The 243,793-nt window shown below is 49.9% G+C and overlaps 10 protein-coding genes, 2 long non-coding RNA genes and 2 other non-coding genes across 33 annotated transcripts; 8 read left to right on the forward strand and 6 right to left on the reverse strand.

Annotated features, from left to right (window-relative positions):
- Positions 1-15,462: 15,462 nt before the first annotated feature.
- On the reverse strand, positions 15,463-48,235 carry RRP12 (ribosomal RNA processing 12 homolog). The gene is made up of 34 exons (XM_047760461.1): positions 48,007-48,235; positions 47,240-47,472; positions 45,504-45,587; positions 43,947-44,023; positions 43,353-43,458; positions 43,055-43,171; positions 41,545-41,683; positions 41,325-41,452; positions 39,381-39,479; positions 38,652-38,743; positions 36,285-36,396; positions 35,947-36,044; positions 34,082-34,196; positions 33,648-33,790; positions 33,314-33,435; positions 31,789-31,853; positions 31,539-31,701; positions 30,949-31,103; positions 30,633-30,700; positions 29,738-29,831; positions 28,778-28,936; positions 28,560-28,640; positions 28,260-28,365; positions 27,922-28,029; positions 27,256-27,413; positions 25,959-26,050; positions 25,626-25,784; positions 25,344-25,513; positions 24,996-25,127; positions 20,769-20,818; positions 18,725-18,794; positions 17,199-17,266; positions 16,812-16,894; positions 15,463-15,976 (listed from the first exon to the last, which is right to left on the reverse strand). The coding sequence occupies exons 1-34, from the start codon at positions 48,143-48,145 to the stop codon at positions 15,874-15,876; spliced, it is 3,888 nt and encodes a 1,295-aa protein (XP_047616417.1). The 5' UTR covers positions 48,146-48,235; the 3' UTR covers positions 15,463-15,873.
- Positions 48,236-51,993: 3,758 nt separating this feature from the next.
- LOC125117183 (U6 spliceosomal RNA) lies at positions 51,994-52,098 on the reverse strand. Its single transcript, XR_007132540.1, has one exon. It is a non-coding gene; the product is annotated as a U6 spliceosomal RNA (small nuclear RNA).
- A 13,350-nt stretch (positions 52,099-65,448) lies between these two features.
- PGAM1 (phosphoglycerate mutase 1) lies at positions 65,449-75,521 on the forward strand. The gene is made up of 4 exons (XM_047761284.1): positions 65,449-65,703; positions 72,160-72,434; positions 73,528-73,708; positions 74,429-75,521. The coding sequence occupies exons 1-4, from the start codon at positions 65,565-65,567 to the stop codon at positions 74,596-74,598; spliced, it is 765 nt and encodes a 254-aa protein (XP_047617240.1). The 5' UTR covers positions 65,449-65,564; the 3' UTR covers positions 74,599-75,521.
- Positions 75,522-79,000: 3,479 nt separating this feature from the next.
- EXOSC1 (exosome component 1) lies at positions 79,001-85,290 on the reverse strand. 2 transcript variants are annotated; one of them, XM_047761621.1, is made up of 8 exons: positions 85,207-85,290; positions 84,967-85,082; positions 83,878-83,952; positions 82,321-82,409; positions 81,100-81,133; positions 80,236-80,286; positions 80,018-80,102; positions 79,001-79,427 (listed from the first exon to the last, which is right to left on the reverse strand). In XM_047761621.1, exons 1-8 carry the CDS (start codon positions 85,235-85,237, stop codon positions 79,321-79,323), a joined length of 588 nt encoding a protein of 195 aa, XP_047617577.1. In that variant the 5' UTR covers positions 85,238-85,290; the 3' UTR covers positions 79,001-79,320. The 2 variants fall into 2 exon arrangements, with proteins under 2 accessions (XP_047617577.1, XP_047617578.1); XM_047761622.1 differs by lacking the exons at positions 83,878-83,952; positions 84,967-85,082; positions 85,207-85,290 and having other exon boundaries at positions 81,093-81,133; positions 82,321-82,366.
- A 140-nt stretch (positions 85,291-85,430) lies between these two features.
- ZDHHC16 (zinc finger DHHC-type palmitoyltransferase 16) lies at positions 85,431-95,515 on the forward strand. Of its 12 annotated transcripts, XR_007132346.1 has the most exons (13): positions 85,448-85,520; positions 85,675-85,786; positions 89,378-89,625; positions 89,807-90,001; positions 90,153-90,241; positions 90,638-90,666; positions 91,571-91,704; positions 91,844-91,891; positions 92,725-92,810; positions 93,717-93,861; positions 94,046-94,116; positions 94,548-94,633; positions 94,933-94,999. XR_007132346.1 is itself a non-coding variant. In XM_047761741.1 (12 exons), exons 1-12 carry the CDS (start codon positions 85,518-85,520, stop codon positions 95,045-95,047), a joined length of 1,275 nt encoding a protein of 424 aa, XP_047617697.1. In that variant the 5' UTR covers positions 85,451-85,517; the 3' UTR covers positions 95,048-95,515. The 12 variants fall into 12 exon arrangements, 11 of the variants coding, with proteins under 11 accessions (XP_047617703.1, XP_047617705.1, XP_047617706.1 ...); XM_047761741.1 differs by lacking the exon at positions 94,548-94,633 and having other exon boundaries at positions 85,451-85,520; positions 94,933-95,515; XM_047761745.1 differs by lacking the exon at positions 94,548-94,633 and having other exon boundaries at positions 85,451-85,520; positions 93,792-93,861; positions 94,933-95,515.
- A 232-nt stretch (positions 95,516-95,747) lies between these two features.
- Positions 95,748-128,914, reverse strand: MMS19 (MMS19 homolog, cytosolic iron-sulfur assembly component). Of its 2 annotated transcripts, XM_047761739.1 has the most exons (31): positions 128,763-128,914; positions 115,300-115,348; positions 112,995-113,095; positions 111,597-111,682; positions 111,144-111,218; positions 110,112-110,181; positions 109,596-109,724; positions 109,452-109,513; positions 107,706-107,792; positions 106,686-106,760; positions 106,214-106,291; positions 105,186-105,324; positions 104,781-104,935; positions 104,458-104,536; positions 104,054-104,179; positions 103,401-103,482; positions 103,012-103,109; positions 102,761-102,910; positions 101,069-101,224; positions 100,136-100,235; positions 99,562-99,664; positions 99,359-99,427; positions 99,009-99,135; positions 97,973-98,073; positions 97,770-97,826; positions 97,435-97,621; positions 97,056-97,138; positions 96,761-96,925; positions 96,621-96,680; positions 96,241-96,341; positions 95,748-96,154 (listed from the first exon to the last, which is right to left on the reverse strand). In XM_047761739.1, the coding sequence occupies exons 1-31, from the start codon at positions 128,872-128,874 to the stop codon at positions 96,127-96,129; spliced, it is 3,090 nt and encodes a 1,029-aa protein (XP_047617695.1). In that variant the 5' UTR covers positions 128,875-128,914; the 3' UTR covers positions 95,748-96,126. The 2 variants fall into 2 exon arrangements, with proteins under 2 accessions (XP_047617695.1, XP_047617696.1); XM_047761740.1 differs by lacking the exons at positions 105,186-105,324; positions 106,686-106,760; positions 107,706-107,792; ... (6 more) ...; positions 115,300-115,348; positions 128,763-128,914.
- Positions 104,463-108,408, forward strand: LOC125116490 (uncharacterized). Its single transcript, XR_007132347.1, has 3 exons — positions 104,463-104,628; positions 105,168-105,369; positions 107,677-108,408. It is a non-coding gene; the product is annotated as an uncharacterized LOC125116490 (long non-coding RNA).
- On the forward strand, positions 112,572-112,756 carry LOC125117153 (U2 spliceosomal RNA). Its single transcript, XR_007132513.1, has one exon. It is a non-coding gene; the product is annotated as a U2 spliceosomal RNA (small nuclear RNA).
- Positions 128,915-129,325: 411 nt separating the features above from the next.
- UBTD1 (ubiquitin domain containing 1) lies at positions 129,326-185,479 on the forward strand. Of its 2 annotated transcripts, none has more exons than XM_047761753.1 (3): positions 129,326-129,805; positions 183,822-184,049; positions 184,370-185,479. In XM_047761753.1, the coding sequence occupies exons 1-3, from the start codon at positions 129,736-129,738 to the stop codon at positions 184,753-184,755; spliced, it is 684 nt and encodes a 227-aa protein (XP_047617709.1). In that variant the 5' UTR covers positions 129,326-129,735; the 3' UTR covers positions 184,756-185,479. The 2 variants fall into 2 exon arrangements, with proteins under 2 accessions (XP_047617709.1, XP_047617710.1); XM_047761754.1 differs by lacking the exon at positions 129,326-129,805 and adding an exon at positions 135,983-136,088.
- A 1,234-nt stretch (positions 185,480-186,713) lies between these two features.
- On the forward strand, positions 186,714-200,895 carry ANKRD2 (ankyrin repeat domain 2). The gene is made up of 9 exons (XM_047761961.1): positions 186,714-187,113; positions 191,071-191,172; positions 193,768-193,926; positions 194,041-194,148; positions 196,270-196,368; positions 196,737-196,835; positions 198,483-198,581; positions 198,688-198,786; positions 200,597-200,895. The coding sequence occupies exons 1-9, from the start codon at positions 187,039-187,041 to the stop codon at positions 200,741-200,743; spliced, it is 987 nt and encodes a 328-aa protein (XP_047617917.1). The 5' UTR covers positions 186,714-187,038; the 3' UTR covers positions 200,744-200,895.
- On the reverse strand, positions 190,757-192,788 carry LOC125116599 (uncharacterized). Its single transcript, XR_007132385.1, has 2 exons — positions 192,693-192,788; positions 190,757-191,325 (listed from the first exon to the last, which is right to left on the reverse strand). It is a non-coding gene; the product is annotated as an uncharacterized LOC125116599 (long non-coding RNA).
- A 401-nt stretch (positions 200,896-201,296) lies between the features above and the next one.
- Positions 201,297-229,268, forward strand: HOGA1 (4-hydroxy-2-oxoglutarate aldolase 1). Of its 3 annotated transcripts, XM_047759471.1 has the most exons (7): positions 201,302-201,899; positions 214,040-214,168; positions 214,366-214,493; positions 215,544-215,678; positions 215,918-216,014; positions 217,662-217,795; positions 228,357-229,268. In XM_047759471.1, the coding sequence occupies exons 1-7, from the start codon at positions 201,689-201,691 to the stop codon at positions 228,504-228,506; spliced, it is 984 nt and encodes a 327-aa protein (XP_047615427.1). In that variant the 5' UTR covers positions 201,302-201,688; the 3' UTR covers positions 228,507-229,268. The 3 variants fall into 3 exon arrangements, with proteins under 3 accessions (XP_047615429.1, XP_047615428.1, XP_047615427.1); XM_047759472.1 differs by lacking the exon at positions 214,040-214,168 and having other exon boundaries at positions 201,300-201,899; XM_047759473.1 differs by lacking the exons at positions 214,040-214,168; positions 214,366-214,493; positions 215,544-215,678; positions 215,918-216,014 and having other exon boundaries at positions 201,297-201,899.
- On the forward strand, positions 206,371-208,760 carry C15H10orf62 (chromosome 15 C10orf62 homolog). The gene has a single exon (XM_047759470.1). It carries the CDS (start codon positions 207,030-207,032, stop codon positions 208,035-208,037), a length of 1,008 nt encoding a protein of 335 aa, XP_047615426.1. The 5' UTR covers positions 206,371-207,029; the 3' UTR covers positions 208,038-208,760.
- Positions 229,269-230,874: 1,606 nt separating the features above from the next.
- Positions 230,875-242,672, reverse strand: MORN4 (MORN repeat containing 4). 4 transcript variants are annotated; one of them, XM_047759478.1, is made up of 5 exons: positions 242,576-242,672; positions 235,213-235,254; positions 233,732-233,846; positions 232,440-232,549; positions 230,875-232,201 (listed from the first exon to the last, which is right to left on the reverse strand). In XM_047759478.1, exons 2-5 carry the CDS (start codon positions 235,226-235,228, stop codon positions 232,053-232,055), a joined length of 390 nt encoding a protein of 129 aa, XP_047615434.1. In that variant the 5' UTR covers positions 235,229-235,254; positions 242,576-242,672; the 3' UTR covers positions 230,875-232,052. The 4 variants fall into 4 exon arrangements, with proteins under 4 accessions (XP_047615434.1, XP_047615433.1, XP_047615430.1 ...); XM_047759477.1 differs by lacking the exon at positions 242,576-242,672 and adding an exon at positions 242,372-242,542; XM_047759474.1 differs by lacking the exon at positions 242,576-242,672 and adding an exon at positions 242,372-242,541 and having other exon boundaries at positions 235,162-235,254.
- Positions 242,673-243,793: the final 1,121 nt, after the last annotated feature.

Raw genomic sequence — 243,793 nt, forward strand, 5'->3', positions numbered from 1 at the left:
AATGTGGGATTAGGTCCAGGGGTTTACGAACAGAGGCCTGGCTCAATTCCAGCGATTCCCTCAGGGAAACAGCTAATATATTAATGATGAAGTTTCCCCTTTGCAGCCCACTGAGTAAAACGTACCCCCGAGGCATTCCTTCCTTGAACTTGCCTGGTCCCTGAATTCTGCCCTGACCTGGGATTGTTTAAGGCCTTCTTGAAGTCAACCCAAAGGCTCCCACATCCCAAGGTGTGACCCCCCCCACAACTAGTTCTGCAGGTTTGGGTGACAGATCCTTTCCCTAGAGGCCGCCTTCCTCCTCCATCTCTGTAGAGGGCTCTTCACACACTTTGCTGACGAGGACTGGAAGCCATTACCCCCAGAGAGAGTGATTCTCATTTTCATTCTGATGGTACTTACTGGAGAATTTCAAGGGGAATGAAAATTAGGGGAGGGCTTATGGATTTCAGCAGAGTTAAATGGTAATTTTTTCCCCTCCTCTCTGTAAGATGATGCCTGCCTGTAAGTAGAGAAAAGCAGTTTTATGCTCCATTGACTTTAAACATTAATGGGGCTGGTGTAGCTATTGTCTCTAACCCTGCATCCCTGGAAGTCGTTTTTTGTCTTCTTGTCAGAGTAATTCCCATCATGTTCTTAGTACTATAAGAAACGGAGCTTTGAGATGGCATTCTTTAAAAAAAAAAAAAAAAATCTTCCCTTTGTAATGTTGCTTTTGTGTGGAGATTGCTATGTAAATATGCCAGGACTTGGATATTATACTGTTCATTATAGAGATGAATTCATTACAGAAGACCAACTCCATTTTCTGGGGACACTTCTCTGGAGGGCACTGAGAGGGGGAAGTGCTGTGCTGGACCAGTGGGAGGCAGAGAAATGCCCTGGATTAGGAATCAAAGTACAAGATGCTAGAGAGGCTCAGAAGCAATTAAAAGTAATGAGAGGGTATCAGAAAGGGAAGCAATGAGAGCTGTGTGCCTGGCATGCTGGCTGCCCGCCTGGAAAGAGACATGGAGGGTATTCGGCATACCCCGTGGAGGGACACAGAATTCAAGGATTGTCGGCAATCGTTTAGATTGCCTTGAAGTTTGCTTTCCATGTGGACTTTGCTTTCAGTAACCTGCACTCAGAGACACCAGCAAGGGTGAGGAGAGATGGACTCTAGGTTTGGAATCCCACTTGCATCCATCCACTTCATCCTTCTGTGCCTCAGATCCCGAATCTGGAAAATGGAGGGTGATCACTTCTTTACAAAATCGTTTTATTACATAAGAATTTGCCTTTTTTTAAGGCTGAAACATCACTAAGACTATGCCTACTTCTTAGAGCTTAAATCAAGTGTCATCCCCAAGGTCATATGATAAAGTTTTCCCACATTTTTTTTTCTTTTTTTGGCTGCACCTGCATAGGGAAGTCCTTGGGGCAGGGATTGAACCCTCCCCTCAGCAGCGATCCACACTGCTGCAGAGACAATGTTTTTTGTTTTGTTTCCGGCATGTGAAAGTTCCCTGGCCAGGGATCGAACCCACGCCACAGCAGAAAACTGAGCCACAGCAGGGACAATGCCAGATCCTTAACCCACTGAGTCACCAGGGAACTCCAGGAAAGGGGTTATTTTTAATAAAATTACTACCTAGATAATCATGATTTGAAATTATCTGAGACAAAACTGTAGATTCAGGTAACAGATCAAGGATTGCTAGAGGGTCAGGTGGTGGAAGGGAGGCTGTGACTACCAAGGGAAGCGTAGGGGAACTTGGGGGCTCGATGGAACTATTCAGTATCCTGACGGTGGTGATGGTCATACACATCTATACAGGTCTGAAACTCAACACTGGACATCAAAGCAGTAAAACAAACTAAACCCACACACCATATATTAATTATGGTGGTATCACAGGTGTGGCTGTAAAAAGGTTAAAAAATCCAACACGAGGCGTTCCTGTTGTAGTGCAGCAGAATCGAATCTGACTAGGAACCATGAGGATGCGGGTTCAATCCCCGGCCTTGCTCAGTGGGTTAAGGATCTGGCGTTGCCATGAGCTGTGGTATAGGTCACAGACGTAGCTCGGATCCTGCGTTGCTGTAGCTGTGGTATAGGCCGGCAGCTGTAGTTCCAATTCAACCCCTAGCCTGGGAATTTCCATATGCTGTGGGTGCGGCCCTTAAAAAAAAAAAAACACGAAGAACAAACAAAAATAACATAAAACCCTTTTAACTAAAACCCACTTTTCTGGCTCAGCCAGGGCTTAAATGAGAGCTCTGAGCCTGCCCAAGCCCATGCAAACTTCAGCCTGGAGAAGGCTGGTTGTGGAGGAAGAGCCAAGGCAGGAGATACATCAATGAGTAACTCCCCGGAGCTGCTGCTGCTCTGGCTATGTTCGGTGCTTTCCTCCAAACTGAGTGAGGCCAGGGATCAAATTTGCTTTGTTATGAGATTCCAGTACACACCCACAAGAATGCTATTAAAATAGACAAGGAAGTTCCTTCGTGGTCTGGTTAGGATTCAGATTCAACCCCTGGTCTGGGAACTAAGATCACACAGCAAGCCACAGCTTGCTTTTTAGGGCCACACTCAAGGTGTATGGAGGTTCCTAGGCTAGGGGTAAAATTGGAGCTGTAACTGCTGGCCTACGCCGCAGCCACAGCAGTGCAGGATCTAAGGTGGGTCTGCAAACTACACCACTGCTCACCGCAACACCAGATCCTTAACCCACTGAGCAAGGCCAGGGATTGAACCTGCATCCTCATGGATGCTAGTCAGATTCGTTAACCACTGAGCCACGATGGGGACTCCCCAAACATTTTTATTTATTTTTTTATTTTTTGTCTTTTTAGGGCCGTACCCGTGGCATATGGAAGTTCCCAGGATAGGGGTCCAGTCAGAGCTGCCGCTGCCTGTGCCAAAGCCACAGCAATGCAGGATCTGAGCTGAATCTATGACCCAAACCACAGCTCACAGCAACACTGGATCCTTAACTCACTGAGGGAGGAAGCATCCTCATGGATGCTAGTCAGGTTTGCTAAGCACTGAGCCATGACAGGAACTCCCCCAAAAAATTTTTTTAAAAATGCACAATACCGGAGTTCCCGTCATGGTGCAGTGGTTAACGAATCTGACTAGGAACCATGAGGTTGTGGGTTCAATCCCTGGCCTCAGTCGGTGGGTTAAGGATCCGGCGTTGCTGTGAACTGTGGTGTAGGTCATAGACGTGGCTCGGATCCCACATTACTGTGCCTCTGGTGTAGGCGGGAGGCTACAGCTCTGATTAGACCCGTAGCCTGGGAACCTCCCTCCATATGCCACGGGTGCAGCCCTAAAAAGACAAAAAAAAAAAAAACGCACAATACCAACTGCTGGCAAGGATGTGGAAAGATGAGAACCCTCCTACCTTGCTGATGGAAATGTAAAATAGTCAGCTACTTGGAATTCCCTTCATGGCTCAGGGGTTAATGGACCCACGAGGTTGCGGGTTTGATCCCTGGCCTTGCTCAGTGGGTTAGGGATCCAGCATTGCATTGAATTGTGGTGTAGGTCACAGACACGGATCAGATCCAGATCCTGCGTTCCTGTGGCTGTGGCACAGGCTGGCAACTGCAGATCTGATTCGACCCCTGCCCTGGGAACTTCCATGTGCTTCAGGTGCACCCTAAAAAAAAAAAAAAGTAGGAGTTCCCATTGGGGCGCAGTGGTTAATGAATCCGACTAGGAACTATGAGGTTTCGGGTTTGATCCCTGGCCTCACTCAGTGGGTTAAGGATCTGGTGTTGCTGTGAGCTGTGGTGGAGGTCACAGACACGGCTCGGATCCCGAGTTGCTGTGGCTTTGGCATAGGCCAGCGGGCTACGGCTCCGATTGGACCCCTAGCCTGGGAACCTCCATATGCCGCGGGAAGTGGCCCTAGAAAAGGCAAAAAGACAAAAAAAAAAGTAGCTACTCGAGAAAACAGTCGGTCAATTTCTTTAAAGGTTAAAAAAATAATAATAAAGGTTAAACATCAACGTAGCATATGACCCAGGAATTCCATTCCATCAAGGGAAATGGAAACACGTCCATAAAGACTTGGACATGACTGTTCCTAGAAGCATTAGTCATAATAACCCAAAGTTGGAAAGAATCCAAATGTCTATCAACCATGAATAAACATGAGGTGTGAATATCCATTCACTGGAACAGTATTCAGCAATAAGAAGAAATGAAATACTGACACACACTAAAACATGGAGGAACCTCAGAAACACTATGTTAAGTCAAAGAAGCCAAGGCAAAACACTACATGTTATTTGATTCCATTTATATAAAATATCCAGAAAAGGCAAATTTAAATACAGAAAGCAGATCAGTGATTGCATGGGGCCATGGATGGTAGCAGAGTGACAACAAAGGGGCACAAGGGAATGTTCTAAAACTTGAGGTTGGTGGTGTTGGCACAACTTGTAAATCCTATTAGAAATCCTAGAACCGGAGTTTCCGTCGTGGCGCAGTGGGTAACGAATCCGACTAGGAACCATGAGCTTGCAGGTTCGGTCCCTGCCCTTGCTCAGTGGGTTAAGGATCCGGCGTAGCCGGGAGCTGTGGTGTAGGTCACAGACACAGTTCGGATCCCGCGTTGCTGTGGCTCTGGCGTAGGCTGGTGGCTATGGCTCTGATTTGACCCCTAGCCTGGGAACCTCCATATGCCTTGGGAGCAGCCCAAGAAATAGCAAAAAAAAGACCAAAAAAAAAAAAAAGAAAGAAAGAAAGAAATCCTAGAACCAGGGAGTTCCCGTCGTGGCTCAATGGTTAAGGAATCTGACTCAAAACCATGAGGTTGTGGGTTTGACCCCTGGCCTCACTCAGTGGGTTGAGGACCCGGTGTTTGCCATGAGCTGTGGTGTAGGTCACAGACACGGTTCAGATCCTGCGTTGCTGTGGCTGTGGCCAAGGCTGGCGGCTACAGCTCCGATGAGACTCCTAGCCTGGGAACCTCTATATGCTGTGGATGCGGCCTTAAAAAGACAAAAGACAAAAAAAAAAGAAAATGAAACCATAGAACTGTACATTTACAGTGGGTGATTTTATGGCATGTAAATTATACCTCAATAAAGCAGTTAAAATTGATTTAAGGGAATTTATTAGTTCAATAAAGGGAAACTCTAGAGCTATGGCGTCATTTTGGTGATCCCCAGCCACACAGGGTTATTCAATACTTGAGGGAGTTCCAGTTGTGGTGCAGCAGAAACGAATCAGACTAGTATCCAGGAGGTTGCAGGTTCGATCCCTGGTCTTGCTCAGTGGGTTAAGGATCTGGCGTTGCTGTGAGCTGTGGTATAGGTCACAGACATGGTTGCTGTGGTTCTGGTGTAGGCTGGCAGCTGTATTTCGCGATTGAACCCCTAGCCTGGCAACTTCCATATGCCGCTGGTGTGGACCTAAAAAGCAAAACAAAAACAAAAACAAACAAACAAAAAAACCACCAAAAAACCCCCACAAAAAGAAACCACTTGAAATGTAGCTAGTCTGAAATGAGATGTGCTATTTAGTATAAAATACACACTGGATCTCATAGACTTATCATAAGTAACAGAAAGTAAGCTGTTCATTAATAATATTTTGCAGTATATATGTTAAAATGATAATATTTGAGATACAGTTGGTTAAATAAAATATATTATTAAAATTAATTTCGGGAGTTCCAGTTATTGAGCAGCAGAAACTAATCCGACTAGTAACCATGAAGTTGCAGGTTCGATCCCTGGCCTCACTCGGTGGGTTAAGAATCCAGCATTGCCGTGAGCTGTGGTGTAGGTTGCATATGCGACTCGGATCTGGCATTGATGTGGCTGTGGTGTAGGCCGGCAGCTGTACTTCTGATTCAAGCCCTAGCCTGGAAACCTCCATATACCTTGAGTGTGGCCCTAAAAAGCAAAAAAAAAAAAAAAAAAGCAAAAAAAATTAATTAATTTCACCATTTACTTTTTTCTTTTTTAGCTGTGCCTATGGCATGTGGAAGTTCCTTGGCCAGGGATCGAACCCCTGCCACAGCAGTGACAACACCAGATCCTTAACTGCTAGGTCACCAGGGAACTCTAGCAATGCTGGTCCTTTAATGCACTGAGCTGGCCAGGGATTGAACCTGCACCTCTACAGTGACCTGAGCTGCTGTAGTCAGATTCTTCTTCTTTTTTTTTTTTTTAAATGGGGCCACACTCCCAGCATGTGGAAGTTCCCAGCTAGGGGTCAAATTGGAACCACAGCTGCCAGCCACAGCCACAGCCACACCAGATCCAAACTAAATCTGTAAGCTACACACCACAGCTTGTGGCAATGCTGGATCCTTAATGCACTGAATGAAGCCAGGGATTGAACCCGCATCCTCACAGAGACAGCGTCAGATTCTTAACCCGATGAGCCACAATGAGAACTCCCTGCAGTCAGAGTCTTTACCCATCATGCCTCAGCAGGAAGTTCCTGTTTGTCTTTTTATTTATTATTTATTTATCTATCTATTTCTCTCTTTTAGGGCTGCACCTGAGGCATATGGAAGTTCCCATGCTAGGGGTCAAATTGGATCTGTAGCTGTCAGCCTATGCCACAGCTCACAATAGTGCCAGATCCTTAACCCACTGAGCAAGGCCAAGGATGGAACCTACATCCTCATGGATCATAGTCGGGTTCATTACCACTGAGCCATGACGGGAACTCCCAGCAACAAAGTTTTTTTTGTTTGTTTTTTTTGGTCTTTTTAGGGCCGCACCTGTGGCATATAGAGGTTCTCAGGCTAGGGGTAGAATCAGAGCTACAGCCACTGGCCTACACCACAGCCACAGCAAGGGGGGATCCGAGCTGCTTCTGCAACTTACACCACAGCTCTCGGCAACACCGGCTCCTTAACCCACTGAGAGAGGCCAGGGATCGAACTCGAGTCCTCATGGATGCTAGTCAGGTTCGTTAACCACTGAGCCATGACAGGAACGCCAATAAAGTATTTTAAAATTATAGTATATATGTTGTCTTTTCAGACACAATGATATATTTTTTTTTGGCCAAAGCTGGGCATGAGGAAGTTCCTAGGCTAGGGATGGAACCCATGCCACAGCAGTGAAAAAATTTTTTTTGTTTTTTGTTTTTGTTTTTTGTCTTTTTGCTATTTCTTGGCCCACTCCTGCAGCATATGGAGGTTCCCAGGCTAGGGGTCGAATCAGAGCTGTAGCTGCCAGCCTACACCAGAGCCACTGCAACTCGGGATCCGAGCCGCGTCTGCAACCTACACCACAGCTCACGGCAACGCCAGATCGTTAACCCACTGAACAAGGGCAGGGATCGAACCCGCAACCTCATGGTTCCTAGTCGGATTCATTAACCACTGCGCCACGACGGGAACTCTGAAAAGTGTTATTTTTATATGCACTGGGAAACTAAAAAAATTCATGTTATTCACCTTATTATGATAGCGTTTGTTTATTGTGATGGTCTAGAACGAAACCAGAAATGTCTTCAAGGTGTTTCTGTCCTTGACAGATTTTAATCACATTAGCCTCATAAAATGGGTTGGCAAATTCCCTTTTACCTACTGAATGAAGGAATTTATGCAAGGTTGATGTAGTTTTATTTGCTGGTGAAGTTATTTAGATCAGGAATTTTCTTTGTGGAATTCAACTTTTTAAATAGGTATAGGGCTATTTGGAATTTGTTTTGCAATTTACAATTTTTATAGATGATACTCCATTTAAAGTTATTGTAGGAGTTCCCGTCACAGCTCTGAGGAAACAACTGACTAGTATCCATGAGGATGCAGTTTCAACCCCTGGCCTCAATCAGTGGGTTAAGGATCCGGTGTTTGCCCTGAGCTGTGGTGTAGGTCGCAGATGTGGCTTGGATCCTGAGTTTGCTGTGGCTGCAGCGTAGGTGGACAGCTACAGCTCCAGTTTGACCCCTAGCCTGGGAACCTCCATATGCTGTGAGCTTGGCTCTAAAAAAACCAAAAACAATAATAGAAATAAAATAGCTTAAAAAAACAAAATATCTTTAAAATTAAGTTATTATAAAATATTGACTATATCCTCTGTGTTGTTCACTATGTCCTTGCGGTTCATTTATTTTATACGGAGCATTCTACTTTTTTAAAATTGAACTTCAGAGAATTTTGGACCAGATTGCCTCAGACCTCCCACCTTCTTATTACTAAATCCAATAATCCTCAACTTTCAGCAGATTTGATGCAGTTTATAAGCTCTTTTTCCTTGAAACGCTATCTTCACTTACTGTCCAGGATACTGTGTTCTCAGTTTTGCGTTTTGTTTTCTCTACCTCACTGGCTAGTCTTCCATATCTGCTCTCAACGTTCGAGTGTCCCAAGCTCGGCTTAGATGTATTTTCTCTATCTACATTCACCCGGCTGCTGATATCCCAGTCTTATTTGCTTGAAACACACACAGACTCAAGCTCTCAAATGAATGCACCTATCCTGGGGCTCTGCTCTGAGTTCCAGACTCATATATCCAGTTGCTCTAGCTCTTCCACGTCCTGTGCTGTGTGTAATACCTGCCTCAAACTCAGTATGTCCAACAGAGAACAGACTTGTGGTTGCCAAGAGGGAGAGGGAGGAGAGGAAGGATGAATTGGAGGCTGGGTTTAGCAGAGGCAAATTATCATGAATAGAATGGACGGGAGTTCCCTTGTGGTGCAGTGGATTAAGGACCCCACCTTATCACTGCAGTGGTTTAGGTCATTGCTGTGGCACAAATGCGATCCCTAGTCCAGAAACTTTCACATGCCACAGGCATGGCCAAACAATAAAAATTTAAAAAAAAAATTTTTTTAAATAGAATGGATTGGAGTTCCTATTGTGGCTCAGCAGGTTAAGAACCTGACTAGTATCCATGAGGATTCGGGTTTGATCCCTGGCCTTGCTCAGTGGGTTAAGGATCCTGAGTTTGAGCTGCGGTGTGGGTCACAGATTTGGCTCAGATCCTGCATTGCTGTGGCTGCAGGGCAAGCAGCTGCAGCTCCAACTTGACCTCTGCAGGCAGTGTGGGCTTGAACTCTGGAAGCCTAGGTGCCACCTGCCTTTGGGGTCTCAGCTATAAAGTGGGAACCATGACGGCCCTCAGCAGAGTGCAATGAGGCTCTGTACAGCTTGGGTTGTAATCACCACTGGACCTGCTCTGGGATTTGAATCTGGCAGGTTAGGCATCAGGTGTGACTGTGCTTCTGTGAGAAGTCCTGAGGGAGGGGAGTCATGTGACCCCTGTGATGATCTCTGCGGGCAGGGAAGGGTTTTTGTTTGTTTGTTTGTCTTTTTAGGGCTGCACCTGCACCCAGGGCCTGTGGAAGTTCCCAGGCTAGGGGCCTAATCAGAGCTGTAGCTGCCGGTCTATGCCACAGCCACAGCAATGCCAGATCCGAGCTGCGTCTGCGACCTACACCACAGCTCAGGGCAATATTGGGTCCTTTAACACACTCAGTGAGGCAGGAATCGAACCCTTGTCCTCATGGACACTACTCAGGTTTGTTACTGATGAGACAGGAACCCCCCAAAAAGGGTTTTTTTTTCAGGATAAACACTAGATGTCAGATTTGCTTGGTGATTACTGTTTGTTTGAAGGTGTACTCCACCTCGGAAGGAGCCAAACGTGATGATTAAGGAAGGCATGTTTAGATAAGCATTATCACAAAACGATCCGATCAGTACACTCAGAAACATGATCCTGTGAAATCTGTTCGCATAACCTGCGCCTCGTCATTTTTATGAGCATATTTACAACAGAGCTGGTCCCAGGTTATCAGTTGTGGATGTACTTCAAGCCCAGTTGCCTCAAGGCCAAGATCTATGGCAAAGCAACCATTCTGGTTCAAAGTAAGACTTTTCAAGGGCTTGCAAGACCTCAGAGTTCCCACTGTGTCTCAGTGGTAATGAACCCGACTAGTATCCAAGAGGCTTAGGGGTCCGGCATTGCCATGAGCTGTGGTATAGGTCGCAGACGAGGTTGGGATGCCACATTGCTATGGCTATGGCGAAAGCCAACAGCTGCAGCTCCGATTCAACCCCTAGCTTGGGAACCTCTATATACCATAGGTACAGCGCTAAAAAGCAAAAAAAAAAAAAAAAAAAAAAAAAGAGAGAGTTGTGGCGAAGCGGAAACAAATCCGACTAGGAACCACGAGGTTGCGGGTTCGATCCCTGGCCTTGCTCTGTGGGTTAACGATCCGGTGTTGTTGTGAGCTGTGGTGTAGTTTGCAGAAACGGCTCAGATCCCGAGTTGCTATGGCTCTGGTGTAGGCCGGTGGCTACAGCTCCGATTAGACCCCTAGCCTGGGAACCTCCATATGCGGCGGGAATCGGCCCTAGAAGAGGCAAAAAAAAAAAAAAAAGAGCTTGCAAGACCCACAGAGGAGCCATGAGAATGGTGCAGACTCTTTCTGGCATGGTTCATAAATCCATTTGCCCGTCAGTGGTGCCTCAGACCCTCTCTGAAATTCTGACCTAAAGCTGTACCAGCTCTGTAACTGGCACTGTAACCGAGCTAGTGCCCTGTGGGCTCCCAGGCACACAAGCCTTTCTGTGTCCCCCATTTCTTGTTTTTAGGGAATAAGCCTCAGCCTCCATGACCTTCCCTGAGTTCCAAAGGGCAGCTGCTAATCAGGGAAGGGAGGGGATGCAGAGGCAGGGAGGAGCAGAGCAGCCTCGGGGCTGGGTCCTGGTTCCTCAAGAACTATACATAACAATATGAGTCTTTCTGTAGAACTCAAACCCCCAACAAATGGAAGAACTACTTAATAAAGCTTTCTTCATTCCAGGAAGGAGGACCCCCCTAGAACCAGTCCTGGGGCCACTAAACACCAGCTTTGAGAAACAATGCAAGCTTGCCTCTGCTCTGATCCTTATCTACCGCCCTGATCCTTATTCCACTCTCCAAACTATAAAACCACCTCCTAACCCCTTCTCAGCCAGGCAGTCTTTAAGGCCAGTCTTGAAGGCATTAGCCTGCGGTGGCCCCTCTATTTTTTTCTCCCAGAACTGTGTCTCTGCATTTCAATTCGGCACCAGCAGACAGAGGCCGAATTTCGGTGACAGCACCTAGGGGTCTCAGGGTAACATGCCTGGAATCTGGCAATCAAGCTGTCCTCTGGAAGCTAAACCTTTCAAGTTCACACAGGATGGATACATCATCTGCACAAGGCCCTGGAGGGAACAGGACGGTTCTCTGGTGAAAGTTGGGCTTGAGATTCAATCCAGGCGTGCCAGCATGTGAACAAAGCTGGAATCAGGTTAAATTTCTGCAGCACTAACCAAAACAGAGAGGACCCGTTGGGAAAGCTGTCCTATGCAAAGACATCACACCGCCCCATTCCCTTGGCCTCCTTCGTACTCACTAAGCCTCCAGTTCTGACTTCCGTTGCAGGGGAGAGGATGTGTGAGTAGTCACGGTAACACCAAGTCCTGGGCTCTGTGGCAGTTATATTTCTCATTGAGAATTCATAAATGGCAATTTTGACTAGGTCTTTTTTTCTTCTTGCTTTTTAGGGCTGCACCTGCGGAATATGGAAGTTTCTAGGCTAGGGGTTGAAGCGGAGCTACAGCTGCCGGCCTCTGCCAGAGCCACGCGAGATCCGAGCCACATCTGCGACCTACACCACGGCTCACGGCAATGCCAGATTCTTAAACCATTGAGCAAGGCCAGGGATTGAACCCGCATCCTCATGGATACTAGTGGGGTTTGTTAACTGCTGAGCCACAGCAGGAATTCCCCTTTTTCCTTTTTCTTTACATAGGGCTTTTTTGGATACAAAAATAAGAGTTTTGAAAGACAAGTTTATATTCTAAATTCTGTACTCCAGAAAATAACGCTGATCTGGGGCAACATAAGCTGGCTCCCTATCACCTGAAATCTCATTTAGTGATGCTACCACCGTTAGGAATATGTATCAAGTTATTAGAGGCTGGCAGTCATCCAGTCCCAGGACTGCAATGTTGGAAGTTTTTCTTCCATTTGTGGCTGTGGTTGATAGTCAGTAAATCTTGATTAAGAAAGTGGGTGAGGAGTTCCCATCGTGGCACAGTGGTTAACAAATCCGACTAGGAACCTTGAGGTTGAGGGTTCGATCCCTGGCCTCGCTCAGTGGGTTAAGGATCTGGCGTTGCTCTGGTGTAGGTTGGTGGCTACAGCTCTGATTAGACCCTTAGCCTGGGAACCTCCATATGCCATGGAAAGCAGACATAGAAAAGGCAAAAAGACAAAAAAAAAAGAAAAGAAAAAGTGGGTGAGAGAGTTCCCTTTGTGGCTCAGCAGTTAATGAACCTGACTGGGATCCGTTTGGATTCGGGTTTGATCCCTGGCCTTGTTCTGTGGGTAAGAATCCGGGGTTGCTGTCACAGATTTTTTTTTTTTAATCTTTTAAGATTTAAAAAAAAAAGTTAAAAGGGATAAAACATATGAGGGTTAACAGTGAGAACTTGGTGGAAAGATTCTAGCCCGTCTCTCACTTTTCTATTTTTTTTTTTTTTGCCAAACACCCTGTGAATCTTGATTACTTTTTTTTTGGAGCCCCAGATGCCGGCCTACACCACAGCCACAGCAACTCGAGATCCGAGCCGCGTCTGCGACCTACACCACAGCTCATGGCAACACCGGATCCTTAACCCACTGAGCGAGGCCAGAGATCAAACCCGAAACCTCGTGGTTCCTAATCAGATTCGTTAACCACTGAGCCACAACGGGAACTCCACATTTCAATTTTCTCAAGTTACCTTTTGAAGAAACATATGCAACCAAGAATGAAAGCAGACACAATATTAATTTTCTCACTTGTTGAAAATAACAAGAGAAAACATAGGATCTAGCATGTGGACTGAGACAGGCTTGCAAATGAGTCAAAGACCCAGTAAGACAGCCGACTGGAGTGAACTGGAGTGACCCATGCGGAGAGTCACCACCAGGCTTGCTGCCACCATCTTGAGAAGCGATATTTCCCCAAAATTGGGAGGGTTGGCTTAACCTGCCCACCTGTGTTTAGAAGCAATGGTGGGAGACCTGAGCAGACCACCTTCGCAAATATCCCATCATAACACCAAATCCTTGGCCAACACAAGGGCTGCTGTTCTGGTGTAGACAGTAGGGAGGGGGGGTATGTTTCTACTTCCATTTTTCTTTCCTTTCTTTCTTTTTTTCTTTTTAGGGCCACACCCCCTGCATATGGATGTTCCCAGGCTGGGGGTCGAATCAGAGCTACAGCTGCCAGCCTGCGCCCCAGCCATATCAATCAGTAAGGTGGGATCCGAACCGCGTCTGTGATCTACACCATAGTTCACAGCAACTCCAGATTCTTAACCCACTGAGCAAGGCCAGGGATCAAACCCACGTCCTCATGGATACCAGTTGGATTTGTTTCTGCGGCACCACAGCAGGAACTCCCTTGGTTTCCATTTCTGAGTAGTATATGGGCCTCAGAAATGAAAGCCTGAAGTTTTAGATTCTAACACTACCAAAAGCATAATGAAATTAAAGTAGTAAATTCATATCTTGGTGGAGGCCCTCCACCATGCCAGGAGCCCCGAAATCAAATGAGCCTGGTGTGGATGAAAACACTCAATTCCACGTCACCCCTGCTGCAGAAACAAAAGCAGCACTGACTGATTTCCTAACAGACATTTCAAGCACCTGAAGTTTCTGGGGCAGATTAATCTCTGCAGCTCCATCAAGATGATTTGCACTTGAAACCTACTTCCAAAAGGACATAGAGTTCAACACACCATTAACTCCAACCTTTCTAGGTCACCCACCACTCCCACTTTTGAAAGAAACAAAGCCCTCCATCAAAGTTTTAAGCCATCAATCCTGGGCAGTTGGCACCTTCCCATACCTATTCTACATGAAGCTTCTACCACGTGTGCTTACATTTCCTGAGAAAGGAAATAGGAAAGGGCTGAGCTGGCTTCATTCGACCCACCTTGGGTCCAGAAGTGTAACGACTGGGGTCATGGGTAGACTGCCTTCACAAATCTCTAAGAGCCACCTCTTTGGACCTTTCTTTCATGTTCTCAAAATTCCACTCTAAGGAGTTCCCATCGTGGTACAGTGGTTAACGAATCCAACTAGGAACCATGAGGTTGCAGGTTCGATCCCTGCCCTTGCTTAGTGGGTTAAGGATCCGGCGTTGCTGTGAGCTGTGGTGTAGGTTGCTGACGTGGCTCGGATCCTGTGTTGCTGTGACTCTGGCGTAGGCTGGCAACTACAGCTCCAATTAGACCCCTAGCCTGGGAACCTCCATATGCCGTGGAAGCGGCCCAAGAAATGGCAAAACGACAAAAAGAAAAAAAAAAAAATTCCACTCTGAGAACAAGGCATGTCAACAGCGCCACCTCTGGGCGGAGGGTGGTTCTCTCAGCTCCCCAGCCTGAAAATGGCAGGAGAAAACGCCCTCATTCAGGGCCCGTGGATCAAGTTAACAGGTTGAGTGAAACAGGGCACAGTGTCTCCAGGGAGTATTATTAGAGGCGAGGGCATTAAACTGGAATGTAAACTGGAGTCCCTGTCATGGCTCAGAGGAAATGAATCTGACTAGCATCCATGAGGACATGGGTTCAATCCCTGGCCTCGCTCAGTGGGTTAAGGATCCTGAGTCACTGTGAGCTGTGGTGTAGGTCGAAGACACGGCTTGGACCTGGAGTTGTGGCTGTGGCACAGGCCAGGGGCAGCTACAGCCCTAATTCAACCCCTAGCCTGGGAACCTCCATATGCTTTGGGTGTGGCCCTAAAATGACAAAAAAAACAAAAAACAAAACAAAACAAAAAAAACAAAAACTGGAATGTAAACTATTAAGGAGTGGGTGTGTGGTTTCATTTCACATGGGGAGATTTTGAGATCATAAAATTATCAGGACTTCCTGTCATGGCTCAGTGGTAACAAACCCTGACTAGAATCCATGAGGATTCGGGTTCAATCCCTGTCTCGCTCAGTGGCTTAAGGCTCTGGCATTGCTGTGAGCTGTGGTGTAGGCTGCAGACGTGGCTCCGATTCGACTCCTAACCTGGGAACTTCTATATGCTGCGTGTTTGGCCCTTAAAAAAAAGCCAAAAAAAAAAGAAAAAAAGAAAAATAACAATTATCAATCAAATGCCAGGGGACAAGCACAGTTCCTCACATGGGGCGTGGGGGCGGGGGCGGGACACAGCCCTGCAGCTCTTTGCTTCTTGAATCCTGCAGGGAAAGCCCACACCCTGGGCTGATGGGACAAATGATCTTAGGAGCAATGGGAGGTCTGCCAGACCCACAAAAGCGGGACAGGAGGAATCACAGTGCTCTTTGTGCCACAACTCGATCCAGTTGTCTGAGCAAAAAGGGAATGTGAGGATCTGGGAGGTCAGCGATCAGGCTGGAGGCTGGAACTGGACGGAAGGGGTCAAGCCCCTGCTGCCAGTGACCGGACACTGTTCTTGTACCTGGCGGGGGGTGGGGGAGGCAGGTGATAAAGCATAGTGTTTCTAGGAACACGAGCTGGTGCATCTTTATTCTATGTCTGGTCACAGCAAATCTCACACGGCCAGACAAGAGCCAGGCTGAAAGCGCCACACGTGCTACAGGCAGCCGGAGGAAAGGTCGATGCTGTTGCACACGAACATTCTGTAGAAACGGAGCCTCCTCACCAGCACTCAGGAAGCATGGAGGCCCTAATCCCATCTCCAAGGCCCCAGGAACATCTCTAAAGGGTGACTCTCATGTGGAGCTTCCAAAGTCCACGGCACCTCTGGGAGCTGAGCCTGGCTCCCAAAGTCCTTCTGAGCATAGGCTTTACTGCTGACCGGAGCTTCTGGCGCTGGTGTCAAGGTGGCTTGGAGGCCGAAAGGGGGGCCTCCAGCTGGCCCTCAGAGCAGCCCAGGAGGCCCTGGGGCTCAGGGCCGCCGATCCTTTCTGCGGAGCTTGTGTCCCACCTGGGAGCCTCGCTGCGCAGCTCTCACCAGGCCTTTGAACTGTCCTTGCAGCTTCACTTTCTTCCTGCGGGGACAAGGAACGGAAGGGTCGCATCTTGTTGAGAACAGGTGGCCCCTTTCCCATAATGTCAAAAGGTGGCTCCCCCAGTGCCAGCAGGAACAGGGGAGAAGGGACAGCCCCAGGCGGTGGGCAGCTGTAAGCAGGGTAGACAGTGCCCATTGTTTTTAAAAGAACACTTCAAGTCAATGCTACTTGAAGGTGCATGAGGAAAAAGAAAAATAAAAACCTGGAAGAGGAGTTCCCATTGTGGCACAGCAGAAATGAATCCGCCTAGCAACCATGAGGAGAGGGGTTCAATCCCTGGCCTCGATCAGTGGGTTGAGGATCCAGCATTGCCATGAGCTGTGGCACAGGTCGCAGACTCGGCTCAGATCTGGTGTTGCTGTGGCTGTATTGTAAGTCAGCTGCTACAGCTCTGATTTGACCCCTAGCCTGGGAATCTCCATATGCTAGGAGTGCGGCAGTAAAAAGACCAAAAAATAAAAGCAAAAACCTGAGGAGTTCCCATCGTGGCAAAGTGGAAACGAATCCGACTAGGAACCATGAGGTTGTGGGATTCGATCCCTGGTCTTGCTCAGTGGGTTAAGGATCTGGCATTGCCATGAGCTGTGGTGTAGGTTGCAGAGGTGGCTCGGATCTGGCGTTATTGTGGCTGTGGCTGTGGCGTGGGCCGGCAGCTGTAGCTCCGATTAGACCCCCAGCCTGGGAACCATATACTGCTAGTGCGGCCTGAAAAAGAAAAAGAAAAAGAAAAAGGAAAAAAAAACCTGGAAGAGACTTGAGCCATTGATGGAGAGTGTGACCACCCAGCCCCACCCCAACCCCACCCGGGCTGTACCTGCGGTTGAGCTTGGTTCTGTTGAGGGGGATGTACGCATAAGGGTCGAGCCGCCCTTTCTTCTTCACGTCACCCTTTGCTTTCTGCTCATCAGGAGAAATAAAGTCAGCCTGGAGTGTGGGGTTCCCTTGCCCACCCTTGCCCAGACCTGACGGTCTGTATCCTCCCTTCCCCTCATTCTCTGCCTCAGGTGGAACCAAAGAGCTCCTGCAGCACCTGAGGTCCCCCCAAAAGGACCGGACTTCAGATGCTGACAAGACCTTACAGTGCCCCTCGTGAGCTTCAGGCTGGCTCCACAGAGGTGCCTTTCCAGGGCGGTGATGGGTGCAGTGCCCCACCCTTGCCCAGAGACTGTCAGGGGACTCCTTCCTCACCCGCAGCTCTTACCTTGGCCTTGTATTCGGCCCCGGGGGTGGTCTTCTTGGCCACAGGGCGATGGATGCCTGAGCCTCCGGCTAGAGGGGGAACGCAGAGGCCATGAGTCAGGCAGGGCCAGGGCACCTCCTCCTGGGAGAAGGCAGTTGGCACCTCCTCCTCGGAGAGCTGCCAGGGAGCGGAATTGTGGCCAGGACTGGCTCTGCCCCTATCAACCAGGGACAAAGACCTTCCTCGAGGTGGGACTGTTCAGTGACTTGACCATTATTAGACCGCCGGACTCCTCAGATGGATCCAGATCCACAGATACCCACCAGTGACCTCTGAGAACACACAGAGTCTTGCCTAACATAAGGTACCCCATACTCTCCAAAGCTAAATCTGTTTCCTTTGTTCTGGGAGAAAGAACAAAGGCTTTGAAGACAGACCGACTGGGGGTTCAATGCCCAGCTGGAACCTCAGTCAAGTCTCTTAACTTTCTGGAGCCTCTTAACTTCATCTGTAAAATGAGGCACTAAAGCCTGATCTCTTCCTTCAGGCTTGATAGCAACGCTGAGAGAGAGGACCGCTCTTACCCCGTTGTAAACATGAAAACTGTGGCTTTGAGAGACTGAAGCGCTTTCAAGGTCAGCGTCATTTCGAACCTGGGCTTCCACAGTCATGGATAGAAGCCTGCAATGCCAACTAAGGAAGACTCTCTGAAAGTCGCACTTTACAGGTAAGAAACTAGAAGCTCAGAGAGGCAGCGTGACCAGGCCAAGGTCACACAGCTAAGAGCAATGGGGCAAGCAGTCCTGACCCTGGGCCTCCCGCTGCACTGCATGGTACCACTGCTTCTACACTGCACCATCTCAGAGCAGAGGAAGGGAGCTGAGTCCTGGCCTGTGGGGCCACAGGAGAAAGAGCCATGAGGCTTTTCAGCTGGGTCAGGATGCTGTGGGGGCAATGTGGGCACACCAGCTGCAGGGATCAGGGACATCCCACAGGAGCCCCTGAACCTCCAGATACAGAGCAAAGGCTCTGTGTGCCTGGGGGTGGGGGCCCTTCAGGGACTGCCCTGGGGGGAAGGAGGCAGAGGTGAGGAAACAAAGTCCTCCTCTGGCTTTGGGCAGCCACCTGCGTACCGTGAGCAGGTAGTCTGGGAAGAGGAACAGTTTGGGAGCCCAGAAATAAATGCCCAGGGGATCTCCTTGGACAGGCCTCCCGACTGCCACCCTCAACACAGACACAATCTGGCCTGACTCAAGGCCGGGAAAAAGAGGCAGCCACTTCTCAGGAGGACAGGCTGTAAGCTTCAGGAAAGCCTAGGGGCAGGCAGGAGCGGGGGCTCTCAGGGGCTCCCAGAAGGGCTGGCACTTCGGTGCACAGATCTCCTAACCCCTAGGCCCACTAGGTCCTCAGCCCAGTCTCAGGTGACACATCAGCCAATCTTGGCTGATGCTGATGGCCACGCGACCTCATGGCTTTGCCTGCAACACACCCTGCCTACTGCAGGTGACAGGATCCAGTGCGCCAAGAGAGAAGCATGGCAGCCTCACCTTGGTACTGGGGGGGCATCTCCAGCTCCTCGTCGTCAGCCTCTTGCTGCTTGAGCTTCTGGTGCTTTTTCTATAAAAAGGCAGGCCAAGTTCATGAGCAAGGAGACGTGATCATCCTTACTAAGGGTCACAGTAGAAGCATTCATAACCCGCATCAGAGAAAAGGTCCTCTGCTAAGCACTCCATCCCTCACTTACAGATGAGGACACTAAAGCTCAGAGAGGGTAACTCATCAGGCAAGGTCACACAGCAAGGCCGTGCAGACACGGGGTTCCAGCCCGGGGCCCTCACCGCACAGATCATCTCAGCTGCTCTCTTCCTTGCCTCTCCACACTGAACTCCCCCCAGAGGGCTACGACCGTCCAGCTGGGTACCTTGAGCTTAGCCCAGCTTTCCTAAAGAGGTGCCTCTATGGAGAAAACAGCTTTACTGCTGCTCCATGCCACCTTCTCCATTAGTCAAACTCACAGATCCTTGACTTAGTGCCAGGCCCTGGGGACAAAGGGGACAGGACCCAATTCCCATGCTCCAGGGCTCTCAAGTAGGTGGGAGATCCCTGCTCAAGTCAGTCATCATGGTCGCTCAACAAGGCTACCGTCTCAGGAGTTGTGAGCGCAAGGCACGGGGACAGATCAACTCATCCAATGATACTCAACGGGAAGCGACTCAGCACTTACTACCCGCCGGGCACCGTGTCAAGTGCTCTGAGGGACACAGGAGAGCCTGCAGCAGCCCAGCCTGCCAGGAGATTTGAGCCCAGAAACTGACAACCAGACAAGGGAGAGGGGGAGTCTGAGCTCCCAGCGCCGGCTGCCACGCAGGATCTGTCCCACACTGCCTGGGATGCCCCTTCAAACTGCAGATTCCTGGGGCTCCAGCCTCTCCCTCCCCAGGGACCCCAAGACAGAGGAGCTTCAGGGCCCACTTTGAGGAGCATTCACTGGCTTAGGGGCCAGGTAAAGGGGCAGGTGAGCCAGGTATAGGGAACAAGGCTGGAGCACACAGGTGTGTCTGAGGAACCAGGATCCCCAGTTCTGTCAGCTGAGGCCCAACAGAGGGGGCTCCTGTGGGAAAACAAACCAGCTGGAAAAGTGGCTTTGGCTGCACCATGGAGGTGATGGCTCAGCTTGTTCCTGGTTCCGCTGATACCTGGCAACAATTCTGTCCACTGGCAACTGCAGCTGTCATCTCCACCCAGCATTTTGTGCTGCTCCCACACGCGAGGGCAGATGAGTGGGGCTTAGCGACTGCCCCATGAAAAAGCCCCCCGGGATCCCAATGGCAGATGATGGCTGACATGAGCCAACCATGGAGTGTGGCCAACCTGGGTCCCACTCGCTGCCGTGAAACAGGGGTCCCACTGTCTCTGCTGACTGGGGTGGGGGGGCATCCTTCCACAAATCCGACTAGGAACAAAGAGGTTGCGGGTTCGATCCCTGGCCTCGCTCAGTGGGTTAAGGATCCAGCGTTGCTGTGAGCTGTGGTGTAGGTCTCAGACTCAGCTCGGATCTGGCATTGCTGTGGCTGTGGCACAGGCTGGTGGCTACAGCTCCGATTGGACCCCTAGCCTGGGAACCTCCATATGCTACTTTTAACAACCCCTGTGACCTTGGGCAGGCTGCTTCCCTTCTGTAAGCTCTTCTGGAAACGGGAATGAAAGGGTGCCCACCTCCTGGGAGGATTAGCGAGGTGTTCCTCTGCATTCCTCAGTGGTGGGTGCCCCCGCTCTACATGGAGCATGTGGTTGGCTGTTGCCCCTGCCGCCTGCACAGCACCTGCCCTCGGTGGAGGGACAGGGATCCTGAATCTTTCTTCCTTCAGGTGGACAATGTAGCCAAGACCAAAGGAAGCCCCAGGCACCCACAGAGCGGTCAGCCATGACCCCGCACCCCCCGGAATGCCTGCTATGCGCATCCTCGAGGCTGCACCGAGCAGTCAGGTGTGTGTGAGTATGAGTGTGAGTGTGTGTGCAGCAGGCGGACAGCAAGGGGTTGTCAGGCCCAAGTCTGAGGGCCCCGGCCATCTGGCAGCTGGAACTACTCACCCTCCTGACGCCCATGTCCTCCATCAGGTCAGCCATCTCTTCATCCTCCCCTGGAGCCAAAAGGAAGAGAGGCCTGTCAGCGCTGAGGGAGCCCTTGTCTTCCCAAAGCCCGCCCAAATTTCAGCCTGCCTCTGGCTCGCCGGGCTGCGGGAGCAGCCACCTCCAGCCCGGAAGACCCGTCCCGTGGAAGACGAGACCTCTGAACCCGCCCCTTCCTCGTTCCCATCCTGGGCCCCATGGATGACCCTCGAGGCCCCTTGAGGAAGCAGTGACCTGATTTCTAAAGTAAATACGGATTTTTTTGTTGTTGCTGTTGGTCTTTTTACCTCTCCTAGGGCCGCTTGCGCAGCATATGGAGATCCCAGGCTAGGGGTCTAATCGGAGCTGTAGTCACCAGTCTACACCAGAGCCACAGCAACGCGGGATCCGAGCCACGTCTGCAACCTACACCACAGCTCACGGCAACGCCAGGTCGTTGACCCACTGAGCAAGGCCAGGGATCGAACCCACAACCTCATGGTTCCCAGTCGGATTCGTTAACCACTGCGTCACAACGGGAACTCCAATACAGATTTTTTGAGAATCTAAGAAAGCCCCAGTTTTCCTGGGGAGCCAGGCACCCCCCAGCTCCATATGTACTCTACTTTGCCAGGGGGACTGCTCTAGTTCCCCACTTGAGGACCTTCCCACCCACCCCCAACCCCTGGCCCTATGCTGCTGGGCACGGTGTGGGGATATAAAGTGTGAACCAACAAAAGCAAAGACAGGTAAATTAGCCCCATTAAAAATTTTAAATTTGTGTGTGCCTAATGACACATCAACAGGTTGAAATTAATGTTGACTGTTTTAGATTGTAAGCTCCCGGAGAGCAGTACTGGTGTAGTAGGAATGTTTTAACAGTGTCATGAGCAAAGGAACAAAGAAATATTTCGATCTTGTGAAACAAAACAAAACAAAACAGGCTGAAAAGACAGCTTACAGGATGGAGGAAAGTATTTGCAAATCATACACCTGATAAAGGGTTAATATCCAGAATATATTAAAAACTCCTATAGCTCAATAACAAAAACAAACAACTCAATCAGCTATAATGGAAAAAATAAAAATCATTTAAAAAAAAACCCCAAACAATGTAAACATTAAAAGGGAATATAAATTTAGGTCATTAAAAAACCCCCAACAAACAAAAAAAACCCAAACAACCCAACTCAAAATTGGGCAAAGGACTTGAGCAGATATCTCTCCAAAAAGATGAACGGACAACAAACATGAAAAGATGCTAAATGGGCATTCCTGTTGTGGCGCAGTGGAAACGAATCCGACTAGGAACCATGATGTTGAGGGTTCGATCCCTGGCCTCGCTCAGTGGGTTAAGGATCCAGCGTTGCTGTGGCTGTGGTGTAGGCTGGCAGCTACAGCTCTGATTGGACCCCTAGCCTGGGAACCTCCTTATGCCGAGGGTGTGGCCCTAAAAAAGACCAAAAAACAAAACAAAACAAAAAAACAAAAACCCCGAAAAAGCCAAACTACCATGAACTACCACTGTACACATATTAGGATGGCTACTATCAAAAAACACAAAACAGGAGTTCTCATTGAGGCTCAGCGGGAATGAACCTGACCAGTATCCATGAGGACATGGATGCCTTTACCCTGGTACCCGTTAAATTTCATCCTACGGTTCCTGTTGTGGCTCAGTGGTAACGAACCGACTAGTATCCATGAGGTTCAATCCCTGGCCTTACTCAGTGGGTGGAGGATCTGGCATTGCCGTGAGCTGCGGTGTAGGTCGAAGGCACAGCTCGGATGATCTGGTGGACATTGCTGAGGCTATGGTGCAGTTCAGCACCTACAGTTCCGATCTGACCCCTAGCCTGGGAACTTCCATGTGCCATGGGTACGACCCTAAAAAAACAAACAAAACAAAACAAAAACAAACAAACAAAAAAGCAACCAGAAAAAACAACTTTGGTGAGGATGTGGAGAAACTGAAACCCTTTTGTCCCATGGGTGGGGAATGTAAAATGGTGCAGCCACTATGGAAAACATTGTGGCAGTTCCTCAAAAAATTAAACACAGAACTACCATATGATCCAAAAGTTCTACCTCTGGGTTTATACCTCAAAGAACTGAAAATAGGATCTTCTTTTTTTTTTTTGTCTTTTTGCTATTTCTTTGGGCCACTCCTGCGGCATATGGAGGTTCCTAGTCTAGGGGTCAAATCAGAGCTGTAGCTGCCAGCCTACGCCAGAGCCACAGCAACGCAGGATCCGAGCCGCGTCTGCAACCTACACCACAGCTCACGGCAATGCCGGATCCTTAACCCACTGAGCAAGGGCAGGGACCGAACCCGCAACCTCATGGTTCCTAGTCGGGTTCGTTAACCACTGCGCCACAACAGGAACTCCTGAAAGTACGATCTTAAAGAGATATTTGCACATTTATGTTTACAGCAGCACTATTCACAATAGTTAGAAAGTGAAAAAGTAAAAGCAACCCAAAAGTCCACTGATGGATTATGGACAAACAAAATGTGGTCTAGATATACAATAGAGGGAATTCCTGTTGTGGCTCAGCAATTAATGAACCCGACTACCACCCGTGAGGATTTGGGTTTGATCCTTGGCCTTACTCAGTGGGTTAAGGATCTGGTGTGTTGAGCTGTGGTGTAGGTCGCAGATGCGGCTCGGGTCTGGCAGTCACTGTGGCTGTGGTGGAGGCCGGTGGCTACAGCTCTAATTAGACCCCTAGCCTGGGAACCTCCACATGCTGCAATGCAGCCCTCAAAAGACAAAAGACAAGGACAAAAAAAAAATTTTTTTAATAAAAAATAAAAGAGCTACCAGTATATTAAAAAACAAACAAACAGAAAAAAAGGAGTTAAGTTTTCCTGTGGCACAGTGCGTTAAGGATCTGGCCTTGTCACTACAGCAGCTTGGGTCACTGCAGTGGTATGGACTCGATCCCTGGCCTGGGAACTTTCCCATGTCACAGATACATTCAAACAAGAACAAAACAAAACAAAAAAAACCCAAGAAGTTTGAAACTGATCAGCTGGAAGGAAGACAAAGACAAACCCAAGTGAAGTCCACCAACAACCAAACAATGGCATAAGAAGCACGTGACGAACTGTGGCTGCCTGGGCAGTCCCCGGGCTTGCCGGGGATTCAAAGGGAATAAGGCTGAGGCCAAGGGGCCGCGGAAAGGCTATAGAGAAGGACTTGAGCTGGATCTTAAAGAGAGGAGAGGGTTTGGGAAGGCAGGGGGCAGGAGTGTTTTCAGCATCAGGAATCCATGGGCAAGAAGGAAGCAAGGAGAGAGGATGCATCAAGGGTGAGAGGGGGGCAGTGACGAGGCCACATCAGGGTCATGTTGTCACACTCACACCTAGCACATACACAGATGTGTGCTGTTCAGGTCAGCAGTGCACCTTCACAAGAACCCACTCCAGTAGGTACAGGTCTTATACCCGCTCTGGAGTGAGGAAACTGAGCACACAGAGGCTACACAATGATCCACAGTCACACGACCGCTAAGTCGAGAGCAGGGGCAGCGGGGATAGTGCTGCTTAAGGCGCTGCAGGAAGCAGGAGGTGAGAACCGAAATAAAAGAGGAAGACAGACACATTTCAGAAGACCCAGGCTTTTGTGATTTTACGTGACACATATAGACTGATGTGCAGAGAGGGAACAGAAACGATGGAACAGGACTTGGAGAGGTTATGTTACACCCGATTGTCCCCTGGACCACAGGAGACAAGGCATCAGGAAATTGGGAGGGTCTGGCTCCTTTCACCTCTAAATGTGCTTCTAGGCCTCAGCCAAGTTTACAATTTGAACTAAAAAAAAAAAAGAAAAAAAAAAGCGGGGGTGGGGAGGAGGAGAAGGAAATGAAGAGAATAGAACAGGAAATCCACAGTGTATATCACACATGCTAAGGGGAAGTACTGCATTTTGAAAGTTTTGTCTGAATTATGGAAGTACTGTATAAATGGCTGGGTTACAACATAAAGAGATTTCTTAACGTGGTCAAAAAAGTTTGAGAAACTCAGCAAGTTTGAGAGAGTTTCCTTAGATAGAAGCTCCTTCTGTTTTTAACCTATGCCTCCCCCCCCAAAACGGTCACTGAGTAACGGAACAAACCAATGAGTGAATGAATGAATGAACAAATGAGTGCAGCCTTGGCCCAGACCAGAGGCAGCTGCATTCTCAGCACGGGCAGACCCACCTTTGGCACCTTCCTCTTCCTCCGCCTTGGCAGTGTCGTCGTCCTCCTCCTCCCGGATGATCAGCCGGCCATCGGCGCTCACCTTGAAGCCGTGGTCCTTCTTCTGGCCCCGGCCAGGCCCAGGCTGTGTAGCTGGTCGGGTAGAGTTGGGCGGTGAGGAGGCCGAAGGCCAGGGCTAACCCGCTCGCACCCTCATCACAACCAACAAGCCCCGGTCTGTGCCCCAGACGGGTGCCTGCAGCACAAGGATGTGCGTGTGTGAGAGGGGCGGGCGCCCATCCTAACCCCCAAACCTGGCCCAAAGCAAATCTATCCTCTGTGCCCACGGGCCAGCGGCGTCTTGCTCACCTAGGACTCGCTGGGCCACCTTGGGGTCCAGGAAGTTGAGGGGTTCGTCCCCTCCACCCTCCTTCAGCCACGCCTGGCTCCTCTGGCGGGCCAGCCTCCTCTGCTCCTTGCTCCGAGCTCTCTCCTCCTGGTCATCCTCATCCTCTGAGTCGGCCAAAATCTCCTCGATGCTAAGGAAGAAGAAGCCCCATGTCAGGGCGCCCCCAGAAGAGGCCGGGCAGCTGGGCACGGCCTGGACAGGCTTTGGGCTAGGGAAGACCGGGTGCCCACGACCCCGCTCACCTGTCGCCTTTGCCCTGCACAGGCTCCTCTTCCTCCTCCTCCTCTTCCACGGCGGCCTGGTTCAGGGCCCGGTGTTTCTTGGCCCGGGCCTCGGCTTTGCGGATGTTCACCAGCACCTTGTGGTATTCTTCAGGCAGCAGCTTCTTCACCAGCTCAAACCTGAGGGGGCAGAGACAGGCCAGTGAGGTGCCTGGGCCAGAGCATGCCAGCCAGAGCCAGGGGTCCAGACAGAGCGCTTCCAGTCCCCCGGCCCGGCCTCTCCTCTGCGGTGCCCCTGGTGGGACAGGGAACCCCTCGACCCCTCCCCTGCTCCCTCCCATTCAGGGGACTGACCCGAACTTGCGGATGAACTTGGTGAACAGGTTCCGAAGCTTCATGCGGAAGTGCCGCCGCATGTCGTCGGACAGCTTCCCGATGGCCCCCATCTGCAGGGCAGAGCGCCGGGGCGTCAGGGGGGAGGGCACGCTCCCCACCCACCTGTCCCAACACCACAGGTTTCTCCAGGTTCCACACATCCCTTCTACCGCCCTGCGATGCTCTCTGGCTGGACCACTCTCAAGCCAGCATGCGGCCTGGTCTGAGAAACGTGTGGCTGGTGGCTATGATCCGCAGTGTCCCTCAGCAGGACTCAGTCCAGCTCGGGTCACTGCTCAGGCTGTTCTCTCCATCATGGGCCCCAGTTAGGCGGCAGGGTATCCTGACTCTCACCTACCCCTTCTCGCCTAAACCCAAGGCCAGATGCACAGGCGACAGGTGAGAGGGACCTCGAGTTCTTACGCAGTGGACAGTGAGCTCGGAGGACAGTCCCAGCTTGCTGCATGCCTCATGCCCAGCAGGAGGGTGCCAGGGTACCAATATCAGAGGGCCCTTCAGGCCCTTCTGCAGCCCAGTAGGGGCATCCTGAGGAGCCTGCTCAAACCAGGAAGGTCAAAATGCAAGAGGGAAAAGGAGTTCCCGTCGTGACCCAGTGGTTAACCAATCCGACTAGGAACCAAGAGGTTGCAGGTTTGATCCCTGGACTCGCTCAGTGAGTTAAGGATCCGGCGTTGCCGTGAGCTGTGGTATAGGTTGCAGACGCGGCTCGGATCCTGTATTGCTGTGGCTGTGGTATAGGCCGGTGGTTACAGCTCCGATTCGACCCCTAGCCTGGGAACCTCCATATGCTGCGGGAGCAGCCCTAGAAATGGCAATAAGACAACAAACAAACAAAAAAATGCAAGAAGGAAAATAAAAAGTGCTCTCTGCTGAAGGAGAGCCTGGAGTCACAGCCCTGAGCTTGGGGCTCTATTCCCAGGGCTACTCTCACCAGTACGGCAACCTGGCAAAATCTCTGGCTCAGTTTCCCCATCCATAAAAGGAGGCGTTGCCCTGCCCACTGGCTTCTGCCCTGCACAGCCCCAGCTGCTCTGGAGGGGCCGTGGGGAATGACAAGGCGGCTCGGGCACTGTGCCCATCTCTGCCAGGCGGGGCTTCCCCTTCTGGTCCCCTCCAGGCCTCAGGCACCACCATCTGTTGCACAAGACAGCGTGCAGCTCAAGTGTTTGAAGCTAGCTGGCCTCAAGGCTCCCTGGGACTCTATTGGCAGCTCCTGGACATGTGGCTACCTGCCAAGGTGAAGGGGGGCACTCACCACCAGCTGCACGTGCTTGGCCAGGTGTACCACATCCATGACAACCACTGCCACCTTGATGAAGCCCAGCGCCGATTTGACCACGTCGCGAGTGCGGGAGGCCAGAAGCAGGCACACGTTCTCCAGCAGCTGCTCTACCGTGCTGGTCCCCATCAGACCTGTGGTGGTCAGAGGGCCACTGTCAGAGACACAAGGAACCCTGCCCATACCCAAGACCCCTGCCCATACCCAAGATCACAAGAATGTGAGCTGACACCAGGGGGTGTCCGTGTGCCCGGCCCAGGTCTAGTCACTTTCCCGGGGACCCCCTCCAGTCCTGCACCCACCCCGCCGGCAGGTGCTGGTTCTCTTCCCCTCTTTAGAGATAAAAGAGTGAGGTTCCAAGAAGTTCATTAAGTTTGCTCAAGGTCTCACGTGGCTGGTAAAACCAGGACTAAAAATCTGGGCAGGGGACCTCACCTCCTCTAACCCACCCACTCGAGGGGGACGCAGGGCAGGGGGACGCAGGAAGGCCAAGCTGGGTGGTGGCAAAGGAGAGGGCAGGCAGTTGGGCTTTTCGTCCTCCATCCAGGGGACCTTTCCCACTTGGGCAGCCACCCTGTCCTGACCTTCTGGGCATCTTCCTACTCTGAGGGCCTCCCAGGCCTTCAAGGAAACAGCGTTTACCTTTAAACTCGAAAAGGAGGTGGGTCAGGGCCAGGATGCTGCAGCTGACCATGGTCACAGCGCCCACGAGGCCGGGGTAGATCAGGACGAGGTAGCGCTGCAGGGCCTCTGGGGGGAGGACAGCAAGCAGGAGGCATCACTGGGGCAGTGACCCCCGTGCACGCTGCATCGTGGGCCCACCAGGGAGGGCAATTCCGGCCAGAGAGGAGCTGCCTGCCCAGGGCCAGAGCCAGACAGCCTTCCCTGCTTTTTCTCGTTAACGAGTGGTTTGAGGGGTGCCTCTTCACCCCGGCCGGAAGCAGAGGGTCCACGTCAGCCCCACGTCACCCGGGCCTCACCTTCCTGGCTCGGGCCAAACCGAAGGAAAGCATGGCCCATCTCCACCAGCAGTGCAAAAGCGTTCTTCCGAGCACCCACCGACACCTCCTTGGTGCAGAGGATCACCTGCAAGGATTGCCCCATTAGTGTGGGCTCCCCGAGCCGACCACCCCGGAGCTGGCATCCTGAAGCGGGCAGGATAGGGCACCCACGCTCCCACTCCCACCCGGGATACCGCCCCCCTGATCCTGACAGGCCTCCAGGAGCCACATTCCGAGGAACCCCAAATCACCCAGACACCCCCTGTGTGCACCCCTCACCTCGGGGACCAGGGCACTGATGAACTCCTCGTGCTCGGCTGAGAGCTTCTTCACGATATGTATCAGGCACTTCAAACGTGGCTGCGGGACAGGGGGACAAGAGTCAGGACCCTCGATGCCAGCTCTGCCCCTGAAGTTCCCTAAGTGTCTCATGCTGGTCCTGCCCTGGGGTCACCTGACCCCCCTCAGGCTGGGTGGGGCGGCCCCGGCGTCCGCACCCTCTTGGCAGGTGAGGAGGTGCTCCGCAGCGAGTCCAGCAGTGTCTCCTTCAGCTCCTCCAGGTGGCTCTGCACGAAGTGGGCCCCAGGGCCCTGGGGGCTGGCGCACACCTCCTCCAGCACGCGGTAGGCCTTCTTCTGGATCCCATGGGACTTGCTCTGGGAGGGCGCACGGTGGAGAGGGGATGTCAGAGAGGGCCCCCACCTGTCCATCCACCCCGGACCCCCACTCACTCCAATGACATCCACAGGGCAGCCCCATGAGCTGGGCCTGGCCCCAGAGGGGCCTCAGGGGAGCTGTTCCCACCTTCTGGAGCTCAGGACACCGACGGGAGGGCAGGAAGAACACAAACTGGGAGAAGCTACCTCCATGCCCAGCAGGGGACGCTGTGGGGAGTGAAGCCCCCCCCCACCTCTGTGCCTGCCTGCGTGCTCCACCAGAGCACGTCTCATGCTGCAGAATGACTGTTCATCACACGGCTGCAGTGGTGACAGCTTTCAGGAGGTCATCACTGGCCTGGCTTCCACTTGGTTGGCCACAGTGGGCAGGGACTAGCATGTCAGGCAGGGGACCCAGCAAGTGCAAAGGCACAGAGCGGCCCTTATATCTGGAACCTTTAAAAGCAGCCTAATGAGGCCAGAGTGGCAGCCTGGGGTCGAGGCTGGGTGACCTGGGGGATCAGCCCAGGCAGGGAGGTGGCCCAGTGGGTCAGGCCTTGTCTTTGCAAAGAGGCATCTTAGCAGGTGAGGCCTGAGCTTCGCCGTGCATTTCTATCACGCTGACACTTACATGACAGACGAGGTGAGACTACAAAAGGCAGGCATGCCACAAGGAAGGAGATGAAGACCCGATCTTGGGCAGCCACAAGGCATGGGGACAAGGAGACAGGCCCCACCTCTCCAAGGAGGCCCCTCTTCCCCAGGTGGGGCCGTGTGGGGCTCCTGGCCTCTGGGGCTCACCTCTAGGTAGGGCCGGATCGTGGAGTACAGCTTGCTGATGGCGGCTTCATCAGCATGGGGAGCCAAGGCCACGACCAAGTCCAGGACGGACAATCTGCTCAGGGACAGAAGACCAAGGCGAGGCTTAGCGGGAGACTGGGGAAGGCCACGGACTGTCTGTGTGCTCATATCTCCTGGGTACAGGGGAACTGGGAGAAGCCAGGGTGAGGAGGACAAGGGGCCTGGAAGGAGCCCACGAATGACTGTCATTGCCTGTACCTACCCTGGCACTCGAGGGGCAGCAGCACTGTCCCCGGTGCTTAACCTGTAGTGACCCTTTTAGCCCTCATAGCAACCCTGCTGCAGGTACTATCATCATGCTCATTTCACCCATCAGGGCCCAGAGGAGCTAAGTGACGTGTCAAGGTCACAGCTTCCAAGCGGTAGAGCATTTCCAGATCCTCACAATTCCTTAGCACACCACAAGGCTTCTCCAGGAAGGGAGCCGGTCAGGCCTCATAGTGGAGCTAGGATAATCAAGATCTCAAGACTTTTCCAAAGCAATTCCTGGAGTTCCCATCGTGGCACAGTGGTAAACGAATCCGACTAAGAACCATGAGGTTGCGGGTTCGATCCCTGGCCTTGCTCAGTGGGTTAAGGATCCAGCGTTGCCGTGAGCTGTAGTGTAGGTTGCAGAGGCGGCTCGGATCCTGTGTTGCTGTGGCTCTGGCGTAGGCCGGCGGCTACAGCTCCAATTCAACCCCTAGCCTGGGAACCTCCACATGCTGTGGGAGTGGCCCTAGGAAAGACAAAAAAAAAGAATTTTCTTAAGCAATTCCAGAAAGCATCCATGGGGCTTCCGCCAGACACACCCCCTGGCTCCCTGGGCTGCCCCAGCTCAAGAGGGGCACTTTACCTGGTGAAGTCAGAGCTGGCGGGGTCCAGCACCTTCTCACTGGCTTTTTCCAGGAAGCCATTCACCAGCTGGTGGCCGGAAGGGATGAGAAGGAGGGAGTTGGTGAAGAGAGAAACACAGAGCGGCAGCAGATCGGAGAACCGCACCCCTTCTTCTTCCCCTCCTGTCCACCCTTTTTAGAAGCCTCAAGCCCAGGCCTGCTCTTCTAGGGGCAGAGGTCTGAGTGACGGCAGCCCCAGAGGGAGGCTCCTGACCTTTCCCACACCCACCGACACCCCACCACCCAGGCCTTCCTCCCTCTTCTCTGCCAGCTCACCTGAGCCTCCGTAATAGTGAGGTAAGTTTTGATGGTTTCCAGCACGGCCCGGCGAGGGGCTGGGGTGTCCCCGGCTGCAACAGGCTGCCCATACAGGTTGAACAGGATCGGCAGAAAGTTCTTTGCGAAGCGGCTCACTTCAGCACGGTCAGCCTCTAGTGAGAGGACCAAAAGTTTGCACAAAAGGGACAGGAGATGACCCCACCTCACTGGGGCTAAAGCCCAGAGACGTCCTTCTGGGGGACCCATGACAGGACCAGGGGTTTGGGGCTTCTCTGGGTCAGGAGAGGCAGAGACCAGAGCACAGAGAACTAGGTGCCACTCCAGACTATGGGGCCAGCCAAGGGCCAGCGCCACGTCAAGGCTTCAACACAGGCTGGACAATTCCCGGCAGCTGCGGCACATTGAGCATAAAGAGAGAAAAGGGGAGGCTTTCAGCGTCCTACTGGTTCCTGGGGTGCCCGGCAGACACTCCGGTCCTTGCAAAGAACGAGTGGTGGCTCAGGCGATGAGCTGACCAAAGAGGGTCAGGGGACACCCGCACCGTCACAACCACCCCCTGCCGCCTCCACCGCAGAGCCCACACGTACCCGCCTCGCAGCCCTTGGTGATGAGGGTGCGTAGGGCCTGGCACACAGTGACCCTCAGGTCTGGGCGCTCGCTGATGGCCGTGCCCAGTGTCCGCGCCAGGCCTTTGAAGGAGGTGGCTACGTCTGTGGGCCTCGTGCAGAACCCGGGCAGGAGGGTCCAGATCTGGGGTGGGAGGGGATGGCGGGAGAGGGTGACGTCCAGCAACCTGTGCCCCCCGTCCTACCCACGTCCCCCCAGCAGCCCCCTTACCTGCCACTGGAGCGTGTCATAGATCTTGGACTCCACTGTGCTGCCTGCCTGAGCCAGGTCCAGTGCTAGAGTGACACAAGGACATGGTGTGACCCTTGGCATACTCCTGGCCTACAGGCCTCATTTTTACCCAAACCAAAAGCCCAATGGTGAGGACAGGGATCTGGGTGATTGCCCTGCTCCACAGATTAAAAAAAAATGGTGGAGTTCCAACAGAAACAAAATCTGACTAGCATCCATGAGAACGCGGGTTTGATCCTTGGCCTCGCTCAGTGGGTTAAAGATCTGGCGTTGCCGTGAGCTGTGGTGTAGCTGCCGTGAGCAGACGAGGCTCGGATCTGGTGTTGCTGTGGCTGTGGTGTAGGCCAGCAGCTATAGCTCTGATTCAACCCCTAGCCTGGGAACCTCCATATGCCGCAGGTGCAGCCCTGAAAAGCAAAAATTAAAAAAAAATATAAAAATTAAAAAAAACAACATGAGGAGGACTGTCCTATACATGCATAATTCTACTTAAAGTTGGTAACATTTATTGAGCAATTTCTACATGGCAGGCTGTGTAACATGCACTGATTATACCATTTAACCCTCACACCACTGCAGTTGCCGTCCTCAGTGCAGAGACGAGGAGGAGACCCAGGGGAGCTGAATAAACTTGCCTGAGGTCCCCAAACTGCAGAGGGGCTGAGCTGAGATTTGATCTAATCGGCTCAGCTCACCACAGACAAAAGCTGCCCACTCCCACGTAAGGCTCTTTCTTTCCAATGAGTATCCTGTATCCCACGGTGGCGCCTTACCACGACTAACCTCACCGGAGCCGCACTGAGGGAAGTGTAGGCTAAATCAGGACTTTTACCAGAAACACTTTTTTTTTTTTTTGTCACGCCTGTGGCATTCCTAAGCTCCTGGGCCAGGGATGGAACTTGAGCCACAGCAGTGACCCAGCCACAGCAATGACAACTCCAGATCCTTAACCCTCTGCACTACCAGGGAACTCCACGAGGAACATCTTTGCGTGTGTAAATCAATGTGTCCTTATCTAACTGTTGCCTTGATGGGAGAAGAGCCCCAAGCCTACCGGCCTCAGGGAAGGGTCCTGGAACGGGGGTGCCTGGCCATGCCTTGGACCCCACTGAAGAGGGCACTCAAGCGCTGGCTGATCACCTGCTTGGGCCGGGGACTGCCAAACGTTCTAAGGCTGGGGTGCTGGACCAGGGACCCTTCCTGATCCTTCCTGCTGAGAGGGCAGACCTTTGTTCTCTTTTTTTTTGATCTTTTTGCCTTTTCTAGGGACGCTTCCCATGGCATAGGGAGGTTCCCAGGCTAGGGGTCTAATCGGAGCTGTAGCTGCCAGCCTACGCCAGAGCCACAGCAATGAGGGATCCGAGCTGCGTCTGCAACCTATACCTCAGCTCACGGCAACGCCGGATCCTTGACTCACTGGGCAAGACCAGGGATCGAACCCACAACCTCACGGTTCCTAGTCAGATTCGTTAACCACTGCGCCACCGACGGGAACTCCCCAGACCTTTGTTCTTCAGGGTGGTAGCCAGAGGCAGGAAGTAGGTGGTGAAGAAACCAAGTCGTGTTTCCCGGACGTGGTCTCGGATGACGGGCAGCAGCCAGCTCCGAGGAAAATCCAGAGTCTCTCTGGGAAGAGGCAGGGAAGGGCCAGTGAGGAAGAGGTGACAGCCTAGAGGGCAGCACGTCCCACAGGACATCCCCTGCCGAGCCGAGGAGCAACTCGGGCTCTGCTTTGGCCTCTTCTGCTGACCCGCTCCGTTAGGGACACTCTCCCAGGGAAGGACAATCCACGTGACTCTCCTGGGGATGGTTTGGAAGCCAAGCAGGGCTGTACTTACTCAGAGCCATCGATTTCCAAAGGCACAGCCTCTAACACGACCTGGGGGCCCATGGTGGCCACTGCCGCGCCCACCGCATGGTCTAGAGCGGCCGTGTGGGGGAAGTGGGGGGAGAGACGCAGGTCACACAGGGACTGGAGGCACTGGAGCAAAGAGACGAGGGATGGGACATTAAGAGGGCTTGCATGGCAGGCACCGGGGACTGAGTCTGGGCCAAAGTCTCCAGGAGGAGGAGGTCAGAAGCATGGGCGCAAGTTCCACTCTAGGCAGAGGTCACAGGGCCCTTTTGGATGCAGTACTGGGCACCCACTGGTGTGCATGCAGGGGGAGGCTATAAAGCACACAGGTAACAGGAGACACGTGCCCTGCCAGGAACCCACGTCTAACAGCCCCACTGCCACCTCCTGCCCCAGCCCAGCAGCTCCCCCACTCACCTTCCTCATCACGGGATGGGCCTGCCTCCCACACGCCTCGAAGAAGACACACAGCAGCTGCAGCACGGAACTCCAGGCCGCGTGGAATTTGTACGTCAGGCCCTCCTCCACCGCCCTGCCAGGGGAGCGGGCTGTCAGGGCCATGGTCACGCTCAACCAGGAAGCCCATGGCTGGCACCGGGTATCACAGACCACAGCAAGGGTGGGGCCCCAGGAAAGGCCAAGGGGGAGAAGGAGCATTTATGCAGTGCCCCCTATGCTGAGAGTTTAATTTATATAATCCTCACCACACTTCAAGAAAAAGCTGTGAGGTGGGCTATTTGTTCCACCTTCGAGGCGGGGGGGGGGGGGGGGGACTGAGGCTCAGAGAGATTAAACAACCTGCCAATGTCACTCTGCTAGTGGCCAAAGTGGGCCTCCAAAGGCCATGCTGTCACTGTCCCATGCCTTCTTGGTCTGACCAGAGGCGGGAGGACAGGACAGGAACAGGTGGTTGGGGCGGGGGGGGGGGGGTGGTTGGAGGTGCAGAGGTGGGCTGGGCCAGCCGTCAGCCCCTTCCGGCCTATGCACACTGCGGTCAGCTCATCTCTCAAAGTCCAGCCCTGGATGCTTTAGGCAAGAATATCCAATGGGGGAGTTCCCGTCATGGCGCAGTGGTTAACGAATCCGACTAGGAACCATGAGGTTGCGGGTTCGATCCCTGCCCTTGCTCAGTGGGTTAACGATCCGGCGTTGCCGTGAGCTGTGGTGTGGGTTGCAGACGCGGTTCGGATCCCGCGTTGCTGTGGCTCTGGTGTAGGCTGGTGGCTACAGCTCCGATCAGACCCCTAGCCTGGGAACCTCCATATGCCGCGGGAGTGGCCCAAGAAATGGCAAAAAGACAAAAAAAAAAAAAAGAATATCCAACGGGGTCAATGCAGGGAAAGGGATGAGCTGGGGGTAGGTCAGCTCTATTCTTCAGTTTTCCAGAAGCTGCATCCCAGGTGTATCCACAGGAAGCAGGCCTGTGGCCTCATGAGGAACAGTACCCAAAGCACCACACTTTGGAGGTGAGCAGAGACCAGAGGCAAGGATCCCAGCTCCTTGGTGCTCGGAGGCTCCTCACTGGTGGGCGAGGGTGAGGACACTTGGTGGCCATGTCTGTGAGCGGCTTCTCTCACAGGTGTGGAGGGCAGCACAGCGAGGGAGAAAGAGTGGGCTCTGTGGGCAGGCCGCCACTTGCGGGTTGAGTGACTTCAGCTTTCCCATCTGTAGAATGGGGTCAGTATCTCTCTATTAGAACTATAAGGACTATCAGTAGTTTCTGTGTATTGGAAGCGCAACTACACGCCAGCTACTGCTCTGAGAACTTCACATCCATGACCTCATTCAAGCCTCACCTCATTAGACTGATGACAACCCTGAGAGGTGGAAGAACTTCCCTCAGGGGATGGACCCCAAATCCCTACTTAGGAGCCTGGCACTACGGGACCTGCAATGTGGCCGGTGCTCAACTGACAGCAGCCACTCCGGTGCTGTGCACCAGGCCCACAGAGCGACAAGAGGAGGGCCTGTCATTGAGGAACTTTCTAAGGTACAATTTTTTTTTTTTTCCAGGGCCACACCCATGACATATGGAGGTTCCCAGGCTAGGGGTCGAATCAGAGCTGCAGCTGCCGGCCTGCACCACAGCCTCAGCAACTGTGGGATCTGAGCCGCGCCTGCGACCTACACCACAGCTCATAGCAACACCAGATCCCCAACCCACTGGGTGAGCCCGGGGATTGAAACTGCATCTTCATGGATCCGAGTGTGATTCGTTTCCAATGCACCATGAAAGGAACTCCACAATTTATTCCCTCCCAACGCAGGGGCTGTGTTCTCACCTAAACATCTTGGCGATGTACTGGGCAGGGCCTGAGGCCGAGGAGGTGACGGAGCCGATGTCAGCCATGTGGGGGGCGACACACTCTCTCAGGATCTCCTACAAAAAGAGGCCACAGCTGTCTGCGCCCGAGGCAGGCCCCCCCCCCCCCCCCCGGTGCCACCCAGCCCCACCCTCCCAGTGACTGCTTTCTGAAACTTCTAGGAAACCCGTCCCCATCCCAAGAACCTCCTCCCTGGGACAGGGCTGGAGGCCTGGGACGAGCTCTGGGTGAGGCGGAGTGGCAGGAGACCCTGGTTAGAGCTGGGGCCGGCGGGGGCCGGAGGAGGGCTGTGTTACCTGCAGGCACTGGGCAGCCACTGTCACCACCTGCGAGTGTGGGGAGAGGAGGCAGGTCATTGCAGTTCCAAAAAAACGAGGGAGGTGGCCCAGCCCCAGGTTCTGATGAAGCCTGTAGAGACAAAAGGCTTCTTTTTCTGTGGGGTCTGGTCCAGGCCCTGGCGACCCAGATGGCACAGGTCTGACGACAGTCACTGAGCTGAGGGGCGCTATAGGCCCTTCTGGTCGGCAAGTGTAAAAAGGGCTCTTCCTTCGGTAATGGCGACACGGAGTAAAAAGTTCAAAACACCCAGGCCTTCAGGGTATAAAGTAAACAACGTGCCATCTCCCCTCCTTTCTCCCAGATGCACCTCCCAGAGGAAAAGCAAGGTTAAGTTTCTCAAATACTCTTCCGGAAGTTTTAATGCACATACAAACATCTGAAATAATAACAATTGCTGGAGTTCCTGTCGTGGTGCAGTGGTTAATGAATCCAACTAGGAACCATGAGGTTGCAGGTTCGATCCCTGGCCTTGCTCAGTGGGTTAAGGATCCAGAGTTGCCGTGAGCTGTGGTGTAGGTCGCAGACGCGGCTCGGATCCTGTGTTGCTGTAGCTGTGGCTGTGGCACAGGCCAGCAGCTGTACCTCCGATTGGACCCCTAGCCTGGGAACCTCCATATGCTATGGGAAGCGGCCCTAGAAAAGACAAGAAGACAAAAAGACAAAAAAAAAAATGCTAACACTTAGCATGTGTCATGTCCACAAACATTAATTCTTTTAAACCTTGCAAAAAACAAAAACAAACAAAAAAACCCTTATGATTGTATCCTATTACAATTCCATTTTATAGATGAGGAAACTGAGGCCCAATCAGGATTCACACCCTGGTAGTTTGCAAATAATGCCACCATCCACTGGGTTCTGTGACTCGCTTTTTCTCAATAGATTTTGGAGGTCTATCCATATCAGCATGAGCACATCTACCTCAACTACTTCCACCGGCTGCCCAGTACCCACTGTTCATATTTAACCGGTCCCCTCCTGGGGCACATCCAGGCTGCTCCTGTTTCTGCCATCACCTGCAGTGCTACAACAGACATCCTAGGAGGTACACCCTGGCACAACTGGAGGATAAACTCGGAGACCTGGAGAAATGAGGTGGTTTTGCCATTTTCTGACACTCCAGATAAAAGGCAGTTTGGGCAAGAAAAGGACAGGGGCCTGGCAGACCTAGGCTGGAGACCTGGCTTTGCTCATCTGTAGCTGCATGACCAGCGAACTCAGAGTGCTTCTGTTTCTGCTTCATGAAATGGGCTGAGACCTTCCTCATGGGGTGGTATGATCAGTAAGATGAAACCTGGGTGCAAAGCACCCAGCACAGTGCCTGGGGGAGAGCAGGTCGATGGGAAGCCTTCAGCAGAGGGGAGGACTACCCATGTGGGGGCCTCAAAGACCCCAGCTCCAGGCTCATTCTCAGCTTTACTATAGAAAAGTGGATTTATTTATTTATTTATTTGTTTGCTTTTTAGGGCCACACCCATGGCATATGGAGGCACACAGGCTAAGGATCTAATCGGAGATATAGACACCAGCCTATGCCACAGCCACAGCCACAGCAATGTGGGATCCGAGCCACATATGTGACTTACACCATAGCTCACAGCAATGCCAGATCCCTGGCCCACTAAGCGAGGCCAGGGATTGAACCCGCAACCTCATGGTTACTAGTCAGATTCCCTTCTGCTGCACTACAGCCGGAACTCTGAGAAAAGTGGAATTATTTAGTGGCTACTATAAGAGCAAATTTTGTGACAGAGACACAAAACAGAAACTGGGTTGGCAGGACTGAGAATCCTAGAGGAGGGGACCATTAACTCAGGTGGGAAGTGGGGTGGAACCACAGAAGGGGATGAAATCCTCTTGGAAAGAAACCAACTGGGAGTTCCTGCTGTGGCAAAGCTGGTTGAGGATCTGGTGTTGCTGCAGCTGTGGCATAGGCTGCAGCCGTATCTTGGATTCGATCCCCAGCCCAGGAACTTCCATGTACCATTGGTGTGGCAAAAAAGAGAGAGAGAGAGATCAACTGCACAGGGTGACAGCTGGGGGACAAGAGTCAGGATGGCACGCAGGCCCCATCCCAGGTGAGGTGCCCTCAGCAGGCCTTGTTGCTTCTCACAGCTGATTGGCAAGGGCTCTGGCAAGAAAGGTATAGAGCCGGGCACAGGCTGTGCCGCCCTGCCCCGGTCTACACAAGCTTGTTGCAAAACTGCTGCCATCCCAGAAAGCTGACACCACCCCCAGGCCACCGACACCTTCTGGCTCATGTCCTCCCATCTGCACCGCAGGGCAGGGCCTCTGACTGCAGGCTCCCCGCACCACATCCCTACCTGACCAGGTTGATATGGGCTTTTTCCATGACCTTCAGCCAGGCTAGCAGAGGTTGTAAGTCATTCTCGCTGGGAACGTAGTCGTACAAGGCCTAGGGGTGGGACGGGAAAAAGCAGGTAACCAAGCTAGTTCTGTAGAGGCCAAGGTCAGGACCCCTTCCCACTCCTAAGCAAAAGCATAGTCCAGGGACCGTCCTGTCCCAGGGCCTGCCCATGGGACGCTGAACACAGAGCCCTGGCGTGTCTTTGCCTGTTGCGTGAAGCCCTTCCGCTTCCGCTTCTATGGGATGAAAGTGTGCAGGAGCAGTCGAGGATAACTTGGGTCACACAACCCTTTGTGAACCTGACATAAGCCAGAACCCTTCTCTAGAAAAATGCATGTGAGCACACGCATACCTTTTTGCAAATACTCTGGGGCAGCAGTAGGGGAGGGGAGGTGGTGCTCCCTTCCCCAAATCCACCCAGAGATCCCAAACGCTGAGAGCCCTTGTTCAAGCACCTGCTAATAAATACCATGAGACCAGGCTGAATAGTTTATCAACAACCACGAAGTCAAGGGCCAAGGGGTCCAGCTCCCGGGACGCTGATGTGGCTTCGGCAGCCAGTCTCCTGGCTGCCTGTCTACCCGCCCACTGCACTGGGGCAGCCCAGCCTATCCAGTGTCACTCTGCAGATAGGCAGCAGGGCCGCCCCAGCACAGCCACACGCCGAGCCCCCGTCAGGCCTCACCTTGATGATCTGGGCGTTGAGCTCTGCCGGCAGGGTACCCGGGCTGGGCTTGGCGTGGAAGAGGCTGTGAAAGGCCTGCATGGCACAGGCTGACACCAGCTGGAGAGGACACGGCGGCTTAGTGGGGAACTACAAAGTCCACAATGGCCCGGGGCTCCCCGACCCCCCCACGCCAGCTGGTGGGCTTCGGGGTGATCTGGGCCCCTGGAACCTCGAACATGCCCCCGACATCTAAACACTCAGAGGACTGTTGCTGTAAGTCTTGGCAGCCACTGAAAAATGTTAAATGATTTAAACAACAGTGGAGAAATACAAACAAAATGTTTTTAACATAATGGGCTAGAAAAGGAGGCTACAAATGGTTCGCATACTATTATAGCTGTATTTTCATGTTTTTACATGTTTGTTTATCTAAAAAGAAAATGTCTGAAAGGATACACAGAAGTTGTCTGTACTATTTATTTTAGAAATGAGACTTGAAGGAAAAAAGAGACTTTTTTTTTGTCTTTTCTAGGGCCGCTCCCACAGCATATGGAAGTTCCCAGGCTAGGGGTCTAATCAGAATCATAGCCACTGGCCTATGCCAGAGCCACAGCAACGCTGATTCTGAGCCACCTCTGCAACATACACCACAGTTCATGGCAATGCCAGATCCTCAACCCACTGAGCAAGGCCAGTGATCGAACCCGCGACCTCATGGTTCCTAGTTGGATTCGTTAACCATTGCGCCACAATGGGAACTCCGGAAAAAACAGACTTTTGTTTGTTTTTGGCTACGCCCTCGGCACGTAAAAGTTCCCATGTCAGGGACTGAACCCACGCCATAGTACTGACCTGGGCCACTGCAGTGACAGCACCAGATCCTTAACCTGCTGTACCACAAGAGAACTCCTATTTTTTACTTTATATAGTTTGAAATTTTTTCCTTTTAAACAACGAAAATATTGGAGTTCCCCTTGTGGCACAGTAGAAATGAATCCCAACTAGTATCCATGAGGATGTGGGTTCAATCCCTGGCCTTGCTCAGTGGGTCAAGGATCCAGTATTGCCGTGAGCTGTGGTGCAGGTTGCAGACGCGGCTCAGATCCTGTGGTGCTGTGGCGTAGGCCAGCAGCTGTAGCTCCGATTTAACCCTAGCCTGGAAACCTCCCTATGCTTCAAGTGCAGCCCTAAAAAGCAAAAAAAATAAAAATAAATTATACAATGATCCTATTATGTATATAATGAATGCTTTAAAATATATATGCAAACAAATACTATAAGAGAATATATAAAGATGAATAGAATTATGCTAGGATAGCAGAAATGCAGGGGATCATTTTTAAGTATCTTTAAAATAGTCATGGGGAGTTCCTGTCATGGCTCAGTGGTTAACGAATCCGACTAGGAACCATGAGGTTGCGGGCCTTGCTCAGTGGGTTAACAATCTGGCGTTGCCGTGAGCTGTGGTGTAGGTTGCAGACGCGGCTCGGATCCCGCGTTGCTGTGGCTCTGGCGTGGGCTGGTGGCTACAGCTCCGATTGGACCCCTAGCCTGGGAACCTCCATATGCCACTGAAGCAGCCCTAGAAAAGACACAAAGCCAAAAAAAAAAAAAAAAGCAGTCATATTGATGTTAGTAAGTAAAAAAAAACAAAAAAAGGAGGGAGAGAGAGAGAAATAACTGTGACTGTGGCTGAAGGGGAGCTTGAGGCAGGGAGAGGACTGAAGCTTTACCAGCCCCACCATGGTTCCGCCCACTCCCTGACCTGTCTTAGCTGAAGGTGGCTGGTGTGTTGACACAGGAGATGAGACGGTGTCCTTGGATGGAGCAAAGAGCAGGGGCAGGGCCTGGAGACCCCTGCTGCTGGCCTTAACAGTGAGTTCCCCAAGTGCCTGCACCAGGGGCCTGGGGTCTGAGGCTACACCCTCCCTCCTCCACGCTGGCTCTGGGGCCTGAGCTCACCACGTGGTTCAAGGTCATGACTCGGAGGAGCGTCTCACTGCAGCTCTTCACCAGGCCTTCTGGGAAGCAGGGCAGTAGGTCCTTCAGCAGGGTCAGCATGTGCAGCAGGGTGGTAGCCTCCTTGGAGCCTGGCGGACAAAGTGGGGCTGGGACTCCAGCTGGCTCTCCGCCGTTGGCACTGTCCTCCCGCCCCTGCCCACCTCCCAGGCGCGCGCCCCACCTCCAGACTTCTCAATCTCCTGGATGCAGAACTTGGCGGTAGGAATGGCAGCAGGATGATGCGCAGGGGCCTTTTCGCCAAACATGATCTCACTGCCCTTGAGGACGGAGCACACTCCATGCTGGGCAGCCTTCCGGACCTGAGGGCCAGGGGGCGGGGACAGGACCAGGTCAGCATTCAACCAGCAGCGTGGGTGGTCGTCACGCCCACTAGCATCGAGCACTGATCGCATCTCCTACTGGGCCGTGCCCGGGGCTTCGTGTGTAGAGACGCCCGAGCTAATGAGTAAGAGAAACTCAGTTTCAACTCCTGCTCTCTGACTCACTCGCCATCTGAGCTTGGGCAAACCAAACTACTTAGGTCTCCGAGCCTCAGGTTCTCGTCTTTACAACACGGACTCCTTCATTCATTCACTCATCCAGCAACACAGAGTCCAGCCAAGCCCCGCACCACTCTGGTGTTGGCCCTTCGGCAGTGAACAAACAGCTCACTGGGAGGCAAGAAATAAAGACACGGACGCCAGAAGGCAAAAGTACTCGGCAGACCATAAAACAGGGGCTGTTCCTTTTATAAGGTGGTCAGAGAAGTGTCACTTCAGTGCTGTGATGTTTCAGCAGAAACAAGTGAGGGAACCACCACACGGATACACAGGGAAAGGGGCGTGAGCCTGCCTGGGATCAGAGTGCTCAGCACCCTGAGAACTGTTATGACCATCATGACGATTGCCCACTCCCTGCCCTCCACTTCAGGAGGAAGCAGAGGGGGCAAGAATCACTTACGGGGCACCTGCTACACGCCAGGACCTGCAGCAGGCCTGTGGGAACACCAGAGTGTCACTGGGACCTTGCAGCTGAGTTGGTATTATCATCCCTACTTTACAGCTTAAAAACCAAGACTCAGGAGTTCCCGTCATGGCTCAGTGGTTAACAAATCCAACTAGGAACCATGAGGTTGCGGGTTTGATCCCTGGCCTTGCTCAGTGGGTTAAGGATCTGGCGTTGCCGTGAGCTGTGGTGTAGGTTGCAGACGAGGCTCAGATGCCGAGTTGCTGTGGCTCTGGCGTAGGCTGGTGGCTATAGCTCGGATTCGACCCCAAGCCTGGGAAACTCCATATGCCGCGGGTGAGGCCCTAGAAATGGCAAAAAGACAAAAAGACGAAAAGACAAAAAACAAACAAACAAAAAACACCCAAGATTCAGATTAAGTCATTTGCCCCAAATCGCAGCACAAGCAGTATTCAACTCAGGTCTTCATGACCCCGAAACCCCAATCCGGCCACTATAACTAAACATGTCACTGACCAATGAGGCAGTAGAGACTCTGAAGGGCCTGACCGTGACCTTCCCTCCCATCAGAGGAGCTAGCAAATCGGGCTGCAGGCAGGAGCAGACTCTCAGGACAAGAGACCAGCACTCAGGGCGACCTCCCTGGTCCACTCAGCAGGCCAGCCCCAGCCTGCTGACGGGAGCGGCAGGCCCCCTCCCGCATCCCGGGGGCCCCGGAGCCTCACCTTGGGCTTGATGTGTACCGTGAAGCTCAGCAGCCCTTGGTACACCTGCAGGGTGACAGGGTAGCCCCAGGCCTCCAGGTCCTGCTTCCGCAGCAGAGTGGCCAGGCAGGAGAGGACCTTCAGAGGAGAGGCAGTGTCTCAGCTCCACCCACTCTAGCCCATTCCAGAAACTCCCAAAGGGATTTCTAGGGGTTCAAGGAGTGCTTACACCCCTCCCGGGGAGCCTCCCAGCTTTAGCCAAGTCAGCGTTCAACCAGCTGGAAGACAGCAGAGGGGACACGGAGATCCAAACACTGACCCATCGGAGGGCAGAGGTGGAGCCGCTGCTGGCCTGGGCTGACATGGTATCCATGAAAGCTTTGGAGGTATCGGAGAACTTTCTGATGAGCACAGGACTGGGCACGCTATGTGGACAGAACAGAGGTCAGAAGCCAGAAGGAGCCTCCGAGAGCAGCCAGCGAAGCCCCAGCCCTGGTCTGGAGGAGAAGCTGGACAGAAGTGGGCAGCACTGGCCCAGTCACTCAGCAAGCCCACCTTTCCTGAAACCCGGCGAAGCGGCACCTGAAGTCACACCACCCTCCCCGTCTCCACTACCCACCAGATGGACCCTTATAAACTTCCCCATTCCTCTCCCACCTCCCCAACTCCCCCACTCCCCAGCTTCAGGTCCCCCGATATCAGAGCAACATCCCACCCCATGCCTCCTGCTCCACTCACTGCACCAGAACTGCCTCCCCAGCACTCGCTCGGACCTGTAACATCCCAAGCCACCCTGGGGTCTGAAGGGGATAGAATGCCACCTGATACTTAGTATCTTTTTAATAATTCGCTGACCCTCTTCTTCCCTTCCACCCACACTCCCTTCTTGGCCCCACAAAGAGCCAGGCCTCACCGCTTCAGGACCAGGTTCAGCAGGTAAGCGACAGCAGCCAGAGACTCCGTGGACTCCACTGCTTCCATGGTTGTCATCTGAGGCCAGACCATGGGGGTGTGAGTGGGAAATGTGTCACATGGGACACCTGGGCACTGTGCGTCCAGCGGGATGGTTATGACCGAGACCCCTGATGTCAGAGGTTCAAATCCCAGCTCGGGACTAGCAACTTAAGTCTTCTGGGACTTGGTTTCCTCATTTGTAAACCAGAGATAATAAGCTGCTGTGAGGTTTAACTGAGTTAATATACGTCAGATACTTAGAATACTGCCTGGAAATTCCCATCGTGGCACAGCAGAAATGAATCCGACTAGGAAGCATGAGGTTCGATCCCTGGCCTCGCTCAGTGGGTTAAGGTTCCAGCATTGCCGTGAGCTGTGGTGTGGGTTGCAGATTCGGCTCGGATCTGGCATTGCTGTGGCTGTGGTGTAGGCCGGCACTGTAGCTCCGATTAGACCCCTAGCCTGGGGGACCTCCATACGCCGCAGGTGTGGCACTAAAAAGCAAAAAAAAAATACTGCCTGACACTTGATGAAAATCATATATCACTATGTAATTTAGCTTATTATTCTAGGGCAGAGGTTACACAGCTTTTTCTGTAAAAGGTCAAATAGTAAATATTTCAGACTTTGCAGGCCTCATATGGTCTCTGCTGCATATTCTCCTTTGTGGGTTTTAACTATCTTGTAAAGATGTAAAAATCATTAACTCTCAGGCTGTACAAAAAAAAAAAAACACACCACAGTCAAGATTAGCCCCTTGAGCCATAGCTGGCCAGCCCCTTTTCTACAGCAGTGGTTTTCAAACTTTTACACCCTTAAAAACTATTGAAGATTCCCCAAAGAGGTTTTGTTTACAAAAGTTATAACTGTTGATATTTACCACATTACAACTTAAAACTGAGAATTTCACACAACATAAGAATAAGCATTTGGGAGTTCCCATCGTGGCACAGTGGTTAACAAATCCGACTAGGAACCATGAGGTTGCGGGTTTGATCCCTGGCCTTGCTCAGTGGGTTAAGGATCCGGCGTAGCCGTGAGCTATGGTGCAGGTTGCAGACGCGGCTCGGATCCTGAATTGCTGTGGCTCTGGCGTAGGCCGGCGGCTACAGCTCTGATTCCACCCCTAGCCTGGGAACCTCCATATGCCGGGGGAACGGCCCAAGAAATGGCAAAAAACAACAACAAAAAAACCTAGCCTGGGAACCTCCATGTGCTGCAGGAGCAGCCCTAGAAAAGGCAAAAAGACCAAAGAAAAAAAAAGAAAATAGTTTTACTAGAGAATCCCCTGGGTACAACTCAGTTTCATCAATTATGGGAATAAAATAAAATAGTCGTGGATTTCATTTTATAAGAATAGTGTAACAAACCCCATCAGGCTCATCAAGCCACTGAAACGCTTTCACCTGTTCAAAGCTGTCCTGCTCTTCCTGTCATGCCGGGGGCCTCTGCCTTCACTCTGCAGCCTGAATAACCCGCTCCTCCTAACGCCCACCCCCAAGTCACAGCCACTCACCAGGGCAGCAAAGTACTCCGTCTCCGTCTCCTTCCCGCCCTGGGAGCGAATCACCTCGGTGACAGCAGCCAGGACAGCACAGATCTGCACATGGGGGAGGAGGCGCCAATGACATCTATTTCTGATCAAACACCATCCCAGCCTCTTTTCCTTGCTCCTTCACAAGTTAACCTGACAAAGCCCAGGGCACACAAGATGAGCAGCGTCCAGAGCCAGGGGAATGAATACACCTCGGGGCCTGGCAAGTGGGAAGACCCACACATGCGCTCAAAAGCCCCCTCCAGGGCTCCACCTCTTACAGAAACACCTGCACGAATGTACAAACGTTCATGCACAAATGTCTTTACGGCAACAACCAACTGGAACAACCAAGCAGCTGTCAACAGAGAATTAATAATGTACTCTTTTTGGTTGTTTGTGTGTTTCATTTTAGGACCACACCTACAGCATACAGAAGTTCCCCTGCTGCTGCGGCTGAAGGTGTAGGCCAGCAGCTCCAGCCCCAGTTCAACCCTTGGCCTGGGAACTTCCATATGCTGCAGGTGCAATAGTAAAATAAGATAAATAAATAAATAAAAATATAAACTACTGAAAAATAAATAACATTTAGTTCATTTAGATAAAACATTTTCAAACCACCAATAATTATTCGGGATTAACTTACCTGACAAATGTTTCCTAAAAACATTCTATATACAACAGGCCTGTGTTAGGTACAGTTGAAGAGATAAACGTTTGCAAAATATTTCTTAGACATGAGGACATTGTCCATTTGGGGACGTTTGAAAATGTCAGTGGGTTAAGAATCTGAGTGCAACACCCTGGGTGGCGACAGAGGTGCAGGCCTGATCCCTGGCCTGGTGCAGTGGGTTAAAGGATCCAGCATTGCCACAGCTGCGGCTCAGGTTGTTGTCACAGCTGTGGCTCAGATTCAGCCCCTGGCCTGAGAACTTCCATACGCCAGGGGTGTGGCCATAAAAAGGAAAGAAAAGAAAAATATCTGGAAAATACCCTGAGGGACTTTACTCATTAGCTGAGGAGATGCTGTTAGAAGTAGTGGAGGAGTTCCTGTCGTGGCGCAGTGGTTAACGAATCCGACTAGGAACCATGAGGTTGCGGGTTCGGTCCCTGCCCTTGCTCAGTGGGTTAACAATCCGGCTTTGCTGTGAGCTGTGGTGTAGGTTGCAGACGCGGCTCGGATCCCACGTTGCTGTGGCTCTGGCACAGGCCGGTGGCTACAGCTCCGATTCCACCCCTAGCCCGGGAACCTCCATATGCTGCGAGAGTGGTCCAAGAAATGGCAAAAAGACAAAAAAAAAAAAAAGAAGTAGTGGAAACTGGGAGTTCCTGTCGTGGCTCAGTGGTTAACAAACCCGACTAGCATCCATGAGGACTCAGGTTCGATCCCTGGTCCTGCTCAGTGGGTTATGGATCCAGCACTGCTGTGAGGCAGCTTGGATCTGGCATTGCTGTGGCTGTGGCTGTGGCGTAGGCCGGCGGCTACAGCCCTGCTTGGACCCCTAGCCTGGGAACCTCCATATGCCGCTGGTGCGGCCCTAAAAAGACAAAAGACTGGTGGAAAAAAAAAAAAGTAGTGGAAACTGCCCCAGAAGAAGTAATGAGTAGAGGACAAAAAGGGCAGGACACATCATCCATAGATTCCAGCTGCTGTCACCAATCAACAGTCCAGCTGGCCCCCGTCACTAGCCTCCTGCTGCCCTGACCCTCCCCCTTACCTCCTTGTGGGCAGCCGAGTTAGACTCCCAGAAGCGCTGCACTTTGCTGAAGGTGACATTTGTGCAGTCGGAGAGGCCACTCAGGAAGGTGCCTGAAGACTTCTCTGTGAGAGCCGGGGCCACCTCTTCTTCTTCCATGGCTGTCTCAGGGGCTTCACTTTTGCCCAGGCGCAGAGACCCTGACTGCATCTCATTATGCAACTTCACTGCGTCAACTGTCAGGTTGCTCTTTCCTGAGAACCGGGGGCATAGGGTAAGGCCCTTATTTTAACCCAAGCCGCCTTTTGGCCAAGAGAACAAGAACCCTAGGAAACAAACCTGTGGAGTCCAGGCCCCCAACCCGAGAGGCTAAATTCTGAACGCGGTCTGCCTCATTATCCCATTGTACACCTAGAACTTAACTCAGAAAGGGAACCCTCCAGGTAAAAGTTTCGCTGGTAGGAGTCAGCTAGGGGCTGCAGCGAGGGGCTTGGTTGAGAGATTAAGGTGAAAGCGACTCGCAAAGAGTCACTAAAGTTAATTCCAGCCGAGAGTACTGACTATGATACTCTTGGTACCCTAGCCAAGTCATTTCCCTCCTGTGGACTCAGTTTCTGCATCTGTTAAATGGAGAAGGTGGACCTTTACAGCAGGCTCCAGATTGAACATTTTAAGAGAGGAAAGGCCGATGGTTGCTCCCCAAAGCCTCCAGAAGGCTCAGATCCATCAGGATCCAGCCCCGCCCAGAATCCCTCCGCCCGCAATGCCTTGGGTTGTCACCCTGCTACCTGACGGCGGACTGAAGAAGCGGCTGCGGGCGGCCTGGCGGTGACGGCAGATGGCAGGGTTGCTTTCGCTGCTATGGCCTTTCTTCCAGCGCTTCAACTTGGCCGAGACACCGGAACGCAACTTCCCGGAGCGACCCATGTCGACTAAGCCGAGAGTGACTTTAAAGGACTAAGTTCCAGGGACCTAGAAACACGCGCAGGACCCACGTGGGTCCGCAGCTCACTTCACTTCCTCTTCCTCTGGCGTAACTTCCGCATTCGCGTCCGTCACCATGGCAAGAGCATCAACATCCGGTTTCACCTAGTGTCCAGGTTCTGATAGGGAGGGGCTCCTGAGAGATCTGTTTCTAGGGAGGAAGTTTTGGTGCTAGCGAGTCCCTAAGGCTCTTAGTCCAAGGCTTCGGTTCTTGGCTACAGAGGAGTGTCCTAAAACTGGAATTCCTTTGCAGGTTAAAGAAACATCGGAGGTCCCTGCTGGCCTCGCGGTTAAGGATCCTGCAATTGTCACTGCTGTGGCTCAGGTCGCTGCTGTGGCTTGGGTTCAATCCCTGGCCTGGAAGACGTGGCCAAAAAAAAAAAAAAGCAACCAGTGATGCTCCAAACTGGAGTTCCCTCGCGGCTCATCGGGTTAAGGAACCGGGGTTGCCGCTGCTGTGGCTGCATGCCACAGTTGAGGCCAAAAAGAAAAGAAAAAAAATCGCTTAGCTATTTTTATTTAATAATGGATATATCCACTTGCTAAACCACCCCTGGCCTTATGATAGCACTCAAATCCCCCTAAATTAATCTCTTCTAATTCCACTTCAAAACCAGAAACCAATCCAGAACTGATTCCCACTCTCCTGATTCCCTCCCACAAATCCTTTATCTAGAGCCAAACTTTACAAAAGACCTTCCCTCCCTTCTCTTGCAGGGCAGAATTTCAAGATTCCTCTGGAATTCCCTCCCTCATTTCAAATCAATAAATCTAATTTTGTCAGACATTTGATCCTGGGGCTTTTGACTGATTAGGTTCTAAGTATCTGTCAACTTTAAAAAATTGCACAGGGGAGTTCCCGTCGTGGCGCAGTGGTTAACGAATCCGACTAGGAACCATGAGGTTGCGGGTTCGGTCCCTGCCCTTGCTCAGTGGGTTAAGGATCCGGCGTTGCCGTGAGCTGTGGTGTAGGTTGCAGACACGGCTCGGATCCCACGTTGCTGTGGCTCTGGCGTAGGCCGGTGGCTACAGCTCCGATTCAACCCCTAGCCTGGGAACCTCCATATGCCGCGGGAGCGGCCCAAGAAATAGCAAAAAGACCAAAAAAAAAAAAAATTGCACAGGATCCCTGCTGTGGCACAATGGGATTGTGACATCTTGGGAGCAATGGGTCCAGTGTTCCATACCCAGCCCAGCATAGTGGGTTAAGGATCCAGCATTGCCATAGCTTTGGCTTAGGTCAAGACTGTGGCTCGGATCTGATCCCTGGCTCAGGAGCTCCATATGCCATGGGGCAGCCAACAATGAAAAAAATAAAAAATAAAAATAAAGATGAAAAAATTGCACAACCTGAAGTTTTATTTGGGGCAAAATTAGGACTTAAGCCTGGCAGACAGCATCTCAGGTAGCCTTGAGAAAACTGCTCCCAGGAGGTGAGAGGGGACCTGGGATATATATACAAGTTTTTGCAACAAAGGGAAGGTAGTAGGAACAAAAGATTTACAGAAAGTATTTACAGAAAATCAGTTTCTATGGGAAGATGTAAAGGTCTGGACTTACTGAAATCACTCCTTTGATAGGCACCTCCACTATGGGCCAGTCTTCTTTGTTTCTTTCCTGAGTGCTCTCAGGGCTCACCAGCTCACCCTTGGGAGTGGCCGCACTCAGAGATGACCTTGACATCTTTTGTTTTGTCCACTTCACTATAGCCCAGGAGGCAGTATTTCAGACAGCTCTGGTGCTCCAAAGAGGAAAGGGGAAATATCAAGGTATAAGTGATAAAAGGGAAGGGGAAGTGCACACAGCCAAGCACACATTTACAGACATTTTGCTGCTGATCTCGTGACGGTTACTACTAGTCACAGACATCAGTCATCATGAAGGATCTTAGTGTTTTTCTAAATATGAGGACAGGCAAGAATTGGGCTCATAGGAGTTCCCAGGTGGCACAGCAGAAACGAATCCGATTAGTAACCAGGAGGTTTCGGGTTCGATCCCTGGCCTCACTCAGTGGGTTAAGGATCCGGCGTTGCCGTGAACTGTGGTGTCGGTCGCAGACCCAGCTCGGATCCCGAGTTTCTGTGGCTGCGGTGTAGGCTGGCAGCTGTAGCTCTAATTGAACCCTTAGCCTGGGAACCTCCTTATGCTGCAGGTTTGGCCCTAAAAGCAAGCAAGCAAGAAAGAAAGAATTGGGCTCATAAAATCTTCTCCTAAAAATATCTATCTGAAGACCTCTTCCAGTTTTCCCAGAGCACAGGTGCCTCACTCCTGGTCTCCACCCTGGGCTCCACTCAGGCGGTGCTGCGGGTATGTAGCTGCAGGGGCTCATGATTTAATTCATGTAGAGGTGGCTGGCACGTGCAAACTCCAGGTCACACATTCGTTTTACACACATTGTTTTTAGCTCCCACTAAGTAAAACACTTCAATGAGTCAATCTTCTAAATGAAACAGAAGCTGATTAAAATTTGAATCCTGCTTCTTTCACTGAATACAATGTGACTTTCCCCCCTTGTTATGAAATGACCACGTCCCCCCCCAATTCAAATGTTGAAATTCTAACTCCCAAAGATAATGGTAGTAGGAGGTGTTTAAGTCATGAAGGTGGACCCTCATGGATGGAATTGGTGCCTTGCAAAAGAGAGTACGAAGAGATGCCCATCCCTTTCCTCCATGTGAAGACAAAGTAGGAAGGCACTGGCTATGAACTAGAAAGTGGACCCTCACCGATCACACTGGCTCCCTGATCTTGAACTTCCAGTCTCCAGAACTGTGAGAAATTAATTTCCATTGTTGATAAGCTATACAACCTTTGGCATTTTATTATAGCAGCCTGAGCAGACTAAGTGGCCCTTGTTCTTACATATCCTTCTGGAACAGAGCTTTCCACAAATGATTGCAGCTGATCTTTGGGGACCTTGTGAGAACACAGACACCTAGCATCCTTTCCACAATAAAAATGCCATAAAGGGAGTTCCCATCGTGGCGCAGTGGTTAACGAATCCGACTAGGAACCATGAGGTTGCGGGTTCGGTCCCTGCCCTTGCTCAGTGGGTTAACGATCCGGCGTTGCCCTGAGCTGTGGTGTAGGTCGCAGACGCGGCTCGGATCCCACGTTGCTGTGGCTCTGGCATAGGCCGGTGGCTACAGCTCTGATTCGACCCCTAGCCTGGGAACCTCCATATGCCGCGGGAGCAGCCCAAGAAATGGCAAAAAGACAAAATAAGTAAATAAAGAAAATAAATGAAAGGAGGAATCATGTAATTAAAAAAAATAAAAATGCCATAAGGACAGGGTTTTCATTTTGTCATTTCCATTTCTTTATTTTATTTTATTTTATTTTATTTTTTGCTATTTCTTTGGGCTGCTTCCGCAGCACATGGAGATTCCCAGGCTAGGGGTCGAATCGGAGCTGTAGCCACTGGCCTACACCAGAGCCACAGCAACGTGGGATCCGAGCCGAGTCTGCGACCTACACCACAGCTCACGGCAACGCCGGATCGTTAACCCACTGAGCAAGGGCAGGGACCGAACCCACAACCTCATGGTTCCTAGTCGGATTCGTTAACCACTGCGCCACGATGGGAACTCCTGTTTTTTTAATTTATTTTTTATTTTCCCAATACATTATTTTTTTTTCTACTGTACAGCATGGTGACTCAGTCACACATACATGTATACCTTCTTTTTTCTCACATTATCATGTTCCATCATAAGTGGCTAGACGTAGTTCCCTGTGCTACACAGCAGGATCTCAGTGCTAATACATTCCAAAGGCAATAGTCTGCATCTAAAAATATGGAAAGCTTCATGAATTTGCGTATCATCCTTGCACAGGGCCATGCTAATCTCTCTGTATCATTCCAATTTTAGTATGTGTGCTGCTGAAGCGAGCACTGTCACTTCCATTTCTAGCACCTGGAATACTGCATGGTACTTAGAAGGTATTCGTCAAATTACTGTTGAATGGGAGTTCCCGTTGTGGCTCAGTGGTAACAAACCTGACTGGTATCCATGAGGACATGGTTTCAATCCCTGGCCTTGCTCAGTAGGTTAAGGGTCTGGCGTTGCCATGAGCTAGTTCGCAGATGTGGGTTGGATCCTGCATTGCTGTGGCTGTGGCCTGTGGCTGTAGCTCCAATGCAACCCCTAACCTGGGAACTCCCATATGCTGAAACTGCACCCCTAAAAAGCAAAAAAAAAAAAAAAAGAGAGAGAGAGAGGAAGACAATAGTGCAGCCTTGGGATAAGTTCCTGGTTCCTCCTCAAGGAATATACCTAACAATATCTTTGAGCCCTTCTGCAGAATTAAACCCCCAACAAATGAAAGATGTTAACTACTTGAAGGAACATTCTTCACTCCAGGAAGAAGGAGGACCACCAGAAGCATTCCTGGGGCCACTAACAGTGCAATCTGGCTTCTACTCTGATCCTTGTCTGTGACCCTATCTTCCGCTCCCCAAACTATCAAACCACCTCTTAATCTCTCCCATGAGGGGAACAGTCTTTAAGGCATTAGCCTGCTGTGGCCTCTTTTGCCTGGCAAAGCCATAAAAGCTATCCTTTTCTCCTTCACCCAAAACTCTATCTCTGTGTTTCTCTATTTGGCATCAGTGGACAGAGACCAAGTTTCAAGCAACAGGTTCGAATCTGTACTTAATAAGGAGCAAGAATTTAACCTCTCTGAGTCTCCATTTTGTGTTCTGTAAAGTGGTTATAATAACAACGAACCCACTGGGCTACTCTGAGAATTCAATACAAATATGTGTGTGTGTGTGTCGAAATATGCACAACTCCGAAAATGGTGGTGGTACCTGGTGAGAGGTGCCATGGTACACTTTTGCCACCAGAGGGAGCCCTGCAAACTATCAGTTAAAGCTAAAACCCTGCAGAGAGGCCAACAAAGAGCAACAATGGCTGAGCTGACTAGGATTTTGCAAATCAGATCCGGAGATGAAGAGGCCCCCAGTGGTGGCAGCTTTCGCACCCTTTTCCTAGGCAACAGACACTGAGGACCTGCAAATTGAGTCTGTGTCATAACTGGATACCCATCCTGGAAGAACCACCAGTCTGGAACGGGCATTGGAGAGGCCATAGGCTTCCTGCTGGCCCTCCATCCTGAGGCATCTGCTCAGAAAGCATGTGGTGCTAGGAGAGGGGACAAGAGACATCTAGGTGGCCTGAGCACACTCTCTCCCACCCTGTCCCCCCAGATTTACCTTTTTGGTGAAAGACCAACCTTCTTGACCGTGAATTCCAGCAACATCCTGCACCCAGAAGCATTAGCCATCTCCTGGACTAGCCACATATATATGGCTAATAAGGATCACTCAGTTTTGCAGGATGGGTTCTGCAGTCAGAGCCGCAGGGTTAGAATCCAAGTACTACCGCTTGATTCCTGTGGTTTTTTGTTTTTGTTTTTTTTTAGCTTTTTAGAGGCACACCTGCGGCTTTTTGAGATTCCCAAGCTAGGAGTCCAGTCAGAGCTATAGCTGCTGGCCTACACCACAGCTCATAGCAGTGCCAGATCCTTAACCCACTGATGGGGGCCAGGGATCAAACCAGCAACCTTATGGTTCCTAGTCAGATTCATTTCCGCTGTGCCACCATGGGAAGTCCTGTGAGTTTTTTTGTAGCTTTTTTTTTTTTTTTGATTTCTGACCTTGAGCAAATCACCTTACTCTCTGAGCCTCAGTTTTCTTCATCTGTAAAATGGAGATAAGAATGCCTACCTGGAGCTCCCATCATAGTGCAGTGGTTAATGAATCCCACTAGGAACCATGAGGTTGCGGGTTCGATCCCTGGCCTTGCTCAGCGGGTAAACGATCTGGCATTGCCGTGAGCTGTGGTGTAGGTCGCAGACTCGGCTCAGATCCCGAGTTGCTGTGGATCTGGTGTAGGCCAGCGGCTGCAGCTCCGATTCGACCCCTAGCCTGGAAACCTCCATATGCCGCAGGAAGCGGCCCTAGAAAAGGGAAAAAGACAAAAAAAAAAAGAATACCTACCTGTAGGGTTTATGAGAGCTAAATAACACATGTAAAAGCGCTTAACACTGTCTGGCACATAGTTAGAAAGTGAAAGTGTGAGCTCATTGCTATTATTATCCAAAAAGCTCTTCTTGAGTTCCAAAGCAGCTTCTCACCTACTATCTAAGTGAGGAGGACACACGTGTCCTCATTTCACAGACAGACGGGGAAACATGGCTCCAAGGAGTGCAGTGATACCCCCGAGGTCACACAGCCGGTCAAAGGGGAAAAGCCAGGAGAGCCAACTCTCTGCTCAAGAGACTCCTCTGTAGCCACTGCTTTTTTTTTTTTTGTCATCTTTTTGCCTTTTCTTGGCCAGCTCCTGCAGCATATGGAGGTTCCTAGGCTAGGGGTCTAATTGGAGCTGCAGCCGCAGGCCTACACCACAGCCACAGCAACTCGGGATCCAAGCCTCGTCTGCAACCTGCACCACAGCTCACGGCAACGTCAGATCCTTAACCCGCTCATCGAGGCCAGGGATCGAACCCTCAACCTCATGGTTCCTAGTCGGATTCGTTAACCACTGCGCCACGACAGGAACTCCTGTAGCCACTGCTCTTAAAACCCTCTTTGGGGCTCATGTGGAAGGAACAGGACTTTGCATCCATAGTGCTGAGCCCAGGAGTTCCTGTTGCGGCTCAGCAGTAACATAACCAACTCATAACTTTGAGGATTCAGGTTTGATCCCTGGCCTTGCTCAGTGGCTTAAGGATCCGGCATTGCTGTGAGCTGTGGTGTAGGTTGCAGACACCACTTGGATCTGGTGTTCCTGTGGCTGTGACTGTGGCAAAAAAAAAAAAAAAGGGGCTGACCCTGAGGCAAGAGGAGGTAGATGGGCTCCAGGATAGACGTTGCAGCTAGCCTCTTATTTACACTTCCTGAGGGAGGAGATAGGTGAGCTCCATCATAAACATTTACAACCAGCCACCTATCTATGCTTTAAGATAGAAATAACAACAGACACAAGGCAAATAACTGGTACTTGTCTTCTGTGAACTTGATAAACAATGGTGATGACAGGATCAAAAGAGGAGTTGAACCCTCCTTGGACAGAAGAACAAAGAGGTCACGTACTCCCCCCAGCCCAGGATCAGGGAGACCCTAACTTCACATGTGCAGAGAGACCCCTCTGGGTCTGAAAGGGAGGGGGTGCCAGGCCATACTGAGTGTGGATAACCTTCCTGCCATGCCCTGCTTTGAAATCCATCTTGGCCAAAAGATACACATGCAGATCAGGGGAGGGCCCCGGGTCGGGTCAGGTGCAGCAAAATAAAACAAGATAATTGGCCCAGGGAAGACAAAGACCCAGAAGAACTGCCCTATGGAAGTAAATTAAGTCGCCTCTCTGGCGTACTCCTCACTCGGGGGGTCACCCGCCCCCTCACTTCTCCTTTGGTGTGTATTACGCCTTTACTTCTGCCTTGGACAAATGGACTAATTCTCTGTATTTCTTTTTTTTTTTTTTTTGCCATTTCTTGGCCTGCTCCTGCAACATCTGGAGGTTCCCAGGCTAGGGGTCCAATCGGAGCTGTAGCCGCCGGCCTACACCACAGCCACAGCAACTTGGGATCCGAGCCTTGTCTGCAACCTACACCACAGCTCACAGCAGCGCAGATCCTTAACCCACTGAGCAAGGCCAGAGGTCGAACCCGCAGCATCATGGTTCCTAGTCAGATTCGTTAACCACTGCGCCATGACAGGAATTCCAATTCTCTGTATTTCTGTTGTGCTATCCCACATGTTGCACCGTTTCTTTTTCTTTTCTTTTCTTTCTTTCTTTTCTTTTTTTTCTTTTTTCCTTTTAGGGCCGCACCCATGGCACATGGAGGTTCCCAGGCTAAGGGGAAAATTGGAGCTGTTGCTGTCAGCCTACGCCAGAGCCACAGCAACTCGGGATCCGAGCCGCGTCTGCAACCTATACCACAGCTCACGGCAACGCCGGATCCTTAACCCACTGAGCAAGGCTAGGGATTGAACCTGCAACCTCATGGTTCCTAGTCAGATTCGTTAACCACTGAGCCACGACGGGAACTCCATGTACTGTGTTTCTAACAACAAACTTTATACCGATTTTTACCATCTTTGCCTCCTTGAAATAGTCTTACTTTCAACAGAGAGCAAAAATCAGGGCAATTCTGCTTTCAGCCTCTAGCTTGTCTGCCGAGGTTTGATTCCTGAACAGAGAATTTAAGATCTTTCTCCAAGCCATCACTCACTGCTGTCTCTCCATAATCAACCCCAGGGTCAGCAGGAAGGCCTCTTTTAGGTCTGTGGGGCCGTCATCTCTTTTGACACTGGGCAGGAGGAAAGAGACCTTGAGGCTTAGCTTCTGGCCCCACACAAAGAGGAAGCAATGGTTTCAATCAAGTTCTGAGGGTAGAGGGGCTTTGTTGCCCTGGGCAGCCCATCCTGACCCATGCAATGGAGTTACAACCGCTCCAGAGCATTTTCCTAACTGCTGGAGCTCTGTTAACGCCCAGGCTTTGGGCTTACGCAAGCTTGTCTTTGAAGCCACATCCTAGGTGTGACCGGGGGCAGGCGGCTGAACTTTCTAAGCCACAGTTTCCTCATCTGAAAATGGGACTGCTGTTAGGAGGCTGAAATGAGATCACACATGTGCCAGATGCTTAGCACCGTGCCTGGCACAACACTGCTGCAGAAGGCTGAGTGTCCATGGCTTCTGGGCCAGCGACATTCCATTTCGCTAAGAAGAGCTTTTAGGAAGAAGAGTTTGCTTCTTAGAGCAAGTCGGGGGGGAATGAGCACGTGGCCTGGTGTACAAAAGAGGAAGTGTGTTTCCCCTTCCGGTGCTAAGAGGGCTGGTATTTGGGCAAGACAGATGTGCTCTTGCTCAAAGCAGGGACTATCTCGGGAGTTCTGTTGTGGCTCAGTGGGTTAAGAACTTGACTTGGAGTTCCCGTCATGGCACAGTGGAAATGAATCCGACTAGGAACCATGATGTTGCCGGTTCGATCCCTGGCCTCGCTCAGTGGGTTAAGGATCCAGTGTTGCCGTGAGCTGGGGTGTAGGTCCCAGACACAGCTTGGATCTGGTGTTGCTGTGGCTGTGGTGTAGGCCAGCAGCTACAGCTCCAATTAGACCCCTAGCCTGGGAACCTCCATATGCCGCCATATGCCACAGGTGTGGCCCTAAAAAGACAAAAAAAAAAAAAAAAAAAAGAACTTGACTATCCCTGGCCTCACTCAGTAGGTTAGGCTCTGGTGCTGCAAGCTGTGTCGTTGGTCAGATCTGTCATTGCTGTGGCTGTGGTATAGGCTGGTGGCTCTGGCTCATCTCTGGGAACTTCCATATGCCTCAGGTGAGGCCCAGAAAACCAAACCAAACCAAAAAACAAACAAACAAAAAAACCCATGGGGATGCTCTCCAAGGTGGAGACCACTCTTGCTTCCACCTGACGGTAGATGTCCATGGCTGGGCTAAGGGAATCTGGGTAAGGACAGACAGCATGATCACCCCTGTAACCTGACATCCTGATTACCCAAAAACTCAACCTTCCTCTAAAATTAATCTTACCTCACTTACTCCTTTGAACCCCTCATTCTTGCCAAGATCTCTTTATCAGTAAGGAATCATTTTCTGTTGCTGTAACAGAGAAACTTGTTACAGTGGCTTAAACACATAGGGTCAATTCATTCATATGTAGAAAATCAAGAGGTAGGTGTGTAGTCCAGGCTGCTATGGTGGCTCCACAGATTGGGCCCCCTCATTTTCTGATCCACCCTCCGTGGTGTGTGACTTCTATCCTCAGTGTCACCTCATGCTCCAAATATAGGCTGCAGGAGCTCCAACCATCACATCACAATCCAGACCAAGACCCAGAGTCAGTAAAAAGGAAGGGAGGAAGAGCCATATCACACCTCCCAGCCAAGTCAGCTCCTCCCACCCCCATTTTTTTTTACAGCCACAGTGGCAGCATATAGAAGTTCCCAGGCTAGGGGTCAAATGGAAACTACAGCTGCAAGCCTGCGCCACAGCCAAGCAATGCCAAATCCGAGCCACATCTGCAACCTACGCCACAGCTTGCTGCAGTGCCAGATCCTTAACCCACTGAGCAGGATTTAACCTGCATCCCTGGCCTAGTACTAGTCAGGTTCATTACTGTTGAGCCATAGGAAGGGAACTCCTATGTTGGGTTCTTAACCTGCTGAGCCACAGTGGCAACTTCAGGTATCTGGATTTTAATAGCAAATTTGGAAGAACCTTACATGAAGGATCCCACTGAGTCCTCACAACCATCTGTGCAGTAGGTTTTACTATTGTCAACCAAACAACAACAACCCACATAGAGGGCTACAATTAAGAAAAGAGTTAATTTTGGAGGTTTTTTGGTGTGTGTTTTTAGGGCCACACCCTCGGCATATGGAGGTTCCCAGGCTAGGGGTCTCATCGGCGGTACAGCTGCCTGCCTACGCCACAGCCACAGCAACGCCAGATCCTTAACCCACTGAGTGAGGCCAGGGATCGAACCCGCAACTTCACGTTTCCTAGTCAGATTCATTTCTGCTGCGCCACAAAGGGAACTCCAGTTAATTTTGTTTTTGAGAATTGTAATTTTGGAGACACAGGGGACAGGAGTCCGGGGCTTATAAAAGCAAAAGCCAAGAGGCTGCACTCTGACCCAAGAAAGACGTGTTTGTTCTTAAAGGATAGGCTGTCACAAGTGTTTTAGGGTGAGGGTCTGATAAATATCTTGAGTTTCTGCAACATCAGGCACATGTTCTGGATGCCTGCATTAAGACAGTAAGCACTGAGATTAAAGGTCAGATTTCCACCCGGTACTGTTCAGCACAGGGAACTATATCTAGTCTCTGGAATAGAACATGATGGAAGATAATATGAGGAAAGAACGTATATATACATATGACTGGGTCACTAAGCTGTTCAGCAAAAATTGGCATAACATTGTAAATCAACTATACTCCAGGGAGTTCCTGTTGTGGCGCAGTGGTTAACGAATCCGACTAGAAACCATGAGGACGAATCTGACTAGGAACCATGAGATTGCGGGTTTGATCCCTGGCCTCACTTGATGGGTCAAGGATCTGGTGTTGCCATGAGCTGTGGTATAGGTTGCAGATGAGGCTCGGATCCCACATTGCTGTGGCTGTGTCGTAGGCCTGTAGCTATAGCTCCGATTAGACCCCTAACCTGGGAACCTCCACATGCCACGGGAGCGGCCCTAGAAAAGGCAAAAAGACAAAACAACAACAAAAACAAAACAAAAAAACAAAAAACTATACTCCAATAAAAAATTAAAAACATAAAAATTTTGTTTTGTTTTGTTTTTTGTTTTTGTTTTTGTCCTTTTAGGGCCGCACCTGCGGCATGTGGAGGTTCCCAGGTTAGGAGTATAATAAGAGTTACAGTTGCCAGCCTACACCAGAGCCACAGCAACGCCAGATCCAAGCCATGTCTGCGACCTACTCCACAGCTCATGGCAATGCCGGCTCCTTAACCCACTGAGCAATGCTAGGGATCAAACCTGCAACCTTATGGTTCCTAGTAAGATTCATTTCCACTGTGCCACGACAGGAACTCCATGACTTGAAACTTTTAGGTTGCGTGTTTTTCATCAATAGATACTGCCTTCTTTCACTTGGGTCACACCTACTCTACCAGCCTTGTCTTATACCCTCTCCCCCGTTTCCTGTCTCAGGCATTTCCCCTAATACATTTCCCTTTGATGCTTGTCTTGGCAAATGCTTCTTAGAGATCCTGGACTAACATACCATTTTTTTTGTTTGTTTGTTTGTTTCTTTGCCTTTTCTAGGGCCGCTCCCATGGCATATGGAGGTTCCCAGGCTAGGGGTCTAATCAGAGCTACAGCTGCCAGCCTACACCACAGCCACGGCAACTCGGGATCCGAGCTGTGTCTGTGACCTACACCACGACTCACGGCAACGCGGGATCCTTAACCCACTGAGCAAGGCCAGGGATCGAACCCGCAACCTCGTGGTTCCTAGTTGTATTCATTAACCACTGCACCACGATGGGAACTCCTAGACTAACACACGATTAATCTCCCAAACACTGACTAAACTTAATGCAAATTATTCCCAAATAACAAAGTGTCCGCCTATTTTGTACTTAAAATTTGATTCGAAGAAATGTAGACTATGGGAGTTCCCATTGTGGCTCAGGGGTAATGAACCCGACTAGTATCCATGAGGATGCGGGTTCAATCCCTGGCCTCGCTCAGTGGGTTAAGGATCTGGTGTTGCTGCAAGCTGCAGTGTAGGTCATCGATGAGGCTCAGATTTGGCATTGCTGTGGCTGTGGTGTAGGCTGCCAGCTGCAGGTTCCATTCAACATCTAGCCTGGGAACTTCCATATGCTGGGGCTGGTGGGGGGATTGTGGTGGTGGAGCGGGGGCATTGTGGCCCTAAAAAAAAAAGAAATAGAGACTAAGAAAAATTTGATGCGAAGGGAAGTAGAATAGACATTTGGCTTATTGCCCTGCCTTGAGCATTCTTATCATAGTTAACACAAGTGGGGCCAGGAGGCACAGGGCCTGGGGCACCTCTGGCGGTTTCCTTTCAGAGTGAGTTCCATAATCTAGGGAGAAAGAATTTGTACCATGAGTGGGCTGGACGCACTCTGAAGCTGGACTCTGAGGTCAGAGAATGAAGGGTTTTGTTGGGGAGCCATAGGAAGCCAGTTCCAGTGCCGCTTATCTTCAGATGCAACCATAGAAGGCTGTGAAGCATGCGTTTTATTCCTCCTGAAGCGCTGCTTCCTTTCTTAGACTCTCAGAGTCTTGAGGCACTAGCCACGATGGATCATCTGGGCTCCTTTCTCCCAGGCAGAAACCCCCTCCTCACAGGCACCAGCTGCCCTGGGGGCGATCTGAACATCAGGCGATGAGTTTGCAAGATGTTTTAACAAATAAAGACGTGGTGTGCTGCCAGGGAGTCCTGTGGGCTGAGCGGCAGCTGCCCTGCCCCACCTTCCACCCAGCAGGAAATGTGGTTCTCCCCACTGCGATTCTAAATTGGGTCCTTCACTGAATGTTTGGTACTTGATAAGGGAATTACCCTTCTGCAGAAAAAAATTAATGGGAAGGGAAGGCTGAGAGAAGCCTTTGTTTTTTTGGTTTTTTTTTTTGTCTTTTTGTTGTTGTTGTTGTTGTTGTTGCTATTTCTTGGGCCCCTCCCGCGGCATATGGAGGTTCCCAGGCTAGGGGTCCAATCGGAGCTGTAGCCACCGACCTACGCCAGAGCCACAGCAACGCAGGATCCGAGCTGCGTCTGCAACCTACACCACAGCTCACGGCAACGCCGGATCGTTAACCCACTGAGCAAGGGCAGGGACCGAACCCGCAACCTCATGGTTCCTAGTCGGACTCGTTAACCACTGCGCCACGACGGGAACTCCAGAAGCCTTTGTTATTTTAAGGGACGGTGAGGGTAATAGGGCTGGGATCACTGATTACGGAATTTTCCTGAGACTGAGGAATTAAAGCACTGCACGAGAAGGGAGGTGTCTGCCCCGAGTTCAGGGGTTAGAGGCTGGTGAGGGCAGCCTTTGGAAGAGACGAGGGAGGTCGCTGATGAATGTTCAGGAACTGGGACATGACAGCCAAGGAGGCTCTGGAACACAGACCCCCAACCCTCATGCAGGAAGCGGGGACTTATTTGCCCTCATAGGGCGATGACCTGGCTGGAAGCTGTGCCCTGGGTCCTTCAGGCTGCCTTCCCAAGCTGGCCCTCTGCTGTGATCAGAGCCCTCACGCTGCTTGGTTCCCAGGATGTGTGAATCCACTCCTGCCTCCGCCCACTTCTTTTGAGAGCCCAGGAATCCGCCCTGACAAATGTCTGTGTGTCTTGTGTTCAGCAGAGATAACAGTTAAGATTAAAAAAAAAAGTAGAGGGCAACACACACTGGTTTTATCCTTACCCTTTGCTGTCATTTGAGAAATCTTGGTTTGAGAGGCTCTAAGCGTCGCCCCAGATTTGTGATGCTGTGATAGATGCTGAATGAATCCCCATCTCTGCCCAGGAATTCTGGCTTCTGGCAGCAAAGGCTTCACAGTCCTTGCATAATCCTCTCTCTCCCCTCCTTTTCCAGATCTCTCTGGGCTCCTGCCTTTCCCTGACACAGCAAGGCCCAACTTTGGGGCCCTTCCTCGTGGCTCACCTCTCACTTCTCACTGATGAACCCGGTTCCCTGCTCATCCTCGGCTCTTTTGAAGATGTTACCTCACTTTCCTCCCCTATGATGTGTGAATTGAAGGTGGCCGGAGGTAGGGATTTGCAGTGGAGGATTAGAAAGGTCTTTCCCACTCTGACACTCAGGGCATTGACCAAGGGCAAAGGCATCATGCTTAAAGCCTGTGTGTGGGTATATAAAATGAAGATGCTGCAGTGGCTCAGTGGTTAAAGAACCCAACTAGGATCCATGAGATGCAGGTTTGATCCCTGGCCTCGCTCAGTGGGTTAAGGATCTGGCGTTGCCATAAGCTGTGGTGTAGGTCGCAGATGTGGCTCGGATCCCGCGTTGCCATGGCCGTAGTGTAGGCCGGCAGCTGTAGCTCCGATTGACCCCTAGCCTGGGAACCTCTATATGCGGCAGATGCGGGCCTAAAAAGCAAAAAAAGTAAAAAAATAAAAGGGAGGAGTTCCCATCGTGGCGTAGTGGTTAAAGAATCCGACTAGGAACCATGAGGTCGCGGGTTCGATCACTGGCCTTGCTCAGTGGGTTAAGGATCCGGCGTTGCTGTGAGCTGTGGTGTAGGTCACAATGTGGCTCGGATCCCATGTTGCTGTGGCTCTGGCGTAGGCCGGTGGCTACGCCTCCGATTCAACACCTAGCCTGGGAATCTCCATATGCCGTGGGAGTGGCCCTAGAAAAGGCAAAAAGACAAAAAAATAAAAAATAAAATAAAATAAAATAAAATGGAGATGCGGTGCCCATCCTCGAGCAGTTTCTAGTTGAGTGGATCTGTTGTATACGTAACAAACCTCTGATGATCAAAGTTAATATCCTGTAAATGAGTTATCACAGTTTCTCAGAATTCCAAGGAGATGAGACATTCCTTCCAGAGGCAGAAGGGATTGGTGAAGGCAATAAAATAGGATTCCTGGACTCTGTCCCAAGGCTGGTGGAACAGATGCCTTTGGCCTCCTGCCCGAAGAATCCTAGTTATCTGCTCAGTTCCAATCCCAGTGGGTAAGCCACCCCCTAGCGGGCATCCTCCTTGAAGGGAGATCTCTCCATTGATCCTCTAGATTGGCACCCTCTGAACTGGTGCCTCATTAAGTTGTTTTTGTCTTCCTGATCGCATTTCTGGGATATTTATTATTAATATGTTAAATATTATCATTTGTGACTCTTTGCTAGACACAGCACTAAGTGCTTCCCACGCATCGTCTCACTTATTCCTCACAACAGTGCTTTAAGCGGACATGATGTGATTCTTCTTTGTTTACAGATGGGGAGTGAGGATGAGATGCTGGGTGACCCATTTTAGGTCCCATGGGTAACTAGAAACAGACATACTCAAGGTAGGTTTCTTCCTACTTACACTTCCTACTCACTACAGAAATGTGAGATACAGATTGGCCAAGAGCACAGAAATCTTGGATAGAAGCAGAGAGCTGGGGGTGGGGGTGGGGGTGACCAAAGTGACCAAAGGGCCTTGCTCAGTGGGTCAAGGACCCGGCATTGCCGTGAGTTGTGGTGTAGCTTGCAGATATGGCTCAGATCCCGAGTTGCTGTGGCTGTGGTGTAGGCCGGCGGCTACAGCTCCGATTAGACCCCTAGCCTGGGAATCTTCATATGCCAAGGGAGCAGCCCAAGAAATGGCAAAAAAAAAAAAAAGGAGTTAACATTTGTAAAGCACTCTTTTTTTTTGGCCGCTCCCTCAGCATATGGAAGTTCCTGAGCCAGGGATCCAACCCACTCCTCAGCAGGGACCCAAGCCGCTGCAGCGACAACTCGGGAGCCTTAACATGGCTGTGCCACAGGAGAACTCCTGCAAAGCACTTTTAAACACTGCCTGGCACATAGTAGGTGTTTCATGAGTGTATGTTAAAAACTTTTCTACATCTGTCAAAAAGAGGACAGAGCACAATTGCATTGTTAGCTGTGTACGCATAGGGCTTATTTCCACTTCACTTGCTGTGAAGAGCAGAAAACACATCCAGCCTGTCTTTGACCCTAGCCTGACACCTGACTCATGTTTGATGCTCAATAAAGTGGCTAGATTGGGAGTTTCCGTCGTGGCTCAGTGGTTAGTGAACCTGACTAGCATCCATGAGGACAGTGGGTTCTCGCTCAGTGGGTTAAGGATCTGGCGTTGCTGTAGCTGTGGTGTAGGCCGGCAGCTACAGCTCTGATTCAGCTCCTAGCCTGTGAACCTCCATATGCCGCTGGTGCAGCCCTAAAGACAAGAAAAGACAAAAAAGGGGGGGGGGGGCCAGATTGAAATAAACCAGGACACAGTGAGATGGGCAGCAGAAAGCTTGCAAATAAGCAGATACTTAAACTGCTGACTGAGTGCACGGGAGGGACAGGCAGTGACCCTTCTCCTTCTGGAGCGTTTGATCCGCTTAGGGTTTGCTTCTGCTGGTCCAGGAGGAGGCACTGACTAGAGGCTGTGAGAGACTAAAGAGGTGGGACAAACGGCCCTATGTTGGATAAAGAGCATGGCTTTCGAGCCAGCAGTCAAAGCGTTTTCTTATGTGTAAAATAAGAGATCAGTGTCCATGGAAATAGAAACAACAACCAATTACTAAGCATCTTCCAGGTAGCTAGGCACCAGCTAAGTATTTATAATGTTCACTTACGAATGAGGCTGAGCGAGGTTAAGCGATCTGCCCAAAGATACAAAGCAAAAAACAAAGTGAAGATTCCAATCCAGGTGTGTGAATCAAATTTTCTGTACAGATGGGAAAGTGATCTGGCCGAGCCTAGAGCGACTCAAATGCCAAAGGCCATTTTTTTCACAACGAAGGGCTGATGAACAAGAGCGATACAACATTCCTGCCCGCACCTAAGACCCGCCGCCGCCCAAGAGAACCGAAGCCCGCCGGCGCTTACGTGCGCTCCGTGACTGGGGCGGCGGACGCCTGGCGGGCGGCGGAAGCCGCATGCGCCCTGCCGTCCTTCCCCTCACCCAGGAGCCTGAAGCGCCTGCTTGGGGCGCATGCGTACACCGAGGGGCGGAGGGCGGCCCCGAGCGAGTGGAAAGATTTGAGTGAGCAAGTGCGCCGGAGCCTAGCGGTAGGGCGCGAGCGCGCAGGCGCGGCCGGGGGCCTGGCGGAGACTCCGGAATCTCGGTGAGCCCCAGTCTGCGCCGCACCCCGAGTTGCCACCATGGCTGCCTACAAGCTGGTGCTGATCCGGCACGGTGAGAGCGCGTGGAACCTGGAGAACCGCTTCAGCGGCTGGTACGACGCGGACCTGAGCCCAGCGGGGCACGAGGAGGCGAAGCGCGGCGGGCAGGCGCTGCGAGGTGCGGAGCGGGCCGGGGAGGTGGGTGGGAGCTGCGAAGGCCCGAGCGGGCGCGGATGCGTCAGGGCCGCCTGGTTGCCCCCTACCCTCGCTAGAGAGCTGAGACTTTGGGCTTTATCGCTTCAGCCGTTATGTTTCAGTTGAGAAAATGCGCCCAGGGTAGCGAATCGACTTACTCAAGGTCACCTAGTCTCCTGAGTGTGAGGGGCCGCGCGCCTGGAGAGGACCCTTGCGGTCACCGCAACACTGCCTTGTGAAATTCTCCCTTTCTAGTCATCATTTAGTAACTCGGGGACGGGCGACTAAATTGGATGCCCAGAATCTTCCAGCGGCTATAACCAAGCCTACTCAAGAGGCAGCTGTGGATTCTGGTGAAGCGGCAGGCCACGCGCTTTTCCCGGTTCTGGCGGAGTGATGCGGCGCTGGGGTGGGGTTGCGGGGGAGACCAGCAGGGTTCCAGATATGAAGACATGCACGTGCTTGTGTAGGATGCTGTTTAGCAGCATTCCACAAATCCTCTATCCAAAATGCACGCGCAGATGTAATTGAATGAATGAATGAGGGATTTGAGTTGATCCTTTTCATAATCCCATAAAGTATACAGATTTTATTTTTTCCCATTCCTTACTGGCTCTCTTTAATAGCTGGGAAAGTGAGGCTTGAAAGGATGACTTGTTCAAGGTCACCCCTTGTTCCTAGTCTGCTCCCCTGGCCTCTGTTCTGGGGTTGAGTAACAGGTAGGTGTGAGGAACTGGTAGGCTGTTGGCCAGGACGCTGGGCGAAGGTGGCAGTGGCGGTGAGATAAGCTTACCTACCCAGGCTCCCCCCGCCGGGGCAGACAGCTCTCTGTGATTTTGGATCCTTTGTAAGGAAGCATGCCTTGCTGCCAGCAATTCAAAGACTCTCTGGACTGAGGAGGTGTTTCCCCTGATCCCGCCCTGCACCTTCCTAACCACTGGACAAAGTAGTAGCCATTTAAAAGGGTCATTGATGCCTGGTTGATGTGAATCAGGTATTTGGCCCCAGTTTGCTCTCTCTAGCTTCTTGCCTTCACTCTGGATCCTTTAGAAATGAAGCAGAGGGTGGGGAGGTCTGGGAAATGGAATCCTGCTGGGGATGTGTGTGAATACTTGGGGATGGCCTGGTGTGACCTCATACCAGTTAGGAGCGGCCAGGTTAGGGAATGTGCTGGTAAAGGAGGCCATTTTCTCTCCTGCTGCCTGGCAGGAAGAACTGCATGGGTCGGTGGTTGCTGATGACTAGCCCAGGGCAGAGCAAACTGCAGCTGTCCTTTAAGACTGATCAAATGCCTTAATTTTTAATTGCTCTTAAAATAATACACCCTATATCAGTTTTTAAATACATGTTAGTAGCATTAAAAAAAAATTCCATTTAAATGTTAATGTCAATTATGGACATCATAGATAAATAACTAAGACTAAAACCAAAAACTCTGAATGATGAAAACCTTATGAATAATCTGATGGTGTAAAAGACCTAAACTGAAACGTTACATTCATGAAGGCTTTAAGTATTTTAGGGTTTATAAAACCTTGAATGATTTCAGGAGGAAGCTTGCAAGCACAGTTTCCCCATGCGGTCCTACTTCTCAGGGAGGGTGGAGACCACATGTACAACATTCGCTAACCCCTGATCGATGGGAGTGTCTTATACCATGCTTTTGTTTGATGGCCAAGTTAAGGGAAGAGGCTTTATTTAGAGTTCTCAGTTAAGAGTCTTAAGGGGAACTGCTGCTTTCCTCTGGGACCCATTTGTGTATCCAGTGTGCTGCACTCCATTGCAAGTGGAAATAATTGCAGTGAAACAACCAGTAGCTTTTCAGCATGGGAGCTGAGGCTTGCACTGTGGACAGTCACTTCGCAGTGACTCACCTTTCATTGGGGAGCCATTCCTCCTGTGGCTCAGTGGTTAACGAATCCGACTAGGAACCATGAGGTTGCGGGTTCGGTCCCTGCCCTTGCTCAGTGGGTTAAAAGATCTGGAGTTGCCGTGAGCTGTGGTGTAGGTTGCAGATGCCGCTCGGATCTCGAGTTGCTGTGGCTCTGGCATAGGCCGGCGGCTACAGCTCCGATTGGACCCCTAGCCTGGGAACCTCCATATGCCGCAGGAGGCGGCCCTAGAAAAGGCAAAAAAGACAAAAAAACAGATTAGGGAGGATGTGGTAAGGAAGTCCACTAGGAGTTGTCCTGAGACCCAATGATGAGATCTATGTCTTTTCCCTGGTGGGTGGTGGTGAGTTTCTGGATGATTAATCCTCCCTTCTCTCATCAGTATAGTTCTTATTGGCCTTATTCTCAGTTGAATGGCTGGCAGGAAAATTCACTTCACATTTCATTAATTACTGTTGGCAACCTCGATATGAAGCAATACACAGGAAAGTTTGTCCTGAATTTCAAAGAGGACCTTGTAGTGTCACGGAAGAAAACAGGCATGTTTTTCTGCCCCGCTCCATAGGGAGAAGGCCATTTCCCTATTAAAGGGGGAGAGAGAATAAATGTTTGTACTGGTTGGGTCAACATAACTCTTGATACCACCCTTCAATAATTTTGTGTGAGGAGAGGTTCATTTCGTTCTTTCTTTTTTTTTTTTTTTTTGTCTTTTTAGGGCCGCACCCATGGCATATGGAGGTTCCCAGGCTAGGGGCCTAATCACAGCTCTGGCTGTCAGCCTACACCACAGCCACAGCAACACCAGATCTGAGCCACGTCTGCGACCTACACCACAGCTCATGGCAACGCTGGATCCTTAACCCACTGAGTAAGGCTGGGGATCGAATCTGCGTCCTCACAGATACTAGTCAGATTCGTTTCCGCTGAGTCATGATGGGAACTCCCATGAGAGATTCATTTCTATTTTTTTTTTTGAGAGATTCCTTTCTAAATGTATTAGACAGTGCACAGCATTTGCTTTTTCTCCAGTGAGTGGCTTTTTTTAAACTTGGTGTAACAGTTGACATAGATATATTCTTAGGATACAGAGGAATAGGCTGTCACTTTGATAGCATAGAGGAACTGTGGGTGAAGAGATTGTGATGTGATTTCCATACTGTAGGGAAAGTATAATTTCTTGCAACAAATTGGTTTTATCAGCATATTCTAAGAGGTCTTGCTGTGTCCTGATTGTGTTCAAAATCCCATTTCTCCCAGATCAGAGGTTAAAGAGGACTGAAGTATAGCAGAATTTATCAAACAGAAGTGATAGTTCTAATTAAAATACAAATATCAGCGTTTTTAGAAGTTAGGAAACTGTGGCGATGGAGTTAAGAGGTGGTGGTTATGAGTTGGATATTGGAGTCATATAGCCTAGGTTTTATTTTTATTTTTTATTTTTTTTTTAAATTTATGGCCTCGTGGCATATAGAAGTTTCCAGGCCAGGGACTGAATCTGAGCTGCAGCTGAGACCTACGCCCCAGCTCTGGCAACGCTGGATCCTTTTAACCCACTCTCATTGTGCCTGGGATAGAACCTGTGCCTCCACAGTGACCTGAGCAGCTGCAGCTGGATTTTTTTTTTTTTTGTCTTTTGTCTTTGTTGTTGTTGTTGTTGCTATTTCTTGGGCCGCTCCCGTGGCATATGGAGGTTCCCAGGCCAGGGGTTGAATCGGAGCTGTAGCCACCGGCCTACACCAGAGCCACAGCAACGTGGGATCCGAGCCACGTCTGCAACCTACACCACAGCTCACGGCAACGCCGGATCGTTAACCCACTGAGCAAGGGCAGGGACCGAACCCGCAACCTCATGGTTCCTAGTTGGATTCGTTAACCACTGCGCCACGACGGGAACTCCTGGATTTTTTTTCTTTTTCCTTTTTTTAATTTTAATTTGATTTAATTTAATTTATTTTTTTGTTTTTTTTTCCCCTCTTTCCTTTCTTTTAGATTTTTTAATTTTTTTGTCTTTTTAGGCTAGAAGTTCCCAGGCTAGGGGTGGAATTGGACCTGCAGCTGCTGGCCTACGCCACAGCCACATCAACGCCAGATCCGAGCCTCATCTGCATCCTACAGCACAGCTCATGGCAACGCTGAATCCTTGACCCACTCAGCGAGGCCAGGGATCGAACCCACGTCCTCATGGATGCTAGTCAAGTTTGTTACCGCTGAGCCAGGACAGCAACTCTGCAGCTGGATTCTTAACCCACTGTGCTACGGTGGGAACTCCACAGTCTGGGTTTTAATCTCATGTAATAGCTGTGGCCTTAGATAATTTGCTTAACTCCTCTACGTTTTTATTTTCCTCATTTGATAAAATGGGTTGTAATGATGTAAACTCATAAGGTTGTTTTGAAGACCAAAACATAAAGTGCTTGGTCCAGTGCCGGATAGATGGTAAGCCCTCTATAAATATTAGCTATTCTATTTATTAAGAGATTCCAAGTTTTTAGTCCTTATCTTGAAAGAATTAAAACAAATAAATTCCTAAAATGTGCTTAAGCACAGCATTCTGGGGATGAGGATAAGCAGCACAAATCACAGATTAGCCGGTTGACAGTACGTTTGGGCCTTGGGTTAGATGAATTATTGGGGAACCGAGGGGAACTTTGTTGTGAACTAGTTTTATCTTCCCTGAAGGTGGAATATTGTTTTCTTGCCAAGGTGTACAAAGTAGGATATTTAGCTAGTAATTTTCGTTTGGGCTGCCTGTACATGAGATATATATGAGAAAATTCTGGCTCCCAGAGTTTCCATCATGGCTCGATGGTCAGTGAACCTGACTAGTATCCATGAGGATGCAGGTTCGATCCCTGGCCTTGCTCAGTGAGTTAAGGGTCCAGCGTTGCTCTGAGTTGTGGTGGAGGTTGCAGACTAGGCTTGGATCCCATGCTGCTGTGGCTGTGGCGTAGGCTGGCAGCTACAGCTCCCGATTCAACCCCTAGCCTGGGAACCTCCATATGCCTCAAGTGCAGCCCTAAAGAGACAAAAGACAAAAAAGAAAAAGAAAAAAGAAAGAAAATTCTGGCTCCAGAGTGGACCAGATTAGCTTATCTTTTTTTTTTCTTTCTTTTTAATAGTAAAAAATGTGTAAAAATTATATTTCCTCATTTGTCAGTACAACACATCAAGTCATTGTTATACCTGATAGTAACAAAACACCACCAGTGATTTAGTTGTACTCTCTTCTATGCTTAGCAATGCTTATGCCCTTAAAATAATTTTTTCTTCTTTTTTTAAAATTGGCTTTTTTTTTTTTTAATAATTTTTTTTATTTTCCCACTGTACAGTAAGGGGGTCAGGTTATCCTTACATGTATACATTACAATTACATTTTTCCCCCTACCCTTTCTTAAAATTGGCTTTATTTTACTTTTTTGGCCACCCTGAGGCTATGTGCAGTTCCTGGGCCAGGGATCAGATCCAAGCCATAGCTACGACCTGGGCCAGGTCCTTTAACCACACTGCACTGGGCCAGGGATTGAACTTGCATCCTGGCACTGCACAGATGCTACTGATCTCATTGTACCACTTGGGGAACTCCTCAAATACTTCTTTCTTTTTTTTTTTGTCTTTTTGTCCTTTTTAGGGCTGCACGCGCAGCATGTGGAGGTTCCCAGGCTAGGGGTCTAATCAGAGCTACAGCTGCTGGCCTACGCCACAGACACAGCAACGTGGGATCCGAGCCTCATCTGCAACCTACACCACAGCTCATGGCAACGCTGGATCCTTAACCCACTGAGTGAGGCCAGGGATGAAACCCACAACCTCATCGTTCCTAGTTGGATTCGTTTCTGCCGTGCCATGATGGGAACTCCCTCAAATATTTCTTTTCTTTTTCTTTTTTTTTGTCTTTTTGACATTTCTTGGGCCGCTCCCGCAGCGTATGGAGGTTCCTGGGCTAGGGGTCGAATCAGAGCTGTAGCTGCCGGCCACGGCCACGGCCACAGCCATAGCAATGCAGGATCTGAGCTGCGTCTGCGACCTACACCACAGCTCATGGCAACGCCAGATCCTTAACCCACTGAGCGAGGCCAGGGATCAAACCCACAACCTCATGGCTCCTAGTCAGATTCGTTAACCACTGAGCCATGATGAGAACTCCCTCAAATATTTCTTAATCTTGCCATTACTCCTTGGGTGACCTGGGAGCAGTATCCTCCAGATTTGTTCTTTGCGCCCCTTTTGTGATAGCTGCAGTATTCCAGCTTGTCTCTCCTGTGACCGGCTTTTTTCTTTCTATTCTTGAATTCGTGTTGAACCTCTATCTGTTGTCTAATGCCCTATCCTAAGCCTTCCTAGAACACCGACAAATGGGATAGTCTGATGGTTTTCCCCAGGGAACAGAATCCTGTCCTTAGGCTTCCATGGTCCTTACTGGGAACTGTAGTTCATACATAGGTATTTCAACTCCCAAATGCCTACTTTCTGGCACCCTTGATAACATAAACTCTGTATTCTCCAAATGCCAAGGTGGAAGCTTATCATTTTGAATTTAAAATTTCCAGATGCTGGCTATGAGTTTGATATCTGCTTCACCTCAGTGCAGAAGAGAGCAATTCGGACCCTCTGGACAGTGCTGGATATCATTGACCAAATGTGGTTGCCAGTGGTGAGGACCTGGCGCCTTAATGAGCGACACTATGGGGGTCTGACTGGCCTCAATAAGGCAGAAACTGCTGCCAAGCATGGCGAGGCCCAGGTGAAGATCTGGAGGCGCTCCTATGATGTCCCGCCACCTCCGATGGAGCCCGACCATCCCTTCTACAGCAACATCAGTAAGGTGAGGACAAACAAGTTCGGCTCGCTCTACTCAGGACCAGGGGATTAGAATCTGGACTTCACTCTTGTTATTCACTTTTATTCTTATTTTTTATTTTATTTCTTTGTCTTTTTTAGGGCTGTGCCCGTGGCATATGGAGATTCCCAGGCTAGGGGTTTAATTGGAGCTGTAGCCACTGGCCTACGCCAGAGCCGCAGCAACTCAAGATCTGAGCTGCGTCTGCAACCTACACCACAGCTCACAGCAACGCTGGATCGTTAACCCACTGAGGGAGGCTGGGGATCGAACCCGCAACCTCATGATTCCTAGTCGGATTCACTAACCACTGAGCAACAACGGGAACTCCTGGACTTCACTCTTTTAGCTTTTATTAGTGTCTGCCTGGACCCACGAATAAAACATGATAAAATAGTTAATTGTAACCCCCCTTTCTAAGGAATGACCTTCACTGGTTAATTTAGTTAATAGTTTGTTGTTTATCTAAAAAGAATTTCTATATTATATATTTTAACATCTATTGCCATATTAAGAAAAAAAAAATCCATAGTCGATAGGGCCCTCCTTAGCCAATTGCAAGAAAAAGTGAATTGGGAAGAGCCTTGTAGCCTACTCCCCTCTTCCTAAGGCATGTTTCTTTTAAACTGTCAGTCTACCCAGTAGTGGTTAATGGAGGTGGGAGGGGCAGGATAATAATTATCCCCTTCCCCAAGCTCTCAGTGCCCTGGTGAGAGACTTTTCACCCACCACTTTGATCCCTTAGGGTATGAGGAATAGGTAGAACAGATGCAGGAGTTCCTGTTGTGGCTCAGTGGCTTAAGAACTAGTATCCCTGAGGATATGGGTTCGATCCCTGGCCTCACTCAGTGGATTAAGGATCTGGAGTTGCAGTGAGCTGTGGTTTAGGTTGAAGATGAGGCTCAGATCCCACATTGCTGTGACTGGTGTAGGCTGGCACCAGCTCTGATTCAACTCGTAGCCTGGGAACTTTCATGTGTCACAGATGTAGCCCTAACAAGCAAAAAAAAAAAAAAAAAAGAAAGAACAGATGCAACTGCTATTAATTGGTGAGCTTGGATTTTCTGTTACTGTTTAGGATCGCAGATATGCAGACCTCACTGAAGATCAGCTGCCTTCCTGCGAGAGCCTGAAGGACACTATTGCCAGAGCTCTGCCCTTCTGGAATGAAGAAATAGTTCCCCAGATCAAGGAGGGGAAACGGGTACTGATTGCAGCCCATGGCAACAGCCTTCGGGGCATTGTCAAGCATCTGGAGGGTATGTTTTAGAGGGGCCCTCAAAGAGGGGTAAAGCAGAACTGCCACTAATCTGGGACTTAATAGTACAAAGGAGACCTTCAGGAAAGGGCTGTGCATATTGATGGCCTTAGGGGACCGTCCAGATTGTCTCCTAGTAGAAACACACTATCCTTACTTCTCAAAGCATCATCTGCAGGAGCAGAAGTGGCCAGACCCCACTGGGTGCTTTTTCCATAGGCAGAACCTCAGGTCCCACCTCAGACCTGATCTGGAAACTGCATCTATCACCCAGGTTAGTCAGACACACACCACCTTTGAGATGCCCACCTCCAGACGAGGACTGCCAGCTGAAAATGCTGATAACATCTTCCTTAATCACAACCTGTACAACTTCACACATGAAACTCAATTTCCATCTTATTTTGTTTCAGCAGAGGGCCTAGAGGCCCACAAGTGCTGAGTTTTGGGGGGCTGGGTGACATAGGACATTTGAGATAGGTATTGTCCAGCTTCAATGTGGCTTCCAGATCCCACCTGGAGAGAGACTCCTGCGGTACACACCTTTTATCCTCGGGTGATCCATCTATGATAACAAAATTTTATTGTCACATCAGAAAGGGTATCTTGTTTTAACTCCTCTTGAAGTCCTTTGTCACTTGGAAGATGAACAGTAAACCTGGAGGGGTCTGTGGAGTCCGATCTTGCTCGACTGATCATGGGGGCGGGGGTGTATTTTCAGGTCTCTCTGAAGAGGCGATCATGGAGCTGAACCTGCCGACTGGCATTCCCATTGTGTATGAATTGGACAAGAACTTGAAGCCCATCAAGCCCATGCAGTTCCTGGGCGATGAAGAGACCGTGCGTAAAGCCATGGAGGCTGTGGCTGCCCAGGGCAAGGCCAAGAAGTGAGGGCTAGAAGCAGAAGCAGATTACTTTCCCAAGGAGCCCCTTCCCGCCACCCCCCCCATCCCATTCCTTTGCACCTCTCCCCTGTACATGTCACACCGATGACATCTGTAGGCATCTTAAGTTGTAGCTGTAAATGGGGACCACTGGCTCCCACTTTCATTTTAGCTATTTTATCTCTTGCACCCACTCCCTTCATACAGCGTAGTCAGAACAGCACCTCTGGGGCATGGCCCTCAGTCCAGGCCGAGGGAAGACTTATCCAAGAGTGTTGAGAGGTAGGAACTGGGGGTTTTGCCAGTTTGTTTATTACTAAGGACTTGCCTGAGTAGGGGATAGGGAGGAACCATGAAGGTGTGACCAATGAGGAGAAGCAAGAGAGCCTATTTATGTCTTCAGGAGGCAGCTGGGCACTGTTCTATTCAGGTGACTAGGGGGCTCTAGTCATTCCAGTGGAAGATGAATATAACCTGCATGGTGATTCAAACAGACATTTCCTCCCTTACTTCAAAAGATTGGGATCAATCCTGAATGTTTGTGTGTTGCATTTACTTTTACAAAAAAAACTATATATATATATATATATATAAATACAAAAAAACCCCTTGTGGGGTTTTTAGTGGCGGTTGAAATATTCCCACATGTGGTCATCAGAAAATAAGCCATTCCTTATACCATCACAGGATAAACTTGACTCCTAAGAGGTCGGAGTTCATCCTGCTGTGTGTTTTAGAATCCCTCCCCTGCCTTATTGTTTTACGGCAGTGGAATGCCTCTTGATCATGTCTAAGTGTGACTTTCACTGTGCCTGAGTTCTGAATCATGTTCCAGTTGCTTAGCTCATCATTTGGGCTAGGTACTCATTTGAGCATAACTGTACTAAATCTTTTTTCCAGATCAGTATAATAAAGGAGTGATGTGCAATATCTTCTGTGTGGGGTCTTGTCTGAGGAAATCGGCACGAACATTCAACTTGGAAAGTCTCTCATTACCCAAGTCTTAAGTGACAGATTAAGAGCTTTAGGATGACCTGTCACAACTGACATAGCCTGTCCAAATACTGTGCCCCTCAGGTTGGAGAGCTGAACTCTCTTCCTATTGCCTCTTTATAGCTCTTGCTTAGTGGTGCTGATTCCTGAACACTGGAAAGTTAAATTCTGAAACTCCACTATGCCTTTTTTTTTTATTTTTTTGGTCTTTTTAGGGCAGTACCCAAGGCATATGGAAGTTCCCAGGCTAGGGGTTGAATCGGAGCTGCATCTGCCAAGCCACAGCAATGCAGGATCTAAGCCGTATATGAGACCTACACCACAGCTCATGGAAGCACTGGATCCTTAACCCACTGAAACCCGCACCCTCATGGATACTAGTTGGATTGTTATTGCTGAGCCATGACAGGAAGTCCCATTATGCCTTCTTTAGAGTACAGTAAAGGCTTGTTAACTAGATTTTAAAAAGCTAATCTGGAGTTCCTGCCGTGGCCCAATGGCATCTATCTCTGCCAGGATACAGGTTTGATCCCTGGCCCAGCAGGGTGGGTTAAAGGATCTGGCGTTGGAGTTCCCATCGTGGCTCAGTGGTTAACGAATCCGACTAGGAACCATGAGGTTGCAGGTTCGATCCCTGGCCTTGGTCAGTGGGTTAAGGATCTGGCGTTGCCACGAGCTGTGGTGTAGGTCGCAGACTCGGCTCAGATTCCATGTTGCTGTGGCGCAGGCCGGCGGTTACAGCTCTGATTAGACCCCTAGTCTGGGAACCTCCATATGCTGTAGGTGCGGCCCTAGAAAAGACAGATAAAAAAAAAAAAAAAAAAAGGATCTGGCATTGCTACACCTGTGGCCTAGTCACGGGACAGCCAAAAAAGAAGAAAAAAAAGCTAATTCTTTTCTGGGCTGTGGTGTGCAGCAGCTTGATGTGGGGTCTCAGTTCCCAGACCAGGGGTGGACCTGGGGCTGCCATAGTGAAAGTGCTGAGGCCTAGGAACTTGACCATGCCGGGGGTGCGGCAAAAAAACAATAGAATCCTGCCCTAAAAGCTCAGGCTACAGGGGAGACTGGTATGTAACTTACTTGTAACACAGTATTGAATGGCTAAAGGTGAGAAAATCTAACCTGGTATTTGCAGGTTAGATCTAACCTGGTATTTGCAGCAGATCAGAGAAAGCTATTACCCATTTATTTCAAATGTTTTTCTTCTTCCTTTAGGACTGGACCTGTGGTACATGGAAATTTGCAGGCTAGGGATCCAGTCGGAGCCTACACCAAAGCTCACAGCAATGCTGGATCCTTAACCCACTGAGCGAGACCAGGGATCGAACCCAAATCCTCATGGATACTAGTTGGGTTTGTAACCTGCTGAGCCACAATGGGAACTTTCGAAGTTGTTTATACTTATTTACTTTTTTTGCTTTTTAGGGCCGCATATGGAGGTTCCCAAGCTAGGGGTCTAATCAGAGCTACAGCTGCAGGCCTATGCCATAGCCACAGCAATGCCAGATCCGAACCATGTCTGTGACCTACACCACAGCTCACGGCAACGCTGGATCCTTAACCCACCGAACAAGATCAGGGATGGGAAACAACCCTCAATCCCAAAAGTTGGTCCATGCATGTCAAAGACTCAAGTTCACCCCTTCAACTTTAGCTAATTCTGCCAAGCACCTTTTTGCCCATGGATACAGTGCTAAGCTTGAGCTTTAGGATCACAGCAGTAGTTCTCATCTCTTTGGCACACTGTCCATCAGAAGCCATCAAAAGCCACGTTGCATTCATGCGTAGCATCATTCCAAAAGCTGACCCGTAGCCTTGCAAAGGATTTACTTATTTTTATTCTTTTTTCTTTTTGGCCACACTCGTGGCATGTGGAAGTTCCTGGGCCAGGGACTGAACGTGAGCCACAGCAGTGACAAAGCCAGATCCTCAACTGTTAGGCTGCCAGGAACTCCAAATGTGCATATTCTTTTACTCAGCATTCCACTGCTAAGAATCTGTTTTGCAAAAGCATCATAGGCATGCACAAATATATATGGTGTAAAGATTTTCTCCACAGCATTGTCTGTAGAGGAAAAATCTATAAGGTTTCAAAATAGCTATCAACAAGAGACATTATATAAACGACATTGAAGGATCTAGATAAGGTCCTAGCACTTAGTAGATACTTGATAGAAGGCAATGAAATAGAGAATAATAATATTGGCGAGTACAATGCACTTTTATACATGTCTTCCTCACAATCCTATGAGGTCATAATTCCAGATGAGAAACAAACTTAAATAAAAATCATCTGTTCAAGTATCAGTGTCTACATCCTGATTGTTCTAGTACAATACATTAATATTTTGCAAAATGTCATCTTGGGGGAAACTGGGACCTCTGTATTATTTCTTAAAACTGCATGTGGACTTACAAATGTCAATAAAATTTTCAGTTAAAAAACCCCCAAAGAATCTATAACCTGGCTCAAGGCTGGCAGCTAGAGGATAGCAATCCAGGCAGGTTGACTCCAAAGCTCATTCCATTCTCATCACACACAGAAGATAAGGGCTGCCACATCTCAAGAAGTGACATCTCACAATTCACCTTTCTTTTTTTTCTTTCTTTCTTTGCTTTTTTAGAGCCATACCCTCTGCAATATGGAAGTTTCTAGGCCAGGGGTCCAATCAGAGCTACAGCTGCTGGCCTACACCACAGCCACAGCAACTCGGGATCTGAGCGGCATCTGTGACCTACACCACAGTTCATGGCAACTAGGGATCCTTAACCCACTAAGCGTGGCCCAGGTTCATCAAGCACTGAGCCACGAAGGGAACTCCGATTCACCTTTCCCTTCATTCTCCCTGCAACCTCTCCGTGCTGCAGCTCACCCTTTTCTTGTCTGCAAACTTCTATGCTCATTTCCGCCTCTCCACTTTGTTTAGGCTTCTCTCTCTGCTTTGACATCACTTCACTTATCTTAGTTCTTTAATCCCTTTTACTCCATGTCACAAATCCTTTCCCAGCCACTTGACATGATACTGCTCCGTCCCTCTTCTCCATTAAGATTTAACAGTCATTTCCTAGATTATCCACTATATTGATAATACTCTATTTACCAAATTACTTTCAGAATTACTCACATCTACCTAAAGCACCCGTATGTGCCCATAATTTTCACCGAACCATCATCTCTCTAAATGCGGGAATGCAGATAAAGTGCCTGACCTAGTGCCCGGGACACAGCCGGTATTCAATAAGCAAAAGTATGGAGAACATAAAAAACACAAAAAAGACTGGTGATCAGGCATCTTCTAGAGCAAGAAGGCACATAACACTTATCAGTTAATGGGTCCACCAGGTAAGACCCTGCTCTAAATGTCATGACACTGTTTAGAATCCTTTCCCTACTCAAGACAACAGAAACCATAAAATCCTTTACGTAAAAATGTTTTCTTTGTCACAGCAAAAAATACATATTTATAAGACTGTCAGAAAGAATAGGCTATTTTCAACATCACACAGTTTGTTTGCTGGTGCCTCCAGAAGAGAAATGTTAACACTTGAGAGAATGAAGTCCGCTTATTCACAAGAAAAATGTTCCAGCTACAGAATAAGTTTCTGGCAGATTTATCTAGAGGTGGCTGCTGGCCAAACCCAGGTGCCTGAATAAAGACCACAGCATCCTGCTGTCACGTTCATACATGTAGTCTTGGAAACAGCTTACCCCCTCCTCGGGGTAAAGTGTGGCTTCTTAGGTCTGCAAGAATTCGGGTTGTACTCGTGCCACTTTCCGGAATTCTTTAGTGTGGGTCTTTGGGCACTGCATCTCACACCAGCTGATGGGAACCATCTGGACACCTGGAAGGGAAAAGCTGGTGTTAGAGCTGAGACCTCAGGGATCTGCTTGAGCCCCTTCTCTTTTCAGCTGGGTAAGAACTGAACTGTCACCAAGTTGCATAGTGAACCTTACCTCATACAGAAAAATAACCTTGTTTATTTCACTGACTTATGGAGTAAGTGACCCTTTCACTTAGATTAGATGAGGAGGAATAATTCTTTTGGGGGGGGCACACTCGAGGCATATGGAAGTTCCCAGGGTAGGGGTCCAATTGGAACTACAGCTGCTGGCCTACACCAGCCACAGCAACGCCAGATCCGAGCCACATCTGCGACCTACACCATAGCTCATGGCAACGCCAGATCTTTAGCCCACTGAGCGAGGCCAGGGATTGAACCCGTAACTTCATGGTTCCTAGTTGGATTCGTTTCCGCCGTATCACCCCTGGGGACTCCAGAGGAGGAATAATTCTGATCTCAGTAGTAAGTCCCTACACTCACATTACGTCCCAGATAATTAAAAAACAAGGGAAACGAGGGAAAACAACGGATTAACCCCAAAGCCTAGCTCCCAGGGAAAGGGAAGCACGTGGAGGTGTGGACAAACTCACCTGATTCACTGTGGGCCACCACCACTCCCAGCTCGTTTTCGGCAGTGGTCAGGAGGTAGTGGGACTGCGCGTCACCTAGAGAGATCTAGTCACGTCACACTGGTAAAGGAGAATAAAGGCTTCTATAAGTCTGCCCTCCCAGAGCCACCTGAGTGGTTTCCCTACTTCCATTTCTTCTTTTGACAAAAGACCAGAAATCTGCAGAAAATAAAGGATACGACTTTGGCCAATACGATGTCCCCTGGGCGGAAACTCTTATAAATTTCAACCTGTGAAAAAAAGAACCGGAGCGTTAAGGGAAAGCTCCCAGTCAGGTCTACATGACACTATCAACCAACCCCTCTGGCAGAGCCACTCTCTTTCCAATCCCCAAGGGTTGAAATTTGTTACTCGAGTCAATCAACAACTTTGAGTGCTTCTGTGGCATCATCACATAAAGATTTTGAACTCAGTAACCTGATCAGGAATCTGACCTGGACACAAGGTACTACAGTTGCTCTGACAGGGTCCAGGGTTAAGTCTGAGCAATGAATAAAGACCTGGCTTCAAAGGCAAAGAGTAAGCCAGAGCCCTTCTGGTCAACAAAGTGAAAAAAAAAAAAAAAAAAAACATGAAGAGGAAAGGGACAGTAAGGTGAATTCCACTTTCCAATAGGGAACACCTTGAAATTCCCTGGACTCGGAGTTGCCGTCGTGGCTCAGTGGTTAACGAATCCAACCAGGAACCATGAGGTTGCGGGTTCAATCCCTGGACTTGCACAGCGGGTTAAGGATCCGGCGTTGCTGTGAGCTGTGGTGGAGGTTGCAGACACGGCTTGGATCCTGCGTTGCTATGGCTCTGGCGTAGGCCTGAGGCTACAGCTCCAATTAGACCCCTAGCCTGGAAACCTCCATATGCCATGGGAGTGGCCGAAGAAATGGCAAAAAGACAAAAAAAATAAAAAAATTTAAAAATAAATAAATAAATAAAATAAAATTCCCTGGACTCTACGTTCCCACAGATTTTGAAACCCATTGTAATAACTTAAAAGAAACTGAAATTCTTAATGCCTGGGGGGGTGGGGGGAAGAATCAACCAACAACCTTGTCTTTTTCAGTAGCTCGGACATCTTCTTTCCTATTAAAAAAAAATTAAAAGAAAGATTAATTACTTGCAAGAAAGAATTATCCTGCAACTTCTAGCTATAAGAGCAGAGAGACCAAGTCTAACTGGGACCCAGCTGCCACCCAGAGGAGGAACGCGAGGTAACCTCAGTCTTCACCCGGAGAAAACCACATTTCCCATTCTTGGACCATATAGTGCAGCTACAGCAAAGCGAATCATCTTTGGCAGGAAGGACTAAGGAACTTTGCTGCCTTAGGAGAGCTTGAACCAAAGCACCACAAAACCACATAGAACCAAGGGTAGAAAGAGCCTTGGATGTTAAATTATCTAGCTCCCAGGAACTGTTAGTCCCGTTTCAAAGAACTAATAGGAAAACAAAATATAGCATTGCATTCATTAACCTTTTTATTGTCTTATAATCCTTGGGTTTAAAATTAAGTTTAAATTTAAAATTTAAAATTAAAATTAATTTAAAATTAAATTAACTATATTAAATTGAAGAAAGAAAGGTACTTCCTAAAATTTTTTCTACTTTCATAGGAATCATCCCCACAAGGCTAATCCCCAGCTTAGCTCTATTCATTTTATATTTTTAACTAATTTATTTTTGGCCAAGCCCTTGGCCTGTGGAAGTTCCTGGGGCCAGGGGTCAAACCCAAGCTGTAGCAGTGACAACTTGGGATCCTTAACCTGCTGTGCTACAGCAAAACTCCTCTTTTTTATTTTCTATTTTTTGTTTTTCTTTCTTTTTAGCGCCACACCTATGGCATATGGAAACTCCTAGGTTGGGGTTGAATTGGAGCTGCAGCTGCCAGCCTACACCACAGCCACAGCAACACCAGATCTGAGCCGAATCTGCGACCTATACCACAGCTCATGGTAATGCTAGATCCTTAACCCACTGAACAAGGCCAGGGATCGAACCTGCATCCTCATGGATATTAGTCAGGTTCATTACCCTGAGCCACAACAGGAACTCCTCTTTTTGTTTTATTTAAATACTATCTCGTTAATATTTTCTTTTTGTCCTAACACATACAACATTTTCTCTGGATACTACTTGGGGAGAACCAATGCACAGAGACGAGAGAAGTAGGCATGAATAAGGATTCTAATTGTTCTTAAAAATTCCAGTCTCCATTCTATCTTAATCTCATTCCAAGTACTGCAGCTAATATGAAGACAAAAATACTTCTTACCGGATAGTTCCTCGAAAAGAGTTCTTAAGTGGTGTGGACCCCACATACAGAATGTGTACTTTGGCAAAGCGTGAATTGATGCTAGAGACCTGGAATAGAGAAAATTGCAGCATTAGGCATTCCAGTATTAGTAGCTGTCAGCTCAAGGAGGCATGATAAACTAGGAATTACCAGGATTTTAGTCCAAGGCAACTCTACTAAGTGTAGAATTTTTTGTTTTGTTTTGTTTTGTTTTTTGCCTTTTTAGGGCCACAGTGGCAGCATATGGAGGTTCCCAGGCTAGGGGTCCAATCTGAGCTGTAGCTGCAGGCCTACACCACAGCCACAGCAATGTCAGATCTGAGCCATGTCTGCAACCTACATCACAGCTCATGGCAACGCCGGATCTTTAACCCCCTGAGTGAGGCCAGGGATGGAACCCGCAACCTCATGGTTCCTAGTTGGATGTTTCTGCTGCACCATGATGGGAACTCCTAAGTACAGAAGTTAAGACAAATTAACTGCTACTTATTTATCCCCGGATAAGTGATTACATAAAATGAAACAAGAGCCACTCTGGCCACCTAACAGTTACTGTGGGAATCAAATGAAATAATACGGTACAGGAGTTCCCGTTGTGGCGCAGTGGTTAACGAATCTGACTAGGAACCATGAGGTTGCGGGTTCGGTCCCTGCCCTTGCTCAGTGGGTTAACGATCCAGAGTTGCCGTGAGCTGTGGTGTAGGTTGCAGACGCGGCTCGGATCCTGCGTTGCTGTGGCTCTGGCGTAGGCTGGCGGCCACAGCTCCGATTAGACCCCTAGCCTGGGAACCTCCATATGCCACAGGAGCGGCCCAAGAAATAGCAAAAAGACAAAAAAAAAAAGAGAAGATGTGGTACATATATACAATGGAATACTACTCAGCCACAAAAAAGAATGAAAGAATCCATTTACAGCAATGTGGATGGATCTTGAAATGATCGTACTAAATAAGTCAAAAACAGAAAGACAAATACATGATATTACTTATATACGATATCTAAAATATGACACAAATGAACTTATTTATGAAACAGAAACAGACTCACAGACATAAAGAACAGACCTGTGGTTGCCAAGGATGAGGGGGCACTGAGGGAGAGAGGGATTGGGAGTTTGGGATTAGCAGATGCCAACTATAATAGACAGAAGGAATAAACAAGAAGGTCCTACTGTACAGCACAGGAAACTATATTTAATATTTTGTGCTAAATCATAATAGAAAAGAACATGAAAAAAAAAAAAAAGCTTCTTTATCACCCTTTGGTGCCCCTGTTTCCCAGTCAAAAGTAAAACTACATACTCAGGGAACCAGCTCTGTAAAAGAACCATGCAAGCTTGAACTGGACCGCATTGATCATTATCCTAGAAATCTCTAGACTAGCACAAGCCGGGAAAACCTTCTGTGATGATAGATTTTAATTTATTTAAACGGCCACATATGGCTACTGGTTACCATACTGGACAGTGCTATTTTACAATGATCATGATTTCAGCATTGGATGGTACCCTAAGCAGGGAGTTTAGGATGAACTTACCTTACAGGTCACAATAGCTCCCACATCTGGCAATAATTGGGAATCCGTTTCTCTCATCACAGATATGACAGGAAGCTACAGCGAGAACAATAAAACATGAGTATCCTGCCTAAGCCTTCAGTAAAGGTATTTGTGGCTTGACAGTAATATGGATATGCCTCGGGCCACAGTTGACACAAGGACAGGTGGACTAGATTCTTTTGTAGCCCAGAGCAGAAAGCCTTAGAAATTTTAGGACAGGGAGGGAGTGGGATGGACTGGTAGCTGGGGGTTAGTAGATGCAAACTATTACATTTAGAATGGATAAGCAATGAGGTCCTGCTGTATAGCACAGGGAACTATATACAATCACTTGTGATAGAACATGATAGAAGAAAATATGAGAAAAAAATGTATATGTATGTATGACTAGGTCACTGCAGCACAGCAAAAATTGACGAATACTGACAGTTGACTATACTTTAATAAAAAAAGACTTAAAAAAAGAAATTTTAGAACATAGGAGAGCCAAGGGGCCACAGGAAGAATGCTGCTGGAAGGCATAATCCAATCATTTCAGATGAGTTCCTGCAGAATGAGTTAATTCCAGAGATCAGACCCACCCAAGCCACAGCAGCATCCTAAGCCACTGAATCACAAGAGAACTTCCAAAATTCTTTTTATTAGTGGTGTTTAGGAGGGCTTATATGAGAAAGTGGTACCAGTGGGGCTATCTGAAAGTTAGGTAGGAATTAAATAGGCTAAGGGAGGAGTTTTCTTGTGGTTGAGTGGATTAAGGATCTCACGTTGTCACTGCAGTGGCTGGGGTCACTGCTGTGGCGGGGATTCCATCCCTGGCCCAGGAATCTCCACATGCTCCAGGTGCGGCCCCCTCAAAATAAACAAACACAGGATAAGAAAGAGAGGAGCGTGTTCCAGACAGACGGCTGTGTACAAAGACTCTGTGGCTCACTGGGGACTCTGAGACCAACTCCTTCTACTGAACGAGGATCTCGAATCGCGCCCGCAGGGCCCTTGCCTAAGGATCGTGACATCAAAAGCAGCATGAGAAAGGCAGAAACCGAGGAGAGAGGAAACCAGCCCCTTTACCGCGCCATTCTCGCTGCTCTTCGTCAGGCAGCCAGCAAGCGACGAAAAGATGTAGCCGTGCCGGGTGTAGGTGCCGCTGCCGGGGCTTCCCTCCTCCAAATTACACAGACGTTCGCCTGCGCAAAAAAAAAAAACCCAAAAAACCCGCTGCATCAGCCACAGGACCGCAGAAACTGTTGGTCGTCCGGCCTTCCTGCCTTTGCCTCTGCCCAGGATTCCCTCTGGGAACCGCAGACTTACCGGGGATGCAATACCTCACAGGTGGTGCCATGACTGCCTCTGTCCGAAGTCCGAAGGAAAATGAGGTCGACTGCTCATTGGCCAACATCCAGGTGTGCACTCCCGCAGTAAGAAACGCGCCAATTGGTGACTTCTGTCACGTGCTCGCCAGACTCACTCTTGAGGGGAGGGGTAAACTCCATTTCCCAGGTTGCCCCGGGACGAGCTTGGGGGCGGAGTTCCGGAACTCCTGCGCTTGCGCTTGCGCCTGTGGACGAGAATGGGCAGGCGGCGGGTGCGGGTCTGCAGGCTGGAGCTGTGGGCTGCTGGCCATGGTTGGTTGGGTTGAACCGGGCCGGGCTGTGGCGCGGAGCTGGAGGGGGTAGCAGTGAGCTGCAGCGGAGGCTGCAGGATTCGATTTGGCTGATTGGGGAGGCAGGTAAGAGCGAAGCCACGGCCTTTGCTGCTCAGTCCTGTCCCTTTTGCTAGGGTCGGGCCCTATTCCGGCCTTGTGAGCTCGAGTTCCTGCTCTGTACGGCCTTGCCTTCGAACCCGGCGGAGCGCACCTTCCGGACAGCCTTACGGTGCAGAGTTGAAGGAGGTCAGCCAACCCAACTCACCCATTTCACAGATTTGGAAGCTCAGCTCCAGAGATAGGATTTGACTTGTGCAGTGTCTCTAAGATAGTTCAAGGTAGAGACCAAATCGGTATCCAAGTTATTTTACTTCCATCACCCTTTGACCAGGCCAGCCTTTATGTGAAGTAAAACCTTTTCCTGGTTTTTGTAACTGCAGCTTGCATCTTGCGGTCGGATCTTGTCAAGTGGAGCGTGTTAGTCTGGCAGGGAAGTCTGCGCATGAGTAAAAGCTGCTCTCTTTGATGATTGACGTCCAGTACTTGAGACTGCAAATACCCTGAGAACGGCATCTTTGTCCATATGAGATTTGTCGACATTTTTCTCGGTTTCCTTTGCCTTCTGGTGGCTTTCGAATCCCTTCTCACCCCACATGTCCCCCATATCCGGTTTCCCTTTGGAAGAGATGATGACTTAGAGCCTTTGAGTGTAGTGGCTTTCCATCTCCTCTGATCTGTGGCAGATGTCAGATGTCTCTTCTGATGGCCTGTGGCTACTACTCAGGGATCAGAATGCTCAGAGCTAGGGCTGGGGATCAGTAGTGGGTGGCTCTATTTCCTGCCCTGTTCACTCCGGCCCCCCTGACCCCCAGCACACAGTTTTGTTTTTTTGAGTTCTGCTTTACCTCAGTTTCATGAGATGAAAACTTCATATGTTAAGTTATAGCCCCATGGACTAAGTATTCTCTTCCCTGGCGTACACCCTCCTCCGCGTGCCCTGTGCACGAATCCCTAAAATAAGGGGCAGGGGCTTGGCCTCAGTCTTCCTTTACAATAATCTGATCTGTAGCTTTGCATCTACAAGCTTTCAGTTTACATGTTTGGTTTCTTTCTTTCTTTCTCTTTCTTTTTCTTTTTAGGGCCAAATCTGCAGCATATCGAAGTTCCCAGGCTAGGGGTCTAATTTGGAGCTGCAGCTGCTAGCCTATGCCACAGCCACAGCAACGCCAGATCTGAGCTGTGTGTGACCTAAACTACAGCTTATGGTAATGCATATCCTTAAACCACTGAGTGGAGCCAGGGATAGAACCTGTAACCTCTTGAATACTTGTTGGGTTCATTACCACTGAGCCGCGATGGGAACTATTGTTTGGCTTGATTTCTGGTTGGACTAGCTTTCTAAAATGACTTCTGGGAGTTCCCGTCATGGTGCAGTGGTTAAGGAATCCGATTAGGAACCATAAGGTTGCAGGTTCGATCCCTGGCCTTGCTCAGTGGGTTAAGGATCCGACATTGCCGTGAGCTGTGGTGTAAGTCACAGATGCGGCTCGGATTCCACGTTGTTGTGGCTGTGTTGTAGGCCTGCAGCTACAGCTCTGATTTGACCCCTAGCCTGGGAACCTCCATATGCCGCGGGAGCGGCCCTAGAAAAGGCAAAAAAAAAAAAAAGATAAAATGACTTCTGGCTCCTAAGTGCTGTGATTCTAACAATGGTTTTCATTTCTCTTTTTATTGATCATGAAGAATGTAGCAATGGACGCTTATTTAGTGTTATCACATTGGCAGGGGTGTCCTTGCTGTTATTTGTAAGCCAGATAGACATCTGACCAGCCTTTCCACTTCTGCATCCCTCCAGGTCACTCATTCAGCAAGTATTTATTGAGTACTTCCATGACCCAGGTATTGTGCTAAGCACTTTATAAACATTTCATTTATACCTTATCAAGTGTATGTAAGTATATATATAGGATCATAAAGGGGTAGAGCTGTAAGGGACCTTAGTATTTAATCCTGTCCCCTCATTGAATGGGAACACAAGAAAGTCGAGTCCCAGCGGGGTTTGGTGACCTGGCCAAGGTCACAGAACTATTTAAGGGCAGAGTTGAGCCCTAAGTGGTCAAGTTACAGGGCAGGTGAGAGTTGGTAAGTCTAGCCCTTGAGGCAAGCATTTCCTGAGGGCCTCAGTAATTCTGGAAGATGTTGAGAACCTCCCCATTAGCCATAGTAAGGGAATGAGTAATGGTGTGGATGATCTAGGCCACCTGGATTTCAGGAGTTCCCTGGTGGCACAGCAGGTTAAGGATCTGGTGTTGTCAGTGCTGTGGCTTGGGTCACTGCTGTGGCATGGGCTTGATCCCAGGCCCTGGAACTTTCATGTGCTGCAGGTGCAGCCAGGAGAAAAAAAAAAAAAAAGTCACCTGTATTTGCTATGGGGTAAAATGTTTTGTCTCACTCTTACATTTGATTGTGGCTGTATACTGTTTGAAAATTAATGCTTCAGGCCAAATCATGATCCCACCCAATAGGAGTCTGACTCAAAAGGAGGTAGGAAGTTTGAGGTAGGAAGTTTTCCTTTTTCTCTTTTCTACACTGCCCTTTAATTCTAATCTTAGCTCCTCAGAGGTGATGGGAATGGCCAGTTTCTTTATCCTGGTACAGAGACTCGATCCCTACTGAATTGGGTATCTTCTCTTTGCTGGCCTTGTCTGCTGGATTTGTTTTTGCCTTCGGTCTTTAGAGGCTTTTCGTGAGGATGAGCCAGGGTGCAAGCAGAGTACCTTGCTCCAGTTACTGAAATGAAACCATCCCTACAGTGATGCAGCCTCCTCCAGTTTCTGCTGGGTTTTGAGCTACCTGTTAAATAAGTCAGTGGAGTTGCTGAGGACAAAGTCGCCATATGGGGAAATCAGATAATTTCTTTTCCGGCAAGGCCTTTCATCTGCAGACTTGACGAGACTGTCGTCCAAGGACTCTGGGTTTTGTTCTGGGCATTGCCTGGGCAGCTGGCCTCCCATGGCTGTTAGATCGGATAAAAACCACATAGAGGAGGTCCAGGCACTTGAAGAGGGACTGTGCAAAGGGCTAAAGCGCTTGGAAGGCCGGTGGGGAAGCTTGGGGTCAAGGGCAACAGCTGCAGAGAAAGTTCTTAAGTGTCAAACTAGAACAGGGCAGAGGAGACTCCACTGAAAGGGCAGGCCTGTGGTCTTCGGGAGCCACCAGCCCCTCTCCTGCCAGTGTTTCCTGCCTGTGGTGGTGTTCTGCTCTAAACACGGAAAATTGTCTTGGCCTTAGGAACCTTGGGGTGGGTCTGGGACTAGAATTGGAGACAGCATCTTAGGTCGTGCAAAGCTGCCTGGCGGGAGACAGGGACTCTCACGCTACCGGGTGGGGTCTAGGGGCCTGTGACATCAGTCCAGAAGGAATAGGAGGGATGAGTATCTTTTGCCAAGACTCAGATAGCGCCAGAGGAGGTCTAGGTGTGGGATCCACAAGCTGTGAGCCTAGTCCCCCACTGGCTGTTCCTGGTGAAGACACTTGTTCGGAGGTGGGCTAGAGACCTCGGGAAACTTCTGCTACAGTGGCCAGGCCCGCAGAGGCACAAGAGGTGGCTCTGTGCACATTGGGCAGGTGCCTCCAGGGGTCTGTCTGCCTACACGGACAACTCCAGAGACCCTGCTCTGGCTCGGAGCCACCTCCCTACTTCCCACAGCTAGTGACCGGTCAGCCAGGCCTCTGTCTCAGGTCTTTGCCTGTGAGCTGGTGCTCTGGGCCTCCCCACTGGTGGGGCAGGGCGGGACGGCACCCAGGCTGGCCCCTCACAATGCTGTGTTCTCCCAGGAGCCATGCGGGGCCAGCGGAGCCTGCTGCTGGGCCCTGCCCGCCTCTGCCTGCGCCTGCTTCTGCTCCTGGGCTACCGGCGCCGCTGCCCACCTCTGCTCCGGGGCCTGGTCCAGCGCTGGCGCTATGGCAAGGTCTGCCTGCGCTCCTTGCTCTACAACTCCTTCGGGGGCAGTGACACCGCTGTGGATGCTGCCTTTGAGCCTATCTACTGGCTGGTGGACAACGTGATCCGCTGGTGTGGGGTGGTGAGTGATGCCTGGGGGCAGGAAAAGGGATGCTTTGGGGGTAGTGGAGGGACCTGTGGCTGGCGGACCTACACTGGGTTTGGACCCACACCTGCCTCCTACCCCAGGGACATTCCCGAGTCTGGCCTGGCTGTTGGCGAGCGCTGTCGCCGCCGCTCCCTGACCTCACTGGTGTCGACAGGTGTTCGTGGTGCTGGTGATCGTGCTGACCAGCTCCATCGTGGCCATCGCCTACCTGTGTGTCCTGCCCCTCATCCTCCAAACTTACTCCGTGCCACGACTCTGCTGGCATTTCTTCTATAGTCACTGGAATCTGATCCTCATCGTCTTCCATTACTACCAGGCTATCACCACCCCACCCGGATACCCACCCCAGGTGGGTACCCCCACCGAGGCGTGGGGGACAGGGGAGGACTGCAGGCTGTGGGAGCCAGTCCCGGACGTGGGGAGGGAGAGTGCTTTGGTGTTTTGGGGGAGCAAAACTGGTGCTGCCACAGTTGTCCTGGTGCTTTTCTCCCTCTGCACAGGGCAGGAACGATATCACAACAGTCTCCATCTGCAAGAAGTGCATTAACCCCAAGCCAGCCCGAACGCACCACTGCAGCATCTGCAATAGGTGGGTCTCTGGGAACCCCAGCTGTGGCCCTTGTGCTGTAGCCCTAGGGAAAAGCCCAGACCTGGAGTCGAACAAGACACTTATGAGGCACCGTCATGGACCAGGCAGTGTGCCTTCTGTCATGACAGTGGTCCTCAGGATGGCCCTGCAAACTATGCATTATCATCACCTAGGGAACGTGAGGTTCAGAGAGTTGAGCCAGGGCAGGCACGAGACCCCAAGTTACCTTGTCCAGTGTCCCATAGCCAGTGAAGCAGGATTGAAACAAGGCCTGGCTGTCCTCACAGTCTGTGCCCTTTCCACCTCAGCAGGATGCTGGTCCTTGTAGGAAAGGATTGGCACTGCCATCTCAAGAACCTTGGCCACCGTAACAGAGCCTGTGTCCCTCCCTCACAGGTGTGTGCTGAAGATGGACCATCACTGCCGTATCCTTTTCTGATCTCTTCTGCCTGAGGCCTCCTTCCTTAGCTCCCGAGCACTGCGGAGGTCTAAGGGCCACAGACCCAAGGCTTCTAGCATCCTCCTGCAGAGAACACGGGGCCCAGTAGAAGTTAGTAGAAGAGCAGTTGTGGGGGCTGGCCATCTCCTGGGGAAGGCAGGAGGCTTTCAGGCTCTCTGGGCAGATCTTCTTGGAGCGTGGCCTCCCTCCCTAACAGCTCTTTCTTTTGCAGACTGTCACACTAACATCTCTTGGATGGAAAGAGATGTTTGATTCAGTGGTTGTCCAAGGGGCGTCTGGCAGGTGTCAGATAGAGTCATTAGGCCCCTTCCACTGTCTCACAAAGATGCCTGATTAACCTCAGTTAAGTTGAAGTATTGGCAGGTTCATTTTACTGGAGGATTTCAGTTTTGTTTTTTTTGTCTTTTTGCCATTTATTGGGCCACTCCCGCGGCATATGGAGGTTCCCAGGCTAGGGGTCCAATCGGAGCTGTAGCTGCCCGCCTACACCAGAGCCACAGCAACACCTGATCCGAGCTGCGTCTGTGACCTACACTACAGCTCACGGCCACGCCAGATCATTAACCCACTGAGCAAGGGCAGGGATCGAACCCAAAACCTCATGGTTCCTAGTCGGATTCGTTAACCACTGCGCCGTGACGGGAACTCCGGATTTCAGTTTTTATGATCTCCTGGGACGTGTGAGGGCCCCGAAAATCTTTAATACTTTCACCTCAGCCTCAGAGAAGCCCATATTTCTCTGCCTTTGGAAAATAGTTCTTGGGGACTGGAAGCCCTGGGCTTCGTCGGGAACCAAGGACGAACCAGAGAAACCTGGACACCCCCTGAAGTTGTGTGTTTGGTCTTGTCCTTAATCCTTCCCCCACCAGCCTGGCTAAACAACTGTGTGGGCCACTATAACCATCGGTACTTCTTCTCTTTCTGCTTTTTCATGACTCTGGGCTGTGTCTACTGCAGCTACGGAAGTTGGGACCTTTTCCGGGAGGCTTATGCTGCCATCGAGGTGAGCCTGTAGTTAGGAGCAGAGCGGCTCAGCAGAGAGCACTTTGGGGTGTGGAGTCTGCCCCTAAGGAGTGGGGCTGGTAGCACCCCCCATCCTAGAGGCCTGAGAGTATAACCAGCATTGTTTTCCATCCCCTTAGAAAATGAAACAGCTCGACAAGAACAAACTACAGGCGGTTGCCAATCAGGTGGGCCGTCCCCACCCCACTGCCTCCTGCTGCTCAGGCCAGGGGTGTAGTGTTGCTGAGGCAACTGGGGCCCACCTGTGAGTCCAGTTGTAGAGACTGGGCCAGGGGTGTTCTGGGGGCCGTCTGCTGGGCAAACTCCGTGGCCTGGGGGCAAGCTGGGAGTCCCTGGATTGTGACAGTTTTGGGCTCTCTCTCCCATTATCACCTTCTTTGGGCTGAGCAAGGGTGCTGCCTTGGTGATGGCCTGAGCAGCAAGGAGTCTGTGTTAGTCTGTGTAATGGGGTTCCAGGGGACAGAGGTCAGGCTGGGCCTGTCTGAGCATCCTTTGCTCCTGGCCTGTCTGCATTCCCATCAGGATCGTCCCTTCTCCCCAGGCCTTTTAGGACTCCTTGTTTGAACAGATCTGGGGGTCATGATTGTGCCCCTGCTGGTCTTTTGGTCCTTCGTGGGGCTCACAGTTCTCCCGCCTCCAGTCATTCCATTCTGGGTGTGGGTCTGGTCCCCTCTCTTGGGGCTTGCAGCCACACAGTGAAGAGTTGTAGCTGGGGAGTGGTGTGGCTTCCCCTGGAGCCCCATTTGTGTTGTCAGAGCTAAAGGCCCAGGGTTGGTCCCGCCTGTGCTTGACCATCCTGTCCAGACCTGCTCTGCCCAGTGTTTGTCCACATGATGATGCTGCCGGGCTTGGTCCACCCATCTGGCTGCTGCCCTGACTCCTCTGTGGCTTAACCCCTTGTTTCTCACCCTGGGCTTGGATCACTTCCCTGCCTGAAGGTACTGGGCTCTGCCGGTCTCCAGCAGAGCAAATGAGCCAGGCTGCTGTTTTCTTTTTCTAGACTTATCACCAGACCCCACCACCCACCTTCTCCTTCCGAGAAAGAGTGACTCACAAGAGCCTTGTCTACCTCTGGTTCCTGTGCAGGTATCTGACTCTCATTTTTGACAGTTTCAGGGAGGGGCAGCTTCAGAAAAACTTTTTGGTGCCCACACACAGGCGGGAAGCAATTCCTGTGTGAATTTCGGCTGTTCTTAGTCTCACATACTTTGGCAGAGTAGTGCTTAATTTTCTTCAGCATCTGGGGGCTGGAAACATTGAGGATATTGGCATCAAGTGTTTGTGCCGAGGGAAGTTAAAATCCTATTTTAAAGGGTAGGCGCATTTCACAGATGAGGACACTTGCAGATCTGAGGGATGAGGTGCTTTGTTCTATGACACACAGATAGGAATGGTAGAGCTGGAACCTGAATGTTGTGCCATTTCATTCTAGTCCTTGGTGCTTTTATTACCCTCTTCTGTCTCCCAAGCATGGGTATTCTGGGAACTCCAGAACATTTTTATTAGTAATAGACTTATTTCCCCACCATTTATTCTTTTTTTTTTTTGGTTTGTTTGTTTTTTGTCTTTTTGCTATTTCTTTGGGCCGCTTCCGCAGCATATGGAGGTTCCCAGGCTAGGGGTCAAGTCGGAGCTGTAGCCACTGGCCTACGCCAGAGCCACAGCAACTCAGGATCCGAGCCGCGTCTGCAACCTACACCACAGCTCACGGCAACGCCGGATCGTTAACCCACTGAGCAAGGGCAGGGACCGAACCCGCAACCTCATGGTTCCTAGTCGGATCCGTTAACCACTGCGCCACAACGGGAACTCCCCCACCATTTATTCTTAGCCTACGTACATGCTTTTCCATCGCTGCCGTGAGGTAAAAGTTCATCTAGGATGCGTAGGCCGGGAGGGAAGACTTGGGCAGAGCTTCCTAGCCAATCACTATTGCTCAGCTCAATTTCAGGCCTACTTGTAGCCTCTAACCCCCTCCACGTTACCCTCCAGTCTTTCCCCCTCTTTTCTCAGTTCTGTGGCACTTGCCCTGGGTGCCCTAACTGTATGGCATGCTGTTCTCATCAGTCGAGGTGAGACGAGCATCGAAAGGCACATCAACAAGAAGGAGCGACGTCGGCTCCAGGCCAAGGGCAGAGTGAGTAGAGCTGGGCTTGAGGTGGAGGAGTGCATGGGTAACTGACCCTGCTGTCCTGTAAACAGGCCGTGGTCAGGCCCGGCTAGGGCAGGCATCACGATGTCCAGAACCTGCCTAGCCAATTTAAGGCGCAATATTGGTTTCAGTAAAAGGGTTTGTAGAAACATGTTTTTCTTGGCTCTAGGTTTTTAGGAATCATTACAACTACGGCTGCTTGGACAACTGGAAGGTATTCCTGGGTGTGGACACAGGAAGGTAAAGTAAAACATCTAGACCAGTGCTGTCCATTGAACTTTCTGTGTTGAGAGAAATGTTCTATACCTTTGCTGTCCAAAACACTAGCCACCAGTCACAAGTCATGTGTGGTTTTTGAGCACTTGAAATGTACCTGAAGTGTCAATGAATTGAATTTTCAATCAAGTTTCACCAATTTAAATAGGCGTGTGTGGGTAGTGGGTACCATATTGCTACAGTGCAGATCTAGGCCCTGGAGGAATAGAATCATTGCTCGTTTCAGCCCAAGGGGCGTAAGTAAGGCCAGAACTGTTGGTTTAAGTGGCCGATGAGACTTTGACATCACTGCAATAGAATCCTAAGAAAGCTGTGCTCAAGAGGGGCCCCCTAGTTCAGGTGTGTAGGCCATCAGTCACCTCTCGTTTGAATGGCAATGTCTGGATTTCAAGCAGATGATTAGTGGGATTGAAGTAATCTATTCGTGACAGAGGTCCTGAGACAAGAAATGAAGCTAGCTCTCTCAGCCAAAGAGACAAAGGTAAATCATTTTTCACACTGCAGCTACCGAGGCAGGAATAATAGGTGACTCTAAGTCATCTGCCCTCCTCCCTCTCCCGCCCTCATTATGTTCCTGCCTGTCACTGTGTTTAGCTCAGAACCTCTAAGGGCCCTCAAGGCACCAGAGGGCACATTTAGGGGGCAAAATGAGAACTTCTGTTACTTTTGTGATGAAAGCCAAGGCAGCTTCAGAAACTACCTGGATGTAGCCTTGCTGAGGAAGGAGCATCAGGAAGACCAGGGACTCTTAGATCTCAGGGCTTCTGTCTTCTCTTGTAGGCACTGGCTTACTCGGGTGCTGTTACCTTCCAGTCACCTGCCCCACGGGAATGGAATGAGCTGGGATCCCCCTCCCTGGGTGACTGCTCACTCGGCCTCCGTGATGGCAGTGTGAGCCGAAGCGTGCCAGCCACAACCTGAGCACCACCCTGCTTCCTGCATTGTCTCAAGGGCCTCCAAGGATAGCTTCTTGGAATCCTTGAGCAAAAAGAGCCAGTGGGCCTACCGTAGGGTACCATGCAGGGGCAGCTCACAGACCAGTCTTCTGACCGCTGCAAAAGCAAGGCATGATGTGGAAACATCCTAGGACTGATGTCCCTTTACTCAGGCAAACAGAAGTTCCAGCCCCAGACTGGAGATTAGGCAGCTAGCAACCTTGCCGGGTACCGACCCCGACCTCCTCCAGGGTACAGCACTGGGGTTGGCCACCACCTCTTCCACTTGCCATCCGAGAACACACCTGAATGGTAGAGCTGAGTTCCTGGCTCCTCAACAGGGCAAAGAAACAGGCCTACTGCTGAGGTCACTGCCACTTCTCATGTACTGCTGAAGGGAGCAAAAATAAAGGTATTTGATTTTTAAAGCTATGTAGCTTTTCACTTTTTACCTAAAGGGTGGGGGAAAGGGAAAATCAGGGTCAAGGCCAAGTGAGTAGGTGCTCTGGTCATGCCAACTATGCCCTACCTGGAGGGCTTGGATGCCCTGAAGAATTCCTGGCTAATTCCTATCATTACCATTCCTCTAGCTCATGCAGTGATGCTTTGGTTATGTGCTCTGAGGCATAAATGCGGAGAGGGAAATAACTGACAGGGCCATTACCAAAAGAAATCTTTATTCTCCAGCAGGAACACCTTCCCCCCCCGCCCCCACCCCATCCCTGGTCTGCAGGGCCACACTCATCTGCATTCACCCTCAGCAGCACGTCTCCTCTTTCCTGACTTATAAACGGAAGGGCTCCAAGAGCAAGATCATTCTTCAAACACAAGTAGTCTCACACTCGGTTACTTCACAAATCCATTAGAAATCAGGAATCCTATGTTTCTTGTACAGTCATGTGACAGAGGCCCAGCATTTGTGCTGTATCTGGGAAGGGCAGTCAGAGGCCAGTGGTCTCCCTGCCTTGGGCAAGATGGCTCGCTGATGTTAGTAATTTCAGGTTAGATTGTCAGAACAGTCTAGACCAGAATGGAGAACTCAGCTGCCAGGACTCCCCAGCAGAAACCTGTAGGAAAAAAAACACAAAATGTTGACACCATTAGTGGTGAGGCCCACTTCCGTCCCACCTCTCCCCACGACCTAGAAACTCACCATTCTCCCCTGGCTAACACTGCCTCCTTACGCACCAGTCTCTTCTTGTCATCCAGGGGTGTGGCTAAGGCCCGGATCACCTGTGGTTTGTACGGCAGCAGCTGCGGCATTAGAGGAGATAATCTTAGCCTTGTTCAACCAAGACAATGGACAAAGCGGCTTCTCTGCCTCGCCAACTAATACTCTTCCTATTCTTTAGTGATTCTAGAGACTGCTATGTGGCGAGCTGGCCATTCTGTTTTAGGTAGTCAGGCAAATCCTCGCCCATCTGGATCCTACTGTGCGTACCTCACATAGCAGGGTGGCCAGTCCCACTTGACCAAGGCAAGACACTCTTCTAAGAAGTTCCCAGGCCAGAGAGGGATATCTGAGGTACTCACCACGGGGGTGGGCAGGCGAGTAAGAGCGTGCATACACTGCAGTGCGGCGATCCGGACAGCCTGGAACAACCAGAAGGAGGTGAGGGGAGACCCACAAAGGGGAGACAGAGGGGCCAGAGAGCTGCTGAGGCTCAACTCACCATGGAAGGACTGGAGCTGAGGTTCAGAAACTTTGTGACAAGGGTGTCAACATGAAGACTCATGATCTGGGGTGCTTCCAGTAGAAGAGGCTGAAGGCAGCTGAGGGTGGAGAGCTGTACCACGGAGTCGGGGCAGGACAGGGCCTCCAGCAGCAAGGAAAGCAGCTAAGGGGCCACAGGAGAGGGGGGGGTGACCACATCTGGGATAAGCCTGCTTCTCCCCTCTCTAGCCCCAACAGGGGCAGGGAAGGGGCCATGGCTTGGTCCCTGCTTCGAGGCTGACTACAAGGCTTACCGTGGGCAGCTCCGGCAAGAGCACAGGCTTTGGTAGCCTGTTAAGTACATGAGACAGACCTTTCAGGTAATTTGGCTTCACATCTGTAAAAAAAGGGAAAAGTTCAGGGCTTCTCCTGTGGCATAGTGGGTTTAGATCAGCATTGTCACTGCTGTGACCCTGGTCGCTGCTGTGGTGCAGATGTGATCGCTGCCCTGGGAACTTCTGCATGCTGTGGCCAAAAATAGATTAAAAGAAAAAAAGAATCGGCATATGCAGCCTTTCACATATAGACCACACTACAGCCCTAAAGAAGCACTCAGGACCTAAATTATTTGGAGACTGGGGCCTGAGGGAAGATGTCTCTATGTCTGGGGGCTTTCCTTTAGATGCTCCTCACCTTGGGGAGCAGCATGGAAGCCCCGGACCAAAGCAGGCACGTTATCTGTGAAGAACCGCTGGCGGAACATGAGCCGCACCTCGGCGTGGCCAGCACGAGTCAGCACGTCAGTGCAGTCAGACATGAGCAGAGAGAAGCCATCAGCTGCTGCTGGGCCTAGTTCTGGATCACTCAGGAGGCCCATGAGCTGGAGAAACGAGAGCCTTTGAGGTTCATCAGCAGGAAAGAATTGTAAATACCCAAGAGGAGGACAGCCGTTATTTCTGGGAGGAAGAGGATCGACAGAGACATTCCTACTTAGGTCCTACGCTCTGCTGTCCCCAGAAAGGACTTACCTGATCCGTAAGGCAGGAGCTGAGAGGATGGTATCTGAGCAGTAGGGCCTTTGTGATCTGTAATCAGAAAGAGATCAGTCAGGGCATGACCTGCAAACCCTTGAAGCATGTTTATAGTTCAAGGTTAAATGGAGAAATTTTATTTAAAAATTATTAGAGCAGACACAACTGCTGTCTAACCAGAATCCATTCTGACTCCTTACCCAGAGAAGCAGTGTGAAGGCCTGACTACGATAGGGCCCAGAGCTCAGCCCAGTCTCCACTTTGTCCACAGCCAGCTGCAGGAACTCATCCAGCTGTTGCCCTAAAAAGGAGGAAGGAAATGCTGATGTCTCCTTTAATGAAGGGTGTAAATCATTTAAATGCAGAAGCTATTAGAAAAGAACAATGTCGAGTTCCCGCTGTGGTGCAGTGGCTCAAGACTCTGACTGCAGCAGCTGGGGTTGCTGTGGAGGCATAGGTTTGATCCCTGGCCTGGTGCAGTGGGTTAAAAATCCTGTGTTGCTGTAGCTGTGGCACAGGTCGAACCTGCAGTTTGGATTCAATCCCTGGCCCACGAACTTCCATGGGCTGTGGATGCAGCCATTAAAAAAAAAGTAATAAAAAGAGATAAAGAGAACAATATCATCTTGGCTGTGGACTTGGCCCACTAAGCTCTAGGACACCAGCATGAGAGCCTGGTGTTCTCATACTGTACAGGAACGGGCATCTGAAAAGAGCTGTCTGCTTTTCATAGAGAGTTACCCCTCACAGCTCCCTGCAGGGAACAGGATGACAGAACTAGACAGAGCACTCTGCTTGAACCACCCTTATCTTCTTATGGCCTGTAAATCCTTCCCGACTCTGTCTTGACTCTTGTCCCAAGTGCTGTCCCTTAGAAGGCCCTATCACATTATTACAAGCTTCTTTTAAAAAGAGAATGAGACAGAGTTCCCATTGTGGCTCAAGGGGTTACAAACCCGACTAGTATCCATGAGGACGCAGGTGTGATCCCTGGCCTCGCTCAGTGGGTTAAGGATATGGCGTTGCTGTGAGCTGTGCTGTGTAGGTTGTAGATGTGGCTCAGATCTGGTATGGCTGAGGCTGTGGTGTAGGCTGGCAGCTGCAGCTCCAATTCAATCCCTAGTCTGGGAACTTCCATATGCCACAGGTGTGGCCCTAAAAAATGAAAACAAAGGAGAGAGAAGGAGAACCAAACTCTTTCGTCAAGGGCTGATTCAGGGAAACCTCATTCAGTACCTGCAGGGTGCTTGTTCAGGAGTCCTGCAAAGCACTTGGCAGCAGCAGTGGAGGAGAAGGGGCAGTTGTGGCAGCAGCTCAGCTCTAAAAGTTCCCGCATGAGTTGGTTCAGCTGAGGGATTTCCACCTACAGAAAACCTGGCCATGTCATGGACCCAGAGAAGACCTGGACTCCAAGAGATACCCAGAAGAGTGGCAGCAGGGGCCAGGTGGACGAAAAGCAAATTCTCCAATGGAAAAAGTAGAGAATCATCTTAGCCTATGATGAATTTTAGCCCAGAAGTCACCGGAATCCACTTCCCCTAGTCAGGGTTAAACGAGGGTACTCCCCAAGTGCTGTGGTCACTTACATTTCGAGGAAGGGAGCAGACAAAGGCCATAAGCAGTGCAACCAGCCTCCTCTGCCCTGAGGAGCCATCCTATAAAGGAAGAAGAGCCCTATTAAGCCAGGGCAAGAGGCTTGTCTGCCCTGACACCCATCCCAGATTAGCCCTAAAAATTTGAAGGACAGAAGTCCCAAGAGTCTCCCCCATCTGATCCATCAGGCCCTCACCTGAAATGGCCGGAATCTGCCAGGGAAGCTGTTTTCAGGCAGGAAGGAGATGTTGCCATCCAAGAAGAGGGGCACGATGTGGGCGACACTCCGGGCAGCTAAGCTGGAGGTAGAGCACTAGGTGTTACTGAGGAGCCAGGGTCTACAGCAGCCCTGGGGTTCCTGGCAGTCACCGAGTCAGTGGGCCTGAGCACAATCATTCAACCTTCAACAGATACTACCTCGGCACATGCTATATGCCAGGAACCGCTCCTGTCCTGGGCCCTGGTGCCCGAGCAGTGAAGCAGACAGATCAAATCCCTGGTCTCCTAGAGCTTCCAAACCAGCAGAAGAACTCAGGGTATATTTTTAAAATGTTCCACAAGTGACTTAAGCACATCTGCAGCTAAGAACCAGACAGTCCATGATGGTAAAAGGTCCCTTCCTTTTACTTTGCTGGCAAGACTTACAAAACAAATAACTGCCTCCACGTTTAAGTCTGGGTAAAAGGGCAGCTCAGAAGGCAGTTATCTGCTGCTTCTTCCCAAGCACTCTCTCCGCCCTGGGATCAAGTCACATCCGTGACTAAACTCACTCAGGGCTCAAGTGGGTGGTGGCCGTCCCAATGACAGACACCATGGCAGCCAAGACCTCATCCTCCAACAGCACTTTTTTCAGAACTGAGTGTTCCTTCTCTGCAAAATAAAAACACACACACACCATCACAGGCCATGACTATGATTTATATGATTAGGTCCTGTCCTTCTCAGGATTCTGGGCCTTGACTCTAGTTACAACAGCAGCGCTTTTTAACCTGTCCTCTACTAGTGCTGTAGTCCTGAGAATCGGCAAGGGACCAGACGCAGGACCATCTAAGGCGGGCCACAGAGAGCTCTCGAGAACTTTCTGCAGTCCTTACACTGGGCAACGATGGAAAATAAGGCTAGCTAATATGAATGTTTTTAACGTCAGAAATAGTTATGTTAGTCTTTTCAAAAACATACAGGTAACATGGATTTATCTTCATGGGTCCTTTTATACAGCAGCTACCTTACATACACACATACAGACAGACAGACATGAATCACTGTGGCTAAGCACTACGCCTTGCCTTACTTAATCATCACCAAGTACTCTGTGATACAGATATTACTGTCTCCCCCTACAAGTGAGGAAACCGAAGCTTAGAAAGGCTAAATATCTTCATCTAAGTTAGCAAGTGGTGGAGCTGAAGATGAAGCCAACCAGGCCTGCTTGACTCCAGAGCCTAATTCTAACTAACTTAACTGCAGAGCAATCAAAGGGGGGAAAGGTGTGCATGCTCTTGAGTATTGCTAACATTAGTTGATTTTGGTTCTGGCCATTGGTTGGCTTGGCACCTTTTGCTTGAAGTGAAAGCTCGTTATGTGGACAAAGGCTATAAAAGAAGCCTCTGCTGGGACAAAACGCGATACCCCAAGGGTGGCAGTGCTAATCAACACAAGTAGAAGGCAAGACAGGAGGAGAGCGGCGAGGTGGAGGAAGTTACCTGGCATGGAAGCCTGCACAGCCAAGGAAAGCAGGCAAGGTATAGCTGTCTGATGGAAATACCAGCAGCTCTCAGGGTCTCGCTGGCATTTTTCTGCCACCTGCTGGAGGCTCTGACAGACAGCAATAATTTCACTGGTTCCTGCAGCCATATTCCCTGTGTAGTGAGAAAGTTCTCTGTAAGGTTTTCTTAAAAGTACTTCCAGGTTTGTCAGAGAATATGGGAAGAGTCATCAAAGATGAGTGACTAAAGAGACCAAAAGTGTCTTATAAAGAGTTGAGTCACTTTATTCAGGACCTGAGAACTGCCCTGCCAACTCTGCAACAGAAGCACTTATACACACCTGATCCCTGGGCAACACGGGGGTTAGGGAGCAGACCCTCCTGCACAGTCAAAAATCCACGTGTAAGTTACAATCATCCCTCTGTATACATGGCTCCTCCGTATCTGCAGTTCTGCATCCGCAGACTCAACAAACTGTGATCATGCATACTGAAGTTTTTACTATTGAGAAAAAAAATCTCTGGATTATTGGACCCGTGCTGTTCAAACTTGTGTTGTCCAAGGGTCAACTGTACATTTTCTCATTTAGTTTTCAGAACAACCCTAGAAGTACCACTGCCCCCATTTTATAGAGGTAGATGTGGAGGCTCAATGAATTGTCAGTGGTTTCTCCAGGGTCACAGTAGGTGCAAAGTCAGAAATCACACCCAAGCCACACTCTTGAGTCCAGTGTTCCTTCTACTCTACATCAGCTGCCGGGCACCCTCTGTTGACTGGATCTACCACAAAGGGCTGGGCAGTGCAAAGAGGGGCACTTAGGAATTAGTGAGGGCCCATGGTGGGCATGAACAGGTTCACAGTAGCGACAGCTGCTGTCACCTACTTAGGAGCAGTGCTTCTCCAACTCCAGAGTATGTACTAGGTACTTGGGGATCCTGTTAAAAGGCAGATTCTGATCATTGGGGCCTGAGATTCTGCACTTCAAATAAGCTCCCAGATAATGCCTGGGCTGCTGCTTGACCAACCCTATTTTGAGTAGCAAGGCCTTACAGTGGTGCTTTTCTTTTCTTTCTTTTTTTTCATTTTTTATATAGTGATTTTTATTTTCTTCATTATAGCTGGTTTACAGTGTTCTGTCAATTTTTTCTACTGCACAGCATGATAGTAGTACTTTTCAATGGACTCCACATTAAAATCACCTGGGCAATTTTTTTTTGGGGGGGGGGTGCTTTTTAGGGCTATACCCGTGGCATATGGAGGTTTCCTGGCTAGGAGTCCAATTGAAGCTGCAACTGCCAGCCTACACCACAGCCACAGCAACGTGAAATCCAAGCCATTTCTGCGACCTGCACCACAGCTCATAGCAACACCAGATCCTTAACCCACTGAGCGAGGCCAGGGATTGAACCGCCTCCTCATGGAAATAGTCAGGTTCATTAACCACTAAGCCACAATGGGAGCTCCAAAATCACCTGGGCACTTTTAATAACTGTTGCTCAAGTCCCATCCTTCCTCAGAGACTGATTGAGTCAGACTGAGTGAGGACCAGGCATTCAGCATTTTAAAAAAGTTCCTGTGTGACTCTTACTATAGCCCCAACTGGAACCACTGCTTTAGAGGCATCAACTCCAAACCTGGCTATGGCTTCCCTTTCAGCCCAGCTCCTTGATGATTGCCCTTGGTGGTTACCTTTGTTCATCTGGCAGAGATGCTGCAGTAGAAGAGGCAGGGTCTCCTGGACAATGCTGGGGTGTGTTGAAATAGCTGACAAGGCTTGTAGGCAGCGCAGATGCTGGGAGCATTTGGTGGGCCCATCCCCTCTAGCCATATCTGACTCCTCTGAAAGCAACCCAGGAGATGAGGTTTTACCTGTAATGGCCGGTGTGAAGGCCCCAGCCTCCCTGGGAAAGGGTGAGCCATGGAAGATCAGAGACACATACCTATGCACAGCTCTTTGGCAAGCTTGGGCACTAGGTGGCTGCTGAAGGCTACAGGGTAGAGAGAGGCCAGGGTTCCTGATGCTTCCAGCGCTGCCCCCCTGCCGGGGCCCAGGACAGGTGAGCATTAGCTGCGGCTTGGCCCACGGCTCTTGGGCCTAGGCCTGCCATTAGGCAGGTCCAGGAGCGTGGGCTCCTGAGGCCGCCTTGCTGACGAGTAGGTCTCAAGCACCTATACCACTAAGCTGGAGAGAACTTCTTAATGCCCAAGAAAAGAGAGCATTCCCACACCTCTCACACCTTGCAGGGCCTGCCTCCCCCCAGGAGAGCCAAAGGTCAGAAGCACAGAGCCCTGCACCAGCTTGCTCTATCTCGCTGCTCTAGATGCTCACCAACTCTGGGAATCCTCTTCCAGGAAGCTCAGTCTGTACAGGTGACCCACTGCCAGCTCCAAGTCCCCAGGAGACAGGAGATCTGTGTTAGAAGAAAACAGGAACCTCATCTTTCTTCCCCTGCGCCCACCACAACTCTTCCTAAAGTCCTGTTAGAAATCCCAAAGCAGGAGTTCCCTTGTGCTCAGCAGACCAAGGATCTGGTGTTGTCACTGCTGAAGCTCAGGCCTAGGAACTCCTGCATGTAGCGGGTGGGGCCAAAAGGAAAAATAAAAAGAAATCCCAAATCAACCAGAGTTACAGTGAAAGCCAGGGAATTAAGACTACTCTCCACTGGGAGTTCCTGTTGCGGCACAGTGGGTTAAGAATCCGACTAGCATCCATGAGGATGCAGGTTTGATCCCTGGCCTCATTCTGTGGGTTAAGTATCCGGTGTTGCCAGGAGCTGTGGTGTAGGTCGCAGATTTGACTTGGATCTGGCATTGCTGCAGCTGTGGTGTAGGTCAGCAGCTGTACCTCCCATTCAACCCCTGGCCAGAGAACTTCCATGTACTGCAGGTGTAGCCTTGAAAAAAAGACTACTCTTCACTGAAGATAGAAAATCACAAGAAAGGGACCAACAGCCCTATCTTTTCTCTTTCCCTTAAGTGTACCTGGCTGGGCACCCAAGACTGTGAGTGTACGGATGCCAACAAGCTGAAGCTGGGTGCTGGCGTCTGTCAGGGCCGTGAATACCAGTGAGCACAGCTGGTCCTTGAAGCCACTCAATGGCCTTTCATCTAGGGAGAGACAGAGTCCAGGTTAGAGGGAAGCCCTATTCAGCACTGATGCAAAGATAACATGGGGCAGATTTAAAGCATTTAATCCATTGGCTATCCAGGAAGTATACTAGAAAAAAACCAGGTCTCATCTGTTGCGTGTTCTCTTGTGCTACACCCTCAGAACAATAGGTCTGCTGTTCTAGATTACTTCTCTATAGCACACTTGGCCTGCCATCCTTTAGAGGGTTTCAGTGCGCAGCAGGCCTTAGAGTACCACATCTGGAAGGTGGCCTCACCCTTGTCTTCATAGCTCCATTTCTGTTGCAGCTTCAAGAAACCCAGGATCATTTCAAGGATTGTCCGCCGCTGGTTGCTCTGTAATGTTTTAAGGGGTATTGGAGTCAAAGAATATTTTTTAAAGGATTTCAGTCCTGCTACTGTGGATGTGGAGAGGATTATCCTTGTAGGTAAGACTGTCAGGAAAAGAGTGAACAAAGGAACTAGCCACAGCTAACAGGAACAAAATCTAAGAGCTACTGTATCTGGGCCCAAGCTCAACGCTTAGCTCTCTCTCCTAGCAGTGGTCCCATGGTTTCCTCAAAAGGTTCTGTTTCCTTACCTGACTGTGCTTGTGGAACTGCTCCAGGAGTAGAGGCAGCACATTGCTGGTGATGTGGTCACAGGCCCGGGCAGATGCACCTGCAGCCGCCTGCAAGAGTTTGGCACTAGGCCACACCAGTTTCATGTCCGGTTCACACAGATGGTGCCTGCAGTCTAGAGAGGCAGCATATCACAGACCTGGGGAGGCTGAATGTTGCCTGGTTCCCCTGCAGGCCACAGAAGTTGGATGATGAGCCCCAGTTCAGTTGGCTAGCTGTTACCACTTAAACTGATTTCAACTCAAAGCAGGGCTCCAGCACCCAAATCTCTGAATGTGGGAGGCTACTTAACAAAGGTGGCTGGCCTTAAGGAATTTCTTCTCTCTGTTGCTCACTCCCCTTTCTAGCTGCCATGGCCCCATTACCCTGTAGAATGTTGCTAAGGAAGGAGTCAAGGAGGTCCTCAGCATCAGCCCTCAGCACAGAACGAGACAAACACGCGGTCAGGGAGTTAAGGGCCGCCAGGCCCTCGGCCTCTACCCGCTCACTTGCCGTCTGGAACACCTGTCAGGGAGGGATCCCATGGCTACTGAGGTGAGCCTGCACCAGGTGAGACCCCACCCACCTATTGCCTATTTCCTGTCTGGGGGTGGTGAGAACCAGAAGGAAGCAGCAATGGAAATTCACCCTTTAGATGAGCTTCTTTTTTTTTGTCTTTTTTAGGGCCGTTCCCGCGGCATATGGAGGTCCCCAGGCTGGGGGTTGAATCAGAGCTACTGCTACCGGCCACAGCAACACGGGATCCGAGCCATGTCTGCGGCCTACACCACAGCTCATGGCAATGCCAGATCCTTAACCCACTGAACAGGGCCAGAGATCGAACCCGAACCCTCATGGTTCCTAGTCGAATTCATTTCCGCTGCGTCATGATGGGAACTCCCTCAAATGAGCTGCTTAACTGGTGTATTTTCACTAAGTCCTTAGTCCCACTAGGACTGGTACACACCCTTTTTGGGAAAGTGAATGCTGACCTTGAGCAGTGGTTGTTGGGATACCCTTTTCCAGGTCTCTTTCCTCTCCCCCTACTCAGCCTGCGCTACGCTCGTGACCAGGGAAGGACACTGTGTGAGACTGATCACGTGCCATCACCACAGCTGACCCTACCCTCGTCATTCAACTACAACTCTCTCTCCCTCTCTTTTTAAAAAAATGTTTTGGCTGTGCCCGTGGCTTGCACAAGTTCCCTGGCCAGGGATCAAACACATGCCATGGCAGTGATCCAAGCCACAGCAGTGACAATGCCAGATCTTTAACCCCTAGGCCACCAGGGAACTCTGCTCTCTTGCTGAATAAACAGGCACAGCAATAGCGGGAAAAGGATAGGGTGTGGTATGTCCCCTCATACCTGACAACTAGGAGTTAACAGCAGTGAATCTGTCTAAGTGACACTCACCTCTCTGCGGATAGAAGCCCAAAGGCTGGGTAGGAAGTCCTTTAGTTCCTTCTGTCCGTATACAGCACAGCAAGCATTCTGCCAAGGAAAGCACAGGTCACAGCGATCTACACACTCAGACTTCCTGGGATATGCAAGCACCTCAGCATAATGGCTCTCAGCAATAAAATCAGCAGGATTTCATAACCATCCCAGCCAGGTCACTGAAAAATAGGAGCTTGTCCTGATCGATGAAAAACAAGCATGAAGAGGGAGCCCTGGTCAGCCTTTCCTCAGCTGCCATTCAGTTACTCAGTTACAGAACAAGACAAAATGCTCCTGAGGGCTTTAGGTCAACATATAGGCCCAGATCCTGGGTATCCCTCTCTTGAGGCTCACTGAACCATCCCTGGCTCTCCAAGAACCCATAATCCTTTAGCATCCTTAAATTGTCTAAAGACAGCTGGATCCTCGAAATGGAAAAGTCACTCACCAGAGTCTGCAGAGAATCCAGCTTGGCACTCAGAAGCTCAGAATCCACTTTCTCTATCAGCAGGGGGAGTAGGAACTGCGGGAGAGAATGAAGAACTCAAGTGTGAGGTATGGGTGGCATTGCAGCCACACTAAGAGCACCCATCCTCACTGCCACCCCAGGGTAGGTGCTACATCAAGGAGCTACACTTGAGTCACGAGTTGTGACTGTAAACCAACCTTCCTGCCAAGCTGTGGTCAGGCTCCCAATGACCTGAAAAGTGGGCTGGCTGGCAAAGCTATAGAATTGCAAAAGATAGCACCATATAGGGATTAGGTTACTATTTTAAATGAAGAGATGGTAATGTTTTCTTTCTTTCTTTTTTTTTTTTTGTCTTTTTGCCTTTTCTGGAGCCGCTCCAGCAGCATATGGAAGTTCCCAGGCTAGGGGTCTAATCGGAGCTGTAGCCGCCGGCCTACGCCAGAGCCACAGCAATGCAGGATCTGAGCCACGTCTGCGACCTACACCACAGCTCACGGCAACGCCGGATCCTTAACCCACTGACCAAGGCTAGGGATCAAATCCGCAACCTCATGGTTCCTAGTTGGATTCGTTAACCATGTGCCATGATGGGAACTCCTGTTGTCTTTCTTTCTTTCTTCTTTTTCAGGGCTGCACCTGAGGCATATGGAGGTTCCCAGGCAAGGAGTCAAATTGGAGCTGCAGCAGCAATGGGGGATCCAAACCGTGTCTGAGACCTACACCACAGCTCACAACAACACTGGATCCTTAACCCACTGAGTGAGGCCAGGGATTGAACCTGTGTCCTCATGGATCCTAGTCAGATTCGTTTCCACTAAACCACAATGGGAACTCCCGAGATGGTAATGTTTTCCACTTTGACAGTCTGAAGATACTTGCCACACAAGCCTGAAGACACATGCAGGATAGTACAGCCTAAAATGTGTACTGAATCCTTCCTTCCCCCATGTTTTTACTGTTCTTTCTTCAGTGCCTTCTATGGACTGGGGCTGGACCCACCTCGGCAAATCGCGGTGTAGAAGCCAGCACAGCTCGAAGACTGAGGATGAGATCCTCTCTCTGGATACCGTAGGGATCATTAGGTGGCTGGAAAAGGGAGAAGGGGCCTGGGCTTGTATGGCTCTTTGGAGCACCCTGGACACAGGGCTGAACCTGGAAACCCTGCAGAACAGGGTGTGATTTATCCCCAGTCTGGCAGAAGACTGTGGAATGAGGCCCCGGCAGGAAGACAGCTTGCTCTTACATGATCCTTGGGAATTTCTGTCTGGTGGGCGTTTATTTTCTAATTGATCATACAGTTTCTATCTGATCTATCATCTCACCACTCAGAGATAAGCACCCTTACCTTTCTGGTGCAACTTTCTTCTCTCTAGATATAGTATTATGACTATGTAATTGGTAGACACTGCTCCCTTTAAAATATACATACACTTTAAGAAAATATGATCTTTTCTGAACATATGACTTGCAATCCATTCTTTCACTTAATACATTAGGTACATTTTTTCATGGTATTATTCTTTTATAACATTAGTTTTAGTGGCTGATACTATTCATTTATGTGGTTGAGCCACAATTTATTTAAATAATCTCCTTTTGATGGACATTTCTATTTATTCACCTTTATAAAAAGCTGTACTCACAAGGAAATGTCAATATTCTGTGATAACCTTAGTGGGAGAAAAGAATGGATGTATGTATATGTATAACTGATTCACTTTACTTTGCACATGAAACTGATACAACATTGTAAGCCAACTATACTCCAATAAAAGTTATTTTTATTTAAAAAAAAAGCTGTACTTCTGGCAACATAAAATGCGTTATTGATTTTCTGCATCAAGAAGGAAGATTCTGGAGTTTCCCTCATGGCGCAGTGGTTAACGAATCCGACTAGGAACCATGAGGTTGCGGGTTCGATCCCTGCCCTTGCTCAGTGGGTTAAAAGATCTGGCGTTGCTGTGAGCTGTGGTGTAGGTTGCAGACAAGGCTCGGATCCGGAGTTGCTGTGGCTCTGGCGTGGGCCGGTGGCTACAGCTCTGATTCGACCCCTAGCCTGGGAACCTCCATATGCCGCAGGAGCGGCCCAAGAAATGGCAAAAAAAAAAAAAAAAAAAGACAAGAAGGAAGATTTTTTGGGGGGGAGGTTCTTTTTTTAGGGCCGCACCCATGGCATATGGAGGTTTCCAGGCTGGGGGGTCAAATCAGAGCTGCAGCTGCCAGCCTATGCCATAGCCACAACTTAGGATCTGAGATGCATCTTTGACCTACACCACAGCGCACAGCAATGCCGGATCCTTAACCCACTGAGCAAGGCCAGGGATCCAACCTGCGTCCTCATGGATACAAGTCAGATTGGTTCATTACTGCTGAGCCATAACAGGAACTCCCAGAACTCTGTCTTTGAACCATTATAACACCACTTGTTTTGGTCCATAATCTCATATTGTTACTTAAATGTTTCAACTTTCAAGGTCAGGAATCATGTTTTACAATTTCATCACCCTAAGCACTAAATACATTATTAAAGAGCTCCCCGAAATGCCTGCTGAATTGAACACTTCCTCCTAATTCGAATGTTTCTCCATTTCCTAGTTTACTAAAATGTTAAGTTCTTTGAGGCAAGAATCGTTTCTATTGTTCACTGCTGTACCCTCAATGCCTAGAACTGGGCCTGGTACATAACAGATACTCAATGAAAACCTGAACGAATGAATGAATGAATGAATGAAAAGTACTACTTACAGGGGTAAAATCAATAGGGAAGTAACAGGATGTCACTTCAAACAACTCCTCCACAAAGGGTCCTAAGGCAACGGGGAAAAGAATGAGGACTTAGAAGCCTCTCATCTGACAAGCCCCAACCAGCTAATTCAAGACCATGCATACCTAGGCTATAGTCTCTGGAGATGAGGTCATGGACGATGCGGAAGGCCACCAAAAGATTACGGGGATCCTTTTCCCCATCCATCACCTGGATGAAGCCAAAGGTGAAGTCAGCTCCTAGGCCCTTCAGCTCTGGGGAGGAGAGAAGAGAGTCACCACCGGCCTGCGGGATGGAAAGCTGCAGCTTTCTTCTGGCCTGTGCTCTTCCGCTGCTATTACTGCCTCCCCTTTCTTACCTCCCAGAGCAGACCCTTTTTGTTTTCCTATCCAAAAGAGTCCCCAGTGAAGAGGAAATGTGCAACAACACGTAACTGTTACAGAGGTAAGAATTTAAAACATCGGCTCAAATGCTACCCTTTCCTTACTTTCCTGGGGAGTGAGTGGACCCCCAGTTTCCCTGTATTATTCTCTCAGAGTACAGGCTCTTCTCTATCACCCCCTGGCTCAAATGAGTCCTGGTAATGGGGGAAAACAAGATGTGCTCACTTTCCAGATTTGCCAGAGAGCCCTGCCTCTTACCTTCTTCCCGAGTTCGCATGAAGTTGGTGATGATGCTGTAGACTGTGTGTCGGTCCACCTGTGGCAGGGACTTGATGGGAGAGACAGGAAGTAAGTAAAGAAAGTGCCCAAAGAATACCTCGGCTGACAAAACTACTTCCTGCGTCACAATCTCTAAGTGGACAGTGCTCTTTATACCAGTGTAAGATGAACCTAAGAAGAAATGCAGAGAAAGGATATGGCTATTGGCCCAGCAGTCCAGCAGGGGAAGCGAAAACCAAAAACTGTCTGCTGAATGCCTCACTTTCCTTTGGTGCAGGAAGACACAGGTCAGGCATAATGGCACGCCTCCCTCTCCTCACACAGTAGCGAGGGATAGCGTGCGCACACGGTCAAAGATCTGAAAGAGTTCACAACTTAGACGGCAACATATGTATGTTTTTCAATTGAAGTGTAGTTAATTTACAATGTTGTGTTAGTTTCAGGTGTACCGAAAAGTGATTCAGTGATACATACATATAAATCTGTTCTTTTCAGATTCTTTTTCCTTATAGGTTATTATAAAATATGAGGTGTAGTTTCCTGTGCTGTACACCGGGTCCTTGTTGGTTATCTATTTTATATATAGCCGTATGTATCTGTTAATCCCAAACTCCTAATGTATTCCTTCCCTCCTTTCCCCTTTGGTTACCATAAATTTGTTTTCTATGTCTGGGGGTCTATTTCTGTTTTGTATCTATTTATACATATGTACGTATGCTCATTTGTATTTTTTTTCAGATTCCACATATGAGCAATATCGTATTATATTGGTCTTCGGCTTACTTTATTTAGTATGATAATCTCTAGGTCCAACCGCGTTGCTGCAAATGGCATTATTTCATTCTTTTTTTTAATGGCTGAGTAATACTGCATTGTATAAATATACCATATCTTCTTTGCCCGTTCATCTGAGTTCAGAACTCAGAGGCAGTATTTTTTTGCCACCTATTTCTAGTTATGTCAGGGGATGAGAGATAGAAGAGAATGTCCAAGGTGACTGTTACCACTTACCTGTACATGGACCTCCTGGAAGATGGCTTTAAGCACAGAGACAGCCAGCCCTGGAGGCAGGGCCACACACAGGCTCTGGAAGAGAAGAGAAGGGTGAGCACAGAGGGAATTCTGGGAATTCTAGCACAGCCTCAAGACACAAGCTTAAAACAGGCCTATTTAGCTACAACATCCAGGTTCCCGAAGAAGCGCTAACAATGAGAAATGGGGTCCCTTTTCTTAAACTGATTAGTTGTCTGCCGCTCCTTCCACTTTGGCTCTGAATTGCAGTCCCCAGAGAATACTTTCACTCTTCAGAATAAAAACAGAAGTGGAGCTGGCTGAGGCTAGTTTGGTTCCACATCTGGGTAATTGCTTTGAAGCACTTGAACCCTCTAAGGGGAAGGAGATAACTCACTCACTGGACATAGGTTCCTGTAAATATGGTATGTAATACAAAAAAGGAGAACTCACAAGTGCCCTCAAACCCTGCAGGACAGACGGGATCACAAGATGATGGTCCTTCAGCCGGTTCTCATAGAACAGGATCAGGTGTACCACTGTGCAAAACAGAAATTCAGTCATTAGTTTACACAGGCTGGAGGAGGGGCCGCTGGCTCTGCTCCTTCCCAAAGTTTGTAAGGGCAGTTCCTGCTTGGGCTTCACTGCAAATTTTCTCCTTCACCAAGAGATATATCCCAAACCTTCCCATTTGAGGATGCCTTCCTTGATCTGTCAGGAAAACATGTGAACAGCTTTTAGTATCTCTTCTTATAGGTTCATAGTAAAAACCCATTCTCAACCCAAGAACTGTCTTTCCACAGAACTGAGGTTGGCCAACTTTCTCAAAGGGCCAGACGATAAATATTCTAGACTTGGAGAACACAGTATGTCACGACTGCTCAACTGGGTCACTATAACATAAAAGCAGCATAAACAACAGATAAATAAATGGGCATAGCTATATGCTAATGAAACTTTACTTATAAAAAACAGGCTGTAGTTTGCCTGCCCCTACTACAGAAGATAAGTAAGTCCTTTTTTTTTTTTTCTTTCTTTTCTAGGGTCACACCCATGGCATATGGATGTTCCCAGGCTAGGGATCTAATTGGAGCTGTAGCCACCCGCCTACACCACAGCCATAGCAACGTGGGATCTGAGCCGAGTCTGCGACCTACACCACAGCATCACGGCATTGCCAGATCCTTAACCCGTGAGCAAGGCCAGGGATTGAACCTGCAACCTAATGGTTCCTAGTCGGATTTGCTAACTACTGAGCCATGATGGGAACTCCATTTGTTGTTAGTTTTTTTCCTCAGGACTTCAAAGCACTTTGATATTTCGTTATTTTCTGCTCCAACTATAAAATACTACTTTGTCCCATTTTACACAGAGGGGAAGATACGCTGACAAAAAATTGTCTAAGGCTACATTTGAAATCCATGTGTCATCGCTTCTTGGCCTTTTGGCTAAGATCAAGTGTGAAATCCATGTGTCTTGTGTCTCAAGACTTTTTGTAAAAAATTTTTTAATATATATATTTTTTTCTTTTTGGCTGCCCCACGGCATATGGAGTTCCTGGGCCAGGGATTAGATCCGACCTGGGGCAATGCTGGATCCCTATCCCACTGTGCTGGGCCAGGGATTAGACCCTCGTCCCAGTGCTCCCAAGATGCCGCCAATCCCGCTGTGCCACAGCGGGAACTCCTTGTGTCTCAATTCTTCTCTGTCACATGTACCATAGTGAGAAACGAGAACCTTGAATTAGGAGTTCAGATACCTGATGTCCTTCCTCCCTCCTCCCTCCCCATAAGTTAGCTTGAATAGACAAGGGAGGCCTTGGCTCAGCACTCCTACTAGTGATGCCAGTACCTTCCTTCTCCAGGAGCAAGGAGTGACACTGAAGTAGCACCTGTGACAAAAGCTGGACTCCTCGTGCCCGAGTTCGGGGTTCTGGGTTCTCTAGAGAAGACCTGGGGGAAGTAAGACAGAGACATTACTCAAAAGTTTACTTCAAAAGTTTGAACTGGGTTTGACATTACCCAGTTCAGACTTCTGAAGTAAATATTTTACTATTAGTCACTCTCACCTCTGACCATGGCAGCCAGCCCAGGGAGGTGTTTCAGGGGTACTTAGCGTTACAGATTACAGTAAGGCCATGGCCTGAAGAGCCAATCCCCAGACTGACCTGGCATCATTAGAGGCCCATGTGATACCAGGCACTGATTGGGCAGGGGGCTTATGCTTTCTCCCCAGCGATATGACTGTGACATTCCTCTGAAAGAGAGCTTAGCGGCTACCCACAGGGTTCAAGAGATGACTGGTAGCTGTAGCACCCACCAAAACAGGAAGAGAATAAATATATCACTGTTAAAGCAACCACTATGGTTTTTTTTGGGGGGGGAAACCCTTTATAACTGTAAGTTTACAAAGTAAGATGGTCAGAATAAAGGTTTGTTTTTTTTTTTTCCTTCCTTCTTTAAGGGCCGCACCCCGGGCATTTGGAAGTTCCCAGGCTAGAAGTCAAATCAGAGCTGCAGCTGCCAGCCACCACGGCCACAGTAACACCAGATCTGAGCCGCGTGTGCGACCTACACCACAGCTCACGGCAACGCCGGATCCTTAACCCACTGAGTGAGGCCAGGGATCAAGCCTGCGTCCTCATGGATATTAGTCAGGTTCCTTACCGCTGAGCCACCAAGGGAACTCCAGAATAAAGGCTTTAAATATTTAGAATTACTGATATGGGAGGACCTAGACTAAAGCAACAAGGTGATTTATCTTCAAAATAAAGCACAGAGATTACATTTAAACATACCAGAAGGCATTTACGTAAATGTAGGAGGTAGAAGACTTCTGAAGGAGAGCTGGCTAGGACACTCGAATAAAACCTCAAGGTTAAGAGGATCTATAGCTAGGGGTCATGAGGCAAAAATAAGATTGTTCTGGATAGGATCCGTAGGATAGGAACTTAGAGGAAGGTCCCTGCTCAGAAGTAGAAAACTGCATTTAAAAATGGACCAAGGCACACATGCTCATAGCAGCATTATTCAGAATAGCTATAATGCGGAAATAAACCAGCTATCCCTCAATAGATGAATGGCTAAACAAAATGTGGTATATCCACAGAAGAGAATATATCAGCAAGAAGTAAAGTACTAATACATGCTACAACAAGGATGAACTTTGAAAACATTATGCCAAGTGAAAGAAACCAGTCACAAAGGTTACATATTATTGTATGATTCCATTTATATGAAATTTCCAGAATAGGCAAATCCACAGAGACAAAGCAGATTAGTGGCTGCCAGGGGTTAGAAAGAGGAAGGAACGAGGAGTGACTGCTAATGGGCATGCAGTGATGAAAATGTCCTAAAATTCACTGTGGTAAGGGTTGTACAAATCAATGAACATACACTTTAAAACAGTGAACCATATGACATGTGAGTTATATTTCAATAAAGCTTTGCTATTTTCTTTTTTTTTTTTAAAAAGGACCAAGGCCACAACAACATGAGTACAAAGGCCAAAAGGTCTCTTAGGTGGGAGAAATACACAACAGTGACCTACTCCCCTATCTCCTCACCAATTTTCTAGTTTTATCTGTTTTTAGAAGACACGCTGGCCATAACACTATTAAGGCTTGTCGATTTAAATGGTCTACCAATTATGAAATATGAGGAAATAGGAGACTACGAGCACATACTTCCACTGGAGCTGCGACTATCTGGTTGTAGCACTGGTCTTCCAGCCTTTTCCTACAGTGGGAAAGCTGGTACAGGGTCAGCCCCCTGGCAACTCTCCAGGTTGGGGCCACAGCAGGTCTGAGTCAGATGCAGGCTGACCAGAATCCGATGGGGAGGGTGGGTCTAAAGAAGCAGAGGAGGATCCCAACTCTAATTAAATAACAGTTGATGGCATGAACCACCCACCTCACCCTAAACCTATGGGCTGACCTAGGAGCTAATGTGGCGCAAAGACTGTGTTCCCAACACTTTCTTTGGGGCCTTGGTTGGGTGGTGTCTTTTTTCAGGAGAAACATAGACTTAACCTGAGATACTGATATGGAAGGAGGAGAAGGGTGCTGGGCTATATCAGGAGAAACTCAGGACAAAATAACTTCTTCAGAGTGCACTGGCAGGGCTGGAGAGGGGCATTCTAGAGCAGAGGCTCTTACCCAAGGGCTTCCACCACTTGTAATATTGTATAGCTTCCAGATTTCACATCTAGAGGAAACAAAAGAAAGAAACATGAAAAAACAAAAATAAAACTCCACCCTAGAGTTTAAATCACCAGTGTTTCTGCCTACCTTAGGGCTCACACCATGGTGCCCACTGTGCTTACCAAAAGCCCCTTCATGAGAGGCATTCCTGTAACACTTCAAATAAAAAAACTGAAAAGAAAGTCAATATACCAGGGAGTTCCCGTCGTGGCTCAACAGTAACAAACCCAACTAGGATCCACAAGGATGAAGGGATCTGGTTTTGCTGTGGCTGTGGTGTAGGCTGGCAGCTGAAGCTCTGATTCAACCCCCAACCCCGGGAACTTCCATATGCTGCTAGTACGACCCTAAAAAGCCAAAAAAAAAAAAAGAGAGAGAGAGAGAGAGAGAATACTCAATAAACAGTGTTGGGATGATTAGGTAAATATTTGGAAAAAACAAAACAAAACAAAAAAACCACCAAAAAACTAGTGGTTCTGAATCTTTCACCAAGGTAAATTTCTTTTCCTTTCTTTTCTTTTCTTTCTTTTTTTTTTGTTTTTTTTTAGGGCCACACCCATGGCATATGGAAGTTCCCAGACTAGGGGTCAAATGAGAGATGCAGCTGCCAGCCTACGCCACAGCTGGCAACATCAGATCCTTAACCCACTGAGCCAAGGCCAGGGATCAAACTCACATCCTTATGGATACCAGTCAGGTTTGTTACCACTAAGCCACAATGGGAACTCCCACCAAGGTAAATTTCAAATGGATTAAAGAAAGAAATAAGACAGAAAGTTTCAAAGTATAACATACAGTTATACTTAGCTATAAAAATATTTGAAATTCTTATAACAAAGGGCTATTTTACCAGTATATAAAAAGCTCCTACAATTCAGTGCAAAAAAGACCAATAACCAATTTAAAAATGGGCAAAAACAGAAGATGCTCAATCATACTATAGGAATGCAAATTAAACTATACATACCATTTGTTTTTAACATACTAGATTGGCAAAGATCAAAAATTTTGTAACATACGTTTGGTGATGGTACACAGAAATCAGACACTTAAAACACTGTAGCTGGAGTATAATTGGTATAGACTCTTTATGTAGGGCAATTTGAAAAGATCTTTTAAATTACAAATGTACATATGCATTAACCCAGGACGTCTTCTCAAAATTTATCCTATATACTTGTAAAAGTGTAAAATAATGCACATACAAGGTTTTTATTACAGAATAATTTATAATAGCAAATGACTACAAAATGGCCATTGGTAAGAAACTAGTTAAATTATAATACAACATACAATGGTATTCTCTGTAGCTACTTTGGGAAAAAATTGAAAACAGACTGAAGAAGATAGCATATATATTTATACTGAGTGGGACAAGATTTAAAAGAACATAAATACAGTATACATAAACAGTATATAGTGTGTGTGTAGCACTGTTTTTAAAGGGAGGAGGAATTATTTCTATTTGTATTTTATTTATATCTCTGGAAGATAAAATGAATTGGTAACATTGGCTGTCTCTAGGGAGGGAGACTGGATAGCTAGGGGGTTAAGAGGTAAACAAACAAACAAAAAAAGCTTTACTTTGCAGTTCCCATTGTGGCTCAGTGGGTTAAGAACCCACTTAGGATCCACAAGGATGCGGGTTCAATCCCTGGCCTTGCTTAGTGGACTAAGGATCTGGTGTTGACATGGATCCCTCATTGCTGTGGCTGTGGCACAGGCCAGCAGGGGCAGCTCTGATTCGACCCTTAGCCTAGGAACTTCATATGTCACAGGTGTGGCCCTAAAAAGGAAAAAAAAAAGTTTTACTTTGAAAAATTGGTGAAGATAGTAGAGAGTTCCACTATACCCTCACCCAGTTTTCCTAAATGTTAACATCTTACACAGTATATTTGTCAAAACTAAGAGAGATTACCATTTGTATGTTTGTTTGGTTGGTTTTTTTGTGTGTTTTTAGGGCTACACCTGGGGCATACGGAGGTTCCCAGGCTAGGGGTTGAATCGGAGCTAAAGCTGCCGGCCTACACCACAGCCACAGCAACATCAGATCCAAGCTGCGTCTGCAACCTACACCACAGCTCATAGCAACGCCAGATCCTTAACCCACTGCATGAGGCCAGGGATCGAACCTGCGTCCTCATGGATGCTAGTCAGATTTGTTTCTGCTGAGCCATAATGGGAACTCCTGTATGTTATTTCTTCTTCTTCTTTTTTTTTTGTCTTTTTGCCTTTTCTAGGGCCACACCCGCAGCATATGGAGGTTCCCAGGGTAGGGGCAGAACCAGAGCTACAGCTCCCAGCCTACACCACAGCCCCAGCAACATCAGATCTGAGCCACATCTGCAACCTACACCACAGCTCACAACAACGCCAGATCCTTAAGGCACTGAGCGAGGCCAGGGATCGAATCCGCAACCTCATGGTTCCTAGTTGGATTCGTTAACCACTGTGCCACGACGGGACCTCCCTGTATATTACTTCTTTTTTTTTTTTTTTGTCTTTTGTCGTTGTTGTTGTTGTTGTTGTTGTTGCTATTTCTTGGGCCACTCCCGTGGCATATGGAGGTTCCCAGGCTAGGGGTTGAATCGGAGCTGCAGCCACCGGCCTACACCAGAGCCACAGCAACTCGAGATCCGAGCCGTGTCTGCAACCTACACCACAGCTCACAGCGACGCCGGATTGTTAACCCACTGAGCAAGGGCAGGGATCGAACCCGCAACCTCATGGTTCCTAGTCGGATTCGTTAACCACTGCGCCACGACGGGAACTCCCCTGTATATTACTTCTAATTTAACTCCAGACTTTACTCCGATTGTACTGGTTTTTCCACTAATGTTAAATTTTCTGTTTCAGGTTCCAATTAAGGACATCACACCGCAACGACGAGCCATCATGAATCCTTAGTCTCCTCTGGTCTGAAAGTTTCTCAAATCTTGTTTTTCATGACCTTGGTATTTTATAGAATGTCCCTCAACATGGGTTTCTTTGATGGTTTCCTCATGTTTAGCCTAGGGACATGGATTGTGGGAAGTATAAATAGCACAGAGGCCAAGTGTCTTTCTCATCACATCATATCACAGGTACAATACGTCAACATGACTTATCACTGGTGCTTTTAACTTTGATCACTGCAGTATACATACAGTTACTACATTTTTCTTTGCCATACTCCTTCCTCTGTAAGGGAGTCACTACGTCTAGTCCACACTCAAGGGCAAAGGGGAGATTAAGCTCTGTTTCCTGGAAGGAGGAATATTTATCTATGTTATTTGGAGGTATTCTAAGGAAGAGTCATCTTTTCCCTTCATTTATTCAGTTGTTTATTTTATATCAGCATGGACTCAAGTATATTTATTTTATGCCTTGGGTTATCAATACTAGGTTATTTTGTTGCACAAATTATCTTTGGCCACTGGGAGCTTTTTTAGATTGGCACTGGTGTCCCTTTGACACGCCACATCCTTTTAAGTGCTTTCTTACTTTCTGGCACTACAAAATACAACAGGCTCATCTTGTAATTTCCCTGCCCCAACTGCCTTTTCTCCAGGAAGCCCTGGTTCCTATCTTTTATTGGAGAATGGTATTAAAAACCAAGAACTGGGTGTAGCTGTGCTTGCTGATAGTGGGGTATCATTGCTTCTAAGCAGACACAACTGGGAAATATACATGTGTATTCTAACCCAGGTATACACACATATATATCATTATTTCTGTATCTATCCATATACATTAAACTAAATATATGATCGTGTTAGAATCTCCAACTCTAATCAGTACCACAGGGTTCATTCTAGCCTGCCTCCCAGTTTATTTGTAATTTGTTTCTCTGACAGAGAGAAACCTGACTCCCATTATCTACCATTTATTATTCTTTCCAACCCTAGTATAGCTGTAAATTACTTTCGGAATTGTCAACTTTTTGTCTTTTTAGGGCTGCACCGCGGCATATGGAGGTTCCCAGGCTAGGGGTCAAATCAGAGCTACAGCTGCCGGCCTACATCACAGCCACAGCCATGCCAGATCCAAGCTGCACCTGCGACCTACACCACAGCTCACGGTAATGCCGGATCCTTAACCCACTGAGTGAGGCCAGGGATCGAAACCTGCGTCCTCATGGATGCTGGTCAGATCTGTTTCTGCTGAGCTACGATGGGGACTCCAGAACTGTCAGCTTCTGTGTATAAGCAGAGTATAGTATTTACATATACTTTTATCTTTAGCCTATAGTTTCCAGATAAAATTCTTTTCCAAAGTCATTCAGATCAGCTTCCCGCCCCCCAACCCTCTTTAGTAAGGATATGTCATACGCTGGAAATACAAAATATAGTAAATTCATTTGTCACAGTCTGCATACCATCTTGGGAAGGAAGGGAGATTTCTCACTGTGGATCCTTCTGCACCTTTTGAATGTTGTTCCATGTGAGTGTATGACTTATTTTTGAAAATATAATTTTGGAGTTCCCGTCGTGGCGCAGTGGTTAACGAATCCGACTAGGAACCATGAGGTTGCGGGTTCGGTCCCTGCCCTTGCTCAGTGGGTTAACGATCCGGCGTCGCCGTGAGCTGTGGTGTAGGTTGCAGACGCGGCTCGGATCCCGCGTTGCTGTGGCTCTGGCGTAGGCCGGTGGCTACAGCTCCGATTGGACCCCTAGCCTGGGAACCTCCATATGCCGCGGGAGTGGCCCAAGAAATAGCAAAAAGACAAAAAGACAAAAAAAAAAAGAAAATATAATTTTAACAGCACACTGGAAAGTCACACAGATCTAACAGAAACATCTTAGGATAAATTTTCAAGGCAGAAGCAAAGACTAAAAGGTTATCAATCTTCCTAAGAGTCTGATTAACATAGAAGAGTTTTCAGAGTTCCCACTGTGGATCAGCAATAACAAACTTGAATAGTATCCGTGAGGACTCGGGTTCAATCCCCGGCCTTGCTCAGTGAGTTAAGGATCTGGTGTTGCTGTGAGCTGCTGTGTAGGTTGCAGGCACAGCTTGGAAATGGTGTGGCTGTGGTGTAGGCCAGCAGCTGTAGCTCTGATTTGACCCCTAGCCTAGGAACTTCCATGTGCCACGGGTGCAGCCCTAGAAAGACAAACAAACAAAACCACAGAAGAGTTTTAGCTCAATAAGATGTGGCAATCAGGGAATTACTGCCGCAGGCTGCTCTGGATCCCCAGCCACCCACCTCTAAACACAAGACTTAATTAGTCAGTTCTCACCAACACCAGACTTTGGCTAAAGTCAAAAAGAATCTTGAGAAAACTCCTAAACTTCCAGTTTCCCTTAAGTCTGTGGTCTCTGAACAACAGCTGTGAACTGAGCTGGGAGGGGCGCAATCTGGTACTAGAGCAAGAAGTCCAATCTGACTAAAGAAGGGAGCGCTCTAGTTGGGATTCATAGCTCGTGACTGGCACCAATTTAGACATCAGGCACTCTTAGCCTTACTCGTGCCAGGATGTGGAAGGCCCAGCTGCTGCCCCTGCTCCTGAGAAAGAGCAAGGGAAAAAATGTGCAAGCTGTGGGGTGGGGGGAAGGGTCAGCAGCTGACTAACAGGACAAACCAAGGCACCCAATTCCTTAACGGCAACACTTAAGTGAAGAGAGACATTTCTGGGTTACAAACATTAAAAGAGTGTTCCACCATTTGAGAGGGTAGCAGAGGGTACTTTTCCGGAAGCTCCTGGCCAGAACTCAGGAAACTCTGCTGAAAAACCCATCTAAAAACTAAGTTCAGGAGTTCCCATTGTGGCTCAGTGGTTAATGAATCCGACTAGGAACCATGAGGTTGCAGGTTCGATCCCTGGCCTTGCTCAGTGGGTTAAGGATCTGGCATTGCTGTGAGCTGTGGTGTAGGTCGCAGATGCGGCTCGGATCCCTTGTTGCTTTGGCTCTGGCATAGGCTGGCGGCTACAGCTCTGATTCGACCCCTAGCCTGGGAACCTCCATATGCCACGGGAGTGGCCTACGAAATGGCAAAAAGGCAAAAAATAAAATAAAATAAAATAAAATAAAAAAATAAATAAAAACTAAGTTCAGGAATTTCCTGTTGTTGCTTAGTGGGTTAAGAACCCAACTAATATCCATGAGGATGTGAATTTGATTCCTGGCTTGGTCAAGTGGGTTAGGGATCCAGCATTGCTGCAAGCTGTGGTATAGGTCACAGATGAGGCTCTGAACCAGCTGCAGCTCTAATATGACTCCTAACCCAGGAACTTCCATATGCTGCAGGTGCAGCCATATAAACAAAGAACAAAACAAAAAGACCTCCTAATTTCAGTAGCAGCCACAAGAGTGTTAACAATTTTACAGGAAGCCATAGGGAACTGATAACTGTTAGTAGCAAAGAATATTACTGAACGGAATCATTCTTCTTTAGCAATACTATCAAAGTCCTCTGGATGCTGGGCCAGGGTCTCTCTTTGGAAATACCTCAAGTGCTATTAAGACAAATACCGAATAGGGTCCAATCAGTCATGTCTAATTTTTTCATTTTAAAAACTGAGGTACAGGACTTCCTGTCGTGGCTCAGTGGTTAATGAATCCAACTAGGAACCATGAGGTTGCGGGTTCCATCCCTGGCCTTGCTCAGTGGGTTAAGGATCCAGCGTGGCCGTGAGCTGTGGTGTAGTTCGAAGACGTAGCTCGGATCTGGCGTTGCAGTGGGTGTGGTATAGGCTGGCGGCTATAGCTCCAATTCGACTCCTAGCCTGGGAATCTCCATGTGCTGGGGGTGCGGCCCTAGAAAAGCCAAAAAACAAAACCCCAAAAAAACACAAACAAACCCCAAAAAACTGAGGTACAATTTATACACAGTGAAATGCACAGTGAAGTGAGTAATTTGATTAGTTTTAACGAAAGTATATCCAGGGTAACCAACACCCCAATCAAGATACAGAATATTTCCATCACCAGAGAAAGTTTCCACATGCTCCCAACCAATCTCAAGCCTATACGTTGCCTCAAATTTTATAATGGAAAAGACTTCTTCAGCATTCAGTGTACATCATTATGAAACTGGCTGCTTTATAATTACAAAGAAACAGCCATTTGCATGCGATTTTTTCTTTCTTTTTTTCTTTCATTTTTGGCCACCCCTTGACATATGGAGCTCCAGGGACAGGATCAGATGTGAGCCGTAGTCAAGACCTAAGCTTCAGCTGTGGCAACGCCAGATCCTTAACACACTGTGTCAGGCTGGGGATCGAACCCGAGTCCCAGCACTCCCGAGAGACTCCTGATCCCATCGTACCACAGCAGGAGCTCCTGCATGTGACTTCTTGAATCCCAGAATATGAGTGAAATCTCCTGGCAAAACCCTTTAGTTTTCATACTTTCCCAAAGATTCCATCTTGAATTAATGCAGCATAAATATAAAAGAAAAGTGAAGTACAAAAGTCATACAAAATGAAGAGATAATAGAACCAATTCCAAGAGTAAATAAGTAAGGTGGCAAAAAACTAGGATCGTTATTTTGAAGATGTTTTCGCAAAGGTGACTAACATTTTCTGTTGAGCTTATCTTAGAAATGTCAAATTTTCATCTTTTCCTTTTCATCCCATAACCAGACAATACAGGGACAGCCATCAAAATACGTTTTAGTGTTATGAAAATGTTCTGGAATTTTTAGACAATGGTGATGTTGCAAAACCTTGTGAATACGCTAAAAGCCATTTATTTGTATACTTAACATGGTGACAGTGGTGAATTATATGTCCATTTTTAAAAAAAGCCTTCTGATCCATCCATAATCTACCTAGAATTCCCTCTCTAAAATGCACAATTACTTCCCTCACCAGTCTCCTCAATCTCCATTTGCTTCTGACTGCCTAAGACCTGATTCCTTAGCTTGATGTCATTCATGATTTAGCCCTCAATCCCCTCTGGCCTCACCTTTTATCATAACTCCTATCATAACTCCTAACATTCAATGACATGAAATCACAATACGTCAAGCTCTTCCATATTCTTTTGTCTTTTTTTTTTTTTTTTTTGGTCTTTTTGCCATTTCTTGGGCCACTCCTACGGCATATGGAGCTTCCCAGGCTAGGGATCAAATTGGAGCTGTAGCCGCCGGCCTACGCCAGAGCCACAGCAACGTGGGATCCGCATCTGCGACCTACACCACAGCTCACGGCCACGCCGGATCGTTAACCCACTGAGCAAGGCCAGGGATCGAATCCACAACCTCCTGGTTCCTAGTTGGATTCGTTAACCACTGAGCCATGATGGGAACGCCAAGCTCTTCCATATTCTTAAGCCTGGAAACATATTCTCTTGGTTTGGCGTGCCTCTTTCCTGACCTTGTCAGCCTGAGGAACTCCAACTGTTCAAAACCTATCTCAGGAGTTCCTGTTGTAGCTCAGCAACACAGAGCCTGACTAGTATCCATGAGGATGCGGGTTTGATCCCTGGCCCCACTCAGTGGGTTAAAGATCTGGTGTTGCCGTGAGGTGCGGTGTAGTCCACAGACGCAGCTTCAATCTGGCATTGCTGTGGCAGTGGTGCAGGCTGGCCGCTGCAGCTCTGATTCGACCCTTAGCCTGGGAACTTCCATATGCCTCAGGTGCAGCCCTAAAACCAAACCTATCTCAAATGTCAACTCTTTTGTGAAGCCATCTTTGATTCCCAAAACAGAATTACCCCCTCTTACATATTCCTTTAGTCATTCTTTTTAAAAAGTGTCATGTATGTTTGTTTTCACTTATTCATTCATTTATTGCATACTTATTATAAATCAATTACTGTGTTAGAGTTGGAGAAAGAAATACAAACAGGGAGCTCTTAAGGAACCCATTCTGTTGGGGGCATTTGAAAGACATTTAAAACAAAGAACAACTTGAGTGTTACCACAGTGATATCAATACAGACTAGGGTATCATAGAAAAGGAGTAAAATTCTTGGGTATATGGGACCATCCATTACTAACTTTAAGTGACTAGTTCTCTTAATACTGTTAAGTTCTTCCAAATACCTGAATATTTGAAAGTACTGTTATGTACCTGGACTCCAGGGATGAAAGAAGCTAATAAAGAGTTAATTTTCCTAAGGGTGAAACTGGCATAAGGAAAAATAAATTTAAGTTCCTTTCCTTATATAGATAATAGGTCTAAATTTTTCCAATGTGTCCAAGGGTTGCTCTCTAAAAACAGACCTACCAGCACCTCCTAACTACCCACTCTTTCCTCAGCAGGGCACCAGTCCGTGTGGGGCACTGAGAAGTCGTCAAAGGAGTATTTATATCGACACTGACATAGAATGCACAATCAGATCTCTGTCTGATGGAGTCGCAGCCTCTTGAGAATCTGGAGTAGCAGCTGTGGGGGTAGGGAGAAGGAGAAGGATGTGAAGAAGCAGGAGGGAAGAATCCCAATCAGGATTCAGTTCCAATCAGGCTCTCAAAATGTCCTTTTGGCTGAGGATGCCACGGACATTTCTCAGAACTATATTTCACTGTTCTTTAACAGTTTTCTTGTTTCAAGAATAATGGTCTCCTTCTAGGATCACAAATGTGGGAAATAAACTAATAAAGACTGAAATGAAGGCAAATCCAAATAACTAAGGGAAAGAAAATTGATATCCATCACCTGTAAATTCAATGTGCTCAGAATTATCTCCCTTCCGAATTTTGGACAAAGCACTTCTTTTTTGCTCATCCTCAGGCTCAAAAGCTTGAGTTCATCTTAGAATGTTCCCACTCCTCCAAGCTCTATAGCTAGTTGGGCCTCAAATTCCAGATATTCTTCTTTCGACATCTTTTATTCCATTCACTTACATGGTTTGTTGTTATTGTTTTTTTTTATAGCCGCACCTGTGGCATGTGGAAGTTCCCAGGCTAGGGCTTGAATCTGACTGTAACTGCGGGCCTACACCACAGCCATGGCAACCCCAGATCCAAGCCCGGTCTGTGACCTGTACGCCAGCTCGTGGCAACACTAGATCCTTAACCCACTAAGTGAGGCCAGGAATGGAACGGCATCCTCACGGATACTATGTGGGAACTCCCACCTTCATGGTTTTTTTTTTTTGCTTTGCTTTTTAGGACCGCACCCTCAGCTTATGGAGGTTCCCAGGCTAGGGGTCCAATCGGAGGTACAGCTGCTGGCCTACGCCACAGCCATAGTAACGCCAGATCCGAGCTGCGTCTGCCACCTACACCACAGCTCACGGCAAGGCTGGATCCTTAACCCACTGAGTAAGGCCAGGGATTGAACCCGTAACCTCATGGTTCCTAGTTGGATTTATTTCTGCTGCACCACAGTGGGAACTACATGGTTTTTTATTGCATACCTACTTATGCTAGTTTCCAGGAGACTCTGGTGGTAGAAACAGGACAGTAGGATGTGGAGATGTGTACAGAAGTAGCTACCAAGCAAGTCTGCTAATAAGTATATGTGTGATTGAGAAATAAGTCCACAAAGATTCTGATGTCTGGCTGAAGCAATCAGGAGACACTTGGGGGCAGGCAGTGAGCACTCAAGCTCCCCCTTTAATTCCAGGCCTAACTTCAATTAGATGGAACTAGTGGAGGGATCTGGGAAGGAAAGTACTCAGGGGAACAGCAAATCAAGGTGGCTGCCTAAAACTAAAGGTCCAGGAGAGGACTGGCAGCCACTGAATGCCTGGCTGAGAAACCTTTAACCCTTAGCCTGCCAGGTCATTTCTCTCCCATCATTTGCAGCTTTACATCTGATCCCTACTTTCTTTTATTATTATTATTATTTTATTTTTTTCTTTTTCTGATACCTACTTTCATCAGGAACCTAGGTGCAACGCAAAGTTGGTAGTAGCTGCCTTTGTGATCACAGGGTGTTCCTTCTGCATTTACAATTTGTAGAAGAGGCTGCTGCTGTGAGTGGCTGAATAGAAATCTGGCCCCTTCAGCACTAATAAAGCTTGACTTAGGCTGGAGGATAGGAAAGCACATCTTACGCTAGGGATGCTTCAAAACTCTGTCAACTTCAACAACCCTAAGGCTGTCATCTAACACTGTACACTAGTTTAATCCTTCTCAAATTCACCTCCACCATATGACTTCCTTGCTCAAGTATCTACACTGACTCCAACCACCTACAGTAAATCATTCAAATCCTCAGAATCTAAGGTTATGCATAATCCAATCCCACCAAACCTTTTCAACCTTATCTGTTATTACCAACCTCCTTTCTTAGTCAGGAGGGCTAAATTGCAAAAGGGCTAGTGTTACAGTCTTAGCAGAGTTGAGTTAAATTTAAACTAGACAATAGTCTAGGCCATTTTTTTTCAGGCATAAAAAATGTAAATTTTACAAAGTATTTATAAGAACTTGGCAGTCCTTATTCATGCTTTCTTCTCAAAAGTGTTCTGAATTTGAAAAACCCTAAATTATGGTGTTCATAATGTATAAATGTGAAAGAAGAGTTACAAATGACACTTTTTATAGTAATGTGATTACTACTTTTTGTAGTAATCGTATACCTCTTGGTGGGAGGAGGTATACGAATTTTTCAAAATCAGTGAACTATGCTTAAGATTTGTACACTTTGTCTTACAAGTTTTATACCTTAGTCAACAATACGCATACAAAAGCAGTTAGAGGGACGCATACTGATATCTGCAATTTAAATGGATAGCTACATGATAATGCTAATTATGTTAAATGCTAATGGTAGAATCTAGGTGGTGAGTATATGTGTGTTCCTTATGAAATTATTTAAACTTTGCTGTATGAAATTTTTCATAATACAACACTGGGAAAATGACATTGATAATACATTGCCATTGTTAATTGGAAGCACTGAAAACACACTATACTGCATAAAGCTGTAAGAGGTTAAGCTTAGCGGAATGGCTATATCAGGCATTTGCTCCTTGAGGGTTCCACATCATATTGTACATACCTCTTACGGCCCTTTTTGTAGCGTAGCATACTACCTGTCCAAATGGTTGTTTCTCCCACCACACTATAAGTTCCTGGCAGGCAGAGATCTCATCTAATTGATATTTATGTTCCTATTGCTTAGCACCGCGTTTGAAGAATAATGTGTTCAATAATGGTGCTAAGACTGAAAGTAGAATATTGCCATAATGTATAATACTTTTTTTGTGTGTGTCTTTCTGTCATTTCTTGGGCTGCTCCAGCGGCATATGGAGGTTCCCAGGCTAGAGGTCTAATCCGAGCTGTAGCCACCGGCCTACGCCAGAGCCACAGCAACGCAGGATCCGAGCCGTGTCTGTGACCTACACCATAGCTCACGGCAATGCAGGATCCTTAACCTACTGAGCAAGGCCAGGGATCCAACCCGCAACCTCATAGTTCCTAGTCGGATTCGTTAACCACTGCGCAAGGAAGGGAACTCCTTTTTTTTGGCTAAGCTGGCAGCACGTGGAAGTTCCCCCGCCAGGGATCGAACCAGTGCCACACTTAAGCCATGGCAGCGACAACACCAGATCCTTAACCTCCTGAGCCACCAGGAACTCCCAAAGTATTATACTTCTGACAGGTTCACTTTATTCATTTCCCACATATTTTAAAAGCAAGTATGTTCACTTTTCAAGAGAAATGTATCCTTTACTTCTCCCCAAACACGCGCAATTTCCAAAAATAAAGACAAAACTTATCTGTACTGACGAGATTATTTTGTATTCTATTACATAGACACAAGGTCCGAAGGCCTCCTAACATTCAATAACTTTTTAGATTTTTCTTTTTCTAAAAGAGTGAAGTCTCAGAATTTCAAGGAAATCTGTAATTTGTTCCGCTCAAATTTTAGATAAGCTGTCAGAACTAAGAGATCCCTAAACTGGTGAAAAGCAGGAAATTGGAGTTCTGGTAAAAATATAAAAACACACACCACATAAAAAAGGCACGAAGCAAATTAATCAAGAACTTGAACAAGAATGGGGGGAAGAGATACGCAGAACATCTCAAACTCCCCCTAGACTGGTTTCTCTCCTCCTCTCTCCAATTAATTACAGCCAGTCAGAGACTGGGTCGCGCGGCCACTCCCAACATGCCACGCGACTGGAGCTGATGCTGCCGAAGATGCTTCTCGTCACGTCAACTTCCTCGAAACAACGTGCTTTCGCGGAGTGAGCACCTGATTCTGAACTGGAGGACCTGCGTCCAAGTCCCAACTCCCCCTGGAAGCCTCTGGCCCTCTCTGGGCCTCAGTTTCCACACCTGCGAAATGGTAATGATTTTCCTAACCCAGGCCGGCGCACAGGGTGGCTATAAACCAAAACGAGGGTCGTAAGGGCGCTTTAAGGAAGACTGCAAGCGACTCGCAATTTGTTATGGTTCTTAAGCACGCGGTGCCCACAACCAGCCCGGGACCAATCTCTCAAAGTCACCGCTCCCTTCCCGCCCGGCGCCCGTGCTGAGGCCGCTCCCTCCTGGAGGCCCCTAAGCGGAAGCCGCGCGGCGCCGTCTGCCGTACCTGCAGCCACTTGGTCTGCGGGGCCCTCCTGCTGACCCATGACGAAGTCTTGCACGAGGCCCCACAGGGCGCCCGTAGGCGCGACCGCCTCCAGAGCGGTGGCGGCGGCCATGACGCGAACTGGAGACGGTGGGAGGGGAAATGGGCGGTGGCACGGGATGGGCCTCTCAGCGCACGCGCCTCCTGAGCCAATCGCCTGGCGAAGGCTGAGGGGGCGGGGCGCTCCCTGGATCACGTGCCAGCCGGCTCCTGGCCAGGCAGTTCCAGGGTGGGATGGGACAGTCCCTCCCCAAGGGGCGGGGCCCGGAGTCGGGGCGGTGGCTCAGGGAGGGAAGGAGGCTGCTGGGCACGCAGCCGGGGGCCATTGAGGGCGAATAATTCCCGGCCCAGCTTCCCGGGAGACCCGCGGCGGGGCGGGCACCTGTCTGGGTGGGGCCGAGGGGCGGTACGCACCCTGGGGGGAACCAATGAGAAAACCAGGCCCGGCCCGAGGGGGCGGTGCCGTCGGTCACATGCGCACCTGGGGCGGGCGGCGGCGGCGGCGCGGGCACCGCGAGCCGGCGGCAGGGAGCAGGGCTGGGCTGGGGCGGGGTTAGGCAGGTGAGTGACAGGCTCCGGGGGGCCGGCCCCAGCTGGGAGCCCCGAGCGAGCCGGGAGTAACAGCGGCGGTGCCCGCCCCCTCTCTCCGCCCCTTCAGCGGAGCTGGTCTCCAGCCGGGCACCGTCGCGGGCCCCCCTGGCCCGGCCACCTGGGACTGTGTTGGGGAGTCGGCCACCTCCCTCTCTCTCCTTGCCCGCAAAGTTTGTGGCGAAGCCGGCGCTGGGGTAGAGCGCGCCGCAGGGGGGAGATCGGGAAGCGTCCGATGCCGGGCGGCCGGAGCCGTTGACCTGGGACGCCGCCATCCGGGGCAGGACCGCGGAGCAGCGGACCATCCCGTCGCCTTCGGTGCATGGGGCCCGGCTGAAGAGCCAGCATGGGCAACTGTGTGGGGAGACAGCGCCGGGAGAGGCCGACCGCCCCGGGACACCCCCGCAAGCGAGCAGGTAACGACCGGGAAGGGAGCAGGGCCACCGGCGCCCAGCCGGTTGTCCGCCTTCTTGCGCGAGAACTGGGTTTCCTGAGCTACCTCCCACGGCTCCTGGCGCCTAGGTTTCCCTGATGGCTGCTTCCGAGGCAGACGGGGGTCCCCTTCCCCGGCCCCAGTGGCCGGAGGAGCCGACTTGTGGCAACTGCGAGCGCTGACCCGGCTGCGAGCCCAACTCGCTCCAACTGGGAAGCTCCGGGTGGGGGCGGGAGCAGGAAATGTTTGCAGACCGCAGCGGGGCCGGCGGAGGGGAGGAGGGCCCCAGGCCGGGGCGCCGCTGGCCTGGCAGCGGGGCCGGGGTCGGACGCCCGCCCGTCGGGGCACGGCGCGGGTGGCCAGTCGTCCCAGAACTCGAAGCGAGCGAGATGAGAACAGGCGCTCCTTCCAAAGACTGTGTCATTATCGGGCTGCAGATCGTGCCTGCCGGAATCCGACTTGCAAAAGCAGCGCAGGACTCTGGGAAAGAAATCTTTATTTTTCCCGCAGGGCTTTTTAGAGCCTCCTGGCCGTCTGGGAGTCTAGAAAAGGTGGGGTGCGGGGTGGGAATCGCTGTCGGGTTGTTGGGATCCTTCCCAGCCTTAGGAATGGGATCTGCTCTCTGGTGATCCTCGAGGGCCGGCAGCGCTTTCTCACCTTCTGGATACACCCCTATCCTGGCGCTTCGCCTGGGTAAGAGGTCTGGCGGTCGTTTCCCCGGGTCTTGTACTCACTTCACTTCCTTCTCTGAGGGTGTTGCAAGGAACTTCTGAGAATGATAAAATCGTAGACTTTAGAGCTGAAAGAGACCTTCGAAACTTGTCTAGAGTCCAGATAGACCTACCTTCTCTTGTCTGTTAAAAGCCCAGATCCAGAGAGGTTGAGCAACTTGTCCATAGCTGCACAGCTAATTCGTAGTACAGCTGGGATTAGAAGGCCATCTTCTATTCCACTCAATTGCCGCATAGCCCTTTAAGAGGAGCCATAAGCAGAGTTATTAATGAAGTAGAAACTCTAGTTGAAGTTTCCTGTCTCCTTTGACACTGAAGGTGTGTGTTGCTTGAGTTTCGCAAACTGGGAAGGAAGATGAGGGGAAACACGGGGAAGCAGGGAAGGATGTCTGTGTGGTAGACAGGATGACTTATGCAAGAAGCAACGTGTTTTTATAGGGAGGACAACGAACAATTTAGCATTGAAGTCCTCTTGTCCCAAGGCAACCCTGGCCAATCTTCTGACAGGAAAGTTGATTCTCAAATCCAAGGGCTCTCTTCCTTTCATTCATTCATTCATTCATTCATTCAACAAATACTTATTATTTATGTACTCAGCCCACATAATTGATTTGTAGCTTTTTTTTTTTTAAGTGTTGACAATCCTCTCCCACTTGAAGCCCCCCCCCTCCCCCCGACTTTTCCCTCCTTGACATTGGACTATCTTGGCTTTTTTCTCGGATCACTCTTGCCAGCCATCACTCCTAGTGTGGGCACACCCATAGTTCAGTTTGACATTCCATCTTTTTCGCATCATGCTCCCTCCCAGAGAAATCTTAGTCCCACAACTCTTTGTCTATTGGGAAGGCCCCTATGCTGTATTTTCAACTGTTGCTTCTCCAACCCCAGACTCAGATATCTAGGTGCCCACTGGACACCGATGTAGTTAACCTCAGATTCAGCACTTCTAAAACCAGTTCTGCATCTTTCCCCCCAACCAGCTTCCCCTTACTCTTCTATTCTTCCACCTACCTAAAGCTTTGTTTTGTTTTATTTTTTAGGGCCATACCCATGGCATATGGAAGTTCCCAGGATAGGGGTTGAATCAGAGCTATAGGCCTATGCTACAGCCACAGCAATGCCAGATCCAAGCTGCTTCTGCAACCTATGCCAAAGCTTGCAAGCTTGCAGCAATGCTGGATCCTTAACCCACTGAGCGAGGCCAGGGATCGAACCCACATCCTCAAGGATACTAGTCAGGTTCTTAACCTTCTCAACCACAACAGGAACTCCCAACTACCTAAAGTTACACTTTGAAGAACTCTTTCTGCTAATTTTCTTTGCCTCCATGTCCTGGAAGAGTCAATCAGTGGGACCTGCTAGTCCTTCCTTCAGCAGGTCTTATAAACCTGTCCCATGTCACCTCAAGTCCAACTTATCTCCCAGGCTGAAGTTAGCTGCCCACCAAGAGCAAGTTCATCTTCAGTCATTCATCCAATGCCTGCACATGGTGGTGTCCTAGAAGACATTTATTAAATTAACCTGTTCTCAACCCCATAGTTCTGTGTTTCAAGAATCGTTCTGTCCCTCCTACTCCTACAAGAACTTTAGCTTTCAAGGCTCTTCAAGTCTGGCCCAGTCCTTCCTTTTAAGGCATGATTTCTTTCTCTTCCTTGACGTTAAGGCCACCTGTGTTTGCTCATGCCCCTGTCCCCGTCTTATCAAGAGCCTTTCTTCTCTTCAAGGCTCACCTCAAATCCCTTATCTTTCTAGAAGCACCTTGCCTGACAAATCCCCCCACCCCCTAGTAGACGTGATTACTCTTCCTGAGAACTCCTGCAGTTAAATTATGCCACTTACTTAACAATTATCTACTCCATCTTATTCGTCATTTCTTTAATGTTACAGTCTTGTATCAGCAACTGCATTGCAAGCCCTGAAGATCTTGTGTGTGTGTGTCTATCTCTCTCACTCACTCACTCACATAGTCATACACGTAACACACGGGCACACACACACTGGGCACTTAGCACAGTGACTTGTACAGAGGAAGCAATTAATATTTGTTGATTTTAAAAAGCTAATGCAGGAGTTCCCGTTGTGGCTCAGCAGCAAGGAACCCGACTGGTATCCATGAGGATGCAGGTTTGATCCCTGGCCTCACTCAGTGGGTTGAAGCATCCGGTGTTGCCATGAGCTGTGCTGTCGGTTGCAAACTCAGCTCAGATCTGGCGTTGCTGTGGCTGTGGCAGTGGCATAGACTGGCAGCTGCAGCTCCGATTCGACCCCTCACCTGGGAACTTCCATGGGCTGTGGGTGTGGCCCTAAAGAGACAAAAAAAAAAAAAGCTATTGCAACTTCCTCCTGCCATCTGAATTTTTCACTTAAACATTTTGCTGAGGTATATATATGCATTTTAAAAAAAACTGCTCGTGCATTGTTATTTCTGTGGGTCCCACTATGAATAGCTTTATCCATAAAGTCCAAAGCCAGGGGGAACTCTGTAGGATGCTTAGTTTGGTATAAGGGAAGGAATCCTTCTTAACTTCACAGTGTGTGCCAGGTATTCCTATAACATCTGCAGTTTACCCTTTGACAAGGGCATAGTTTTTTTGTTTGTTTGTTTGTTTTTTGTTTTTTTGTTTGTCTTTTTGCTATTTCTTGGGCCGCTCCCGCGGCATATGGAGATTCCCAGGCTAGGGGTCTAATTGGAGCTGTAGCCACCGGCCTACACCAGAGCCACAGCAACGCGGGATCCGAGCCGTGTCTGCAACCTACACCACAGCTCACGGCAACGCCGGATCGTTAACCCACTGAGCAAGTGCAGGGATCGAACCCGAAACCTCATGGTTCCTAGTTGGATTCGTTAACCACTGCGCCACGACGGGAACTCCTGGGCAGAGTTTTATGTTGTAAGATTAATGCCTAAAACTCCCCTGGCTCCTGCTCTAACTCTTCTCTTTTCTTTGCCACTGCTCTAGTGGGAAACCCTCAACAGAGAGCTCAAACCTGATTTCCAGTCCTGGGTCTGCAGCTGGGTGACCCTGGGCAAGTCACCAACCCTCTCTGTGTCACACTTTCAGTATTTCAGAAGGGGAGGGGGCGATAGCAGATCATTAGAGCTTTCTTTTTTTGTTTTTTATCATCTTCACAAAGACACCTGTTCTAAGCTGGAAAGTTAATGAGCTGAAATCTTATGCCTCATTATGTCACCCTTTGGCCTTAGTTCTGTCTTCCTAGTCATTGGATGAGTGAAGCAGAGGTCATGCCCACTGGTCAGGGAGTCTTGCGTTAGCTAGAAGGATTAGGTGGTCCTCTCCCTCTCTTCTCATCAAGATTTGTGATTGTCACTCTTTTTTTTTTTTTGGCCGCACCTGCCGCATGTGGAAGTTCCCTGGGCGGGGATCAAACTTGCACCACAGTGACAATGCTGGATCCTTAACCTGCTGAGCCACAAGAGAACTCCTTTAATCTGTTACTGCTCTTAATGCGTTCCCAGAAAGTCTGTGTTCTCCCCTTCAGGAGCTGGGTGGTCTTTGCATGCTTCAGAGAATACATGGGGATTTACTCCTTTGGGGGGGTCCCTGCCACCCTATGTTTGTACGCTGGGTAAATCAATGTCTCTGGCCATGAAGTGGGTGAGGCAGCCCCTCCCCTGGCCATCCCAGGGAGAGACAGAGGTGGTAGAACAGGCAGGTCTCTTGCCTAACTCTACCCATTGAGAATGTGGCAGGACTGAAACCCAGAGATCTGACTGTGATGTGCCAGGCGTATCCACTTACGTTCTGGAATCTCAAGCTTGGGGCGGACAGACCCAGGGCCCTGTTTTGGGCTGGCTGGTCTTGGCACTATGGTTGCAAGAGAGCCTACTTCTCGTTGTGTGGGTTGCTGTGGCTATTCTTGAGGGACTAATTGGGCAACTTCTCCATTTGCTCAGTAAATATTTACCGAGTGCCAGGCACCTTGCTGGCTGTGAACAGACATGGTCCTTAGCCACGTGGAGCTTACAGTTTGGGGAGGTGGGGGCAGACAGGAAACATACAAAGTATGTGTGATCATATATGTGGGAATCCTGTGTGATAATACATACAATTTTGCATTATATGTGCTGGTGACTCCCACATATATTATTTCAGCCCATTCTCTGCAACTCCAGCCTTGTATATTCTACTGCCTCCTCAATACATCTAATGTCTAAAAGGCTTCTCGGGGGAGTTCCCATTGTGGCGCAGTGGTTAACGGATCCGACTAAGAACCATGAGTTTTCGGGTTTGATCCCTGGCCTTGCTCAGTGGGTTAAGGATCCGGTGTTGCCATGAGCTGTGGTGTAGGTCGCAGACGAGGCTTGGATCCCACGTTGCTGTGGCTGTGGCGTAGGCCAGTGACTACGGCTCCGATTAGACCCCTAGCCTGGGAATCTCCATATGCCTCGGGAGCGGCCCTAGAAAAGGCAAAAAGACAAAAAATAATAACAAAAAATAAATAAACAAAAGGCTTCTCAGTTTAACATGTCTAAAACAGAATGAACCCCCACCCTCTACCCAGTCCTCCCAGAGTCTTTTCCATCTCAGCTAATGATGGTGTCATCCTTCCTGTCACTCAGCCCCCCCCCCCCAATCTAACATCATCCCTGGCTCCTCCTTTTCTCTCAATCCCACATCCACTTAGTAGAGCCTGTTGGCTTTGCGTGCAATTTATCCAGAACCTGACTCTTAGCATCTTCACCATTTTCACCCTGGTCTAAGCTACCATCGGCCTTTTAACTGACCTTCCTGCTTCCTCCCTTTTCTCCTGACTGGCTATTTTCATCACAGTAGCCTGAGTAAGGCTGTAAACTGTAAGTCGGATTTTGTTACTCCTTTACTCCCCATCTCACTCCCAGTCCTTGTGTTGGCCTAGAAGACACGATAGGAGTTTTATCCCCATGCCTTGCTCAGCCATCTCTTGCTCTTCATCCCCTGTTCTGCCCCCTGATATCTGAATGGGTCCCTCTCTCTCCTCCTCCAAGACTCCTCAGTTCTTCTTAGCCAAGCCCTCCCAGGCCAACCTTTCCTCCGCTCCTTGCTCTCAGCCTTATCTACTGCCTTTTCCCCATGTTATTTTCCTCTCTGACACTTACCACCCTCTGACGTTGGCTATCTCCACGCTACCTACACGCAAACAGGGCATCAGTGTGCAAGCGGAGACTTTTATTTGTTCGTTCCATGGAACTGAGAACAGTTCCCAGCATGTAGTAGGTGCCTCAATATTTGGTGGATGAAGTTAGTGAGTGGAACAGAGTTGGTGAGGTGTGTAGACGATCAGGATTGCTGGTCTGCTCATCAGGAATGAGCAGCCCTGACTGCTCTCCTGTCTTAGGTGGGTATTAGGGCAGGTATCCTAATGAATGGGTTGATCTGCAACCTCAGAGTGGTTTTCTGTCCTTGTGACTGGCTACTGTCTCACCCTAGGTCTGGGTAAGGTCTCACATACCCTGTGGTTTGGAAGCCCTTGCTAGGAGATACTGGGGCTGAAGCAAGAGGACAGAGTGAAATCCCCTTCATAGGGTCCCAGCCAGTGAGTAGCACTTCCTTGTCTTTTTACATGTGCATCTGGGTAAGAGGGGGCCCTTCTTTCAGGCACACATGGTATTAACTCAGATGGTGGGGGTGGAGTGGTCTGATAGACTGTGAGGCCGGAAGGTGGATGATGTGGATTCCAGGCTTCCCTACCCATCAAATCGACTTGCTGGGGAATTTTTAGCATCATAGAATTTTAGAGCTGAAAAGGAACTTAAAGATTTCTTTAACCTCTTTTTCTTTGCCAGCTATTAAAAAGAGAATAAAGGTATGTCTACTCCCTGCCAAGTTCACAGAAATACGGTGCAACCTATATAAAAACTGCATGGGCACCTTTAAGTTTTGAGTGTGCTAAGGTCAAGAAATTGTGGTCAAGGTCAAGTGTATTCAAAAGGGAGGGGGGAGTCTAGCCTCTTCGCCATTTTCTTGAATGGTGATCTTGGGAACATTGTTTTTTGCTCAGTTGATCACCTTTAAAAAAAAGTAAAATGATATTTCCAGTTTACTTCAGAGAGATCTTATGGGGATAAAATAAACTAACACTTTCACGGCTGTGTGGTCTGCTCAAATATGAGATCCCAACTCAGAGTGTCATCTGGCCTTGATGGGAAGCAAGGCCTTGGTTCTCTGCTCCTTGCTAGATGTGTATGTGACTTTGGACAAGCCTCTTGATCTCTTTGAGCCTCAGTTTCCCTATTTGTACAATGGAATGACCGCTATCCTGTTCACCTCCCAGAGAGATTGTAAGAATCAAGTGAGATCTTGGATGAAAAGAGACTTTGTGAACTTATAAAGTTTCTATTATTCAAAGCTATAGGATTTTTACACACAAAAACCATAGCCAGTGATTTTTCCCCAGATCATTGAAGCTTACTCTCCTTTAAAGAGCAAAACTATAAAAGAAATGTTTAAAAACTATTTTTGGATAGGGATCTTTCTGAAACGGATGATATGCTTCCAAGCAAAGTGTACCGAGCATGAATAACCTCCTCTTTGCAACTCGGGGGTGTTGAGTTCGTACCTATATGTACAAAGCACCTGCTTGGTGGAGGTGGGGACCACAAAAGCCTCTTTCTCTCAAAAGCTTTTATCTCCAAAAGAAGGTGGGGGTGAATCGGTGGTGGGCAGAAGGTAAATTGCTGAGGGAGAGCCTGTTGCACCGTGGCCTGCCTTGAGGCCGCAGTGGTATTGGCGAGGGGAGGCCCTTGAACCCCATTCTGGGCCCTGAATGAGAACAGTGTGTCCTGCCTAATGAGTTATGGTGCTCATGACAGTGTGAGGTCCCCGGGCTTCTGAGACCGTCAGGCAGGGGGCCCCAAACTAAATGGTTCCCGGCTGCCGTGCTTTTGGGATGCATGTTTTCACCTCTAATTGTCGCTCTGTCTTCTCCCTGATAGTCAATGTCACTTTTCCCCCCATTAAAAAAAAATTGTGGTTAAATATACGTAACAGAAATAAATGGTTTTCACTAGCGTTTAAGTGGACAGTTCTGAGGCATTAAGTACATTCACAGTGTTGCACAGTCATCGCCATCATCCATGTTCACACGTTTTCATCTTCCCCAGTTGAAAATCTGTACCCGTTAGGAGTTCCCGTCGTGGCGCAGTGGTTAACAAATCTGACTAGGAACCATGAGGTTGCAGGTTCGATCCCTGGCCTTGCTCAGTGGGTTAAGGATCCAGCGTTGCTGTGAGCCTTGGTGGAGGTTGCAGATGCGGCTCAGATCCCGAGTTGCTGTGGCTGTGGTGTAGGCTGGCGGCTACAGCTCCGATTAGACCCCTATCTTGGGAACCTCCATATGTGGCAGGAGCTGCCCTAGAAAAGGCAAAAAGACAAAAAAAAAAAAAGAAAGAAAATCTGTACCCATTAAATGCAGGCTCCCCATTCCTCCCTCCTCCAGCCCCTGGCCACCATTCTAGTTTCTGTCTCTATGGATTTGGAGGCTCTGAGGACCCCATACAAGTGGCGTCATGCAATGTTAGTCCTTTTGTGTCAGGTTTACATCACTTTGCATAATAGCTTCAAGGTTCCTCCACGTTGTACATGTGTCACTTGCCTTGCTTTTTAAGCCTCAATTCCACCGTCTGTCTATACCACATATTGCTTATCCATTCGCCTGTTGATGGAGACATGGGTTGCTTCCACTTTTTGGCTATTATGCATAATGCCCCTATGAACGCAGGTGTACAAATATCTATTCAAGTCCTTGCTTTCAGTTCTGTGATGTATGTATCCAGAAGTAGAACTGTGGGATCCTATGTTAATTCTATGTTTGATTTTTTTTTTGGTCTTTTTGTCTCTGTTTTCCTCAGTGACTGCACCATTTTACATTCCCACCAGCAGTGCACAAGGGTTCCACTTTCTCCACATCCTCAGCAATACTTATTATTTTCTGTCTTTTTGATAACAGCTATCCCAGAGGGTGGCGGTGGCATCGAATCATAGTGGTCACTTCTTGAGATCCCATCTACCAGGTTCAGTTAGCAGCCCCTCCAATTTCTGAAATGTATGGCTGAGATTTTTAGAATTATGTCTAAAGAGAGAGTAGACGGGCTCAAAGCGAAGCCTGAGGGGCCCTCCAGAGAGGGGCTTCCAGGAGCTGGGGTGGGTAGATTCTGTGACATCTTTTTTGGCCAGTCAGAATCTGGCTCGCTTCTGGGTTTCTAACAGTGTGGTCAGTGGCTCAGACGGATGGATAATGCCTTCTGTTTAAGCAAAGCAGTTCTATGTTGTTATGATTCATGGGGCCTCCAAAGAGTGTTAATTGCGCCTTACTCATGTTGGGCACCCCTTTTGCATGAGGGCGATGCAGCACTGTGGTGCAGAGGGGAGCACTAGGGATGGGTAAAAGTCAGGGAGTGTTACAGCGACATGGCCTCATGGAAAGCTTGTCTGCTGCTCCAGCCCATGTGCTTCTCTCCAGGCTGTTGGGGACAAGATCTCCCTGCTTTCTGAGCCCACAGGGAAGGAGGACTGAGCTCAGTGTGCCCCCACACCCTGGCCAGCCCCAGCCTCTCAACTTGTGTTCCTTATTGCCCCCGGAACCCATCAGGATAAGGGCTGGAGCACCTGCTGCAGGGTCTGGGGTGGGGAGCATGGGGGGACAGGGATGGCTCCTGCTCTGTACCTGTCTTCTCTGGGAGGCTGGCATCAGAGCCCAAGCCTAGGCAGCCGGCCAGTTACCAGGCAGCCTGAATCTTAGAGGAGAGCCTATGGACTTGGAATTGTGTTGTTTTTAAGGGCTCGAAGAGATGCAATTAGCAACCGCTCACCTTTGCTGGGTGTGAACCATATGCCAGGAGCCTCACATGCAGCATCCTGGTTAATTCTCACAACCATCCTATGGGTGGATACTATTACCACCTGTTTGCAGAGGAAGAAATTGAGCCTTAGAAAAGTAATGTCTCCTCCCTGAGGCCACGCAGCTTGTAGACAGCAGAGCCCCTGTTTAGTTTCCCTTTGCGGAGATGGGAGGAAGAGTGCACACGTTTTTTGTTTGGTCAATAAGAATTTATTTTCGAGTACCTGCAGGCACCCTGCCCAGTCGGTCATTTCCTTTGATTCTCCTCCACTTCGCCAATGGGAACATTTCTCCCGAGTTTGCTTAGGGGAAAGCCAGCGGTCAGGAATGTCAATTGCTTTCTGGTGGTCATGAGGCTGAGAAGAGGCAGAGCTTTGGCTTTGACTCGAATTCCAGTGCTCCGAGCCCATTCCATTGCGCTGCCTCCCCCGCCCCCATGAAGAGAATCAGGGAGGTGGCTGGAAAGCCACCAAGTCCTTGCAAAGCTCCAAGGACTGTAGCCACTCTGCTCCCTTCCCATCGCTGTCCCCTCCTCCTTTCACTTCCAGGCACCCAGACTACATGCCTTGGGGTCACACGGGTCCATCCTTATGGATCTAGTACTCGTCACACAGTAGGTGCTCAGTAAATACGTGTCGAATGTTGTTTGAGGGGAGAGTGTGGCGGAAGCAGTAGAAGCTCGGCCAAGGTTGCGTTCCTGAAGAGAAACCCAAGCAGAATGCAAAAAGCATTGTCTCCTCCCTCTTCTCCCAGAAGGAACCTTCCCTTCCCAACTCCTAGATACCGGGGACTTGAAGAAAAGAGTGCCCCAGCTCTGCAGACTTTGGAGCATCCCCAAATTCCCAAGGGAAAAGAGGCACCAGAGAGTCACATTGGCAAAGCGCTTGCGGAGTCAGGTGTCACTCTTTGTAATTAATAAGACTAACGATCCCTTGCTATGCTCAGCATTTTGCCGTTTTTCAAAGTGCTTTCTCAAATAGTATGTATCCTTTGATCCCTACAACCATCCTTTAGGTAGGCAGGGCAGGATACTGAGACTAAGGATGTTCACCTGCCCAAGGTTGTTGACAGATAAGTGGCAGAGAGGCAGAAACCATGCGAGGCAGTGGCCCCACTGCTTTCTCACTGTTGAGCAGGCAGCAGGTCAGAGCCCCAGTTTCCCCATGTGTAAAATGGGAACGAGAGCAGAGCACTGCATGTAGTCAGGGGTTCAATGTGATGATGTTCGTGAAGTGATTGGTGCCATCTTCACAGACAGCAGATGCTTAGCGGATGGTGGCAGCAGGTCATTAATGACAATGACCAAGGCTAAGTTCGTTGCTCCTCTGGGGACTTGTGTTCTAGTGACTCTTGTTCAGCCCAGAGTGTTGAGAAGAACTGAGTGTAGCCTCCCCCACCCCACCTGGGAAGTCCAATTCTGGCCCTTCCCCTGCAGTCAGACTGTATAGCAAGGGCTGACCATGAATTTCTTTTCTTCTTCTTCTTCTTTTCTTTTTTTTTTTGGCGGTGGCTTGCAGAGATGTAGGATCTCAGTTCCCGTTCCCGGACCAGGGATTGAACCCAGGCTGCAGGGGTGAAAGTGCTGAATTCTAACCCCTAGACCACTAGGGACTCTTCACCCATGAATTTCTCTCTTTCTTTCTTTTTTTGTCTTTTTGCCTTTTCTAGGGCCGCTCCTGCTGCATACGGAGGTTCCCAGGCTAGGGGTCTAATTGGAGCTGTAGCCACCGGCCTACACCACAGCCGCAGCAGCTCGGGATCCAGGCCACGTCTGCAACCTACACCACAGCTCATGGCAACGCTGGATCCTTAACGCACTGAGCGAGGCCAGGGATCAAACCCGCAGCCTCCTGGTTCCTAGCCGGATTTGTTAACCACTGAGCCACGATGGGAACTCCATGAATTTCTTTTGATTTGCAAAACCTGAGGTCTTTCAAAGAGGACATTTATAAAATAGAGTTTTTCTCTTGGTAACAGGTAATTATGACATTAATAACAAGGACTTTATTCATTTAGTATCCATTTGCATTTTATTATCCTAGCTCCTCCAGCTCCTTAGCTATGTAACCTAGGCAGGCTGTACTGGATTTGGGGGCCTCACCTTCCTCAGCTGTAAAATGGAAATAACAGTACTTACTCCGTAGGGTTGTCATGAGGACTAAATGAGTTAATGCACGTAAAGTTCTTGGAATGGTGGCTGGGACGGATTAAAATACTCAGTAAATGGTATTTATTATTTTTTACTATTATCACCATGCTTGGCACTGTGTTTAAGCCAGCTGTCCCCAGCCTTCTTTTTCTCCCCAAGTTGAGAGGCATGCATGGCCAGTGAAGTTCATATGCAAGATTTAGCTCCTGCTGTGTAACCTGTTTATTTACCATTCTTATAACGCCACCACTTGCTCATTCAGGAAAGCAAATCAGAAATAAGTTGCACAAGGAGTTCCCGTCGTGGCTCAGTGGTTAACGAATCTGACTAGGAACCATGAGGTTGCAGGTTCGATCCCTGGCCTTGCTCAGTGGGTTAAGCATCTGGTGTTGCCATGAGCTGTAGTGTAGGTTGCAGATGCAGCTCAGACCCGCGTTGCTGTGGCTCTGGCGTAGGCCAGTGGCTACAGCTCCAATTCGACCCCTAGCCTGGGAACCTCCATGTTCCGTGGGAGTGGCCCTAGAAAAGGCAAAAAGACAAAAAGAAGAAAAAAAAGAAATAAGTTGCACAAGAGTGATATTATTACAGAGTTAGTTTTAAATCTAGCTCCACTTTTTTTGTGTGTCTTTTTAGGGCTGCACTCTCAGCATATGGAAGTTCCCAGGCTAGGGGTCAAATGGGAGCTGCAGCTGCCAGCCTATGCCACAGCCACAGCATTGATGGATCCGAGCTGTGTCTGCAGCCTACACCACAGCTCACGGCAATGTCAGATCCTTTAACCCCCTGAGCGAGGCCAGGGATGGAACCTTCATCCTCAAGGATACCAGTAGGAACCTCAACCCAAGAACTTCAGCTCTTGTTAGTTACAGGTCTCTTGCAACTTCCCCCACACCCTTGCTGATTGGAGCAACAACCAGTTACTACTTTTCAGGGTTTTCTTGGAACAGACTCAAACATTTCTTGCCTGGTAGGTCAAGGCTTGGGCGTGCCCTCAGTGTGCTGTGGCCCATCTTCAGCTTGGCAGAACATCTCTGGGTCTGCTGAGGCTTCCTTCCTGGAGCCTGGCACCTCCTCCATGAAGTTCCAAGAAACTGGTGGTAAACATCCACAGCAGAGCCACTTTTCCACACTTGATGCAAAGCCCCCTGCAACTACGTTCAGAAACAGTTATGGGGTTTTTTGTTGCCTTTTTATGGAACTTCCTGGGCCAGGGATCCGCCTCTGCTGCGACCTGAGCTGCGATGGTCAGATTCTTAACCGACTGCACCACAGCACGGACTCAGAAACAGGGGTTTTCGAGAATTATATGCTGCTATTATTGAGCACCAGTTGTGTGTGGCAGACACCACAGTGGGTACTTTATACACATCTCTAGTCCTCCTGGTAATTCACCTAGAGGGAGATTATCATTTTCGGGGAAGGGCTCCACAATACCAATTATTGTGCGCAGGGTCACATGGTGAGATATGGAAGATTTCGGATCCCAGACCCCTGCTTTTGATCTCAGCCCTGCGTTCCTTCCATGCAATATCTGCCTCACTGTCAGTTTCAACTGAGCGCTCACTGGGCCCTAAACAGGTAGAGCTGGTTTGCTGACGTCATTGCCACCCGCGACCATCAAGTAGTCTGCTTCTGCCAGTTCTTGCACTCCATATCTTGAATGTGCCAGAAAGTACACTTTGTGACAGCTTTCACGGGTTCATCCCTCCTTCACCCTCTCCCCACCCCCCACGCAGCCTGTGCTAAACAGAGCACACTGGCCTCTGTAACATGGGATATTGCACATGGCATTGATTTTTTTTTTCTCTTAGCCAATGCGCTCTCTTCCCCCAAAATAGACTGTCACATGGCCTGAGCATTTCATTTCACGAGCCCTGACACAGCTCCAGGAATCACGGTCCCTGAGTCAGTCCCGTGGACGTGGTGATTACCATGTGTGTTAAGCACCTTCTATGTGTCTGACCTCCCTGTCTTCAGTCTTCACATCAGCCCCTCGAGGCAGGAGTAATTACCTCCATTTTACAGATGAGGAAGCCGAGGCTCAGGGAGGTTAAGACCCTTGCCCACAAAAGTGGGGGCACCGCTATTGGAATCCTACTAGCTGTATCCTGGGAGCCTGGATCTTAACCCCAATGGAAACTGCCTCTAAATAGTCACTGCATCTGCCTTGCCCCGGCCATGGTGTTACGCACGGCACGGCGTGGAGAGTCAGTTCCTTTCCTCGAGGAGCTCATGGTGTGATGGGCTCCAAAATCCTGAGCTTCGGTGATTGGCTTTTATTTCTTCCAAGCCCATTTCCACGTGGGCACAACCCAGTGAGCAGGCACATGGCACAGTGCCATGGGTGCAGAGTGTGTGCCCCAGGTTGACTTTTCCGTTTGCTCTTTGGCCTTCTTCCCTCTGGGCTCTCACTTCACGTTCACGGAACCCAGAGCTCACCCAGATCTGGCCCACTGTGATATTCCTGCTTGTGGCCCAGTGCAGGGCTGGCTGCCAAGGAGAAGAGAGGCCTTATTTGCCTGGGAAATTGTTGCTATTATGGCCCTTTTTAAGGCCCCAAATTAATTTTTGTGAGACATCCACACTGTGTTTTGGGCCTGCTCCCTGGGGAATAGGATGGGCTAGTCTTTGGAGTCCGAGTCCAAAGGAAAGCTACATTAGGCCCTATAATCTCCAGCTGACCCTCTTGTCTGAAGCTGAACCTAACTCTGTCCTGCCTTGACATGTGTGCCATGGAGGATCTAGGATCTGGATCTGGATGGATGCCTGGTCAATTGTTGGCCTTCAGGCACTTTTTCTGCAGCCCCATTCCTTGGGAATTCGTCTGTGCCAGGGGCCTTGGCCCGGGGAAGTGACCAAGGAGAGACACTCCCTGTGTCCCTGGTGCTAGTTTGGGCATGGATTGATGGGAACCCCTTTGGTAGGCTGGGCCTGGGGCCTCAGTTATAGAGGTGAAATGATCCCAAGGTTATGGGGTTGGCAGGCTTGCTCAGAATCCATCCTTATCTTTTAGAATAGAATTGATATTAATAAGAAATTCAGCTGGAGGAACTGGTTCAGAAAGGGCAAGCCACTGGTCTGTGGTCTGCCCTGTGCAGTCAGAGGTGAGGCTGGCACCTGACTTCGGAAGTCTGACCTCACTTCCTATGTCTTTTCTGTACATCCTGCCTCATTCCTGTGTACGCATATTAGTCATGTATGTCTCATCATCCATGATAGCTTATGGTCTCTCTGGGGGAGGGCACAGAGACAAAGAGAGGTGTGATCCAGTTTCAAACAAGACAGTGTGTAGACAAGTGCCATATCATGCAGTGTAGACAAGTAGAGACAAAGGCAATGAGTAAACATTTTAGAAAGAGCTTGGATAGGGCAGGTATTAAGGGTAAGTGAGGGGGTTCCTGTTGTGGCTCAGTGGTTAACAAACCCAAATAGCATCCATGAGGATGCGGGTTCGATCCCTGGCCTCACTCAGTGGGTTAAGGATCTAGCATTGCCATGAGCTGTGCTGTAGGTTGCAGATGTGGCTTGGATCCTGTGTTGCTGTGGCTGTGGTATAGGCTGGCGGCTACAGCTCCTGTTCAGTCTCTAGCCTGGGAACCTTCATATGCTGCGGATATGGCCCTAAAAAGACAAAAGACGGAGTTCCCGTCGTGGTGCAGTGGTTAACAAATCCGACTAGGAACTATGAGGTTGCGGGTTCGGTCCCTGCCCTTGCTCAGTGGGTTAATGATCCAGGGTTGCAGTGAACTGTGGTGTGGGTTGCAGATGCGGCTCGGATCCCGAGTTGCTGTGGCTCTGGCATAGGCCGGTGGCTACAGCTCTGATCGGACCCCTAGCCTGGGAACCTCCATATGCCGAGGGAGCGGCCCAAAGAAATAGCAAAAAGACAAAAAAAAAAAGATATCTTAAAAAAAAAAGACAAAAGACGAAAAAAAAAGGTGAGAAGAATTTACAGAAGGATTAGTGATTTGAGTAAGGTGTGCAGGTTGGAGAGAAGCAGGTAATACAATTTTTTTAATTGTAAAATAAGTGGTATGTGTTTATATAAAAAATGTGAACAACACCAGGAAGCCCAAAGGAAATCTCCTGCATACACCCATTCCCATTTGATGTTTAGTCTTTTGGCCTTTCTTTCTTTTTCATTTTTTCGGCAATAGAATCAAATCATCTCTATACACCAAGGTTAGGGAAGGTCTCGAAGAGTAAGCGGGGAGTTTGGGTCAGAGGGAGCCCCTGCTGTTCCCTGTCCCTGGGGTGCAGTGAAGGAAGTGGTTCAGGAAGAGGCACCCAGCGTCCATGAGTGGATGGGACAAAGCAGGGGCTCCTGCACCCCAATCTCGGGACTCAGATTTCATCATTGCTGCACCAGAGCCTCAGGATTACTCCTCACTGCTGCTGCCCAGGGAGTCAAGGGAAAGAATTTGTCCTGGGTTGTCTTAAAAGCTGGCTCCCCTCCCCCCGCCCCCACCCCAGACTCCTCTTTCCCATTTGCCATCCAGTTTCTCCAGCACAGTTCTCCTGCCCTGGACTAGGGGACACACAGCCGATTTTGCCACACCACAAAGCTTTGCTGCTGCGTGAGGTCATTTCAGGGGAGAAACTATATATAGCGGAAGAACTAGCATCAGGACGGCTCCATATTGTTCGGGCCGTTTAGCATCGTCCTTCTGCCGATGCAGACAGGGTCACCTGGGACTTAGTGCCCGTCTGATGGGCTCTGTGTTGTGTCATCAGTGCTCTCTCTGTGTTCCCCAGCCAGTGCCCGCCCACACAGGACCAGGGTTCTGGCCCCACCCAGGCCCGATAGAGCCTTGAAGTGAATTGCTTAGGGAATTGCAGGGAGGGTCCCGGCCCAGAGCTCTCTTCCGGCTCTGTCACTTGGCACCCAGGTGGCCTTACACCCATGAATCTCTGGCGGCTCATCTGAATGATAATGGAGTTGGTCTGAAACAGGAGTGTTTTTCTGCTTTTTAGGCCCACACCCGCGAGACATGGAGGTTCCCAGGCTAGGGGTTGAATCGGAGCTGTAGCTTCGGGCCTATACCACAGCTACAGCAATGCAGGATCAGAGCCGAGTGTGCAACCTACACCACCGCTCACAGCAACGCCGGATCCATTACCCACTGAGCAAGTCCAGGGTTCGAACTTGCAACCTCGTGGTTCCTAGTTGGATTCATTTCGGCTGTGCCACAATGGAAACTCCTGAAACAGAAGTTTTATACTGTTGTTTTAACCCCCTGGAACCTATCAATGCAAGCTCACAAAGTAACCTATATATACAACCAAGTGGGTGCTGCACTGGTTGATGCTGAGGGGACCAGAGCCCCAAGAGGTTCCATTAAAGTCTCAGGGTCCCACAGAGCGTACAGTTTGAAAACCAGTAGGTGAGAGGACTCTGTGAGCTTTCTTCCAGCCTTAGGATCTGTGGGTCTAGTCTTGTGATGGCCTCTGGCATAAATGACCCATCAGTAGGAGTGGAAATTTCATAACCTTTTGGAAACTTTGATGGTCATCTTGCAGAGGGGTTGGGGATGAGTGGTACGGGAACAGAAACATCAGGGCAGAGGTTTCTGTAGTGGGGGTAGCCGCTGGAAGCAGTTTGAGGATCCAGTTTGACGTGCCGTCCAGCTGTTTTTCTCTGACCTGCTCTCGCTTGCCTTTTCTTTTAAGTGCTGGTTTGTCCCAAAGAAAAGATGAAAATGAGGATATAATGCACTTCAGGCAAGGAAAGTGCATTTAACTTAAGTTGCCTGGGGCTGAGTTACACACTTGATATGTGGAGTGTTTGTAGAGCGTGGTGGTGCCTTTGGCAGAAATCAGAAAGCCAGGATCCCGGGCCAGTTTTTCGTCAGTCAGCAAGTTTGTTTGTCGAGCTCCTGCTTTGTATTCCTGGAGAGGCTAAAGGGAGATCCCAGCTTAGTGAGGACCCCTGGATTTTGAATATAGAAACCAGCTGAATCTAGCTTAAGCCCAAAAGGTGCTTAATTACACAGAGTTCCCATCGTGGCTCAGCGGAAATGAATCTGACTAGGATCTGTGAGGACGGAGTTTCGATCCCTGGCCTCGCTCAGGGGGTTAAGGATCCAGCGTTGCTCTGAGCCGTGGTGTAGGTCACAGTCGTGGCTCTGGCGTTGCTGTGGCTGTGGTGTAGACTGGCAGCTGTCGCTGCAATTCGACCCCTACCTGGGAACCTCCATATGTCGCGGGTGCATCCCTGAAGAGACAAAACAAACAAACAAAAGTGCTTAATTACCGGGTTTCAGGGGGTGCGCAGGACCCCGAGGCAGGCTTGCTGCCTGGCCTTTAGCAGCGATGACAGAAACCTTGTTCTCTTCTCCTTCTTTCCCTCAGCTCTGCTTCTCCCCTGGCGTCCTCCTCATCTCAGCCCACACGGCCCCAAGTAGTCCTGCTACAGCTCCAGCCACACTCAGGGGGGCTCAGCTCTCTCGGCCCAACGTCCAGATTGCAGAGTGGGTGCAATTGGCCCAGCTTGGTCCACTCAGCTCCAGCCACCCTGGGGATGGAGTCATATACAACAAAACCTGTCATGGGGGGGCCGCTTCTGACCCCATGCCGTTACAAGGCAGTTCCTGGACGGGGGCACTTGTGAGCCACACAGACAGCTCCAAAGCTGTCTGCTCCTCCAGCCCAGTGAGGGTGGGAAGAGGTGTATACGGAACCCTTACTGGCCCTGCAGGGAGACAAAAAGTGGCCCTTGGCGGAGCCCGCTTGTTGCCAAGTACACAGCTCCCCCAGCTGAGGCTGTCGGATGGAAGCGGCGGGGCTCCCCAGGCTGGTGTCAGCAGTGTTCCCCACAGAGCACAGGCCCCTCTGTATCAGCTCAGGGGAAAAGGGTTTGTTGGCAGGATGATGGCGAGGCAGCCGGCCTCACAGGAGACGGGCCTTGAGAGCAGTCAGGAATGGAGGCGGCTCTGTCTTTTGGGGGCTGGTGGCCTCTCCGCTTGTGTCTGAACATCTGCTCCTGGCTTCCCTCTCCGTGGACTCAGCCTTCTCCTCTTACTCATCAGCTTGTTCCATGACTGAGCACACCAGTGCCAAGTTCTGGTAGCCATTGGATTGGCTTCTTGGGGTCACGGGACCACCCAGGTACAGGCAGCAGGTTGCAGGGGCTGATCACGCAGGATGCGGGGCTGCCGCTCTCAGGACTCCAGGTAGGGCAGGTGTTAAGAAATGGTCTCCTCAGATCTCCTGCAGTCAGGAGATGCTTGTGGGCAAGGGAAGGGAGCCTTGAAGATGGAATGAAGGAGGGGTCCTGGGAAAGGGGCCCAGCCTAAGCTGAAGCAAGGCTGCAGGAAGGGGCCAGCGCAGGTGTGTGCCTCAGAGAGGGGGCAGGAAGAAGCAAGGCCTGAAAGGCACCTTGATAGCTGAGCTGTGGGCCAGGGGTGTGGAGGTGATGGGAAGCCACTGAGAACATGTGGTTGGGGGGTTCCTGGGACTTGAGAGGGCACTCTGGACTCAGGGGACGAGGAGGATGGCTAGGGAAGGGTTGGGGCAGGGCTGAAGGCAGTGAGGCCAATGAGGGGGAGGAGGGGAAGGGTCTGCACTGGCAAGTTGGGAGTAGAAGCCCCTCTGAAGAAAGAATCCACAGGCTTGGGTGACCCATTGGCTGAAGCAAGGGGAGGGCCTGGCAACCCTGGGGACTTGGGGAAAGGAAGCTCTTGTTAGCCTTCCAGAGCAGCAGAGCTGCTGCAGTGCTTGTGTTAGTTGCGAGAACTGTGTAGTTAACTCGGAAAGGCAAGTCTCAGGCTAAAGGCAAATGGAAACTAAAGACTTCTGGAAAATGGGTCCGGGGCCCACCGGCTCTGCTTCTTAGGAGCTGCGACCCTGCCCAAGTCACTCAGCTTCCTTGTCTTCAAAATGGGAACAAAGTCTGCCCAGTCCCCTCAGAGAGATGTGGGGAAGGGCAGAGGTCATGTATGCGACAGTGCTTTGTGCACAGGAAAAGCTTGTGCAGCTGCAGGCCGCTTCATTACCATGGCTGCTGATGTGCCGGCCTGCACGGTGACCCCGCTGCGGGTCAGGGAGCCTTCCTTCCTGAGGCACCCCTGACTCCCGGGTGACGTAGCTGCTGGCTCTCTATTACCTGGGGTAATGTTGAGAACCGCTCCCTTCTGGAACTTGAGGCTGGGGGTACCTGGATGACCAATTAGGGCTAAGATCGGTCACCTCCCACCAACTTGCCGCGTTCCCCTGATGGGCTCCGTGCACACGGCGCCAGGCTGAGACTGAGCCCTCCCTCCAGGAGAAAGAGAAGAGGCAGGGGAAGGGCCGGAGGTGGACAGGCCTCACCCATGTACGGTTCAGAGTGGAGTGGAAGGTGACTTCTCTGTTGGGAAGTGGGGCTCCTTGACCTGTTTCTCACAGAGAAAACCGTGGAGCATTTGTCTCAAAGTTCCCAGGAAGAGGGGAAATGATGCAACTGCATCCTGTTTTGCCACCGGCTGAGGGAAGGGGACCCGGATGGGGACAGCAGTAGATGGTGGCAGTGATGGGAGGACTGGCAGAATCCTGGGGCCCGCAGAGTTGGGGGAACAGGCTTGAGGAGGGGACCGAGGTCTGTGAGCCAGAGCCTGCGGCCCTCCTTCCGTTCTGTCCCGACCTTGCTCCATCCAGTAGCGTCAGGTGGCCTGGTGGCCTGCTTCACTCTCCCAGCCATCCCCCTTCAGGATGTGGCCTGGCTTTCCCCTGCTGCCTACACCCTGGCTTCCTGGCTTCCTTCTGGCTCACCGGCAGCTTCCTGTCTCGGGGAAGGGCCGCTTCCGGTGCCACCTGTCTCTGGTCCGGGTCTCTCCCCAGTGCTTTCTCTTCTGCCCCCTCCAGCCCCTTGGCTGTTTCCATCCCACGGAGCCTCTGCTCCCCCCCACCCCAAGCCAGACTCTGTCTTCCGCCGGCTCCTTTCCAAACCCGGGCCCCTTGCAGTATTACTTTTCCTAAAACATAGCAGCTGTGCATTTTGCTGGCCTCCCCAGCTGTTCTGGTCCTTGACCACAGAGGTCATGTTATTTGTGACAATAAATAGAAAATGAGATGGAGAGGGTTGCCCAGTGCCTCGAGGCTGCCCTTCTAGCTGCCTGCATTCCTACTGGGAACCAGTAATAGTCATAAAAAGAATATAGCTAAGGCTTTCACTCTCCGTTTCCTCTTAATCATTTTCCAGATGCTGTGCTAAATATTTCATATGTGTTATTGCATTTAATCTTCATCATAACCCAGAGACGTAAACTCATTGTCATCCTCACAATCAAGGGAAACTGAGGCTCAGAGAGGTTCTATAATCTGCCTGACATTATCTGTGAGAGTCAGTGGGAGAATGAGACTAGAACTTCTGACGGCCGTGTCCACCTCCTCACTTTGGCGATGTGTCCGCCTTCTGTGGGAGGAGAGTTGCCACAGGCCCAGGCCTCCCCTCAGCCCACTTAAGCTTCGAGTTCCCCTTTCCCCCAGTTGCCTGTTGCAACTAGTAACCAACCCAGATCAGGAAGCCTGTGGTGTCGTTCTCAGAGCTGTGCTTTGTTTGCTCGTTTCTCCATATCCCAGACAATGGAAGGACCTTCAGATGGTAAGGGGCACAGTGTTTTTCTTTGCCGTGGACTCCCCCATACCAGGGACCCATTTTACAGATGGGAAAACTCCTCCTCCTTTTAAGAGCTTGATTTGACATTATCCTGACAAAGGACCTTCAGAACTGGAAATAATGGCCTAATCTCTTGACTGCCCGCCAGGACTCTTCCCACTGAGATTGTGTTGCCACGCTGTTCTGCGGGTGCTGGAAGTGTGCCCCGGAGGTTGCCTCTTCCACCCATTCCGTGTTGACTCAGAGCACTTCTCTTTGCGGTGGGCCCTCTGTGTTCTGTTCTTGTCTATGACTGGTGATTGTCAATGCCAGAGAGAGATGGAACCAAAATCTCTGGGGATAGGGGCATAAAGGAAGTTCAGAAGAGCAGATTCAGTATCATAATCCCATTTCAGGTTTGAAAAAGTATATCATTTTTAAAATGCAAACCATCCAAGGTAGAGTTTGGCAAAAATCTTGCTTGATGTTACAGTAATTCCCGTGTGGGGCTTGGCACAGTTTTGTGTGTGTGTGTGTGTGTGTGTGTGTGTGTGTGTGTGTGAAGTCTGTATTTATCCAAAGGAATATGTTCTTTCAAAGGCCGGGAAACACGGTCTTCCAGCAGGAGACTCTAGTGTCCTGTCGATCTGTGTCCTGCAGCCCTGCAGGTATTTACCGGAGGTGCCTGAGGTTGGTGCACTCTGTATGGGGGCATCCTATCTGCCTTGTTGGACCAAACCCTCTCAGGGCTCTGGGTAGCCTGCCCGATGACTTTGCCGGATGCCAGATGAAGGTAATATCTAGTGTCGAGACCTGGTCCTGGAGAGTTCAAGGCTAATCTGAAGCATGTACCTTCACAAAGCTCAGGCATGCATTGCTTTTGTATATGGCTGGCCCTATGCTCGGCCCTGGGAGTGCAGCTGAGCAAAGCAGGTATGGTCCTGCTCTCATAGAGCTCACGGAGTAGAGGGAAGACAGGTTATGCCCAAATAATCAAAATGCATACTACAAAGTGGAGAAAAAGGTGCTGGGAGAGAATTATAGGGTAAGAGAAGTGAATTATTTTACTTTCCTTTATTTTATTTTATTTTTTGGCTACACTTGTAGCATGCGGAAGTTCCTGAGCCAGGGGTCGAACCCAAGCCACAGCAGTACAAAGAGCCACAGCAGTGATAATGCCGAATCCTTAACCACTAGGCCATCAGGGAACTCCAGGGGAGTGAATTATTTTAAGATAGAGGATCACAAGTACTTTACTGACAGAGATATACCTAAGCTGACACCTGGAGGCTGAGGCTGAGGGAGCCATGCTTGTCTCCTCTGGCCCCACCTCTGGCCAGAGCTCCTTGCTGGTCCATGAGACACTTATGGATGAATTAGAAAAAGATGCCTGCTCGGGGCAGAGGCAGCCTTGCTAGGGCCCATCGCTGATGAGTGGGCCTGAGCTAGGTTTCAGCCTCTGCTGGCCCCTGGACCTGGTGCTTCTATGCTGGGTACAACCCGAGGTGGAGGTGCTGGGGGAGGGTTACCCAAGCCAAGTGAAGGAACTGCATGAGTGAAGGCCCTTGCACAGCAAAGAGCTTGATGCCTTCCAAGAAGGGAAAGAAGCCATTGGAAGAAGCAAGCCACCACCTCAGCTCTTCCCCCCAATAAGGAGGAATTTTCCCTTACAGGAGGGGAGAGGCCGTGTCTTGGGCACTGTCCAGAGCTGCAAGGCTGTCCAACAAGCACTTGGAGTCTGGCTTCCATGAGGCTGTAGTTAGTTGGTGAGCATCTGCTCTGACCTTCTTCTCACAGCAGGTGTGCCTTCTGAAATGTCCCAGGAAGAGAGAAGAACCCTTAGGAGGGGGCTCAGGGGGAGCTATGACAGAGACCAGAGCCGGGGGCCTGGCAGCTCTCAGGACAAGCACCTACTTTGTGCAAGTTCTGTACTAATCATTTGGAATATCGTGGACTTTAAACCTTTTTTTTTTTTTTTTTAAATGGCTGCGCCCACAGCATGTGGAAGTTTCCAGGCTAGGGTTTGAATTGGAGATACAGCTGCCAGCCTATACCACAGCCACAGCAACTCGGCTGCGTCTGTGACCTACACCACATCTCATGGCAACGCCGGATCCCTACCTAACCCATTGAGTGAGGCCAGGGATCGAACCCACATCCTCACGGATCCTAGTCAGGTTCGTTAACTGCTGAACCATGAAGGGAACTCCCTAAACTTTTTTTTTTTTTTTGTCTTTTTGCCATTTCTTGGGCCGCTCCAGCGGCATATGGAGGTTCCCAGGCTAGGGGTCGAATCGGAGCTGTAGCCGCCGGCCTACGCCAGGGCCACAGCAATGCAAGATCCGAGCCGCATCTTCGACCTATACCACAGCTCACGGCAACGCCAGATCGTTAACCCACTGAGCAAGGGCAGGGACTGAACCCGCAACCTCATTGTTCCTAGTCGGATTCGTTAACCACTGCGCCACGACGGGAACTCCCCCTAAACTTTTTTTTTTATCTTACCTGGGACACACAGCTTTTCATTCCATCGGGATAATTGACTCAAATGCGAATGATGGCTGCTAAAGGGAGGCTCTGCTGGGTGGAGGGCTCTGTTCGCCTTGGAGAAGGGAGCAGGCTTGCTTGAGAAAGTTTGAGTTTAGTCCTAGGGGAATGGAGGCACATCATGGACCATTAATTTACAGAGTAAACTAGGAGTTCCCTGGTGGTTCAGCAGGTTAAGGATCCAGTGTTGCTGCTGTTGTGGCATGGGTTTGATGCCTGGCTCAGGAATTTCTGCATGCTGTGGGTGTGGCCAAAAAAAATTTATGGAGTAAACTAAACTCTAAGCTCTTGGTGGGAAGGATCCTATCTTGGCAGTGAACCTGTAATGCCTAGCGTGATGCCTGGCTCATCTCAGGTGCTCAGTGTGATTCAGTATCTCTCCAGGAAGGTTGTCCAGATTTGCACCCAGGTTTTTTGTCCCTTTGCCCAAGCCCTGCCATTGTGCCACAGCTGCCTAGTGACAGAACAACTAAGGAATGTTTCAGGAACTTTTTTTTTTTGTCTTTTTGTGTTTTTTAGGGCCTCATCCACAGCATACGGAGGTTCCCAGGCTAGGGGTTGAATCAGAGCTGCAGCCGCTGGCCTGCACCACAGCCATAGCAATGCAGGATCTGTGACCTATACCACAGCTCATTGCAGTACCAGATCCTTAACCCCCTGAGTGAGGCCAGAGATCAAACCTGCATCCTCATGGATGCTAGTCGGGTTTGCTAACCAGTGAACCACGACGGGAACTCCTGTTTCAGGAACTTGAAATCATGTCTTGGGGAACTATGACTGCTGAGCAAGAAAACAGAGACATAGGGAGATGGGAAGGTAGTTTCTAAACCCTTAAAGAATTGTGGTCGTGAGATGATTACCATTCACTGAGCCCTTCCTATGTGCCAGGCACTGTGCTGGGGGCTTCACGTACACAATCTTGCTTCATCCTCCCAGGAATCCAAAGAGAATACACTTATCTCTATTTGGTGAGGGAGGGAACTGGGGCTTCGATTACATGACCCACCCAAGATCGTCTACCTGGGATTGGGGACGGGTCTCTCTGACTCCCAAACTCATGATAGCTGAGTGATTTTTAACCACCATCCAGTGCTGCCTAGAGATGTGGTTTCTGAAGCTAGAGCTGGAACTCATGGGTAGAAGTTCCAGGAAGGTAGTTTTCTGTTCCCCAAAGGGTGATTTCTCTTCCTAAAGGAGAACAGTATGAAATTAGAATGGGCTGCCTTCTGAGAGCCCAGCTTCTATTGCTTGGATGGGATCTGGTTCTGCAAAAGGGGCAGCTCTTCTGCCTTAGCCTGGTAGGGGCTGTGTCTGAACTGAACTGTGAGGGCCACGTTCAGCCAACATGAACAGCAGTCCCTGGACTTCCTGGGTCATCCCAGCCTCGATGCTGTGTTCTCTCCCCATTCTCCCCAGAGCCCCAGCTGCAGGGCTGGGTCCAGGACTCTTCTAGCAGGAGCTGGGTGCACTTGACCCCCTTAAGAATGGGTCAGGTCTCTGGACCCCGTCATGGCAGCTGGCCCTTGGGTGGGCTTCCCTGGGTGGGCTTCCATCCCCTGTGTGTGGCCAGGCAGGAAACACAACCCCTGAGATGCTCAGTCTTGTTCTTCCCTGCTCAGCATATTCTGCCTCCTTCCTGACCATCGGCACGTGTTACGGGCAAGATTGAGAAAGTCCTTCTCAAACAGCAAGGTCAAAGCTTTTGGCTTCTTCCTTTAGAATGTACCCGGCTGGTGGGGGAGTGCGGGGATGGCCACGTAGGAGCCACAGGGTACCAGGAATAGGACAGAGCATCTGGGGGAGGGATCTGGAGGGGGACCGGGGTGGCAGCCCCCACCCCCCAACCCCGGCAACTCCCTCCTGCTTCTCCCTTAGCAGTTCGCCTCCCCGCCTCCCTTCTCTTCCTGCGTTCCTCCTCTTCCTTCTGTGATGCAGACCTGAGCTCTTCTGCCTTTCAGCTCTTAAGCACCTTCTCTTCTGTCCACCTGGAGATTCCTGATCTTAGGATTTAGTGTCCTCGACACATCATATTTCTTTATAATATCTTCTCCTGCAGGGCTCAGCCTCCATCCCTGCCACTTCAGAGCAACTCCTGTCTGTCCCTGGGAGCTTTTAACATCGAACCTCAACCAGTCAATCTGGATGCCTGGCTGCTAGCCTGCCTAGAACGTTTAATTGCCTCTTGCAGGTGACATCTTACTCCACAGGGACATTTTACGACAAGGCCTTCATCCTGCAGGACAGGTCCAGTGGTAAGAATTGGACGTATCGTGGCAGGCCAGCAAGGAGGATGATTTAGGGGCAATAGAAGGAAATTAGGAATTTGTGGTGGACCTTCCACGTGCCAGGAACAGAGCGAATTTCTCCTGCCAGCCAGCCTGTCAGGGGCACCGTTACCTCTGTTTTCCGGATTGGAGATCTAAAGCTTGCTTAGGGTCACAAGGCCAGTTAGGGGGTGGGGTCAGAGTGTGACTCCTCTTCTGCTTAACTCCAGGGCCCAAGCTCCCTCCCCGGGTCTGTGCTGCCTCTCTGCAGGGCCTCTGTCTTCCTTGTTTCCTGCTGGCGCTGAGCTCGGCGCCTGGTGTGAGCATGAACGGGGGCTGATGATTATAGGAGGTAGTATGGAGCTGTTGGGCAGGGGCCTGATGAGCCGGGTACACCTGGGATGGGTGGGCAGATGGGGTGGGCGGATGTCTGAGGCACCTATGGGCTGGGGGAGGCAGCAGCGGTCCTCAGTCCTTGTACCTTCTGTTGTGTGACATGGTGTGGCTTGGTGGGCACCCGGGCTCACGGCTGAGAGTGTCCAGAAGTAGAATGAAGGAGCCGTGGTGCCGGGTGTAGCAGACCCAGAGTTATGGCAGGACCAGTGGCCTTGGTGGGCTCCTGGTTCCCCCGTGGGAGGCAGTGTCAGTGAGATTATGCCCACCACCTCTTGGGCCAACCGCATCACCATTTTTCTTGTTCTCCCCTCTTCTGCCCCCTGACAGCCACCAGGCTGAGTGTGAGGAGACCCATCGAGGGGCCAGAATAAATGCTGGTGTGGGGAGTTCCCTTCATGGCTCAGCGGTTTACCAACCCGACTAGGATCCATGAGGATGCGGATTTGATCCCTGGCCTCGCTCAGTGGGTTAAGGATCCAGCGTTGCCATGAGCTGTGGTGCAGGTTGCAGGTGCCGCTTGGATCCTGCGTGGCTGTGGCTGTGGCCTAGGCCAGTGGCTGTAGCTCCGATTCCATCCATAGCCCGGGAACTTAACATATGCAGCGGACGAGGTCCTAAAAAGCAAAAAAGAAAAAAAAAAAGAAAAAAGAAAAAAAAGCTGGTGTGCATTTGGTTTTGCATCCTCCTTAACCCATTCTTACCAGTGGAGTCAGGCTTTCAGACCTTTGGGGACCAGATTTGTCCTTCTGGTCCCCTCCATTGGCTCCCACTGTCTTTTCCCACTCTCACCACCGTGCTCTTCACCCTGGTCGGTGCCTCCTTACGGGTGTTTTCCCTGACTTGTACATCCTCTGCACTTCACCTCCTCTCCTGACACCCCTAGATCTAAGTGGCTTGGCTGGGGGTCAGGACTCACCCTTCCCCGGTAGGCACTGAGAAAGGTATTTGATGATGATGAAGACTTATGCCCATTGCTGCTCAACTCTGCCTGTGAAGGCAAGTGCATTTATTCATGTAAAGCTATTCTTGGTAAGAAAGGGGCCTAATGATGCACTGATGTTTAAAGAATGAGAAAACTTATTTTTCTGTCTCATGTAGTGGCCCTGATGTCCCTGACGTGAACAGAGCAGGTGAGAATGGCACCTCTGCTGCTGGTGGTCCTTCTGGGATCCAGTTCATTTGGAGGTGTTGCTCCATCACAGGACATCGTTGTCGACATGGTTGAAGCTTGGATTCCCACCAGAGGAAGGGAAAAGAGAGGTTGGAGGAGGCAAGCCTGCTGTCCTTAGGCCCAGGTCCTCTACCGGCTCAGGTCCCTACAGCTCACCTTCCATTGGCAAGAATATAATCACATGGCCACCCTGCCTGCAAGGGAGGCTGGGAAATGTAGTCCAGCCGGGCTGCTACTTGCCAAGGAGGGGAGAATAGAGTTGGGTAGACAGCTGCTAGTCTCACCACAAAAGATGGGGAGTATTTTCATTTGTGTGTGCTGATAAGAGAATATTTGCCAGCCTGTAATGTGCCCACTCTCTTTCCTAACTTGTACACGTGCCTCCCTCCCTCCTTGGCAAACTTCTGTGCATCAGACTCAATGCTGCACAAACTGGGTGAACCAGAAGCTGAGTAAGGCAATCACTGCCTCTTAGTAACTCGGTGTAGCCTGGAGAGGGCAAGTGTGGAGGCCAGACAGTCTATAAGTGTCGACAGAGATTCTCTTGGTCTTGTGTGCGAGGCACTGCAGATACAGAGCTGAAAGACCACCTATGGCCTCCAAATGCTCACAGAAGTGAAGTGCTGGGAGCAGGGCTGGCTTGGGGAGTGAGGAGGGCTTTACAGAAGAGGTGACGTTGGAGCCGGGCACAGAGGGTTCAGTTTCAGCAGGTGGAGGAGGGAATTTTCAGGAGAGGAGGCCAACAGCAAAGGCTTGGAAGGCTGTGCAGGGTTGCCGGCTCAGGTGTGGCCCAAGTGTAGTGGGAGGGGTCCAGAGGTCTGCATGGCTCACGCCTCGCTCCTTTCTGGCTTTTGCATCTGCTCCTATCACCTGCCTTCCCTGGCACCCTTTCTACAATTGTGCCTTCTCTCGTGACTTTATTTTTTCCGCTTTATTTTGAGCGTAACACCTATAAACACTTGGCTCATCTACACTGACCTGTGCCTCTCCTGTGTCTCCCACTAGAGTTTAAGCTCCATGCGAGGAAGGATTTTGTTTTGTACAGTACTTGGCAAATAGGTACTCAGATGTTTGTTGAATGAATAAATGAATGAATAGAAATGTGTGTCAAAGATCACATTCTTGGAAAACCTTGATTTTTAAAAAAATTTATTTATTTACTTTTTGTCTTTTTAGAGCCACACCTGTGGAGATTCCCAGGCTAGGGGTCGAATCAGAGCTGAAGCTGCCAGCCTATACCACAGCCACAGCAACATCAGATGCAGGTTGCGTCTGCAACCTACACCACAGCTCATAGCAACGCCAAATCCTTAACCCACTGAGTGAGGCCAGGGATCGAACCTGCAACCTCATGCATACTAGTCAGATTCGTTTCTGCTGAGCCATGACGGAAGCTCCCTGGAAAACCTTGATTTCCATGCTAAAGAGTTTGGCTTTTATTTTGTAGGCAGTGGGAAGCCACGGAGCATTTCTGAAAAGGAAACTGACTCAGTCACTGTAGAGAAGGTTACTGGCAGCAGGAAGATGGGTTGGAGTGGAGAGAGTGCCCCTTCCTTGTCCTTCCTTTGCTCCTCAGCAATATACCCTTCAGCCTGGTGCCCTTTTTGTGCAGCCCAGAAACTTTTTCCTGGACACAGTCATTTTGTTTGGGACTGAGTAGAGATTTGGTCTCTGGCAAGTCTTCATTCCCAGCAATGGAGTGGATGTGAGCTGACCTCCGCTTTTCTTTTGAGGGCCAAAGAGGGCCTCAAAAGCACGCTTATCTACTTCACTGATGGAAGTGAAAACTGATACACTCTTTCTGGAAAACAGTTTGGCTAAATGTTACCATGTGCCTCAAAGATACTGCTACCATTAACCTAGAAGTTCTGTGAGGCCGCTAGCATAGGAAAGTAAGCCAAAGTATGTGCAAAGCTCTATGTATGAAGACTTTTGCCCCAGTGTTGAAAAATTGGAAATTATCTAGGAGTTCCCTGGTGGTGAAGCAGTTAAAGAGTCAGTGTTATCACTGCTGTGGTGTAGATTTGATCCCTGGCCTAGGAACTAATGCAATGCTGCAAGTGCAACCAAAAAAAAAAAAAAAAACAAAGAGTTCCTGTCCTGGCGCAGTGGTTAAGGAATCTGACTAGGAACCACGAGGTTGCAAGTTCGATCCCTGCCCTTGGTCAAAGGGTTAAGGATCCATCGTTGCCGTGAGCTGTGGTGTGGGTTGCAGACACGGCTCAGATCCCGCACTGCTATGGCTCTGGCGTAGGCTGGCGGCTACAGCTCTGATTAGACCCCTAGCCTGGGAACCTCCATATGCTGTGGGATTGGCTCAAGAAAAGGCAAAAAGACAAAAAGACCAAAAAAAAAAAATTATCTAAATGTGTGACTCGGTGTTCCCATCATGACTCAGCAGAAACGAATCTGACTAGCATCCATGAGGACGCAGGTTCAGTCCCTGGTCTTGCTCAGTGGGTTAAGGATCTGGCGTTGCCATGAGCTGTGGTGTGGGTTGCAGACGCGGCTCGGATCTGGCGTTGCTGTGGCTGTGGTGTAGGCCGGTAGTTACAGCTCTGATTGGACTCCTAGCCTGAGAACCTCCAATATGCTGTGGGTGTGGCCCTAAAATAGTAAAATAAATAAATGAATAAATAAATGTGTGACTCATCCTCTCAAATCCATCCCTCATTTCCATCCCACTAAAACTCTGTCTGCCACATGGTAGACACTCAATATGGTTGGAGTCTGGGCCCCTGCTTTTTCTCCTGAGCTCATGCAACTGCCTTCTAACTGGTCTTCCTGAAGCCAGTCTAGCCCCCTCAAGCCCACCCCATGCATGGATTCCAGAGTGAGCGGTCAGAAATGCACATCCTTCTGTGGCACCTCTTCAGGGTTCTTCCATCTCTTAGGTGGCAGGTCCACCTTGTTTCGCCAGCCTCACACCTTCCATAGCCTGTCCTGCTTCTGCTTTGATGTCGTTTCCAGCCGCCTCCAGCTCCAACAGCGCTGAAATCCTGCTGGTGGCCTCCAGGCCCTTGCTCCCCTTGTTTCCTCTGCCCGGCTAGCCCCTGCTCACCCCTAGCTCAGAGCAGACTTCGGGACCTTCCACAGGTCAAGTGCAACCCCACCTCCTGTGTTCCCGTGATCCTGTGTGATTGGTTCCTATGATCCCAGCCCTTGCATTTGTACGTTGGTTTCTCCTGTCTCTTTATGTCCTGTCTCCAGTACCAGCTCTGACCTTGAGAGTCTTAGCAACTTTGTGTCTTTGTTACCCAGCATTGGGTCACGCACAGAGGAGACACCCAATACATTTTCTTTTTTCCAATATGTTTTCTTAAATGAGTGAACGAATGAATGGAGAATGATGGAAGCTTTTTGTTATAAAGAAATACATCCTGTACAGGGCTCCGTTTGCAGTGAGTACCCAGTAAATATTTATTGAATGGGTCTCTGTGAAACGAAGACAACAGGATTTTTTGGAAGTGTCCTATTTATTCTGGATTTCCTTTATTTCCTGAGTTGACCCTGTGGGGGTGGAACCTGAGCATCTGCATTTTTGCAGAGATTCCGCAGGCGAATCTGATGAGCAGCAAGAGCTGGAAATCACTGGCCTAGCAGTTTAAAATCAGGATGGAGGACATACTAATGTTGGGAGTTTGGATTGTACACACTGTGTGATCCCAGCGATGTGTGTGTGTGTGTGTGTGTTGAGAGGAACAGAAAAACAGTTCTTCAACATGTTATTGCTGGTTGTTGTTGGGTGATCGGCTCTGACTGTTATTTTTTCTTTTTATGTTTTATGGTGTACTTTTTCTCTGTTTACCATTATGTCACCTTCTAAACTATAAGTGGAAAGAAGGACAGTTAGACAAAGGAGTCCTGACTGTGCTTGGCAGGCAAGTCCTGGGCTCAGTCCTGGGCTGCAGCCTCCCAGTGGCTCCTGGGACTAACTCCGGCACTGGGTCTAGAGTCCAGGCCTTTACCCTTTCTGACTGCCAGCAGGCTGGTTCTCCAAGAAATTGCCATCCACAATTCCTAGGTCTGAAGCAGGCTGCTTTGTCATACCAGGTCTCCAGGTGAGGAATGTGGTGAGATGTGGGGATTTGCCTCCACAAGGTAGTCTCGAAATGGGCCCAGAACAGAAGAGCTGAGCTGGGCGGGGGGTGGGGCCACAGACCTGGGGGCCAAGGCCAAGTGGGACACTGAGGGTTAGAAAGGTGGGACAGCTGGGGAGCAGGTGACAGGGGACTGGCTGGGTTGGGAAAGGCAGCCAGCTGGAGGGAGCACCCTGAACCAAGGAGCTCTCGGTTTGGCTCTGGAGCTAGGCAAGCAGCTGGAGTGGTCCATGGGTAGGGGTGAGGGGATGTATATATGCTTGTTTGTTGTTTAATGCCATCTTCTTCCCAGAAGCCTTTTTGAGTCTTTTTCCTGTTATGTCCCTCGTGCAGCTTAGCCTTTCTTTCTTTCTTTTCTTTTTTTTTTTTTTTGTCTTTTTGCCATTGCTAGGGCCGCTCCCACAGCACATGGAGGTTCCCAGGCCAGGGGTCGAATCGGAGCTGTAGCCACCAGCCCACACCAGAACCACAGCAACGCGGGATCTGAGCCGCATCTGCAACCTACACCACAGCTCACGGCAACGCCGGATCCCTAACCCACTGAGCAAGGCCAGGGATTGAACCCGCAACCTCATGGTTCTTAGTCGGATTCGTTAACCACTGAGCCATGATGGGAACTCCCAGCTCTTTCTTTCCTTTAAAGCCCCGATGGTCCTTGTTCATGCCTCATATGGCCTTCATCACCTTCTGATTTTGTGTTCTTGTATCTGATATGTCTTGAGGGCTCCCGAGGGCAAGATGAAGTCTCATGCATCATTGTGGTCAACGCAAGCCATGATCACATCCAGGAAAGGGGACGGAGTGCTTCAGACCCGCTCTCCGGGTCAAGGCCAGGGCTACAGCAGGGAGGGCTGTGCTCCTGGCCTTGTGGCTGGCTCCTGCCCGGTGCCTCCCTGGGTCGCCAGAGCGACAGGATGCTCACCCGCAAGCAGATAGCATCACTGATCAGGGCTGCTGGCCTCAGCAGTTCTTGACCCCAACTGAATTGAAACCGAGAGGATGCCTTTTCCAGCAGCCAAGAGCTGAGCCCACAAGGCTCCCTCCCCGTTCCTTTAGAGGCTGTGCTGAAAACAGATACCTCCTGCTGCCTGGGGTTCGCTACCGCCTCCTCCTCCTCCCCACAGGCCAGAGCCTGTCTGCACAGATCCGTGGCCAGGAGGAGGCTGGGGGCAAAACAGGTGGTCTCCTCTTAGTACAGAGCTGCCAGCTGCATCCTGCCTGCCAGGGAGCCTCCCCAGGGCCTCACTTGCTCCCGGGTCTCAGCACCCTGGGAGCTTGCCCTTCTCCTCTGCCCTGGGAATGGACTGGGGGAGGGGGCTGCTGCTGCTTGGCCTGGGGCTAGGGGAGAACACCCGAGAGAATGAGGCCTGCCTGGTCCTCCCTGCCCCTTTGCTGCCCCCTCCCCGCCAAGTCTGACTCAGCTCTTGCTTGACATAGATCTTAAGTCCTCGTCAGACTGGTCTCAGGTCGGGCAGGTGATGTGGGCCTTGGTCCAGCTGCCTGAGACGGGCCAGGCGTGCAGCCTTCTACTCTGGGAACCCTGCAGGCAGGGCCAGCTGCACCTTTCCTGGCCACGCAGTCGGCGGCCTTTCCCTGAGACAAAGGCCGAAGGGCAGCTCCATCAGGAGGTCAGCTATTTTCTGCCTTTTGGCCGGTCCCCTCTGCTGCCCTCTTTCCCACTCTCACCCTCATCTCTTCCCAGGAGACCTGAGCTCTCGCCACCCCACCATGCGATTCTCTCCCCTAGTCCCTCTCTCGTCCTTTATTGAGCACCTATTGTGTACCAGGCGCTGGCCTGAGTCCTGGAGCTCCTGAGATGGGCAAGGCCCAGCCCTGCACTTATAGTTTGTTTGCGGTGCAACTCTTGCAAAGTGGCTTAAATAGGAGCTTTATCAGATCCAGGACAGATAGAAAGAGACTTTCCTCAGAGGTACCTTGTGGGCAGAAGACACCCAAAGGCCTGGCTGAGCTGTTTCCGCCTTGTCATGACAAGGATCTTTTATTGCCTTTCCCCGTAAGGCTTAAAAAGTTTTCTACCAAACCACACTTGAACAAAGCTCTTAAACACACACACACACACACACACACACACACACACACACACACACTTTTTAGAAAAAAGTTAATACAGCAGTTCCTGTCGTGGCGCAGTGGAAACGAATCTGACTAGGAACCCTGAGGTTGCGGGTTCAATCCCTGGCCTCACTTGGTGAGTTAAGGATCCGGTGTTGCCATGAACTGTGGTGTAGGTCACAGACGTGGCTTGGATCTGGCGTTGCTGTGGCTCTGGTATAGGCTGGCAGCTCTAGCTCCAATTTGACTCCTAGCCTGGGAATCTCCATGTGCTGCTGGCACGGCCCTAAAAAAAGGACAAAAAGACAAAAAAAAAAAGAAGTCAATACATATACATATATTTATCCTAGAAAGTTAAAGGCCCATTACCACACCCCTTCAAGTGAAAGACTAGTGTGTACCCCCAGATTTTTGTGCTCGCCGATGCTAACGCTGTCTTTATAAACTTGCACTCATTTGGAGCTGCCTTTTTTCTTGGGAAGCACACAGCCTCCAAGGGCCACCACCTGACCCCTGGCAGTTACTCCAGCCCTAGACCTCTGCCCAGAACAGAAATGTGTCAAGCCCACAGCCCTCCTTGTTTCCTGACCCTTCTCAGTTTGCTCCAAGTCAGGATCTGAAGCTCCGTGGTGCAAGCCTTTGATTGGCTAGGATTTCAGCTGCCACCCTCCCTGAGCCCCGGGCTCCCCTTCGCTTGAGGATGACTAGAAGTGGGACCTCTGAGTTTTTCTACTCATTCTTCCCCCTCTAACCATGTCTTTGTCACCTCTTCTAATTCTGCCCCATCTGCTGGCCTCAAGAAATCAAGTCACAGAGGCATCACAACCTTCCAGAATTTTTTTTTTTTTTTTTTTTTTTTGCTTTTCAGGGCCGCACCTGCGGCATATGGAGGTTCCCAGGCTAGGGGTCAAATTGGAGCTGTAGCCGCCGGCCTACGCCAGAGCCACAGCAATGCGGGATCCGAGCCGCATCTGCTACCTACACCACAGCTCACGGCAACACTGGATCCTTAACCCACTGAGTGAGGCAGGGATTGAACCCGCAACCTCATGGTCCTAGTCAGATTTGTTTCTGTTGCGCCATGACGGGACCTGCACAACCTTCCAGAACTGATCAAAGCATCTTTTCTGGGCTGGAATTCTATTAGCTCTATATGCTGATCAGAAGCTCTGATTTTCAGATGTCTTAGTACTTTCGTGAGAAAAATCAATGTAGTTGGAGAGAAATTCTTTTGAGACCTGGGTAGGGGATGTTGATAAAAGGTCTTTGTCATGACGAAGTCAGGAGTCAACTCCAGAATCCCCCAGTGGTGGCACAGCTGTGTAGAACCAGAGCCGGTCAGCCAGGGGCAGACACTAGAAAAGAAGAAAGCAGGCAGTCTCCTGGGTGCCACAGCCAGAGTCTGATTTAGAAATGACCCCTGCTCACCACCCTGCAGCCTGTGTTTAGGTATTTTTATAGTCCTGACCTTGTCAATGAAGGGTGAAGGCCAATGTTGAGGAGGAAGCCAGTGGGTTGGGGAGAGGGCCCGTCTTGCTGCCCAGCACTCGCTATCCCAGCCGGACTCCAGGCCTTTGCTGCTTCTGCACTTCCACCTGGAACACCTCCTCCATCACCCACTTCGAGGTCAAGTTCACGATGTTCTGCCTCCGTGGGGAGCCTCACAGATGTGCTCACTTCCTCCTTTGCTTCCCCACAGCCTCAAATCTCTTTTATGCCACTTCTGGCTTATTTGGTGGTGTCGTCATCCATTCGTTTGTTCACTCATTCATTCATTCATTCGTTCAGCTAATCCTGAAGACCTACTCTGTATCTGGTGCCAGGTATCACTGTGAAGGAGAGACCAGGGCCCTGCCTACAGGTGGCTGGCATTCTGATGGGGAGGAGACAGAGAAATGAGTGAACTAACCACAGCAGAATTGGGATCCACATTACTTAGGAGGGAGGGGTTGGGATGGGGAATGAGGGAACCCACCTTAGTTAGGTCAGCAGGGAAAGCCTTGCTAAGGAGGTGCTATTTAAACCTTAAGGTAATTAAAATATCATCCTTACACTCTCAAGCCCCTTAAGTGCCGGGTAGAATCTTGAACACAGTGGGTGTTCAGGAATTGGGTGGAAATGAATCTGGGCCATGACCCTTTTGTCTGGGCCTCAGCACCCTGGGAGCCAGTAATCGTCTCTCCCTCCCGCCTTAGGGCTCCCTAGCCCCACCTCCAGCTGTCATTTGACCGGGAAGAATTGGGTTACTTTGGGGGTGGGGTGGCAGGGTCCTGTGAACTCGGGCACGGGCCAGAGGGCTGCTCCCAGGCCAAGCCGGGCAGCCTCAGGGGCCTGAGAGAGAGCACCAGTGGGGGCTGATGCCCTCCAGACAGGCTGCAGGCTCTGCCTGTGCCAGGTCCTTTTGCATCTGGCTCCTCCGGCAGGTGTGCTTCACCTCCCCAGCCACCAGCAGCACCCCCAGGGGAAACTGAGGCCCGGAGTTTTGGAGCTGCCTCTTCCTCTAGCAGCCTCAGAGGCCAAAGTGGGTCACCATATTGGGGGAGGAGAGATGGGAAGTCTGAAACTCGAGGATGAGGGTGAGGCTTGCCCCCAGCCAGCCCTCCCAGCTCAGCCCGCTGGAGCCTGCTTCTTTCCAGAGTGAGTCCTCATCACACAGGGTCAGCGCTAGAAGCGGCTGGCTGTGGAGATGCTTTGTTCCAGCTCCCGCCCGCCCCGTTGGCAGATGCACAAACGAAGCCTGGTGGGTCTGAGTGTGGGCTCCGCATACACTTTCCATGTACCTCTGCTCTAGCACATGGCAGTTGGCCTGCTCCTGGGTGTGTGGGGTGGCGTTTCTTTGAACAAAATTTACTTGTATCATTTATTTATTATGCGTTTTTTTTTTTTAAATGTGCCACAGAGTAACACATTACAAGTGTTTCCTAAAATACACATTGAAGTATTTTCAAAATAGGGAGCATAAACATGACGTGTCACAAAACCAGAAAGGATCACCGTGCATCCTTTGTGATTCAGTCCTGGCCCAGGCAGTGGAAGCTCATCTGGTCGGGGACGTGTCATGCTCCCGTGGGCTGCACAGTGCCTGGCTCTGGTGGATGGCTGAGTGCAAAGCTGCGCCGTTTCCACTTTAGCCGGGCTCCCATGGGTGTTTGAGAGTCACTCTCCTGCCAGTCTTGCAGCGTTTTTGTGCACGGACTCTCAAAGCTCTTGCGTGCGTGTGTGCGTACACAATCGCACGTGTGGTTTGCCTTGCGGTTTGGGGCGGGGGCCGTAGGCTTTTGGAGGGCAAGGATCTTTGCTTTATTTAGCCATCTTTGTGCCCCACAGGGCCCCACGCAGGTCTTCCCACAGGTGGATTTGTGTTGAGCCTTAGAGCCTGAAGGGGCCCTGGGTCTGTTAGCCCGGTCACCTCGTTTTACAGTTGGGGGCCCAGAGGAGGGCCAGCAGGGAAGTGACCTGCCCTTTGTCACAGGGGCTCAGTGAACCAGGCGGTCCTGTGGCTGATGTGTGCAGCTTTCAGAGCCGAGTTGGGAGCTGCCCCGGAGGTAAAGGGGGTCTGTCCCTGAGGGGTCGGTGTCAGGAGGGGTGGGCACACAGCATGTTGTGTCCATTGCCAAGCGCCACCCCCCCGCCCCCGCAACATCAGATCTCCTTTACCTGCTTACATGGTAAGTGGGCTTCCCTGAAAACAATTCAGGCTTTTCTCTGACCCGAGGGTTTTGCTTAAAGAAGAGCTCCTGTGGAGCTGGCTGAGGAGACTCTTGTTTAGTTTGGGGGCCTGCCCTTGCAGCCTGGCTGCAGGGCAGGATGTGCTGTGTGGGAGGACCGGGGGCCCTGCCCCTCCCTGTGCTCCATGCCAGGACCACTCTGGGCTGCCCAGCCCCTCTGAGCTCCCTGGCCTCCCCACCCTCCGCCTCTGCGGGCGTTGCCAAAACAAACAGCTCCGCAGGAGGTGCCTGGGCGCCCAGAGGCCCTTCCACACAGCCGCCCCCAGCAGCACCCTGGAGAGCCAAGCACAGCACCTTTGGCCATTTCCGTCCCCTCTCCTCCTGAGGGAGTGGCGCCTTCCATCTGGAACCTTCTCCGAGGAAGGGGGAAGGGCCTGGGGAACTTCTCAGGTTGGGAACCCTGCCTCTTGCCTCTTGCAGTCTGGTTCCTGTTACCCTCCTGTAGCAGGGTGAGGAGGCCTGGCTTAAAAAAAAAAAAATTGTTTTTCTTTTTTTATTTTATATTTCACAGGAACTTCAAATAACTCAGCTCAGCTGTACATGGAATAGGACTCAGTAATAAATGCTTGCGGATGGAAGGGAAATTAGACCTAAGGAGGTTCATTCATTGATTTGGCTCAGAAATGCTTTTGGAGCATCTGCCAGACTAGCTTCCACGTGACCAGCACTCACGACCTACCAAGCACTTGACACTCGGGAGAGGCGGCGTCTTATGGGGGTTTCAGAGCCAGCCCCCCACCGGGCTGGGTGATCTTTGGATTAGATGACTTAATACATAGAGAGGGCTTAGAACAGTGTCTGACGTATGATAAGGAGTTGATCCATGTGAGCTGTGATTGTTTACGTCCTGGTATTGGCCTTAGTTCTTATCGTAACCCGTACGGTACTGACTGCCCGTGTCCCCATTTTCCAGATGAAGAAACTGAGGTTCTCAAAGATTAAATAACATGCCCAAATTACGCAAGTAAGTGGCAGGGCCACGGTTCCATCTCAGGCCTGGACTCTGAGGCTTTTGGCAACCTGACTGAGCTGCTTAGCCGGCTCCCGGCAAGGGGCTGGGCTTTCAGGTGCCAACCCTAAGGAGACCAGGTGCTGCCTTGAAGCGCTCACAGCCTGGCACGGAGGCCAACGCACACACAGGCATCAAAGAGTGAATTTCCTCAGGCACCACATGGGTTAGAGTCAAGCCAGGCCGAGTGGGAGGCAGAGCAGCACTGGCAGCCATGCCCTAGTGCACCCGGGGCTGGTCACTAGTGCCGCCAGCTAGGCCTTCCTCCAGGGCCGGAGGCAGAACTGGTTCTGTGCCTGTCAGCTGTGTGTGTCGGAGGGGAGAGGGGCTCACTTCCTGCCCCCGACCTTCCAGCCCCAGCCAGGAGTTCTTCTCACTGCCCTGGGCCAGGGTCTAGGACAAGCACTGGACTGGCAGTGACGAATCGGAGACCACTCACCAGATTCCTGCCACTGTCCTAGGGTCCCTGAACCTCAGTGTCCTCAGCTGTAAGATGGGAGTAATTACACCTGCCACATAGAGCTGTTGTAAGGATTAGGTGAAATGATGTAAAAAAAAAATCTCTTTATAATGCTAAATCTAGTATATATATATATATGACTAATAATAATCACTACTTTTTTTTTTTTTTTTTTTGCTTTTCAGGGCTGCAGTCACGGCATATGGAGGTTCCCAGGCTAGGGACTGAATCAGAGCTATAGCTCCTGGCCTACGCCACAGCCACAGCAATGCAGGATCCGAGCCGTGTGTGCAACCTACACCACAGCTCATAGCAATGTGGGATCCTTGACCCACTGAGCAAGGCCAGGGATCGAACCCACATCCTCATGGATCCTAGTCAAGTTCGTTAACTGCTTAGCCACAAAGGGAACTCCAATCACTACCATTTTTGAGCCCCTATTTTTTTCTTCCCCCCATTTTGGGCCGTCCTGTGACACATGGAGTTCCCAGGCCAGAGATCAGATCCGAGCCACAATTGCAACCTAAGCCACAGCTGCAGCAATGCTAGATCCTCAATCCACTCTGTGCTAGGCCAGGGATTGAACCCATGTCCCAGCGCTCCTAAGACACTGAGAGTCCTGTTGCACCACATCGGGAGCTCCTGAGCCCCTACTTGTACCTATACCTCACACAGGACTAGATTACACATAACACCTTGTTTAATCCTTATACCAGTCCTTTAAGCTGAATTTCATTGCTCCCATTTTACAGATGTGGAAGCTGAGTTCCAGAGGCTCAGCTGCTTGGGGTTACACCTGTGAGGGGGTGGACATGAGGGGCAGGCCCAGGTCCTCCCTGATTTCAAAGCCACCTACCTCTCTATGTTCCAGACCTTCTGAGTTCTCTCCCCTTCCCAGTCCCTCCCCTTGCTAGGAAGTTACTGAATCAGACACGGGAAGGTGTGGCTGTCAGGGGCCCAAGCTGAGCCAAGGCGCTCCTGCCAGACCAACCGCTCAGGCCCGGCAGCTGGTGGTGGGCAGGAACGGAGGGATGGGCTTTACCTGCCCACGGCCCCCGGTTGTGGTGTGAGCAGCAGGCTCTCCTCCCTCCTGTCTGGCAAGTAAGTTTTGTCGGCCTGTGAGTCACACAGCACTGATGAGTCAGGGTTTTCCCTTGTTCTTGCCCAGAGCAGCTGGGGAGGGGGTGGGGGGTTTTCTTAGGCAATAGGACCTCTCTCCCTCTCTGCTCTCCCACTGTCCCCCAGTGCCTTGGAGCTGCACATCTTCTCTCCAAAAGTCTGTGGCTCAGCCAGTGTCCCTGCTGAAGAGGATGGGAGTCTGGGTGCTGGCCGCAGAGGCCCCAGACTGAGGAGAGTTGAGAGAGGAAGGGCCCTCCTAAGGAGAGTAGGGCAGCTAGTCCAGGGCTGTCTGACTCCAAAGCCACTACTCTTGGTCTCCTGTTCCAACTCACCCACCCCTTTCTGCAAAGAGGGGCTCAGTCCTATTAGCCCTGGACAGTGCAGCCGGGGTCCCAAGGTACAGGGCCCCTGAGCTCTCTGCTCCTTGCCTTCTGACCAGGCTGGCTGCGAGCCTTGAAAGGACTGTCCAGATGGTCAGCCTCAGGCAGGCCTGGGGTTCTCCCTGAGCACCCCCGTGCCAGGGCCTCTCAGAAGCCTCATTAAACAGTTGAGGCAGCCAGCCAGGCTGGCCAGCCTAGTTCCAGATCAGTGCTTCTCAGCCCTGGCCATATATTAGAGTCACCTGGGGAACTTTTAAACCCTTCGGAGGCTCAGGCCATACCCTAGAGCCATAAAATCAGAATCCCTGGGGCTGGATCCCAGGCAGTCATGTTTTTTGTTTGTTTGTTTGTTTGTTTTGTCTTTTGTCTTTTTTGTTGTTGTTGCTATTTCTTGGGCCGCTCCCGCGGCATATGGAGGTTCCCAGGCTAGGGGTCCATTCGGAGCTGTAGCCACCAGCCTACACCAGAGCCACAGCAACTCGGGATCCGAGCCGCGTCTGCAACCTATACCACAGCTCACGGCAACACCGGATCGTTAACCCACTGAGCAAGGGCAGGGACCGAACCCGCAACCTCATGGTTCCTAGTCGGATTCGTTAACCACTGCGCCACGACGGGAACTCCCAGGCAGTCGTGTTTTTGATATGATACCCTGTATTGCCTACCTTCCAGAAGCTCACAGTCAAGTGGGGACATGCACGTGAGATGGCTTGTGACTCGGGGGCGGTGCGGGACACTCATACTCCGCAGGGCCAGGATAAGGGGCGTGTGGGCCTAGGGGCAAGAGGGCTTCCATCCTGTATCCTGATGGATGGAGGTCAGGACCAGGCAAGGCCTGGGAAGGAAACCGGGAAGGATGCCGGGCTGACAGGGTTGGTGATTCACAGGCTGTAGAGGAGGAAGGGGAAAGAATGAGTCAGGCACAGCTTCGCCGCCTGCAGGGCCCGAGCTGGGCTTTGGGGAAGAATGAATGTGCTCTGTTGATCCACAAACAGAACCCTGTGGGCCCTGAGCTGTGCCACGTGAAGAAGTGAGTGAGCCTTAAAAAGGTGGGGTTCCAGGAGTTCCCATCTTGGCGCAGCGGAAATGAGTCCGACTAGGAACCATGAGGTTGCTGGTTCGATTCCTGGTCTCACTCGGTGGGTTAAGGATCCGGTGCTGCCATGAGCTGTGGTGTAGGCTGCAGACACGTCTCGGATCTGGCATGGCTGTGGCTGTGGCATAGGCCGGTAGCTCTAGCTCCGATTCGACCCCTAGCCTGGGAACCTCCATATGCTGTGGGCGCAGCCCTAAAAAGCAAAAAAAAAAAAAAAAAAAAAGGTGGGGTTCCGGATCGCAGGGGTGTCAGGCATTCTGTGTGCCCCTCACACTTGACCAAGGCACCTTTCACAGCAACTCCCTGGAGCCTTTCAGCACAGGGAAGAGCGGCATCGCGTTAGGCAAGTGTGCTAGGTGAGTGAAGGGGGCTGTGCCAATGGAAGGGTACCCAGTTCATCTCACTGCGATAGGCCTGAAAGAAAGACAGTGTGTGGACTGTAAATGAACACCAGGCATGAGAGATTGTGGAGCCACAGCCAGGGGAAGGGCCACAGGGACTGTTCTAGCTCCAGCCGCAGCAGTGCTGGGCAGACTTGTGTTTGCTGTGGAGGCAGTGGGGTTGGTGCTCAGACAGAGGAAGCCAGAGCTGGGGGAGGGGGGGTGCTGCTGAGCAGACGTCCTGTGGGCTCCTAGGTGAGTTGGTTAGTTGAGAGGAGGGTGGATGGGCTGGGGATGGTGAAGAATCCAGAGGAATAGTGGAGGGAACAGGGATCTTCAGTCTGGAGAAGAGCAAAGTGTTACCCTGTGACAGAGGTGGTGCCTTGTTCTGTGTCCTCCCAGAGAGCAGAGCCAGTGGATTCCAGGTCAAAAGAATAATGCTAAGCAGTTCCTGTGTGGTTCAGCAGGTTAAGTATCTGGCATTGTCACTGCAGGGGCTTGGGGTGCTGCTGTGGCGTGGGTTCATACCTGGCCTGGGAACTCTTTTTTTTTTTTGGGCTGTGCCATAGGCCATCAGGTGCAACTCTGATTGGAACATGCTGCTGATGTGGCCCTAAAAAGCAAAAAAAAAAGGGCAAAAACAGTTCAGTGGCAGTAGTAGTGCCTCCTCTGTGGCATGTATGGTGCTGGGGGTGTGTGTGTGTCTGTCTGTCTGTCTTCAAGCAAGAGCTATGGTGTGAGGGAGGCTGCATCTGGGGTGTGGGGTGTTAGGTGAGTTGCTTTATTATATATAATCTTTTGGATCCTATTAGTTAAAGTACTATCCATGTATATATTTTTCAGTCCTCCCAACCTCCCTAAGAAGTGGGCTGTTATTAACTCCCTGCTTCCCAGAAGAGGAGACTAGAAAACTTAGGGCATTTGCCCAAGGTCACGTGTCTAATTTTTTTTTTTTTTTTTGTCTTTTTGCCTTTCAAGGGCTGCTCCCGCGGCATACGGAGGTTCCCAGGCTAGGGGTCCAATCGGAGCTGTAGCCACCGGCCTACGCCAGAGCCACAGCAACATGGGATCTGAGCCGCATCTGCGACCTACACCACAGCCCACGGCAACGCCGGATCCTTAACCCACTGAGCTAGGCCAGGGATCAGACCCGCAACCTCATGGTTCCTAGTCGGATTCATTAACCACTGAGCCACAATGGGAATGCCATGTGTCTAATTTATGATGGAGCTGATGTTCAAACCCAGGTCTGTGTGACTCCAAAATCTGGACCTTCAGCCTCTGGGTTTCTCTGTCCTGCTGCCTGTTACATAGCTAGTGCTCAGTGAAGGGTGACCATAAGATGGTTAACTTTCTAACCCTTCCATCCATCCAACCATGGAATAGCTTTCTCCCTGGCATCATGTTTCCGGACGTGCCCACAGAGGCTGCCTTGCCGGAGTGTTGAGTGGGTGGGGAGGTTGGTCTCCATCACTGAGCCCCAAACCAGCCATGCGGGATTCAAGTCTGTCAGCCTGGAGGAGATCTGGGTGCACAGTGGTGTCCTGGGCGGGCCAGCTCTCAGAGCACGTTCTTTCCTAGTGGCACAGGAAAGGTCAGGCCGACTTGGAATGCCTCCACTCTCACTCCTGAAGCGGGTTCTTCTTGCTACTTTTCTTTTTGGAGTTTTTATCATCTCTGCGTTGAACCCCCAGCCATTTTAATATTCTAGCTATAAGTCAGCTTTCACTGGCAGTGGAGTGGTTTGTTAGAAACAGCTTACCTCCCCACCTCCCCATCCCTCCCCACGAGCAAGAGCCGTGGGGTTTGAGATGGGCCACATCATCTCTCAGAGCCTTGGTTTCCCCATCTGTAAATCGAAGGTGCTAGGATAAGTGACTTTAAAGTCAGTCCTGGAGTCAGGAGTCTGCCGAGCTCCAGGGATCTTACCCTCTGCCGTGATGGAGTGGCATGTGTCTGAGTGAAGCACGGGTGGCACTGTCACCCAGGGGGTCACAGTCTCAGGTGTCACAAGTCAGGCCATGCCATTCGGCCTCTAGACACCTGGCTGCCAGGCTGGTGCTGGTCTGGACCCATCCCACAGGGACCTTTCCTGCCAGCAGGGCTGTGGAAAGCTGTGGTAGCAATGACCTGTCTCTCCTCCCTGGAGTCCTGAGGTAGCAAGGGGAGCCGGCCAGATACCGGAGACCTTTCTAGCAACCTCTGGGGAGTTCCTGTTTTATTTATTAGCCGCCATCCTCCCTCGTCTGCCCCAGGAAAAGTGCTGACCCTATGCTGTGCAGCCACACAGGGAAGCGGGCATCCATCAAGCCTGCTCTTTGTCCCTGTCAAGCTTAACCTTATTTAACCCCTGCATCGTCCTGCACTGTGAGGGAGAGACCAAGAGTCCACCACAGCAGGAGTTCAAAGTTTTCAAAAATCACAGCAACTTTAGGGAGGGTCAGGGGGAAAGATGGTAGCCTTTCATTCTGTTAATTATATAATGGTAATGAGCATTATTGACTTGGCTTGATGACTGACTACAAAAGCGACTGTCTTTTAAGCCCTGGGTAGAGTGGTCTCTGTAGTCCTTACAGCAATCCCATGAGTGGGCCCTACTTCCTCTTTACAGATGGAACCCTGAGGCTTGGAATGATGAGGTGGGCCCTGGCACCCACACAGCTGGTCGGTAGCCATAGACGCCCCCACTCCCTGCCCCATCCATGTGGAAGCCCATGTGGAAGTGAGTAGCCAGATTGGAGAGACAGGCTATGCTGCTTCTCCTAATTCATAGTTATCTGACATCCAGCTTCCCCTAGAGCTGGTAGTCCTGGAACTGTTCCCATTCAGGCCAGGCCTGTGTTGCACCTGAAAACAAAAATCAGCACGTGATGGAGATGGGAATATTTTCACTACAAGAAAGCAATAGACTGGGTTTTTTTGTTTTTGTTTTGCCTTTTTTTTTTTAGGGCCAAACCCGGGGCATATGGAGGTTCCCAAGCTAGGGGTCTAATCAGAGCTACAGCTGCTGGCCTACACCACAGCCACAGCAATGCGGGATCCGAGCCAAGTCTGCGACCTACGCTACAGCTCACGGCAACACCAGATCCTTAACCCACTGAGCAAGGCCAGGGGCCAAACCTTTGTCCTCATGGATGCTAGTCAGATTCGTTAACCGCTGAGCCAGAAGGGGAACGCCTGTTTTGGGTTTTTTTTTTTAATTCACATGAACTTAAAATAAGGAGAGTTACTATCATTTCCCAAACACCCGATGCTTTAATTCTGCTGATAAAGTACATTGTTCTTTCCCAGTCGATCCCAGAAAAGGAGCTGCTGGTTTTACGGCCGGCTGGATCCCAGAGTAGACCCTGGGACGGGGTGGCGGGGGCGGGGGGTTCTGTTTCTAGAGATCAGACGGGCCAGGTTTCCCTCAGGAAATGGGGCAGGGGGCTGGCTGGAGGAAGTCACCTCAGGTCAGGGGCAGCGTTGCTCAGAGCCCAGCCTAGGATGCCCCCTTTCACCTCACCTGGCTGCTCAGCCGAGGGCCCCACACTGGGGGCACAGAGCAGAGAGCAGATCAAGGCCCTGCTGCCCCAAGTGCCCCCCAGGAAATGTGTGCGTTGTGTGCACACGCAGTGAAAGCACGCCCTGTCTCCACGGTGCAGGGCGCCCTTTGTCCACACCTGCAGCCGCCCAAGCAGGGGGCCCTGGGTAGGTTTATTTTTCTTGGCTGCACTTTGTCATCTCTCCCATCGGCCATGAAGATTCCGGGCCCTCACTGGCTGTGGTTTCTGACATCCAGCCCCTTGTCCTCCAGCAGGTTTCCTCTCAATACACCTCCAGGGCTGGTTCTGTCCCTTTCGACTGCCACCTCTGCCACCCTCTTTTTCTTTTTCTCCTCTCTTCTTCTTTTTTTTTTTTTTTTGCTTTTTAGGGCCACAGCTGCAGCATATGGGTGTTCCCAGGCTAGGGGTCAGATCGGAGCTGCAGCTGCCCACCTACACCAGTTCTCCTCTCTGCTTTATGGGGATTTCTTCCAGGCAGCTCTGTCTGGTCCCCACCGCTCCCCCACCTCTCATCTGGCATCTGCCCTCTCCAGCTCTCCCCCACCCCCCTTTTTCTAGACTGTCCATTCACTTCATTCACTCACTCTTTGGGCAAACAGGGATTGAGACCTGCTGTGTGCCAGACCCGGGCCTGTCTCTGGGACCCCAGAGGTAAACCGGAGGTGGTCCCAGCCTCAGGGGGACAAGCTGGATGATTGCAGGGAACTGCAGCTGCCCAGGGCCGGGCGCCCCCACAGAGCTGAGTTCAAGGTTCCCAGAAGAGCCTCTCATCCTTCAACCCTGCCCAGGACCCCTGGGACTCAACGTGCCCTAGGAAGGGATGCAGTTTAGGAAGCCTGGGCTGTCACTTAGCAACTAGCTCCACCCCTTTCCTTCCCTGAACCCTGGAGCTGGGCCTAAGGGAATGAATGCTAAAGATGGGCCAGGGCTGTAAAGAGGCCACGTGGGGAGGCCTCAGCTGAGCGGAGCTGGCCTAGCGCTTTCCTTTCGAAGGTTACTCAGGCTCTGAGGGTCATCCTGGGCTAAGTCAAACTATAAATACCGCGCTTCCTGAAGGGATTACCTGGGCTCCGCTTCCCCTGCCTGCACCCTCCTTGGCTGGGCTGAGCCTTTTCTGGACCTGCTCTTCTTTTGGATTGCTTATCCCCTCTGCCAGGTGCCCTTCTTCAGCCACCTCTCCGGTCCCCTGCAGCCCAGCTGTGACGGCCAGGGTGGAAGGGGAAGGGAGAGACTGGCATCTGCGTTCTGGCCAAAGAGCCCCCACAGCCCAGGCTTCTCCTTCTGCCTGGCATCTCATCTCTCACTCCAGCCAGAGCAAGCCCAGGCTTGTCACACAGTCAGGACTTCTGGGGAGCACTCTGCTGGCTCCATCCCTAGAACAGGGACCTGGGGATGGAGCTTGGTAACCGAGCCTGGAAATGGAGCTTGGGAATTGTGGCAGGTATAAATAGGGCCGTCTCCTGGCTTGGGTGGACTGACTGTCCTGGGAAATCTCTGCTTCCCCTTGGCTGGTCTCAGACTTGGTGTCACATCTCAGTGGCTCAGGTGTGCCAGTCCCCAAAGCCACAGTAAGGGCCTCTTGGGGTCTGAGATCAAGAAGTGGAGGGACAGCCTGACTTGGCCGTTGAGGCAGACCTTTCTCCAGCTTTTCCTGCTCTCAGCGGTGAGTCCTCCACCGCGCTCCCTCCCCGTGCACCATGCATTTGTTAGGTCCATTTTCAACTCAGCAGACATTGGTGAGAACCTGGGGAGTTCAGGGGGAAGCAGCCAGGCCCTTTGTCCTCCCGTGGGTTCTAGAGACTCCTCTCTTGTGTAGTTATTCTGAATTAACTAGTGCGAAGCATGCACGCGCGCATGCACTCATAGCCACACCCCAGCTCCACGCAAATTGGAAGGGATCGTTAGTGTTCTGCTCCCACTCTTCTCTCGGAACCCTCCTTTGGGGGTGGTATCGCCAGACACTATTCATTATCCAGGCCAAACCACGGCGTTCACTGTCATTACCCTCCCCCTGCAACCCAGACGGCCGTGCCCTCTCGCTCCTCCCCCTTGCCCCTTGGAATCTGCTCTCAGCAGCACCTTGGGAGGCTATCTGTTGAACTAGCTGATGTTAAGGTTTAGAGGAGCGTGCTCTTTCCGCTTCTGTTTTGCTGTGTTCACAAGGGGGATTCTTTTTTTTTTTTCTTTTTAGGGCCACACCTGCAGCATATGGAGGTTCCCAGGCTAGCGGTCTAATCAGAGCTGTAGCTGCCAGCCTACGTGAGAGTCACAGAAACCCCAGATCTGAATGGGATTCTTCAATCAGAGTTGAGTACCTACCCCAGCCCAGCCCTTGTGACTCTGGCTCACTGGGTCTGCGGTGGGCCCTGGGACACTGGCTTTTTAACCAGCACCTCAGGAGGGCCTAGCACAAGTGATGTCTCGGGCAACCCTTCAAGACCGCAACTTGTGGAGTTCCCGTCATGGCGCAGTGGAAACGAATCCGACTAGGAACCATGAGGTTGCAGGTTCAATCCCTGGCCTGGCTCAATGAGTCAAAGAGCCAGCCTTGCTGTGAGCTGTGGTATAGGTCGCAGACACGGCTCGGATCTGGCATTGCTGTGGCTCTTGGTGTAAGCCGGCAGCTACAGCTCCGATTAGAACCCTAGCCTGGGAACATCCATATGCCGAAGGTGTGGCCCTAAAACAAACAAACAAAAAAAAACCCCACAACTTTTGCCTCTGTCCTCAGAAACGTGCATTCTTTGCTCAGTTCCATGGCCACCTTAGTCACAGAAACCCATGGTTTGCATGGGCATTTTGTACCTCCCCATATAGGTGTGTACCTGAATTATTCATTGTTTTATAAATCTCTCTTCGGTCAACTTTCTTAAGGATAAGGACCACGTCTGTTACTCTGTCTTTGACCTGGAGCTTATCTAGAGCAGGTGGAGACCTAAGTAGGGGCCACTAGATGCTCCTGCTGCTGAAACCCACAGAGCCTGCCTGGCTCTGAACAGAGGCTCCCAGAGCTGCCAGCAACTGAAATCCTAGAGGCTGTGGGTCTTGGGCTCTCCCGTTCACCACCCTCAAGCCCCACCCACAGCTCCCCAAACTCTTCCGAATTTTCTGTGGCTGCTTCTCAGCACTTTATATACCCTTTTTCCTTAACAACTTTCATTGTATTCTTTTTTTTCTTTGGCTGCACTTATGGCATATGGAAGTTCCTGGGCCAGGGATTAAATCCGAGCTGCAGCTGTGACCTATGCCCCCCAGCTGCAGCAATGCTGGATCCTTAACCCACTGCACCCAGCTGGGAATGGAACCCATGCTGCCACAGCGACAGTGCTGGATCCTTAACCTGCTGTGCTGTAGCGGGAACTCTTCATTGTTTTATTCTTATAACTAAAGTAACTACTGCTTATTTTTGAAAACTTGGAAAATATAAGCAAAAAAAAAAAAAAATCATTGGTAACTGCCAATCAGATATAACCATTGCTGGAGTTCCCATCATGGCACAGCAGAAATGAATCTGACTAGGAACCATGAGGTTGTGGGTTCGATCCCTGGCTTTGCTCAGTGGGTTAAGGATCCGGCATTGCCATGAGCTGTGGTGTAGGTCGCAGACATGGCTCGGATCCTGTGTTGCTGTGGCCGTGGTGTAGGCCAGCAGCTGTAGCTCTGATTCGACCCCTAGCCTGGGAACCTCCATATGCCCCGGGTGCGGCCCTAAAAAGCAAAAAAAAAAAAAAAAAAAAAAATATATATATATATATATATATATATATATGTATGTAACTATTGTTAACATTTGGTGTAACTCCTTCCAGTGTTTTCATCTGATTTTTATTTATTTATTTATTTTGGCCACACCCATGGCAGGTGGAAGGTCCTGGGCTAGCGATCGAACCCATGCCAAAGTTGCAACCTGCGCCACAGTTGTGGCAACACTGGATCCTTAGAGTGCTGCACTGCAAGAGACCATCTCAGTCTTTTTAATATGTATAATTTTACATACATTTGCAGCAATAAAAGCCAGAGCACAGACACTTGCTGTTCTCTAACCCTTTTTTCCCTGAATCACTGGGCATTTCCCTGTGTGACTCTGCCTCCCTCGGTCCCATCACAAAATGGCTGCCGTGGATGCACAGACATTATGTAGCTTTTCTCCTGGTGGCGTGCCTTTAACTTGTTTCTAGAAAACCAGGCGGAGTTAAACAGCTTTGTAGATGAACCTTCGCCACACACTTGTGATTATTTTCTTAGAAAACTTTCTTAGAAACCAAACAGCTGAGCCAAAGAGATGCATACTTGTAAGTTTTTTGGTATCATAGCAACTGCCCTCCAGAAAGTTTGTACCAATTTGTGCAGCATATAAGAGCATTCACACCCTTTCCCCTGCCCGATATTTTTTGACTCAACTAACTGTAAAACGTCATTTTTTTAAATGAATGAAATTTAAAATATTCTTCATCAATTTGCTTTTATGTTTAGAGTAAAAGCTTCCTTTTCTATTTTGTCTGTATCTTTGTCTAAAATTGTCAGCATCAGTGTGTGGGGATCCAGACATTTTGGCAAGTCTCTTATACATGCTTGCCTCCAGCCTGGGGAACCTTGCTGGATATCTTTAAGCTGTGTGCTGAGTTTCAATCGCTGTGAGCAAAGCCAGCCCCTGGCCCGGGGTGCTGCTGCTGCCCCCTGCTGGCGAAGTGCAGTGGTGGCTGAAAGGGCTGGCCTCCTGCCCTTTTCTTACCTCAACCCTCCCTCTTTCTTCCGCCACCACCCCATTTTAATAGTTTCTAGTATCTTCAGCCTGAAGGGAACCAGCGTGCAGGGTGAGGAAATTTTAAGCTCTGTGTCTTGGGCGATGCAAATGCAGTTACTGTTTGGGGAGGCTCACTGGCATTGCGTCCGTACTGGTATGTGACGTGTGTCTCCGACAGCACAGACAGGAAAGCGTGCTTTTCTCTGGGTGAAGGGAGGGAACTCTGCAGGCAAAGTATTCAAGCAAAGCATCCTTCAGGTATGCGGGGCCTCCTGAGGTGACAGCCTTGAAAGGTGACGCCTTGGGGCTGTGTTGATATTAAAAAGAAAGAGGCATGCATACACAGTGACACTTCAGGTGCCCTAAGGTCACCAGTAACCTGGATTGTCAGGGACAGGACCAGAACCTGACCATTGAAGTAAGGGAGGGTGGGCCATCTGAGCAAGAACAACAGATGTCCCCAAGCCTTGCCTCTCTTCTTCAGGAAACCTCTTTCTTAGAACCAGATGCTCTCAATTTTGACAGTGCCGACAGACCTTTCTCACCCCTCAGCAGATGAAGAGTGGCCCATTAGCTGGACCTGATCTCTACCCATATGAGCAGCAGTTAGATGGAGACCAGTGAGAAGAGACATCTGGCAGAGAGGAAGCAGCTCAAGAAGTTAAAAGGCCTGAGTCATTGAGTAGAGGGGCAGAAGTGGTCCCAGAGGTCCCCAGGGCATCACTGCATAATGCCTGTGAGTCCTGATGGGTCATAGCTCTTGTTAGGGAGTCATCAACACTAAAGGACCATAGAGAAAAGGCGTCAGAAATCATGAAGCAGAGCAACTTCCTTGATCCAGGCAGAAACCCCTCCAGGCCAAACTTCCACCAAAAAAACCCATGAACAAAACTGTCATCTTTTGTTTCTCCAGTTCCTCCTTTCTGTCTTTCACACTTAAGCCTTTGATCTATCTGGGTTTGATTTTTGTGGCTGGTGTGAGGTAGGGATCCTGTTTCATGTGTTTCTACAGGGAGAACCTGTGACTCAGTGGTAACAAACCCAATTAGTATCCATGAGGATGAGGGTTTGATCTCTGGCCCTGCTCAGTGAGTTACAGGATCTGGTGTTACTGGGAGCTGTGGTCACAGACTCTGTTCAGATCCCAAGTTGCTGTGTCTATGGTATAGGCCAGCAGCTGCAGCTCTGATTCGACTCCTAGCCTAGGAACTTCCATATGCCATAGTTGCAGCCTTAAAAAAAAAAGGAACCTGTAGTCCATAACTATGTATCACTAGTCCTTTGTAAGGAAAATCCCCAGTGTCTGTCGTCTGCTGCTCACATGGCATCCTTCTGATGACAGTTATGTGGGTGTCTTTCCCATGTCCTGTTTCATGTTTTTAAGGCTCTCTGATTTCTTAAATGCAGTATTTCACAATCTGGGTCTGATAAATCCCATAGCTGAAGTCTTTGTAAGTCTGATTCTTCTGCCTGTTGTTTTTGCTGGCTCGGGCTCCTATTGCCTTGTTTCTTTGTATGTTGTGATTAAGAAAAAAAAACCTATGACCTTAATATTTATTTTTCTTGGAACTTTATCTCAGGAATTCTTTGAGGCCTGGTTTGAAGTTGTTTGCCAACAAAGAGGATTTGCCTTTCCTTTTGCTAACCCAGGAACACTCAGATGAAGTGTCTGGCCTGAGAGTTTTCTGTCTGCACAGGTAGAGGCAAACCCACTGGATTCACTCTGACCTGAGGCAGAACCCTCACTCTGTCACTTACTGTGTCACTTCAGGCCAGTCATTTAATCTCTCTGCCTGTGCCATCATCTGTGGAACAGCAATAATAACACCTAGCACCTAAAGCCATTCAAAAAGTGAAGTGGGGGAGTTCCCATCGTGGTGCAGCGGAAATGAATCCGACTAGGAACCATGAGGTTGCAGGTTCGATCCCTGGCCTCACTCAGTGGGTTAAGGATCCGGCATTGCCATGAGCTGTGGTGTAGGTCGCAGACCCAGCTCAGATCTGGCGTGGCTGTGGCTCTGGCGTAGGCTGGCAGCAACAGCTCTGATTAGACCCCTAGCCTGGGGACTTCCATATGCCGTGGGTGTGGCCCTGAAAAGCCAAAAAAAAAAAAAAATGAAGTGGGGTGTTGTGTATAAATAAAGTGCTTACACGGTTTTCCTTCATGTGGTAGGTGGGTCAATGTCCTGCTCTTTCCCAAGGAGGCCCCCCCTCCCACCCTAGCCTGTAGGGGCAGCTCCCAGCTTTAGTTCTGCATCTCACTCAAGATCCGAGTTAAAGCGAGAGCCAAGGACGTTAGATCTCGTTCTTGTGGCTCATTCTGCCTTCAGCTCTGAGAAGACTGAGCTTCCTAAAGCCTTTGAGAGATGCCTCTGCTCTCCGTCTTGACTGTGGTCCAGAGTTGTCCTGGAGGTCACTTGGGGTTGTGTAATAAGAATAATGACCTTAAAAAAAAAAAAGGATAATGATATTTAACAGAATTGTTTCCTTCATCAGATACTGTGGGGATTTTGGGGGTTGGTCGGTTGTGGTTTTAAAAAATTCTTTGTAACTGTATGATAGAACATTAATAAAAAGACTTTTTTTTTTTGTCTTTTCTAGTTCCTCATGGTTCCTAGTCGGATTTGTTAACCACTGAGCCACGACGGGAACTCCAATAAAAAGACATTAAAGGAGTTCCCAGAGAGGAGCAGCAGAAATGAATCCGATTAGGAACCATGAGGTTGTGGGTTCCATCCCTGGCCTCGCTCAGTGGGTTAAGGATCTGGCGTTGCCGTGAGCTGTGGTGTAGGTCGCAGATGCGGCTCGGACCCCACATGGCTGTGGCTATGTGTAGGCTGGTGGTTGCAGCTCTGATTCATCCCCTAACCTGGGAACCTCCATATGCCGTGGGTGTGGCCCTAAAAGACAAAAGATGAAAAAAATTAAAAAATAAAAAGACATGAAAATATTTATAATTCTTATTCACGGGACTATACATGTGACATAGACAGAAAGTTGTATATTGTCATGATACCATTCTAAATGCTTTTCATAACAAGGGATATTTAAAAAATAAATTTACTACTATGAACCCAACTCTATTGAGAAAAATGGAGAGAGGAAGCTGGGAGGAAATATGTCTAAGTGTCAACAGTAGTTAATTTCTGAACAGCGGAGGTCTCCAGGGAGTTTCCCCCAATGGCAGCAAGGCACAAACAGTGGTCAGAGGGCGGCCCTCCCAATCAGAAAGCCTGGCATTCCATTGGTACCCGGGTGGCTTCAGACAAATGACAAGCTCTCTTAGTTTCCCCATCTGTTGGGTCACTTTGACAGTCTAAAATGCCTAGTCTGTGATCTGGCACAAGCTGGCTCCGTAAATGGTGGAAGTTAGAATTCTGACACCCCTGCGTTCTTTCCAGATTTTTAAAAACACTGAACATATCCTACTTAGTAATCAAAGAAAGAGAGTAGAATTAAGACTTAAAGCAGCAGCAGCAGCAATAAAGGCAATATACCCTTTGCTGACAGAAGTGGTTTATGCCCCCGGAGTTGGGTGTGTGCAGTTTCCAGACTCTTCCCTGACTCTAGGAAAGGGCTGGGGGTCCTCAATACTCAGGAGCGGCGGTGGGGGCGGGGTTTGGTGGGGGCGCTGGGAGAAGGTGGACGCAGCCCCGGCTTTCCAGAGGCTAAGTGTCTCTTTGTGTCCTGCGCAGGACGCAATGAGCCCCTGAAGAAGGAGCGGCTGAAGTGGAAGAGCGACTATCCGATGACCGACGGGCAGCTGCGGAGCAAGCGGGATGAGTTCTGGGACACGGCGCCCGCCTTTGAGGGCCGCAAGGAGATCTGGGACGCCCTCAAGGCTGCCGCCTACGCGGCGGAGGCCAATGACCACGAGCTGGCCCAGGCCATCCTGGACGGAGCCAGCATCACCCTGCCTCACGGTGAGCAACGGGGCAGGGCTTCCCCAGGGACCCGGGGTTGAATGTCGCCGCTGCTGTGGCAACAGCAAATCCTTAACCCACTGTGCTGGGCCAGGGCTCAAACCCACAGTGACCTAAGCTGCTGCAGTCAAGTTCTTAACCCACCGTGCTGCAGTGGGAACTCCTCACTTAACCTTAATTACTCCCACGTAAGCCCCTATCTCAGGATACCATGACATTGGGGGGTTAAGGCTTCAATATATGAATTTGTTGGGGGGCACAATTCATTCCAAACCAGTGGGTCCCCGAGCCGACTCTGCCCACCCCCGCCTTTCTCACAGGCACGCTCTGTGAATGCTACGATGAGCTGGGCAATCGCTACCAGCTACCCATCTACTGCCTCTCGCCGCCTGTGAACCTGCTGCTGGAACACACCGAGGAGGAGAGCCCGGAGCCCCCCGAGCCCACCCCCAGTGCGCGCCGAGAGTTCCCGCTGAAGGTGCGCCTCTCCACGGGCAAGGACGTGAGGCTCAGCGCCAGCCTGCCTGACACGGTGGGGCAGCTCAAGAGGCAGCTGCACACCCAGGAGGGCATCGAGCCATCCTGGCAGCGATGGTTCTTCTCCGGAAAGCTGCTCACAGACCGCACGCGGCTCCAGGAAACCAAGATCCAGAAGGATTTTGTCATCCAGGTCATCATCAACCAGCCCCCGCCGCCCCAGGACTGAGGTGACCACGGACCCCTGGGCAGAGAGGCCGAGGAGGGTCTCCGCAGGGCTGAGAGGCCTTCCGGCTGGAGCACTGGATGCCCCCACCCTGCCGCTGCCTTGGAGAGCTGTTCTTTTCTTTGGAGGCATCTCCCCAAATATGGCTGCTGGGCGAGCCCTGAGGGGACCCTGCTTCCCGGGGCCACCAGTGCCCAGCACCCAGGAAACAGTGTGCTGCCACACACAGGCCTTGCCACCCTTGTCAGAGAAGAGGCAAACCAGGGCCCTCCAAGCCTGCCTCTCCCCTGCGGCAGGTTCGAGCCACAAGGGCCAGCCCGGAGGCCCCCGGAGTCCAGATCTGTCATTGGGTGCTGCCGGCTGTGCCCACTCCGTTTTTCTGCTCAGGGTCTGAAGCAGCTGCTGTTTCCCTCCTCTGTCCCCACCCCCTGACTCTGCCCTAGGCACAGTGCCAGTCCCCCAGAGGGGAAGGGGACTCATGAGCCCCAGGGGCGGGGAGCCTGAGGCCGGCCTCTGCCTCTCCCAGCCCCCAGCACAATAGGCAGAGATGCGGCACTGGCGGGGTGGCTGGGCTGTTGTGGCAGGGGTCTGCGCAGGGCCGTCCCCTGGCTCTAGCCCTGGTAGCGGTGGCAGGGGAGGGGGGCCCTGCAGCCTGGCAGTGGCCCCACAGCAGGTCCCTGTGTACAGACATATCTGCATATTTATCAATAAAGCCTTTTTGCTCCTTCCCACTCTCTTGCCTGGCTTTGACTTTGGGTTCTCCTGCAGCTCTGTGGATCCCCAGAGCCCGTTCTGGTGCAGGAACAGGTGGATGCATGGCCTCCCCAGCTACTCTGGGCACCATGGAGATTTCGGTGGAACAAGCTGAGCACTGCTAGTGTTTGGGCCTGTGTTTTCGTGGGTCCTCCGGAAAAGCCACATAACCTCCAAACCCACTTTGCTTATCTTTAACGTGGAGATGATGCCGCCTGCCCTGCCTCCTCCCTCAGCAGCTGGCAGGATTAAATGGCATAACAGATGTGAACACGCTTTGAAAGCAAAGTTGGGCTTAGTTACCTGATGCTCCACTCCTACAGCACAAAGCCGCTGGCTTCCAGCTCAGCCCCTGAGCCAGACCCTCAGGACGGATGTATATGTGGACATCCTGGACGTGCTGTACCCTCGGTGACATTAAGGCAAAATCTCTGACAAATTTAGGTGATGAGCAGGGGTCATCTTGCCAGCAGGGGAACCAGAGAGGAGGAGGAGCCAGCTTCCTTAGGGGAAAGCGTGCATGTGAGCAGAGAGGGGGCATCTTAGATAAGGTAGTTTAGCTAAGGGCAGGCCACGTGGGTGTCACAGACCACCGGGCTGTGTCGTCTGTGGTTCCCTGGCAGGTTAAACCCGGGTCATGGTGACCCAGGGCTCACTCCCATGGTTCGAGGTATAGAACTGAGCAATAGAGTTTTGCTTTTCCTTCAGTTGGCAATATTTTCCTTTCTCAGTGGGCATGAGGTCAGCGTGGCCTGATGGGGAAACTGAGTGAAGGATGATCCGTCCGAGCTGGTGTCCTCGTCAGCGTCAGCGGGGCGTGACACTGCATTCTGGCCCTTCCACTGGCTTCCTGAGGCTCCTCTTGAAGCAAGGCCCCTGAGACAGATGAGTGAGATTTGTCAGGGACTCATGGACTGGCAGCCAAATGCGCTGATGCTTCACTAGGGGGCACTGTGGGACCTCAGAGAGGCAAAGGCCTGCAGGAGCTGCGGGCCAAGAGGGAGGCAGCTGCCCTCACTCCCAGCCACTGCCTGGCACTCCAGCCCAGATGAGGCAGTCTGCCCTCCCCTGAGCAAGCAGGGCCTGTTCCCAGGACAGCCTGGGGATGCAGGCCTATCTTGGGTCCCCTCACTGACAGGGGCTGGACAGGTTTGCAGGCATCCAGCAGGTGGCACTACCATCTGGGCTAAGGGCAGTCAATGGTCCTTTGTGCAGCCCAGCTGCCCTGGCTGAGGCCCAGCTGGGCCTAAGTACCCAGGACAGAGGCTGGGCAGGTTCCTTTCTGTAGCCCCCGCTCTCAGGGCACTGGACCCTCCAGCTCCAGGAGGCCAGGGGTTGGCAGGGCGGGGGGCAACTGTCCCTGCTTCCCCCTGCTGTCTGGGGCTGCCTGGGGTGAAGGTGACAGGTGGGGGAGTCAGGTGGAGAATTGGGCCGGTGAGCTCATGGCAAAGGCGCCCAGCGGGGCGGGGGTGGGTGCCCTGGCATATAAAGCCCCCGGGGCCCAGAGCCTGTAGAAGCGAGTCAGACGGCACGATGGCGAGCTCCGAGGCGGTGCAGAGGGCCACGGCGCTGATCGAGGAGCGGCTGGCGCAGGAGGAGGAAAATGAGGTAGGGCAGAGGTGTGGGGGCTCAAAGAGGTTCTGAGGAGACCCAGCTCTGCTGTCAAAGGAAGGAAAAGCCTGGCTGCCATACCTGTGGCAGGAAAGAAGACAGGTGTCCCCAGGGGCCCTGCTGGCTTTCTTCCAGCCCCAGGTGCTCCTGGGAGGGGGTTGCTGGCAAGGGGAGACAGAGTCTGAGACCCTGTCCCGCCAACCCCAGCCTTAAGGATGGGCTGAGCTGCACAACAGGGTAGCCAGGATGCTGCCTGGGAGTGTGGGGCCCTGAGATCCCCCAGCTGCTGGGGGGAGGCTGGGACAGGAGAAACTCCAGTGTTTTGCTCCCTGAAGAAGGATAAAGACTGGGAGCAGAGCGAGGAGGGATGCTGGCAAAGAAAGCATGGGTTTCTAGGACCACCAGCCGCTCAAGCATGGGGCTCTTGGCCAAAACCTTTTCTCTGGAATAAAGAAGCAGGGGAGGAGGGTGTGGGCTGGTCCTACTCCTTTTTTTTTTTTTTTTTCTTTTCTTTTTAGGGCCGATCTTGCGGCATAGGGAGGTTCCCAGGCCAGGGGTCGAATCAGAGCTACAGCTGCCAGCCTACACCACAACCACAGCAACGCAGGATCTAAGGCACATTTGCAACCTACACCACAGCTCATGGCAATGCCAGATCCTTAACCCACTGACCCGAGGCCAGGGATCGAACCCGCAACCTCATGGTTCCTAGTCAGATCTGTTTCCACTGCACCACGACAGGACCTCCTGGTCCTACTCTTCATTTGATGGAAATGAATACTCGACCTAGAGTCTCCTCTGCCAAGGGCCCGGTGTGGGGAGGAATGAGATGCTCTATACGGTCAGCTCCTGCCTCCTCTTTACCAGCCCCACATTCATTTTAGCCGACATGTGTCAGGTTCATGGCCAACTAAGGAAGAAGGCAGAGTGGCGAAAGGGTGAGATAGAGGTAACTCAGAGATGAAAGAGCACAAAGGCTGGGGAGGGGGTCATGCCAACCGTGGGCCCTCGAAGGACTTCTCTGTGGACAGGACGGCATTTGAGCTGGGCCTTCAAGGGTGGACATCAAGAAAAGGGAGAGTCTTCCAGACTAAGGAAACAACACGTGCTAAAGTTGGGGGGAGTGGGAATGTTGACTGTTCGGAGGAAGTCTGGCAGTGGGGGGCTAAGGCTGAGAAGGGAGGCAGGGCACAAACCAGAGGGAGAGGGCCCCATGAGAAATACTTGTTCTGTGGGCAGTAGGGAGCCACTGCATGTTGTTGAGTGAGGAACAGTGGTGCCCTCTGATCTGAGGCAGCTCTGACAGCCCTGAGACGGACTTGGAGGGGGAAAGACTGGCACGAACAGGAATGAGAGGGAGGAGATAAATCAGCTTAGAGATAGACTCCATTCAAAAAAGGAACAGCAGGGGTTCTCTTGTCACTGCAACAGCTCGGGTTCCTGCTGTGGCACCAGTTTCATCCCTGGCCCTGGAAATTCCATATGCCTCGGGGGTGGGGGGTGGGGGCAAAAAATAAAATAGGAAGAGTGATTGAATGAGGCCGAGTGAGGGGGAAGGTTCAGGGAAGGGAGGGCTGGTTTGCTGGGGAAAGAGCTTGGACTGAGCCTGCTGAGTCCTGGCCTGGGCTTCCCCGGATCCCCAGGAATGCCATTTCTCACTCCCCCAAGGGCATATGCACCAGCGCCCGGCAGGTGAGTCATGCTGCTGGGCTATTTCTGGAGTGCTGCCCCTGGACATGAGTCCTTCAGCAAGGGGACATGGAGCAGTCCTCATTCATCCAGCAAATACAGCAGCAGGGCTGTCGGGACCCTGAGAGCCCACGGAGCCAGCCTCGCCGGCGGTGCCTCTTACATGCCAGGCGCTGTGCTACGTATTACATAGGCATCCTCTCATTTCCTCTGTGCATCTGGCTACGAAGTAAGGTAGAAATTGTGTTGTGTTTCACCAAAAACCACCCAATTCAACAAACATTTAATGAGCACCTATTGTTTGCCAGTCCACAAAGACCAATTTGAAGCTAGGGGCTATGGAGTGTGAGTAAGGGTCCCCAGTTGTTCCTACCAAGCCCCAGCCCAGCAGCATTCTCAAGGAGAGCCTCTGTCCAGCCTGCATCACCTTCTTGGGGTTGGCAGGGAGGAGAGGAGGGCCTCAGAGAGCAGCCCGGGGGCTGGAGCTCTGCTGTGGGGACATTACTGTGTTAGGTCATCACTGAGGACTTGGAGGTGGGCAGAGCTGTTGAGCCCGCCTGCCACCATTCATGAATTCATTGATTCATTTTTCTCTCCAAACATCTGCTGAGCACCTCCTCTGTGACAGCCCCTGTCATAGGTGCTGGGGACACAAAATGATGAAGACCAAGCCCATTCTCTGGATGCTCCAGGAGCCCAGCCAGGGTCCCACCTGCAGTACCAGCTGAAGCCCTAGGTCACCCCTTGTCCCCAGGGAAAGATGCAGTGTTTCAGGCCAGCACTGGGGAGACCTCAAACCATGGAAGCCCAACATGAAAGGGAGACACAGTGGACAAGAGAACATGTGAAATAAAGACCTGAGAAATCAGCCCTCAAACAACCCTTGAAGAGTCTAACACTGGAGCTCGGTGGGGAACGCGAAAGGCAGTTGAGAGGTCTCAGGAAGGCCATTTCTCCCAGCTGCCACCTCCAACCTGGGTGAATGTTCCCCAGGGGACTTCAGTGATAGGGGCACCAGCACTTGACAAAGAGCCTGTTCCTTTAGAAGAGAGGAGGCAGCTGCGAGAAAGGAGTCCAGGCGTCAGAGTTACAAGTGGGGAGGAGACTTGGATGGAGTTGCCCCTGTATTATTACTACAAGAATAAGGTTAAGGGGGTTCCCATTGTGGTGCAGCAGAAACAAATCTGACTAGTATCTGTGAGGACGCGGGTTCCATCCCTGGCCTTGCTCAGTGGGTTAAGGATCTGGTGTTGCTGTGAGCTGTGCTGTAGGTTGCAGACGTGGCTTGGATCCCATGTTGCTGTGGCTGTGGTGTAGGCCGGCAGCTGTAGCTCTGATTTGACCCCTAGCCTGGGACACCCTTCCATATGCCATGAGTGTGGCCCCAAAAAAGCAAAAAAGAGTAAGGTTAATATTTAGAGTTCACTTGAAGCTGAGAGCTGGGGAGTCACGGGTCCCATCCCTCAGCTTCTCTGAGAGCAAGTTTCTGTGCTCTAGGATTTCACCCGTATCAGTAAACTCTGAGGGAATGAAGTTGGTAACTGACAGAGCTGCCAGATTTTTGAACTGTCAAGTCCATTTAAAAAAAAAAAAGAAGAGGAGTTCCCATTGTGGCTCAGTGCTTAATGAATTAGATTAGGAACCAGGAGGTTTTGGGTTTGACCCCTGGCCTTGCTCAGTGGGTTAAGGATATGGCGTTGCCGTGAGCTGTGGTGTAGGTTGCAGACGTGATTCGGATCCCACGTTGCTATGGCTGTGGTGTAGGCCAGCAGCTGCAGCTCCGATTAGGCCCCTGGCCTGGGAACCTCCATATGCCATGGGTGTGGCCCTAGAAAAGGCAAAAAAAACTAAAAAGAAAAAGAAAAAGAAAAAAAAGTATCATCTATTATCACAATGATTTCATCAAATAAATTTTAAATGGCAAAAAACCAAACAACAAAAACCTCAGTGCTCGAAAAAAGTGAATACATTTAATTTCATGACAACTCCGTCTGGCAAGTTGATCCTGTTTTGCTGGGGACCCAGGGCAGTCAGCAGGCAGGTAGTGGAACTGAGATTGGGGTAGATGCTGAGGTGGGGAGCCCGGCTCTGATCTGGGGCCCTTCTTGGGCCAGTTAGGAGTGGGACAGATGAAGGGCTATGAGGTCACAAAAGAGGAGGTCCTTGGGGGATGTGCTTGAATCTGGGGGGTGGGGAGGGGAGGCTATCCGCCGTCTCAGGTGCTGTGGGCAGGTCCCCGAGCATGTCCTCTCCTTGGCTCTCCAGAAACTCCGAGGAGCCACCCGTCAGAAGTTGCCCATGGAGATGCTGAAGTTGGAGGATGAGAAGCACCACAGGCCTCAGAGTCCAGACTTGCAAAAGGTTAAGGTAAGTGCTAGGAGATCCCTATGTCTGTGCTCAGGGCACAAGTCAGGCAGTGATGGCCTTGCTCCTCCTGGTGTGGTCCACAAACCAGCAGCTCAGCACCCCTGGGGGATGCTGGTGATGCAGCATCTCCCCGCCGCCACCGGATCCCAAGACCTGTCAAGGGAAGCAGGATATGCCATCCCCAAATATACTACTTTGGTATATTTATTATTTTATTTTTATTAATTAATTAATTAATTTATATGTCCTTTTAGGGCCGCATCCATGGCATATGGAGATTCCCAGGCTAGAGGTCCAATCGGAGCTGTAGCCACCGGCCTATGCCGGGGCACAGCAACCCTGGATCCAAGCCGAGTCTGTGAGCTACACCACAGCTCATGGCAATGCTGGATCCTCAACTCAATGAGAGAGGCCAGGGGTGGAACCCGCATCCTCATGGATCCTCATGGCCCATCACTGAGCCATGATGGGAACTCCCATATTTATTATTTTAAACTAAAGTTACTTGAGAAAAAGCCAATGCAAGAAGGACACTAATGATCCTTTGTTCCCCTGAAAGCGGGAAATAAATCTCCCATGTAAGTTACCCTCCCTATGTGAGGAAAGTAGAAAGCTTCCTTATCACCAGATATAGGCAGTTCAGGGCTGAGAAGTCTGTATAAACAAACTTTGTTATTTCTTCACTAATTAGCTACTCTAAACCCAAACTCCTTTGTCTTTTCAATTCTTTTGTGTGTGTGTGTCTTTTTGCCATTTTCTTGGGCTGCTCCTGCGGCATATGGAGGTCCCCAGGCTAGGGGTCCAATCAGAGCTGTAGCCGGCGACCTACACCAGAGCCACAGCAACGCGGGATCCAAGACGCATCTGCAACCTACACCACAGCTCACGGCAATGCCGGATCCTTAACCCACTGAGCAAGGTCAGGGATCGAACCCACAACCTCATGTTCCTAGTCGGATTCGTTAACCACTGAGCCACGACGGGAACTCCCTGTCTTTTCAATTCTTCACAAAAATTTTTTTTCTTTTACTTTCTTTTTTTTTTTTTTTAAGGGGTGCTCATGTGGCATATGGAAGTTGCTAGGCTAGGAGCTGAATTGGAGCTGCAGCACAGCCACAGCAACTCGGGATCTGAGCCATGTCTGTGACCTACACCACAGCTCACGGCAATGCCAGACCCGTAACCCACTGAGCGAGGCCAGGGATCGAACCCACACCCTCATGGATATGAATCGGGTTCATTTCCACTGAGCCACAATGGGAACTCCAATTCTGCACAAATTTATTGTTTCCTTATCTACAAGGTATGAAAGCTACCTGTTTTGGTCACTTCTTCGAGTCTCATATTTTTATGGATTCCCATACATATGAAATTAAATTTATTGTCCTCCTGTTAATCTACCTTCTGTCAACTTAATTAGTAGACCAGCCAAAGAACCTAGAAGGGGAGAGGAGGAAAGTGTTCCTCCCATATCTCCTGAGTCAGAATCTGCACTGAGTACAGGATGCCAGGGAACTTACTTTGGAAAGCTCCAGTGATGAAGCAGCCATACAACAAGGCAGGATGCAGGTGTTAACTGGCCGGGGGAGGCTGCATGTGCTGATAGGAGAGAGCTTCATGCTGCCAAGATAAGAGCAATTTCCAGACTATGCAGAGGATGACCCCATAGAATGCACGTCTGAAAGGGCATCAACTGGGCTATGATAGACGTTACCTCTGGGAGTTCCCTGATGGCTCAGTGGGTTAAGGATCCCGTAGTCCAAATGGTGTAGGCGTGGCCTAAAAAAAGTTACCTCTGAGTGAGAAGGGCTTCCTCTTCAGTGCTTTTATGCTTCTGTATTAGTTTCATTTTTAACATTTATGTATGTATTTATTTATCTACTCAAATTATTAGGTAGCATGCAGAAGTTCCCAGGCCAGGGATTCAACTCAAGCCACACCAGAGAAAATGCTAAATCCTTAACGGCTAGGCCACTAGGGAATTCCTCATTTTTATTTACTTTTTAAAATTTTTTTGTCTCTTTGGGGCCACACCCACGGCATATGGAGGTTCCCAGGCTAGGGGTCAAATCAGAGCTGTAGTTGCTGGTCTACACCACAGCCACAGCAACGCCAAATCCTTAACCCACTGAGGGAGGCCAGGGATCTAACCTGCGTCCTCAGGGATAGTAGTCAGATTAGTTTCCATTAAGCCACGACGGGAACTCCCCATTTAAAAATTTTTAATATTAATCATGTATCACTCTTATGACCACACACATACCTGGAATTGCATGAAGAGCTGAGGATTCGGACCCTGTCTGGAGGCCTGGGCTAAGAATTGCCCCTGAGATTTCCTCATCATCGCCCCACCCTCTGTGGAGCCTGGAAACCAGGCAGCCCCCAGGCAGCCCCCTCAAGCCTTCCTTGCCACCTGATCTGTGACGTTGGTGTCTCAGCTTCCACCGCGTCACCTAGTCCCAAACGGCGGGGCTAGACCTGGATTCTGTCTCTCCGAGAGGGTCTCCCGGCGCCCCACCTCCAGCGTAGCTCGGAGGTTCCCAAGCCGGACAGCCGGGGCCCCAGCGTGGGGGTTGACGGACTCTTCCCACGCAGGGCCAGGAGCGTGTGCGTAAGACGTCCCTGGACCTGCGGAGGGAGATCATCGACGTGGGCGGGATCCAGAACCTCATCCAGCTGCGGAAAAAACGCAAGCAGAAGAAGCGGGAGGCCTTGGCCGCCTCCCAGGAGCCACCTCCTGAGCCGGAGGAGATCGTAAGGGTGCTGGGAAAGACCACCGTGCAGGCAGGGGGCGCCGGGGGCGGGGGCAGGGGCGGGATGGTTCGGATCGTGGCGAGGCGGCCCCCCGGCTTCATTCACGCCCTGCAGACCGGCCCTGTGGACGAGGAGACATTCCTGAAAGCGGCGGTGGAGGGGAAAATGAAGGTCATTGAGAAGTTCCTGGCCGATGGGGGTTCCCCAGACACCTGCGACCAGGTGAGATTCCCACTGGGCCCTGCGCCTGTGCCTAACTCCCTTTCAGAGCTGCCACCGCCACCCCGCCCACTTGTGGATCTGCTTGAGAGCAGGCATGGGTGTCCTTGGGAGGGGGGTCCCTCAGAAGATGTGAGACGCCCTCCTCCACACAGGAATTTTTCTAAATTCTTGGACCCTTTCCAGTTTGAACCCCTCCAGAGTATTAAATGTCACCTGGGAGTTCCCGTCGTGACTCAGTGGTTAACGAATCCTATTAGGAACCGTGTGCTGCAGGTTCTATCCCTGGCCTCACTCAGTGGGTTAAGGATCCCGCGTTGCCGTGAGCTGTGGTGTAGGCCGCAGACGCCGCTCTGATCCTGCGTTGCTGTGGCTGTGGCGAAGCCGGCTATAGCTCCGATTTGATCCCTAGCCTGGGTGCGGCCCTAAAAAGACAAAAAGACACACACACACAAAATGTCACCTGGATTTTTAGGGAAGAAAGAGGAATGGAATCCAATACAAAGAGTCTAAGACCAGGGGATCTGGGTTCCAATCCCACCTCTACTGCTCTCTAATTATGTGACCTACAGCTTGGGGGGGTCACTGTTCCATCCCTCAGTTTCTGCCTTTGTAAGACTGTCCACTTCTCTGAGTATGTTACGGAGATCAAAGAGAATGTTAATTCCTCAATAAGTATTTATGATAAAACCATAGGAGTTCCCTGGTGGCTCAGGTGGTTAAGGATTTGGCATTGTCACTGCTGTGGCCCAGGTTTAATCCTTGGCCCGGGAGCTTAAAGAGAGAGAGAGAAAAAAAACCCTATAAAGCCCATGCTAAGCTATGATTTTTTGAGTGTCACATTGCATATCATTATACTTACTTTGAAAAATTATTTTTATTTTATCATGGTTAAAAAATATATAACATGAAATATGCCCTTTAAACCATTTTAAGTGTACAATTCAGTAGCATTAATTACATTTTCAATGTGGTGCTACCATCCCCACGATTTTCAAAATGTTTCCATCACCCATCATTCTTCTTTTTGTTTTCCCTAAAACTGCCTCTTTCACACCTTGTAGGATGCTCTCTTGAGGTCATATCCTGGAATTGAGCAAATTAATGGTCACCCCCTTCAGCCTGCATTATTGTAGGCTTAGGCTACATGTCCTTTCCTTCCACTCTTCAGAATTGAGATTCTTGGTCTGTCTAAGCACCTCCTATCTCTGAGCGAAGTGCTAGGTGCCAGGAGCACAAAACCAAAAAGACCAGGGTGACAGTAGCTGGAGGACTGATGCATAACCAGATCATTAGCATATGGCAAGGTATGCCCTCTGGCCCAAGTGTCTCCAGAAGTCAAAGCAGAAAGCTGACTGCATGGAGAAGGGAGGAAGTTCATTCCCTCCTTGAATCAGCAATCAGGGTGCACCTACCTATCCTTGCCCTGGGAGAGGCACTCAGGGGAAATAGTCAAGACTCAGCCTGCCCCTGAACACTCTCGCAGAGTGGAGGGTTTGTCTGAGCCCCCGGGACAGCTTTGCCCTAGAGGTGTCAAGAAGATGGTGACACTTGAGCTGCATCTTGACAGAGTGGCAGGAATTCATCAAGCCCCCGTGGGGAGTACAGGCAAAATGGGCACTGCCTGTGCAAAGACCTGGCTTTTTTTTTTTTTTTTTGTCTTTTTGCCATTTCTTTGGGCCGCTCCCGCGGCATGTGGAGGTTCCCAGGCTAGGGGTCTAATCGGAGCTGTAGCCACTGGCCTTTGCCAGGGCCACAGCAACGCGGGATCCGAGCCGAGTCTGCAACCTACACCACAGCTCACGGCAACGCCGGATCCTTAACCCACTGAGCAAGGGCAGGGACCGAACCCGCAACCTCATTGTTCCTAGTCGGATTCGTTAACCACTGCACCATGACAGGAACTCCAAAGACCTGGCTTGATTGATGTGCTTGGGGGACCGTGAGAAGGCAGAGTCCCCAGCGCGTAGGAGGCCCTCAAGGGTGCTCTGGATAGAGAGTGAAGGAGCTTGCAGATGATACAGGTCAGAATCGAGCTGGGATAAGGCCTGGTCTCAGCTTGGGTAGGTAATGGACCCAGGGCTGGGGCCAGAGGTTAAGCCCTGACAGTCTCTCTGGGGACAGTTCCGCCGGACAGCCCTGCACCGGGCTTCCCTGGAGGGCCACATGGAGATCCTGGAGAAGCTTCTGGAGAGTGGGGCCACTGTGGACTTCCAGGATCGGGTGAGCAAGGGGGCAGGTATTGGGTGGGAGGCGGGAGGCAGGTCCAGCACCAATAGACGTCCTATTCCCGCAGACCTCCAACCTGGGACAGAAACAGGTGACTTTGGGGGGGTTGGGGTCAGGCCCCACCTATAGTGGGTTCTGTGACCTTGGGCCGGGCCCCATCTCCTGCCCGAACCTCCTCTGTAGATCTGGCTTGGACTAGTTGGGCTCCAAGCATTCTTGTGCTCCACTCCATCCGTTGCCCAGTCAGTGGAGTGGCCCTGTCCCTTTCCTGGATGTCTTCCTGCCCTCTTGGCCGGAGTCCTTTCCCCCAGGGCTCTTTCTTCCCTGAAGCTCTGCAATTAGGCCTCACCCTTCCGTTCTAGCTGGACTGCACAGCCATGCATTGGGCCTGCCGTGGGGGCCACTTGGAGGTGGTGAAACTCCTGCAAAGCCGAGGAGCAGACACCAGTGTGAGAGATAAGGTGAGGCAGTAATACTCACAGATGTTGGAGTCGCAGGGGGTGGGAGAAGCAGAGGGCAGAAAAGCCAGGAAGGCAGGAGGCAGTGAGTTAGTGTGGTTGGCGGAGTGGCTGCAGAGCCCAGGGTGGGTCGCTGCTATCAACTTCAGGCTCTTAGATGCCACCATCTGAGAATGGGATTGGGAAGGGCGGAGGAGAGGGAAGGAGAAGAGATATCTTATTCTGGTTGCTTTGGGATCACCCAAAAGATGAAGGATTTGTTCATGCATCCAATCCTTCATCATCCTTCTCTCTGTCTATCCATCCATTCATTTATTCACCTGTTCATTTATTTATTCATCCACCATTTTTCATTCCTTTGTATGCGACCTTGAACAAGTGACAGCCTCTGAGCCTCTGTTGCTCATCTATAAAATGTTTTTTTGGTGGGGGGCACGCCCATGGCATCTGGGAGTTCCTGAGGCAGGGATGGAACCCGAGCCACAGCAGTGACCCAAGCTGCTGCAGTGACAATGCCAGATCCTTAATCCGCTATGCTACAAAGGAAGTCCCTATAAAATGTCTTGCCCGGAGTTCCCTCATGGGTTTAGGATCTGGCATTGTCACTGCTGTGGGCTCTGGTTACAGCGCTGGTGTGGGTTCCATTTCTGGCCTGGGAACTTCAACATGCTGTGGGCACAGCCAAAATTGAAATGGAATGGAATGGACTAAAAATATTGCAGAGTTCTTTTATAGATGAGATAGGAAAATGCATGTAAGTTAGTTTTTGTTATTGACACTATCTTAAAAACATTTTATTACAGTTGATTTACAGTGTTCTGTCAATTTCTGCTTTACAGCAAAGTGACACTGTTATACACACACATATATATACATTCTTTTTCTCACATTATCCTCCATCATGTTCCATCAGAAGTGACTAGATGTAGTTTCCTGTGCTCTACAGCAGGATCTCATTGCTTATCCACTCCAAATGCAATAGTTTGCATCTACTCACCCCAAACTCCCAGTCCATCCCACTCCCTCCCCCTCCCTAAATTAATTAATTATTCAACATAAGGCTAATGTTTTGTAAGCCTTTGCCATGCCCATCACATAGTCATCTCTCAGTAAATGACATCTATCATAATTATTTTTTTATTTTATTTTATTTTTGTCTTTTTGCCATTTCTAGGGCCGCTCCCACGGCATCTGGAGGTTCCCAGGCTAGGGGTCTAATCAAAGCTGTAGCTGCCAGCCTATGCCAGAGCCACAGCAACGTGGGATCCAAGCCGCATCTGCGACCTACACCACAGCTCATGGCAACACTGGATCCTTAACCCACTGAGCAAGGCCAGGGATTGAACCGGCAACCTCATGGTTCCTAATCTGATTCGTTAACCACTGAGCCACGAGGGCAACTCCCTATCATAATTATTTTAAAAGGGCAGAAGAGGGAGCAGTGGCTCATATCTGGGTGGGAGGGAAATCATAGAAGACTTCCCAGAGGAGGTGGCATGTAATGCCTCAGCGTTAGATCATTGGATAGAGTTTCCTGCCCCTCGGGCTCAGGCTGTGGCCCTAGGACTTGGGGGAAGGATTAGGCTGGAGTGAAGACATTCCCATCCCAGAGGACCACAGGCCAACATGTCCTGCTTCCTTCCCACCCAGCTGCTGAGCACCCCACTGCACGTGGCAGTCCGGACGGGGCACGTGGAGATCGTGGAACATTTTCTGTCCCTGGGCCTGGACATCAATGCCAAAGACAGAGTGAGTGTCTGGGTTCCCTCACTCCCAGCCCCACCATAGGGGTGTAGGCAGCCTGAGGGCTCCCACATGCCCACGTGGGCCATGCTGAGTGTCACACTGGCTCTAGGAAGGGGACAGCGCCCTGCACGACGCCGTGAGACTCAACCGCTACAAAATCATCAAACTGCTGCTCCTGCACGGGGCTGACATGATGACCAAGAACCTGGTAAGTTCATTCCTTCCCTGATTCAGTTAACAGTGTGCACCGCTCTCCTACGCCCCGGCCTGGGCACTCAGAGGACATACAGACTTGGCGTGGAGGAATCTCTCCGTGGAGGGCTTCTCTGGCCCCCAGGGGGGTTAGGGGGTCCACCCAGCTTCCCAATTCTCTCGAATGCTCCAGAAAATCTAAGCGCAGAAAAATGGCCAGAAGGGGCAGTAGGAGGACTTCCCAAAGGTCCCCAAATAGACCATAGGGGGATCTAATGGCCAGGCTCAAATTTGTGGGGGGACAGAGCTGGAAGGAAGCTAAGCGCTTGGTCAGCAGATGGTTCCCAGCCCTGAGTGTTGACTCCTGTGGTCCTCGGGGGTCCCCTAGGATCCTATGTACCCCCGTCCAAGCTTTTGGGGCCCCAAGTAATCACAAAAGGGAGGAGAATTGGGTAAGGGGGGAACCCTGACTCAAAAGAGGCTGAGGGAGCAATTTAAGGGTAGGGGATTAAGACATACAAACTGTTATGTATAAAATAAGCTACAAGGATATATTGTACAACACAGGGAATATAACCAATATTTTATAATAACTGTTAAGTGGAGCGTAACCTTTAAAATTTTCGAGTCTCTATATTGTATACCTGTAACAGATAAAATTCTACATCAATTATACCTGGATTAAAAAAAAAAAAAAGAACTGAAGTTCCTGTCGTAGCTCAGTGGAAATGAATCTGACTAGCATCCATGAGGACATAGGTTCAATCCCTGGCCTCGATCAGTGGGTTGAGGATCTGGCATTGCTGTGAGTTGTGGGCCATAACAAAGCTGCTGAGGTGCTGTGGCTGTGGTGGAGGCTGGCAGCTACAGCTCCAATTCCACGCCTAGCTTGGGACCTTCATATGCTGTGGGTGTGGCCCTAAAAAGACAAAAAAAAATTAAAAATAAAAAATAAATTTAAAAAAACATTAAAAAAAAGAAGTAGCTATATGAAAGGGAAAAAAAGAAAGGCTGAGGGGATCATGAGAAAGTCAGGAAGATAGAAGGTATAAATGAGGACTTCTCAACCTCGGCATTATTCATATTTTTGACTGGATAATTTTTTTGTTATGGCCCACCTGTGGCATATGGAAGTTCCCAGGTCAGGGGTCGAATCAGAGCTGCAGCTGAGGCCTGAGACACAGCCATGGCAACACCGGATCTGAGCTGCATCTGCAACCTACACCACAGCTTATGGCAACACCATATCATTAATCCACTGATCAAGGCCAGGGATCGAATCTGCATCCTCATGGATGCTAGTTGGGCTCTTAATTTGCTGTTCCACAATGGGAACTTCTGGACTGGATAATTCTTTGTTGTGGGGGACTGTCCTGTGCAATACAGAATGTCTGAGCAGCATCCCTGGCCTCTACTCAAGATGCCAGTAAGAGTTCCCATCATGGCACAATGGGAATGAATCTGGCTAGTATCCATGAAGCCGCAGATTCGATTCCTGCCCTCGCATTGCTGTGAGCTGTGGTGTAGATTGAAGATAGAGCCCGGATCTGGTGTTACTGTGGCTGTGGTGTAGGCCGGCAGCTACAGCTCCGATTGAACCTCTAGCCTGGGAACCTCCATATGCCGCAGGTGTGGCCCTAATAGACAAAAAAAAAAAAAAAAAAAAAGCTAGTACTCCCCACCCCAACCCACCCTGCTCAGTTATAATACTGAGAATGTCTCCAGACATTGCCAGTTGCTCGCAGTTGGGAACCCCTGGTATGGATGAGGGCACTTCCTGGTATGGACTTCTGAACAGTGACCAGATCTCCTCCTGGTTCCTGCAGGCAGGAAAGACCCCCACAGACCTGGTGCAGTTGTGGCAAGCTGACACCCGGCACGCTCTGGAGCACCCCGAGCCGGAGTCGGAGCAGAACGGGCTGGAGGGGTCTGGGAGTGGGCGGGCGACCCCTCAGCCTGTGCCAGCACAGTAAATGCCTGTTGCAGCCCAGGCGGGCACCTGACCTGTCCCCTGCATACAGCTGGAGGGTCACAAGAATGGCCCTCAGGCTGAGGACTGCTTGGCTCCTCTGCGTTCACCCCAGGAGCACCCACAAGCTACCGCAATAAAAAAGTCATTTTTCTATGTGTGATGTTCATTTCTATTTGTGCCTGAAATACTTAGGAAGGAAGGAAGACTGGGAGCAAGGCTGGGCTCAAGCAAGAGGGGAACTTGGAGCCCTTTGGCCTCACTGAGCCAGTCGGGCTGCTTTTCCTACTGACGCCTCTAATTGCCTCTTCCCTGACCCCCCCTCCCCTGCACCCCCCTTCCCAAGTCCCAGCGTGGATCAGCTTTGCAACATACTCGTCCAGGGACCCTCTCCTGGTGACAGCTGTCCTGTGGGGCTGTATGTGGCCAGCACAGGCCCGTCACGTGGCAGTCCTGCCCGGAGAAGCTTGGCAGGGGGAGTAAGGGCAGTCCAGGGGCGGCTGATCACAGGCAGCTTCTCACCCCGCCTGCCACGCCTCCCACAGGGCCTGCACTCAGCCAATCAGCTCCGCCAAGCTCCGATCTGCAAGGCGGAAGCCAGCCTGGTTCCTGGCTTTGGGGCTGGAAATTATGGGATGAGGACCTGGGGCCCCATTGGAGGCACCATTTAGTGTCAGGACCCCAGGAACCAGTCCTCCGTCTGGCCAGAGAGACGCTGGATTGTGGCATTTCTCCAGCTGCTCCCCAGGGGGAGGGAGGACCTCTTTGAGGCCTATAGGCCTAGCTTCTGACCCTGGCAACACCAGGCCCCGGCCTGCCTGAAGGCCAACAAGTCAGAGGGCAGCCAATTTTTAACTAGGCCCATTGATCATTAACCGGAGTAGGAAGGAGTCCGAAGTCAGCATCTCTTGGGGACAGAAACCAGCTGGGCCTGGAGCCTCCTGCAGAGATGCTGGGCCCCAAAGTCTGGTCCTCTGTGAGGCAGGGGCTGAGCAGGGCTTTGTCCAGGACCGTGGGGAGCTGGGCCTCAGGGGAGGGGAGGAAGATGGACATCTCAGGCATCTACCCCCCCGTGACCACCCCCTTCACTGCCACAGCCGAGGTGGACTATGGGAAACTGGAGGAGAATCTGCACAAACTGGGCACCTTTCCCTTCCGAGGTAAGTGGGGTCCGCCCCCTGTGGAAGTTGGGGAGATGTGAGTGACCCTGGTGTCCTGAGCCAGAGACCAGAGGAGGGTACTCAGGCTCTGTCAAGCTGCTCTGGGACAGTTGGCTACTCTGCGGGTCATTTTCTGATGAGAGAGGAACAGGTCCCTGCTCTGGAGTCAGGAGACAGGCGGAGAGCTAACTGCTGTCCTGTGATCTTGGCTGGAATCTCACCTGCCTCAGTTGTCCCAACTGTAACCTGCTATGTTTGTTAAAAAAAAAAAAAAGTTCTTCATCCAGCATTATTGTGGGGATCAAACTAGGTAACGGGTGGGAAAGCTTTTGTCAACCAGACACTCTACGCAGATGTGACGGCAGCCTGGGTGTCACACGTGGCAGCCCAGCCAGCAGGCTCATCTCCCTGAAAGACTTGTGTGCATGGTCTCTTCTAGACAAAGCCTCCCTTGGCCAAACTAATTCCTGTTCTGGATCCTCTGGCTCATTTTCCCCGTTACACATGGATCCCCCCCACCTGAGGTCAGGGACCAGATCATATTTGTGATGCTCAGTGTAAAACACAGCCACGGGTGCAATAAATGAAAATAAAAAGTGGCAAAGTTCGCCCATCCTGCCCTGCCCACTCTCATCCGTCTCTCCTGGCAGTTCCCCGAGGCAGTGCTCCCAATAGCCCCATTTCACAGATGGGCATCTGGGGCTCAGCGTGATGCTGTTATTTGCAGAAGATCACTCAGCTAGTAAATGACTGAGCTGGGATTTGAACTTGGGTTGACTGCACAGTCATGCTCAGTTTCACTCCACTGCACTGACTGCTGAGTCCCTAGATGGGATCATTCCAAGCCATAGAGCCTGGTTGGCACCAGCGTGGGAATGGAGTGGTTCTGACTGAGGTGGTGCCGTGGAGCTGAACATACACCCTTGATTCAAAACACAGCTCTGGAGTTCCCATGATGGCTCAGTGGTAACAAACCTAACTAGTATCCATGAGGACTCAGGTTTGATCCCTGGCCTCACTCAGTGGGTTAAGAATCCTGCGTTGCTCTGAGCTGTGGTGTAGGTGACAGACGGGGCTCGGATCTGGTGTTGCTGTGGCTGTGGCATAGGCCAGCAGCTGCAGCTCCGATTCGACCCCTAGCCTGGGAACTACAATATGCCACAGGTGTGGCCTTAAAAGGACAAAAAATAAAACCCCAACCAAACAAACCAAAAACCCCACAGCTCCGCCATGATAGAGCTGGGAGCTAATCTCTCTAAACTTGAGTCTCCCCATCTGACTCATGGGAGAAAAAATGGCCATCATAGGAGGGTTGGGAAAAAGATCTGAGAGAATGCAAGGGAAGACATGCTTGTAAATTGTGAAGATTGCCATACATTAGAAGGTGTGGATTCCAGAAATTCCCATTGTGGCTCAGCTGGTTAAGAACCTGACACAGTGTCTGTGAGGATAAGGGTTCGATCCCTGGCCTGAGACTCCTCTTGTATCTCAGTTCTGGAGTGATGTGACCCTTCCCCAGGGGATAGCGAATGCTCTGTGGACAGCTACACAGAGCAGTGACACAAACTCTAAGTACATTTCTGCTGGGGCTTATCTCACTGGAGCCGGAAGGCTAGAGATCTGGTACTCTAGAAGCAAAGCGAGAAGCTCCTTGAATCTCTAAGAGGAGAGAAGACTCAGCTTCACCTCCCAGGTTCAAGGACGCCCCAGATTCAAGGGTAGGGGGTGTGGGGAGGTGGGCTTTGCATCAGTGTCTGCCTGCACCCCAGGCTCTTTTCTGGACCCTTCCTTCTCCTCACCACACTCCTGAGGCAGGGTCGAGGGGGCAGAGGTGGCTGGGAGCACAGTCTGCTGTGGCTTTGGCAGGGCGGCCACTGGTCCACCTGCCATACAAGCTGCCCTGGCGCATCTCTCTCTTACCCACACACACAGGGGAGCAGGAGGCTGTGTAGGAGAGCCTAGCTTGCTGACTTAATAAGACCTGGGTAAATGAGTTCCTGTCATGGTGCAGTGGAAACGAATCCAACTAGGAACCATGAGGTCAAGGGTTCCATCCTTTGCCTCGCCCAGTGGGTTAAGGACCCGGCATTGCCTTGAGTTGTGTTGTAGGTTGCAGAGCGGCTCGGATCTGGTATAGCTGTGGCTGTGGTATAGGCTGGCAGCTACAGCTCCGGTTCGACTCCTAGCCTGGGAACCTCCATATGCCACGGGTGCAGCCCTAAAAAGGACAAAAAGACAAAAAAAAAAAAAAAGACCTGGGTAAGAATCCTGGTTCTGCCCCTTACGGCGACCTTGGAAAATTCACAGAAGCCTTCTAATCTGGTTTCCTCTTCCGAGCCACAGCATTCAACACAGTCCTCCCAGGAAGCTCAAACCTGGGGCCCCAGCACAGGAGCCATAGGGTCCTGCCACTGCTCCCAGGATGAAGCCAGAGAGCCTGGGAAGGGAGCAGTGAGCCACTTTAGCTCTAAAATCTGTCTCCTTGCCTGTTCCTTGCCCCCTACTGCAGCCAACACTCAGGGGTGGAGGAGGGATCCGTCACATTTCACAGCGCCAGGGCCTCCTGCCATGGGTTAAAGGTCCTCCAAAGAGATGGGAACCTGCCCTTGATGAGTCAGTGACCATTTAAGAGATTATTCTGGAAGGCATTGCCTGCAACTGAATAGTTCTTTTTATTTATCTGTGTTTTGGCATTGTTAATTTGTACTAATTATTTGAGTAAAGCATAATCTCTTAAAATAAAACTCATGGAATTGCTCTTATGGTGCAGCAGGTTAAGGATCTGGCATTGCCACCACAGCAGCCTGGGTCGCTGCTGTGGCATAGGTTAGGTCCCTGGCCCAGGAACTTTTCCGTGCTGCAAGCACAGCTAAAAAAATAAAATAAGGAGTTCCCGTCGTGGCACAGTGGTTAACGAATCCGACTAGGAACCATGAGGTTGCGGGTTCGGTCCCTGCCCTTGCTCAGTGGGTTAACGATCCGGCGTTGCTGTGAGCTGTGGTGTAGGTTGCAGATGCGGCTCGGATCCCGAGTTGCTATGGCTCTGGTGTAGGCCGGTGGCTACAGCTCCGATTGGACCCCTAGCCTGGGAACCTCCATATGCCATGGCAGCGGCCCAAGAAATAGCAAAATAATAATAATAATAATAAATAAGCTAAAATAAAATAAAATAAAAACTTATAACCAGAGACCAGAGGGAGGAGTTTTTGCGGAAGGTCCTTTGTCCCTGAACTCATACCCACAAACAACCTCAAAGGTGAACTTTGAATTGTTATTTCCAAATGAGGTGAGTGGATGACCCCAGAGCTACTCTAGCAAGCCCGGAGAGCTGACTTTTCCCCAAAACTTTTTTTTTTTGGCTTTTTGCCATTTCTTGGGCCACGACCGCGGCGTATGGAGATTCCCAGGCTAGGGGTCTAATTGGAGCTGTAGCCACTGGCCTACCCCAGAGCCACAGAAACGCGGGATCCGAGCCGCGTCTGCAACCTACACCACAGTTCACGGCAACGCCGGATCCTTAACCCACTGAGCAAGGCCAGGGATCGAACCCGCAACCTCATGGTTCCTAGTCAGATTCGTTAACCACTGAGCCACGACGGGAACTCCTGCCCAAAACTTTAAGCTTCTGTTATTCCCTTATTATGAAGGATAAACCATGGTTTCTTGGGCTAAGGTATAATATTTTGTGTATATTAAAGCCACTACCTTGTTAAATACAGTATTTTTTTTTTGTCTTTTTGCTATTTATTGGGCCGCTCCCGCGGCATATGGAGGTTTCCAGGCTAGGGGTCGAATCGGAGCTGTAGCCACCGGCCTACGCCAGAGCCACAGCAACGCAGGATCCGAGCCGCATCTGCAACCTACACTACAGCTCACGGCAACACCGGATCGTTAACCCACTGAGCAAGGACACGGACCGAACCCGCAACCTCATGGTTCCTAGTCGGATTCGTTAACCACTGTGCCACGATGGGAACTCCTGTCCAAAACTTTAAGCTTCTGTTATTCCCTTATTATGAAGGATAAACCATGGTTTCTTGGGCTAAGGTATAATATTTTGTGTATATTAAAGCCACTACCTTGTTAAATACAGTATTTTAAAATATCACAATTTTAATAGTCCTATTTTGGCATTAAAAAATGTGGTATATGGAGTGCCTGTTGTGGTGCAGCAGAAACGAATCCGACCAGGAACCATGGGGTTGCGGGTTCGATCCCTGGCCTCACTCAGTGGGTTAAGGATCTGGCGTTGCCACGAGCTGTGGTGTAGGTCGCAGACGAGCCTCGGATCCTGCATTGCTGTGGCTGTGGGGTAGTCCGGCAGCTGCAGCTCTGTTTCAACCCTTAGCCTAGGAAGAATTTCTACATGCCACAGGTGTGGCCCTAAAAAGCAAAAAAAAAAAAAAGTTGTATATGCCTCTGGGAGTGGACCAGGGTTCTTTCTACCCTGAGAGGCCCTGAGTATAACTTGGGACTGGAGGCCAGACTCTCAGTTGTCTATACATCTAGAGAGCCTGGCCACCTGTCCCAGCAGCTTTTAACCTGAACTGTGCCCACTTACAGGAGAGTCGAGGGTGTGGGCAGATTCTAGGTTTGCAGGTATGACACTAAGGCAAGAGGTGGTGGATCCCTATCCTGGAACAGCCCAGGGATCTAGGGCTGGGTGAAGCTTCCTGTCCTGTCTAATCTTCTCAGCCCACTGCTTGTCTTCCCCCAATTGTGACCTCATGTTATTCCAGAATGTGCTCCTTCCTGGACCCCTTTTTCTTCTGGACCCTGATCTGTAAGGGGGCTGGGGGCCACAAGTGGGGAAGGAATGCACAAAGCTGGCAGTAGAGAAAGACACTAGACTTAGGCAGCCAGGAATGGATGCCAGCCCAGCCAAGTGGGACCTTTGGCCATGGCCGGCCTGACCCAGCAGCCTCTGCCCCTTGGAGACCACCAGATTGAGAGGAAGAGAAACCAAAGACTGGAAGATAAGAAGGTCTGAGCTGCAGAATAGGTGACAAGCAGAAGGCAGAAGGGACTCAGAATTGGGGAAGGTGCCCTTCCCCCGGCCTTGGGGACAGCTGTCAGGGTGGGAGAAAGGTCCCAGGCCTCAGGCCATGCCTGTCAGACCAGACATAAGGGATGCCATGGCCTCTCTCCCGCCCCCCGCCCTCCCAACCACCTTCCTCACAATGGGGTTCATTGCTGAGGTGGGAGGGGCCTCCTAGGGAGGGCACAGCAGGGGGCCTGCCTGGCAGACACCCTCGGGGAGCCTGTCTTTTCAAGCATGAGCCATACCGTCTGGGCTCCCCCACTTCCAGTGTGCTCTTAGCTCTGCCTGCCTGGCGTGGGGTCCTGGAGACTTTCTTGGAGCTCATCCAGCAACCATCATGCAGGGTGGTGCTGGGAACCGCCCTCTTCCTGGGAGGTGGAGGCCTCATGCTGTGGATGCAGAGGAAGAGGAGAAGGAAGGCAGCTTCTGAGGGTGCACAAGATGAGCAAGAGCCACCAGAAAGCCACGAAGAAAAGAACGAGAACTGGATCAAATCGCACTTTAGCCGTCTTTCCGAAGAGAAGCTGCCCGCCGGAGGAACAGCCGGGACCAGCAGCACGGCCGGGGGCAACTGCGGCATCACGGGGGCTCCCCAGCCTGACGGTGGCATCGGAGAGGCCAGCACGACAATCCCCGGGGAGACCTTCACCACCAGGCAGGGAGAAGAGGGCGCGGCTCTTCACCGGGAGTCCTTCACCAGCAAGCAGAGGATGTCTGGGACCTTGGTGACCAAAGAAACCCCCAAGGAGTCTGAAAAATCCTCGGCCACGGAGGAGGCCACGTGGGCCGCCGTGGCTGCCTGTACCAAGGACATTGACGCCAAGGGACAGCAGCTGGCCAACTCCATGCTGCAGCGTGCCACGGCGTGCCAGAACTCAGGCCACCTGGAGTCCAAGGATATCAACCAGGAAGAGCTGAAGGCGCTTGAGGAGGTGCAGTTAAAGCTGAAAGGCAATTTCTTCACCCAGCGGGAAGCCACCATAGCTGGCGCCAACCACACGCACACCTTCCATAGTCACCAGGGCCACCAGGGTCATCCAAGCCACCCGAGCCACCAGTGCCACAGCCTGCCCAAACGCAGCCATCAGACCACCTAACCACGGATGGACATGCCCCTTCCCCCAACAAGGCTGGCACACACAGGCCTGTTTTCTCTCCGATGTGGCAGCCTAGGTGGCCCAGACTAAGATGCTGCCGCCCAAATCCCCTCTTCGTCAGGCCCCCACAGGGGTCCTGGGCCCTTTTGACTCCTTGAGCAAGGGCTGCCACTGATGTCCCCTGATGAAGGAAGAGCTGGGTGGAAGCCAAGCAGACGCACAGGCCCCTGAAGACCCACTGAGAGGCAATGAAAGAGGCCGATACCAGGAGCAGCCAAGAGCACCTGATGCCAAACGCCTGGACCTGAGCCAATAAAGCCTTGAACACCCTCACTTAGAGTCTGGGGCTCTGAGGCCAGCCTCAGGTGCGGGCAGGCCAGTGGGGAGAGGGTTCCTCCTGCCACGGCCTCTGGGTGGGCTCCGTAAAATTGATTCCCGGGTCTCAGGTTCTGGGGAGTCTCCAGGGGGCTCAACACCCACTGCCCTGCTGTTGCCAGAGAGAGAGAAGCAGCAGCCGGGAGCTGGGAGGAGAGACAGGATTTCAGAGGCAAGGAAGTAAATAGGGGTGGGAGGTGGACCCACTGTTCTCTTGGTACCACCCTCACCCTGTATACCCCTTCTCACTCTGTGCTGTTTTCCTGCCCCCCTCGCACCCGTGTTCGTGCCTCCCCACTATCCACCTATAGAGTGACTGTGTTGCATGCTCCCTCGTTTTTGTGTTACTATGGCTGGGCTGTCACTGCTGCAGCTCAGCTAAATAATAGTGTTAGTGGAGTTTCTGATGTGGTTTAGCAAGTTACCAACCCAACAAGTATCCACGAGGATGCAGGTTCAATCCCTGGCCTTGCTCAGTAGGTTGAGGATCTGACATTGCCGTGAGCTGTGGTGTAGGTTGCGGATGCAGTTCGGATCCTGCGTGGCTCTTTGGCTGTGTGGACCCGCAGCTTCAGCTCCGATTCAACCCCTAGCCTGGGAACTTCCATATGCCACAGATGTGGCCTCCCAAAAAGAAAAAAAAATAGTAGTAGTATTAGTACAACCAGTAGCTCCCCTACCCCCTTTCGGGGAGTTTTTAGTATATGATTGCTCTGTGTTGTGTTATGATGCAGCTAGATATTACACTAGACACAAAGAAGGGAAGTTAACAGCCACTAGACTCTTGTCCGAGAGTCTGCAGGAAAGGTGGCGGGTTTCCCAGATCAAGGCTTAATTCCATTAAAGCTCTTTAGGAGATTGCTTAAGCATTTCATCAGGAGTTTTGATTTCATTCTGGGGGAAGTTATGAATTACATTATGCAAAAACATTCTGCCCTAGACCAGGTTTAGGAGAATTTTCTCTTATACAAAAAAATTGTCAATAGGAGTTCCCATTGTGGCTCAGTGGTTAACGAATCCGACTAGGAACCATGAGGTTGCGGGTTCGATCCCTGGTCTTGCTCAGTGGGTTAAGGATCTGGTGTTGCCATGAGCTGCGGTGTAGGTTGCAGACTCGGCTCAGATCCCGCGTTGCTGTGGCTCTGGCGTAGGCTGGCAGCTACAGCTCGGATTAGACCCCTAGCCTGGGAACCTCCATATGCTGTGGGGGCGGCCCAAGAAATGGCAAAAAGACCAAAAAAAAAAAAATTGTCAACAGGTAGTGTCGTAGGCGTCAATGGGGGCCAAAACGAGGGGGATACCATCCTTGACCTTGATGCTTCTAGACCTTGATTGCTTCTAGACAATGTAGGACAAGTGCTGGGCAAGAACAACATGCTGTGGAGCAAAAGGGGGAGGGGGATTGAGGAAAGGCTTTGTGGTCCTCGCAGCATTTGAGAGGCTGCAGCTAGGGAGGTATTCCAGGCAGAGGGGACAGCGGGAACAAAGTTCTAGAGGCGGGAAGGTGGCAGTGTGTCTGAGGGAACTCGACAGTCAGTTTGCCTGGAGGGCAACATTTGGAGACAGGCAAAGGGGAGGAGGAAAAGCCCAAAAAGTGACTCCAAATCCTCAAGCCAAGAAGTCTGTTGTGTCCGATTTCCTCATTTGACAGTAGGGACCAGTTCGAGAAATGTTGCCTACCTCCACAGGTGTGGGTGGGAAATTCAAGGGATCCGAGCATCTCTGCATATTTTTGAAGAGGCAGCAGGAAAGGACAAGGAATAGGGAATAAAAGTTCAGAGGAGAGCTGTCCAATGGAGGCTTGATCCCAGGAGGACTTCTTGGAGGAAGCAGCAATGATGACAAGCCAAGGCCAAACAGTGACTGGGGGATACTCCTTATATAAAAGAGACTGTAATTCCTTTGGGCCATAATAAGTCACCACATTGTGCATCTCCAGCCCCCACCCACTCCCCTTACCAGGCCACGCTGGTTCCCCAGAGCAGCCAGAATAACCATGGGGGCAAAGGAAGGAAGCTTCCAAAATGAGCTTCTTTCATCTTAGAGCTGGAGGGGGCCTGAGAGGTCCCTGGGCAGCCTCCCTCCTCACACGAGCCATCCTCCCCCCTTCAAATAGAAAGCTGCCACCCTCCTGATTGAAGGCTTGAGTCCATGCTCTGACTCCATGATGATCGCAGCTAACACTGAGCGCCAGGTAATAGCTCTTCTAAGCACTTTACGAATAGGATCTCGTTTAAACATCACCCGCCTTTGAGAAGGGCACTAATGTTCCCCTCACTTTTCAGTTGAGGAAGCTGAGGTTTGGTTAAGCCATTTGCCCCAGAGCTCATAGCTGGTGAGGGGCCGCATTGGGTATTAAACCCAGGCTGCTCTGACTTCAGAGTCCACGTATCTGACCACTCGGCTCACTGCTCCCCACTTCCCCACCACTCACTTTCGTCACTCCAGACCCATCCAGGACCCTGGCCTTTTCCTCTCCTTTAGCCCCGCCTCTACATCAGGGGTGGCACGTTGGGCCTGACAGTGGACATCTAGTCAAGGATAAGGAGGGGGCTCTTGGCAGTATCAGGTCACAGACTTCCAAGGGCTTTCTTTCCTGCACATTTTCTCATTTGAGCCTTTAAGACAGCCCTATGAAGTAGGGTTTTCTTGTCATCCCATGGGAAAGGAAAGGGCGTCTGAGAAACATGACACGATTGCCCAATAGTCAGAGGGACTCAAGTCCAGTACTTACCTGACTCTGTCACGCTTCTCCCCCAGCCTGGCATTTCTTCCTTATTGGGAGCCAGGCCTGGGTCGGATGCTCCCTTAAATGAAACGAGGAGAGGCCACGAAGACGTGCAGCCCAGGAGCCTACTTCACCTCCAGAGCAAGAGACCCAGATGTCCTGCCATTTAGGTCAAGTTCACTTGTGGGCCCTGACGCTTCTGGAACTGACCACCAGAATGAAAGGGACTTTGAGAGTGAGTGACTGTGGCTAGAAATAATGCCTAAAGCAAGAAACCCCCTTTGAGGGGCTGGCAGGAAGGGCTGGGGAGGAGGTAGCAGAAGCTTGATCTCTAAATCCTTAGCCAGAGGATGCTGGTCCAGTCGTAGCTGGACCTTGGGATTGGCAACTCTGTGAATGGGATGACCTACTGGGAGAATACGAGACCTCATGTAGTAAAACAGCGGAGGCTTCTACCATGAGCTCCTGGCCTGACATGGAGGAATTGATCCTGAGAAGGCGATCCAACAGAAGCCAAAAGTGTTTGCCTCAAGATGGTCCCCATAATGTTACCAAGGCAAAAAACTGGGGGAAAACGCTAAGTATCCAGTGAGCTCTTCCGGCAACTCTCTCCACAGAATCTAAGGGTGCAGTGAACAGCATGCAGAAGGGCTTGTGGGAGTTCCCGTCGTGGCTCAGTGGTTAACGAATCCAACTAGGAACCATGAGGTTGCGGGTTCGACCCCTGGCCTTGCTCAGTGGGTTAAGGATCCGGCGTTGCTGTGAGCTGTGGTATAGGTCGCAGACACGGCTCGGATCCCACGTTGCTGTGGCTGTGGCGCAGGTCGGCGGCTACAGCTCCGATTAGACCCCTAGCCTGGGAACCCCCATATTCTGCGGGAGCGGCCCTAGAAAAGGCAAAAAGACAAAAAAAAAAAAAAAGGGCTTGTGGTGAAAAGTTGACTCTCCATCACACTATGTCCCCTAAGGATGACTCACAGGAACAATCTCTCTTGGTCCCAGTGCCAGGAAACTCTGTGTTTCTCCAGCGCAGCTGCTTTGATTTGTCTTGATTTCTGCATGTCTCTCAGCTGACCATGTTTCCCTTTTAGCTTTGACTGTCGGGAAGCTCCAACTCATATTTCTGGCCCATTTGTCACAACTGGATGGCAGGGATTTTGTTTACTAATATTGCCCCGGCTTTCTTTTCTTTCATTTCTCCTGAACGGTCTTCTAGATATTAATAATCTCCGTGTATTTTATGTGGTATTTAAGAAAAAAAAATTTTTGGAATGGAATGGAGAGAAGGAAGAGGAAAGAGAAGGTTAAATGAAAAAAGCTGAGAGGAAAATGGTTTAACATTCCCTTCAGATTTAGCTGAAGAGTGTCAGTTCTCCTAGTCCCTCACGGACATACAAGAGCTGATGCCTTTAACTGGTAATGTTAGAAACTGCTCAAATGGTGGCTAAAACAAGAAAATGCAAAAGAAAATAATGAGATATCGTCATTTTTCACCTGGAAAATTGGCAAAAATTAGTTCTGACACTACCCAGTATTGGCATCAATGAACACTAATGGTGTCTTCTATGTGCTGATGGACTATGGATAATTAGAAGCTGGTGGAGTTCCCTGGTGGCCTAGCATTTAAGGATTTGGCATTGTCACTGCTGTGGCTCAGGCTCTATCCCTGGCCCAGGAACTTCCACTGTCACAGGCATGGCCGGAAAAAAAAAAGGAGAAGTTTGGCTCCTAAAGGTGCATTTACACGTGACTCAGCAATTACACACTGAAGTATCTAAATTGTAGAGAAATTTTTTTTTTCTTTTTTGGCTGCCCCATGATACATGGAGTTCCTGGGCCAAGGATCAGGTCCAAGCTGCAGTTGTGATCTAAGCCACAGCTGCAGCAATGCCAAATTCTTAACCCACTGTGCCAGGCCAGGGATCGAACCTGTGTCTCAGTGCTCCCAAGACACTTCTGATCCCGTTGTGCCACAGCAGGAACTCCAACTGTAGAGAGATTCCTAAGCATGTGTTTTCAGCATTATTTGTAACAGCAAAAATAACTATTCTAAATGTCATCAAATGGAGAAAGAAAAGTAAATTGTGGTCTAACCTCCCAAGAGAATATTGTACAGCAGAGAAAATGAATGAATCAGAACTACCTGTACTGCTGTGGACAATGCTCGAAACAATGGTGAGCAAAAATGGCAGAAGGTTATCTGATTCCATTTCTATAGTTTTAAGTGACAAGAAAGATATTCTATCTTCTTTATGGGTCCAGATACATGTTTTGAGGGTATGAAGATATGGGAACAATAAACACTTGAGACAGAACATCGATAAGGACAAGGAAGGTGACCAGGGGAGTGTTGTCACGGGTGCTGTGTATACCGATGTGCATTATATTATTATCCATTCTTTTTGGTATGGCTAAAACATCTCATTCAAACAAAGGAAAATGGGGAGTTCCCATTGGGGCATAGCAGAAACCAATCCAACTAGGAACCATGAGGTTGCAGGTTCGATCCCTGGCCTCGCTCAGTGGGTTAAGGATCTGGCATTGCCATGAGCTGTGGTGTGTGTAGGTTGCAGAGGCAGCTCAGATCCCATGTTGATGTGACTGTGGCGTAGGCCAGCAGCTGTAGCTCTGACTGGACCCCTAGGCTGGGAACCTCCATATGCAGTGGGTGCAGCCTTAAAAAGAAAAAAAAAAAAGAAAAAAAAAGAAAAAATGGTGTGAACACTCTCACCGCAACTGGGTAAAACACTCCGTCTGCATCAGGACAAAGATGGGAAAGAAATGTGTGAAGTGCCACGATGTTGGGGAGGGAGGAACATGGGTGAGTGTAAGTCCAATATCCAGTTTTTCACAAGAGGATGAGAAGGTGTCGCTGGCTGTGATGGGGCCTCTCTCGCAGGTTTTGTGGTCCAGGGCTCCAACGGCGAGTTCCCCTTCCTGACCAGCAGTGAGCGCCTGGAGGTGGTGAGCCGAGTGCGCCAGGCCATGCCCAAGGACAAGCTCCTGCTAGCCGGCTCCGGCTGCGAGTGTGAGGCCATGATGCTCGGGGCCCCGGGCATGGCTGGGTGTGGGGGGGCAGGGTCCTCAGCCCTGGGGCTGGCTTCAGTCCAGTCTTACTCTATCTCTTGTGCACTCCTTGCTTGCCCCAGAGACCTAGCCGCCCCTTCTTCCTCCTGCTCTCAGCCTCCAAGGCCTGAAGGGAAGACTCTCTCTTTCTTCCTGCAGCCACTCAAGCCACAGTGGAGATGACGGTGAGCATGGCCCAGGTCGGGGCTGACGCCGTGATGGTGGTAACCCCTTGCTACTATCGTGGCCGCATGAGCAGCGCTGCCCTCATTCACCACTACACCAAGGTGGGCGTGAGGGGTGGGCTTGGCTTTAAGGCTTGTGACCAAGAGGAGGCTGGGTGAGATAGCAGTTCTGCCTGGGGAGGAGAGGGGAGGGGAGAGAAGCTGGGAGCAGAGTGGTGAGCCTACTTCCCATGAATGGCAGCTTTGGGAAAGAGGAGGGACGCCGCTGTGAACCAATTGTGAGACAGAGGGCGACTGACCTAACCAGGCTGTTGCTGTTTCCTCCCCTCTCAGATGGGAGGAATGATGGAATCATCCTCCTAGGGAGGTGTGAGGATGGAGTTCGATCAGAACATAGAGGACTTAGGAGTTCCTGTCATGGCAGTGGTGAACGAAACTGACTAGGAACCATGAGGTTGCAGGTTCGAATCCTGGCCTCACTCAGCAGGTTAAGGATCTGGCGTTGCCGTGAGCTGTGGTGTAGGTTGCAGATGCGGCTTGGATCCTACATTGCTGTGGCTGTGGCATAGGCTGGTAGCAACAGCTCAGATTGGATCCCTAGCCTGGGAACCTCCATATGCCCTGAGAGCAGCCCTAGAAAAGGCAATAAAAATAAAAATAAAATAAAAAAAAACCATAAAGGACTTGGGAGTTTCTGTTGTGGCTCAGTGTGTTAAGAACCCTGCATAGGAGTTCCCACTGTGGCTCAGTGGATTACGATCCTGATTGGTATCCATGAGGTTGCAGGTTCAATCCCTGGCCTCGCTTAGTGGGTTAAGGATCCAGTGTTGCTGTGAACTGTGGTGTAGTTCACAGTTAAGGCTAGGATCTGGCGTTGCTGTGGCTGTGGCGTAAGTTAGCAGCAACAGCTCTGATGCAACCCCTAGCTCAGGAACTTCCATATGCAGCAGGTGCAGTTATAAAAACAAAAACCAAAAATCACAAAGGACTTAGAACTGCATCTGGCACACTCTAACTATCACCCAGTTTAGTGGTTGCGATCAGGTGCCAAACTCTGTGACTACTAGTCCAGGAGGGAGCCCTGGGAGAGGTCCCCTGCAGAGACCCAGGCCCGGGGCAGCTGCCTTCCCCCCTCTTCTCTGCTCCCCTCAGGTTGCTGACCTGTCTCCAATACCTGTGGTGCTGTACAGTGTCCCAGCCAACACGGGGCTGGACCTGCCCGTGGATGCGGTGGTCACGCTTTCCCAGCACCCGAATATCGTGGGCATCAAGGACAGCGGTGGTGATGTGAGTGGCAACAGCTCTCAGCTGGGGCACCCCCTTCCTCTTTTGCTGCCAACTTCAGAGCAGTTCTGGGACCCACTTCAGTCCTGGGCCCCTATGTGGGTTCCCTCTGCCCTGTGGGCTCTCTGGGGTTCGTCTGAACTTTGGGGCATGTCTCTGGGACCTGGGCACGTCTTCTCCCACACTTGCCCAGCCCCATCCAGGCTGGTGGCCCAGCTCTGACACCAGCTTTGCTGTTGCAGGTGACCAGGATGGGGCTGATTGTTCACAAAACCAGGAGGCAGGATTTCCAGGTGCTGGCTGGATCGGCGGGCTTCCTGCTGGCCAGCTATGCTGTGGGTAGGCTTCCTGCTGCTCTCCAACTGTGATGAGAGATCAAGATAAACCCAGACAGCTGGGTTCTGCTGGGAGAGACGGTGAGGGCTGGGGCTGGGTCTGCAGAGGGCCTTTGCCAGCCTGCCTGCTCCGAAGCCTCAGAGGCCAGGCCCGCTTCTCGCTTATCTGAATAGTGGGTGCTCGTAAGTGACCTTATTGGGCGGAAGAGGGTGTCTGTGTACAATCTCTGGCCTGTGGTGGGGATGTCTGTGGTTTGCTCTAAGTCCCAGGCTCCCTGCTTAGGTGACAAATTTAGGTCCTCTAATCTCACCTTGCAAATCATTCTCTGAGGGCAGAGACTGTGGGGCCCTTCCCACGAGTCTGAGAGTGTGTTTTCCTCCGACCCTGGGCCCAGGCCAGAGCGAGTTGTCAGGCGTGCAGGGTAGGGCGGGGGATCTTCAGCTGCCTGATCAGATTCTGTTCCAGTCCAGGAACCTAGGAATGTCACCATTAAACCAACTGCTCTTGACCTTGGGGTCAAAGTCCTTGAGTTCAGGTTGGAGTAGATGCTTCCCTCCCCTCAGCTGAAGCCCTGGTGAGTGAAGATTTGAGTGACTGTTTCAGCAGGCTTCCTCATGCTGGTTCCTCTTCTCTCTGGTCTCTGCAGACTTTGGCTGGTGGTGTAGGTCCTGGATAATTCCCCTCAGCTATGTCCCAGTCTCGAAAGGGGGGAGAAGAGGGGACCCACTTATGCTACATTCCTGAGAGTGTGGTAAATGGAAATAGCACGGCTCTGGATCTGGGGATCTGAGCTGGAATCTGAGCTCTGACATTTATTCACTGAATATCACTGGGCAAGTTATCCCACTGCTCTGGGCCCGAGTTTCCTCTCTGCTATGCATGGAGGTCTTGGGAGGACTCAAGAACATCGGCCCTGTGTCTGCCGTAGGACTTGGCACATAGTAGGTTTTCAGTAAATGGCGGCTATATTAGCTCACTCCAGATTGCCTGTTCTCTCTCCAGTCTGGAGGCCACTTTGCTCAGGATCACTTCTAACTAGCCTTGGAATCACACTCACAGGCTTGGCAGAAGTGGCGGGACCTTTGGAGATCACAGCCAGCCCGTTTTCATTGCCCAGATGAAAACAAAGAGGACGAGAGACAGCCCAAGATTTGTCCAAGTTCATGCAGCCAAAGGGAGGAAGTGCCCGGTCTCCTGTGTCTGGAGCACGTTCCCCCCCTCCTTTCCCTCCCCACCGCGTCCCAGGCTGAATTCTCTGGGGGGAATAAAATTTCAGTAGAGCAAAGGCTTCCTGTCTTCTCCACCCGCTTCCAGGACTGATGAGTCAGGGGGCTATTGGAGGAGCGTGGGGATGTCAGCTGGCAGGTGAGACTTTACTCTGGGGGGAAAGGGGTGCAGAGGAGGAACTGTCCTTGAGTTAGGCTCTGCTCCCTGCCCCCAGCCTGGGAGATTCTATGTTGAAGATGCTGGAAATATCCTCTGTGGAAATCTGTACTCTGTGAACGTGCAGAGCATGCGTTAGATGTGGCTAACCAGGGCGTAGAAATCCACAGCCTGTCTCCCCGGAACAAAGATGTGCCGGGGACCAGGATTTGGGATTCTTTGCAGGAAGAGGCTCTGGCTGATATTCTGCATTTTACTCTGTGGCAGGAGCTGTGGGGGGCGTGTGTGCCCTGGCCAATGTCCTAGGGGCTCAGGTGTGCCAGCTGGAGCGACTCTGCCTCACAGGGCAATGGGAAGATGCCCAGAAGCTGCAACATCGCCTCATTGAGCCAAACACCGCGGTGAGCTCCCAGCCAATGGCCCCAGAGTGAGGGTGGTCTGTGTCCTCATTGGAGCAGGAGCCAGGACTGGCACAGAGGTCCCCACTTAGTCTCTTTTCTTTCAGAAAGTCCTTTTCGAGAACACTCCAGTATGGGACTGCTTTGTGCCTCCCCAGCAAATCTTGACTTCAAAGCGGAGCCCCATCGGGTCTCAAACTTAAATGTGCATTAGAATTCATTTAGGGAGCTGGTTAAAATTCTACTCCTTTAGGAATGCCGGGAATAGGCATTGAAACAAGCATCCTGGGTGAATGTGACATAAGGAATCCTGGAACTTTATTTAGAGAGCTACTGCCTAGAGGAAGGGAACCCTGGGCCTTGAGAGCAACTTTTCAAGGGTCCAGATCTTGAAAAACAGAGTGATTGAAAATAATAGAGGAGTTGGAAGGCTAGGGGTATTCAGAGCCCGATTTTTCCAGGAGAGTCCTGTCTTCAAATAATCCATTCTGCAGTCAGATCATGTACCTTCATTCTGTGTTGGGCGAGTCAAGGAGAAAAGGCAAGATGGAACACCTGCCAGGGACAGGCGACGCTGTGCAGAGCCGTACTGGCACCAGAAGCTAAAGGAAAAATGCGTGTTCCTAGAGAGACATATTTTTTTGTATATTTTCAGTCAAATTTTTTATTTTGAGAATTATAGGTTCACGTACAATGGTAAGAAACAATACAAGGAGATCCCACGTATTCATTACGTGGTTCACCTAATAGCAACACCTTACAGAACGACGGCACAATTTCATAACCAGGATTTTGACACTGATAAAGTCAAGTACAGAATATTTCTGCCACCATATGTATCCCTCTGTTATTCTTTTATAGCCATACCTACTCACCTCCTTCTCCTACCTCCTTAAGCCCCAGCAACCACAAATATGCTCATCATTTTTATCATTTTATCAGTTTGACTGTTCTATAAATGGAATTATAGAGTTTATAACCTTTTGAGATTGGCTTTTTTCACTCAGCATAATTTTCTGGCAATTCGTTCAGGCACGTGTAGCAATAATAGTCTGTTCCTTTTTACTGCTGAATAGTAATTCATGATGTGGCCATAAACGACTTGTTCAACCAATCACCTCTTGAAGGAGAATTGGTTGTTTCCAGTTTAGGGATATCAAAAGCTGCTATGAACATTCATGAACAGGTTTTTGTGTGACCAGAACTTTTCATTTTTTTCTGAGATAAATATACAATTTTGGGAGTTCCCGTCGTGGCTCAGTGGTTAACGAATCCGACTAGGAACCATGAGGTTGTGGGTTCTATCCCTGGCCTTGCTCAGTGGGTCAAGGATCCGGCGTTGCCATGAGCTGTGGTGTAGGTTGCAGACGCGGCTCGGATCCCGCGTTGCTGTGGCTCTGGCGTAGGCCGGCAGCTACAGCTCCGATTTGACCCTTAGTCTGGGAACCTCCATGTGCTGCGGGGGTGGCCCAAGAAATGGCAAAAAGACAAACAAACAAAAAAACCCACAGTTTTGTTTGCATGTTTGGTGTTTTAAGAAACTGACCAATTGTTTTACAGGGTAAGTGTACCTTTTTTTTTTTTTTTTTGGTCTTTTTACGGCCTCACTCAAGGCTTATGGAGGTTCCCAGGCTAGGGTCAAATTGGAGCTGTAGCCACTAGCCTACACCACAGCCACAGCAACACCAGATCCAAGCAGCATCTGCAACCTACACCACAGCTCACAGCAACACTGGATCCTTAATCCACTGAGCAAGGCCAGAGATCAAAGCTGTGTCCTCATGGATGCTAATCAGATTCATTTCCACTGAGCCATGACGGGAACGCCTGTATTTTTAAAAAAATTTTAAATTATAGTTGACCTACATTGTTCTGTCAGTTTCTGCTGTACAGCAAAATGACCCAGTTATGTTTCTTTTCTCACATTATGGTGCATCAATTTCCATCACAAGTGATTGGATATAGTTTCCTGTGCTCTACAGCAGGATCTCATTGCTTATCCACTCCAAATGCAGTAGTTTGTATCTACTCACCCCAAACTCCCAGTCCATCCCACTCCCTCCCCCTCCCCCTTGGCAACCACAAGTCTGTCCTCCATGTCCATGAGTCTGTTCCTTTTCTGTAGATAGGTTCATTTGTGCCATATATTCAATTCCACATATCATATGGTTTGTGATATAATATGGTATTTTTCTTTCTATTTCTGACTGACTTCACTTAATATGAGACTCTCTAGTTCCACCCATATGCTGCAAAGGGCATTATTTCGTTCTTTTTTATGATAGAGTAGTATTCCATTGTGTATATGTATCACATCTTCTTAATCCATTCATCTGTCGATGGACATTTAGGTTGTTTCCATGTCTTGGCAATTGTGAATAGTGCTGCAATGAACAGAGTGGTGTACGTATCTTTTTCAATGAAAGTTTTGTCTGGATATATGCCCAGGAGTGGGATTGCTGGATCATATGATAGTATTCAGTTTTTTATTTGAGCCCCGAACCAAGGAAAAATTAGTCTGCAGGTTTTCCATTGCTAAAAACTGCTGTGCTAAGTAAGTCTGAGATGTGCATTATTTAATTGCTTATTTGAAGAGAGAAAAGCAGTGTATTCCAGTATTTATGGTAACTTACTCTCACAGAAAATTAAAATTTCCAGAGAGATCTCCTTAAGCTACTCAAGAGATTTTACAACTTTGTTTTGGTTCTGCTTATACTCTAGTATAATTTCACTGCAAGTGCTATACAATTTCTTATTTTATATCTAATGAAAAAGACAATAATTTTAAGAGCCATATCTCTGAGGAAGCTTTTTTGTTCATTCTTCAGGTATGTATATTAAAATAAAGTTACCAATTCTCTCAATTCAAGAGGTCCAGCTTCAACCCTATGGTTTGTTTTGATTTGAAGCACAACACGTGAAATTACTTGTGTCCAAATAATGCACTCAAATTTAATTTTTTGCACCAAGGACATCAAAAAGGGGGGCTAGTTATCTTCTCTAAAAATGATCGCTTGGTCGGTGTGGAAAAAGAAGGCTTGTGTGACTCCTCACACCAGTAAAAAGTGCCTCTGACTCCACTTAAATGTCTACAATTAAAAACAAAACCTAGGAATTCCCGTCGTGGCGCAGTGGTTAACAAATGCGACTAGGAACCATGAGGTTGTGGGTTCGGTCCCTGGCCTTGCTCAGTGTTAAGGATCCGACGTTGCTGTGAGCTGTGGTGTAGGTTGCAGACGCGGCTCGGATCCCGCGTTGCTGTGGCTCTGGCGTAGGCCGGAGGCTGCAGCTCCGATTCGACCCCTAGCCTGGGAACCTCCATATGCCGCGGGAGTGGCCCTAGAAATGGCAAAAAGACAAAAAAAAAAAAACCCTAAAGAAAAATTGCCCAGTTATCTTCAAGAATTACTCTTCATTCTTCCTTTAATCTGTGCCCACCACCACCACCATCACCGCCACTCGCCTGCTTCCCCCCATTTTGTATTCACGTCAGTGTCAATGTATGAGTGATCCAGTCTCTCTGCATCGTTACCAGCATTTGATGTTGTGACTTTTTTTTAACCATTCTGATAGACATGTCATGACATCTCATTGCGGTTTTTTTTCTTCTTCTTTCTTTCTTTGTCTTTTTAGGGCCACACCCTTGGCATATGGAGGTTCCCAGGCTAGGGGTTGAATCGGAGCTGTAGTCGCTGGCTTATGCCACAGCCACAGCAACGCCAGATCCGAGCCACATCTGCGACCTACACCACAGCTCACAGCAACGCCAGATCCTTAACCCACTGAGCAAGGCCAGGGATCGAACCCACATCCTCATCGATATTAGTCTGGCTTGTTAACCACTGAGCCACGGTGGGAACTCCTCTTTCTTTCTTTCGTTTTTTTTCCACCTTCGGGATATGGAAGTTCCCAAGCCAGGGGTCGAGCCACAGCCACTGTAGAAGCAATGCTTGTGTTGTGAGCCACACGGGAAGTCCTCACTGTGGTTTTAATTTACATTTTTTGATGGCTAGTGCTAACGAAAATCTCATCATATTTATTTGTCATCTGTATATCTTCTTAGATAAAATGTCTGTTTATGTCTCTTGCCCATTTTTTTAATTAATTATTTTTAAACTGTTGCCTTTTGGAAATTCATTATATCTTCTAGATGCTAGTCCTTTGTCAGATATGTGGTTTGAAAGTATTTTCTCCCAGTCTGTAGCTTGTCCTATTCTTTGAATAAATCTTTTGAAAGGATAATAAAAATTTTTTAATTTTGAGGAAGTGCAGTTAATCAACATTATCTTTTGTGTTTATGCTTTTGATCCAAGTCTAAGAACCCTTTGCCTAGTGCTGGATTTTGAACTTTTAAAAATTTTTTTCTTTAAAGTTTTATATTTTAGAAGCCTGTGATCCCTTTAGCGTTAATTTTTATGAAACGTATGAGACTTAGATCAAGGTTCATTTTTTTTTTCTTTTCTTTTTTGACCTATAGATATCCATTTGCTCCAGCACCATTTGTTGAAAAGATGGTCTTTCCTTTATTGAATTACTTTTGCAGCTTTGTCAAAAATCAGTTGGGTGTATTTGTGTGGGTCTATTTCTGGATTCTCTCTTCTCCCCATTGATCTATCCCTCTGTAATGTCACACAGACTTGATTGCTGTAGGTGTGTAATAAGTCTTAAAATCAGGTAGACTGATGCCTCCTGCTTTGTTCTTTTTTTTTTTTCAAAATTGTTTTAACGAAACTAATTCCTTTGTCTTTCCATATAAATGTTAGAAAACTACTGTCTATCTATATCTACAAATACCTTTGCTGGGATTTTGTTAAACCTGTATACCAATTTGGGGGCAATTGGCATTTTTACTATGTTGTCTTCCAGTCCTTGAATATGGTGTATCTCCATTTATGTAGGCCTTGTTTGATTTATTTCATTAGCATTTTGTAGTGTTTGGCCAACAAATCCTGTACCAGTTTTGAGAGATTTATACCCAAGTGGCTCATATTTTTTGAGTTATTATAAATGATATTGTATTTTTTTTCTTTTCCTTTTTTTTTTATTGATTTTTAGGGCCGCACTCATGGCATATGGAGGTTCCCAGGCTAGGTGTCCAATCAGAGCCACAGCTGCCGGCTTACACTACAGCCACAGCAACGCCAGATCCGAGCCACGTCTGCGACCTATACCACAGCTCATGGCAATGCCGGATCCTTAACCCACTGAGTGAGGCAGGGATTGAACCTGCAACCTCATGGTTCCTAGTCAGATTTGTTTCCACTGTGCCAGAACAGGAACTCTAATATTGTATTTTTAATTTCACTACTCACATGTTCATTGCTAGTATGTACAGGAACACAACTGATTTTTGCTTATTTATCTTGTATCATATGACTTTGCTGAACTCTCTTATTAGTTCTAGCAGTTTTTTTTTTTTTTTCCAGATTCCTTGGGATTTTCTATGTAGACAATCATATCATCTACAAATAGAAAAAGGTTTATTTCTTCCTTTCTGATCTGTATGCCTTTTATTTCTTGTCTTGCCTTATTGCACTAGAACTTCCTGCACTATGTTGATTAAGAGTAGTGAGAATGGACATACTTGCCTTGTTTCTGATCTTAAGGAAAAGCATTTAGCCTTTCACCATTAGGTACAATGTTAGCTATAAGGTTTCTGTAGATACTCTTGGGTGAGTTGAGGCAGTTCCCCCTCTTTTCCGGTTTTCAGTGAGTTTTTAAATCATGAATGGGTGTTGAATTTTTCTGAATTTTTTTTCTGCACTAATTAATACAATCTTGTGATTTTTTTTTTCCTCTTTAGTCTGTTAACATGGCAGGTTATGTTAATAATCTTCAAATATTGAACCAGACTTGTAAACCTGGAATAAATCCCATTTACGCACGATGTATAACTCTTTATATATTGCTGAATTCCCTTTGCTAATATTTTGCTAAGAGTTTTTCTGTCTATATTCATGAGAGATATTGGTATACAGTCTTTCTTTTTCTTTCTTCCCTGATTTTGTCTGATTTTGGTAACACGGTAAAAATTGCTTTGTTAATTGATTGGGAAGTGTTTCCTCCTCCTCTGTTTTCTGGAAGAGACTGTGAGGATTGATGTTAAATCGTCTTTAAACATTTTTGAGGGAGTTCCTGTGCTGGCTCAGTGGTTAACGAACCCGACTAGCATCCATGAGGATGAGGGTTCGATCCCTGGCCTCTCTCAGTAGGTTAAGGATCCGGCATTGTCATGAGCTGTGGTGTAGGCCGGTGGCTACAGCTCTGTTGGACCCCTAGCCCGGGAACCTCCATATGCCACCAGTGCAGCCCTAAAAAGACAAAAGAGAGAAAAACAAACAAACATTTTTGAGAATTCTCCAGTGAAACCATCTGGGCCTGGAGATTTCTTTTGGGGGAGTTGAAAGAAATAAGAGCTCCCTTCTAGGCCTCTACTGATCCCTCCCCAGCTGGAAGGGGGAGCAGTACCTCCTTATTGCTCCCCATGTGGCCTCGCGGACATCCCTCCTGTGTCTGGTGGGGATGGTCTCCTTAGTGCAGAGCAGCAGTCAAAGTTCTGACTCTCTTCATTAGGCCTCTTCTGAGACCATCCCTCGTGGGCACAGGGCACTCTTTACCGACGAGTATGGGGTAGAAATTCTGGCCCCCAGTTCAGCCTTTGCTGGCCAGTGTGTGGGTGGGGCCACAGGTTTTTACTGTGGGATTTGGCTGGAGTAGACCGATTATTGATTATTAACTAGAAATTCTCCATCTTGCTCAGCTGCCCCTTCCCAGTCCTTGGCCAGAGAGAACAGGATGTGGTGGGGCTTTTTTATTTTTTTCTTTCTTTTTTTCTAGCATATGGAGGTTCCCAGGCTATGGGTCAAATCGGAGCTGCAGGTGCCAGCTCGGATGTGGGATCCGAGCCTGCATCTTCGACCTATACTACAACTCAGGGCAAGGTCAGATCCTTAACCCACTGAGCAAAGACAGGGATTGAACCTGAAACCTCATGGTTACTAGTTGGGTTTGTTACCGCTGAGCCACGACAGGAACTCCTTGTGGGGCTTTTCTTATCTGTGCTTGTTGGCATTTCAGGGTTACTTGCTCCTTCAACTCCAAGTCCGGGCCACGGAGCTTAGCACTGTGCTGTTCCTTGGGTCCTGAGGCCCCTGGTTTGTCTCCCTTCTCTCTGCCTTTCACACTCTTATGTTTGTTTTTACATAATGTCCTGGGGGTTTTAGTTCTACTTTTTGGGAGGAATAGAGAATTGTATACCTGTTCCATCTTCCTGGAATTGGAAGCTCTAAACAGCTTTCTAAATGGTGAGTTTTCTCTCCTAAAACATTAAAGTAGTTGGAGAAAAAAATTGAAACATTTAAAAGTAGGTGCTTTAAAATTCACAGCATTTTTTTCATTTAAAATATTTTATCTAGGAGTTTCCTGGTGGTTCAGTAGGTTAAGGATCCAGCATTGTTGCCATGGTGGCTCTGGCTTACTGCTGTGGCACAGGTTCGATCCCTGGCCTGAGACAGTTCTCGTGCTGTGGGCGTGGCCAAAAAGAGATATTTTTATCTATACCAAAAACATAACTGATTAGAATTTTAGGAGTTCCCATTGTGGCTCAGTGGAAGTGAATCCGACTAGGAACCATGAGGTTTTGGGTTTGATCACTGGCCTTGCTCAGTGGGTTAATGATCCAGCGTTGCTGTGAGCTGTGGAGACGTGGCTTGGATCTGACGTTGCTGTGTCTGTGGCGTAGGCTGGCGGCTACAGCTCCAATTTGACCCCTAGCCTGGGAACCTCAATATGCTGCAAGTGAGGCCCTAAAAAGCAAAAAAAAGAAAAAAAAAAAAGAATTTTACTCCCCTGGCTTGAATGGAAGCAAACACATCAAAACAATTTTTTTGCCCAAATCCACTTTTGTGTACATAGGGACACACATGATTAGTCTGCCTCAGGCTACATTATGACAGGGCATGGCTCTGTTGGATCCTGCCTTTATTTAAAACTTTTCCAAAAAAACACAAAAACAAAACAAAAAAGGCAAAAAAAAACAAACCTTTGAAGATAAATCAATAAACAAATGGGAGTTCCTATTGTGGCTCAGTGGTAACGAACCCAACTGGTATCCATGAGGATGTGGGTTCAACCCCTGGCCCTGCTCAGTGGGTTAAGGATCTGGTGTTGCTATGGCTGTGACATAGGCTGGCAGCTGTGGCTCTGATTTGATCCCTAGCTTGGGAACTTCCATATGCCACAGGTGGGGCCCTAAAAGGAAAAAAGAAAAAAAAAAGTTGGCATTTTTTGCATTAAGGATTTTTTTTGCATTGATTTTTTACTTTTTAGAAAATATTGCATTAAATATTTGTCTTGTGACAGTTTTTTGGTGGCCCCTCAAGTTTTGCCTCTGAGACGACAGTCCCAACAGAGCCAGGCAATGTTTTGTTCCCTAAAGCGGTGGGCAGACTCCAGACTTCCCCACGGTTTGTATCTTTCCCTCCAAGGGGCAGATTAACTCAGATGTAGAGAAAGAACAGCTGAGGAGGCAAGCATGAGTCTCCCTGGGTATGAAGGTTCTCCTGGGATAGGACGCTCTAAAAATAGGGCAGAAGAATTGGAGAAATGAGGGTCTTTCCACTGAGGCCCCCGCCCACCCAAAGGCCCAGGCTGTGCTACACATCCTGGACATGCCACTGCGTTGGGACCTCCACTCTCCCACTCCCACCTGCCTGCAAGAAGGTCCCAGAACCTACCTGCCCCCAGAACAGGAAGAGGAGCTTCCAGGCCTCTTGGCGTCTGGGCTAACAGTGCTATTTTTCTCATCCAATTCTTGTAATATGGGATCTCCTAATTTTTACAGACGAAGCAGCTTGGGCTGCCCCTTGGGAAGAGAGGATGCTGCCATCCTAGCCCTTGGCATGCCATCCTCTCTTACCCTTCCCTCTGTGCCTGGTCCCATGCCAGCTCTGGGCACACACTCAGGAATGCCTGGAACACCTGTCTGCTGCCTGCGCTGTAGGCTCAACCACCCCAAGAGCAGCTTGATGTCACTTTGTTGCCCTGCCCTGCTCGAACACAATGTGCTTCTTCTACCCTCCCGCCCAGCCGGCCTCCTGCCCTGACTATATTTAGGACTTTCCATGGTTTTTACCTCCAAAGCATTCCACCGTTTCTCAGGGTCTGCAGAGGGCCAAGGCAGAGCTCTTCAGACACCTATGGTGGGAGAAAGCGTTCCTCTAGCTATTTCTTGTTTCCATTGTCTCTCCCACCCTACTCAGGTTTTGGGTGAAAAGCCCAGGTTGTTAGAACATCATGGCTGGAGCAGGGCCTAGGAGGAGGCTTCCTGAAGCCTACTGGCCTCTACGGCTGAATAGGTATTAATCCTTCATTGGTGCTTCTCAACCTTTTTACCCCAACCAACCTCTTTTTATTATTTTTACCCCTCATGAAGCCCATATTTCAAAGATTTTACCTTCCCTCAGAAGAAAACTTTATTATTACATAATAATTACTTTCCTAGATTTTAGGTAGTCAAAGATTAACCTAAAACTTCCCATCAGCATGAAACAACCCGTTGCAATGCTCAAAGAAAAGAAATTTGATGGGGTTTTTTTTTGGGGGGGGTTGTTTGTTTATTTGTTTGGACTTTTAGGCCCACACCCACAGCCTATGCAAGTTCCCAAGCTAGGGGTCCAATCAGAGCTGTAGCTGCCAGCCTACACCGCAGCCACAGCAACACCAGATCTGAGCAGTGTCTGCAACCTACACCACAGCTCATGGCAATGCCAGATCCTTACCCCATGGAGTGGGGGCCAGGGAACGAGCCCACATCCTCATGGGTACTCGTCGGGTTCGTTACTGCTGAGCCACTACGGGAACTCCAAATTTGATCCTTTATTTTCTCCACGCATGATTTTATATTATGACAATAGCTCTAAGTCTCCCATTACAATGGAAAAGACGGTAGAGATCCTGTGGTCTGGCCCCTGCATTTTTTTAGGCAAATGAACTTGCTCAGAGAGAAGTTAATGATACAAGGTTACACGGTGTAACTTCTTTGGACAAGGACTCCTTGTTTTCCCTGTGGCAGCATTTGGATTGGGGTCAGGGAGGAGGGATGGGGGAATGGGGGCGACGTTGCTGCTGGGGTGAGAGAAGGTGGGCTGTGCCTGACTTCCCAGGCCCTCTGTGCCCTGGGTCAGGTTCAGGGACCTGGGCTGCAGACCAGTGATGGGACCCAGACCAGGGATGCTCTAGTGCCCAGACCCACAGCGCTGCCTCTCCCATCCCAGCTGAGGATGCACTGCCACTCTCCTCCCTGATGGCGTGGATTCTCTCCCCAAACCAAAGGAGGCGCCTTCTGTCCTCTAGTCTAGGTTCTGGCATTGTGTTCTTTACTGCCCACCTGCCTTCTGGATTCCCAATCTGCTCAATCTAAGCTGCATAGATTCAGCAGAGTTACTTTACAGGAGGAGGAGGAGGGCGGGAACACTGACTTTCTGAAAGTGACACATCTGGGTTCTGGACGTGTGTGGGCAGGGGACTCCCTCCCCAGTCTCTTCTAACAGGCCCTGCTTCACAGGTGACCTGGCGCTTCGGGATCCCGGGGCTGAAGAAAACCATGGACTGGTTTGGCTACTATGGAGGCCCCTGCCGCGCCCCCTTGCAGGAGCTGAACCCAGCCCAGGAGGAGGTGCTGCGCTTGGATTTCACCAGCAACGGCTGGCTCTGAGGACCAGGAGGGGACGGCCAACCTGCTCCCATCTCAGCACCTGCCGTGCACTGGCAGCCTGAAGAGGAACATGGGTGGCGAGGGTTCGAGGCTCCCTTTCTCGCTTCAGTCCTCCAGGTAGCCTCTCTCCTGGCGCTGCCATCACGCTCATCTCCTGCTCTCCCAGCCCAACAACCTCTGGCATTTGTATCCTGAAATCGGGGTCTCTGGAGACCTTCAGCCTGGGAAGGAGCAAAGTGACTTGTCTCCCTACTGTTCCTTCCTCTCCCCTGAGACATGTGAACCGGGAGCCAGAGGGGACAGGCAGGGGGGCAGTTGGGCATCAATAAGCCATGTTTTACTGAAAGGAAGACTGCTTAGACTTGGGGGTACAAACCCAAGTCCAGTACAACTCCTAGGAACCCAAGTTCTGACTCCTTGCACTCGTTTGGGAAACTTGATCAGAAAGGGGTCACTGGTCCTTCAATAGACCCCCCGAGCTGCATTCCAGCCCTTTCCTAAATCTGTGTGCTTCATCTCACATCGTCTCTAGCCTTGATCCCCACGGTCAAGTGCACAGCCCCGTGGCTTGCTAGAACTGGTGAATAATGACACCTGGTGGATAAATGTTATATTCTAGAAGACTGTTCTAGCCACCCCAAGTCTGAAACATTAGGAAAAGGGACTTGGCCTGAGACAGGACCATCCCCTTGTCTATGCACACTCTGCTTCTATTGTTGAGAACAATTACTTTGTTATTGCAATAAAGCTTAATAGGTTAAACTAGTGTGGCTATGTATGGATGGACACCCCACTGCTATGCAGGTTTCCTGCCCAGATGTCCAGAACCTTCCCAGAGCCAATTTAGCTCCCAAGGTCGGTTTTTTTTTGCAGCTCTGAGAGAGGCCCAAAGGATACTGAGCAAACATACGCAAGAGATTATTGGCAGCCTAGGGAAAAAGTTTATTGAGGTTTTAAATGAGAGAGGTAAGAGACAAAAAGGTTCAAGTGGGATATTTAAAAACACTTAGCACATTAATTTAAAAGGCTCTTTTCTCTAAAATGTTTAATCTTATTCAGTGATATCTGACTAGTGGCAGAAAACCTGAGATGAATTTTTTTTTAAAAAAACTCTTTTGGTTAAAAAGAAAGGTTCCCATTGTGGCTCAGTGGGTTACAAACCCGACAAGTATCCACAAGGATGCGGGTTCGATCCCTGGCCTCGATCAGCGGGTTATGGATCTGGAGTTACTGTGAGTTGTGGTAGAGGTTGCAGACGTGGCTCGGATCCTGCGTTGCTGTGGCTGTGGTGTAGGCCGGAGGCTGTGGTTCCAATTCAACCCTTAGCCTGGCAAGTTCCATACACTGTAGGTGTGGCCCTAAGAGAAGACACACACACACTACACAAAAGGTAAACAGATACTTTTTTAGGGCAAGGGCTAGAGGAGAGAGTACAAAACGTATCAACCTTCAGCAGAAACTGAGCACCTGGGTTTGCCTCACACGCAACTTCTGGAGGATCTGGGCTCAGATGAGAATCAAGTTTAGGAAGTGAGTTCCCGTGGTGGCGCAGTGGTTAACGAATCCGACCAGGAACCATGAGGTTGCGGGTTCAGTCCCTGCCCTTGCTCAGTGGGTTAATGATCCGGTGTTGCCGTGAGCTGTGGTGTAGGTTGCAGATGCGGCTCGGATCCCGAGTTGCTGTGCTGTGGCTCTGGCGTAGGCCGGTGGCTACAGCTCCGATTCAACCCCTAGCCTGGGAACCTCCATATGCCGCGGGAGCGGCCCAAAGAAATAGCAAAAAGACAAAAAAAAAAAAAAGTTTAGGAAGGCGCAAAAGGGGCTAGGGAGGCAGGCTAGTGTATGGCTGAAGAGCTCAGTCTCTGGGCTTAAAGTGGCTGAGCTGAAGTTCTTGGCTCTGCAACTTAGTGCCTGCAGGACTCTGGAGAATAATTTAACTGTCCTGAACCGTATCTGTAATCAGGGATAATAATGGTACTTTGCTCTCAGGGCTTATGAGATCACGTATGTAAAAGGGTTAACGTGGCAGATGAATGTGCCAAGACTTGCCTGAGGTGACCCAGCAGGTGTGACAACATCTGGACTCAGGCCGTGGGCACCAGGATGCTCAAGGTAAGAAGAGTACAGAAAGCCCAGGATACAAATCCCACCCAGCTCTGCCACTCCCTAGTTTGGGTGACCTGAACCTGCTGATTTCTTTTGAAAAAAATGTTCCTACCCTGCAGAGGTTTCGAGAATTAGATGCTATTAGGTAGTAAAGTGTGCAGGGTCAGTTTCAAGCCCCTGTCTATGATTAACTTTTTAGAAACAGCAAACAGGTCAATATTCCTACGAATACAGAGCAAGAGAGTCAAGAAAACAAACTATAGGCAGTTCTGGTGATTTGTTTATTCCTCATAAACACTTGTTTCTACAGTACAAGTCAGAGAATAAACAGAGGCACGCGGCTATAATTTCCACCACAATCTATGTGGAGGGGACACTGAGCGTGAGGATCAGGGGCTGGGGGTGGGAGTGGGGGTGTGTTTGGGTCACAGGGTCATGGGAGGCCCCTGCGATGAACTGTGCAGGGATCCTATTGGTCAAGATCTGATCCCGAGGCCCGATGGCCCGATGGCTCACGGTGGGAGAGTTCCAGTGAACCCAACGCTCTTTAGTTCACTGCCATCCAACATAGGTCCAATTCTACCTGAACGCCAAGGGGTTGAGGTGGGCCTGACCTACTGGTCCAGTGGGAAGGATCCATGTCGGCCCAAGCCACCCCTAAGGATTCAAGTCACTCTGTGATAGGGCCTGACGCTGCCCAGAGATGTCTGCTCTTTGCCCCGGAGTAAGTGACAAACTCATACAGTGACTGTTTACATCCGTTTCTTTTTGACTAAAGGGATCCTGTCCCAGGTCTAAGGAAGGAGAAAGGGGCCCAAATGATCCGCTGGAACTCAGGTAAGGAAGACAGCGGGTAAAGTCAAGGGTGAGGGAAGGAGCACGTCACGGAACCCACAGGAGCAGGAGGCAGACACAAGTACTGGTCTGGTCAGACAAGGGAGAAGCCTGGGGCCACCACCGCCACCAGAAGCGAACCAGGGAGTAAGAGACAGAAAAGCTGTGGCCTTGCCTTTCACAGGACTGCAGTGATGTATGTCTAAGCCGCCCCTGTCGTTTCCCTTCTTTCTTTCCAGGGTGGCACAAAGCCCTGGCCCTGGTCTGGGGCTGGGATCATCTGCCCCAATGAGAAGCAGAAGGGAGAGATTCTGCATCACTCGGCAGAAAAGGAAGTGGGAGGAAGGCAGCAGCTGGTCTGCGCTGGGGGACCAGGGTGTTAGGGACAGAGAGACCCAACGAGCGAGAGAGGGGAAGGACAGAGCAGGTAACGGCGGCTGCAGGGGCCTCCCGCCCGAGATCGAAGCCCTGCCTGGCAGGTGATGGGGCCCCTCCTGGGGCTTCCGATCCCCGGTCATTCAAATCTGCTTTCACATCGGTCTGTTGGTTCACCTCGAGCGGGTGGCAGGGCCCTCCTGGTTCCTGGTCAGCTGGGCGTGGCGCCCGTCAGGCCGCGAGGCTCCTGGCCGACTTGGAGGCGCTCTGGGCCCGCTGAACCACCGCGGGACACTTTTCACGCCGCAAGAGCTTGTTGTTCTCAAACAGACCTTCGTTTCGGGGTATTCCGTGAGAACCGTCGGGGAAGGTCAGCAGGCCTTTGAGGGGAAGAGAGAAAATATGGAGTGACAGTGGCACTAGTGGCTCAGAGGTCAGCTACTGCAGGGACCGAGGGAAGGCAAAATTTGCGGCTCTTCTCTGTGAGCCCAAGGGCCTGGCATCAGTGCCCGGTCACTATGGAATGCTGGGCATCCACAGGAGGATTAGAGCTGCACAGGTGCCCCTCTGTGCCGTTACGGTCGCCTCGGTTGCCCATCCTGCTGGGCTGTAACTTACCCAAACCGTCCACGCGGCCGTTTTTAAATTCCCCTTCAAAGGTCATGTTGTCGTGTCGAATGAAGACTCCGACACCGTTGAACTTCCCCTGGGCAAACTCGCCCTCATACCTGCAGAAACACAAGGAGGCAGTCTTTTTTTTTTTTTTTGCCTTTTCTAGGGCTGCTTCCCACGGCATATGGAGGTTCCCAGGCTAGGGGCCTAATCAGAGCTATAGCTGCCGGCCTACACCACAGCCACAGCCACAGCAACGCGGGATCCGAGCCGCATCTGCGACCTACACCACAGCTCACGGCAACGCCAGATCCTTAACCCACTGAGCAAGGACAGGGATGGAACCCACAACCTCACGGTTCCTAGTCGGATTCGATAACCACTGTGCCACGACGGGAACTCCAGTCTTGAAGGGGGGAGTGAGCTGGCCAGGATACCTGAGCCAGGCCGCCACTAACACCTAACGTGTGGTTTATTAATGCCGAGGAGCAAAGCTAATTCCACTCTTCCAGAGCTCCACCCGCCCCCACCCACCCCCACTCCCAGCCAGCAGAGAAGGGTCAGAGTGTGTCTGAAATGAGGCCCAAATCTCAAGGAAATAACCCAAAGAGAGAGAGATGGGGTGGGAGGTCACTCACCTTCTCACCATTTCAAACTTAAGATCTATTTTAAAGTAACCAGTAAAAGAATGAATACTCACTCCTTGCCTAGGACAAGCTCCGGTTCGACCAGATATTTATCCCTAGCCATTTTTATTTTGATTTTATTATTTGTTTCTGTCTTGGCTGCCCCAAAGCGTATGGAGTTCCAGGGCCAAGGATCAAATGGGAGCTGGAGGTGTGACCTATGCCAGAGTGGCAGCGATGCCGGATCCTTAACCCATGGCAATAGGCTGGGGATCGAATCTGGGTTCCTGCCACTGCAGAGATACTACCATAGCTCCCACTGTGCTACAGTGGGAACTCCATCACTATCATTTTTCTTTTCTTTTCTTGGTTTTTTTTGCAGGGGCGGGGGGCAAATCTGTGGCATATGGAGGTTCCCAGGCTAGGGGTCGAATTGAAGCTGTAGCTGTCGGCCTACACCACAGCCACAGCAACACTGGATCCTACACCACAGCTCACAGCCAAGCCAGATCCTTAACCCACTGAGTGAGGCCAGGAATCAACCTGCATCCTCATGGATACTAGTCAGGTTCCTTACTGTTGAGCCAGGATGGGAACTCGGTCACTATCATTTTTAGATCAGAGCTTCCCTTCCCTCATTTAAGGCTGAGAAAGGAATGACCCAGGACTCACCTCGAGCCGTCTGAGAAGGTCAGTACCCCAAAACCATTAAAGAGCCCATTTTCAAAATGGCCCAGGTAGGTGCCACCATCAGCAAACATCAGTTGACCAAAACCATGTCTGCGGCCTGAGCAAAGAGAAGACAGGTGTCAGCTTGGGATGGGGCAGCTTCAGGGTCCCCTCTCACGGTCTAACACCCCTTGCCTTATGTCACCCCACCGACAAAGGAAAGAAGAGAAACAGTGACATTAGCAGAGCAGGGAACTGTTGCCCAGAGTAATAAGCTGGCTCCTAGGATCTTCCCTTCTTAAGCCACAACCATCAGTTTGCAGCAGGTCTCTCCAAGAATGAAAGATAAGAGAGCACTTAAAAATCACAATAGCTAGGAGTTCCCATCGTGGCTCAGTGGTTAACGAATCCTACTAGGAACCATGAGGTTGCAGGTTCAATCCCTGGCCTTGCTCAGTGGGTTAAGGATCCAGTGTTGCCATGAGCTGTGGTGTAGGTCGAAGATGCGGCTTGGATCCTGCGTTGCTATGGCTCTGGTGTAGGCCAGCGGCTACAGCTCCAATTAGACCCCTGCCTGGGAACCTCCATATGCCATGGGTGCCGCCCTAAAAAGACAAAAGACAATAAAATAAAGTGAAATAAAATAAAATAAAATAAAATAAGACAGCAGGTGGTAGGGAGGTGGGAGAAAAGGCTGGAAATGTGCATAATTTCTCTCAAGGCTCAAGAATTCACCAGCTGAATGAAAAGAGTGAGGCATCTGGAAACAGTGTGAACTGCACATCATTGGCACAGCTATAGAGAGGCAAGTCTCCTCGGGGCAGTTCCTGGGTTGCTAGGATTGGACCCATGAGACTTTTAAGTGGCCAGGCTGTTCCCAAACGGAACATCATTAAAATCCTTCCTGTACAGTCTCAGGCCCTGAGGAATTTTGCCATTCCTATGAATAGATACTTCCAAATGTAAAGAGCTGTCCCAGGAAATTCAAGGCAATGAATATCATCTGCTCTTCAGTGCCTGCCCTAATTTCTTCCGTAACTTTTTAAGATTCACCGGAATCAAGTCATTGCAATGAATCTACACTTTCTAATTTATGGGCACTAAAAATAATTCATTTTGCTCTGCTGAGTACATTAGCATTTATAAAAACGACTCCCAAATAATACCACCAAAGGAAAACAGAGTGTTAAAACACTTTAAATTTAGAAGTACGGAAGATTTAACTTATTTCTGGAGGTTGGAGTAGCAATAGCATTTTCTAATCTCTTTATTTATAATCCGAAAATCAAACAAAGGAAAGGCACTATTTGGATTCAATCTCACAGCCAGAAATGGAGACTTAACAAAACTGGCTTATATATCCTGATGTATCTGCCCTTCAACCCAATGAAGTGGGTTCATCACTGGACAACCCCCCACCCCGGTCCTCTCACCCTCCTTCCACTCTCCACGATACTCCTCCCCACTGGAGTAGGTGAAGGAACCTTTTGTCAGGGTCATCGTGACAGCTTCCAGATGGATGAAAACTGCAGGAAACAAGCAGAGGAGAACCAGTGTCACAGGATGGCTGGAAGAAAGGCCTGTAAAGCAATTTCGTAGATACCTCTTTAAAGGCTACCAGCCTGGTCGGTATGCACTGCTGTGAGTACATTTAACAAAAATCCCCACCTCTCCAACCACCAGCACTGCCATCACCACCTCTTCCCAAGCAGTCTTCTCTTCCTACTTTTTTTTTTGTTTTGTTTTTGCCATTTCTTGGGCTACTCCCGAGGCATATGGAGGTTCCCAGGCTAGGGGTCCAATCGGAGCTGTAGCTGCCGACCTATGCCAGAGCCATGGCAACGCCAGATCTGAGCCGCATCTGCAACCTACACCACAGCTCACGGCAACGCTGGATCCTTAACCCACTGATCAAGGCCAGGGATCGAACCCGAAACCTCATGGTTCCTAGTCGGTTTCACTAAACACTGAGCCACAGCAGGAAGTCCTCTTCCTACTTGCCTTAAAATTTTTCAGCCAGTTCAAATTTTCTAAGACCTGGGATGGAAATTTAGGATTAATCTGTAAATACTTGCATAATACCTACTATGTGCTTAGTCAAGTATAAAACATAATCTCTTCCTTCAACAAGTGGGTAATGGAGCTGATGAGACTAATGATCGAAGAGTTCCCGTCGTGGCTCAGCAGAAACAAATCTGACTAGTATCCATGAGGACGCAGGTTCAATCCCTGGCCTCGCTCAGTGGGTTAAGGATCTGGCAAGTGAGCTGTGGTGTAGGTCATAGATGCAACTCGGATCTGGTGTTGCTGTGGCTGTGGTGTAGGCTGGCAGCTGTAGCTCCAATTCAACCCCCAGCCTGGGAACCTCCATATGCCGTGGGAGTGGCCCTAAAAAAAAAAAGAAAAAGAAAAAGACAACTGAAACACTGAATAATACAAGAGATAATACAATTAAGAGCCAAAATGAATGGCACGGATGACAAAGACAAGGGATGGAGAGAATGTAAAACAAGCAGCAAAGAACACAAAGGGCAATTCCAGACTCAGAAAACATGGGGAATGAAAGCATCAAGAGCAACATAAACATGAGATGCGCAGTGAGACATGAGAAGCGGGTCTTAGAGGAGAGTTGAAGGTTTATTTAGGAAGTAACAGGATATAAATTCATCTCTGTATACTCATCCTAAATATTAAATCTGAAAAGAATTTAAATCCAGGAGTTCCCATCATGGCTCAGTGGTTAACGAATCCAACTAGGAGCAATGAGGTTTCGGGTTCAATCCCTGGCCTCACTCAGTGGGTTAAGGATCTGGTGTTGCCGTGAGCTGTGGTGTAGGTCGCAGACACGGCTCGGATGCTGCATTGCTGTGGCTCTGGTGCAGGCTGGCGGCTACGGCTCCGATTAGACCCCTAGCCTGGGAACCTCCACATGCCGCAGGAGTGGCCCTAGAAAAGGCAAAAAGACCAAAAAAAAAAAAAAGAATTTAAATCCAAACTCTCTCATTTTGGAGGGAGAAACAATTGGAGAAACAGAAGCCCAAAGAAGTTAAAAACTAGACAGTGAGTGATGAGGTGGATGGAACTCGTGCCCACGCCTCCTCTGACCGCTGCTAGTGCCTTTTCCTTGTGCTCTGCTTTGACAGTCAGGCCAGTTTAAGGAGACCTTTGAAAGATAGCCAGAAGAGCTGATAGTGGATAAAGTGGGGAGAAGAGGAAACCTTTGAGGGTTTTGAACAGGGCTATAATATGAAAGCAGAGTCTAGGGAAAATGTGAATGTGGCAGCGAGAAGCAGGATGGGTTGGAACAGCCAAAAACTACAGCCAGAAAAGCTTGCAGGACAAGAGGTGAGATAATTCAGGTGACTGTGAAAATAAGCAAAAATTACGCTCCCTCCATTCACACCCTTGCAACGTGACGTGACAGATCCTCCACTGAGAGGCAGTTGATTTATTCCTCTGCCCATCCGATCCGGGTGGGTTATCTGACTTGCTTTGGCTAATGGCACATTATCGAAGGAGAGGTAGCAGAGGTTTGAAAAGAGCTTGTTTGCTGGGCTTGCCCCACTGCTGCACTTGGAACCGTTCCGCCTCCATGTGAATGAGCCCTGGCCCGTCTGCTGGATGGTGAGAGGCCAAGTGGAAGCAGCTGTCCCTGCTGACCACTGATGCAGGGGTGAGCTCAGGCAAGACGAGAAGAGCTGCCCTTCTGAGCCCAGCCCCAAATTACTGACCCAGAAAACCACAGACTAAAGAAACAGTTGTTGTTTTAGCCACTATGTTTTGAGGACAGTGTGTTATTAACCAGCAAAAGCTAACTGATAAACCCAGGTATGAGATCAAGGCCTGAACTAGGCAGATAAGAGGATAACAGGGCAGGAATGACTACTACAGAGACATCTTAGGATAAACACATGCAAACAACCCAGTAACATTTGGAGACTGGCTATGTATGGCTTCAGAATGAAGGTTTATAGTCAAGGATATCCTATAAGGAGTTAAGATACCCAAAACATTATAAAGCATAAACAAATAGAATCATTCAACATATTTTAAAAAATACAGTCTCTATTTCTTTCTCTTCGTTTCTCTCTCTCCCTCTTTCTTCCCCCTCATTGTTTTTGTTTTCATTTTGTTTTAACTGGAAGTCTGTGCCTCTTAATCTCCCTCATCTATTTCTCTCACTCCTCCACCCCTCTTCTCTCTGGCAAGCACCTGTTTGTTCTCCATGTCTATGACTTTGTTTCTATTTTATGTTTATTCATTTGTTTTGTTTTTTGGATTCCATGTATAAGTGAAATCAAATTGCATTTATCTTTCTCTGATTTATTTCATGTAGCATAATACTTTTTAGGTCCACCCATGCTGTTGCAAATGGTGAGATTTCTTTTTATGGCTGAATAGTATTCCACTGTAATATTGCCCATATATATGTGGAGATTTTATATATATATATATATATATATATATATGGACAAATATAAGAAGATGGCCCTGTCTCAAAGCTCTAGTGTCATCCCAGCTTGAAGACAGAGGAGTTAATCCCTGTGCTCTCACCCAAATATGGAGGGACAGTCATTTCTACCCCCCGTAATGAAGGCCAGCTTTGTGGGAGCTCTTTTGGTGGTGCTCCCATAGGTCCTCCAGGGATTTTCTCACTTTCCAGTGACTCAGGAGCTCCATGTTCAAGATCCCTCACCTGTCCGAAAGTCCCTCACAAGCTCTGAGGGGCTATTTTCTCAGAGAGGTCATGCCATCTTGGTGTGCCATCTCTGTTTCATCAATGTTCAGCAGGGTCAGCATCCAATTTCAGGCTCCGGGCCTCTTATCATCAGCCCAGCATCAGAGTATGCCTGGGGCAGAGGTCGGCATGACTCCATTGCAAATACAACATTAATGAGAGAAAGAGAAGCAGTTTTCCATCAAAACCTCAAAGGAAAATTCTTTCCAGTCCAAATAAGCATTCTGATCGCTAGAGGCCACCATCAGCTCTTCCCAGAACTGATGACATCAGAGTGCTAAAAGTCAGCTTAGGGTACAAGTCTGAACTATTTCATTCCTTCAAAACATATCGGAATGTGAATGGTTGCATCTTCTACTAAATCTTATGACTAAACAACCATTCTGAAACATAAACACAAAATCATTATTTTTATAGGAAGATGATGAGATAAAGGCATTTTGACATTTTTAGAGGAAGATGATGAGATAAAGACATTTCCCTTAAGTGCTCAGCAGCAGCTAGCTTACTCATCTTCACTCAGTGCTTTGGAAGGAGTTAACTGCAGTGCAATTTGTGGAGTCAGACTGATAACACAGGGGCTCAGGAGAGCTGCCTCCTGTACCCGTTCTTCTTCTCAAGGCTTCGTGAAACTTCCACATAGTGTCATCCCACCAGGAGAAGGAACTTGAAAGTGAGGGAACACTGTTTCTCCAGTTTGAGAATTATCTATGGACCAAGTACTAGCCAGCCCCTCTAGTAACCTAATAACCTAATACTAATAACCTAATAACCTAACCACTCTTTTAGGATATACTGCTCTTGGGCAGTATATCCTAAATATTTCAAAGAAGCCAATGAAACTTGAAAGATGATCTGCTTATGACCGAATATAGCGGACTGTACTTCCCAAAGATATCCGCAATCATATCCTCTGTCTTACATATTCTTCTAGTTTAACCTTGACACCGGCCCATCGAAACAATAATGTCTAACTCCTCACCTATGAAACGGGCCAGGCCTGTGACTGCTTCAGTCAAAAGAATGTGATGGAAGCGATGGTGTCTTATGAGGTTAAAGCATAAAAGGTCATGCAATTTCCATCTTGAGCTTGGAGACGGAAGCTACCACAATAAGAGGTCTGACTCTCCTGAGGCTACCTTGCTCAAAGGAGGCCGAGCCACTTAAAAAGCCACATGTGTTGGTGCTCCCTGTTGGCAAACCCCTCTCTGAATCATCCTACCCCAGGAGTGAGTGAAGGATGCCTCAGGATGATTCCGGCCCCCAGTTGCTGAGCCTGTACCCCAGCTGAAGTATCATGGAGCAGAGAGAGAACATCCTCATGAGGTCCTCTCCAAATTCCTGACCCAAAGAATCTGTGAGCATCACGTGGCCGTTTTAAGCAGCTGAGTGTGGAGTAACTGGTTATATAGCAATTGTAACCGGAACATCATCTCTGAACCTAACCCTGCCACCATCCTCTCATGTGTTTTCAAAAGCGCATCGGCAAATTCCCACTTCTTTTTGTTCCAGGGAAATACAGCAAACTTCAACACTTGCGGAGTTCCTGTCGTGGTGCAGCGGAAATGAATCCAATTAGGAACCATGAAGTTGCACGTTCAATCCCTGGCCTCCCTCAGTGGGTTAAGAACCCAGCGTTGCCGTGAGTTGTGGTGTAGGTCACAGATGCAGCTCAGATCTGGCGTTGCTGGTGGCTACGGCTCCGAATAGACCCCTTGCCTGGGAACCTCCATATGCCGCAGGTGCAGCCCTAAAAAAAAGACAAAAAACAAAACAAACACAACAAAAACTTCAACACTTGCTTGTCAAAATGATATCCATTCCCAAGAACACAATCAGATGTGCTAATGAAAGGAAACACATGTATACTCCATGGGTCTCAGGCCACGGTGGAACACATTAGACTAGAAACGTCGATGTGCATCCAAATAATTAATATTGGCATTGCCTGAGAAAGCGTCAGGGTTTTCATTTATGACTTTTGTAATTAGCCATGGTAATTAATAGCTGAGTAGCCACTGACCCAAAAAAAGAACTTCATTAGTAACCATGATCACTGAGACAAATCTAGTTTAAAAAAGCATAGCTGTGGAGTTCCCTTCATGGCGCAGTGGTTAACAACTCCGACTAGGAACCATGAGGTTGCAGGTTCGATCCCTGGCCTTGCTCAGTGGGTTAAGGATCCGGTGTTGCCGTGAGCTGTGGTGTGGGTTGCAGATGCGGCTCGGATCCCACGTTGCTGTGGCTCTGGTGTAGGCCAGTGGCTACAGCTCCAGTTCGACCCCTAGCCTGGGAACCTCCATATGCTGCAGAAGTGGCCCTAGAAAAGGCAAAAAGACAAAAAAAATAAAAAAAATATAGCTGTGCTGATGAAGATTTTTTAAAAACCCAGTAATTGAATAAGGGATGCAAGTCAGTATTTGTATCAGCCACTCAAAAAATCTTTTCAAAGGAGTTCCCTACTGGCTTGGTAGGTTGGGGATCCAGCAACACACCACTGCCGTGGTTCAGGTGGCTACTGTGGCACAGGTTTGATCCCTAGCCCTGGAACTTTTGCATGCCACTGGTGCAGTCAAAAAAAGAACAACAACAACAAAAAACACCTTTTTTTTTTTTTTTTTTCAAAGAGAAGAGATGGCCTAGGAGTTTAGGCTTCAGATATACATGTGGAATCTAGTTACAAAGCCAAGACGATTCATGCTTCTAGACAGATGTCCACCCTTTCTCTCTCTTGATAGACAGATTGCAAAGGATCAATCCAAACGTTTATCTAAAAGAAAATGACTATTTTATCCTTGTAAGCCAACACACTATCAGTCTGCACAACAGACTATATCCATACCATCTTTATGTTCTCCTGCCCCAGACATTTCCAAACAGAACTCAAAGACAGGAAAGAGACCTTTTGTTTTCATTCCATTTGCCTTTTTTTTTTTTAATTTCAGAAATCAAACTGGTTAAAAAACATTTATGCATTCCCGGTAACCTGTTTCCAAATTCAGAGGATTAAAAAACCTAACATAAAGGGGAAAAGATTTTCAGTTTAAGAATACTTTTTGGAGGCATCTACTATCTACATATACCTTCACAGTGTCCCCTTAAAGCCACCCTCCCCAGGGTATGACAATCTTGTCAAAGTTCTTGCAATTATAAAAGCTCTTAAGCTTTTAGAATCCTAAAAAGAAGAAACTGAAAGCTTTAATGAACAAAGATCAGGCTTGTAAGGAACCCAGAACAAGAGGTCAAATGTTCTTTTTAAAGTATTTTAAGTGAGCCTAAAATAACTGTCCTTGTTATAAGTCTGTGAGTCTCTTTCACTCATTCTTCCTTGGACTGGAAAAGTAAACAAATGTATGGCCACTAGATAAAAGTCAGTGGGAATACAGTGGGACAGTTTGATGGAGGAAAGTGGGAAGAAAATCCTGACAACAGAAAGGTCAAAACAAAACAAACCAAATAAAAAACCCCAGACGTCTTGGGATGAGAGGGACTGCCGGGATAGTAGAATAGACACTATTCTACTTCATGAGAAAGTAAAATGCCTGGGCCGGGTTCTAACAGAGCCGAGTGACTCCCGCTGGTACCAAAACAATTTGGAGTTGCCAGACAGTAGGGATAGCACCATCAACTAATTGATTGAACCATCCCATTTTCCAAGCCTCGACGTGTGTTAGGGACGTCTCTCCACCAGAGTGTGACAGAGGCGGGCCGGAGCCAACAAAGCCCTAGACTGCAACAAGGCAACAATTCCCCGTCCACCTCCCCATTTCTTCTCCCATCGGGTTCTTGCCTTCCAGCGCCGCTCCTTCTCTCCACCCTGGGTCAGCACTCCCGTGCGGGCGGGGTCTTCCACTCACACAGGTATGACATTCCCTCCTCATATAGCCCCCACCTACCCCACTCACCATCCTGGACGCCGTGGGCTCTCTCGGGCCTCGGACCCCGCGGTGGAGACGGGAGGCCCAGGTTTGGGACCCTCGAAGAGCCACCGCCCCCACTCCGGGATGGAGCCGCGCTTCACAGCCGCTGTCATCTCAGGATGGGCCCCTCAGTGCCTTCCTCCCCGACCACATTCCCCTGACTCCCTCCCACCCGCGCGGCCAGCCAACCTGGGCTCAACCTTCCGGGATGACCGTCTCGCCCCGACGCGGGGCTCCAGAGGCCCGGACCTCCGCTCCGCCGGGCTCGCCCCTGCCACCTGCCTCTCCGCCACCACCTCCAGTGCCCGCCCGACTTGACGCCGCCATCCCCTGCAGCCGCACCGAGCACAATTCCCGCGGCCCATTGGCTGTTACCTAGGCAACTGGGAGCAACGCCACTCTCCATTGGTCCAGCCCGGGCTCCGCGCCATCTTTGTGTGGGGCGGAGTGTCTAGGGAGCCCCTGGCCGAACATCCGAAAGGGTGGGGCTGACCCAAGGTCCCACCTCATCCACCCATAGAACTCAGGTCTTGCCTGCCTAGAGGAACCCTAGCCGAAATGTTAACCCCCAACCAAACAAAACCAGACCTGTGTCAGACGCAACAGTTACCAACTCCAGCGGCTCGGATCCCACTTAGATCTGCACAGTTGTTAATGGCACCTCCGCGGAGCTGAAGGACAGAACCCCAAATCGGCTTTTGAGGTGCAGTTTTGTAAACTGTAAAGCGCAAGACGGGGCAACTACAGTTTAATGAGTGTCAACCCTGTGCCAGCACTGTGATATCAGGGCACTTTTTTTTTTGCACTCATTATAGGGATTTATGGTGGTGGTGTCATTACTCATATCCTTTGTATTTAAAATACAGTTTGCTCCAAGATTGGAGCAAATCCTCCCAATAACCATGCACACCAACCGGTTTATCCATATGTTTACTTACCGAGCAATGCGAATGCAGCGTGATGCCAGGTCCTGCCAGGCTGGAATAGAAATGATTACCTCTCTCCTAGGATTTACTGCCTAGCTATGGAGAAGAAAATATTCATGCACACGGAAAAATTCAAGACAATAATTAATTGTGGTGTTTTGTTTTGTTTTTTTGTCTTTTTAGAGCTGCACCGGTGGCATATGGAAGTTTCCAGGCGAGGGGTGGAATCAGAGCTGCAGCTGCCGGCCTACGCTACAGGCACAGTAATGCCGGATCCGAGCCACTTCTGGACCCTCACCACAATTCACCTGCAACGCTGAACCCCAGACTCACTGAGAGAGGCCAGGGTTCAAACCTACATCCATGGATCCTAGTCGGATTCGTTTCTGCTGATCCACAACGGGAACTCCTATAATTAATTTTTAAGAGAAGATAAGCCTACAAAGAGAGTAAGCAAATTATTTTGCTGAATTGGGATTTC

This window comes from Phacochoerus africanus, chromosome 15 (genome assembly GCF_016906955.1).
Source record: "Phacochoerus africanus isolate WHEZ1 chromosome 15, ROS_Pafr_v1, whole genome shotgun sequence".
Classification (NCBI taxonomy): domain Eukaryota; kingdom Metazoa; phylum Chordata; class Mammalia; order Artiodactyla; family Suidae; genus Phacochoerus; species Phacochoerus africanus.

Bases quoted from the DNA above. Each gene is read 5' to 3' on its own strand.
- C15H10orf62 (XM_047759470.1), top strand. From the start codon at position 207,030: ATGCCATGGCCTCTCTCCCGCCCCCCGCCCTCCCAACCACCTTCCTCA.
- MORN4 (XM_047759474.1), bottom strand. From the start codon at position 235,228: ATGACCCTGACAAAAGGTTCCTTCACCTACTCCAGTGGGGAGGAGTAT. The intron at 233,847-235,161 runs GTGAGAGGACCG...CTCTTTGCTCAG, and splicing joins TCGTGGAGAGTGGAAGGAGG to GCCGCAGACATGGTTTTGGT. The intron at 232,550-233,731 runs GTGAGTCCTGGG...GTGTTTCTGCAG, and splicing joins ACCTTCTCAGACGGCTCGAG to GTATGAGGGCGAGTTTGCCC.
- PGAM1 (XM_047761284.1), top strand. From the start codon at position 65,565: ATGGCTGCCTACAAGCTGGTGCTGATCCGGCACGGTGAGAGCGCGTGG. The intron at 72,435-73,527 runs GTGAGGACAAAC...GTTACTGTTTAG, and splicing joins TCTACAGCAACATCAGTAAG to GATCGCAGATATGCAGACCT. The intron at 73,709-74,428 runs GTATGTTTTAGA...GTGTATTTTCAG, and splicing joins CATTGTCAAGCATCTGGAGG to GTCTCTCTGAAGAGGCGATC.
- UBTD1 (XM_047761753.1), top strand. From the start codon at position 129,736: ATGGGCAACTGTGTGGGGAGACAGCGCCGGGAGAGGCCGACCGCCCCG. The intron at 129,806-183,821 runs GTAACGACCGGG...TGTCCTGCGCAG, and splicing joins ACACCCCCGCAAGCGAGCAG to GACGCAATGAGCCCCTGAAG. The intron at 184,050-184,369 runs GTGAGCAACGGG...CCTTTCTCACAG, and splicing joins CAGCATCACCCTGCCTCACG to GCACGCTCTGTGAATGCTAC.
- EXOSC1 (XM_047761621.1), bottom strand. From the start codon at position 85,237: ATGGCACCACCTGTGAGGTATTGCATCCCCG. The intron at 85,083-85,206 runs GTAAGTCTGCGG...TTTTTTGCGCAG, and splicing joins TGTGAGGTATTGCATCCCCG to GCGAACGTCTGTGTAATTTG. The intron at 81,134-82,320 runs GTAAGAAGTATT...TTTTTTTAATAG, and splicing joins TCTTTTCGAGGAACTATCCG to GAAAGAAGATGTCCGAGCTA.
- ANKRD2 (XM_047761961.1), top strand. From the start codon at position 187,039: ATGGCGAGCTCCGAGGCGGTGCAGAGGGCCACGGCGCTGATCGAGGAG. The intron at 191,173-193,767 runs GTAAGTGCTAGG...CTTCCCACGCAG, and splicing joins CAGACTTGCAAAAGGTTAAG to GGCCAGGAGCGTGTGCGTAA. The intron at 196,369-196,736 runs GTGAGCAAGGGG...CTTCCGTTCTAG, and splicing joins CTGTGGACTTCCAGGATCGG to CTGGACTGCACAGCCATGCA.
- RRP12 (XM_047760461.1), bottom strand. From the start codon at position 48,145: ATGGGTCGCTCCGGGAAGTTGCGTTCCGGTGTCTCGGCCAAGTTGAAG. The intron at 29,832-30,632 runs GTAAAGTGCCCC...GTCCCTGAGCAG, and splicing joins GCCAGCTCTGACTTCACCAG to ATTGTCCGTCCTGGACTTGG. The intron at 17,267-18,724 runs GTGAGGCTGCCA...TTCCCCCTCTAG, and splicing joins GATGCCCCCCCAGTACCAAG to CCGGAGGCTCAGGCATCCAT.
- MMS19 (XM_047761739.1), bottom strand. From the start codon at position 128,874: ATGGCCGCCGCCACCGCTCTGGAGGCGGTCGCGCCTACGGGCGCCCTG. The intron at 103,110-103,400 runs GTGAGCATCTAG...GGGCCCCGGCAG, and splicing joins GAAGAGGATTCCCAGAGTTG to GGGGGCAGCGCTGGAAGCAT. The intron at 97,622-97,769 runs GTAAGTCCTTTC...TCGTTTCTCCAG, and splicing joins GCTCCTGCCTTACGGATCAG to CTCATGGGCCTCCTGAGTGA.
- HOGA1 (XM_047759471.1), top strand. From the start codon at position 201,689: ATGCTGGGCCCCAAAGTCTGGTCCTCTGTGAGGCAGGGGCTGAGCAGG. The intron at 214,169-214,365 runs GTGAGGCCATGA...TTCTTCCTGCAG, and splicing joins AGCCGGCTCCGGCTGCGAGT to CCACTCAAGCCACAGTGGAG. The intron at 214,494-215,543 runs GTGGGCGTGAGG...TGCTCCCCTCAG, and splicing joins TCATTCACCACTACACCAAG to GTTGCTGACCTGTCTCCAAT.
- ZDHHC16 (XM_047761741.1), top strand. The intron at 90,667-91,570 runs GTATCCTTTTCT...TTCCCCCACCAG, and splicing joins GAAGATGGACCATCACTGCC to CCTGGCTAAACAACTGTGTG. The intron at 94,117-94,932 runs GTAAAGTAAAAC...CTTCTCTTGTAG, and splicing joins CTGGGTGTGGACACAGGAAG to GCACTGGCTTACTCGGGTGC.